Below are 218078 nucleotides of genomic sequence, written 5' to 3' on the forward strand. Positions count from 1 at the left end.
CGCCTGCCCTAGGTGATCCGACCTGGCGCACGTGGAATGGTGGTGAAGATCCGCCTTAGGAAGACTACAGTCAGGGGACTACCAGGCCGCCACAGGTTCTGATCCGCAGTACCTGTATCTGTCTTGAAGAAGGTCTTGCCTGCTCTAGCTCGTTGCTCTCCACACTTCATTCCCCGCCGTTCCACGTTTGCTCAGCTCCAGCCATGCCCTCCCAACATATTTTCTCCCTCCACCCCCACTAGGATCAATATTTTTTCTTTAGTTTGAGAGCGGGGCATTCAAGACAGAGTTTCTCTGTGTAGCCCTGGCTGTTCAGAAACTCACTCTGTAGACCAGGCTGGTCTCGAACTCTCAGAGATCCGCCTCCTGGGATTAAAGGTGTGCGCCACTACTGCCGGGCTAGGATCAAATTTGAATACAACAGGGATACTGTCTTATTCATCTTTATTTTGCCTGCCTTAACACCACGTCTAGTCTTGAATGATCAGACATTTGTTAAATAAATGACTATTGTAAAAAATCACCAACACACTGATGCTGGGTTATTTATCATAACATTTTCAAATTGGATGAACAGAAAGGCATGTCCCAAGCAGGGGGTGGTAGCACACCAGTAATCCCAACACTGGGGAAGTGGAGGCAGGAGGACCATGAGTTCAAGGCCAGCTGAGCTGTATAAGAACCGATCTAAAACTGGAAGTTAGAGGAGGGGAGGTCTCAAGTGAGAAAGACAGGAGAAGCAAACCCTACTTAGGTTTCTGTCAGTGACATTCATTCTGGCCATTTGTATTTCCCATGTTCAGCAAATCTTAGATTGTAGGAATAGGTGGTTCCTTCCCGGTGGTAAGTAAGCAAATGTCAAGGTCTTTTGCCTTTTTGTAACTTATCGTAAGCATGTTTTTGCCTTCCCCAAAGATGCTTTCATGGGGCATGGGCAGGAAGATTGCTCGGGGAGTAAGGTCTCCCTGGCCAAGCTTAACCATCTGATTGGATCCCAGGGTCTGAGGATGGAAGGAGAACCAACATAAGAAAGTTGTCCTCGCCGGGCGGTGGTGGCGCACGCCTTTAATCCCAGCACTCGGGAGGCAGAGCCAGGTGGATCTCTGTGAGTTCGAGGCCAGCCTGGGCTACCAAGTGAGTTCCAGGAAAGGCGCAAAGCTACACAGAGAAACCCTGTCTCGAAAAACCAAAAAAAAAAAAAAAAGAAAGTTGTCCTCAAGCTGGGCAGTGTGGCACACGCCTTTAATCCCAGCACTCAGGAGGCAGAGGCAGGCAGATCTCCGTGAGTTTAAGGCCAGCCTGGGCTACAGAGTGAGTTCCAAGACAGCTAGGGCTACACAGAGAAACCCTGTCTCAGAAAAAAAAAAAAATTCAAGAAAGTTGTCCTCTGACTTCTGTGTACGGTGGTGGTACACATGCATACACTTGCACATCATACACAAATACACACAAAAAATCAAAACATGCCAGGACAATGAGGTTTCTCTTTGGATTCCTGAGCACTGAACATGCCCTGTGGCTGCTGCTGAAGCCCAACATGACAGAGACCTAATGGGTCTTTATGAAAAAATCTACCCTTCTGATGCCAATAGAGATTGAGAGCCCAATATGGCCAGCTTTGGCAAGCATTAATGTAAGCCTAGGAACAGTAGCCATGAGATTGGATTCTCTAGAAGAGCTGCCAGCTAAAGTCATGCTGGGATCAAGAAAAACGGGCCTTGGTGGTTCATGTTCCTGGAGTTGTATCCATGCCAGTGGATGTCCACACAATCCAGAAGAGAATTTGACATTTCTCCTGCCGCTGTTGCTGTTATAACAATGGTGCACAACGCTGCTATTGTTTCTGGGATTACCATTTCATAATTGCTTACTACAGCTATCACAGTGGAGACCCTGGCAACAAAAGTAGCTACCACAGTTAGTTAATCTTTCATCCTATTGGGCATGATAAATTTAATTCAGTAGTTATATACATCTCGATTGGCTTTGAAAATTATAAATTTATTAACTCAAGTTCCAGTTGCTTTTGGGATACTATCTTACAAGGACTCCAATGAACAGTATGGCTCGTTAAGGAAGGGGATGGCTCAGTTGCCTTTAGCCTACTGGCTATGGGTGATATAGGACCTCTGTTGGTCTTTTCTGTATCGAACACACAGATTGCAAGCCCAGTACCACTTTGAGATCTTTGGCAGCAATTAACCATGCAGCTCACACACAATTGAGCCTGTATGATAATGAGTATTCAGAGACGGGTAATGCCTGGGGGGCACTCACCAACCTAAGACAGAGTGCCTGTGTGGCCTGGGCAGGCGTCTCCATGACAGGTAAGGTGACCTGCTGACGTCCCACACAACCCAAGTCAGAAGCTCATTTTTTTTTTTTTTTTTTTTTGAGACAGGGTTTCTCTGTGTAGCTTTGCGCCTTTCCTGGATCTCGCTCGGTAGCCCAGGCTGGCCTCGAACTCACAGAGATCCGCCTGGCTCTGCCTCCCGAGTGCTGGGATTAAAGGCGTGTGCCACCACCGCCCGGCCAGAAGCTCATTTTTTAATAAAAGGGGGACCTGCAGGTCCCTGGCCCCCGTTTTGGGTAACTGTTGCCTTGCTTTCGGACCTTGACCTTGATATCCTCCCAATGCTAATTCCTTGCCAGGTTCCACCCTCCTGAATGCTTAAGGGAAGTTCCTTGTCTGTGTATCCTGAATAACGGGTGTTAACAGCTTAGATGCAAGATTGTAAAACATCAATAGCGAACTTCTGCCCTCTGGGGTCCTCCCATTGTGCTGTAAGCCTGTATTTAACCTCCTACCCCCTTCAAGAAATGACACTCGACATTTAAAATAATATATATATATATATACATATATATATATATAATTGAATGAATACTTCGAATGTAATCTATGAATACCACAAATGTGATTAATATCATGAGTGTAAGTAATGAATATCATGAGTGTAATTTAAAAAATAAATAAAAAAAATCAAAACATGCTTTATGTTTATGTTGTTTTAGTATCAGCTGAAATTTGTATAGCTCAGATTTTGAATTTGACCAAGTTTAAATCATGGTTGAAGTTCAAATCAGTTGGGCTACTTAATCTTTCTTTGCCTCCCCCTGAGACTACCAGCATTTATCTCCTAATAAATGTACCAGCCTGCTATGGCAGGCGATATACGCCTTTAACCCCAGCTCTCCAGGGGCAGAGGCTGGAGCATTCAATTGGTCCAAGTTTGTGGCCACCCTGGTCTATATATTGGCTTCCAGACAAGCCAGGGATATATAACAATACCCTATCTCAAAAAGCAGAAAGACAGCAACAAACATTTTACTGTTTAAAACAACCTTGGACTTTTTAATTATAACCTGTTTTTATATTCAGGCTATCTGTGTATTATTTCTCCTGCAGTTGTACATAAAATGTTTTTACATTCCAAAAAAGGACAAATACTATAGAATTGTATTACATGAAATATATAGAATACACAAATTCATAGAAAGATTAGACATTATCTCATGATAGAGAAGAAAGGAATATAGCGCAATGATTTCCTAAGTACAGAATCTCTGTTTTGTGTGATGGAAAACCCCCACAGATGGACAGTAGTATCAGGACATAATATCATGAATGTAATAAATCAATGCAATTAATGTTAATTAATGAATATCATAAATATAATTACTGAATGAATACTGCGAATGTAATCAATGACTACCACAAATGTAAATTAAAATCATGAGTGTAATTAATGAATATCATTAGTGTAATTAAAAGATAATTTTTTTTTAAAGCGGAAAAACACCACCACCACACATACACACACACACACACACACACACACACACACACACACACACAAGAAACAACTATATTCTCAGCTACTCCAGAGGTTGAGCAGGAGGAGAGAGAGTTCAAGGCTAGCCTACAAAACATCATTTTTATTATTTTTTTCTATTATCAGCTTGATACAGTACCAATTCTTATCCTAATAGTGAAATGTTTCACTGAAGCTTGCCCAGTGATTGAGTAAAACCAAAACTTATTATAAGCCACAGTCATCCTAGGGTCCCCCCTGATAGGTAGTCTCTCCCTGGTTCTATGGGTTGCAGTCTGATTGTTCTTTGCTTTAAATCTAGTATCCACTTATGAGTGAGTACATACCATGTTTGTCCTTCTGGAAAACATCATTTTTTTGAGACAGGGTTTCTCATTGGCCTAGAGCTCACCAAGTAGACTATGCTGGCTAAGCAGTGAATTGCAAAGATCCAACTGTCTCTGCTTTCAACACTGAGATCACAAACACATACCACCACCCCTATCTTTTTTTATGTGAGTTTTGAAGACTGGATTCAAGTTCTCAAGCTTACAAAGCAAACATTTTATCCAAAGAGCTGTCACTCCATCCCCTGGTTTGTTTGATTGGTTTTTAAAAAATATTTATTATTTATTCTTTGAAAATTTAATTCATATATATAATAAATTTTGATCATATCCACTACCCACCCCCTCCTTCCACCAATCCTCCCCTCTTGGAATCCCAAAATATTATGTTCCCTTCCCAATTTCATGTCTTTTTTTTTTTTTTTTCTTTTTGAGACAGAGTCTCACTTTGTAGCCCTTGGCTGTCCTGTGTAGCAGGAATCTTAAAAGTACTTATTAATAAAATCAAACCTGAGGCGAGTTTTTGGGGTCCATGCTGGTAGATCAGAGAGACAGAACAAGCCACAGCTATCTCACCTTGCCAATTCCTCAGCTGGTCCTGTTTCCTCAGACTGGAAGCTTCTGTGTCCTCATCCCAATGGCTCTCAGCTGAACTGCAGCTTAAAAGCCTGAATGCTTAACCAGCCAAATACTGAACCAGCCAAATGCTTCTAGTTTCTGGTCCTCACACCTTATATATCTTTCTGCTTTCTACCACCACTCCCTGGGATTAAAGGCTGGCTTTCTGGGATTAAAGGTGTGTGTCACCATGCTTGGCTATTTCCAATGTGGCCTTGAACTCACAGAGATCCAGAGGGATTTCTATCTCTGGAATGCTAGGGTTAAAGGTGTGAGTGCCACCATTTTCTAGCCTTTGTATTTAGTGGCTGTCTGTTCTCTGACCCCAGATAAATTTATTAGAGTATACAATATTTTGGGGAACACAATGCCACCACAGTCCTGGAACTCACAGAGAGAAACCTGCCTCTTCCTCCCGAGTTCTGGGATTAAAAGGGTAGGTCACCACAACCCACTGCTGTGGCTGTTGCTTTTCTTCCTGCTCTTGCCCATTGTCTACAGATGTGGTCTTCAAAGTGTCATGCATACCTTGAAATCCCCGCTGGTACTTACTATTATTTTGTCTTTGTCCTGGTTGGATGGTTCCAATTGTTCTATCTTCTATTCAAGCTCAGCTATGTTCTCCTCCTCTTCATCTTATATTGCTGAGATTTTCCGCAGAGTTTGTTATTTGACTTACTATGTTTTTAGCTTCTATTATTTCAGACTGTTCTTTCTTCAGTATTTCTCAACTCAAACTTAGTCAAAAGGCTAAGAAACAATTTTCTTTGATAATTATTTTTTTAATAACTTGTTATTTTTATTTAATGTGCATTGGTGTTTTGCCTGCATATATGTCTGTGTGAGGTGGCCAGATCTTGGAATACAGACAGTTGTTAGCTACCATGTGGATGCTAGGAATTGAACCTGGAAGAGCAGCCAGCCCTCTTAACCACTGAGTCACCTCTCCAGCCCCCTTCTTTGATTTTTCTGTCTCTGTTGAATTCCTCCTTTATATCAACCACTGCCTTTTTTTTGTTTGTTTGTTTGTTTGTTTTGGTTTTGGTTTTTTGAGAAAGGGTTTCTCTGTGTAGCCCTGACTGCCCTAGAACTAGCTCTGTAAACCAGGCTGGCCTAGAACTCAGAGATCCTGCCTCTACCTCCCGAGTGCTGGGATTAAAGATGCATGCCACCACCTCCCGGCTGATTGCCTTTCTTATTTGGCTCAGCTGTTTGCGTTTTTAGTATGATAATTATTTTATCCTTATTTTAAGTTCTTTCTCTGGGATTTCATTTAATTCACTCTCATTAGATGCCATTACTGTGGGGCTAATAATTCTTGAGGAGTCATGTTGTGTTGGTGTCCTGGTTTCATCTGTTGACGTGATAAAACACCCTCACAAAAGCACTTTGAGGGAGGAAGGACTCATGTGGCCCACAGTTCAGGTTGGACTCTATCACTCTAGGGAATGAAGGCAGGAACTTGAAGCAGCCAGCCAAAGTAACAGACCAGAGCAGAAGAGGGGCTGGAACATGGCTCAGTGGTCGAAAGCACTGGTTTATTTTCCAGGGAAACAGTGTGATTCCCAGCACACTAATGGCTGCTCACAACTCTTTGGAGCTCAAGTCTCGGGAAATCCAATGCCCTCTTCTGGTCTCCAGGGGGACTGCACTCATGTGGTACACATACATGCAGGCAAAATCCCATACACACAAAATCATAAAAATAATGACAACAAAAAAAGCAGAGAAAGAATTAATACATTCATGCCTACTGCTGCTGAGCCCACTCTCTACACTTGTATAGTCCAGAACCAAGACCCAAGGGATGGTGTCATCCATAATTAATATAGTTGAGACAATCCTCCACAGACCAACATGATCTAGACAATCTCTTGTTAAAACTCTTACACCAGATGATGGTGGTACACGCCTTTGATCCTAACACTCAGGAGGCAAAGGCAGGTGGATCTCTTAGTTCAAGGCCAGCCTGGTCTACAAAGCAAGTTCCAGGAAAGCCAGGGCTACACAGTAAAACCATGTCTCAAAAAAAAATTTTTTTTCTTCTGGAACTGAGGACTTGTTATGTAGCTGTTCTCTATGGAGGGAGGAGAGAAGCCAGAGCACACAAGATTTAGTAAGTAAAGGAAACATACAGACTGAGAGAATAAATGAAACTTACAAGGCTTAGGAAGGTCCTGAACTTCCCGAGATTTACAAGCTCTCCCCTCCCTAAAGATGTAGGAGAAGTCAGCATTTGCTAGGGAGAAGGCTCTGGAATCAGGGAGGCTGCTAGAATGTGTGCACCGAGCTTCAAAGATGTGGCAGGAGTCCCCTGTGCTGGAGTGTGCTGGAGATCAGCTGCTCTTGCTGGAATTACCTTTGGTCTGTTGTCTGTGACGATTTGAAATGGATAGACATTGGTTTACATCTCCACAGGAAAGGTCACAAAACTTAGTTCATGATTAAGTCCTTGGGCCATCCAAGGTCCTCCCACTCAGTTGCTAGCACCAAGCCTACTTGAAAAGTAGTGATGACTGAGGTCAGAGGCTAACCCTTCAGGTGAGGCAGTCAGACCAGTCTATACCTGCAATGGCAGTGACTCAGGCTCTACAGAGGGTTACTCTTCGGGCAGTGAAGATCCAGCCACCTTCCGCAGCCACGGCAAACCTTGTGGCTGAAACAATATAAACGCCATTTCCGGAGTGGTGTGGGAACAGTGAGAATGCCACTTCTCAGAGCAGCTGTCCGGAAGGCCTGCTGCGGCAGAGGACTATCTAGTCTCCGGAGCTGCTTCTCTGTGATTTTCCGCGCTCTAACTTTCTTAGGATTTTGACTTTATTCTGCGGAGTAATGGAGAAGTGAGAAAGAGGGTCCCAGTCATCCCAGTCTTCACGTCCAGTCATGGCAGTGCCTGCTCAAAGAACTGTATCTTCTCTTTTAATTAATTAATACATTAATTGTTTTCTAGCCCAATTAAAGTTTCCCCTCCCTCCCTCCTCTCCTCCCAGTCTCTCCCCTCAGTCTCCTCTCTTTCCACCCCTCTTCCTTTTCTCTCTAGAAAAGGGCAGGCCTCCATGGATGTCAGCCAGCCATGGCCTATCAAGTTGCAGGTAAACTAGGACCTCCTCTTCTGTTAAGACTGGATGAGGCAACCCAGTAGGAGCAGAGTCCCCCAAAGAGGTAACAGAGTCAGAGACAGCCCCTGTTCCCACTGTGAGGAGTCCCTCAAGAAGATCAGGCTACACAACTGTAACATGTGCAGAGGCCTAGATCGGTCCCTTGCAGGCTCCCTGGTTGACGGCTCAGTCTCTGTGAGCTCCTAAGAGCCCGGGTTAGTTGATTCTGTGGGAGAACTGTATTTTCTTGTTCGCTCCACACCTTTCTTTTCCTTTCTTTTTTCGTGTTATGGATCAAACCCAGAACTTGTTTGTGCTCAGCCCATGCTCTAGCACTGAACTACATCCCCAGTGAAGCGCGAACCTAATTAGTCTTAATAATGTAAACCCAGAGTCAGATGTTAGGGTGAAAGCTGAAAGATCAGAGAAGCAGAGCAACTAGAAACTTCTTACCTCTACAAAATCTCAGACCTAATGGGGCAATCCTGTCTCTACAAATCTTTCAACTGAATTGGTCAAGATTCTGTCTCCACCCACCTTATATTCCTGTCTCCACCTCTCTAGTGCTGGGATTAAAGGCATGTGCCATCACTGCCTGGCTGTGTTTCTCTTTTAGACTGGTTCAATCTCTTGTAGCCCAGGGTAGCCTTGAACTCTCTATCTTCCTGCTTCCTCCTCCCAAGTGCTGGGATTAAAGGTGTGTACCCACACCAGGTGGCGGTGGTGCCAGTGCCTTTAATCCCAGCACTCAGGAGGCAGAGCCAGGCAGATCTCTGTGAGTTCCAGGCCAGCCTGGGCTACAGAGTGAGTTCCAGGACAAGTACCAAAGCTACACAGAGAAACCCTGTCTCCAAAAACCACCACCACCACCACCAAAAAGGGTGTGTACCACCACTGCCTGGCCTCTATGGTTAACTAGTGGCTAGTTCTGCCTTCTGCTCTCCAGGCAAGCTTTATTTATCAGAACACACCAGCCAAACTTTATTTGTCAGAACACAAACACAATATATAACACTCCAGTCCTGCTCCCCACCTCCCTCAGATTCCCTATGTTGTCCTGACTGGCTTCAGAATTTTGATTCTTCTACCTTTGCCTCAGAGTACTGGGACTAGAAATGGACCATCACATCTGGTCCTAAGCATCCCTGCCCCTGCTCTTCCTTAAAACGTATTATTAGGGCTAGATAATTGCTTTTATAAAGGACCTGTGCTCGGGTTCACAGTGCCCACATGGTGGCTCCCAACCATCTGTCCTGATTTCCTGGGGTGCTGGGCATACTCATGGTGGAAATAGATATGCACAGGCAAAACACTCAACACATACACTAAGTAAATACTTTTCAGTTGTTTTATTACTAGTTATAGGCAGCATGCACACCATGGCACACGAGTGGAGGTCAGGAATCTGCTGTGTAAGGTCAGACTTTCATGTGGGCTCTGGGGTTGAACTCAGGTTGCCAGGCTTCCCAGAAAGTGCCGCTACCCACTGTGCCATCCCGATGGTCCTTGTCTCTTTTTAAGAGCAAAAAGAGTATTTTCTTGAGAAATCTTTCTGGGAGATCTTTCTCCATGTGCTTCATTTAGACCAAATGAAAGGTATGTTGCCATCAAGAAAGAAAAATCACTGTGTTAGACTATCAAGCCAGTGTGGACTAAAATTTCCCTCACTCAGTTTCAGGGAAAGCAGCCTTTTCTATGATCCTGAGATAATGATCATTTATGTGCATACACTCCCACAGCTGTACTGAGCATCTTCAGGCAGCTAGGTGCAAAGGTGGAATGTTGGCACTGCCCTGCTCAATTTAGGAATTGAATGAGCACTAAGTGTCGGTCAGTGGTGGCACACACCTTTAATCCCAACACTCAGGAGGCAGAGGCAGAAGGATCTCTGTGAGGCCAGCCTGGGCTACAGAGCAAGTTCCAGGACAGCCAGGGGTACACAGAGAAACCCTGTCTCGGGGGGGGGGGGGGGACGGGGGACAAAATAAAACAAAACAAAACACTAAGAAATCTTCTGGGTATTTTTTGTTGTTATTAATGATACTTTTTAATGCTAGAACTCAAACCCAGCGCTTTGTGCATGCTACAAAAGTGATTAGTACTGAGCTACAACCCCAGCTCAATCTGCTTTGTTGTTACGGTTGAGATGGTAACAGTCTCGCTATGTAACTACAGGCGCTGGCTAGTTTTATGTCAACTTGACATAAGCTAAATTAAGGGGAAGGAACCTCAATTAAGTAAACGCCTTCATAAGATCAGGCTGTAAGCAAGCCTCTAGGGCTTTTCCTTAATTAGTGATTGATGGATGAGGTTATGCTGCCCGTGGCCGGTTGTCCTGAGGTCTGTAAGAAAGCAGTCTGAACAAGCCATGGGGTGGCAAGCCCGTAAGCAGCACCCTCCATGGCCTCTGTATCAACTCCTGCCTCCAGGATCCAGCCCTGCTTGCATTCCTGTCCTGACTTCCTTCAGGGGTGTACTACAGTGTGGAAGTGTAAGTCAAATAAACTCTTTCTTCCTTAAATTGCTTTGGTCATGTTTTTTCATCATGGCCATTGAAACTAACTAAGGCCAAGGTGACCTCAGCTTGCAATCCTGCCTCGACTTCCTCATTGCTGGGACTTTAAGCTTGTGCTCCTACAGCTGACCTAGTTTGCTGATTTTGTTGTTGTTGTTCTTAGAGATGGGTTCTCTGTGTAGTCTAGTTTTCTGATTTTAACTTGGCTCCTCAAATGGCCACCTTAACCAGAAAGAATAAGCTATAATAATAATAATAATAATAATAATAATAATAATAATAATAATATTCTGGCATTCTCTCTCTCACTCTTTCTTTTCATTCATCAAAAGTTCCTGAATGCTGATCTGTGCCAGGTATGATGTTCTGAAACCCTCTCTTCAGAGATTTTACATTCCGGCTTAAATTGCCTGATAGTTGCAGAGAGCACCCTTCTCAATTTAAAATTTCTTGTGATGTTGGTTATCATTTGTAGGAAACTAGCTATGCCTGGGTCTATAAAACTAATAGTTCAAAATCATCCAGAGAGACTGTGACATGCGATGCTGATGTTGACTGGCATCCTTAAATGGAACTCCTGTCATAACCACAATTGGGGCCAGAACTTGGTTTTTTGAGACAGAGTTTCTCTATGTAGTCCTGGCTGTAGACCAGGCTGGCCTCAAACTCAGAGGCACCTTCCTCTGCCTCCCAAGTGCTGGCATTAAAGGAGTGTATCACCACCACCGCCCAGCTGGGGCCAGAACTTTTAAAGTGGCAGAATGACATGGTATTAATATAGGTGTTAGTCCATCTCAGAGGATGGAAACTTTTTTTCCCTTGTTTTTCGAGACAGAGTTTCTCTGTGTAGTTTTGGTGCCTATCCTGGATCTCACTCTGTAGACCAGGCTGGCCTCTAACTCACAGAATGCTGGGATTGAAGGTGTGCACCACCCGCCCTGTGAGGATGGAAACTTTAAGCAAAACAAATGAACAAAACAAAAACAAGACTGGGAATGTGGTTCACTAGGCCAAATGTCTTCCAGGCAGTTCTGGGTTCTGTTCCCAGCACCATGTAAACCAGGTGTGGTGGCATGTGGGGGCGCAAAGGTCTGTTGAACCATAACCCCATAATGTCTGTCCCAGACTCTCCTTCCCTAGACCTTTATCTTTAGCTCTAAGATAATAGAACCCATCCTTAGAGGGATGTACGTGTACTTTATAGCCTGCTGACCTCTATGCTATCTCTGTCAGAGACCACACCAGATCCTAGGCCCTTAAGCTATAGAACCCACCTTCTGGCTCACATGTACTTTGCAAAAGAGTTCTATGTAGTCACACCTTAAGCTTATTGTGCACCTAGACTTGGAATGAATGCTGCCTGGAAAACCCCCTCCCCCGCCCCTCCACCTTTTCTACTGTGGCAATGTGCTGGCAATAAACACCCGGCATCAGACTCTCTAGACTCTTGTTTGATCCAGTTTGAATAAGTCAACCTGAACCAGATTTCATTCTCACCTCTTCATGGTTCATTTTCCTACCTCCTGTGAAACCTGCAGGGACTCAGTGGCAGATGCCTATGATCTCACACTGAGATCCAGGAGAGTTCCTCAGGACCAGGCAGAACGTGGCTTTCTGGAACTAAACTGAGAGAGAAGATTGGAGAGAACCATTATAGATTTGAAAGAAACCTCTCACCCCAAAAGTCTGCATTAACAGCAGCCACCAAGATCAGCTGTGAACCTGGGGACCAAGAGCCTGATGTCTGGGTGGTAGCGTTCGTTTACTTGGGTGTTTATTTATTTATTTTCAGTGCTGAAACTCAACCCCAGGTGTGATGGTTTACATGAGATTGCCCCCAATAGGCTCATGTATTTGAAAACTTGGTCCCCAGTTGGTGATGCTGTTGGGAGAAGTCTAGTAGGTGCAGTCTTGTTGGAGAAGACACATCACTGAGTATACAAAGCCTCACACCGTTCCCAGGGCTCTCTCTGTCTGCTTTGTGCTCTCAATCTAGGAACTGGCTCCCAGCATCGGGCTCCAGCCGCCATGATGCCTGCTGTCTGTCTGTCTGCCGTGCTTCCCCACCGTGATGCCTGCTGTCTGTCTGTCTGCCGTGCTTCCCCACCATGATGCCTGCTGTCTGTCTGTCTGCCGTGCTTCCCCACCATGATGCCTGCTGTCTGTCCGCTGCCGTGCTTCCCCACCGTGATGCCTGCTGTCTGTCTGTCTGCCGTGCTTCCCCACCGTGATGCCTGCTGTCTGTCTGCTGTGCTTCCCCACCGTGATGCCTGCTGTCTGTCCGCTGCCGTGCTTCCCCACCATGATGCCTGCTGTCTGTCTGTCTGCCGTGCTTCCCCGCCATGATGCCCGCTGTCTGTCTGTCTGCCGTGCTTCCCCACCGTGATGCCTGCTGTCTGTCCGCTGCCGTGCTTCCCCGCCATGATGCCTGCTGTCTGTCTGTCTGCCGTGCTTCCCCACCGTGATGCCTGCTGTCTGTCCGCTGCCGTGCTTCCCCGCCATGATGCCTGCTGTCTGTCTGTCTGCCGTGCTTCCCCACCATGATGCCTGCTGTCTGTCTGTCTGCCGTGCTTCCCCACCATGATGCCTGCTGTCTGTCTGCCATGCTTCCCCACCATGATGCCTGCTGTCTGTCTGCCGTGCTTCCCCGCCATGATGCCTGCTGTCTGTCCGCTGCCGTGCTTCCCCACCATGATGAACTCTTATTCCTCTGGAACTATGACAAATGAACTCCTAATTCTACAATTTCATTTATTGCCTTGATCGTGGTGAATTATCACAGCAGTACAGCTGTAGCTCATACACTGGGGCCTTATTCTTGCTGGCCAAGAATACTCTACCAGTGAGGTGAATCCAAGCTATTTTGTTTGTCTTGTTTTTGTTTTTGAGACTGGAAGAACTTAGGGTACCGATGAGCAGAAATCAACAAAGAGTCAGTTTTGCATTCAAATCCTCTGATATGAGTTCCAGTTCTGACACCCGACCTTCTGTCCAAAGGCTCTGGATGTGGACACTTTGTCCTGGGCCCTAGGGTCAGAGTTCACATTCTCAGTGTTCCTCCTGCCTTGAACTGCAGTTATACTGTGGGTCCTTGCCAATGTGCTGCCAAGCAGGTGACCAAGAATCCTATTACTAAAATTATTCTTTCTTTCCCACCCCAAAATTAACATGTTTATTAAATCAGGTTTTAAAAAATGCTCACTCAAGCTAGGTGGTGGTGGCGCATGCCTTTGATCCCAGCACTCAGGAGGCAGAGGCAGCTGGATTTCTGTGAGTTTGAGGCCAGCCTGGTCTACAGAGCGAGTTCCAGGACAGCCAGAGCTACACAGAGAAAACTTACCTTGAAAAAACAAAACAAAACAAAAACCAAAATAGAAACATAAACAAAATATGCTCACTCTAGAAACAAGGGTGTACCAGGTTTTTTCTTTTAGGCTGCCACTCAGCTCCCAAATCATGACACAAGACTTATTAGTTATGAATGCTTGGTCTCAGCTTAGGCTTGTTTCTTGCTAGCTCTTATAACTTAACCTGTTTCCCTTCATCTATGTTTGGCTTCAGGGCTTTTACCTTTCATTCCTTCTGTATGTCTTCCTTTCACTGCTTCTTGTGTCTGGTTGGCTGGCGGCTCTGGCTCTGGGTGTTTCCCTCTCTTCCTCCCTCATTCTCTTCTTTCTTCTCTAGATTTGTCCTCTATGTATTCTCTCTGCCTGCCAGCCCCACCTATCCCTCGCCTGCCCAGCTGTTAGTCATTCTGCTCTTTATTAGACCAATCGGGTGCCTTAGGCAGGCAAGGCAAAACAGCAACACATCTTTATATAACTAAACAAATGCAGCATAAACAAATATAACACATCTTTACATCATTAACAAAGGCAGCAGAGGCTTTTGGGAAGCTGTTCCCCATGCTGGATTGATTACCTCCCCCAGCCTTGATGCAGGGGGAGGAGCTTGGTCCTGCCTCAACTTGATGTGCCATGCTGTGTTCACACCCATGGGAAGCCTGCCCTTTCTGAATGGAGGTGAGGAGTGGATGGGGAGGGGACAGATGGGAGGCAGGGGGAGGGAACAGGAGCAGAGGAGGGAGGGGAATCTGCAGTTGGTATGTAAAATAAATGAAAAAAATTTAATTAAAAAAAACAAAGGCAGCAGAAAAAAATGTAACACACCTTTACACAGTTAAAGTAATATTCCACAGAATAAAAAATGTAGCACACCTTTACACAGTTAAATATTTCACAACAAGGAGGGTGCTGGACAGATGGTTCAGTGGTTAGGAGTGGAGATAGCTCTTGCAGAAGACTTGAGATCAGTTCCCAGGACCCATGTCATGCAGCTTACACCCACCTATAACTCTAGCTCCCAGGGGCATCTGACACCTCCGGCCTCTGCAGGTGCCTGCACTCATGCGCACATACACACCCTCTCACCACGGGCACACAACTAAAACAATAAAATAATAACTTAAAAAGTCAATAACAGTATTAGGAAAGTAAAACTATACCTTTCCATGTATATTTGTGTGTGTTAGCGGAAGCCATGTTTGAGACTCACCTTTGCGTTCCATTATTGTAAAGAAAATATAACGTTATACGTTTCACCACAAATCAGAGGGCTCACCCTGCACCCTTCACACTGTGGGTTGGCCCTTCACATACGCTATGGTTTCCATTACCAAAGACTAAGAAGAAACCTAGCTCTGACTAAAATGTAGTGAAACTGCGGCTGGTAAAATCTATCTCACCACACCAATCACGTATTATCGAAATGGGCACCATATAAGTAGATAAATTTGTGTGTTCAAGCACATTTTTAAAGGGATAATATCGGCCAACTATACCATTTAGCATTTAGCTTGCTACCTAAAAATTTGGTGATGTATAAAATTTTTATCAAATCAGATAAATATTTTAATTCTGTATTGCTTTTCCATCAATAAAAATATTTTTAATTACATTTTAATTTACTTTGTGTGTATGTGCATACGTGAGTGGGGATGTGTATGTGCCACAGAGCTTGTGGAGGTCAAAGAACAATTTGGAAGGGTAGTTTGGTGGTTTAAATGAGAATAGCCCCCTTTTGCTCATATGTTTGAATGCTTGGTCCCTAGTTGGTGGAACTGTTTGGGAAGGATTAGGAGGTGTGGCCTTGTTGGAGGAGGTATTGCTGGGAGTGCCCTTTAAGGTTTCAAAAGTTCATACCATTCCCAGTTAGCTTTCTGCCTCATGCTTATGAACCAAGATGTAAGCTCTTAGATACTGTTCCAGTGCCATGTCTGCCTGCCTGCTACCATGCTCCCTGACATGACGGCTATAGATTTTAGTAGTTTGAATGTAATTGGCCCCCATAAGATCATAGGCAGTGGCACTATTAGGAGGTATGGCCTTGTTAGAGGAAGTGTGTCACTGTGGGGGCGGGCTTTGAGGTTTCCTATGCCAAGGATACTGCCCAGTGTCTCAGTTGACTTCCTGTTGCCTTCTGATCAAGATGTAACCAGCACTATGTCTGACTGCATGTTGCCCTGCTCCCTCCCATGATGATAATGGACTGAATCTCTAATACTGTAAGCAAGCCACCCCAGTTAAATGTTTTCCTTATAACAGTTGCCATGGTCACGGTGTCTCTTCACAGCAATAGAAACCCTAACTAAGACAGAAGTTGGTTCCAGGACTGGGGTATTGCTGTGATAGAGAGATCCATGCTGTGGATCATGTTTTTGTTTGGAGGAATTTGGACTTTGGTACTTTGGGTTAGGAAAGCAATGGAATGCTTTAAGCATTGCTTAGTGAGCCACACCAGTAGGAGCATGGAAGACAGAGGTGCTAAGAGCTATTTGAACTGTCGGGGCCTGGCTCAAGAGATTACAGAGGAGAAGAATTTTACAGAGGATAATAATTTTAGTATTTTGCCTAGAGATCATTCTTGTGATATTTTGGTGAAGAATGTGTCTGCCTTTTGCCCTTGTCTGAAGAATCTGCCTGAGGCTAAAGTGAAGAATTTTGGATTAATTCCATTGACAGAGGAAATCTCAAAGCAACCTAGTAGACTCTGTCATGTCGTTATTAGTGTTAACTCTAATGAAGATTCATAATGAAAAGGAGCAAGCTGAGCAAGGAAAAATATTTGAGGAGAAAAAGAGCCTGGAAAGTGGAATGGAGCTAAGTTCTGTGTTCAAGGAGATAAATGGATTAAGAAATGGAATAAAGGGAGTGGTGACCTCAGGGCGAGATCCCACCCAGCTAAATTTCCAACTTGTGAAAGGAAATTTTAAAAAAGCTTAGAGCTGGGTGTGGTGGTGTACGCTTTCTTTTTTTTTTTTTCCTTTTATTTTATTTTACAATACCATTCAGTTCTACATATCAACCACGGTTCCCCTGTTCTCCTCCCTCCCACCCCCTCCCCTTACCCCCATCCCACCCTCCATTCCCACCTCCTCCAGGACAAGTCCTCCCCCGAGGACTTCGATCAACCTGGTAGACTCAGTCCAGGCATGTCCAGTCCCTTCCTCCCAGACTGAGCCAAGCGTCCCTGCATAAGCTCCAGGTTTCAAACAGCCAACTTATGCAATGAGCACAGGACTCGGTCCCACTGCCTAGTTGCCTCCCAAACAGATCAAGCCAATCAACTGTCTCACCTATTCAGAGGGCCTGATCCAGCTGGGGGCCCCTCAGCCTTTGGTTCATAGTTCATGAGCGCATGCTTTTAATCCCAGCACTCAGAAGGCAGAGGCTGGCAGATCTCTGAGTTTGAGCCCATCCTGGTCTAGAGATCCAGCTTCAGGATAGTCAAGCTTAGGCAGTGAAAAACAGAAAGCTGGTGAAGAAGTAATTGAATTCGGGGGCCATGTTCCAGCCCTAGTAAGCAGTAGAACTTGGCAGCTTTGGCCACATGGTTCTGGCTTTAGAGTTAAAGATAGAAAAAACAGGTTATGGAATTTGCCTAAAGAAAGCTGCTAAGGCCAGGCATGTGTCAGGGGTGTCCCTGAATGGAGACCTAGTTGAGAGGCCAATGTGTGAGGCTGTGAAATTGAAGCCTGGATTGCCTTAGAGATGCCAAGATGTTAGAGATGCCCGAGTCATGGGATACCTGCTGAGGAAAGCTGCTAACAGGGAGTGGAACCAGCCCGAGAGGAAGAAGTGTGTTCCGGACAACAAAGCTGAACGGAGTTGGAGATCCAAAGAGCATTTTGACATGAGAAATGGAGATGCAAAGTTTGGAGTTTGCCCAGCTGGTTTTCTGTCTTGCTTTGGGTCCAGTATTTCTTCACTATGCTCTCTTCCCCACATTTTGGAATGGTAATGTATACCCTGGGCCATTATATGTTGGAAATATGTGATCTGGTTTTTTTTGTTTGTTTGTTTTGTTTTGTTTTTCGAGACAGGGTTTCTCTGTGTAGCTTTGTGCCTTTCCTGGAGCTCACTTGGTAGCCCAGGCTGGCCTCGAACTCACAGAGATTCGCCTGGCTCTGCCTCCCGAGTGCTGGGAATAAAGGCGTGCGCCACCACCGCCCGGCTTGTTTTTGTTTTTTTAAGACATGGTTTCTATGTTTAGTCCTTGCTGTCTTGGAACTCACCATGCTGGCCTTGAACTCAGAGATCTGCCTGCCTCTGCCTCCTGAGTGCTGGGACTAAAGGTGTGTGCCACCACCACCTGGTCATGATCTGTTTTTTTAATTTTGATTTTACAGGGGATTACAGTTAAGAGATTGCATGAATCTCAGAAGAGATTTTGAACTTTTGACTTTAAAACATTGTTGAGACTGTGATAGACTATGGGGACTTTTGAAGTTAGACTAAAATGTATTTTGCATTATGATATTACAAGTTTATGGGGCTAGGGAGTGGACTGTGGTAATTTGATGTAATTGGCCCCATAATCTTATAGAGAATGGCACTATTAGGAGGTGTGGCTTTGTTGGAGTGGATGTGGCCTTGTTAGAGGAAGTGTATCACTGTGGGGGCAGGCTTTGAGGTTTCCTGCCCAGTGTCTCAGTCGACTTCCTGTTGCCTTCTGATCAAGATGTAGCCAGCACTATGTCTGACTGCATGCTGCCTTGATCCTTGCCATGATGACAATAGACTGAACCTCTTAAACAGTAAGACACCCCAACTAAATGCTTTCCTTATAAGAATTGCTATGGTCATGATGTCTCTTCACAGCAATGGAAACCATAACTAAGACATGGACTCTAACCCTTTGAAATTGTAAATCCCAGATGAAGTCTTCTATAAGCTGCTTTGGTATTTCCACAGCAATAGACAAGTAACTAAGAGAAGTAGGTTCTCCACTTCTGTTGTGGAACAATTTCCAATAAGAAAATCATTGTATCTTGGGAGCTGGAGAGATGGCTCAGCAGTTATGAGCATTTGGTGCTCTTGCAGAAGACCTGAATTTGGTTCTCAGCACCCAAGTGGTGGCTCACAATCATCTGTAGCTCCAATTCCAGGGGATCTGATGTCTTCATTGGCCTCCACAGGCACTGCACACATTGGTGCACAGACATACATGCAGGCAAAACATCCATACACACAAAAAATAAAATAAATCTTAAAAATATTGAAAAAAAAATCCCAGTCATTCTTGGAGGGAGACTCTTTTAAGGCTCATGATATCCTAACAGAAGGCGTAACATTACATCCTGCAGCCGGGCGTTGGTGGCGCACGCCTTTAATCCCAGCACTCAGGAGGCAGAGCCAGGCGGATCTCTGTGAGTTCAAGGCCAGCCTGGGCTACCAAGTGAGCTCCAGGAAAGGCGCAAAGCTACACAGAGAAACCCTGTCTCAAAAAACCAAAAAAAAAATTACATCCTGCAGGAAAGCTCATTAAAATTCAGAAAGTAAACAATTTAATAGCACTAGGAAGTTCCTGAAACTGACCAGATTCATTAGGCCCCTCCCTCCCCAAACTTATAAAAACAAGAAGGACTGGCAAGAGACACTCTCAGACAAGCCAAACTGCCTGGAAGGAGCAGAGGCCAGTGGATCTGCCTAGAAGAGGGTCAGAGCAATCGGACCACCTGGAAAGGCTCTCCAACCTGTGGAGTTGCCTGCAAGTTGTGTCGTGAACCCTGACCTATGCTGGGTGGGCTTTTGGTGATTTAGCTCTTTGAGTCATTTCTGCTCCTGTAATAAACTTCTTGGTTTGCCACGTTGGACTTTGGTGGCCTCCTTGCTTTGCTGTTATTGGTCCCTTACTGGGGGAGCAGACATTTATTCGTGTCTTCCTAGCAATATTGTCACACAACAGAACTGAGACAGGAACCAGCAAAAGCAAAGACGAGACTGGGAGGCGACTACGTGCTCCTGCCTAAGGGTAGCCAGACGCCCAACTGGGGGGATCTGGATACGGCTGCTTTCCCCTAAAGGGCATGGGATAGGTTCCTTTGTAAAGGATGGAGCTACCTCTAGGTGGCAAAATGCCCTGTCTCCTACCTTAATGGTTAACCCAGTGGGGCATGTCCAGGACTTGGCTGGGGACCACCCCTAAGAGAAGGGTTCACCTTAAGATAATGTGCTTTTCCTTCCAAGAATGTCTGCCTCCTAGGACAGTCAAATGAATTACCAAGGGGTTCAACTGGGTTTTCCCACCTTTCTGCAGCCTAACTTGGAAGCTGTAACTATTCTTTCAGAAGCTGGCCAGAGCTAAGTATGCTTTTATTTTACATTAAAAAAAAAAACTTTGTATTCTTTTATGCATATGGATGTTCTGGCTGCATGTTTGCCGAGGAGGGTGTCGGATGCCCTGGAGCTGGAGTGACAGGAGGTGGTGGCCTGCTGTGTGGGTGCTGGGAACTGAAACTGGGTCTTCTGAAAGAACAGTCAGTGCTATGAACCATTAAGCTACCTCTGCAGCTTCTTAAATTATTTTATCAATATGACTAAGAACTCCAAAACGGGAACCCCACGACCCTGATAACAATATTTTCCTGCCTTTTAATTCTTTAACTGGCAGGGAAAACCAACAAAACCAGCCTGGTCCCGCACCCCTCACTGGCATCATCTTCTTGCTGTGTCAGCAGCAGCGTCCCCCCGCCCCCCCCAACAACGAGAGCTGAGATGTGTAACCAAGGCTCAGTGTTCTACCTAGAGGGAAGACCTGGGTAGGAAGCCCATGGGCAAATCCCAATGAGGTTGGAGTCCTGTCTGGTAGGGGATGGTATACCTGCTTGGTGAGTGAGGTCTGGCGCATGAGTATAGAGATGCCCTAAAAAAAAGTTAGAGGTTTAAAACAAAATGTTCGGTCTGAGAGAGAAACACATGAGGGATCAGTGTGTTGGCGGAGCGTCTCGGCCTTGCACAGCCACCACTAGGTGTAGTAGAAAGTGTTTTAGGCTGAGGTGGTTACTCACTGGGAATTTGCTCGTGTGAGCATGATACAAGGAAAAGAGTATAATTTAGGTCTGTGCTAAAGAGTCCTTCCCTGGGGGAAAATGAGATAAAAATGATTAAAAAAAAATAACTCTTAGGGGCTAGAGAGATGAGTTAATGGCTAAGATCACTGGCTGCTCTTCCAGAGGACCTGGGTTCTATTCTCAGCACCTGCAGGGCAACTTACAACCATCTGTAACTTTAGCTCCAGGAGCTCTGACAACCACTTCTGGCCTCTGTAGTCATCAGGCATGCCAGTGGTACACAGACATACATGCAGGCAAAACATCCATATACCCAAAATAAATAAATAAATAAATAAATAAATAAATAAATAAATAATAAAATTAAAACATTTTGATTTTAAAAGATCAAACAACAACAAAAGGAACCCTAAAGATAGGAAAAGTGGCATTTGATACCCAGCTCAGGAGGCCAGTTGGAACTCTTCATACAAGAGGTTAAAAAAAAAGTCCATTTATCAAGGATGTTAGCTGGGATGTAGCTTTAGTGGCTTTGGCAAGTCCCAGGGTTCACATGACCTTTGTGAAGTGAGGGGCCTTAGCAGACCTGGATGAGTCAGCCCAGCATGTGAACTGGGTTTGTAAGATGTATAAATAGGAAAAACAAGTAAAAGTTCACCACAGGGGTAAAGAAAATCCAAAGCAGAGAGGTGTGTGGGGCGGGATCCTTCTGCTCTGAGGAAACCAGCCTGCAGAACTGTGAGTGCATTCCTGTGGCGAAAGCTACCTCTTCTGTAGTGCTGTTATGATGCCACCTTCAGATGCAGTAGCTAAGACCACCACATCTTCTCAGTCCTTTCTAAGAGTGTACTGGGGCTTGAACCCAAGACCTTGAGTTACCAACCCTGAGCTATAAGTTTTTTTTGTTGTTGTTGTTTTGAGACAGGTTCTCTCTATGTAGTCCTGGCTGGCCTGGGATTGGCTATATTAAGAGTAGGCTGCCTAAAACTCACAGAGATCTATGAATGCTCAGCCAACAGCTCAGGCTTGTTACTAGCTAAATCTTACATTTTCAATTAACCCCATATTTCTTATCTATGCTTTGCCACGTGGCTCATGGCTTGTAACCTCATTTTCTACACATCCTGCTTCCTCTGCATCTGCTGGTGTTTCCTCTGAAACTCTGCCTCTATTTCTTCCCAGTCCTTAGTTTGATTGTCTGGCTTATACTTCCTGCCTGGCTATGGGCCAATCAGCTTTTTGTTAACAATGAGAGCTACACATTTTACAATGTATGAGATTATTCCACAGCATGACTCTCTTCAGTTCTTTTTTCTTTCTTTCTTTTTTTTTTTTTTTTTTTTTGGTTTTTCAAGACAGGGTTTCTCTGTGTAGCTTTGCGCCTTTCCTGGAACTCTCTTTGGAGACCAGGCTGGCCTCGAACTCACAGAGATCCGCCTGCCTCTGCCTCCCGAGTGCTGGGATTAAAGGCAAGCACCACCACCGCCCGGCCTTTTTTCTTTTTTTAAACAAACTTTTTTTTTTTTTTTTTTTTTTTGGTTTTTCAAGACAGGGTTTCTCTGTGCAGCTTTGTGCCTTTCCTGGATCTTGCTCTGTAAACCAGGCTGGCCTCAAACTCACAAAGATCCACCTGCCTCTGCCTCTCGAGTGCTGGGATTAAAGGCGTGTGCCACCACTGCCCGGCTAACAAACTTTTTTTTTTATTTGAAAGTTTCATACATGCATAATAAATTTTAGTAATTTTTCATTATTATTTCCCCCTCATTACCCTTCCTACTCCCGCTGAAATCCTGTCTTCCCTCAAAGCCCCCACTTTGTGTTCTTTTAGAGTGTGACCCACTGACTTTAATTAGGGCTGCTTGCATGAGCATGGATGGGAGGCTATTTACTGGAACATGGGCAACTGCCCTAGTTTGGTGTCTGTTGCTGTGATAAAAGCACTGGGCAAAGCCAATTTAGGGGATGAGGGAGTTTATTTGACTTACATTTCCATGTCACAGTCCATCATCAAGGGAAGCCATGACAGGAATTGGGAGGCAGGAACCAAAGCAGAGACCCCAGACTGATGCTGCTTACTGGATTGCTTTCATGGCTTGCTCAGCTTACTTTCTTATACCACCCGGGCCAGCTTCACAGGAGTGGCACTGCCCACAGTTGGCTGGGCTCTCCCGCATTAACCATTAATCAAGAAAATGCCCCACAAACGGGTCCAGAGGTCAGTCTGTGCAGGCAAAACCTCAACTGGGCTCTTCTCTTCCCAGCTGATTCTAGTTTTTGTCAAGGTGACAAAAGCCAGCACAACAACTTTTCAGTAGCTACAGCAATGGAGAGGGACACCCTTCCCTAGCCATCAGTGGTCCTTCAGGGAGAGATGAGGTCTCAGGAGCTCTCCCCCTTCCATGATGCAATGAGGGTGAGTCATGTCACATCCAGAAGGTACCTTTCTGCAACACACTTCTCCATCCTCTGGCTCCTCCATCCTTTCCACCTCTTCTGAACGTTCCCTAAGTCTTGAAGAGGGTACTCTAGATGACTACCTGCCTTTTGGGACAGGATGTGCTGGCTATTCTTGGTTGTTAACCTGACTACACTGGGCATACCTGTGAGATTCCTTCCTTCCTTCCTTCCTTCCTTCCTTCCTTCCTTCCTTCCTTCCTTCCTTCCTTCCTTCCTTCCTTCTTTTCTTTTTTCACCTCCTTTTTCATTTTGTTGTTTTGTTTGTTTTTGAGACAGGGTTTCTTTGTATAACCCTGGCTATCCTGAAACTCACTCTATAGATCAAGCTGGCCTGATTCAGAGATCTACTTGCCTCTGCCTCCCCAGTGCTGGGGTTGAAAGCTTGGCTTAGATGATCCAAGTAGTATCAAACAGTTACTTTTTAGTTCTTTTTTGTTTTGTTTTTGTTTTTCCAAGACAGAGTTTCTCTCTGTAGACCAAACTGGCCTCAAACTCAGAGATCCGCCTGCCTCTGCCTCCTGAGTGCTGGGATTAAAGGTGTGTGTCACCACTGCCTGGCTAAGATTTGATACTTTTTTTTTTTTTTTTTTTGGGTTTTTCAAGACAGGGTTTCTCTGTGTAGCTTTGTGCCTTTCCTGGGACTCACTTGGTAGTCCAGGCTGGCCTCGAACTCACAGAGATCCGCCTGGCTCTGCCTCCCAAGTGCTGGGATTAAAGGCGTGTGCCACCACCGCCCGGCTAAGATTTGATACTTTTAAGTGGATGGAAAACAAACAACAGTTGATGACATAAAATTCAGATGTTCAATGTTCATAAATGTTTGATTGTTGTAAGGCCCTGGAGGAATGTGAGTGGCCCCACCCCTCCAGACACAGGCAGCCAAGCTCTGCCCTACAGAGAAAAAAGCCCAGGCTCAGGACCCGGAAATCCACCAATCCCCACCCTGGAAATCCACGCCCCACAAGAAACCCTATACAAACCCTGTGTTCTGCTCAGTTCTCTGCTGCTTCTCACCTCAACAGAGGCAGCCACTCTCCTGGATTTTTCCCTCTGTGTGAGGATTGGTGTGTGGAGTGACTTTGTGGTATTCCTTGGCTCCCAATCGCCAGGATACTTTTCCCCAAGGAAACTGTCTTCCCGGGAGCCGTGACACTGACAGTTGGAACACAGGCACTCTCATTTGTGCATTTTCTTTTTTGAGGGGGGGAGGGGTTGTGCTACTAGAGTTGAACTGTACTACAGAGACGATTTGGTCGATGGGCTTGAATCGCTCAGGTTGGTGAGAGCAGGCTCAATGGGTAAGGGCACCTGCCTCCAAGCCTGACCACCTGTTTGATCTCTGGGACCCACATGATGGAGAGAACCAACTCCTGAAAGTTGTCCTTGTCCTCCACCTGTGTTCTGGGACACAAGAACACACACACACACACACACACACACACACACACACACACACACGCACACGCACACAAGCACACACACAGTTGTTTTCTTTTTTAAAGGCCCTGATGGCGTGACCCCTTCCAACCTAGACGCCCCACCCCCAGCCTCCAGAGCCGTGAGCTCTACACATGACCTCATCTGCAGTGTTTAGTGCAGTGAAACCGTGATTCTGGATTCCGTCCTGAGCCACTGCACTAGATGGAGGTGGCAGAATTTACTGAGGCAGACAGCTAGGGAATAAAAAATTCAGGGTTTTTCATTTTTGTTTTGCAAGACAGAGTTTCTCTGTCTGTCTTGGCTGCCCTGGAACTCACTTTGTAGACCAGGCTGGCCTCGAACTCACCAAGATCCTCCTGCCTCTGCTTTTCGAGTGCTGGGACTAAAGTGTTTATCACCATGCCTGGGTACAAATTCAGGTGTTTTTTTTTTTTTAATTATGTGTATGTTTTGCCTGGATGTATGTCTGTGTGCCATGCCTTTCTGCTGCCCGTGGAGGCCAGATGGGTATTAGATCTCCTCAAACTGGAATTATGGATGGTTGTAAACTGCCACATGGGTGCTAGAAATTGAACCTGGGTCCCTTGGAAGAGCAGCCAGTTCTCTTAATGACGCCATCATCTCTCCAGCTCCCAAATTCAGATGCTTGCTGGGCTTTGATCTTCCTGCAGAGGGGTGAGATAACTAACAGACGGACAAGCTCTAATGACCTTAGGCTTCTGACCTATTTTTATCTTTTGGTTGTAGTGGTGTTGGTGATGTAACCCATGGCCTTGTATGTGCTAAACACATGGTTTACCACTTGGCTATCCTCAACTTTGAGGGTTCCTAAATGGGGCCTCAAGGACCAAACACACTAAGATTTACCAAGAACGGTTCCCTCCACCCATGACTTGACAGGAACACTTAGGGCGTAGGTTCAAGGACGATGCTCATCTTCTAAGCTGAAGGGTGGAGGACAGAGCCGATCTGGTGGACAAAGACGCTGCTCAGCTCCTATGGCTTCACCTCTCTTCCTTTTACTGAGACTTGGTCCCATGAAGCTCAGTTTGGCCTTTAACTTGCTGGTAGTTGGAAAACCTTGAATCCTAACTTCCTGCCTCCATTCCTCACATGCTGGGACAACAGGAATGTGCTACTGTGTTCCCTGGTAGTTTGCCACTTTGCTCATAACACAGTTCATTCACTGGAGTTGATGATGCTTAACAACATTAATAAACTTCAAAAAATACCGTACAGCCGGGCATGGGGGCGCAAGTCTTTAATCCCAGCACTCAGGAGACAGAGGCAGGTGGATCTCTCTGAGTTCAAGGCCTGCCTGGTCTACAGAGTGAGTTCCAGGATAGCCAGGGCTACATAGAGAAACACTGTCTCGGGAAGAAAACAACAACAACAAAGAAACAAAAAAACAAACAAAAAATTGTAACGAGGGCTGGGAGAGAGATAGCTCTGGGAGAGGGATAGCTCTGGGAGAGGGATAGCTCGGTTGGTAAAGTCTTTGCAATGAAAGCATGGGAACCAGAACTACCTAATCCACAGATCTTAAGAACCATGTTAGAAAGTGGAGTATGGTGGCATGTGCTTCAAATCCCAGCACGAGGGAAGGAGAAAAAGGCAGCTTGGGGTTGCTGTTGAATTCCAGGCCAGTGAGAGACAAGGTGGGCAACCCCCCCTCCCTCCTCTCCCCCCTCTCTCCCCCTCCCTCCCTCCCTCTCTCTCTCTCCCCCTCCCTCCCTCTCTCTTTCCCTCCCTCCCTCTCTCCCCCTCTCTCTCACACACACACCTGAAGAAAAAGGCTTATTCAGGCAAAGTAGAAAATTTTTACTAAAGTGACACATTATACACTTAAAATTACACATTTATGAGGAGAAAGGGAAATTAAAATGCACTGCTATCTTTTTTTACTTATTACGTGAATGAACTTCAGGCCTCTCCTACTGAATGAGGAAAAACAATTCCTGAGGCCACTCTAGTGCTGCTAAGTTACAAGTCAGTACATGTTAGAAGGGAGGAGAATGCGCTTATTTTAGTCCCTTCTGAAGGCAGTTTGTTTCCGTCTGTCTGCAGACCTCATGTCCAGGATGTGCTCACTGGTCTGCTCTATGACATGGGATTCCCACTCCACTCCCCCGCCACTACCCTTCCCAGGCCAGAGTGCAGGGGTGATCTCTTCCTCTTCCCACCACTAAACCTCAAGCTCATGGCAATCCTCCTGCCTCCTAAGTGCTGTGACTGCAGGTGTCAGCCAGCAGATCTGGTCACAATCATCATGTGGTAAGGACAGTGGACCTTCCTCAGGCTCTTTACTTTCTGCGATGCCAAAACCACCCTGCTTCCTACGGCAGCACTGGCACCAGCAGGTCTCGGCCAGCCCAGGGACCATTTCCGCAGAGCACAGCCCAAGTCTGAAGAACAGAACAAAACGGTTGAGACCCTCTGACGGTTCAGATGCTGAACAACAGAAGGAAGACAGGTTTCACAGTCATGGAGTGAAAGACTGGGAAAGGAGAGAGACTGGCTTCATTAACTTAACAAAACAAAGGAAGGGGCATAAAATGTTCTTATGCTTCAAGTCAGCTGAATCTCTGACACTCGGCTGCCAATGGAAGGCATTCTCAGATGTTAATTTCTCAGGACTGAGGTGTAATGATTAATCCCACAAGGCTATGTCCGATTCTAATAAAAAGCAACAGTTATAGAAAAGTTGAAAACAGATGGGTTGGTCTCTATTGTTTTGAGACAGAGTCTTGGTATACAGTTCTGGCTGTCCTTGAGCTCACAGAGGTCCACCATAGTCAGATCTTCAGATCTAGGGACAGATGGACATTGGCACCCCTTTTTGCCTATGGTGGCTATATTTCCCAGAAGGTTGGGCATTTTGTGACAGGAGTGTGTACAAGTTGCTACAGGAACAGTAATCACGCTGTTACCATTTTCAGTTTCTCTCCCCAGTGGTGGAGATCAACCCACCCCGAGAGAGAAGGGCAGGGACTCGACCACTGAGCCATGCCCACAGCCCCATGCACGCTTTGCTTATGATCTATAGACTCCAGATGCTAAAGAAAGGATCCCAAAATGGCACATGAGCCATGTTTCAAGGCAAAAAGGCACTGGCATTTTAGTTTTTACCTTACCAGTAAAAAACAGTCCCCTTTACCATCTTCAAAATATGTGAATTTGATTTTAAGATAGTCAAGTGCTCTATGGCGTCAATGATTTTATTGGAAGTACCAACACAAGGAAAAATTGTTATAGAATCAACTTTAATTAATGCGTCTAGATGTTTTCTTTTGGAAGAAGAAGGGAATGAACTAGCTAGCTAAAATGGTACCTGGGCTTCTTCTTGGTCAAGTCGTCTCATAGAAGATCAGCATCATTTGGGGATCTTAGTCCTCAAACCAGGTGGGCACTTTGTGGTAACACAGAGAATGGGTGGGGTCCCAGGTGGATGAGGGGACCCCAGGCACCAAATAAACACTGCCTTGGTACTATTCCCCAGGCAGAGGGCTCAGTGGAGAGGTTCCTGTTTGTGTGATACTCCAGGCCCACAAACTCCACAGGGGCCAACTGGTTGGCCTTGAGCCAGTGGAGAAAAGCTGTCCCCAGCAGAAAGTATGAGATGACAGTAAGTAGGTGGGGAAGGAGGGCTCATCCGGTTTCCGCACACTTGCAGGTGTCATGTCCAACAGTCCTGGTCTGAATCCGTCTACTGAAATAAGGAAAAAAAGAGAAGACGGGGAGACAGGGAGGGATGGGGATGGACGGACAGGCGGAGTAATGAAGGCAACACATCCCACTTCTGGATCTCGTGGGTCCTTCTCAGTGTATGTGCAGGCGTGTCAACAATGACTGACATGAACATGTGGGAGGAGTCTTCCTTCTGCCACACACCCAGGGTCCCTTCACATCTGAATTCACAGTAAGGCCTTGGAGTGAGAGACTCAGCAAATGAGGAAGCAGAGGCAGCAGTTACGATCCTGCCCACAGCTTTGCAGACACTGGAAAGAAAAAATTGCCATGTTCTCTTCTCTGTCGGCACTGTAATCGAAGGCTCAAGGTGCTCACAACTGGTCTACCATGTTTACATTACAACTCAGAGACAGCTCACAGATTGTAGCCATGCCGATCTTACCAAAATGTGGAACACACACATTTTTTCCCATTGAAACTAAAATTTCTTAAGACCCACATCTGAACACACACATGTTAATTACATACTGTGTAATCAATAACATTTCTTAGGAGTTTAAAAGAGGCTTTTGAATCTTTTCATCACCACGGAGGAGAATTCCTTTTCAGTTTCTTTATAGTTGCCGAACTTTCTTTTCTGTGCTTTTTATATTGATATCTAACTTGTCCACTTTGGTTGTTAGCCGGTCAAGAATGTCGTCCTGCTCCTCAATTTCCGTCTGCATTCCTAAGGCTATGTCCTTGAGTCGGCCCAATCCCATGGAGAGCTCATCTGTGAGAAGGAAGCGATAGGCAGTCACAGTATCCACAGGTGCTTCCTGCCACTGGATGCTCAGTGGCATCTGGATTCCAGTCCTGTCTAAGAGACTGAGTGCCACAGCTTGTAGCCTATGTTCTCAAAACACACAGCAGTGAAGAGAAATCTACTTACTACCTAGTAATATGCGGTCGATGTAGGAAGAAGCCATTGCGTCTCCTCCAGATGACCACGGTTAATGTTTGTCTGTCTGAGCACAGTCTGGACAGGCAGCTCTGGCCGCCCTGAAACCCACTATGCAATCCAGGGTGGCCTTGAAGCCACAGTGATCTCCCCGCTTCTGCTGCCCGAGGAGAATATAGGGCCACTACCACCTACAGCATGTCCCCTAGTCCTGGAGAATCAAACCCAGGGCCTTCGTGTGCTAGGGAAGCACTCTGACACTGAGTCCCATCCCCAGTCTCCTTGATTTTCATGAGACACAGGATCTCACTGATTTTCCAGGCTGGCCCCGGATTTGCAACCCCCCTAGCCTAGCTGGGATTACAGGTGTCTGCACTAAGCCTGGCAGACTGTACGATTCCTGAGGTCTTTGAGACCTGTGGCCTTGGGTTTCCTGGAAAGCAAACGTTTAGTGGGCGCTCACCCAGGCCGCGTGAAACTTCCTGGGTTGGAGGACACGAGCACGGGAACATGGCTGAAATACATGGCCTGGTGGGACGGGCCTCAGTGGGTGAGAGGATCTGAGTCAGATCCCCACACCCACGTAAGCCGGGTGTGGCTTTCTCCTGGGCGCACTTGAGCCCCAGGGATGCCCAGGTCTGGTCAGGAGTCAAGTAAGCAGTGAGGATGCTGGGCTGACGCAGGAAATGGGGACAGTGGACAGGTTCCTGAGAGTGAGGCCGTGAGACGGGCCTGTGACACTGTGGGCGTGACACTGTGGCCGTGACACTGTGGGCGTGACACTGTGGGCGTGACACTGTGGGCGTGACACTGTGGCCGTGACACTGTGGGTGTGACACTGTGGGTGTGACGCTGTGGGTGTGTCACTGTGGGTGTGACGCCGTGGGTGTGACGCCATGGGTGTGACGCTGTGGGTGTGACGCTGTGGGTGTGACGCTGTGGGTGTGACACTGTGGGCGTGACGCTGTGGGTGTGACGCCGTGGGTGTGACACTGTGGGTGTGACGCCGTGGGTGTGACACTGTGGCGTGTGACACTGTGGCGTGTGACGCTGTGGCGTGTGACACGGCCAGGAAGCCGGGAAGTGGCTGCTGCGGCTCCCACACTTACCCAAGTTGCTGTCAATCTTGTGGTGATAGGCTCGGAGGCTCGCGTTCTTGGGGTAAACCTCAGTCATCTCAGCAGAAGCAGGCCCTCTGGGGATCGGGTCTAGTTCAGAAAGAAACACCAGAGAGACAGTTCACTGGAGGTCACTGCTCCATGAAACTGGCCCATTCTTTCCCGAAGTCCTAGAATCTGTCCCCGGGCCTCTCTTCTACAAGGAAAGAACAGGGGTGGAAGTGGGCCATGTTTACAGGCTGGAGCAGTCAAGTCTGAGCTCCAGCTGGTTCCTCAACATCAGCAGATTGAGGACAAGTCACCAGGTGAGATATGGAAAAAGACATGTATGTAACAACACAACAGGGAACCGCCAATGCAAAGCTACAGACTCACAGGCAAGCTCTGGGAGACAGGTTGTTAAGTTTGATTTTTTTGCTAAGGATTGGAACCAGGGCCTTGTGCCTGCTAGACAAGCACTCTGCTATAGAGATATCCCACGAACCCTTCTACCTCTTAGTTGTGTGTGCGGCAGGCGTGCACATGTGCTTGTGAGACAGGGCCTTGCCATGTTGCACAAGCGACCTCCAACTCTTGTGCTCAAGCTATTCCTGTAAGAGCTAGAACTACAGGTGCATGCTACTTCACCTGGCAGAGCCGGCACAGCCAGGTCTAAAAACCAAAGCTGTTGAGCTATGTGTGCATGCCTGTACTCTGGCACACGGAGCAAGAAGGTCAGATTTTAAAGTCACCCTCTACTAATGGAGTTGGGGACTGGGCTAAACGAGACTCAATCTCAAAAGAAACAAAATAAACACGAGAAACAAAGCAAAGATCAAAACTGTTGCCTGGTGCGGTGTTTGCACAGATGAAAACCGCCTTTAACGCCCCGCCATTGTGTCTTTAGATGCAGGGTCTCTCTCCACTCTGCAGGGCGACGCTGAGGCGGTTTTCCGTGGGCCCTGTACAGTCAGTCTTCTCTCTCTCCCATGGTTTGTGCCTTTCCAGAATAAGCTGTGTCTAGGTCAGTCTGTCCTGACTTCTGACTCTTCCTCCTTCAGGTCCCTCTCTCTCTCTCTGAGACAAAGTCTCCCCATGCTTTCCTAGATGAACCTGGCACTCACTATGTAGCCCAGATCGTACTCAGGGTTTCACCAATCCTGCTACTTCTGTCTCCTGCGGGCTGGGATCACAGGTGTGTCCACCATGCTCGGACACTAGGTTCCCTCTTCTACTTTTATTTGTGGATGTGTGGTGAATATGCATACTTAGGTGTGCAAGTGCCCTCACACAGTCGTGTGGAAGCCAGAGAACAGAGTCTTCCTCTACTGTTCTCCATGGTGGTTTGAATGAAAATGGCCTCCATAGGTTCATGTGGTTGATGGAACCGTTTGAGAAGGATTAGGAGGCGTGGCCTTTTGGAGGAGGTGTGTCATGTCGGGTGGGTTCTGAGGCTTCAAAAGCCTCCCAGCATCCCCAGTGCTCTCTCTGCCTCCTGCTTGTGTTCAAATGTGAGGTCCCAACTCCTCCTGCTGCCATTACAGACGCCGACCCTCTTGAATTGTAAGCCCAACCAAATGCTTTCTTAAGCTGCCCGTGTCTTGGTGCTGTGTCATAGCAACAGAAAAGGTCACAAGGGCATCTACTTTAGTGTCTAAGCTGAGTCTCTCATAAAGCCTGAAACTCCAGCCAGCAGGCCAGCTGCTCGGATTCACCTCTCTGCCCTGCAATGCTCTGAGATGGTCTCATGTATCTAAAGCTGGCCTTGAACTTTCTAGGTAATCAAAGATGGCCTTGAGCGCCTGATCCTCGTGTCTGTATCTCTCATGTATACCAACATGCCTGTTATTACGGTTGGTTTTAATGTCAACTTGCCACAAATTAGAACCACCTGAGTAGGAAGCCTCACCTGAAGAACTGTCCTGACTGCCTTGACTGGTGTGGGCAGACTCTGGGCACCCTCTGGTAGCCCAGATGAAGTTGATCTGCCCTGTTGCTGGGCTGCTGACCTCACTGACAGCAGACAGTTTTCAAGCTTTCATTTGGGACGAGGGACCAGAGGCTCTGCAGGAACTGTCCAGGCTTTTGTCAGCAGACTGGGATTACTGCGGCCCGGGCCTGTGCATCAAGCACTGGTGGTCACGCCCACAAGAGACATCTGGGGCAGGGCTCCTCCCACTGCTGAAGGGGTCTGCCACAGGGACTGAGCGACTCTCAGGTTCTCAGCTCTCAGGTGTGGCCCTGCTGGTACTATTTAAGCTGACTCATTAAATTCTCTCTCTCTCTCTGTCTGTCTCTCTCTCTGTCTCTCTGTCTCTCTCTCTCTCACACACACACACACACACACACACACACACACACACACACACACACACACACTCATCCCTCTAGTTTTGTTCTTCTAGAGAACTCTGACTAAAACACCTAGCATTTTTGTTTGTTTGTTTGTTTTTCTGAGAGTCTGGCTATATAATCTAGAATGACCCCAAACTCAAACCCACAATCCTCCTGCCTTAGCTTCCTGAGTGCTGGGATAATAAGCATGTGCCACCATACCCGGCTTATCTTCCAACTGTGAAAGACCCACATGCTGAAAACGGGCCCAGTGTGATACCCCAGAATAAATGCTCTTATCCCAAGAGGCCAGCTGATTTGCCTCTCTACTTACATACAAACCACGTTCTTCTGTCTTTAACATACTCATGAACCCTGGGTAGAGGAAAACATCTCTAAGGGCCATTTTACTTACAACAAGGATTTTTTTTTTTTTGCTTTTTTTTTTTCTTTGTTGAGGTTGAGTCTCATATATGCCAGGCTGGCCTCAAGCCCACCATACAGCTGAGACTAGACTTCAACCCTGATTGGCCCACCTCTACTTCCCCAACGCTGGGATTATAGATGTGTTCTATCATACCCAGCTTTACAGTTAGCTTTTTTGCTACTACAGTTTCTCAGAGCTACACCAGGAGGGGGTTCATGTTCAATGGGGTACAGGTTCCCACTTCCTTAGTCATACTCCGTGGGGGAGTGAGGTAGGGCGGAACCCCACTGTAACACATACCTCTGGTTCCCTAAGAACACCTTGTGTCCCTGATGTCCCTGATTGCCACACCAACTCCAGTGTCGTCCATGTGACATGAACAATTATGTCAATAATAGTGGATGGGAGATACGTGTCCCAAGGGACTAAGCTCCCTGGAGGTCCCTGGCAGAGTGCCCGTGTTATGCCTCCTTCTCGAAGGAGACGTGCTTCACAGATCATGAGCTCTCTGGGCTATGGGTTCTGTATAACTGCTTTTCTGATAATGTTCTAATTAATCTATGAAGCACAGCCAAAATTAATGAATGCTTGGGTTGTGAACTATGGAGAAAAGGGGAAGCTGGACATGGATCTTAATTAAATATAGCAGAATGAACTATTCCTTAAAGACCTCAAGCCACTAGATAAAGAAAGTATAATAGTTCAGGCACTTCTAGGGAATAAACACTCACCCAATAAGAATCCTTTAGGAATCCCAACTAAAGTGATTTATGGCAGAAAACATTATCTCATAGGAGGCAGATGGTGGGCCCCTCTGTTGAGGAAGTTCAGCATAGAAAACTTAAGGACTACAGCAGAACCCCTTCCCCTTACAGGTGTAAAAGTACAAGAGTCCATATTCCAGCAGGTAAAAAGGTTTTATATTAGAAGAGAAATATGGTAAAGAACTGAAGAAAAACTTAGGGACGATCTGCAGCATTCAAATTGGCTAAGTGGGCCATGAGAACCAGAAAAGTAAAAATGAATAATAAACTAGTGAGCGGCTGAGATAAAGATGAAGGACACAGCTGCAAGAAGCCTACACAAATCTAGGAACTGTACTAAGTTTAAAAAACAGACTGCTCTTTGGGTCATAAAGCTCTTGTGAGTGAAGGGATATGTCTAGCGCCAATTAATAATTGTGTGCTTGCTGTTTTTTAAAAGATGATATAATTGAATTATTGCCAAGCTCTTGTTGCTCCTTGTATGACTTGATAGTTTTCTTTTCTGTATATAAACTACTGATTTGCAGAAGTAAAATTGCAGCAGATTCAAACCACTTCTGAGTGTGTTGTCTGTCTGTCACTCGCCGAATCCTTGCCTTCCTGACTACCCAAGCTCTGGTCCCCCTACGGTCGTGGTACCCTCGATGGGCCAGTGATAGCATGTGGGATGCAAGGTACTGGGAGTTCAGCACATTGTTTTAGAGAGACGGCTGTGCCTGTACTGGTACTTGAGGGTTCAACCCTGAGACCCTCCCCACACAGATCCAAACCTGAGTTTTCACACACATTGTCACTCACCTTCATCATGCAGCCTTCTGAGGTTTGGGTGGCTGGCTTGGTACTTGCTTTCCTGATCCTTACTTGTATTTATGGCTTCTTTCAATCTTTGGATGAAAAGAAAACATTAAAGGAAAGCATGTATGACAGTGTCACCTCTGTGCCGGTGTGTGCACAGTGGTGTCACTTGTCTTCCAGGACGCCATTGCTGCACATCTCATGCTTCCTTTGCTGACCTCACTGCAACCATCCTGGCAGTAGCGCTGGCCACACAGTGGGTTGACGAAGACCTTACTCAGGACAAGGAGTCCTTGGGCCAGGTGGGTGAAAGCGCATGAACTGACCAAGTGGGTGCCTGTGACAAAGGATCAGCAAATTATGACCTACTATCTATTTTCCCTATTTTTTTTTAAAAAACGTAGTCCAGGCTGGCTTCAACCTCAACATGTAGCTGTTGAAGAACACCTTAAATTCCTGATGTTCCTGCCTCCACCTCTCAAGTGCTGGGATTACACCTCACCTGGCCCCACATTTCTTTTATTGTGATAATATACACATAACATAAAGATCCATCAATTACTTATAGTCATAGCAAAGAATGGCTTTTACATATGAACACTTGCCCTGAATGATAGGTAATGTCAACTTAGAAACTCAAGTCTTTAAAAAACAACAAACAAACTAACCCACCCAGAGTCTCAGGGCTGGAGATGGCTCAGCAGTTCAAAGCACTTGCTTCTCTTCTAGAGGACACAAGCTCAGATCTAAGCACTCACACTGGGAAACTTACAACTCTAGCTCCATGGGATCTGATACTGTTCTGACCTCTGTGGGTATCCACATACACGTGAGAGACACACACAGAGGCGCAAATTCAAAACAAAACAAAACACTTAATCAACACACACACACAGAACAGGGTCTTTGTAAATCTATCGTATGTGCATTGGTGAGTGTGTCAGTGGGATACAGCTACCTTTCCCAGGACTTGACAGTTAACCTAAAAATTTCCTTTTCAGGATCCTCTAAATATGCCTTTGTCCCCAGACAGCAGGAAGCAATTTTAAGAACACAATGCTCACATTCCCAAGAAGTGGGGTGGGTGGTTTTTGGTCATTCAATGGGTTATGGATAATTGTCATTGTTTAGGGTGGTTGGTTACAAGTTATTATTGTTAATGGTCAGGAAAAAGGCTAAACAAAGGAGATCAGACTTATGGTTCTTGTTTGAAAAAAGAAAAAAAAAGAAAAAGAGAATATAAGATAAAAGGTATATTATTGAATCTACTTTGAAAAGAAAAAAAGGATACAGATATAAGATAAAAGGCAGATTACTGAATCTACTCTGAAAAAAGAGAGAATATAGATATGATATGATAAAAAAGTAGATTATTAAATCTACTTTTAGAAAGCAACTACTAGTTTTAAATATTTTACATTGGATTGGATTTTTGTGTATTGTATAAAAATTATGTATATTGATACAAATTTGAGATTGATTTTGTTAGAAAACATTGTACATATATTTCTCATCTTGTTCAAGGTATTGTACCTATACAGTTTTGTGGTGGTATTGTGTTCCCCAAAATATTGTGTACTCTAATAAATTTATCTGGGGTCAGAGAACAGACAGCCACTAAATACAAAGGCTAGAAAATGGTGGCACTCACACCTTTAATCCTGGCATTCCAGAGATAGAAATCCCTCTGGATCTCTGTGAGTTCAAGGCCACATTGGAAACAGCCAAGCATGGTGACACGCCTTTAATCCAGAAAGCCAGCCTTTAATCCCAGAGAGTGGTGGTAGAAAGCAGAAAGGTATATAAGGCGTGAGGACCAGAAACTAGAAGCATTTTGGCCTGGTTAAGCTTTCAGGCTATGGAGCAATACAGTTCAGCTGAGATTCATTCTGGATGAGGACTCAGAGGCTTCCAACCTGAGGAAACAGGACCAGCTAAGGAATTGGCAAGGTGAGATAGCTGTGGCTTGTTCTGTCTCTCTGATCTACCAGCATGGACCCCAATAACTCGCCTCGGGTTTGATTTTATTAATAAGAACTTTTAAGATTCCTGCTACACAGTTTATTTAACAATGTAATGCAAATTGCTAGTCCTTGAAAGTTATGATTACCAACTAGTTAGGATATAAGAAATGCGAGTTAATACTCATTACAATCAAACTTGTAGTCATATTAGGTATGTTCTCAAGGTCAAAAAGAAGTATATTTTAGATAGACAGGTCATCTTCAAATACTTCAGAGACCTACAGAATATGGCATTTAAGATGTTTTGATAACAGATTCTTTTTTTTTTAGTGACAATGAGACATGTCTGCTCCTAGCAGCACCAATCTACTTCAGAGAAGATGATGGGCATCAAAGAGACTCCACATGGAGTTTACTTTTTGTGGCAAAAAAATGCCACTGGGCAAGAAAATGCCCTTGTCTTGACTGCTGATAGTATGCTATCTAAAATGGACAAGCAGGACACAAAAGGAAGGACTGCTGATCCTTGCCAAGACAAGGAAGGAAGGCCCTTCAGAAAATCCTGCTTCATAGATGAGTCTGTCAGATATGCTAGGCCTGTAGGCTGAAGATGGATGCCCCAACATTGCAGAGAAATCTTGGGTGACTGTCCAGGCAGCCAGCTGTTTCTGTCATTTCTCACATATTTTGGAAGTCACTTGTTTGCATTTCCTGTTTACTTAAGTTAATATTATTTCCTTTTCAGGTCTCTGAGGGAGTTGAAAATTAGATAGTTATAGTTTTCCTTGTTAAGAAATTCAGAAAAGAAACTCACTAAAGAGGTGAAAAAGTGTATAAGTTTGAAAGACATCAAAAGATAGTTTTTGGTTGGTAATACAAGTTAGAATAGAAAGTGAATTAGGTACAACATTTTGGACTCACCAAGATAGGATAAATAATGGAGTATTTTTCTCTGAATCTGTCAAATGTTAATGGACTGGACATTGTTAATGTGATTCTTGATTTTATATATTGTATGTACTTATTGTATGTAGTTTTTCTTATATTAGTTATAATCTTTTATTATTTTAGACAAAAAAGGGAAAATGTAGTGATATATTGTGTACCCTAATACACTTGCCTGGAGACTGGAGGACAGAGTCAGCCACTAGATTAGACATAGAGGCCAGACAGTTGGTGGCACACACCTTTAATCCTACCAACTGAGGATCCTACCACCAGATGGATCTCTGTGAGTTCAAGGCCACACTGGAAACTGAGCCAGGCAGTGGTGGCACACACCTTTGATCCCAGTATTGGGAAGCACACATGCCTTTAACCCTAGGAAGTGACATGGCTGGGCGAAAGGTATATAAGGTGTGAGGAAATAGGAACTAAAGCAGTTCAAGACTCAGAGGATTTCAGTCAGAGGACTCATGGAGTTGGTGAGGTAAGAGGTGGTGGCTGTGGCTTGTTCTGCTTCTCTGATCTTTCAGCTTTGACCCCAATATCTGGCTCTGTTTTTTGTTTTTTTTTTTTTTTTTTTTTTTTTTTTTTTATTAAAAGACCATCTAAGATTCAAACAACATATCAGATCCTCTGGAACTGGAGTTACAGACAGTTGTGAACTGCGGGTGCTGGGAATTGAACCCAGTCCTCTGGAAGAGCAGTCAGTGCTCTTAACTGCTGAGCCATCTCTCCAGCACCCAAAACAGGATCTTATAAATCCTAGGCTGCCCTTAAAATACTGATACCAAACTACCTATTCTGATTGCAGGCATGCACCACCCAGCTCAGCTAGTATTTCCCCTCCCCCTTCTGTTTCTTTGTTTACTTTTATATTTGTGTGGTTAAAAGCATTTGTTACTCCTTCAGAGGATCTGAGTTTGGTTCCCAGCACCCATATGGTGGCTCACAACCATATCTAATTTTTTGTTGTAGTGGTGGTACATGCTTGTATTCCTGACACTTAGGAGATGGAGGTAGAAGGGTCAGGAATTCAAAGCTGGTCTTGGCTACCTTGTCAGCTTGAGGTGACCTGGGGCTACATGAGACTCTAACTCACACAGCCCACAAAAGAATTTCTTTGGGAGAGTTGGTCACAGAGAGAGAGAGAGAGAGAGAGAGAGAGAGAGAGAGAGAGAGAGAGAGAGAGAGAGAGAGAGAGAGAGAGAACATGAATTTTGGCAGTCCATGCTGGACCCATGCCATCACTGTGGCATGGGTGACTCTTTTACTTCTCCCAAAAGAGGCTAAGTGACCTCAACAACGAGAACAGCTTTGGGAATGAAGGGCAAAAGCTTGCCAAAGGCCTAGAGCTGGCTTTCCAAATTATCTGAAGCCGATCAGGAATTCTTCTGTGGAGAGTTACTAGCTCGGAACAACTACGAGATGGGTGCGGACCACTTGGCAAATGCACTTGGTGCAAATGTCCCGGCGGGCCCTCCGTCACCAGCGCTGCAGGAACTTCTGACTAAGCATCCACTGGTCAGGGAGCTGCAAGTGCTCAGAGACTGGCTGAGGACCACCAAGGGAAGAGAGCAATGCCAGCACAGGCTTATCCTGAGTCTGTCTCTGGAGCCCTGTGAAGTGGAGGCTTAGCCCAGGGCTTCCAGAACGCTAGGCAAGCACTCTGCTGCCGGAGCTACATCCCCAACCCCATATCCACGATTCACTAGTAAAACAGTATTCAAACTGCGTGTGGAGAGTCGAGGCTGTTACCCCAGAATTTGGGAGAAGACAGCAGGAGGATCAGGAGTTCAAAGTCACCTTCAGCTAAATGTGAATTCAAGACCGGCCTTGGTTACATGTTACTTGTTTCCCAAAAAATAAGACAAAACAAGGGCCTGTGAGAGATGGCTCAGCAGGTAAGGATTTGTCACTAAGTGAAACAACTGGAGTCCAATCTTTAGGACCCACATGGAGGAAGACGACAATAAACCCCTGCAAGTGTCCTGCACATGGCTGTGGCTTGCACTCCCCCCAAACACACACAAAATTAAAAAAACAAAACAAAGCCACTTTAAAACAAAATAACACAAGAATGACCTGAGGTATGAATAACGGCCACTGTTTTTAACAAACAGCCAATTCTTTCGTCTTTTTTTAAAGATGGTTTTATGTGCATGAGTGTTTGCCTGCATGCATGTCTGTGCATCACGTCTGTGCCTGGTGCTCAGAGGTCAAGACAAGACACTGAATTCCTGGAACTGTTTTATGGACGGTTGTGAGCCACCACATGGGTGCTGGCAACTGAACCCAGACCCTCTCTCTGCAAGAGCACAGTGCTCTTAATCGCTGAGCCAACCCTCTAGTCCTGCCTTGTCATTGAACATGTGGTGCTGAAGCCTGCCAAGTCCTTACATACGATCACTGTATATCTGCCCAAAATTTTTGAGGTAAACAATCTGTAATTTTAAAGTGGGAATTAATAGACAGATTAGGTTAGATACAGAGAAGAAGAATAAGAAGTTTTTTTATATTACTCATATGTACGATCCATTTTTTTGTGGTGGTGGGGATAGAATCTAGGACTTTACACATTCTAGACAAGTCTTCTACGTGTGTGTGCGCGCGCGCGCGCGCGCGCGTGCGTGTGCGTGTGTGTGTGTGTGATATTGAGTTACATTTATTTATTGTGTGTGTACGTAAATCTAGAGATCAGAGGAAAATCTGTTGAAATTTGTTCTCTCTTTCCACAATGTGGACCCCAGGAATTGAACTCAGGTCATCAGGCTCGGCAGCAAGTGCCTTTACCTAGTGAGCCATCTTACCAGCCCAACCATATATATTTATTTCTTTTCTTTTGTTTTTTAAAACTGGTCTCATGGCTGGTGTTGAAATCTAGGTCTCCCTGCCATAGCTTCCTAAGTTGTTTTGATCACAAGTATGCACCGTCACATCTGGTTTGAACTTGCTATCTACCTGCCTCAGCCTCTTCAACAGCTGAGATTACACATAGGCCCCACTATGTCTGCTTTTTGGGGTGACTTGGTAAAGAAACATTCTGTAAAAGGAGTCACATTTATATTGATGAAACTTTCTAAGACTGGAGTCACAATGACTGGGTAGATTTTATCAACCAGATGAGCACATCGGGGAGGGGAGTGGCTTCTCTTTCAGCATGGCCAAAGGTGAATAGTTCCTTTCCTTGAGTGACCATAGGGCTCCAGGATACCTGGAAGGCACTACAAAGCCTAAGAGCCTTGGCTCCTTCCACACAACCTGTTTCTACTGTTTTCTATGTTCAGACTGCAGACACTACACTCACCTGCTGTTGGGCTGCGGGGTGATGCTGCCATTCTGTTCAGGTGGAGTCTCCACTGGTTTGGATTTGAAGTAGTTGATAAATCCTCCAAACATACTCTTAATGCTGTTGATATGTTTCTGGCTTATCTTCAAATCCTGATCCATCTTGTCCACCATCTTCTCAGTGTGTTCTAGGACTCCTCGCTGCCGGACCAGCTCCTGTAGAAGGCAAGAGGCATCATGCCATTCCCCTCACTTTTAAAACCACAGTACATTCAAGTCTGGGGCTGGGAATGTGGTTCAGCTGGCAGAGTGCTTATCTGGCATGCAAAAAACCCTGTGTTGGATCCTCAGCACTCCATCAACCAGGCACGGTCACACACACCTGTAATCTCACAAATTGGGAGGCAGAGGCAGGAGGATTAACTTAGTATTATATTTGGCTATAGAGTGACTTTGAGGCAAACTTGGGCCAGGTGAGACCCAGTCTCAAAAAAAGTCTCTCCAGGAATGGTAGCCCACACTTTTAATCCCAGCACTCAGGAACTTGGGGAAAAGAGACAGGTGGGCTGGCGTGACTTCTAGGCAGGTCCACGCTTTGTCTGGTTTTCCATGGGGCTGCTGTGGCTTCCATCCTTTTCTAGAGTATTAGTGTACAAAGTAACAGACTTCCTTGTAATATTCCCCACCCCCAGACTTCTAGGTCAGACAAGGCTACATAGAAAGACCTGTTTCAAAAACAAAGTTTCAAATGATTTACTTATTATTCTGGCTGAAGAGTGGGGGTCACACATGAAGGTCAGATGATGACCTGAGAGGTCACTTCTCTCCTTTTACAGTGTAGGTCCTGAGGATGGAACCTACGCTGTCAGGCGTGGCAGCAGGCATCTCCATGAACTGACCCAGCCCACTGGCCCATTCTTCCTGTTTTCACACACCCCTGCAGCCCCGCCCCCTTTCCTCCTCCCACTTACACACCCAACGTTCCAGGACCCTCCCCACCTATTTTAAAGTCCTCCTCCCACAACTTATGGCCTTTCAAGTTTCAAGGACTCTGCCTATACTTGTTCCCACTTACATAGACATGTTTTAGAGTTAGAAACTAGGATTCAAATCCAGCATGGTGGCATACACCTTTAACCTCAGCACTCAGGAGGCAGAGTAGGCAGATCTCTGAGTTTGAGGTCAGCCTGGTCTACAGAGTGTGTTGGCAGAAGTTTCCTGTCCAGATTGCCTGCTCCCAAATAACCGACACAGAGACTTAATATATTACTTATAAATGCTGGGCCAATAGCTCAGGCTTAAATTAAGCCATATTTCTTATCTATGCTTTGCCATGTGGCTCATGGCTTGTTACCTCATTTTCTATACGTTCTGTTTCCTAGGCAGCTGGCTGGCACCTCTGCTGACTCCACCCTTCCTCCTCCCAGAATCCTCTGTGTCTGGCTGTCCCACCTATACTTCCTGCCTGGCTACTGGCCTGTCAACTTTTTATTAACCAATAAGAGTAATACATATTTAAAGTGTACAGAAAGATTATTCCACAGCATTTCTCCCTTTCTGTCTAATTAAAAAAGGTTTTAACTTTAACATAGTGAAACTATATATAAAAAAGTTATTAAGCTGGGCAGTGGTGGTGCACGCCTTTAATCTCAGCACTTGGGAGGCAGAGGTGGGTGGATTTCTGTGAGTTCAAGGCCAGCCTTGTCTACAGAGTGAGTTTTAGGATAGACTCCAAAGGTACACAGAGAAACCCTGTCTCAAAACAAAACAAAACAAAACAAAACAAAAAACAAAACAGTTATTAAGTAGGAATTACAGTTATAACATCCAGTCCATTTGTATTTGACAAATTTAGAGAAAAAACCCAATTATCTATCTTATCTCGGTGAGTTTAAAGTTTTATACCTAATTTACCTTTTATCATAACTAAGGAAAACTATAACTGTCTAGTCTTCAACTCTAGCAAAGTCCCAGGAAGAGTGAAATGTTACCTAATGATAGGGACATCTCGCTGCCTGGACAGTCACCCAAAGTTCCTCTGTAACACTGAGACATCCAACTCTGGCCTACAGGTCTAGCATATCTGACAGACTTTCCCATAAAGCAGGGAATTCTGAAGGACTGTCCTACCCTGTCTTGGCAAAGTTTTGCAGTCACTTTTCTTGCATCCTGCTGGTCCGGTTTGGACAGTATATTGTCAGCAACTGAGGCATGGGCAGTTTCTTTGCTCATATGACTAGCTTTTGCCATAAAGAAAGCAGACTCCATATGGAATTTCTTTGATGCCCATCATCTTCTCTGAAGTAGATCAGTGTTGCCTGGAGCAGATATGTTTCACTGTTATGAAAAGCCTTAGGTTATTTAACATCTTAAATGCAATATTCTGTAGGTCTTGAAGTGTTTAAAGACCATCTATCTAAATATATCTGTGTATGACCTTGAAAACATACCTAACATTACTGTAAGTTTGACTATTTCAAGGTTATAATTGAGGAGTTTGTATTACTTCTAACTTTTTTTTGTTGTTTATTTTGTTTTTGTGGCTTTTTGAGAGAGGGTTTTACTGTGTAGCCCTGACCGTCCACCTCGAACTCACAGAGATCTGCCTGCCTCTGCCACCTGAGTGCTGGGATTAAACTGCCTCCACAGCCTGGCACAACTGTTTTTTGCTGTTCTGGTTCCTCCGTTTATTGAAAGTTCTTTTCTTCTTCCTCTAGGGTGTTAAATAAATGTTTTCTGGTTTGCTGTACTGGACATGATTGATTTCTTCTCAGTTCTCTGTGTGTTCCTTTCATGAAATGTCCTTCTCCCTGTGTTCTTGTGTGTGAAACTGCCTTTCTTCTTCCTCAGTGTATGACACTAGGAATTTTCTGGAGTGTTGACTTAGTTGTCATAAATTGCCTTATCTTGTTCATGTTTTGAAATATTCCTCTATTTTAATAGATAATTTTGTTAGATATTGCATCTTGGTGGATGGTCACTGACTTTCAGGACTCAAATTCTATCATTCCATGTTTCTTGGCCTTTGGGGTTGCTGACAACAGACCCGGCATTCTGAAGTTTCTGCCTCTGGATGGTAGGGATTATCTTGCCGTAGAGAGTATTATTTCTTTGCTTTGTATTTTTGACTGTATCGATCAAGATGACTTTAAACTCACAGAGATCCACCTGCCTCTACCTCCTGAGGCTGGGATCAAAGGAGTGCACCACCATGCTGGGCCTTAATTACTGATCTACTTACAAAGAAGGAATTTTAATTTTGTTTTCTTTCATTTCTATTTGTGCTGGTTAGTTTTTGTTAGGTTGACACAAACATACATATATGTGGGGAGAAGGAATCTTAATTAAGAAACTGCCTTCATAAGACTAGCAAGTCTGTAGGGCATTTTCTTAATTAGTGATTGATGGGGGAGGGGCCAGCCCATTGTGGGTGGTGCCACCCCATGGCAGGTGGTTTTGGAGTGTATAAGAAAGTAGGCTGAGCTAGCCATGGGGAGCAAACTTATTATCAGCTTCCTCCTTGGTCTCTGCATCAATTCCTCCTTCCAGGTTCCCGCCCTGGCTTCCCTCAGTGGTGGACTAGATTCGTCCTCTGGTCTTTCCACCCTTTGTCCCACTGTTTATGTCTTAACTTCAGAATGGAAGTCAGGAAATGTGTTGTGTTGGGGGAGAGGCTTTGCTTTTGTATCCACAGGAAATGAAAAGCTATGGATTCCTTCAAAATTAATAAAGATCAGATTTGACTGGGGGAGACCTCCTAAAAATCTTGGCTACAGACATGAAGAAAGAAACCAAGAAAAACTACATGACAGGTGATGTGGGAACAGCTCTGAGACAGGATAAGACATGATAAATTTTGTTGGCTATAGAGTCCTCATGACTTATTATTACATGTCATCCTTTCATATGGCATGGATGGAGATTTATATTACAGTTTTGTTATGCAGTCCAAACCATCTTAAAAAGCTGACAGATGCCTTTTACCAGCTGAACTATAGAACAAAAATCATCTTTAGCTTATTTGTGAACAATGCACATTTCATACTGTGTAAATACAGATGTGTATGTTACCTTTAAAAGTTTGTGTGTTTTCCGAACAAAAGGACCAGACACCAATGAAAACAAGCAGCCAGGTGATCCAGCCTCACAGAATGCCTCTGTTGCCATTTCTTCAATAATCTGCATCCAGGACAACGTCAAAGCAGCTAGCTGAGAGGGTCCAGCCAGGACTTCAGATAAGTTCTGCACTTTCCCATTACACAGAGACTGGACAACAAATGATACAGCTATCTCTCCCAGGCCTGACTATTATCCCAATTTCTTAGGATCTCCTAAAGATGCTGTCACCTCCAGAAAGCAGAAAGCAATTTTAATAACACAGCACCCCCATTCCCAAGAGGTAGTTTTTGGTTATTCAGTGGGTTATGGATGTCTGTTGTTGTTTAGGGGATTTGGTTACAAGTTGTTATTGCATGGTCAGGGAGAAAACGAAGCAAAGAAGGTTAGATTCAGGGATCTTTTTCTTTTTCTTTGTTCTATCCTTTCTCTCTTATCTAGTGTTGAAGGAAAAATAAGGGGATAAGGGATGAAAAAAGGGAGGGGCTATAGGAATGAGAGTATAAAAGGGTAGATTATTGAATCTACTTTTTTTTTCCGAGACAGGGTTTCACTGTGTAGCTCTCGCTGTCCTGGAACTCACTCTGTAGACCAGGCTGGCCTTGAACTCACAGAGATCCACCTGCCTCTGCCTCCCGAGTGCTGGGATTAAAGGTGTGCGCCACCACTGCCGGCCCCATGTAACTCACTTAAAATGTAATGTGAATTTCTAGTCCTTGAAAGCTATTATAATAAAATGTTTAGGATAATTAAGAAATGCAGGTTAGTAATTAGTCATCTATAACAATCAAACTTGTAGTCATGTTAGGTATGTTTTCAAGGTTAAACAGAGATATATTTTAGATAGATAGGTAGTCTTCAAACACTTCAGAGATCTACAGAATATGGCAATCAAGATGTTTAATAACATAAGGCTTTCATGACTGTGAGGCACCTCTGTTCCTGGCAGCACCAATCTACTTCAAAGAATATGATGGGCATTAGAGAACTCCGTATGGAGTTTGCTTCAAATGTGGCAAAGTTAGTCACTGGGCAAAAAAACTGCCCTTCCCTTGACTGCTGACAGAATGCTGTCCAAACTAAACAACCAGGACACAAAGGAAGTTGACTGCTGAACTTTGCCAAGACAAAGGAGAGACAGTCCTCCAAAATTCCTGCTTCCCAGAAACTCTGTCATATATTCTAGGCCAGTAGGGTAAAGATGAATGCCCCAACATTACAGAGGAACCTTGGGTGACTATCCAGGCAGCCAGCTGTCTGTCATTTCTATAGTTTTAGAAGTTGCTTGCTCTGCATTTCCTGTAATATTTATCTCAAGTAATATTTATCCTTCTCGGGTCTCTGATGGGGTTGAAGACTAGATAGTTTTTTTTAATATAATTATATATATATATATATATATATATATATATATATATATATATATATATATATATAATTATTGGTTTTTCAAGACAGGGTTTCTCTGTGTAGTTTTGGTGTTTGTCTTAGATCTCACTCTGTAGACCAGGCTGGCCTCGAACTCACAAGAGATCTGTCTGGCTCTGCCTCCCGAGTGCTGGGATTAAAGGTGTGTGCCACCACCTCCTGGCTAAATAGTTATAGTTTTCCTTGTTACCAAATTCAGAAAAGAAACTCACAAAAGAGATGGAAAGTTTATAAAAGTTGAGAGACAAAAGTTTAAGTTGTTTACCTAAGAAAATGTTATAAGGTCTAAAAAGATATTGTTATGTTGGTAATACAAGTTATGACAGAAAGTGATATAGGTACAAAACTCCGACTCACCAAGATAGGATAGATACTAGAGTACTTTCTCCAAAGTTGCCAAATGTACTGCACATAGTGAATGCAATTCTTACCTAATAATTGTTCTTATTGTATATCGTTTAAGGAGGAGATGTTGGGATAATCCTTTTGTACACTGTGTGAAGATGTGTCTCTGTTTAACCTCACCTGCCTAAGGCACCTTCTGATTGGTTTAATAAAGAGTTTAATGGCCAATAGCTATGCAGGAGAGGATAGATGAGACTTCTGGGGAGAGATAGGAACTCTGGGAAAGAATCTGAGTTGGGAGACTTGCCAGCCAGACTCAGAGGAAGTCAGACATATGGTACTGAGGAGAGGTAATGAGCCATGTGGCAGAACGTAGATTAATATAAATGGGTTAGTTTAAGTTTTTTTTTTTTTTTTTTTTTTTTTGGTTTTTCGAGACAGGGTTTCTCTGTGTAGCTTTGCGCCTTTTCCTGGAACTCACTTGGTAGTCCAGGCTGGCCTCGAACCCACAGAGATCCGCCTGCCTCTGCCTCCCAAGTGCTGGAATTAAAGGCGTGCGCGACCACTGCCCGGCCTGGGTTAGTTTAAGTTTTAAGAGCTAGTTGGGAAAAGCCTAAGCTAAGGCTAAGCTTTTATAATTAATAAAAGTCTCTGTGTCATTATTAGAGAGCTAGCCACACAAAGAAAGACTTGCTATACAGATACTTACAATTACAATTCATAATAGTTGCAAAATTACAGTTATGAAGTAGCAACGCAAACAATTTTATGGTTGGGTAACCACAGCATGAGGAACTGTATTAAAGGGTCGTGGCATTAGGAAGGCTGAAACCACTAGTTTAGAGTGTAGAACGGTAAACAAAATGTACTGCCTTTTCTATCAAAGGGTTAAATAAGGCAAAAACAACATGTGAAACACTGTAAAGAAACCATCTGGTAAAAATTTAAGTTCCACCCCAGCCAGCACTTCCTGAAATGAAAATGTGCTCAAGGTTGCAGCCTGTTCTCAGGAGTTGTACTTTGCTCATTAGGTACACCATGTTGAGTAAGTTGGCCACTGCTTTCTTCTTCCTCCTCCCAGATTTCTCCTCTATTATCCTCTCTGCCTGTCAGCCCCACCTATTTCTCTCGCCTGCCTCACTATTGGCTGTTCAGTTCTTTATTAGACCATCAGGTGTTTTAGACAGGCACAGTAACACAGCTTCACAGAGTTAAACAAATGCAACATAAACAAAAGTAACACACCTTAAAATAATACTCTACAACATTTCCCCCCTTATTTTCTAAACAAAAATGAAAGGTTTTTACTTAAACATAGTAAGACTATATACAATAAGAACAATTATCAAGTAAAGATTACATTCACAATGTACTGAATTCCAATTCATTTGCGTCTGACAAATATAAAGAACTCGATTACCTCCTAACTGTGGTTGACACCTTTATCCTCAGGAAAGGTTGAGAAGGCCAATGGACTCATCCAACAAGAGCTTTCTCAGGCACTATAAAAATTCAAGCACCATGTTGGTAGGCCAAAATGTTGTTGCATTTTCTTTTACTCTTTTGGCAGTCCCCCCAAGAGCAAAAACAAACAACAACAGAGATCCACCTGCCTCTGCTGGGACTTAAGGCATGTACCATTATTCCCAGCTTTGGGATTTTTGTTGTTTTTTCGAGACAGGGTTTCTTCTCAGTGTAACAGCCTTAGCTGTCCTGGAACTCACAGAGATCCATCTGCCTCTGCCTCCTGAGTGTTGGGATTAAAGGCGTGCGCCACCACCACTGAACAGCTTAGGAATTTTTAACTGAAAAGGAAAACGTTTTGGACTGTGTCAAACAAACTTGCAAGAGCTCGTTTTCAGAGAGAAAGGACCTGATAATTTATCTTCAGAGTCTTCATAGACTGTTGTGGAACAAGCTAGAGCTATGAATTTGGATAAATATGATTTCTGTAGCACCCGGGTATTTTTCCTATTGTCCTTCCTCTTCCTTTTCTTTTCTTTCTTTAATATTAGTACTATTTTGCATGCTGCAGCTCAGACTCCGTCCTTACATACAGTGCTCAACCCTGAGCTACATCCACAGTTCTGGAGGATTGTACAGGGCAACAGATGGCGCTGGGGGTAACATGGGCAAAGCTCTGGTGGGCTGGAGGCCATGGTTACTCTAGCATCCAGGTCTTCCTGTCACGGCAGGATTCCTCACAGCCACTTCTCCTGTCCACTTAGAACGCGGCAGGGGAGACAAAGAGCATGGCATCTCCCATCTCCCCATTGCCCTTACCCGATTCCAGACCACCCCACGCTCTCCTACAGGTTTGAGCCCTTTTGAGATCCTTTACAGAAGGCCCTTCCTCCTCAATCACCACCTCCCAGCCCAAACTCTCCCATGGTCCAGGTGATTCCCCTACCTCTCTCTTCTGAGGTCCCTTTTCCCGTTCATACTGTGATCCTCACCAACCCCTCAGCTGCCAAGCTCTTGGGACATCCATGCTGGACATCTCTCCAGACTCAAGTGGGCATCTATTCAGGATACATGGTCTGTCCAGCAGCTGGGACCCTCTACCCTCCGGTTTTCCAAGATGTCCCACTAAAGGGCCTATCTGCTCTTCTGCTCTGTACAATTGTCTACAGTACAACTAGGGCAGATGTTAATGATCTGTCTTTTTCCTAGAAACTTGCCTGTCCCCGGGACTGCAGGGAGCTCGCATGTCACATGTCACAGTGACAGAGTCTCAGCTGCAGAGGAACCCAGACATCTGACGCAGATGTTACACCGGGAACACAGGGAAATATGTAAAGATGGCTTCTCCTCTGAGAGGCAGAAGGTCAAAGGAGGGAGGGCTGCTTTGGCTTCTGGAAGTTTCCATGTATCAGAACCTGTGCTCCCTGGCGAACATGAGACCAGCCAAGCAAAGAGCTTCTTTGGTTAGACTCCTCCCTAAAAGGGATAGGAAATGACTGACCTAACATGCTCTGACCGAGGACCGCCCATAGAGGAAGGGGTGTGGTCAGGCCCGAGGTAGGTGAACTGGAGGTGCTCCCTCAGTGTTCCCTGTGAGGAGGGACTGGCCAAGACTCCATACTCCAGCTATGCTGAAGACAGAACTCAAATACTCCGAATTTGGAGTGTACTCCCATAGCTCAGAAGTGGACTGTGTTGACTTTTTCTATCTGCCTCTGTGAGAATGAGGCCAACACAGGCCCAGGGTGGCTGGGAGGTGGGGGGTGTGAACTCCTGGATAAGGAATGTGGCTCAGCTGGTAAGGACGCTTGCCTAGCACACACGATGTTGGGGTCTCAACCTCCAGCACTCTGTAAACTGGGGTGGTGGGACATGCCTGTAATCCCAGCTCTTGGGATGAGAAAGCAGAGAATCAGGAGTCCAGGGTCATTGCTGTAGAATAATCCTCTTGTACACTGTAAAGATTTGTCACTTGAATTGGTTTAATAAAATGATGATTGGCTGGTAGCTGGGTAGGAAGTTAGGCAGGAAAGCCAAACTGAGAATGATGGGAAGAAGGAGGGAGGAGTCAGGAGTCTCCAGCCAGACGCAGAGGAAGCAAGATGAGAATGTCGTTTTGAGAAAAGGTATCAAGCCATGTGGCTAAACATAGATAAGAAATATGGGTTAATTTAAGTGTAAGAGCTAGTTAATAATAAGCCTGAGCTACTGGCTGAACATAAGTATAATTTATAAGTAATATTAAGCCTCGGAGTCAATTATTTAAGAAGTGGCTGCCAGGTATTTGGGAACAGGCAGGGGAGAAACTTCTGCCTACAGGTCATCCTCAGGTACATAGAGTGAGAGGTCAGCCTGAGCTCCATGAGACCCAGTCTCAAAAACAACGAACAAGGAAGCACAAGATGCCTTCCATGTGAAGAATGGACAGGCCAAGAGACTATGAGAGATCACAGGTGACCCCAACTGCTTTCAGCCCCAGGAGTTTTCTAAATTTAAACAGCAAAAAGAAGAGAGGGGATATGCTTGGGTTGCCAAGCAACCACAAAGTTCCTCCATTCCTCTTTCCTGTGATTGATTCCTGAGAGCAAGAACAAGCCAAAGTCAGTGAGACAAAGACCATGCAAGAGCACAGACTGCCTGAAGTGAGGTGACAGCCACCTAGACAGGTTATGTTCCAGGGCACTGTGAGGTTTCAGGGGATCAGAGGTTCTTGCTGGCCGAGCATGGAAAGGTCTGTGGGACTTTCTCCAAGATACTTAAGAGAACTCACTCTCTGCCAAGGGTTCTTCCAGTGCTAGTGATCTATGGGGACTAGAAAAGCCTGAACTCCGCCCTGAGGGTGCATATAACCCCTGCAGGGTAAGAACATGTTCAGTCTGGCCCTCTACCTTGCTAACCACACCGTGGTGCTGAGAACTGAGGAAGGCGAGCACATCCTTGCTTCATTGAGCTCAGTTACCTGGGAAAAACAATAAAAAGGTCATCACACACACACACACACACACACACACACACACGCTTATTTTTTTGTCGCAGTGAACCAAGCCCCAGGAAGGATTCTTGGCCTGGTTTAAGGGTTGTATCAGAGTCCCAAGGGTGGGGTGGAATAAATGCTGAAGAAAGCAGCTAGTCTAGGCAGCTGCAGTAACTGAGGGGAAGTGGAACTGTGTGGTGAGCGCACACGAGTGTGGGTGGGACCCATCAAGACCCGATGCTGAGGCCCCCCCTCCCCCAGGACAGCAGTAACCACTGGGTCACACCACAACCTACAGCTAGGGCGTCCTGTAACATCAGGTAGGCCTCGTAATGAGTTTGAAATTAAATTTAGCTATTAACTGATAAGTACATGAATGTCAATCTGTGGTCAGTGCACTGAACCCGGGCAATGTAAAATTCTATTTCAGAAAGGAAAAAAGAAAAAGAAAAAGAAAAAGAAACTTTTCCTCATCATTTTTCTCCTCTACCAAGGTAATAAACACTCACACTAACAAATTCTAGCTGGTATGGCTGAGCAAACGTGAAACTTGCTGGGTTCTGTATGAGCCAGAGATTTCCTCGGCATGGAGTGGATTCAGAAACACAAATTGGTTATTAGGTTACATTTAAAAAAAAAATTGCCAGGTGGTGATGGCGCACGCCTTTAATCCCAGCACTCAGGAGGCAGAGGCAGGCAGGCCTCTGTGAGTTTGAGGCCAGCCTGGTCTACAAGAGTGAGTTCAAAGATAGCCAGGACTGTTTCACAGAGAAACCCTGTCTCAAAAAAAACCCTGAATCAATAAATCACTGAGGACTGGAGAGGAATTGATCTAGTAGCTGTCTTTCTGTCCTTATCAGCCTTTGCTGATAAATAGGCTTCAATGGCGTCACCATGACCGACTGCAGAGGAGCAGGTCTGGTTAGGAAGCCCTCACAAGGAATGACTGCTCCCCTAGCTTTCTAGAAAACAAGAACACACCTATGGCAACGGATTTACTCTAACTGGGGAAAACCTTTAGCTTGTCTTGCCACTCTGCTCCGGGCTAAGAGGGATGCTGTCTGTCTGTCTCTCCACCTCTCTGAATCGAATGCCCAGTGTGGCTTCAGTCCCAGGCACTGGAAAGACTTAAAGATGAGCAGGCCTCTGAGAAGCATGTGCCAGTCAAGGCGGCTGAGCACATCATGTGTCAGCCTCACCAAACAGCAGTCCTTTTCCACCGGTGCCGGCAGTGTCCACCAACAGCAGGTTTGTTGTGGCGCTCTGCCGAACTGAGATGCCAGGCTCCAAAAAAGAAGATCACTGTGGAATGCTATACTGCTACAGGAGAGGCAGCGTGTCCCGGGAGGGTGAGCAGCTTTGACAATGTCCATGCAGGAAGCAGTATTATAACGTCCACTATTAGGAGGATGGCTCATCCACAGAAGTCATCTATTTAGTGGAATACAATATGGCCATTAGCCTGCCTCCCCCTCCCCCCCAAAAATCCTCACTGCATTTAACTATGTATGAAATAACCTTCATTACTTCTAAATAATATACAGGGTGTTATATAAAGAACACCTCACTTTAGAGTTAGAAAGAGTGAAGATGCTGGGTGTGGTGGAACATACCTTGAATCCTGCACTCCCAGGAACAAAGTCAGGTGCATCTCTAAGACGGAGCCAGCCTGCTCTACCTAAGTTCCAGGACAGTCAGGATTACATAATACTATTGAGAAAGGTTCTCTTTGGTGCTGGAGACCTCGGCAGGTCAGAGTGCTTCCAGCTCTTCCAGAGGACCTACCTGTTCACAGCGAGCACTTGGAGCATGTCTATGATCTCAGCACTATGGAGGCTGAGGCAGGAGGATCTTGAGTTCAAGGTCAGTCTGGGCTACACTAGGAGAGCTTATCTCAAAACAAAGTGACCTGTTCACCAAGGCCCCAAGGCCCCCAACTGATGTGGACTGGAACATTAAGCATCCAGTACACAGATTAAGAATCATATTCACAACTTCTTAGAGGCAGACGATACATCAGCATCCAGGGAGCCCACAGCAGGGATGGGTGGAGAGCAGGTGAAACAGTAGCTATGATGGTATGAGGAGGTAATTAATACCCCCAGATCTGCCCACGTCCCTGTGGTCAGAGGAGGAAGGCTGGGAGAGGAAGACAACGTTTTGTTTCAACTATATTACTTTTCAAAACTGCAAAACGCTTAAGATTATTTTTAGCTGATGTATCAGTAATTTCTTAATTTTCTTCTGCCCAAACAACTGTTTTATTAGCAGATTTAGGGGACAACCTGGCATCTTGGAATAATCCTTATTCCATGATTGTGCATCCTGCAATCCCAGCACTAGAGAGAGTGAGGCAGAGGATTCTAAGTCCCAGGCCAGCCTGGGCTTCATAGGCAGACTGCCCACCAAACCAAACCTCCCCCCAGAAAAGGTCTTAAGAGATTTCAGAAGACCAGCTCAGTTCCCACTGGGTGACTTACAACTATTGACTCCAGCTCCAAGGGATCCCCTGGTGCCCTCTTCTGGCTTCAGGAAACACCTCCACACGTGAGCATACACACAGACACTTATATTAAAGAAAGACAAAGCAAAATTCCTAATTCCTGAAATTTTCTTTTTCTTCTTTTCTGTTTTCTTTCTTTCTTTTTTTTTTTTTTTGTTGTTGTTTTTTCGAGACAAGGTTTCTCTGTTTTGGTGCCTGTCCTGGATCTCGCTCTGAAGACCAGGCTAGCCTCTAACTCTGGGATCAAAGGCGTGCGCCCTGCCACCCCCGGCAGTTCCTGAAATTTTCTATGGGCGGAAAGAGCCGACGGGAACAACAGCTTGTCACATCAACACATTATCTCTAATAAGGGGCTAGATACAATTCAAGATCTGGCTTCCTGAGCAGGAGTCGTCCAGGCAAAGGGACTCAAACATTCCCATTAGTAAGGTGAAAAGTGGTCAAGGATGTGAGAAGAACGCAAGGCTTCCCTTGCTCTAGAGCTTCAGGCATGACCTGGCACCCGGGCATACACAGTCTACGTTTTAACTGGGTCACTAGAGGGGAACAGCCGAAGACTTCTACCCAAGAAGTCACATACAAACGAAACAGACACTATACAGGCCCGCATTTGGGCCGTTTTACTCAGTTCTGACCCTCAGACAGAACGTAATTTGTTTGAAGTTTACCTTTTAACTAGACACGTAGGCAGGAGAGCGGGGGAGGAATCAACCGTGCAGAATAATAGGTAAACACCCTCTTAGAAAAATCCCCAAAGACCGTCAACAAAACATTCCCTTCTCACGTTTTCTAAGGCAAGGGCTGGCCAGCAGTTCAGCTCAGTTCTGCCCCAGGCTCACCTCGCAAGAGGCGACTCCGACCTTCTCCGATTCATACATGAGGGACAAGGACCTGCTGGTGCTGGCGGCCGTGGCCTCGGCCCTGCGCAGCACCTCCTGTCGCAGGTACTGCTGACGGTCCATGGGCGCGTCGGGCCCGTCCGGAGGGTCGCGGGCGTCCTTCCACGGCGGCGACCGGGTGTCCTCGTCCTCCACGTCGTCGTCGAAAGGATTGTAGCTTTTGGGGTAGCCGGACATGGTGCCTGCGACGGCCTGGACCTGGGAAGCAGGACGGGCGACCGGGCCAGGAGTCGGTAGCCCAGGGCCGGCGGGCGGACTCACCGGGGGCCGCCGCGAGCGCAGCTTCCGCCAGTCCTGCGCCGGCAGCCCCGCCTCCGGAGCCAACCACCGCAGCGAGCGGCGGAGGGGAGCTGGCCGGGCGCCGCCGGGTGCAGCCGACCCGGCGGTCACGTGGCCGGGAAGCCGGGTGCCTCTGCGCCTGCGCGCTGAGGTCCGGCGGTGGCAGGCCCGGAGTTGCGAACGCAGCCGCCTGCGCCGGGGCGCGCGCTGTGATGGCGGCTGCTGGGGCCCGGGGAGGCGGCGGCGGCGGCGGCGGCGGCTCGGGGTCCGGCTCTGGCTCCAGCACCTCCCGAGGCTTTTATTTCAACACAGTGCTTTCACTGGCCCGTTCCCTGGCTGTGCAGAGACCTGCGTCCCTGGAGAAGGTAACGCCGCGGACTGTCAGGAGGAGGTGGTGGAGCGGCGGGACGCTGCTGGGGTCTGAGAAGGCCACCTGCGACCAGAGGGGGCTCCTTCGGAGAGCGGGCAGCGAGGCGGGGAGAGGGGTCTGGTGGAGACGGGAGCCCAGCGGTCGGCAGCGCGGAGGGAGGTCCGGGGCCGGTGGGACTGGGAGGCTGGTGAGCTGTGGGCGGGCGGACTGCGGCGGTGACATCCGCGGCGGAGGCTGGGGCTGGACCGTGAGCGCCTGCGAGGCGTGGCGAGATGAGCCAGGGACCAGGGTCCAGCCTGGGCCTTCGGTCCTGAATTTCCCACTTTTCATTCCGTGACCTTGGAGAGGTGTCTTTCTCTTAAAATGGGATTGTCCTCCCTCCGCCGCGCCCCGCTTTTTGCCCTCCTCATCGGATTGTGGGGGAGGACAGAGAGAGAGCACTGTGTCTGAACGTGTTTTCTGATCTGCACATAGACTGCATATTTAAGAGATGGTAGCATCAGACTGCATCAAAAGGTGGTGTGTTTCGAGAAGGTGCAGTGGCAGGAATGGGCAGTGAACTGTTAGTGGGCTGAGAACTAAATTCAGGATTGCTTCAGCAGAGAAAGATGTGTCAGAAGACATACCAACTCTGCTTGGAGCTGGGATGGGGTGTGTGAAGGATATAACCCCAGGATTAAGGAGGCCAACCAGCTTCTGTCACAACACCAAAGGATGGTGGGAAGAAGACAGATTTTAGTCAGACCTGAATTTCGTCCTTTACAGTTACTTGCTGTGTAGTCTTTAGGAAAAAAGCTCCAGTGCTCATAGCCTATTTGATTATCCAAAACAAACGAAGATTTAATGAGCTCACATAGGAAGCGTTTTGCTCAGGGCTAGGCACTGAATGGATTAACGATAAAAGCCAGCTTCTTTTCTCCCAGGAATGTGTGAAGAGAGGTTAGCACTGAAGGGGGGAGGGGGGTTGTCCATCCAACTTTCCGAAAAATGAAAGAGAATATTTCCTGGTCAGGATAAGAGCCAGGGTGACCTACACAGGTGCCTGCTGGTGGGAGATGCTGAAAGGCAGAGTGAACTGGTCTTTGACCTTGTACGTTCTCAAACTTGATTTTTATCACTTACCTGCAAGGTGAACAGGTTCTGGAAGATCTAATGCCAACCTGACTTCTGGCCAAAGAGAGAGTATAAACTGGACATGGTGGCATGCACCTGCAGTCCATGCTACTCAGAAACAGCCCAGTGTCGGGACAGATGGCTGAGTGGTAGCTGCTCTTTTAGAAGACAAGAGTTGGGTTCTCATTACCCATGTCTGTCAGTTTACAACTGCTCATAACTCCAGCTTCAGGGGATTAGAAAAGCCCTCTTCTGGCCTCCAAGTGCACTTGCATGCAAACACACACACACACACACACACACACACAAATAAATAACACAAATAAGATCTTTAAGTGAGAAAAAAATTAGATGCTTTAGGAATTCTGGTACAACATATCAAGATCCTGACTCAAAAGGAAAAAGGTGTATGTGTAAGTGTAAGAATATGAGTTTGAGTGGTACATATTAATAAATTTTTATCCCTTATTACTTGCTTTTTAAAAACTATTTTATTTTTATTTTATGTGTATGAGTGTTTGCCTGCATATATGTTCTGTACACCATGTATGTGCCTGCTACTTACAGAGGTCCAAAGAGGGCATTCCTTTAGAACTGGAATCATGTGGACTACCACATGAGTGCAGGGAACCAAACAGGAGTCCTCTGGAAGAGTATCCAGTGCTTGGAACAGCTGAGCCATCTGTTCAAACCCTCGCTTTATTTTCTTTTTAGTTATGTGCTATTGTGGGCATGTGGAGGCCACTGGACACCTTGCAGGAGTCAGTTCTCTCCCTCCACCATGTGGGTGCTGGAGATGGACAGGTCGTCAGGCTTGACTGCATGGGTCTTTATGAACTGAAACTCCCCTCCCTGCCTTGCCCCCTTTGTGGAGGATCTCACCAAGCTCTGGCTTTCATGGAACTCCTGAAGGATACCAAGCAGAGCTCCACTTGCTTCTGCTTCCCAAGTGCTGGAGTTGACAATGTGTGCCATTACATAAGTATGATTGACAGGTCAATCCACATGCTGGTTCTCTCTTGTAAAATCCCGAAACCCAAAATGCAGAACAATAATTGGGTGTTAGGAAGGTCAATAAAAAGACATGAATAAAAAGCAGCTTAAGAAGGGCTGGAGAGATGGCTTAGCAGTTAAGAGCACTGGCTGCTGTTCTGGAGGACCCTGGTTTAAGTTCCAGCACCCACATGATGCTCACAACTGTCTGTAACTCCAGTTCCAGGGGTTCTGATATCCTCTTCTGTTCTCCATGGGTACTGCATGCTTATGGTACACAGATCTACACAAAGGAAAACACTAATGCATTAATGAAATAAAAATAAATAAACCTTAACCCTCCCCCCAAAAAAATCATGTTTACATTTGTTTAGAGAAGTAGAGAGGGAAGAAGGAAGTCAGAACTTGTGGGAGCTGGTTCCCTTCACCATGTGGGTTCTGGGCTCAGGTTGTCAGGCATGGTGGCAAGAGTCTCTACCCACATGTTAATCCTGCCAGCCTGAACTGGGTCATTTCTTAACGTTATCTTGTTTAATATGTGTGAGTATTTCACCTGCATATACATCTATGCACCACTTGGATGGTGGAGGCCAGAAGGTGGCGTCAGAACCCTTAGGGCTAGAGTTTTAGGTGCTTATGAGCCACTATATGGGTGCTGGTAATCACACCCAGGTCTTCTGGAAGAGCAGTTCCCCCCTTAATGACTGAACCATCTCGCCAGTTCCTAAACTGGGTGATTCTTAGGATGTCCTTCATCTTTAACAGCAATAGCTTTCTTTCTCATTCCGCAAACTGAAGAGTGTGCACTTCGAGCTCAATCTGTTTCCTATTCATTAGTTCATCAGTCACAGAAACATGGAAGGTAGGTAAGATGGTGGACACAGACACACTCGATAAACGTAAAAACAAACAAATAACATTTAAAAGAACATTATGGGAGCTCTGGATATAGGTCAGTGGTAGAGTGTGTGTGTTTGGCAGAACGCTTGCTTATCATGAACAAGGCCCTGGCTTTGATTGCCGGTAACCAAATCAATACAAAACAAGACTTTCAAATTAATTGTAACCTTGTTAGTTTTGTTTCTTGTCATAATTGCTTGAGTTGTATAATTTAAAGGTAATTTAAAGTCCATAAAACTACTTGTTTTGGAAAGCACTTAGAAACACTTAGCAATCACTTCTGTGCACAAGAGTTAACAGAGCAGATCCAAAGCTTCTGCCTGTGCAGGGTTTGCTTGTGAGACTGGCCCATGGCAGGCATCTGAGAATTTGGCATTTGAACTGTCCCCTCTATTTCCTATTTGGTGAGTGTGATCCATTATGCCTTAACTCTGTGTATGGTATATGATCTCTCACACACACATTGTTTAAGTGTTTGTTCTTTTTTTTTAATTAATTAATTTATGTATTATCTATACAAGAAGAGGGTGCCAGATCTCATTACAGATGGTTGTGAGCCACCACGTGGTTGCTGGGAATTGAACTCAGGACCTCTGGAAGAGCAGTCGGTATACTCTTAACCTCTGAGCCATCTCTCCAGCCCCAAGTGTTTGTTCTTTTTAAAGACTTATTTCTATTTAATGTGTATAAATGTTTTATCTGCCTGTATATATGTGCAGCACGTGTGCCTGCTGCCCTCCAGAGGTTAAATGGAGGTGTTAGATCCCCCCAAACTAGAGTTATGGGGGGTGCTGGGAACTGGACCCCAGGTCTTCTGCAAGAGCAGCAGATATTCTTAACCACTGGGGCGTCTCTTCAGCCTAGGAATTTCCATTAAAGCAAGAATGTCATGGTTTGGTAAGATGGCTCAGTAGAGAAATGGTGTTCCACTGGGATGCTAATCAGGGTTGTCAACTTGATCACATCTGGAATCAACTAAAACCCAAGCAACTGGGCACACCTGTCGGGGATTTTTCTTGACTGGCACATTTGAGGTGGGAAGACCCACCCTAAATCTGGGCCACACCTTCTGGTGGCAGCCTACATAAAAGAAAAACACTGCTTTTAGCCTGCCTGCCTATTCTCTTGCTGGGAGATCTGTCCTGCTGTCAAGACATTCCCTCAGTGGTATTAGAACCTACTTGGACTGAAGCCTACCTGAGACCTGAGCCTTGTAAGTGAACGACTACAGAGTCTTGGCCTTTCTGCCAGGAGACAGCAGTTGTTGGACTAGTTGGACCACAGCTTGTAAGCCACTCAAATAAATGGCCTTTCAATATAGATTCATTTGATATAGATTTATTCTATTACTTCTGTTCCTCTAGAGAACCCTTACTAATACAGCCACTAAGCCCTACAACCTGAGTTTGACTCCTGGGACCCACATTGTGGAAAGAGAGAACCAACTCCCACAAGTTGTAGCTACACACACACACACACACACACACACACACACACACACACACACAAATATTGTAAAATTAATGGTGACTCACTCCTTTAATCCCAGCACTCAGGAGGCAGAAGCAGGCAAATCTCTGAATTTGAAGACAGCCAGGGCTACACAGAGAAACCTTGTCTAAAGAAAAACCAAAACAAAAACCCAATTTTTCAAAGTAAGAGTTTTATAACCCAAATTATAATTCCTTGATTAGTTATCAGTTTACTTCAAACATACCTCCTAAGTTATTTCACAGTAAAGAATTACAAAAATTATAAAAAGAATGTTTTAATTTTTTGCGCTTCAATGAAAATTATTTTACTCAGGATCTATAAAGCATTAATTTGCTTTTAAATTTTGCAGGGTTTTGTTGCTGCTGTTTTGGTTTTGGTTTGTTTTAAATCAAATGAGCTATTACTCAGATTGTTTTGTAAAACTGGTGTTTCCTTGGTATGTAAGGCTCAAAGTTTCTTATTTTACATTTTTGAATTTTTTCATAGCATTTAAATTTTTCTGTGTCTAGGTATATATTTTTTAATTTTATAAAAAAGTAGCTTAAGTGTGTGGATATTTTCCCTGCATGCATGTCTGTGCACTACACTCACGCCTGGTCCTGTGGAGGCCAGAAGAGGCCTTCATACACTCCTCTTTCTTTCTAACGCTTATGTGTGTGGGTGTTTTGCCTGTGTACTGTGTGTGCGCCTGGTGCCCCTCAGAGCCCAGAAGAGGGCATCAGTCCTCCTCCAACTGGGGTTGCAGGTGGTTGTGAGCTGCCGTGTGGGGGCTGGGAATCGAGCCCAGGTCCTCTGGGGGAGCAGCTGGTGCTCCTCACTAAAGAGCCCCCTCTCTGGCCCATTTTTTTTTTTTTCTATTTTTCTCTCTTTCCTTTTAGAGAGGTGTCAGGGGACTTAGTACAGGTCATATGGGCCTGAGAAAGGCTCAGTGCTTTGGTATGACGGCCTCGACCTGACAGCCGAGGTTAGCTGTGCAGGCCACTCTGATGTGATTGGCACCTGAGGCACCTTAATGGCTTACACTCCTACATTTGTCCCACCACACACCACAGTTGTGTCCATTTCCTCTAATCCCAAACTACCAGACCAAACTATGAATTCTCATTGGATTTTATTTTTTTCTAATTACTTAATTCATGCTTTCATTCAGAAAGCATTTATTGAGCTGGTACTGTTCACTGGTGATGTGAGAGTCCGAGAAAAGAAGAAATAGCTCTAATTTGGTGATTTGTCTAACCAGCAGCAAGTCCCCCATCTACTGAGGTCCTGAGCCTGTCCCCAGACTCCTGCCACATCTGTATCCTAACCATGAGACTCCAGACGTGTGTGCTAGGTTGTCTCCATGGTAGGATAACAGGCATGTGTAACCAGTGTCCAGGGTTGGACACAGCTCCGTCCACAGTAGGCAAGCAAGCCCTGTACCAACTGAGCTACATACTTAGTTCAGAACTCTAAAATATTTTAAGAATATATTTTAGGCTTTTTGGTTTTTTATGTTTTTCAGAGACAAGGTATCTCTGTGTAGCCCTGACTGTCCTGAAACTTGCTCTGTAGATGAGGCTGGCTTTAAACTCAGAGATCGGTCTGCCTGTGCCTCTTCAATGCTGGGATTAAAGGTGTGCGCCACCACTGCACAGTTAGAATAATTTGATTCCTGTCTGAGCTTTGACTTTTTTCTTATAAGCTGTCCCTAAGACTTGGATCTCTCCAAATCTTTCCCCCTGTAATTGGAGTCCACCATCCAGAGTACTTCTGTGAAGTCTTTTGAGACTGAGTTCTCAGTCCTCCGCCCTTGCTCTCTAGGAGAAAGATGAGAGGAGGGGAAGGGAAAAGAGGCAGGCTTCTCAGTGCTGGGTTCCCTTAGTACAGTGGCCTGGTCACCTTGCTCTAGTTTCCTGGGCTTGCCCCGCTTCAGAATGTGACTGAGCAGCCCCTACCAAATTTCTTCCTGGCTCTGTCTGGCCATACTTCCTCTGCTTCCAGGAAATACAGTGGCCTGCACCTGCTTCTCCTCTGGTCCATTGTACCAACGGGGCCCTCACTCTGTGTCAATAAAACCCCGGACAGAGCTGCAGTTAGTGGCCTTGCATTTCTCTCCCCGTCCCAGGAGGCCTTTTCCAGAGTCCTTTCTCCAGGATGAGAATGATGTCCTGTCTCCAGGGTCTTTGCTACTGATGTGCTACTTAGACGCCATTGTGGCATTAGGGACAGGCAGCTTTCCAGCTCCAGAAGATGAGCTTGTTAACCCTGATCCATGGAGGAATGGATGGCTAGGGATTTAGGACAGAGGGCTTCCTGAAACCCTCTGCTTATCTTGTTAATCCCACAGGTCCAGAATAAGACCACTACCACAATTTTGAGCCAAAGTTGAAGTAAGCTTTAATTAAATACTGGCCAGGTGGATGGACTCAGGCCAGGTCCATAACCAGGTTCCCAGGAAATGGCCTCCAGTCATTTTTTTTTTCTCTCGAGACAGGGTTTCTCTGTGTAGCTTTGGTGCCTGTCCTAGATCTCACTCTGTAGACCAGGCTGGACTGAACTCACAGAGATCCACCTGGCTCTGCCTCCTGAGTGCTGGGATCAAAGTTGTGCGCTGCCGCCACCACCTCCTGGCTAGACCCTTCCTTCCTTCCTTCCTTCCTTCCTTCCTTCCTTCCTTCCTTCCTTCCTTCCTTCCTTCCTTCCTTCCTGTATGTATTTATGTGCTTATGTATTTATTTATTTATTACATATGCAGTGTTGGGAGCCACCATGTGGTTGCTGGGAATTGAACTCAGGACCTCTGGAAAAGTAGCCAGTGCTCTTAACCTCTAAGCCATCTCTCCAGCCCTAGACCCTGTCTTTGAAAAAAAAAAATGTTTGGGCTGGAAAGATGGCTCAGTGGTTAAGGCACTGACTGCTCTCCCAAAGGACCCAGGTTTATATTCCAGCACCGACATGGCAGCTCACAACTGTCTGTAACTCAAAGATCTGACTGCAGGCAAAACACCAATGCACATAAAATAAAAGTAAATAAAATTTTTTTAAAAAGTTTAACAATGAACCTCATACCGCTGATTCTTTAAACTTAACTTTCAGTTCCCAGAGAATTTGTGTCTCTGGAAGGACCCTCTCAGGTTCCCAGTAACAAAGAAAGCAGTCTGCCCGCTTTGGCAGCACGACTGTAGTGGCTTGCTTTTGACCTACATAGCTTGCCACAGCTTGTCAGGGTTGGTCCTCGTCAGGTGTTTCCTCTCCACGTCCTGCTAAGGAGGAGGGCTGCTTACTTTCTCTTGCTTTGGTGTTTCCGTAAGTGAGCAGGTAAAAGCATTGCCACAGTGCTTATTTACTTTTGATTATGTGTATCAGGGGGCGGGGCGGGGGGATCTGGTTGTGCTTGTGAATGCAGTCTAAAGATGCCTAAGGGTGTCAAATCCCCTGGAACTAGAGTTACATGCTGCTGCGAGCCACCCGATATGTGTGCTGGGAATTAAAAGTGGGTCTTCCGGAAGAGCAGTATGTAGTCTTAACTACTGAACTGTCTCTCTAGCCCACCCTGTGTTTTTAAGATAGGGTCTCCTATGTAGACCAGGCTGCGCACTCACAGAGATCCACCTGTCTCTGCTCCCTAGAGTGCTGAGATTTGTCACCATGCTTAGCCATTTTTCTTTACTTTTAGAAACTTTCACTTAAGGATTTGTTTGTTTGTTTGTTTGTTTGTTTATGTGTATAAGTGTTTTGCTTGAATGTATGTATGCATACTATGTGTGGATTACAGATGGTTGTGGGTGCTGGGAAACTGAACTTGGGTCCTCTGCAAGAGCAACAAGTGCTATTAACCATTGAACCATCTCTCCAGCCTCTCTTTCTTTATTCTTAATTCAGGGTCTGGCGTACGCCTTTAATCTCAATACTCAGGAGGCAAAGGCAGGAGGATCTCTGTGAGTTCAAGGCCAGCCTTTTCTGCAGAGTGAGTTCCAAGACAGCCCAAAGATACACAGAGAAACCCTGTCTCAAAAAACAAACAAACAAACAAACAAAAAAAGACAGGGCTTGGTATATAGCACAGGCTAGCCTTAAGCTTTCTGTCTGTTTGCATCAGCCTCCCTAGTAGATAATAGATGTGTGCTTGGATGGCATTGAGATTCTCTCTCCCTTCTTCATTGTTGTTTCCAACAGGTTCTCAGAATCCTAAGAGCTGAAAATTATGGATGTTGCACCACCACTTTTTAAAAAGTTAATTAATTTTGTTCTTTGACAATTTCATATGTGTATAACCCACAGCACGCCTGCTTTTGCATTTAGTAATTTCAGGTACTTGTCATCATTTTGGTTTCACAAGTATTCAATAGGGGCCAGTAGCTCAGCAAGCAAAGTTCCATGTTGCCTGGGGACCTGAGTTTATCCCTGGAACCCACGCAGAGGTGGAAGAAGGAGAACTGACTCACATCTGTCCTCTGACCAGTGCTCTGCATGTACACTGGCACATGTGTCTGTGCAGTCACACCGTGTACACACACAAATAATAAATAAAAAATTAGTGGACTCAGGGGATGGATTAGTGGGTAAAATGCAGGCTGAATATGTGCATGTGTGTGTGTACACCTGAGTTCAGATCTTCAGTCCCCATGCAAACAGGGTCTGGTAGCTAGCATGCATCTGTAATTCTGGCACTCCTACAGCGAGATGGGAGGCAGAAACAAGAGAATCTCCAGAAGAAGCTGGTGGGCCAGCCAGGAGGAAGTATGCAGCAGCAAGCAACAAAAGACCCTATCTCAAATGAAGAAATAAATAAATGAAAAGGGGAAGGCAAGGACTGACCCCTGAGGTCATCCTCTGACCTCCTCATGGGTACAGATGGGCACACGTGCAAACATCAACAAGAACATTGTGCGGATGTGTGCTCGCTCAGCACCCCCTCTCTGCCGTGTTAACTGTGGAAGCAGGCTCTTCATGCCAGTGTCTCTTGTTCACATGGCACCGAGGTATTATGACTGTGCTGTGCTGTTATTGGGGCAGCACAGGGAGGCTTTCAATTGGAGCTGAGATAACGGGGTCTCCTGTAGCTAGAGTTTTCCTGCCTTGCCCACAGTCAGGACAAATCTTTGTCACCCTCCAGTCCCACAGCCACTCAGACCCAACCAAGTAAACACAGAGACTTATATTGCTTGCAAACTGTATGGCCATGGCAGGCTTCTTGCTAACTGTTCCTATAGCTTAAATTAATCTATTTCCATAAATCTATACCTTGCCACGTGGCTGGTGGCTTACCGGCGTCTTCACATGCTGCTTATCATTGGCGGCGGCTGCAGTGTCTCTCCACCTCAGCCTTCCGCTTCCCAGAATTCTCCTCTCTCCTTGTCCTGCCTATACTTCCTCCTGCCTGGCCACTGGCCAATCAGTGTTTTATTTATTGACCAATCAGAGCAACAGATTTGACATACAGACCATCCCACAGCAGTCTCCTGCCACATTAAAAAGAAAAGCGTAGCCTCCTCCCCAGCCTCTGACCTTATGCCCGCCCCCTCCTTCTGCAGTGCTCCTGGGACTTAAGTGGTAACGTAAATGTCTTGAAAACCCAGTCTCGAAAAAGCAAACCAAAGTGAGAAATAGAGGATGAAGAGCAAGGCCGGGGAGTCTGTTCAGTGGGAACAGCACTTGCGGTTAGTGTGGGGAGCCGGGCTTTGAATCCTGAGAGCTCCTCAGGTCGTGTGGGAGGTGGAGACAAGAACTCAGTTCCTCAGGCTTGCGTATCAAGCATTCTGCTGAAAAAAGTTCTCTCTAGTGCCCGTTACTACTTACTTACGTATTTAGAGACAAGGTCTGGCAGCCCAGGCTGGCCTTGAACCTGTAGCGGTCCTGCCTTGGCCTCTCGAATGGGGATTGCAGCCTGCGTCACTGCCCAGATGCTGTCGGTTTCCTGCCTCTTCCTTCACTGTGTTGTCTAGATTCTGTTTACTGAAATTGTGTGTGGTGTTCTTTGTTTTCTTAGCTTTCTCTATCTTTTCTAAGGCCCGTTGTGATTGCCATGGGATGCTCACGGTAACCAGAGGATTCCTTCTCCGTGTCAGAGTCAGGGGTTCAGGGATTGGGACACAGACATGTTTGGGAAGGTCGTTATACCTCATTCCTGACAGTGTTAGTCACTGAGTCATCTTCACACGTGGCTGACTTACCTGTCAGTTCTTTTTGATGTCTTCCCTTACATCTTCGGGAGGGTCACAGTTACTGTTGTGGGATGTCTGTGCACTGTGTAAAGATACGTTGTTGTGATTGGTTTAATAAAGAGCGATTAGGTGTGCTAAAGGCAGCGGGGACACGGAAAGACTCAGACACAGAGTGGAGAGAGGTGAAAGCTTCGCTGCTTATCATGGCTGCCTGGCGGGTACCTGGCTTCCAGCCCAGGCACATCCCTCTCCTTCTCCTCCTTCTCTTATTCTCTGTCGTTCTTTCATCCCCCAACCCGCAGCGCGCGCACCTATCTCTCACTAGATTTCTCCTCCTGTTTTATTCTCTGCCCGCCAGCCCCGTCTGTCCTTTCTCTGCCCAGCTGTTGACCGATCTGCTCTTTATTAGACCAATTCAGGTGCCTTAGGCAGGCAAGGGGAACAAAGGTAACACATCTTTACATAACTAAACAAATGCAGCATGAACAAAAGTCACACACCTTTACATAGTTAAAGTAATATTCCTCAGCATAAACAAATGCCACACATCTCTGCCCAGTTAAAATAATATTTCACAACAGTAGAACATAGATTAATAAAAATATGGGTTGACTTAAGTTATAAGAGCTAGTTAGGAACAAACCTAAGCTATAGGCCAAGTTTTCATAATTAATAAGTCTCCATGTCATTACTTGGAAGCTGGCTTGTGGGACACAAAAAGACTCATTCTATATTTAAATGTTTTTAGTTGAGCAGGCATGGTAGTTTGAAGTCAACATAGGCCCTGGCAGCCCTGGGGAGACAAGGTTGTGAGGACTGCTGCCTTTAGGACTCTCCCAGTTAGGTGATAACTGCACAGGCCATAAAGTTGGGACATGTTGATACTGCTGACTTTTTTTTAAAGATTTATTTATTAATTTATTATGTATAACAGTGTTCTGTCTGCATATATGCCTGCAGGTCAGAAGAGGCACCAGATCTCATTACAGATGGTTGTGAGCCACCATGTGGTTGCTGGGAATTGAACTCTGGACCTCTGGAAGAACAGACAGTGCTCTTAACCTCTGAGCCATCTCTCTAGGCCCGATACTGCTGATTTTTATGCTACAGTATTTCAGAGCTCAGGTCCCCATTCTGGTTTCCAGATGAAGGCTAACACCTAGGAAACAAAGGAACAAGGAAGCAAAACCCAGCCCAACCCAAGCGAAAGCACCTGTCCCGTGAGAGGGACTCCATTCTGACCCTTGGTTATAGGGAGGAGGACCTCAGTTCAGCTCTTCCCTTTAGAGCACAGTAGCCAGAGAGGCTGCTGGCACTGCTGATCCGGAGGAGGAGGAGGACTGCCGCACTGTTGTGGGTGAAGTCTGAACAAAACTGACAGTGGGAGAGTGAGGGTGCCGTCCTTGATGGGGGGGGGGGGATGGTGAATGCACAGCAATTACAGCCCTGATGGGGGGCGGCTGGCAGATTGGGCCACTGGGGTTCTTCAAATACCTGAGTTGATTTACCTTTAACTTCAGCGTTTCCAGGTTAAATATCCCTTTACTCAGTTCTTGCATGGATATGTCTAGAGTTTGCCTGCCTTGGGTGTTGGTCCTTGGATATTTTTCTAGTGTGGCAAAGAAGCAACAGGAGAAATCTTTCTCTCCCCATCCCATCTGTCATCAAATCCTCCCAAACAGCTCCTGAGCTAGTTAGTTTCCATTGGGGTCTCCTGTCCTCCAAAGTCCATTCTTTTTGCAGCGTCCAGAGGGGCTCTTCTAGACTTCTGTTCTAAACTCAGAGGCCTCTGCCTTCCACGGCTGATAACCTACAGCCAGGTACCAGTTGGCTGGTAGCTCTGTGGGCACTGTCTTTGCCAGGATGTGAATTTTAGGCAAATCTGCTCTCTTTCCCACTGGAAATTCTCTTTCCCAATTTCCTCCGTTTGCTTCTTCATTTTTCATATCACAGTTTAGTGGGCACCTTTCAGGCCCTCCCTGATCACCCTACCAAAAGTTGCCAGGTGGTAGCAGTGGCGGCGGCGGTGGTGCATGCCTGTGATCCCAGCACTGGGGAGGCAGAGACACAGATCAGAGAAACCCTCTCTTTCAGGGGTGGGGTTCCTTCTTTCAGATCAGACCTTGTGATGCTGATATATAATCCCAGCCACTTGGGGCCAAATCAAGAGGACCTTAAGTCAAAGGTCTGCCTGGATTAGAGAGAGTTCAAGGGCAGCCTGGACAATTTAGTGAGACTCTGTCTCTAAAAAGAAAAGTATAAAAAGGGTTGGGAGCATAGTTCAGTGTGCTGGGGTTCCTGTGTGGTTCCTGTGTGCATGTCTGAGTGTTAGGGACATAGTTCGGTGTGGTGGGGTTCCTGTGTGGGATGTCTGAGTGTTAGGGACATAGTTCAGTGTGGTGTGGTTCCTGTGTGGCATGTCAGAGTGTTAGGGACATAGTTCAGTGTGGTGGGGTTCCTGTGTGGTTCCTGTGGCATGTCTGAGGGTTGGGACATAGTTCAGTGTGCTGGGGTTCCTGTGTGGCGTGTCAGAGTTTATTAGGACATAGTTCAGTGTGCTGGGTTCCTGTGTGGCATGTCAGATTATTAGGACATAGTTCAGTGTGCTGGGGTTCCTGTGTGGCGTGTCTGAGTGTTAGGACATAGTTCAGTGTGCTGGGGTTCCTGTGTGGCGTGTCTGAGGTGTTATTAGGACATAGTTCAGTGTGGTGGGGTTCCTGTGTGGTTCCTGTGTGGCATGTCTGAGTGTGGACATAGTTCAGTGGTGGGTGTGTGGTTCCTGTGTGGTTCCTGTGTGGCGTGTCTGAGTGTCAGGACATAGTTCAGTGTGGTGTGGTTCCTGTGTGGCGTGTCAGAGTGTTATTAGGACATAGTTCAGTGTGGTGGGGTTCCTGTGTGGCGTGTCTGAGTGTTAGGACATAGTTCAGTGCGGTGGGGTTCCTGTGTGGCGTGTCTGAGTGTTAGGGACATAGTTCAGTGTGTGGGGTTCCTGTGTGGTTCCTGTGTGCATGTCTGAGTGTTATTAGGACATAGTTCAGTGTGGTGGGGTTCCTGTGTGGTTCCTGTGTGGCATGTCTGAGTGTTAGGACATAGTTCAGTGTGGTGTGGTTCCTGTGTGGCATGTCTGAGTGTTATTAGGACATAGTTCAGTGTGGTGGGTTCCTGTGTGGTTCCTGTGTGGCATGTCTGAGTGTTAGGGACATAGTTCAGTGTGCTGGGGTTCCTGTGTGGCATGTCTGAGGGTTGGGACATAGTTCAGTGTGGTGGGGTTCCTGTGTGGTTCCTGTGTGGCGTGTCTGAGTGTTAGGACATAGTTCAGTGTGGTGTGGTTCCTGTGTGGCGTGTCTGAGTGTTAGGACATAGTTCAGTGTGGTGTGGTTCCTGTGTGGCGTGTCAGAGTGTTATTAGGACATAGTTCAGTGTGGCGGGGTTCCTGTGTGGCATGTCTGAGTGTTATTAGGACATAGTTCAGTGTGGTGGGGTTCCTGTGTGGTTCCTGTGTGGCATGTCTGAGTGTTAGGGACATAGTTCAGTGTGCTAGGGTTCCTGTGTGGCATGTCTGGGTTGGGACATAGTTCAGTGTGGTGGGGTTCCTGTGTGGTTCCTGTGTGGCGTGTCTGAGTGTTAGGACATAGTTCAGTGTGGTGTGGTTCCTGTGTGGCGTGTCTGAGTGTTAGGACATAGTTCAGTGTGGTATGGTTCCTGTGTGCGTGTCAGAGTGTTATTAGGACATAGTTCAGTGTGGCGGGTTCCTGTGTGGCGTGTCTGAGTGTTAGGACATAGTTCAGTGTGCTGGGGTTCCTGTGTGGCATGTCTGAGGCGCTGGTTTGAGTCCTCGGTACCCCTCCTTCTTTAAGACACTTTATTTTTTCCCTTTAAAGTATTTTTTCTTTTTTTTTTTTTTTTGGTTTTTCGAGCCAGGGTTTCTCTGCGTAGCTTTGCGCCTTTCCTGGAGCTCACTTGGTAGCCCAGGCTGGCCTCGAACTCACAGAGATCCGCCTGGCTCTGCCTCCGAGTGCTGGATTAAAGGCGTGCGCCACCACCGCCCGGCTAAAGTATTTTTTCTAATTATTTTATTTTATGTGTGTATGTGCTTTGTCTACATGTATGTATATGTGCCACATGTGTGCCTGGTGCCTTTGGAGATAAGAGGGCATTCAGTCCCCTGAAACTGGCTGTAAACTACCGTGTAGGTGCTAGGAATTAAACCTGGGCCCTCTAAAAGAACTACAAGTACTCTTAACCACTGAGCCATCTCTCTAGACCATTGGTTTTCAACCTTCCCAATGCCACAACCATTAATACAGTTCTTCATGTTGTGCTGACCTCCAACCATAAAATTATTTCATTGCTACTTCATAACTGTAATTTTGCTACTGTTATGAATTGTAAATATCCGATATGCGACCCACAGGTTGAGAACTGCTGCTCTAGACCTACTTACCTTTTTTTTTTTTTTTTTTTTTTTGGAGATACAGTGTTACTATTATAGCCTTGGCTAGTCTAGAACTCACTGTGTATCTGAGGTTAGCCCCTAACTCATGGTTGATTCTTCTGTTTTTGCCTTTCCCAGTGCTGGAATTACATGTGTGAGTCACATGTCTGGCCTTTCAGGCACTTTAAAAAAAATGATTTTATTTTTAATTGTGTATGTGTGAATTGGAGGGGAGGGAGTGTGAGTATCTAGTCTCTATGGAGACCAGAAGAGGGCATCTGATCCCGTGGAGCAGGAGTTTCAGTTGGTTGTGAGCTGGCTGACATGTGTTGAGAACAGAACTCAGGTCATCTGCAAGAGCATTATGTGCTCTTTGTTGAGCCAATCTTCCAGCTTGATTTCCGGCACCTTTGAGGGGAAACATAAAAGTAGAATCTTCTGCCAGGCAGTGTGGCACACGCCTTTAATTCCAGCACTCAGGAGGCAGATCTCTGTGAGTTTGAGGTCAGCCTTGTCTATAGAGCGAGATCCAAGTCAGCCAGGGCTACACAGAGAAACTCTGTTTTGGGAAAAAAAAAAAAAATTAGAATCTTCCAAATCAAGAACACCTACAAAGGTAGTAGAGGCAGAAAACTCCTGTTTCCTTCATGACGGAGACTGAAGCCAAGACTTGATGCATGTTAGGCACGTGCTTGACCACTGAACCACAGCACCGCCCTTCCCTTGTTAACTGAGCATGCATTAAATCAGAGTGTGAGCTGCTTCACAGCTACAGTGCGAAGACATTGCAAAGACAAGGCTCACATTTCTTTTGGCTGTACAGGTGTAACCAGACGTATTTGCATGTTCCTTAAGTAAGAGGACTTTCACAGGCACCTTGTGCTTTGCCTGGTAACAGTGGAGGGTGTGGGGTAGACCATCTGTGTTGCCTAGTTGGCTCTGTCCAGAGCAATGAACAGAATTCTCCCTATCTTCCCCCCCCCGTTTTTATTTATTTATTTTTCTATTATCAGCTTGATACAGTACAAATTCTTATCCTAATAGTGAAATGTTTCACTGAGGCTTGCCCAGTAATTGAGTAAAACCAAAACTTATTATAAGCCACAGTCATCCTAGGGTCCCCCTATATAGCCTCCCTGGTTCTGTGGGTTGCAGTCTGATTGTTCTTTGCTTTATATCTAGAATCCACTTATGAGTGAGTACATACCATGTTTTTCTTCTGGGTTTGAGTTACCTCACTCAGGATGATTTTTCTAGTTCCATCCATTTGCCTGCAAATTTCATGCTTTCATTGTTTTTCTCTGCTGAGTAGTACTCCATTGTGTATATGTACCACATTTTCATCCATTCTTCGTTGATGGCATCTAGGTTGTTTCCAGGTTCTGGCTATTACAAATAGTGCTGCTATGAACATAGCTGAGCATGTATCTTTATGGTATGATCAGCATTCCTTGGGTATATGCCCAAGAGTGGGATGGCTGGGTCTTGAGGTAGTTGGATTCCTAATTTTCTGAGAAACCGCCATACTGATTTCCACAGTGGTTGTACAAGTTTACATTCCCACCAACAGTGGAGGAGTGTTCCCTTTGCTCCACATCCTCTCCAACATTGACTGTCATTGGTGTTTTTGATCGTAGCCATTCTGACAGGTGTAAGGTGGTATCTCAGAGTCTTTTGATTTGCATTTCTCTGATGATTAAGGATGTTGAGCATTTCTTTAAATGTCTTTCAGCCATTTGATTCTTTTTGTGAATTCTCTGTTTAGCTCTTTAGCCCATTTTTTAATTGGACTGTTCATTTTGATGTCTAGTTTCTTGAGTTCTTTATATACTGTGGAGATCAATCCTCTGTCAGATGTGGGGTTGGTGAAGATCTTTTCCCATTCTGTTGGCTGTCTTTTTGTCTTATTGACTGTGTCTTTTGCCCTGCAAAAGCTTCTCAGTTTCAAGAGGTCCCATTTATTAATTTGTTGTGCTCAGGGTCTGTGCTGTTGGTGTTTATTTAGGAAATGGTCTCCGTGCCAATGCGTTCAAGAGTGCTTCCTACTTTCTTTCTATTAAGTTTAGTGTAACTGGATTTATGTTAGGTCTTTGATCCACTTGGACTTGAGTTTTGTGCATGGTGACAGATATGGATCTATTTGTAATCTTTTACATATTGACATCCAGTTATGCCAGCACCATTTGTTGAAGATACTTTCTTTTTTCCATTGTATAGTTTTGGCTCCTTTGTCAAAAACCAGGTGTTCATATGTGCATGGATTAATGTCAGGGTCTTCAATTCGATTCCATTGGTCCGTATGTCGGTTTTTATACCAGTACCAAGCTGTTTTTATTACTATAGCTCTATAGTAGAGTTTGAGGTCAGGGATGGTGATGCCTCCAAAGGTTGCTTTATTATAGGATTCATTTAGCTATCCTGGGTCTTTTGTTTTTCCATATGAAGTTGAGTATTTTTCTTTCCAAGTCTGTGAAGAATTGTGTTGGGATTTTGATGGGGATTGCATTGAATCTGTAGATTGCTTTTGGTAAGATTGCCATTTTTACTATGTTAATCCTACCTATCCATGAGCATGGGAGATCCTTCCATTTTCTGATATCTTCTTCAATTTCTTTCTTTAGAGATTTAAAGTTCTTATCAAAAAGGTCCTTCACTTGTTTAGTTAGTGTTATCCCAAGGTATTTTATATTATTTGTGGCTATTGTAAAGGGTGATGTTTCTCTGACTTCTTTCTCAGCCCTTTTATCATTTGTGTATAGGAGGGCTACTGATTTTTTTGAGTTGATCTTTATCCTGCCACTTTACTGAAGGAGTTTATCAGCTGTAGGAGTTCCCTGGTAAGTTTTTGGGGTCACTTATGTATACTATCATATCATCTGCAAATAGTGAAAGTTTGACTTCTTCCTTTCCAATTGTATCCCTTTGATCTCCTTTTGTTGTCTTATTGCTCTAGCTAGAACTTCTAGTACTATATTGAATAAATATGGGGAGAGTGGACAGCCTTGTCTTGTTCCTGAATTTAGTGGTATCGCTTTGAGTTTCTCTCCATTTAATTTGATGTTTGCTGTTGGCTTGCTATAAATTGCTTTTATTATGTTTAGAAATGTTCCTTGTATTCCTGATCTTTCTAAGACCTTTATCATGAAGGGGTGTTGGATTTTGTCAAAGGCTTTTTCAGCATCTAAGGAGATGATCATGTGGTTTTTTTCTTTCAGTTTGTTTATATGGTGTATTACATTGACAGATTTTGTATGGTGAACCATCCTTGCATCCCTGGGATGAATCCTACTTGGTCATGGATGATTTTTTTGATGTATTCTTGGATTCGGTTTGCCAATATTTTGTTGAGTATTTTTGCATCAATGTTCATGAGGGAGATTGGTCTGTAGTTCTCTTTCTTTGTTGCATCTTTGTGTGGTTTGGGTATCAGGGTAATTGTAGCCTCATAAAAAGAGTTTGGTAGTGTTCCTTCTGTTTCTATTGGGTGGAACAATTTGAAGAGTATTGGTATTAGTTCTTTTTGAAAGTCTGGTAGAATTCTGCACTGAAACCATCTGGTCCTGGGCTTTTTTTGGTTGGGAGACTTTTGATGACTGTTTCTATTTCTTTAGGGGTTATTGGTCTATTTAAATGGTTTATCTGGTCTTGATTTAATTTTGGTATGTGGTATTTATCCAGAAAATTGTCCATTTCTTCCTGGTTTTCCATTTTTGTGGAGTACAGGTTTTTGAAGTATGATCTGATGATTCTCTGGATTTCCTCATTGTCTGTTGTTATGTCTCCCTTTTCATTTCTGATTTTGTGAATTTGGGTGCTCTCTCTTTGCCTTTTGGTTAATTTGGCTAGGGTTTGTCTATCTTGTTGATTTTTTCAAAGAACCAACTCTTTGTTTCATTGATTTTTTGTATTGTTCTCTTGTTTTCTATTTCGTTGATTTCAGCCCTCAATTTGATTATTTCCTGGCGTCTATTTCTCCTGGGTGAGTTTGTTTCTTTTTGTTCTAGAGCTTTCAGTTGTGCTGTTAATTCATTGGTATGGGATTGCTCCATCTTCTTTATGTGTGCATTTAGAGCTATGAATTTTCCTCTTAGCACTGCTTTCATAGTGTCCCATAAGTTTGGGTATGTTGTACTTTCATTTTCATTGAATTCTAGGAAATCTTTAATTTCTTTCTTTATTTCTTCCTTGACCCATTGATGTTTCAGGTGGGCATTATTCAGTTTCCATGAGTTTGTGGGTTTTCTATAATTTTTGTTGTTGTTAGGTCTAACTTTAAGGCATGGTGGTCTGATAAGATACAGGAGGTTATTCCAATTTTTTTGTATCTGTTGAGATTTGTTTTGTGTCCAAGCATGTGGTCAATTTTTGAGAAGGTTCCATGGGGTGCTGAGAAGAAGGTATATTCTTTTGTGTTAGGATGGAATATTCTGTAGATATCTATTAGGTCCATTTGAGTCATAACATCTGTTAGGTCCTTTATTTCTTTGTTAAGTTTCAGTCTGGTAGATCTGTCTTTTGGTAAGAGTGGTGTGTTAAAATCTCCCACTACTAATGTGTGGGGTTTGATGTGCGTTATAAACTTTAGTAGTGTTTCTTTTATGAATGTGGGTGCTTTTGTATTTGGGCATAAATGTTTAGAATCGAGACTTCATCTTGGTGGATTTTTCCTGTGATAAATATGTAATGTCCATCCTGATCTCTTTTGATTGATTTTAGTTTGAAGTCTATTTTATTAGATATTAGGATAGCTACACCAGCTTGTTTCTTAGGTCCATTTGCTTGGAAAGCCTTTTCCCAGCCCTTTACTCGAGGTAGTGTCTGTCTTTGAAGTTAAGGTGTGTTTCTTGTATGCAGCAGAAGGATGGATCCTGTTTTCTTATCCATTCTGTTAGTCTGTGTCTTTTTTTTTTTTTTTTTTTTTGTTTTTCGAGACAGGTTTCTCTGCGTAGCTTTGCGCCTTTCCTGGAGCTCACTTGGTAGCCCAGGCTGGCCTCGAACTCACAGAGATCCGCCTGGCTCTGCCTCCCGAGTGCTGGGATTAAGGCGTGCGCCCCAACGCCCAGCTAGTCTGTGTCTTTTTATAGGTGAGCCTCCCTATCTTTATGACAGGGGTTATTCTGTACTTTAGAGGCATCTGTGGAAGTTTCTTACCTTTGTACAGAAACTGGGATGCTGTGTTCCTAAGAGAAGCTCCTTGAGAAAGGTATTCCTAGATCAAAGACCTGTCCAGTCTTCTAAGCATTCATGTACATTTCAAAGAAAAGAGGAATTATGTACAGTTTCAGATTTAATCCGTTCATTAATTAATTTAGAGACAGGGTCTCTCTATGTAGTCCTATCTGTCCTGGAGCTCACTATGTAGACCAGGCTCAAAGTGCTGATGGCTAGATAAATTGATGATGATTTTTCTCCCCAGTAGTGTGCTAGCATCTTCCAGCACTGTGAAAGCTTTTAGGTTGGTGCCAGTTGGATTCCTCCGTGTTCTACAACTCACTTATGTGTTTGTAGTCTTCGGACAGTAGGGTCTTTGATGTGTTGTGTGTGTGTGTGTGGTCCGTGTGTGTGTGTGTGTGGTGTGTGTGTGCGCACAGAACCTGAGGAGGTCAGAGGAAGGCATCAGATCCCCTGAACTGGTACTACAGACTGTAGCTCAAATGTTAAAAGGTTTTTTAATAAAAAAAACATGGAGCCAGATATTGGGGTAAATGCTTGAAAGATCAGAGAGACAAAGGAACAAGCCACTGCCACATCTCACCTCACACAAGTCCCGACGAATCCTCTGACTGAAATCCTCTGAGTCCTCACCTGAATGGCTCCAGCCAAAAAACCCTTAGTTCCTTGTCTCCTCACGGCTTATAAACTACATTTCTCATGCTCCAGCCATGTCACTTCCCTTCTTATGCTGCTGGGATTAAAGGCATGTGAACTCCCAAGTACTGGGATTAAAGGTGTGTGCCACCACTGCCTGGCTCTGTTTCTCTCCTAGACTGAGTCAATCTCATATAGTCCAGGGTGGCTTTGAACTCACAGAGATCCAGATGGCACAGAGATCCAGACAGATCTCTGCCTCCCGGAGTGCTAGGATTAAAGGTGTATGCCACCTCTGCCTGACAGATGTTTAATCTAGTAGTTTGTTCTGCCCTCTGATCGTCAGGGCAAAATTTTATTAGGGTGCACAAATATATCACCATATTTCCCCTTTTTTGTCTAAAAATAATAAAAGAAAGTTATAACTAATATAAGAAAAACTGTAATACAATAAGTACAAATAATAGATATAGTCAAGAATTACATTAACAGTCAGACGGTGGTGGCATGAGCCTTTAATCCCAGCACTCGGGAGGCAGAGGCAGGTGGATCTCTGTGAGTTGAGGCCAGCCTGGCCTACAGAGTGAGTTCCAGGACAGCCAGAACTGTTTCACAGAGAAACCCTGTCTCAAAAAAAAAAAGAAAGAAAGAAAGAAAGAAAAAGAAAAAGAAAGAAAAGAAATTACATTAAACAATGTCCAGTGCATAAACATTTGACAGATTCAGAGAAAAATACTCCATTATTTATCCTATTTTAGTGAGTCCAAAATGTTGTACCTAACTCACTTTCTATTCTAACTTTGTATTACCAACGGAAAACTATCTTTTGATGTCTTTCAAACTTATACACTTTACACCTCTTTAGTGAGTTTCTTTTCTAAATTTCTTAACAAGGAAAACTATAACTATCTAATCTTCAACTCCCCCAGAGACCTGAGAAGGAAATAATATTAACTGAGTAAACAGGAAATGCAAACAAGCAACTTCCAAAAAAATGTGAGAAATGACAGAAAACAGCTGGCTGCCTGGACAGTCACCCTAGGTTTCTCTCTGTAATGTTGGGGCATCCATCTTCATCCTACAGCCTAGCTTATCTGACAGACTCATCTGTGAAGCAGGATTTTCTGAAGGGCTGTCATACTTTGTCTTGGCAAGGATCAGCAGTCCTTTCTTTTGTGTCCTGCTTGTCCATTTGTACAGCATACGGTCAGCAGTCGGGGCAAGGGCATTTTCTTGCTCGGTGGCTAACTTGCCACAAAGAAAGTAAACTCCATGTGCAGTCTCTTTGATGCCCATCATCTTCTCTGAAATAGATTGGTGCTGCCAGGAGCAGATGTGTCTCATTTTCATCTTAAAAAAAATCTGTTATTAAAATATCTTAAATACCATATTCTACAGATCTCTGAAGGGTTTGAAGATGACCTATCTATCTAAAATATATCAATGTTTGACCTTGAAAAACATACCTAACCTGACTACGAGTTTGATTGTAATAGGTGACTAACTACTAAACTGCATTTCTTTATTATCCTAAATAGTTGGTAATAATAACTTTCCAGGATTAGCAACTTGCATTACATTGTTAAATGAACTGTATAGGTATAATACCTTGAACAAGATTACAAGTATATGTACAGTATTTTCTAACAAAATCAATCTCAAATTTGTATCAATATACAAAATTTGTATACAATATACAAAAATCCAATCCAATATAAAATATTTAAAACTAGTAGTTGCTTTTTAAAAGTAGATTCAATAATCTACCTTTTTAAATCTTATCATGTCCATATGATCCTTTTTTCTTTTCAGAATAGATTCAATAATCTACCCTTTATCCTGCTATTTTTTATATCTTTTTTTAGTAGATTCAGTAATCTACCTTTTTGCCTTATCATATCCACAGTCTCTCTTTTTTCTTTTCAGAGTGGATACAATAATGTATATTTTTATCCTATCATTTCTATATAATACCTTTCTGTATTAACAGACAGTTCTGAGCCACCACATGGGCACTGAGAAACCTAATTCAGGTCCTCTGCAAGAGCAATAAGTGCTCTTTACTACTGAGCTATTTCTCCAGCCTTGTGTTTTGTTAAAGAACTTATTTTTATTATTTTTAAGTTTCTGTATGTGTGTGTATAGGTATGTGCAGCTGTCTGCAAAAGCCAGAGGAGTTGGATCCCCTGGAACCAGAGTTACAGCAGACTCAGGTCCTCTAATAGAGCAGTATGTGCTCTTAACTGCCAAGCCGTCCCTTCAACCCTTTGTGTTTTGTTTTTAAATCTTATTTTCTAGGTCCAGAAGCTGCTTTGCATGTGCCCAGTAGATTTCCATGGAATCTTCCAACTAGATGAAAAGGCGGCGAGATGCAGTGATTGCCCTGGGCATTTTTCTCATTGAATCCGATCTTCAGGTAAGTCTTTACTAAGTTTATAATTCTTTAGTGTGAAGTGGGTGTAATGAAAAAATCTGCCTGGTGTTGTGTCCATTTACCTAGTGGTATAGTCCTAGAGTGTAGTTCCAAACCTAAATCAAGGCAGTAGAGGAGGAATGGGACAGGGCAAACCGGACAGTGGCATGGAGCACCTAGGAACTTACCCAATTGTTTGTTCTTTTAGTTTGAGGCAGAATCTCTCTCCATAGCCTGGTGGTCCTGGGATTAACTGTGTAGCCCAGGCTGCCTCAAAACTCACAGAGATCTGCCTGCCTCTGCCTCTCAGTACTGAGAATAAAGGCGTGTGTCACCATGCCGAAGCCAAATTACAGATTCTTTAAAAATGTATTGTAAAATAAATAATAAAGGTTTTGAATTTTTTTTTAAATTTCGGAGTATAAGTAAGATAAAATTCTTTTGAGATATAATTGCATATTTTACAAAGTAGGGCTTGCTTTTTAGTAGCAGGTAAAAATGTTCATCCAGTCATACAGTTTGTCATATGAGACCATTTTTATCAAAAACTGAATCGAAATAAAATTTGAGTACATACTATTAGTATTCTGATAGGGATTAAAACCCAGCCTTCTTGCTACAATGCAAAATTGTGTACTGTTGTTTCACTTGTTTTAATAATTGCCAGTGCTAATTGAAGCAAATTAATTTTGAATTAATTAATTTAATTAATTAAAATTTGAATTCTAAGTTTAATTGTTCTGTTAGGAAAAATAACATTATGTATTTGAATATTCATCTAAAAACCATTAGCCTGTACTTCGTAGAAATTATATTCCAATAAGCACTATTTATTATTTATTTTGTTTTATGAAACAGAGTCTTCTGGCTTAGTTTGTTAGTACAGACTTGCCTAGAACTAGCTATGTAGACTAGGCTGGCCTTGAACATGGTAGGGTCCTCCTGCCTATTTCTCCACTGCTGAGATTTCAGGCATACTCATGCACCCTTTTATATTTTTCTGTTGGAAAGCCTTGCTGGCTGGTCGAGGTTGCAGTCTCTCATGGCCTGGCAGCTTTCCCCAAAAGTTCAGCAACATGGAAACTCCCTCCCTCCTCAGCAAAACTTCCTGCCTCTACCTGCCCTTATCTGGAGAATGTACCTGGGCCAAGAGGAATGGCCTTATCTGAAAGCTATTTCTAAGCCAGATGCCTGATTTATCTTTAACTTGACCCTTGGCACAGATTCCTGCTAGAAGAATGTGCTAGGACCCTACTGCCACATGCGGAGCCTTGTAATAGGAGCGTGCTACTTAATGCAAATTAGGGTTTGTCCCCAAGCTCCCCAATCCTTTATATTCTGGAATAAAGTTAAGCTGATTCACTGAAGTCTATCTCCCAGAGGTCTGTCTCTGTTGTACCCACAGCCATCCTAATCCTGTCCCTGATTCTGCTCCCTCCACCCTTGTGCGCCAGTGCAGCCAACGGTCCTGAGGAGAAGCAGAGCCACATTTTCACTGAGTATTTGACTTTTTTCACAGTATTTGTCCCCGAACGCTGGGCAGATGCTAGGCAAGCATTGTCCCATTCACCTGCACCCTCAGCCATTCTAGTTTCCTGTTTGCCATAAGTATAAAATGAGTTATAGAGAGCAGAAAGGATTTCTAAACTGCTGCTATTTAAATATGTATTACTTTAAAATACCTTTGACATATGTGCTGCTTGTAAATCCCAAACATACACCTGACTTTTCTAAGACCGGAAGGAAGAAATAAATACAAACTACCTTTCATGCAAATTGGGTTCCACATAAGGATTGATCAGGGGTCAGATGGTACATGACAACTTAGCTGAACTGCTGGTTCCACCTTTGGAGTTTTGGATACAGAGGGAACCCCAGCGTGCTTTAATAGACCAGAGAAGACCGAGGGATCATGTCTTTATCGTGGTTCACTTCCTGTTTGTATTGCATGACTCCGTCCAGGATGCATTGGCTGCCTTCATTTCTCTCCTGAGCTATCATCGCAAACAGTTGTGTCAGAATAGTGGAAGTGATTTATTTACTATGTACTACTAAAGCCTCTACGTTTTGTAGGGAGGAGCCTAGGCTCTTCTTCAGAAGGCAATACAGTGCAGCCCTTTGGAGTTTTAGAATCCTAGAACAGTTTAGAATCTAGCCACTGTCTTTTATCATTACAGATGTTTTCCTTTGTTCTTATAAATCTTCATTTAGACCCAGCTTAGAATGATCACTGTCTCATTTCATTGGGCATGCAAATGGAGAGGCTTGAAAGCTGAGTACCGCTCTATGGGTGGTGGTTCACATCTGTAATCGCAGCACTTGGGAGTAGAGGCAAGGGAATCTCTCTTAGTTCAAGCATAGCCTGGTCTACATAGCAATCCAGGCTATCCAGTACTACACAGTGATACTGTCCTTAAAGATAGATAGATAGGCAGGAACAGACAGACAGATAGATGATAGATAGATAGATAGATAGATAGATAGATAGATAGATAGATAGATAGAATAAAAGAAATGAAAGAAGTTTCTTTCATTGAAGTCCGATGCTCAGCTTTCAAGACTAAAAGGGAAAATAAGCACAGAATTTAACAGAAGGAGAAGGAAAACAAAAGGAATAAAGAAGTGAAGAGTATCGAGTCAGAAGTTCGTGCTGTGAGTGTCACTTTGACCCAAGAACCTCATTTAGGATCCATGGGTGGCTTTGGGGCGATCTGTAACCTGCCATTGGAGGCAGTTAAGTGCTTGCTTGTGAATACCTTCTGGGGAGGGACTTCTAAGAGGCCTCCCTCAGAGAAGTCCACTAGGCTGCACATCACCACACAGTAGGGTGTGTTTGTGTCCTGTGGAACACTGTGACATCTTCTGGACTGTGATGTATAGAGATAAGGAGGTGATACCATGGGGACTTCTGCTTTATGCTGTCCCTGAAAGAATCTTGAGCTGCTTTAGATTTTAGGTAGCTTAGTCTAATGTGAAAAAGCCTAACTAGTCACTTACTAAATAAAATTTTTTGTTTGTTTTTTAGCACAAAGACTGTGTTGTTCCTTATCTCTTCGACTTCTCAGAGTTCTCATCCAAAAAAGTTATTTGGGTTGAAGAAAGCAGCAGCTCGGAAAGGCAGAGGTAAATTTCATATGTTATCCTGAATGCAGAAAATAAAATAAAAGAAAAGAAAAAGAAACAAAGAAACAAAAAGAAAAAAAACAAGCAAACGTGGAAATTAGGCTGCTTCTGGCTGGTCCCACTAGGTGTGGAACAACTTCAGTGCCTGTAGCAGCGTGACTGACTGACTCACTGCTCTCCAGAACCCATGGTGAAGGGGAAGGAAGGATGCTCAGCCTATAGCTTTCCACTGCACTCTGCTGGAAATGAGTCAGTTCTTTTGAAGACTTTCAGAAACTTCCATTCTTGTGTGTCATGGGTTACAGTTAGGTCATCCGCATTGTCCATCCCCAAAACCAACGCATTTTGCCCTTGGGCTTATATAAATTCATTCCTAGAGAAAGGTCAGTTCTCCACATGCTGCTGCTGCTATCCAAAGGGTGAATGGACATTGGGAACATAACTGTAATTGTTTACTAGAAATAGTTTTATTGAGTTTGTTGCTGTTAAGTTTCAGTTAAACTCCTACTTTAAAAACATTATGCCGGGCATAATGGTGCACACCTTTAATTCCAGCAGAGGCAGGCAGATCTTTGAGTTTGAGACCAGCCTGGTCTACAGAGCTAGTTCTAGGACAACCAGAGTACGGTGAGAAATCTTGTCTCAAAAAAAGAAAGAGGGGGTACTGGGGATGTCTTTCTGTATGCTGTGAATGTGTTGGTCTGGTTGATAAATAAAATGCTGATTGGCCAGTAGCCAGACAGGAAGTATAGTATAGGCGGGATAAGCAGAGAGGAGAAATCTGGGAAGTGGAAAGCTGAGTCAGGAGATGCTGCCAGCCACCTCCCATGAGAAGCAAGATATAAAGTACTGGTAAGCTATAAGCCACATGGCAACTTATAGATTAATAGAAATGGGTTAATTTAAGAATATATATATATATAAATATATATAAAGAAAGCCTGCCACGGCCATACAGTTTATAAGCAATATAAGTCTCTGTGTGTTTACTTGGGTCTGAGTGGCTGCGGGCCCAAGTGGGACTGGAGATATCTCCAGCAATGGGGGAAGGGGGCTGTAGAGATGGCTCAGAGGTTAAGAGCACTGGCTACTCTTCCAGAGGTCCTGAGTTCAATTCCAAGCAACACATGGTGGCTCCCAACCATTTATAATGAGATCTGGCGCCCTCTGGTATGCAGGTGTACATGCAGGCAGAACACTGTGTACATAATAAATAAATAACAAACAAAAAGAGGAAAGAAAGAAATGAATGAATTCATATGCATTTCTTTTTTTAAACTGGATTTTAAATGTTGAGGGCTAGGAGGTATCAGAGGGAGTCACAGCCTTTGTCCCACATGTCCCTGCTGCCCCCTTTACCTGCTCTCCTTCCTTCTTTGTGAAATAGTCCTGTAGACCCACCGCGCACCAAGTTTGTGTTCCCTACAACACTGATGTGTGTGTGTGTGTGTGGTACTGATGCCTGAAACTCCAAGTCTGCTTGGAACACCTCCAGCATTTTAGGATTCCTGATCCATAAAACTGGTTTCTTTGGAATCTAGCTCTGTAGTGCTTTATATAAAACCTTTGGATGTATCATGGTGAGTTGGTATCTGTAATGAAGACGTTTTTTTTCTCAATAGGTGATGCTGCCTAGCTTGTTAAGGGGACTCACTCTGCTAAAGCCAATTAATTTGCTGCTGTCACAAACATCCACCTGTTTCTGTACACCTCCTGATCCGTGGATTTCAGCCTTTTGGTTACCCACCATGCCTAGAACTGACTCCTTAAATTATGAGTGTTCCACAATTCAAAGGGCCATAATTAGCAGAAGTCTATATCTACAACTGTTACCTAATAACTGAAGCCATTGGTGTTCTTCCCGCCCCCCCACCCCCGGACAGGGTTTCTCTGTGTAGCTTTGGCACCTTTCTGGAACTCTGTAGTTCGAACTGGGATTAAAGGCGTGCGCCACCACCTCCAGGCTTGGTGTTCTTTTTTAAAGTTTTTTGTTTTTAATTATCTATGTATGACTGTGTCTGTGTGGGTATGTAAAGGGAGTGCAGTGCCCTCAGAGTCCACAAGAGGGTGTCAGGTCTCCTGGAGCGGTTGTGAGCCTGGTGGATGCTTAGCTGCAAACTTGGGTCCTCAGCAAAGGCAGGCTGCGCTCTTACACTGAGTCATCTCCTCCTCCCCTAAGTTCCTCAGGTAGCTGCTCTAATGTGCACACATATACATATAATTTAGGGCTAATAAATAAAACTTCTAAACAAAAATCACTTTTATATATATTCATGTTAGAATGAAAGTTTTGACATATTTGAAATAATGTTAAAAATATATAAATTTATAGAATTTGTGTGTGAACTGGGGACTGAACCAGGGCCTCGTGCATGCTTAAATATGTGCTCCACCACTGTGGTGTGTTGTGTGTGTGTGTGTGTGTGGTGTGTGTGTGTGTTTGATAGCTTGCTCACCATCCTGGAACTCAACAAGTAGACCAGGCTGGCTGGCTAGCAAGCCCTAGGGATCCTTCTGTCCCTTGCCTCTGCCTAGCTGGCATGAGACTGCAAGTGTGTGCCGCCATGCCTGACTTTTCATGTGGTTGCTAGGGATCAAACTTAGGTCCTCATGCTTGCACAGTACTTAGTGACCCATGTCCCAAGCTGTTCCCCTTCCCCTTTTTTTTGAAAGGCAGTAGAACTTAGGCTGCTAAATCTAGAGTAGTGGTTCCAAAGTGGGCGGTCTAAATTGTAATAAACGCCAAAGTGATTTTGATGCACACACAACTTTCAGAGCTACCTGAGTTGGCATTTTAAAATTTGAATAATCTTCTGCCATATACTGTATACTGCCATATACTAAGAATATCCATGAAAATTGGGTACTTTTTGGGGGGGTTTTATTTTTGTTTTCGAGACAGGGTTTCTCTGTGTAGCAGCCCTGCTGTCCTGGAACTCGCTCTTATAGACCAAGCTGGCCTCCAACGCAGATATCTGCCTGCTCTGCCTCCTTGTACTGGAAGTAAAAGTGTATGCCACCACTGCCTGACTTAGAAAAAGCGGGTACTCATGTCTCTGTCTGATTCAGTATTAGGATTGATCACATGATTCATGACATCATGCTTGGAGCAGCAGTGGCAGTTCTAACATTTGAAGGTATACTCAACAGAAAGGCTGCATACATGTAGCTTTTGGTGCTTTAGATGAGGTACTTTCTACCTTAGTTGCTGTGAAGAATCCCCTGCTGTTAGGCTGTTTGAGAAGGACTTAAAAGTCCAGGCCTGGGGTGCGTGGTTCAGTAGTCCAGAGTGCAGTCCCAAGCTCTGAAACTCTGCTGCCATCTCCAGCACAACATGCACACATGCTCTGTCTGTCTGTCTCACATGCACACATGCTGTGTCTGTCTGTCTCACATGCACACATGCTGTGTCTGTCTGTCTCACATGCATGCATGCTGTCTGTCTGTCTCACATGCACGCATGCTCTGTCTGTCTCATTCTGGTAAAATGATATGAACATGTATTTGACGGTTAGTGTTCACATGCTGTTGCTTATACTCCATTTAGATCTACTTTTGGGTTGAAGATATAGCTCACTTGTTAGAATGCTTTCCTCCAGTGTGCTTGAGGCCCTGGGTTTGGTCTCCAGCACCACATGAATGAGGCATGGAACTAAGAATCCATTACCAGTAATCCCATTACCAAATTTGTAATCCCAATACTTAGGAGGTAGAGGCAGGAAGACCTTAAGTTCAAGGTTGGGCCAGGGAGGTGGCCACACAAGCCAATGTCCTGAGTTCAGACGGTAGAATCAGTGTGAAAGCTGGATTTGGTCAGTCGGGTCCCAGAGATCTCAGCACTTCTGAAGCTGGAGACGGGATCCTGTGAAGCTTGCAGGCCAGCTCAGCTGGAATACACAGCACAACATGATAGAAAAGAACGTAAGCAAGCTGAAAGGTAAAGACCCCCACCTGAGATCATTCCCAACCTCCACACAGATGCCGTGGATGCAGCCTCAACACACCACAAAACACAAGAGTTCAAGGTCATGTTCAGTTACCATGAGTTCAGTCCTGGGGCCCACATGACGAAAGAGCTGACTGCACTTGTCCCCTGACCTCCACAATGCTATCACTCACTTATGTGTGTATGTGTGTGTGTCTCTCTCTCTCATACACCATAACAAAAGTAAGTGTAAAAAACAACTAAAAATTAACCGGGCAATGGTGGCACACGCCTTTAATCCAGCACTTGGAGGCAGAGGCAGGCAGATCTCTGTGAGTTTGAGGCCAGCCTGGTCTACAGAGTGAGTTTTAGGACAGCCAGAGCTACACAGAAAAACCTGTCTTGAAAAACCAAAAAACAAAAACAAATACCCACAACTAAAAATTAATGCAGAAGTCTGTGATGATGGATAGGAGAGAAGCTCGGCAGACCAAGCCTTGCCTACTTTTAGCTCTTTTTTTGTTGTGTTTTGTTTTGTTTTGCTTTTTTGTTTTTGTTTGTTTGTTTTGTTTTTTGTTTTGTTTTTTGGGGGGGTGTTTCAAGACAGGGTTTCTCTGTAGCTTTGGAGCCTGTCCTGGACTAGCTCTGTAGACCAGGCTGGCCTCGAACTCACAGAGATCCACCTACCTCTGCCTCCCGAGTGCTGAGATTACAGGCGTGCGCCACCACTGCCCGGCCTTTTGTTGTGTTTTTGTTTTGGAGTTGGGGTCTCGTGTGTCCCACCAGGCCTCAAATTCCCTATGTGGTGAGAATAACTTTGAGCTTCTGATTTTCTTGTCTGCTGCCTAAATGTTGAGTTCCAGGCTTGAGCCGCCACCTCTGCTTTCTTACCTCATTGAAGCGGGTCCTTTGACAGGCTGTGTGAGGAAAGGAGCATGCTGAGCCAGGTGTCCGGTTTGACCTGTCCGGGCCTTGTGTCTTCCAGGTAACCTCCCAGTTGCGGAGAGCTTTAGCTTCTGTCTGGTCACTTGCTGTCTGATGTGGCTTACAGGGACCCCTCCCTGAGGGATGAGGTAAGTGTCTGATGACAGTGGTGCTTGGATGTTAGTTGACCAGAACCCCAGAGCCGGGCGGCGGTGGCAACGCCTTTAATCCCAGCACCCGGGAGGCAGAGCCAGCCTCATCTACAGAGCGAGATCCAGGACAAGTTCCAAAAACACAGAGAAAGCCTGTCTCAAAAACCAAGAAAGAAGAAAGAGAGAGAGAGAAGCATGATTGGGTTATGTTGATTTTATTTGGTACTATTTTGTGTGCTGTTACACACGTGATATACATGCAGAGGCCAGAGAAGGATGTCAGGTATTTCCCTCTGAGCTCTTCAAGAAGGACTTGGATATGCTAATAGCACCACAGGTAGCCATATGTCCCTTCTACCAGAGGTAAAGGAAATGACTCCTTTTGGAAGATGGGAACCAATTCCACCAGTTCTTAAGAAATGCTAGCTTTTATCTAACCTCCAGAAATCCTCCTATAGTCCAATTTATGCTCATTTCTGGATATTTGGACTGGCTGAGACCTAACACTACCCAGACTTCTGCTTGAATGAATTAGCAAACTCATTAAGCTCTTAGTAGTAGTAGTATAGCTCACTTCTTTGTGGACTACATTTTATCTCCCTTGAGGAGCCTGCTTAGCCTTTATTCTGGTTAGAGGTCTAGAGGCAACTGTAGGTGGGCCCTGAGGGACATCAGTGTTGCCTTGCCTTGCCTGGCATTTCCTTCAGAGAAAGTCACTGCTGGTTTAGCAGACACTGAAGATTAATTTCCTCAGTCAAAGCTGGAAAAGGCAATATTTCAGGGGTTGGGGGTGGGAGTATATCTGCTGAGGGTGGAGAGACTTCTTCCTCGGGTGAGATAAACCCTTGAGAGTCGGAGGGTTCAAGTTCTCAGTTTCAATAGGGTTCTCCTATACATCTCCATTCCAAGATACAGGGTCCTATTCTTTTCTAGTCAATGCCCTTCCTTTAACTTCCAGCACTTCTGAGGCTGGGACTTTAATTTAGTTGTAATTATGCCAACCTTATCATGAGGGCTTCAGTGTGATTTTCCATAGAGCATCTTGAGCTCTGTGGCTGCTGGAGAGAAGATTCTCTTCCAGGGCATGCTTAGAAACCTTTATACTGTTAAATGCACAGCTGGAGCTGGTCAATTTTATCACTGCATTCATTGTTGTCCTTCACTATTCTGAGATGCTAGAAGTTGGTTAATTTTACCTCAAAGCTTCTTTTCCTTTGCCAATTTATCCAGAGATGCTAGAAGCAACCAGTTGGTTTCAGTTTCCTTATTTTCCCACAAACTGTCCAAAGTTTTATATACTGAGTCACCAAGTCCATTGCCTCTCACAGTTGGTGAATCAGGATAATCAGATGCATTTGTCTCCTTCAGTTTGTAATATAATTCACATCATAGGCTTTCAATACTCCAAGCTTCTAGGAAAGACTTCAGTAACTATAGGTGGCAGCAAATTGGAATGCCTATTCCAGATGCTTAAGAAATCCATCCTTATACTTTTTGTTGTTCTAGAACCACTCCTGGTATCAAAGTCTGTATTAGGGTTCTCTAAAGTGGTGGTTCTGGACCTGTGGGTTATGACCCCCTTGGGTGTAGAATGACCTTTCACAGGGGGTCACCTAAGACCATGAGGAAACACAGATATTTATATTACAATTCATAACAGTAGTAAGATTACAGTTATGAAGTAGCAATAAAGATAATTTTATGATCGGGTCACCACAACATGAGGAACTTATTAAAGGGTTGCAGCATTAGGAAGGTTGAGAACTGTTGGGAAATAATATTTTAAGGTGTGTTACTTTTGTTTATGTTGCGCTTGTTTAACTCTGTGAAGCTGTGTTACTGTGCCTGCCTAAAACACCTGATGGTCTAATAAAGAGCTAAACGGCCAATAATGAGGCAGGCGAGAGAAATAGGCAGGGCTGGCAGGCAGAGAGGATATAGAGGAGAAATCTGGGAGAGGAAGGAGGAAGAAGAAAGCGAGAGAAGGAGGAGGATGCAAGGAGCCAGCCAGCCAGCTCCAGAGTAAGAAATAATGAAAACTATACAAAACTAGTGAAAGGTAAAAACCCAAAGGCAAAAGCTAGATGGGATAATTAAGTTAGGTAAAGTGGGCAAGAAACAAGCCAAGCTAAGGCATTTGTAATAAAGAATAAGCCTTCATATACATGATTTATTTGGAAGCTGGGTGGTGGACCCCCCAAAGAGCAAAAACAACAGAGACCCACTGGTCTAAAGGAACAGAACTGATAGAATGAATAGATATATAATAATGGGCATCTATTAGAGTGGCCTTCAGGCTGTGGTCCAGCTAGTCCAACAGTAGCTGTTTGCCAACAGAAGGGCCACAAATCTCAGAGAAGTAGGTTCTAATGCCATGAAGGAATGGACTTGCCAGGGAGGGAGGGAGGGCAGCGGGCAAAGAGCAAGAGCTTCCTTCTTCCTTGTCCTTTATATAGGCTGCCAGCAGAAGTGTGGCCCAGATGCAAGGTGGATCGTACTATTTCAAATGGTTTAATTATGAATAATCCCTCACAGGTGTATTCAGCTGCTTTTTAGTTAATTTAATTTAATTAAATTTATTTAATTTAAATTTAATTTAGTTAAATTTTAGTTAATTCTAAGTGTAGTCGAGTTGACAGCAAGAATAGCCATCCCCATAGTGTTTTGTTTGTTTGTTTGGTTGGTTGGCTTTGTTGTTATTGTTTTATTTTGTTTTAAGCAGGGTCTCTCTAGGTAGCTCTGGCTGGTCTGGTTCTCACTATGGAGACTGGACTGGGCTGGAATTCACAGGTAACTGCCAGCCTCTTTCCTGGTTGCTGGAATTAAAGGTATTAAACAATAAGGCCTTATCTATTAATAATGTTTGCCAAAATAATGTGATCAACAATGAAATTAGAAAAAGTACAGATTGAGTGTCTCTAGTAAAGAATCCAAAATCTAAAGCCATGTGGTAGTAGTGGTGCACACCTTTAATCCCAGCACTCAGGAGACAGAGGCAGGTGATCTCTGAGTTGGAGGCCACCATGGTCTACAGATCAAGTTCCAGGACAGCCAGGGATACACAGAGAAACCCTGTCCCGAAACAAACAAACAAAAACAATAAGTAAGCAAACAAACAACACAAAACAAAGAATCCATAATCTGAAATTTTGATCACTAATGTCACTCTACAAGTAGAAAATTCTATGTCTCACTGCATGTGATGGGTTGCATTCAAAATGCAGACTCATTTAAAACATTGAATAAAACTATGCTAGGCTATGAGTATAAAGTGTATAAAGCACAAATGAATTAAACTGTATCAGGCAATGTCTATAAAGTGTATAAAACATAGATGACTTTCATGCCCACTAGATTCATTTATTTTTATCTTATGTGTATTAGTGTTTTACCTGGATCTATATATGTTTACCACATGCCTCTACCTGGTGCCTTTGGAGGCCAAAAGAGGATCTTGGATCCCCTAGAACTGGAGTTACATACAGTTGTGAACCGCCATGTGGGTGCTGGGAGCCAAACCGAACTCCTCTGCAAGAACAGAAAATGCTCTTAATTGCTGAGCTATTTCTTATCCCACCATTTTTAGTAGTATTATTAATATTAGGAAAATATAGGAATGTTGACTACTTATGAACAAATCTTGTCACATCTGTTTCTTTTTTTGCATCCCAGTCCAATGAACTACAAACAAAAAGTTAAAATACGAACTGCATAAGTATAAGTTTTATAGCTTAAGAACAACATGTAGAAAGAAAAAAAAAAAGGATCAACATGTGTGAAGAGAATTTAAATGTCTTACATAGCCGACTATGTGAAGTGTTTACAAAAGACAAACAAACTGAAAACTAATGGCCCAGCCAGATGGCGGTGGCGCACACCTTTAATCCCAGCACTGGGGAGGCAGAGCCAGGCGGATCTCTGTGAGTTCGAGGCCAGCCTGGTCTACAGAGAGAGATCCAGGACAGGCACCAAAACTACACGGAGAATCCTGGTCTCGAAAAACTGAAAAAAAAAAAAAGAAAGACTAATGGCTCACACAACGAAGTCTAGACTCCCGTGAATGTGAGTTCCTGCATCCCCAAAATATTCATGTGTGTATTCTGAGTCCCACACTTCCTGTAAAATGTAGAAAAATTAGTCTGTTGTACAGTGGTAAGCAGATAACATAGTATCATGAAGAAATTATGATCATACAGTGAAACTGAAAAGAACTAAGCCCTTTTAGCCAGGAAAAGAGATGATTTGAAGACCTCCTTAGAGGAAATGAAGGAAAAACGGTCCAGAGCAGTGGGTGCGAGCCCCAGGAGGACGTCACTGGTCCAGGGTTAGAAGCTTGGCTGTGGTGTTAGCATCTGGCCCCTGGCACAGCTGTTGTGGGGAATGCACAGGGTTGGTCGAGGTACTCTCTAGAGCGCGCGCCTGCGAGGTTTGAGTGGATTCTGTGATACTTACCTGGTTTTGTTAACTGCTTGTGCCCTTGACTGTCACAGATTTTAGAGGCACTCCTGCAGGTTATGCATGTCCTTCTGGGAATGTGCCAGGCCTTGGAGATTCAAGAAAAAGGTATGGTTCTAAACCTTCCAGACTATTTTATCTTCAATTTTTCAAATTTTTATTTATTGTTATTTGTGTCTGTGTATAATGTGGGGTGGGTGTGTGTGTGTGTGTGTGTGTGTGTGTGTGTGTGTGTGTGTGTACTCAGGCTCAAAGGAGTGCATATATGTGGTCAAAGGAAAACTAACTTGTGGGAGTCGGTTCTCCCCTCCACCATGGGATGGATCCAGGAGTCAAACTCGGCTCCTCGGGTTGCAAGGGTAGGGCTTTTGCCCACTGAGTCATCTGGTTGGCCCCTCAAAGCTGTTTTCTGTTTCTCCTTTCCCTTCCCTTTATCCTTTGTTTTCTGTTTCTTTGTTTTGTTTGTTTGTACTTTGTATCTACCTGATGAGTAGAAACTTTTCTATTAGGTTACATTTGTGTGCTTGTATCCTGAGAGGCCCCATGGGACCATGAGCATAGATAGCTGTGTATACAAATGCCAGGTGTCGTTGACAAGTAACTTCACTCTTCGGAGTCTCTGTTTTGCCCAGTATAGTATGGGGGTAGTTTAGTTGACTTCTCTCTATAGGTCACTTTTCCCATAGTGTAAAACAGGGCCATCAGTGTGATCTGAGGTGGTCACAGTACATAAGCATGACTCAACTATGTTACTGATTGGGATGTGCCAGGAATAGATCAAGACTCCCAAGGAAAGCAAATGTGATAGAGATACAGTCTGACATAACTGGTAATGAGATTGGAAACGTCACCAGTTAACCCTGTAACTGCAGTTAACCCTGTAACTGCGGCTTGTTCTCAGCCTTCACAGTTATCAGGAGTGGGTTGTAGAGTGTTAGCCAGTGGTACAGTCGTTTCAGTGTGGCTGTCTTAAGTAACTCTCTTTTGTGTTATAACTCCCACTTGCTCCTCTAGAATACCTTTGCAAGTATGCAATCCCATGCCTGATCGGAATCTCCAGATCCTTCGGACGTTACAGCACTTCCGAGGAGTCTCTCCTCTCAAAGCTCTTTCCCAAAGCCCCTCCTCATTCCCTGAGAATCCCGGAGGAGCTAGAAGGTGTCCGAAGGCGGTCCTTTAATGACTTCCGCTCCATCCTCCCCAGCAATCTGCTGACTGTGTGTCAGGAGGGCACACTGAAGAGGAAAACCAGCAGTGTGTCCAGCATCTCTCAGGTCAGCCTGGGCCCCAGGGGAGCACTCAGGGAGGAGAACTTTAGTAAGTGTTCATGCAAAGAAACACCGTGTGTAGTTTGAGGTTCTCATTAGAATTCTCTTGTTATAATGAGAAAAACTTGTCCCTTTTTTTTTCTGTATTTGAGATGGTCTTGCTAGAACTCACTATGTGACCCAGATGAACTAAAACACATGGCCCACCTTCCTCACCCTCTAGGTGCTAAGATTACAGATGGGGGCCACTGTACTTGTTTAAGACTGATCCCTTTTAAGAGTTTGGTTTGGTTTGGTTTGGTTTGGTTTTTTGTTGTTTTTTTTTGTTTTGTTTTGTTTTGTTTTTTTGTTTTTTTTTTTTTTTTTTTGGTTTTTCAAGACAGGGTTTCTCTGTGTATCCCTGGCTGTCCTGGAACTGACTCTGTAGACCAGGCTGGTCTTGAACTCACAGAGATCTGTCTGCCTCTACCCCTCCTCCCCCACCAAGTGCTGGGATTAAAGGTGTGTACCACCACTGCCCAGCCTCCGTTTTAAGATCAGGAACTCACTCAGCAGACTAGAATGGCCTCATCTTGCACTGATCCTCCTGCCTCAGCCTCCTCTGTGCTGGAACTCCAGGGACGCAGCAGCACACGTAGGGTTTTACACGCGCAGACACGTCGTTTTGAAGAGGATCTTGCTAACATCCACGCTGGCCTCAGGCTCCCATTTCTGTCTCCGCCTCCCAAGTGCTGAGAACGTGGGAGAATGCCGCCGAGCCAGCTTCTTTTTACCATTGTCAGTGATCTCATAGTTGTGGGATGGGGGGGTATTTGTTTGTTTGTTTTGTTTTGGAGACATGTAGCCCAGGCTGGCCCCAAAGTTGCTCTTGAGCTGAGAATGACCTTGAACTTGATCCACTTGTTTTTATCACCCTAGTGCTAGGATTACGTATGTGCCGCCATATGCAGTACTAGGGATTTGTATTAGGGTTCTCTGAAGGAACAGAACTGATAGGATGATTCTGTGTTTATATAGGAGGGGGATTTATTAGAATAGTTTTCAGACTGTGGTCCAGCTAGTCCAGCAGTGGCTGTTTACCAACATACAGTCCAAGAATCCAGTAGTTTTTCCATCTATGAGGCTGAATGTCTCAGCTGGGCTTCAGGATCCACCAGACCCTGAAGAAGTAGGCCCTAGTGCCAAGAAGGAATGGCCTTGCCAGCAAGAGTGAGAGCAAGCAGGCAAAGAGAGCACGCTTCCTTTTTCCGTGTCCTTCATATAGGCTGCCACCAGAAGGTGTGGCTCAGATTAAAGGTGGATCTTCCCACCTAAAAAGATCTGGATTAAAAATGGGTCTTCCGCCGGGCGGTGGTGGCGCACGCCTTTAATCCCAGCACTCGGGAGGCAGAGGCAGGCAGATCTCTGAGTTTGAGGCCAGCCTGGCCTACAGAGTGAGTTCTAGGACAGCCAGAGCTATACAGAGAAACCCTGTCTTGAGGAAAAAAAAAAAAAAACCCTTCTAGATAACCCAGCCTCTTGGGTTGTAGTTAATTCCTTGTGTCGTCAAGTTGACAACCGAGAACAGCCACCAGAGAATTGAACTCGGGGCTTCCTACATGGTAGGCCAGTACTCTACCAACTGAGCTCCATCACCACCCCAGACTTTACTCTGAGATAGTCGGTGCCTATAAGAAGTATGTAATTGAGGGGCTCCCAGCACCCACATTGTAGCTCACAACCATCTTTAACTCTTTAACTCCAGTTCCCGGGGATTTTACATCCTCTTCCAGCCTCTGGGGACACTAGGCACATATGTGGTACAGACGGACATACATGCAGACAAAATACCTACATACATAAAAAATGGAATAAAAATTTAAGTTAAAAAATGGTATGTAATTGAGGACTAGGATGATGGCTGGTTTGTAGAGTGCTTGCTCTGTAGAACCTGAGTTCAGTCCCCAGAACTCAAAAAAAAAGCTGAGTGTTTGTGGAGTATGCTTGTAATCCTAGCATGGGGATCGGGATCCCTGTGCTGGCTGGCTAGCTTTAGGCCAATGAAAGACCTTGTCTCAAAGAAAATGGATGTCTTTCCAGCAGATAACCCCCCCCAAAGTTGTCTTCCAACCTCCACATACACACAAGTGCACTTGTATGAAACATGCACATACACACACATACACACACACACACACACATATACACACACATATACATACACACACACATACACACACACATATACACACACACACATACACACACACATACACACACATACACACACATACACACACATACACATACACACACATACACACACACACACACACATACACACACACACACCAGCAAAAAATGCGTAACTGGGGCTCAGCGGTTAAGAGTGCTCACTGTTGGTACATAAGACCTGGGCTCAGTTTCTGACCCTGTGTCGGCAGCTCACAGCCCCTGTAACTCCCAATTCCTGGGATCTGATCTCCTCTTTGGATTCCAGGAGCTCCTCTGCACATACGGTGCAGGTCAAGTCAGACGGGACACTCAGCCACACATGGAAATAATGAATGAACATGTTAAAAAGTGTTATCTTTTGAAAATGAGGAAGTGTGTGATTGTACTAGGCTTGGTAGCACATACCTGCAGTCCCAATACTCATCAAGCTGAAGCAGAGAATCATGAGTTTGAGGCTAGACTGGGCTACATAGCAAGATGCTTTTTTTTTTTCTTCATTTTTCAAGATAGGGTTTCTCTGTAGCCCTGGCTGTCCTGGAACTCATTCTGTAGACCAGGCTGGCCTCTGCCTCCCAATTGCTGGGATTAAAGGCGTGCGCCACCACCCGCCCAGCTGCTATTTCATTTTTTAAGAAAGTAGTATATCATTTTGAGGAGTGAGGTGTAAGTTCATACACATAAGACCCTGCTGTTCTGTAGCTAACACCATTCTCCTCAGAGACCTCCCATACATGGATGTGTGCATGTATGTATGTATGTATGTGTGACTCGTGGAAAAAAGATAACACAAAATATTAAGAAAAATTCAGCTCAATCTGGGTGTGGGCTGCACACCTGTTACCCCAGCACTCAGGAAGCAGAGGCCAACCTGGTCTGCATGGCAGGTTCCAGTCTGGCTATTGCTAGGTAGCAAGACTTTGTCCCCAAAACAAAGTGGGAGGCAGATTCAGCTTAGTAGACAAATACAAACTATATAGTTACTGGTGTTACAATATACAGCAAAAAGTGCTGCTATAGCAGCAGACCTCAGCGAGGAGGTAAGGCTGGACTCAGGTGTGGACAGCAGGTTGGCAGAGACCCTCTGAGATGAGGGATTGGTTCTCTGGAGCCTCTTTTGATCTTATCTTATGGCTTTCAGGTTAGCCCAGAGCGTGGCATGCCCCCTCCCAGCTCTCCTGGAGGATCTGCCTTTCACTACTTTGAAGGTAGGTTCCCCTCCGTACCATAAGTGTGAGTCTAGTATCGGAACAGCTTCACAGTGATTTCTGTGACGCTGAGAATGCTGGACTGGCATTTAGAGTGGTGAGCTTTTATTTCTGTTTTCATTGTAATTTCTCCATACCTATCCTCTCTTTCTCTCTCTCTCTCTCTCTCTCTCTCTCTCTCTCTCTCTCTCTCTCTCTCTCTCTCTCTCTGTGTGTGTGTGTGTGTGTGTGTGTGTGTGTGTGTGTTACTGTTCTGTTGGCCGTGAGACCAAGGTATAGAAAAAAGCAGTTAACTGGGGCTTTCTTGTGGTGTCAGAAGGTTAGTCTATGATGATCATGTCAGGAAGTGTGGCAGACATGGCACTGGAGCAGTAGTTAAGAGCTTACATTTTGATCCAGAGGCCAAGAAGCAGGGCGGGGAGTGGGGGAGGGGTGGAGGGGTGGGGGGGAGTAAAAATGGGCCTGGTATGGCCTTTTTGGTTTTTCGAGACAGGGTTTCTCTGTGTAGTTTTGGTGCCTGTCCTGGATCTCTTTCTGTAGACCAGGCTGGCCTCAAACTCACAAGAGATCCGCCTGGCTCTGCCTCCCGAGTGCTGGGGTTAAAGGCGTGTGCCACCACCGCCCGACTTGGCATGGACTTTTGAAACCTCAAATCCCATTCCCAGTAACACAACCACCTTCAACAAGGCTGCATATCCTAATCCTTTCTAAACAGTTCTACCAATTGGGAGCCAAACACTCAAATATGTGAATCTGTGGGGGCCCTTCTCATTCAAAACACCACACTCTTCCCCCCATTCCTCACACACTCCCACATACTACAAATGAAACCCAGGACTTTGATTTGTTGGTTTTGGTTTTTTTTTTTTTTTTTTTTTTTGGTTTTTCGAGACAGGGTTTCTCTGCGTAGTTTTGTGCCTTTCCTGGAGCTCACTTGGTAGCCTAGGCTGGCCTCGAACTCACAGAGATCCGCCTGGCTCTGCCTCCCGAGTGCTGGGATTAAAGGCGTGCGCCACCACCGCCCGGCCGGTTTTGGTTTTTTAAGACAGGGTTTCTCTGTGTAGCCCTGGCTGTCCTGGAATTTGATTGTAGGCGAGGCTAGTCTATGGGAGGCCACAGAGGTTTCCTAGTGAGATGTGAGCTTGCTTTACCCAGCAGGGCTGCATAAGGGGATGGATTGACCAGGTGTTTGGAAGGGTCTGCACTTGGCTATGCTATGGGGAGGTCTTTTGCTGCACCCCTTGGCATTCCTTTAAAAGCCCCTTAGAAGAGACAGAAAGAGCCGGTGGATTAGGATCCAGGCCCTCCCGAGCTATCCTGTGTTTCTATCTGTCTCTCTCCCCTCTATATTTCTATCTAAATATCTTATCCCTCACTCCTCACGTGGGGGCAGGTCCCCATACTGGTCTTGAACTCACAGAGATCCGCCTGCCTCTGCCTCCTCAGTGCTGGGATTAAAGGCGTGCGCCACCCCCACCCAGATAAAACCCATGACTTTGTGCTAGATGGGCAAGTGCTCTAATCTTGCTACGTTCTCAGCCAGAGTCTTATTTATTTCTAACATTTTAATTACGTGTATGTATGTGCAGATACCTGTGAAGTCCAGAAGAGGGCATCAGATCCCCTGCAGCCGGAGTCACAGGCATTGATGAGCTAGCTGTCTGACCATTCCTGCCAGGACTTAAATGCAGATCCTCTGCAAGTGCACTCCTAACTGCAGAAACATCTCTCTAGCCCCCAGAAATTGGTTTGAGTTTAGTTTTAAAATATCTCTAGAGAAAAACTACAAAAAATAAGTCACAGACTCCCAAATGCTACCCTGTGGATTTTAACTTGTAAAAGCATGGGTTTTCTAGTAGAAGACCTATCTTTTTAAAAGGCCATTAAATATAGAGATGTTTAAAAATGCAGTAGTTTGCCGGGCGGTGGTGGCGCACGCCTTTAATCCCAGCACTCGGGAGGCAGAGCCAGGCGGATCTCTGTGAGTTCGAGGTCAGCATGGGCTACCAAGTGAGCTCCAGGAAAGGCGCAAAGCTACGCAGAGAAACCCTGTCTCAAAAAAACCAAAAAAAAAAAAAAAAAAATGCAGTAGTTTGTTATGGTGACAGGACCAGGCCTGCAAATCCCTTAACTTCAGAGACTAAAGAAAGATCATATGTGGGGCCAGCCTGGACTACATAGCCAGCGTCTATCTCAAAAACACAGTAACAAACAAAATAAGAATGTAGTAATACTATTTTCTTTGAAGCTTTGCTGCTTGCTAAATGCTTTCCCATAATTTACTGATTTTGATTCATGTGACTGTCCTGAATATTGGACACATTAAAACTACATTTCCCTCAGCTGGAGAGATGACTCAGCAGGCTTGAGTGTGAGTGTGAGGACCAGAGTTGAGACTCCCAGAGCCCACATCAGTGTCCCCTGCAATCCCAGTGGTACTGGAGGCAGAAACAAGCTGGCTAGCCAGACATATACGCACAATCAAGGACGGTTATCTCTGTCTGGCTCTTGAGAAACGTTAGATCAGATTAAATCAGGATAGGTTAGGAAACCAGGAGCTCCATTCTGCAGCCCCTCCATTTTTGAGTGATGTGAATTTCTTTTTTTTAATTTGTGTGTGTGAGAGAGACGGGGAGCGAGAGGCAGACAGAGTGTGTGTGCTGGGAGTTGTGTTTTGTGGTAGGAATGCTGGGTTACAGATGTGCGCCACTGCATCTGGCTTTGTTGTTTGTTTACGTGGGATCTGGGGAACTGAACTGCAGTCCCAGTGCTCAGGAATCAGAGGCAGAAGGACTGACTCAAGTCTAGCCGGGACTGCAAAGTGTGCCTTCTCTCAGAACAACAACAAATAAACAAATCCCGGCATGTGTCACCACCCCCAGCTCTGTAAATAATGTCAATCCCAGTTTGGGGTCCTGGGGTCCTTGGTTCCCGCTGTCCTTAGCTTTTGCCTGTGTCTGACCATCATACGCCAGCTCGTTCAGGAGTCCTTTTCTCTTCTCTGACGGTGTCTGCCTCCAGATCACAGCCTCTCCCCTTCCCTCTTTAAACCACTGTTCTCTCCTCCTCCTTCCTCATTTGTCACCGGGTTCTTAGGTTAGCTCTCTAGCTTCTCAGTTCAAGGTTCAAATTCCCCTTCTGTGGTTGGTTGGCATCCCTCCTTAGAGCTAGCAGTGAACCACTAGGGTTGGAGCACTAGATTTTATCTAACCCTCTTAACCCTCTCGTCCTGGAGAAGTCCCACAGGCTGCCAGGTTCTTCATAGACTGGCACTGTCTGCCGTGACTTACTTTGTGGTGTTGGGGATGGAGCCTTCCTGCTCTGCCACTGAGCTGCTTCCCAGGCCCGTTGTTTATCAAGAGGTGTGGTCTTATAGCACAGACCATGCTGGCCTGGAACTTGCAATTCCTCTGTCTCACCCTCCCAAATAGCTAGAATGATAAATATAAGCCACCACTCTGGGCTGTCTGTCATTATTTAATATGACAATATTAGACTTACTTATTTTCTAATGATAGTTTTCTGATAAAATGTTCTAATAATGATTTTCTAGGGGCTGGAGAAATGGCTCAGGGGTTGAGAGCACATACTGCTCTTTCCAAGGACCTGAGTTCAATTCCTAGCACTCACATTAGGTTGCTCACCACTGCTGGTAACTCTAGCTCCAGGGTATCTGACACCCGGGACCTCTGGGCATTTGCATTCATGTGCATCTACCCCCCCCCCACTGCCACACACATACACATAGTTGAAATAATAAAAATAAAGAAAGGCAATGACTTTTGATCCATCATTTGCTTTGGGGTCCATATTTATTCTTATGTGACTTTTTCAGAGAGGTGTAAAGTTAACATCTGTCATGGTCACTGTTCTTTACACTGTCGTTGTAAAGAGATACCATGACCAAGCAACTTACACAAGAAAGCATTTGGGGGCTGGCGAGGGGGCTCAGCAGGTAAGAGCACTTGTTGCTCTTGCAGAGAATCTGTGTTCACCTCCCAGCACCCGCACGGTAGCTCACCGCCATTTGTAATCCCAGTTTCAGGGGATCCAGCAGGCACACATGTGGTGCACATATGTGCATGCTTGCAAAACAACCATACACATAAAATAAAAAAAAAAAATCTTTAAAAAGTTTTAAAAAGAAAAAAAGAAAGCATTTGATTGAGGGCTTGCTTACAGTTTCAGAGGGTGAGTTCATGACCATCATGTCAGGAAGATGGCAGCAGGCAGGCAGCCATTATGCTGGAATAGTAGCTTAGAGCTCACATCCTGATCTGAAAAAAGTAGAAAGAAAGAGAGAGCTCAGTTAAGTTCTCATCATCCTGATTGGGTGGTTCACAACACCTGTAACTCCAGCTCTAAGGGGGCAGGTGCTCTCTTATGGCCTCCATGGGCTCCTGTGTGTGCGTGCGCGTGCGCGTACACACGTGTATTCTCTCTCTCTCTCTCTCTCTCTCTCTCTCTCTCTCTCTCTCTCTCTCTCTCTCTCTCACAAATCTTTAAAAATAAAAGGGAGGGCTCTTGGCATCCTGATTCACCCAGATGTGATCAAGCAGCGTCAAGCTTTCTTCCCCCATAACTTCCACTGCCACACTTTCCTCACTGCAATGTACCCTCAAAATATGAGCCAGAATAAGCCCTCCCTCCCTTAAAAAAAAGGAGAGCTGTGGGCACACTCCTGGAATTTCAACACTTGGGCGGCTGACTCGGAGAAGCCTGGGGTAAAAGGAATTGTAGTATCAACAGAGACGTGCAGCTGTGTGGGTTATGGGGCTGACCTAGGTCATGTCTTTTTATTTTACTTCGTTCTCTCCTGGCAGCCTCCTGCCTGCCTGATGGGACTGCTCTGGAGCCCGAGTACTACTTCTCCACCATCAGTTCCAGCTTTTCTGTCTCCCCCCTCTTCAATGGCGTCGCCTATAAGGAGTTCGGTATTCCACTGGAAATGCTTCGGGAACTCTTGAACTTGGTAAGCAGGCTCTGGTGGGAGAGCAGGCAGCAGAAGGCTGCTGTTGGTTTTGAGAGCTGTGAGCTCTGGCTGGCCTCCCGGTCCCTCTGCCTCTGCCTCCCGAGTGCTGAGATGGCCTGCATCACTGTGCCTGGCTCACATGGTACTGGGGTTGAATCGCAGGCCTCTCTGTCAGTGATCTATATTCCTAGGCTTAAAACAAAAACAGAAAACACACACTTTTAATTTTTACCCAGGCAGGCCTTGAACTTCATCAGTTCTTCCCGTTTCAGCCTCCCAAGTGCTGGGGTTGCAGATTTGTGCCACTAGGCCCGCCAGAAGCCTCTCATTTTTGTTTGTTTGTTTATTTATGTAGCTGGAGGGCTTCTCTCCAGGTTCCCCAAGCCCCGCAGTCCCACAATCCACTTATAAAATAATCACTCAGACGCTTATATCACTTATAAACTGTATGGCCATGGCAGGCTTCTTGCTAACTGTTCTTTTATCTTAAATTAACCCATTTTTATAAATCTATACCTTGCCACATGGCTGGTGGCTTACCAGCGTCTTCACATGCTGCTTGTCCTGGCAGTGGCTGCAGTGTCTCTCCCCTCAGCCTTCCGCTTCCCAGAATTCTCCTTTCTCCTTGTCCCACCTACTTCCTGCCTGGCCACCTACGTCCTGCCTGGTCATTGGCTATCAGTGTTTTATTTATATAGAGCAATATCCACAGCATATTTATTTTGGTTTTTCAAGACAGGGTTTCTCTGTGTAGCCCTGGCTGTCCTGGAACTCACTCTGTAGACCAGGCTGGCCTGGAACTCAGAGATCTGCCTGCCTCTGCCTCCCAAGTGCTGGGATTAAAGACGTGTTCCACCCACCACTGTCTGGCTGTTTTTTTTTTTTTTTTTTTTTTTTGGTTTTTCGAGACAGGGTTTCTCTGTGTAGCTTTGCGCCTTTCCTGGAACTCACTTGGTAGCCCAGGCTGGCCTCGAACTCACAGAGATCCGCCTGGCTCTGCCTCCCGAGTGCTGGGATTAAAGGCGTGCGCCACCACCGCCCGGCTGGCTGTTTGTTTTTAACAGGAAAGCTTAGGATATATGTTGACTATCTCTCATCCAGAATCATTGGTACCAGAAATAGTTAGGATTTGGGGTCATTTACAGATTTTTAATTTTTTCCTATGCACAATGAGATATCCTAGAATGAAACCCAAATCTAAACATGAAGTTCATTTGTTCTTTTTTTAGATCTATTTTGTGCTTGAGTGCTGTATCTGCATGTATGACTTTATGCCAGAAGAGGGTGCCAGATATCACTATAGATGGTTGTAAGCCACCACATGGGTGCTGGGAATTGAACTCAGGATCTCTGGAAGAGCATCCAGTGCTCTTAACCTCTGAGCATCTGTCCAGTCCTCGTTTGTTCTTCATATCTATGCACCTTACACACAGAGAAAGTTATTTTATTTGAAACTGTCTTGCTCTGTTGCCCAGGCCAAACTCAAACTTCTGAGCTCAAGAGCTCCTCCTACCTTGGCCTTCTGAGTGTCTGGGACCACAGGCCTGCCTATGTGCCTGGCTTATGCAGTGTCTTGAATGATTTTGTCAGATGTGGATTTTCCACTTGGGGCAACATACTGATGTAAAAATAGTTTGGATTTGGGAACATTTGGGATTTCAGATTTTTGGCATAGGGTATTCAGCCTGTACCATTATTTCCAGGTACAATAGACATAAAAAACTGACAATTACAGAGAGGAGAGACAATTCCTTCCCTAAGGGGATGTGAGTTCCTCCCCGGGTCCCAAGGAGGAACCGAGGCAGAATTCCTCCAGTGAAATTACTGGGTCCCTATAGAGCCTAGGTAGGGGGTTGGGGCCTCCTTACAGGAGTATGGGCGCCCCTCCCCCAACCCGCCACACCTGGAAAGCCTTACCCAATGCCAGTGAGGGCTCCCTGCCCTCCCCCACCTCGGTCTTCCCAGTCTCTACGTGCCCTAGCCCTTCCTTGGGGAGATGAGCGCCCTGCTCCAAGCCTGGGTGCGGGTTTGCCGTGGACCTCAGCTGGAATCTACGGATGATGGTTGCTTTGGCTTTTGAACACATTCACTCAGGACACATTCTGTAGTGCCTGAGTATGTGGGAGAGGCACTCTACATGTCCATTCAGAAGAGACCATTGTCCAGTCTGCCAAGAATATGCAGATGGAGGGCAGGCACAGGCCCAGTCTAAGCCTCAGAATCCACTAAAAACAGTGCTTTTCCTTTATATTTGATTTACTCGGAAGAGTTGTTGTGTTAATATAAAACCTGAGTTTCGAATATGAGTTTCTTTGGGTAGCCTCTGAGGTGATATGTCACAGAAGGCTTTGGTGCCGTTGTTTACATGCTGAAATAGGTGGATCTTTAGAAGAGTGTAGTGAGTTCAAGGCCAACTGGGTCCTTAGAGTGAGAGAGACCCTGTCTCAAAAACAAAAATTCAAATAAAGTAGGATGTGGTGGTGCATACCTTTAATCTCAGCACTAGGGAGGTAGATGTAGAAGAATTTCTGTGAGTTTGAGGCCAGCCAGGGCTACATAGTAAAACCCTATCTCCAAGAGAAAACAAAAAATCCAACCCCCCAAAAAAGAGAGAGAGAGAAACTTGGTGATGGTACACAAATGTGGTCCCCAGCTAATGAAGAGGACGTATGATGTGTGCTCAAGCTTAGCTACAGAGAAGAACCAGTGAGCTACTGTCCCAGGCCACTAGGAGCCATCAGTGTCTAAAGTTCCTGATGTCAGGAGACGGTTTTATTGCAGGAATCTTCCTCTTAGATGTGCTTGGTAACTGAGTAGTTTGAACACTCTGACATCTTGAAAACAAAAATCTAACATTGGCCGCTGACTGGCGGCGGCAGCGCACGTCTTTATTCCCAGCACTCGGGAGGCAGAGGCAGGCTTATCTCTTGAGTTTGAGGCCAGCCTGGTCTACAGGGTGAGATCTAGGAAAGGCACCAAAACTACACAGAGAAACCTTGTCTCGAAAAACCGCGCGCGCGCGCGCGCGCACACACACACACACACACACACACACACACACACACACAAAAGGAAAGAAAGGAAATCTAACATTGGCAACTCTGAGGGAGTTGGTCAGTCACTGCCTTTACTTTTATTGTCATTCATATTCAGGATAAGGAAGGTCTCAAGTGATGCTAGAATAGTAAGGGCGTTTTCTGCATACGGCTTGATCGTTGTTCAGTTGATATATTGTTGAGCTACTTTCCATTACATTTGTCACTACAAATTTATTAGTTCTTTCCATTTTTCTTTTAAATGTTTAAAGTTACTTACTTTATTTTATGCATGTAAATGTTTCGCCTGCATATATATGTGCATCATGTGCATGTATGGTGCCCGTGAAGTCAAAAGATGACATCAGATCCCCTCAAGCTAGACTTACGGAGTTGTGAGTCCCCATGTGGTTTTGGGAACCAATCCTGGATCCTCTACAAGAGCAACAAATGCTCTTAACCACTGAACCAACTCTCCGGTCCCTGGCTTTTTTCTTTTTAACAATTTTGAGGATTGACCCCGGCCTCTTGGGTATGCTAAGTGTGTCCCTTACTGCTGAGCTCCGCCTCAGCCTTCTCAGGGGTGTTGTCTGTCATCGCATTCGTCATCAGGTGGAAGAAGCTAGCACTCCCGTCCCTCTCTGTAAGCTGCCGCATGTGATTTGTGTCTCTCCAACAGGTGAAGAAGATTGTTGAGGAGCCTGTCCTCAAGTCCTTGGACGCAGTTGTAGCCAGCGTGATGGAAGTACGTACCTCCTGAGGGCGTCACCGTGGAGTTAGCCTGACGCGCACAGCTGTGTAGGAGGGTGGCGTGAAGGCTTGCGGTGCTCGGCTTATTTCAGCCCCGTCTCGGCACCCCTCCCGCTGCCCGCCCACCCTGGCTCCTCGGCACCCCTCCCGCTGCCCGCCCACCCTGGCTCCTCCGCACCCCTCCCGCTGCCCGCCCACCCTGGCTCCTCAGCACCCCTCCCGCTGCCCGCCCACCCTGGCTCCTCCGCACCCCTCCCGCTGCCCGCCCACCCTGGCTCCTCGGCACCCCTCCCGCTGCCCGCCCACCCTGGCTCCTCCGCACCCCTCCCGCTGCCCGCCCACCCTGGCTCCCCGGCACCCCTCCCGCTGCCCGCCCACCCTGGCTCCTCCGCACACATGGTGCTCTGGCTGGTGGGCAGTGTCTCCGCTTCACACCTGGAAGGTTAAGGAAGGTTAACGAGTGTGCCCGTGCCACACACTCAGGGAGCTTGGGTCAGACTGGGTCCTTTTCTTGCTCCTTTCTTGCTTCCAAAGCTGCAAGGTGTACTTACAGGGACATGCAAGCCCTGGATTTTAAGCGTATGTGCTGTGTATCTGAGGGACTTTTAAAAAATGTATTTGGAGCCAAGGTTTGCTCTGCGTTTGCCATCAGCAAACTTTGACGATAGCGTTTGTGGTGCGTGTAGTTTGCTCTTGCTTGGTCCCGACTAAGGGACACGTTGTCATAATTCCGAGTTGCAGTCTGGTACTTGGCTACAGATCTTCACCTTTTGCAAGTGGTGTCCTTCCTGTGACTCACTGTGGGTTGAGTTTGTGGTCTCAGAGGCCTCTCAGTTTCTGTCTTTTCTTCCCTTCCTTTCTTCCCTTTCTTTCTTCCCTTTCTTTCTTTCTTTCTTTCTTTCTTTCTTTCTTTCTTTCTTTCTTTCTTTCTTTCTTTCTTTCCTTCTTTCTTTCTTTCTTTCTTTCTTTCTTGTTGAGGTTTAATTTTATTTTTTATATGTATGGATGTTTTGCTTACGTATATGTCTGTATACCATGTTTGTTCAGTGTCCACAGAGACCAAAATTTTAAGCTCCCCTTAAAATTGAAGTTACAGACAGTTGTGAGCTGCCATGTGGTGCTGGGAATTGAACCTGGGTCTTCTGGAAGAGCAGTCAGTGCTCTTAACCCCTTAGCCATCTCTCCAGCCCTGGTTTCTTTTATCAGTCTATGGTCATAAATGACTGAGGGCATGCTGGAAAGCTGAGACCTGAAAACTGGCCTTGGACAGTCTAAAATCTAGACCAGTGGTTTTCGAGAAGTGACCCTTTAATACAGTTCCTCATTTTGTGATGACCCCCAACCATAAAATTATTTCATTGCTACTTCATAACTGTAATTTTGCTACTGTTATGAATTAGAATGTAAATGTCTGATATGCAAGTCCCAAAGAGGTTGTGACCCACAGGTTGAGAATGACTGATCTAGAAACTTGTTTGGTCTACATACTACCTATAATGAAGTCAGTATGGATCCTAAGGAAGAGTTGTGACTTTCTGGAGATCCCCCTTAGGGCTTATCCTTTTTTTTTTTTTTTTTAATGTGTATGAGTGTTTCACCTGCATGTATGTCTGTGTGAAACATGCATGCCTGGTGCCCATGGAAGCCAGGAGAAGGCATTGGATCCTCTGGAACTGGAATTACAGACAGTTATGATTTGCCATGAAGGTGCTGGGAATTGGACCCAGATCTTCTAGAAGAGCAGCAAGTGCTCTGAACCATGGGCGTATCTCTTCAGCCCCTTGGGGCTTTAAGGTGGAGTCCTGGGGCCCTTTTCCCTGTGAATGAACCAGGGGTAGTTTTGTTTGTTAACAATATTGGACTTTAGAATAAATATCCACTTGAAGAAATAGTTTTGTGCCAACAAACACACAAAAAAGTTTTAAATGGCTGGGCCGAGTGGTACACATCTTTAATCGCAGCCAGTCTGCGCTACAGAGTGAGTTTCAAGAAAGCCAGGGCTACACAATGAGACCCTATTTCAACCCGCCCTCCCCCCAAAAAAGAGTTTTAAATGCTGACCTCAGACATAAAACAATAACAAACTGTAGCTTGTAGGCCCTGAGAACTTGGGGTATGTGGCTAGTGAGTGTTGTGGCTGGACTGTTGATGTGTGGCATGGGTGACCCTGAAAACCCTTAGTTGATCTCAACTCTGAACTCTCTTGATCAGACCTTGAGCTGCTCTTACCTCTGCCCATCTCATTTCTACACCAGAATGTCACGAGGACTGGTAAGGGGGTGGTCATGGTTACAAGCGCCTGTCAGTGCCCTCCTGAATGCTCTGTGACGCCCACACCCTCCACATCATTCTGGTGTTCTCCATAGGACTCTTGCCACTGAGCAGCCTAACCTAGCATGCCCCTCCACACCCCCTGCTTCCTGCTTCCTCCATCCTCTCTTAGTTGCTGATATCCAGACACTGAGGACTGCATTTTAACTCACTAGACCTTGTCTTGAGGTTTTTTTTCCCCAAGTACTACATTTCATATTAGATTGGTAAAGAATAGTTCAAGCCAGGTGGTAGTGGTGCACGCCTTTAATCCCAGCACTTGGGAGGCAGAGGCTGTCAGATCTCTGAGTATGAGGTCAGTCTAGTCTACAAAGTGAGTTCCAGGACTACATAGAGAAACCCTGTCTGGCGGAGAGGGGGTAATTCAAATTAATTTTAATTATAAAATGTAGGCTCAGTCTGGCTATAGTGCCTTCCTTCAGAATGATGGGTAAGGTTGGGTTCCCTCTGGTCTGGTGGCCACTTCCATGATCTTCCACCTCCTTTATTTCTGTGTCAGACCAAAGACAGTGAAGTGTTAGTGGTTTTGTTGTTGTTTCTGTGGACTGTATAACTCCTGCCTGGTAGACATCAGGGCAGGGCATGGACCTCACATCTACTTTTGCCTTGTAGTGCAGATGATAAAGATATCTGCCATGAGTTACAGTAAGTGGATGCTCAGTTGAGATTGCAGGCAGTTCAGGGAGTCTCTGCCTGTGGCCATGTGCCTGTTTCCTCTGCAGGCCAATCCCAGTGCTGACCTCTACTACACAACCTTCAGTGATGCCCTGTACCTGACCATGTTCAAGGTGCTTCGAGACACTCTGCACCACATGAAAGGTAAGGGTGTTGGTGGGTGTGGGTGTGAGTACAGGGGTGGGGTCCGGGCCTTTGTCACAGTCTGGTACTTGCTTTCTCTTGGTGCCAACTTAGAAATCACACATAAAAGCAGATGTAGCTTATGGGTTTAGTCCTAGCTCCTCGGAAGGTGGGCTGAGCCCGAGAGTTTGAGACCAGTTGAGACAATAGCAAGATCCCTCTATCTCCAAGAGTAAAAGATCACATGTGAGCAGCATGATCGCATGACTGAACTTTAGTGGAAATAAGGAAATTTTTAAAAATCCATCCCTGGTGCTGATAGTGTGAATGATGGCTAAAGGGACGGTCCGTGTCCTAATGTCTTCTGCGCACTGCACCACTGTCCTGTGCGTGTAGGACATACACACACACACATCATGTTTAGACACTGTAGAAAATAAAAGCTTTAGCGTTTCCTCCCAATTTCTCATGTCTTTTTCCCATTCTGTTTCTTCATAACATTAAATGTTCCTCTTGAATATGTTTTGGTGACTATATAGATTTCTAAGATATAGATACACTATAATTTACTTAACTATTCCTAATCTAATTAAGAGGGTTCCTGAGAAACAGTTTTATGTGGACCATAGCATCAAAGGTTTGTGTTCCCTCAGGAATACATTAGGGATGGCGAACCCGGCCTAACATCCTAGAGTCCTCTTGCCTTGGCTATCTGTTACTGGTCTGACCTCTGCCTACCACTGTAGTTCTGGAATTTTCAGGCCCCACGGATGAGAATTTGGAAAGTCTCTAATCTTTCAAGTGAACTAACTCATTGATGATACATCCCTTTATTGGTATTTCATATATCCGAGTCCTAGTTTTGTCTGCTTAAAAGACAGTACGGTGAGCTTAGAGTATAGGTCAGTGTAGAGCACTTGCCTACAGGAATAAGCACCTGGACTGATCCCCAAAACAGAATCAGAATAACCAACCCAAAGCAAAACAAAAGCCTGGGTCTGACTTGTGAAGCGCCGTGAGGGACTGTTGATGCTCGGCCCTGCAGCCTCTCAGAAACACAGCAGCCCCAAAGGCCACCTTTGTTTCTGTTGAGAGGGGCAGCCTCAGCTGTTGGCCCCCGCTGCCTGTGTTGTGGTGTGGCTATTTCCATCTGTGACTACCCCCACCCCAAACTTTCTTTCCCACAGACCTCCCCACCTCCTTTGTGAAAGAGATCCATGATTTTGTGTTGGAGCAGTTCAACATGAGCCAAGGGGAGCTCCAGAAGATTCTACATGACACAGACAGGGTCCACAGTGAGATGAGCCCCCTCAAACTGCGCTGCCAAGCCAATGCTGCCTGTGTGGACCTCATGGTGTGGGCTGTGAAGGACGAGCAGGGTGAGTGAGCCCCACGCCACCTCCCTGTGTCCTGAGCTCCGGCCTGCCCCAGGATCCCCCGTGTGTTCCCAAAGTGACTTCTAGAATGCTTGGCATTTGCTGCCCGGTCCTGCAGGGTGAGGCGGTGGACCTGGGAGGAGGGGAAGCCCAAGGCTCCAAGCCTGTGCATTCTCCCTGCTGGTTTTCTGAAGGTTCTTTAGACTTTGTCTGAGAGGTGCAGGTTCATAGCTGGAGGGTAAGAGTCTGGTCTAGGAGGTGGGGGACTTTGAGAAACATTCTTGCAGAGTAGAACACTGTGAGACAGGAGGGGTCCCACCACAGAGAAGACAGTGTAGGCTCACAACATGTGGGTGCCTGCTTCAAGACTCCCAGTGTTGCTCTTAGAGTTAATACCTGGTTTACTAAGTCCTGTGATTAATCAGTAAGAACATATTTTCTGGGGTTGGGGACTTAGCTCAGTGGTAGGCCCTGGGTTCGGTCCTCATCTCCGAGGGTGAGAAAAAAGACAAAAAAAAAGAACATTTTCTGAATGTTGGGCTTTGGTGATCATTTGTATCCGCTTCTGATTTTAAATTAAGGTGCAGAAAACCTTTGCATCAAGCTGTCTGAAAAGCTGCAATCCAAGACATCCAGCAAGGTCATCATTGCCCACTTGCCCTTGCTAATCTGCTGCCTACAGGTCAGTTTCCATAGACTCCTATTCACAGGTGTCCTTACTGTGGCTCAGGCTGAAGCTGATTCTCTAAGTGTCAAACAAAAGGCAACAAAGTTGTCCTTTAAAGAGCTGCTGTGAACTGAGGGCAGGCCGTTCCATATAGGACCATGTATTTCTGCAAGAGCTGCTTGCCTTAAAGAGGACCTGTGGTCCTCCTTGATGTGACACTGCCTCATATGTAATCAGGGCCAGCAGGTGAGCTGTAGACATAGACCACAGGGCCTCGCAGAGAGATGATCTGGTTATAACGCTCAGTTTTGCTTAGCTAAGGCTCCCCTTGATAGAGACCCCATTGAATGCATACCTACCGTTGCTTAACAGCCTACTCTGTACCTTAATTTGTTTACTTAAAAGAAAACAAACAGTCTTAGAAATATATGTGCCTTGATTGGTGAAGAATCAGTACCATTTCCTTTTTTTAACCCGTGAGCAGGCAGTCTCTGGGAACTTTGATTTTGGAAGTTTGGGTCTGATATCAGAAGGCTGAAGGCCTTTTGGATGATCCTTTCCAGACAGCATGATGGACTGATGTTGTGTTGCAGGGTCTGGGCCGCCTGTGTGAAAGGTTCCCAGTGGTGGTACACTCGGTGACACCATCTTTGAGAGACTTTCTGGTGATTCCATCCCCGGTGCTGGTGAAGCTCTATAAGTACCACAGTCAGTACCACACAGGTAATCGTTCTTACAGTTGTTGGCTTTTATTCTTTACTCTTTGCTCTTTGAGGGCCTGCCCTCCAGCTCCCAAATAAATGCATGGAGACTTACTTTGACTTATGAATGCCTGGCCATAGCTTGGCTTGTTGCTAGCCAGCTTTTCTTTTTCTTTTTTTCATATTTCATTTACTTATAATGTATACAAAAATTCTGTCTGCATATCTGCCTGCAGGCCAGAAGAGGGCACCAGATCTCATTACAGATGGTTGTGAGCCACCATGTGGTTGCAGGGAATTGAACTCAGGACCCCTGGAAGAACAGCCAGTGCTCTTATCCACTAAGCCATCTCTCCCGCCCAGCTTTTCTTAACTTAAATTATCCCATCTACCTTTTGCCTCTGAGCTTTTACCTTTTTCTATTTCTGGTTCTCTTTTCTTTCCTCCTTTCCGTGTCTAGCTGTGTGGCTGGGTGGCAGGCCCCTGGCATCCTCCTCTCCTCCTTTTCTCTCACTCCTCAGTCTTCTTTCCCCAGAAAGAAGACTGCCAGCCAGCCCCGCCTGTCCTTTCTCCTGTCTAGCTATTGGCCATTCAGCTCTTTATTAGACCAATCATGTGTTTTAGGCAGGCACAGTAACACAGTTTCACAGAGTTAAGCAAATGCAACATAAAAGAATGCAACACCAGGCGGTGGTGGCGCACACCTTTAATCCCAGCACTCAGGAGGCAGAGCCAGGTGGATCTCTGTGAGTTCGAGGCCAGCCTGGGCTACCAAGTGAGTTCCAGGAAAGGTGCCAAAGCTACACAGAGAAACCTTGTCTCGAAAAACCAAAAAACAAAGAATGCAACACATCTTTGCATCATTAAACAAATATTCCACAGCATAAACAAATGCAACACATCTTCAACTAATATTCCACAACAAGTTCTCATCTTCAGCATTCAGGGCTTCTGGATCTTGAGAGGGGCTGTGTAATTGTCTGAGTTCTGACCGTACTTTTGGGGCCAGTCCTCTCCTCTGTGTCTTTCCTTCTCTCTCTCTCTCTACAGATCCCCGTTCCCTAGGTTTCAGGCCTTTCTCTGCCTCCCACTGGAGACCTCTTGAGATCTTGGCTTTGGTTTTTGTTTTGTTGTTTGGCATTTTCTCTTGAGGAAGTAAGTGGGAGCCCTCCATGCTCAGAGCTGGGCAGGAGTCTCATGTACACCGCCTCACTCGGTCCCGCTGCCTCATAAGAGGATGCAGGCGCGGAGCAGATCTTCTCATGTAATAGTAATTAGTGCAAGTTGATTAATTAACTAATTAATTAGCCCAGCCTTCGTGGATGTGAGGCACTAATGTGGTTGATGTCATGCATAGTTCTACTGCTGTCTTTTCCCTTCAGATGGAGAAACCCAGACCTAGCTGTCAGAAGCCTCCCCCAGTCCTTAAAGACACTCAAACAGAAGAAAAACAACCCTTGATTTATGATTGAGATGTTTTCTAGCTTAGGGACCTATCTTTTGAATCAATCATTGTAACTTTGTTAAGGAATGGTGTAAATGTTTAGGTTTGTGCTTAGGATCTTCCAGGTTTCTGTCACATTCACCACCACCCAAACACACACACTTTTGCCTGCTGTGTGCACACGGCTTGGCGTCCCAGAACAGGACTGTGCCTCACTGAGCATCTAAGCTGCATTCATGTGGATATTTGCCATTCATTTATTTATTTTATAGTTGCTGCTGTTTGAGACAGGGTCTCTCTATATAACCCTGGCTGTCCTGAAACTCACTATTTACCCCAGGCTGGCCTTGGATTTACAGAGATCTGCCTGCCTCTGTCTCTGGAGTGCTAGGATTAAAGGTGTGTGCCACCATGCCTGACTTTGTCATTTTTTAAAAAATGGTTCATTAAGAAATTGTTGAGCTTATTATTTAAGCAAGTTTGAAGACTTTATAAGCCACTTGTCCTTTTGATTTAAACATGTTCCTTCACTTTTTCTGTTTGTCTCAGAAATTTGGTTCTAAAATGTTTGGTCTGGTCAGTAAGCTAGGCGCGGTGGTGTAGATTGAAGTTTTTCTGTGTCCCACAGCTGCTTGGTCCCAAATAACCACAGACTTATATTAATTACAAACTGTTTGGTCTATGGCTCAAGCTTATTGCAAACTAGCTATTACATCTTAAATTACCCCATTTCTATTAATCTATGTATCGCCACGTGTTTTGTGGCTTTGCCTGTGTGCTATTACAACATCTCCCCTGACTCCACCCTCTTCTCCCTTTATTTCTGCTTGGATTTCCTGTCTAGCTCTAACCTGTCTAGGCCAGAGCAGCTTCTTTATTAAGGAATGAGAGCAACACATATTCACAGCACACAGAAAGACATCCCACAGCTCTTCCTTTTTCTGTCTAATCAAAAAGGAAGGTTTTAACTTTAACATAGCAAAATTACATATAACACAACAGTTATCAAGCAAGAATTACAGTTACAATATCTAGTCTGTTTGTATTTGATAAAATTAGAGAAAATACACTATCATTCATTCTATATTTATGAGTCTAAAGTTTCATATCAAATTAACCTTTTATCATAACCAAGGAAAACTGTAATTATAGTTGTCTAGTCTTCAACTCTATCAAAGACCCCAGAAGTATATAATATTATTTGAGTAAACAGGAAGTGCATTGTAAGCAACATCCATAATTCTAGAAATGACAGAGACATCTGGCTGCCTGGACAGTCATCCAAAGTTCCTTTGTAATGTTGGGGCATCCATCTTCGGCCTACAGGCCTAGAGTCTCTGGCAGACTTCAGAGAAGCAGGAAATTTGAAGGACTGTTCTGCCTAATGGCAAAGTTTGTCAGTGGCTTTCCTCTGTGTCCTGCAGAATGTCTGGCAGTTTCTTCTGCAAAGCAGGAACCTTAAGGACCATCCTGCCTTGTTTTGGCAAGCTGAGTGGTCATTTTCACATGGGTCCTGGATGTCCAGATTGTATCGCATACTGTCAAGCAGTCCAGGCAAGAGCAGTTTCTTACCCATATGGCTGGCCTTTTCTATATTGTAAGCAAACTTTGATGCCCATCATCCTCTTTGAAGTAATTGGTGCTGCTGCGTACAGATATGTCTCACTGTCCAGAAAAGTCTAAGTTCTTAAAATATTTTAAATGCCATATTCTGTAGGTCTTTGAAGTGTTTGAAGATTACTTACCTAATTGAAATATGTCTTTATATATCTAGAAAACTTAACTAACATGACTATAAGTTTGATTATCATAGATGACTAATTATTAATCTGTATTTCTTAATTATACATTATAATTTTAAATGAGCTGCATAAACATAATATCTTAAACAAGAGTAGGAATATTCATACGGTATAGCAAAACTGACCTTAAATTTGTATTAATAAACCAAAATCCATACCAATTTAAAGTATTTTGAGACTAACAGGTTTTTTTTTGGGGGGGGTGTTAAAGTGGATTTAATAATCTACCGTTTTATCCTATCATTTCTATATCATATCCCCCTTTCTTCTTTTAGAAAGTGATTGACTATAGCCAATAATAATTTGTGACTAACCCCTAAACAAAGGCAAACATCCATAATTTATTTTTGGGAATGTGGGTGTAGTTTTCTAGACTGCTTCTTGCTGATTTGGGGAGCTGGCAATCTTATAGGGATCCTGAGAAAATTTAGAATTATTGTCTAGTATTGATTGTAGTAGTCTGTGAAGCTGGATCGTCTTAGCCAGCTGCCTTGAAGCTGTTCTGGATGTTGGATCATCTGGGCCATAGATCCCATTGGAGACCTCTCGGGGTCTTCCTTGATGGAACCATATTAACCTGGAAGGAATCCACAGCTTCTTGTCTTCTGTGGAAAGAAAAGCAGAACCTCTTTTCCAAAGCAACATATCCTTAGACCCAAATTTTGAAGTCAAGATACCTTTAAAATATATATGTTGGTTTAACTTAGCAGCCCCTACAATCAAATGCCTCTCTGCAGTTGAAAATCCCCAAGACAACACAATAATATACAGTATCCAGACTCTCTGTATTTTCCATCTTTACGTGGCTTTTTTTATTATTATTATTCTATTTACTTTTTAAGGACTTTGTCTATCCTTTTTCTCTCCCAAGCCTATGTATATTTTTTTAACACACTGTAACCCATTTAGAGGTTTTTTTCCATGTGAATCTGTTTTATTGTATATCTTTAATCCTTTTCTGACCAGGAGAGTTTTTAAACTGCTAAGCTGTGTGGCTAGGACCCAAGCGGCAGCCTTGGCTGCTGGCTTCACCCCACTCTGCTTTTTTGTTGTTGTTGTTGTTTTGTTTTTTGTTGTTGTTGTTTTGTTTTTCAATACGGGGTTTCTCTGTGTAGTTTTGGTGCCTGTCCTGGATCTCGCTCTGTAGATCAGACTGGCCTTGAACTCACAGAGATCTGCCTTACAAGTGCTGGGATTAAAGGCGTGCGCCACCACCGCCGGGCCCACTCTGCTTTTCAACATGGCACAGGTCCAATGAGTCATGCTTATCTCCCTAATTCTAGGAAACAATATTAAGTAGCATGCCTATGTTTTTAAGGCTGTGGCTGTGCTCCCAAACTGTCATACAGTAGCTGGGAGAAACCTCTCTGTGTCTCAGCCCATGATAAACTGGGAGTCCTCCATGTTGTCACAGAAGCCAGCTGTGGCCAGGGGACACGTCTCTGTACCATGGCCCATAATGAGACCTGGACTAGTAAGCTGTTCTTGGTTACGTTTTAGAACCATTTTTTTAAGCTCTCAGGTTTTATGTGGAAATTCTTGCCAAAGTCTGGGCGCCAATTATAACCAGAAGCTTGTCTGTGGCCCAAGTCTGGGCGCCAATTGTAACCAGAAGCTTGTCTGTGGCCCACTTGGTCCTGCAGCAGCTTATAAAATAATCACTCAGAGGCTCAATATTAATTAAAACTGTTTTGGTCTATGGCTCAGGCTTATTGCTAGCTAGCTATTACATCTTAAATTACCCCATTTCTATAATCTGTGCATTGCCATGTGTCTCATGGCTTTACCTGTGTTCTGTTATATCTTGCTCCCTTGGCAGCTCACAGCATCTCCCCCAACTCTGCCTCTCTTCTTGTATATTTGCTTGGATTTCTCACCTGGCTAAAACCTGTCTTGCCATAGGCCAGAGCAGCTTCTTTATTAACCAGTGGTAGCAACACGTATTCATAGCATACAGAAAGACATCCCTCAGCATGGTGGTGCATGCTTTCAAGGAGGCAAGCATGATCTACATAGTGAGTTCCAAGCAGGCCAGTGCTACATGGTGAGATCCTGTGGTCTCAAAAAAAAAAAAAAAAAAAAAAAAGGAAAACGAAAGCAAGCCATGAGATGTGGTTGGGTGTTTGGGTGCTTGTTTTCACAAGCTAAAACTCGAGACAAAGGGGATGGAAGTGAAACTGAGTCAGACACCAGTTTGAATTTTCACTTTTAGTTGCTGGCAATGATATAAAAATCAGTGTCACCAATGAGCATTCTGAGTCAACCCTGAATGTCTTGCCGGGTAAGAAGAACCAGCCGTCCATGTATGAGCAGCTCCGGGACATCGCCATTGACAACATCTGCAGGTGGGGGCTCCAGCTGAAGGCAGCTTGGGGGGAGGGGACGGCAAGTGGGCAGAGGCTTGGTGCAAAGGAGCGAGGAAATCCTTCTCATTCACAGCTTGTTTCTGCATATTGTACAGGTATAAAAAGTTTGGTTTCTTTTAAAGCTGCCTTTTCTTTGTCAGAAAAATAGAAATCCTTATTAGATAAAATTTGTAATATATTAAAAAAGGATTGATCCATTGGCTCATCTTCCAAAGTAACATGTAATTATATTTTTTCTTTATAATATTCGATTAAGTCAGAGGCTTTTTGCTACAGGTCTCTCTTCTGACTGCCAGCTCCCAAATAATGACAGAGACTTCTTAATAATTATGAAAGCTTGGCCTTAGCTTAGGCTTGTTCCCAACGAGCTCTTAAAACTTAAATTGACCCGTTTATATTAATCTACGTTCTGCCACGTGGCTCATTACCTCTCCTCAGTATAGTGTGCCCTACTTCTTTGGCTGGCTGGCAAATCCCTGCCTCTCAGAGTCTTCCCCTCCCCCACCCCCAGTTCCCCTCTCTCCCCAGAAGTCCCACCTATCCTCTCCTGCCTAGCTATTGGCCATTCAGCTCATTAATAAACCAATCAGAAGGTGCCTTAGCAGAGACACATCTTCACACAGTGTGATCAAATATGCCGTGACAGTTTTTGCCGTTGTTTTCAATGAGACTAAGTGTTCTTTGCTGTGGAGACCTGCTGCGTGCTCTTTCTCTCCCAGTCCGAAATCAAATGTTTTCTAATTGGTATGAATGTGCGTGTGCCTCCCTTTGAGTTCCGGCTCCTCATCTCAGCATGCCTTAAGAGCCAGACGGGGGGGGGGGGGGGGCACACCTGAGAAAGGAGGTTTCATGTCCTGGGGGCTTTTAAGGTTTCCGTTTTCTTTATAGCATAAGCATCTCTCCCTAATAAAAGACCCTTGGTGGGAATCAAGGGTGCAGCTTAGTGGCAGGACATGCGCTTTGAATGTGTAAAGCCCTGGAGTTAATCAGCAGGGGGTGGGGGGCTTGGTACTGATGTTCCTTCAGCTATCTGGGAACATCTGTCTTTTGAGTCAGTTGCTATAAATGGTAAAGGAAGTGTGAAATTGAAATTAGCATGGGCACATTATTCTGAAGGAAGCTGATCCATCAGGACAGGCAAAATGATTTAAGTTATTGTTTCCAGAATAGATACTACCAAGTGGGGGAAGTCCGCTATAATTCCTTAAATTCATGCTATGGAATGGCTTTCCATTCAGATTTCTGGAGTAGAGACTTCAGAGCTGCTTTGTAAAATGTTGTACAACCCAGCAAGGAGCAGACCAAGCAGAACACAAACAAAACCAGTCTGTCGTCTTAACACCTGATGTCACTTGGGCTTCTTTGCTGCACAGGTGCCTGAAGGCTGGCCTGACTGTGGACCCGGTGATAGTGGAGGCCTTCCTGGCTAGCCTCTCCAACAGGCTCTACATCTCCCAGGAGAGTGACAAGTATGTGTCTATCACTTGGAAGCACAGACGTGCTTTGTAGGCTGTCGCAGTGCATGCCACTCTGTCTGCCTCTTCCTGCTCACATGCAGCCATGCTTGGGTCAGTGGAAGGGTCAAGGTCAATCCAACCCACAAATGTACATTCTGGACCACAGTGCTGGAGTTAGAGTCTGGGTCTCTGTCTCTGAATGTGGTGAGAGAGCACAGCAGTTCCTTCGGAAGAAGCTTCTTCAAGGCCACAGGGAAATCAAGGTCTAGGCTAGAGTCTCGTGGTTTTGTTTCACCGCTGCATGCCTCAGCTTTTTTTGACTTTTGGAGGGTTTTGTTTTGTTTTTTGGTTTTTTTTTTTTTTTTTTTTTTTTTTTTTTTTTTTTTTTTTTTTTTTGATCTTCAGGCAAATTTTATTTGTTAGAGTACAAACGAAATATCACCACAGTTTTCTGTTATCTTTAGTTTTGCTGAAGGAGCTTTACAGCCATTTCATGACTTCAGTCACAAGAGTATCCTGGCACACCTGGATATCTTGGATTATTAGGTTCTGTAAACTGTACACTATAAGGATTAAAGTTGAAATGGTGGGATGTTTTTGGAGGCTTTTTTGTTTGATTGGTTTTTGGTGATTTTTTGTTTGTTTTTAAACGTCTTTTTTGTTTTTTGTTTTTTTGTGGAGTCATGACTGTCCTGGCTGTCACTCTGTCAACCAGGCTGGCCTTGGACCCAAAGATTTGCCTGCCTCTGCCTCCTGAGTGCTGGGATTAGAGACGTGCTCCACCATGCCTGGCTCTCCGAGCTTTTCAAATACCTCTCCTCCTCCCCACCGTAGGGATGCTCACTTGATTCCTGACCATACCATCCGTGCCTTGGGACACATCGCAGTGGCTCTGAGGGACACCCCGAAGGTCATGGAGCCAATCCTGCAGATCCTGCAGCAGAAATTCTGCCAGCCTCCCTCGCCGCTTGACGTGCTCATCATCGATCAGCTGGGCTGCCTGGTGATCACGGGAAATGTAAGGAAGACCCTGCAGTAAGGCCAGAGCGGGAAACCTTTGGTTATAAGTGGTGTAAGACTGCACTGTCAATGTGCTTGAAACTGAGCTAAAGACTCACGATGGTCTCCACGCTGCATGGTGGGAGTAGTGTAACAGCGGTCGTGCGGCTCTCAGGAGGTGAGAATAGTGTAACAGCGGTCGTGCGGCTCTCGGGAGGTGAGAATAGTGTAATAGCGGTCGTGCGGCTCTCGGGAGGTGAGAATAGTGTAACAGCGGTCGTGCGGCTCTCGGGAGGTGAGAATAGTGTAACAGCGGTCGTGCGGCTCTCGGGAGGTGAGAATAGTGTAACAGCGGTCGTGCGGCTCTCGGGAGGTGAGAATAGTGTAACAGCGGTCGTGCGGCTCTCGGGAGGTGAGAATAGTGTAACGGTGGCTGTACGGCTCTCAGGAGGTGAGAATAGTGTAACGGTGGCTGTACGGCTCTGAGGAGAAGAAGTCTAAACCCATTTCTTACAATGTAGCTAGCATAAAATTGGGTCTAAATCAAAGCTGCTTGCCTTTCACTTTTGATTTTGGTTTTCTTGTAGTTCTAGAAATGAATCTCCTCAGGCAAACGCCGTGATAAACGCCTATAGTCCCAGCATTTGAGAAGCAGAGACCAAAGGATTAGGAGTTCAAACTCATTTTTTTGCTGTATAGAAGACCTTGTCTCAAGAAACAAGAGAGAGTTGGAAAGATTGTTCGGTGGTTAGAATTGCACACTACCCTGGTGGAAGACCCGAGCTCAGTCCTAAGCTCCCGGTCAGGTGGCTCAGGGCCTCCCAAGACTTCAGCTCTGCGAGGTCTGATGCTCACTTCTGGCCTCTGAGGGTACCTGTGTCACGTGCACATACTCCCATGCAGACACCCACATGTATATTAAAAGAAAAAATAGGCCAGGCATGATGTATACACCTTTAATCCAGCACTTGGGATTAAATCCAGAGGCAGGAGGGTTTCTGTGAGTTCAAAGGCAGCTTGCTCTATATAGTGAGTTCTAGGCCGGCCAGGGCTTCATCGTGGGACCCTGTGTGTAAATCAGTAGACACAGCGGGCAAAGACGGCTCGGTGGGGAGAGGCTTGCTGACGAGCTGCCGACGTGTGTTCCGTCCCTGGGACCTGAGTGGTGGGAGGAGAAAACCAACCCCACAAATCTTCCTCTGACCTTGTTTGCTCGCCAGGACACTCAAATGCACACATGTGTGAAAAAACATGCCCTACATCGTCCTTTCTCCCTGGGTGATGACGGGCTCCCGTGTCTGGAGTGGACCCGGGAATCAAGGCATGGTGACAGTATCTCTTGCTCTCTTCCAGCAATACATCTATCAGGAAGTGTGGAACCTCTTCCAGCAAATCAGTGTGAAGGCCAGTTCAGTTGTGTATTCAGCCACCAAAGACTACAAAGACCACGGCTACAGGTATTCTTCTGCACCTTGCTGCTTTAGAGCCTGGCAGCATTTAGCTCTGTTTGAGGATTTGCTTGTGGTGTTAGTCTTCTTACTAACTGTATGCTGTAAATCAGTGTACAGGCAAGGCAGTGCATGAAGACCCACACATGGCAGCAGCTCGTTGCTGAACTACACCTGTGGCCCTCTGCTCTGCTCCCTTCTCTGCCACATGGGCCCATAATGCACATCTGAGTGACCTGCTTCTTATACATAAGCAACATGCCAGCGACACCTGAAATGTTGCCCTGTGTGTTGCTTTAAATAGCTGTGTAGTACCACATTGTATATTGTGCCAAGACTTTAACCAGGCCCTGGTCTGGATATTAGATAGTTTTCTAGTTTCCATACCAGAAGGGCTACATTGAATAAACAGTGTAATAGCTGTGTAAAAGCTCTGTGAGTATGCGTTTCTGTTTGTTTGTTGTTTTTTGTTTGTTTGTTTGTTTGTTTTCAAGGCAGGGTTTCTCTGTATAGCCCTGGCTGTACTGGAACTCACTCTGTAGACCAGGCTGGCCTCGAACTCACAGAGGTCCTCCTGACTCTGCCTCCTGAGTGCTGGGATTAAAGTAGTACACCACCACCAGCAACCTATGAGTATGCTTTTCTTAGGTTAGATTTTTAAAAGAAGAATTTGGGGGTTGGAGATTTAATGAAAGCAATTGGCCAGCAAGTAGAAGGTCCTAGGTTTGGTTCTTAGCACCAAGAAAAAAAAAAAAAGCCTGGGCGGAGGTAGAGATGATGCATCGGAATTTGGAGGGCCCAAGAGAATAGCCATTTATATCTTTGAGCATTCTGTATTTGTGCAAAGCCTGGCCAGTTTTCTTTGGCAGACTTAAGAGATGCTTCTTGACTTTACCTAGAATGTTTGAAGGATCTCACAAGAGTTTGTCAGATCAGAAGAGGGAGAAGGCAGAAGAAAGGTTGAAGCCGTGAGACAGGTGGAGAGAAGAGAGCCCCTGTGTTGGCATTACTGTTCCTGGTCATCAGGCTTCTCTGTTTTCGATTATTAAGTACAAGCTTCCTCTAAGATCCTCCCCATGTCAGTTTAGTGGGCAGCGGTACAGCTGCCTTGCCTCAGTGAAAACTTACCTGTGCCTCAGTTACTTCACCTGCCAAAGAGCGCATCTGCAGGTGTGTGAGTGAACAGAACTGTGCATGTGCTCTGTTGGCGGCCAGACCACCTTGAATGCGCCCTGTCTCAGTTGATCCTGGAAGCTAGGCAGGTATGGTCTGGTTAGTTCTTTGGTGGGAGAATATATACATGAAAGTTCTTGACTAGTGTGAGCTCTTGGCATTCTTACACAGTTGGCCTCCACCAACACGTAGTAAATGTTGGAACAGAGACGTGTGTCCATTTTGTCCATGTTCAGATTTCCTCATCAATAGTCTCCAAATAATCAAATATCTTCTAGGCTGGAAGAGGTAATACACACTGTAATACCACCACTTAGGAAGTTGAGGCAAGAGAACTGAGAGGTAGAGGCTAGCCTGAGCCACATAGCAAGTTCCAAACTACCCTGTGCTACATAGTGAAATCTTATCTTTTAAAAAAAAACAAAACAAATAAACAAACAAAAAACACTTTTTGTGATATTTACATTGTATTAAGTACTATGGGTAATTTTGAAATGATTTAAAATATGCAAGAATGTGTGCATAGACAGTTATATGCAAATACTATCCTAGTTCATTTACTTTTGTTTTGTTTATTAAGATACGATCTTGCTGTGGTAGCTCAGGCCGGCCTCAAACCCATGATGCTCCTGCCTCCGCCATCAGAGTGCTGAGATTACAAGTGAACGCTGCTTGCTATTACACCCAGCTACCACACTATTTGAATGAAAGGATTTTTTTGTGCCCTTGGGAATTTTGCAGCCAGTTTCTCGTGGGTAGTGAGGAGCAGTTGATCTTCAGCGTTTTCTCACTGCCACTGTTGTGTGACCAGTCTATAAACAATCTGAGGACTAGATTGGGGTCCCAGCCAGACTGGCCTCCACCTCCTTCTGTCTGTCCTGGTTTGTGCATGGAGCTGACACTTGGGTCAGGAATCCTTGTCCCTGGGCACCTCCTGCTCTGTCCTGCTCCCTGCTGGCCTCTCTCTGGCCCTTTGGCGGTCTTCTGACTTCTCCCCTCACTCAGTGTATATAGTTCCTGCTAATCTCATGCTGCAGTTTCTTCAGCTCCTGATTGAAATTGCCTTTTTCACCATAAAGCCTCTTATTGCCATCTAAATGATTTGTCAATCTGAGGGTGTAGCTCAGTGTTAGAGCACTTGCCTGGCATGCGCAAGGCCTTTAGTCCCAGCCCCTACACACCACGCATGTGCACACACACACACACACACACACACACACACACAGCCTCCAAAACTTGTCTTCTTACTAGTGGGAACATTTGATCACTTTTATTTTCCCTTGTACTGCCAGGCTTTACCTACCTGGGAAAGGAGTGTCTTTGGCTGTGACTAGCATTTGCTAGGGACCAGACTCTGTTCAGTGCTTAACTCCTCCCGCTTATGAAGAGAGAATTATTATCCTTGTTTCACACAGGAAGAAACCAAGGCGCAAAGGCTTACGTGCCTCAGTTGGTAACATACTGTGGAAGTATCAGAGCTGCTGATTGCAGAGCTACAGAGGCCTGGCCCACTGCCTCTGGCTGAAGGGGCAGCATCAGTTTCACTCCTAGGGTTTATGTAGGATGTCCATAATCCAGAGGCAGGTTGTCCGGGGACTCCTTCCTGTTCACTGTCTGCCGATAGTAACATCAGTCCCAGGGTGGTGGGGAGCACTGGCGAGAAGCTGGTCATCAGGAGAAATGATGTTTAGGTTCTCTGTGATTTGAAGAAGAAAAACAGAACTCAAACAGAAAAGCCTAGAACTGAGTAATTCTTGATGTTCAGTAGGCTTTGAATGTTCAGAGGAAAGTCGGGGTCCCCCATATCCAGCTCCTTGAACCAGATCCTTGGTCAAGAGGTCCGTAGTCTAGCCGGGCAGTGGTGGTGCACGCCTTTAATCCCAGCACTCGGGAGGCAGAGCCAGGCGGATCTCTGTGAGTTCGAGGCCAGCCTGGGCTACCAAGTGAGCTCCAGGAAAGGCGCAAAGCTACGCAAAGAAACCCTGTCTCGAAAAACCAAAAAAAAAAAAAAAAAAAAAATAAGAGGTCCGTAGTCATTTATTCAGCCATTCACTTTCAGGGTCTGTTTGTCATGAAGGTGACATGGAGTTCCTTGTGCGCGGTGAGGCAGGCCAGGCCCACTTAGAGCCAGTATTGTCCCTCCAGCTGTCCCCAGCACCCTGGGCCTTCAGCAGAGGGGCTGACTTGGGTCCTTTTTTTTTTAGGCACTGTTCCCTAGCAGTGATCAATGCCCTGGCCAACATTGCCGCCAACATTCAGGAAGAGCATCTTGTGGACGAGCTGTTGATGAACCTGCTGGAACTGTTTGTGCAGCTGGGCCTGGAGGGGAAACGAGCCAGCGAGAGGGCCAGTGAGAAGGGCCCCGCCCTGAAGGTAGGAAGAGAGGTGCCGGCTTTTGAGGCAGTCTTGGTTGAAATATGATGCTTTCTGTGTTAAATTATTTAATTTTTAAATGTGTTCTATTTTTTGTTCTGGGGCCCAAGCCCACCACTGAGTTACACCTGTCACCTGTTAGATGGCTTAAGAACATCTGGAGAAATAAGAAAAAGGAGAGTGGGCTCTCACTCAGAATGCTGGTGGGTTAGGGAGGAGCGGCTTCCTCACCTGGCTGCATCTGGCTTGTATCAGCCCCAGTGACAGCAGCATGGGCCTCTTCCTGGGCAGCTCTCCCTGTGTTCTGGGCCTGAACCTATGCTGAGGAGGCCCTTACCTGCTGTCATTGGAACAAAAGGGGTGCCATCTTTATCTGCTGCCAGACTGTCCTAGAAAGGCAGGTCCACGTGGACAGACAGAATGCTACCTTTTAAATGCTCAAATAGATTATTTGGGGGTGTTTAAGACAGGAGGAGACTCTCTTATCACATCATCTCCCCATTAACAGCCAGCCTTCTTCCAGGTTTCCATTTTCATGCTCTCACACTGTTCTCCCCTCTTCCTCTTTCCCGGTCACTGTTCACCCAGTGTGTGCCAGGGACTGTTACCAATCAGGGTCAGCCACTTACTATACAGCATGAGGCCGTTGATACCGTAGGCTTTGCAGGATCCAGACAGCTTCTGTTGCAGCAGCTCAACTATGCAAGAGACTGTAACGGGTAGGGTGTGGCCCGGGGCTGCTGAGTCCCGGCTGTTGTTCCAGGTGAGGGTCAAGTAAATAAGATGAGAGCACCCGTGCCCTACTTGAGAGGCTTGGTGGGAACAGGGCAGTCCAGCAGGGAGCACTTCAGACGGGGCTGGTCACGAATGCCTTGTGGAAGGAATATGAGTTGACATCTCCATGGAATCCTTCCTGTGAAAATCTTGGTCAAGCTGATGCAAAAAAAAAGAGAAGAAAAGAAAAGAACCTGTTTAAGGCCTTGTCCATAGGGGCTGGAGAGATGAAGAGATGGTTTAATGGTTAAGAGCACTGGCTGCTCTTCCAGAGGATCCAGGTTCAATTCCAGCACCACATGGCAGCTCACAACTGTCTGTAACTCCAGTTCCAGGGGATCTGACACCCTCACACAGACATACATTCAGGTTAAAACACCAATGCACATGAAATAAAAATAAATAAATAAAAGACCTTGTCCATAATTCGGCCTTGTTCTTCTGACCAACTTATCAAGACTCCCAGGATGGTGACTTTCTCAGTTCTCAGGAGAGACTAAGTGTCAGGCTGGTGGGAGAGGAGAGCTGGTGATGCACTGGACGCTTGAGGAGGTGTGTTGATGTTTCAGAACCTTCTTTCCCACAGGAAGTGGGCCCCAGGGCCCACTGACCTGCTGGGACCTGTGGTCATCCTCTTTGCTTCCTCTTGCCACACTCTCTCATAGAGTCTCAAGACTCCTGGAATGTAACGCTTTCACAGGCTAGAAGAGCAGCGCCAGAATTCCATTTTCTCTTAAGTACAAAGGCAGGAATCCTGTTCTTTGTAGAGTAGTTACTGTTTGCCAAGTATTTACTGAAATAGGGCCTTCTTGGGGAAGGGGAGCCTGTAGAAGCAGAGGAAGATGCTGGCTCATAACTACCTATAGCTGCCAGATGTGATGGCACACGCCTTTAATCCCACCCTCAGCAGGTAGAGTGGATCACTGTTAGTTCAAGACTGGCCTAAACTTCATAGCAAGTTCTAGGCCAGTCAGGGCTACACAGTGAGACCCTGTCTCAAAAAAAAAAAAAGTTAATCTAAGACCCATGGAGGGGGTTCCATTTCATTGTGCAGCCCTGAGACTTTGGGTTCTCCAGTTCAGAGCAAAGAGGACCACTGCTCACCTGCTATGGCCCAGGAAAATCAGAGTGGGATTCTGCACCTCCCCAAGTGACCATGTGGCTTTGGCAAGGTGCTCCGATCTTCGGTGAATCTTGCCAGAAGTTAATGCAAGAGAAGCGTTCAGAACAGTTCCTGGTCAGAGTGGGTCCTCACACCCATATCTGCTATCACTGTTAAATACAGATTCTAAGTGCATTCTTCTAAAGTTTGCCATCATTGTCTGCCAAGTCCAGTGTGGCCTGGTCCTGGAGCCTGACTGGACCAGTGAGGGAGAAAAGCAGGCCACATCATACAGACAGGCTGAGATGAGGTGGGCTGTGTTGCCCAGTGGAGCGCTCCTACATAGCACCCAGAACCTGTGTTGATGGTGTGGGGCCATCGCGGGCTGCAGTCATTCAGGAGGAGGAAGCTGCTGTTGCAAGTCAGTTGTCACAGTGAACAGTTGTCTCTCCGTCGTCATTTGCACTGAGACTAGAGAGAGGCTTTGATCCCTCTGGGCCATACCCAGGGGAACGACACACACTCGCTCAGGGCTCCTGCAGCTCCCCACAAGTGTTTGGTGCAGTTCAGCCATATTTTGGGCCTATCTAGAGAATTAACCATTGTTAAATTTTCTGGGATTTCCTAACTTATTGAAAAGATGCAGAAACATGCCGGGTGAGTTGGAGACCAGCCTGGACTACCAAGTGAGTTCCAGGAAAGGCGCAAAGTTACACAGAGAAACCCTGTCTCGAAAAAAAAAAAAAAAAAAAGAAAAAAAAGAAAAGATGCAGAAACTTACTAAGTAAAAAGCCATAGTCCCTCTCCTTAGGTGAAGTCTTTGGTAATACTTTGGCACATTTTCTCTGCATGTATATATTGCCTACCTATAATTGAACATTTCTGTCAGCACTCTTCAAGGCAACTAAACTTTTTTCAGAAAGTTGTTTTCTTAATGACTGTGTCACAATTATGTAGTTGCCACTATTCATACAATCATTAATTAATGATTTGTGTTTGACATTTAAGTTGTCTCTGCGCACCCCATTGTAATCACCCTGGCAGAGTACTTGTGCAGCGTGTACAAACTCCAGGGTCAGCCTCGGCACCACGTTGAGTTAGGCGGCGCGGGACTAGGGTTTACGGTTTAAATGATGAGCGCAGAAAAGGTGCGAGACCCAAAGACTGTACAGACGGGTGTCTGACCTCCTAGGAGCGTGTCTCATTGTTTCTCTTAGATTAGGGAATCCTAGTCGTACAATACTGTTGAGATTTTTTTGTTTGTTTGTAAAAGAAATGTTTTTGCCATTTTTCTAGGCTTCCAGCAGTGCGGGAAATTTGGGGGTGCTCATTCCTGTAATTGCTGTGGTGAGTATTCACTTGTCAAATGATTTAAGTTCCAGCTACTCATGTTTGAGCAAATTTCTTAACAAATGCTTTCTAAAATCTCAGTAATTCAGCCAGGCAGAATGGCGCACACCTTTAATCCCAGGAGGCAGAGGCAGGTTGATCTCTGTGAGTTTGAGGCCAGCCTGGTCTACAGAGCGAGATCCAGGACAGCCAGGGCTATATATCAACAAACAAACAAACAAACAACAAAAACAAATAAATGAATGAATGAAATCCCAGTGACTCTGTAGATTTAGTTGTTTCAGTCACCACCACCAGCTCTGGGTAACAACCCACGGGGACAACTCTTCCTCTGTGCCAAGACTTCCTCCGAGGTCTGGCCCTGCTCACGCTGTGCGTCATGCCCTGGGTTGGTGTGCTCCACTGCTGCGTTGCCCCCTTCCTTCGGCTTTCTCTCATGTGAGACGAAGCCCGTAACTTCTTGTTCTCCTGTAGACAGTGGAGCTGCAGCAGCCCTGTCGCTTCTGGAAACCTGGGGTGCAGTGGGCGCAGGGCCTCCTTCCTGATGCAGCACAGCTGTGCTGGAGAGCAACAGGTACATAAAATAATAGAGATAAGGTCGCACTGTGTAGCCCTGGCTGTCCTAGAACCCACAGAGATCCGCCTGCCTCTGTCTCCTGAGTGCTGGGATTAAAGATGTAGGTCACCACACTTAGTTTCTGCAAATAACTTCTGTGAAGGTTTTTCCCCACTCTTGGTCATTCCCAGCAGCAGTCCTGAGCGACACAGTCACATCCCTCTCTTGTTCTCGCCTCACCCTGTGCCATAGTTCAGGTCTTGGAAGTTTTGTGCATCAGCAGAGTCCACCTAGCTGAGCACTGGGGTGCTAAGGACAAGAGAGTTGGACAGGCAAGTGGAGTCCTCTGTGTGTGTGTGTGTGTGTGTGTGTGTGTGTGTGTGTGTGTGTGTGTGTGTGGAGAGAGAGAGAGAGAGAGAGTCTTACTGTGTAGCCTGGAGTAGTGCAGAACTCCGTGTACCCCAGGCTGGCCTTGAACTTGGCAGTCATCCGGCCTCCACCTTTCTCTGCCTTTCACATACTCAGATTGCAGGCATATAACACCATGTCAGATTTACCTCCCTCATCTTGGTGAGATGGTTTGCATACTCCTCTTGAGTGTTCTTCAAACCTTGGGACTTCTAGGCAGGTTATTTTTATTGCTCTTTAATAGTAAAAATGCATACATACTATTGGCCATCTTTTTGCCTAGGCGCTCGTTTTCTGACCTGTGCCTCCTGTGAGTTTATGTTGGTGCCGAGTGAACACTGTGTACTAGGACATTCCATCTTCCTGAGGATGTGTGAGGGGAGGAGGTAGGAATGTGACAGTGAGTGTTCCTCCCGAGGACCTTAATACCCTGGGACTTGCCATCCCTGGTTCTCACCGCATTTACACATTTCCATAGGGACGGAGAGATACTCAGTGCTTAAGAGCACTTGTTACTCTTCCAGAGGACCTGGGTTTGATTCCTAACAACACCACATGGAGGCTCACAACCCTCTGTAACTTCAGTTAGTTCTAGGAGAGCTGACAACCTCTTCTGACCTCCATGGCACTAGGCACACACATGGTGCGAAAATATATAAAACACCCATACACATTTAAAACAAAACAAAAGAACTCAGATTTTCAGGATTGTAAGATCCTTTCTGTAATGGTATTTTTTCCTATTGACTTTTTTTTTTAAACAAATTCTTCCACTTTGCATTAATGTCATCCAGTATACGATTATGTTTTGGAGTGTCTTTGCGGACTGAAGGCTTACTTAATAATAGAGCTTAGCTAGCACACGCGAGGCTGTGTGTTGGGTTGCAGCAGCAGAAGCTGAGCTTTGGCTCTCTAAGTGCTCTCATATGTAAGCCTTCTGTTTGGCCTAGAGAGAAAGGTGGGGGCATGAAACCCCGGTGGGCGCTTTCTCGGCCTGTTGGAAAGGAGTCAGCAAGGCTCATGGAAAAGCGTAGGTAGACAGGGTAGATGCTTGGGACAGCCCTCCAGCCCGAGCCTCGGAGGCTTTGAACGTCCTATGACCCATGTTCTTGGGAACTTGCTCTCCTCCACTCCCAGCAAAAACAGAGGAGATGGGGCTGGTTTGTATGTTGTTTTTTAAGACAGGGTTTCGCTGTGTAGCCCTACCTGTCCTGGAACTCTCTCTGTGGACCACAGAGATCCACCAGCCTCTGCCTCCTGGGTACTGAGATTAAAGGCGTGCACCAGCAACAGTCAGTTTTTTTGTTTTTGTTTTTTGGTTTTTTGAGACAGGGTTTCTCTGTGTAGTTTTGATGTCTGTCTTGGAACTTGCTCTGTAGACCAGGCTGGCCCTAAATTCACAGAGATCCTCCTGGCTCTGCCTCCTGAGTGCTGGGATTAAAGACGTGTGCCACTGCTGCCGGCAACACTCAGTTTTTTTAATGGTTGGAAAACATTTCCTTTTTTTTTTTTTTTGAAAGAGAGAGCAAGAGGTCTCACTACATACCTTATTTACTAGGTAACAGTCCAGTCTCAAACTCATAGAGACCCACCTGCCTATCTCCTGAGTAATGGGATTAAAGGTGTGTACCACCATGCCTGGCCCAATACAGTTGTTTTTTGTTTTTGTTTTTGTTTTTTATGTGTAAGGGCATTTTGTCTGTATGTGTGCCTGTGCACCACACGAATTACTGGTGCCCACAGAGGCCAGATCCCCTGGAACTGAAGTTACAGGCTGTTGTGAGCTGCCAAGTGTGTGCTGGGAATCAACTCTAGAAGACCAGTCAGTGCTCTTAACTGCCAAACCATCTCTAGCCCTCCATTCAGTTTTTTGTGGTGGTGCACACCCTGCACTTAGGAGGCAGTCTGTCCTAGAGAGAGTGTATCAGGACATCCAGGGCTACACAGTGAGATCCTGTCTCAAAATAAAACATAAAATAGTAAGAGTAACTCTAGGTTAGCATACAAAATAATGGCTTTGACCACAGCGCCTCCCTTCGTTACCTTCAACCTGTTGGCCTCCCCTCCTGTGAACTTTCAAGTCTGTCTAGTAATGCTCATCTAGAGTGTAATCAGTTCATTCAAGAAGTCTTCAGCCAGGCGGTGGTGGCGCACGCCTTTAATCCCAGCACTCAGGAGGCAGAGCCAGGTGGATCTCTGTGAGTTCGAGGCCAGCCTGGTCTACAGAGCAAGATCCAAGACAGACATCAAAACTACACAGAGAAACCCTGTCTCAAAAAAACAAAAAGAAAAAAGAAATATTCAAGGGACATTTTGCTCTTTGAGGGTAGCAATGATGAGTGAAGTTTCTTGGGAGCACCCAGGTTTCAGGGTCACAAAGCCCAAGGTTGAACTTTTAGTTGTTTGTGTTTGTGGGGTTCTGAGTGTCTGAGGCTCTCTGTACAGGGTCAGGACAGGCATTACTGTGATGAAGGACATCTCAGAACAAACACTCCTAAATACCCCCAACCTTTGTACTTTGTATGAATAGAATGAATATTATCTTGTTTTTCGAGACAAGGTTTCTCTGTGTAGCCCTGGCTGTTCTGGAACTCACAGAGATCCAACTGCCTCTGCTTCCCAAGTGCTGGGATTAAAGGCATTCACCACCAATGCCCAGTTGAGTACTATCTTTTTTTTTTTTTTTTTTGGTTTTTTTTTTTTTTTTTTGGTTTTTTAAGACAGAGTTTCTCTGTAATAGCTTTGGAGCCTGTCATGGAACATGCTCTGTAGACCAGGCTGGCTTTGAACTCACAGAGATCCGGCTGCCTCAGCCTCCCAAGTGCTGGGATTAAAGACGTGAGTACTATCATTTTTAATTGGGTTAAGATAAAGATTTTAATGTAGATTTAAGCATGGTATTGAAAGAGGAGACAGGGGACATTGCCAGGCAGCCAGGCACACACTTAACTGCAAAAGAACAGTTATACACACTGCAGTGTGGGTGTGGACTTCCGGGAGTATTGTATTTTTAACAAAAGTTAATGGTTATATTATGGGGGAGGAAACAAATATTTGATTTAATTGCTCAACAGAGAGCCAAAGGGTCAGGGGTTTTTGCATTTGCTTCTTAGTGACCTCTTGTACCTTCTGAGAGATTGATTTCCAAAGGTGGTGTGGGGTTGTTGTTTTGTTTTGTGTGGTTTTTTTTTTTTAATATTTAGTCTTTTGTACTATTTGTTGTTGTTTGTTCGTTTGTTTTTCAAGAGTTTTGGACTTTTAATGATTCAAAAGGGCTGGTGGATTTGGAGCCAAAAGCTTGGCTCTTGCTCCTAATGCATCCGTCAACACCAGTAACCTCTGGAAACTGGAGCGCTGGAGTTGCTGTGAAGCTGGGTCATGTGGTTGTGGGGCTCCTTCCTGCTGAGCTAGGCGATCCCTACCTTCTGACTTTGCAAACTTACTTCTTCATTGCTTTGCTGCTACTGAGCCCACTTAAGGCGTCTGACACTTAGACACCTGGTCTACTCGGTTAGAACATGGCGGCTGATTGAGATGTCCCACTGAGAGCAAGTTCATCTTCACCCCAGGTAGTTTCATGGACTTAGACGGGTTATATCCTTTTCTAGATCAGAGACACTTTTGCAAGCTTTGTACCTCTGTTCCACAGAAGTACATCTTTGAGCTGAGCGGTGGTGGTGGTGCAGCCTTTAATCCCAACACTCGGGAGGCTGAGGCAGGCGGATCTCTGTGAGTTAGAGGCCAGCCTGGTCTACAAAGCCAGTTCCAGGACAGACTCCAAAGTTACCACAGAGAAACCCTGTCTCAAAAAACCAAAAAGAAAGAAAAGAAGGAAAGAAATACATCTTTGTTCACAATGTGTCTTATGAAAAAACTGACCAGGGCCTCTAAGTTAGGAGCTCCTTGGTAAAGTGCTTTCTTAGACTAGAACAAGAAGGGTTTACCCCTGGTCTAGACCTTGTCCAGGTATTACTACCTCACAACAGCACTGCAAGACCACTGCTGCTTTTATTTCCATTTTACAGATAAGCATAGTGAGGTATAAAACCTGCTCAACATCTCATAGCTACTAGGCATCGGATTTGAGTCCAGGAAGCTTGGCCCAGAGCCTGTACTGTGAGTTAATCCTCTACTGCTTTGAGAAATGGTAGCTAGTCTCTGTAAGAGGGGCCCATGGATTCCAAGTAGATGTAAGTAAGCAGGGATCGTGGAGGGGAGAGGGGCCTGGCCTGTGCAGGACCTGGAGCAGCCTGGCTGCTGTGGCTGGGCTGGGGATTGGAAGTGACATGACAGAGGGCTAAGGATGGGGCGGGGGAGGCCTTTGTTTAGAGACAGGACTTCACCTCCAGTCCAGACTCTAACTGTAGGCTCAACTAATCCTAACCTCAGCCTCTGCAATAACTGGGATTACAGGGACATATCCATCCAGCTTTTTAGGACACAAGTTTGAGATGACTACATTTAGAAATGTAAGGAGCAAGAAAAATTGCCAACAAACACCAGAAAAGAACAGTGTTCAAACAAATTGGAGGGAGAAAGTGATGGGCCATCATTATTCAGGCTTTCTAAGAAGCTGAAAAGGTGTAATGGGGAGACTTTGCCTCAGTCCTTTACTGTCTTTTCTCAATAGAGTGCTGGTGCAGATAGAAGATAGTTAGCAAGGAGTATGGATCCTGGAGCCTACCTACCTGGGATCTAGGTCTGTCAGGTTACTCCCCTTCTGTAAGTTGCCCTTACTTCCTCGGCTGTCAAGAGGAGGTATGAGTGTGACCTCCAAAGCCAGCAGCATACCCATCATGCATGTCCATGTGCGTTTGTTGCACTAGAGATAGCATGCCTTTCTCAGCTGTTCCCATTGCTGGTATTGCTTCAAGTGGTCCGAGTCATCTGTAACTGAACTCCCTACAAGACCCTCATGTCCAGCAAGCCTGGCCTTGGTCCCCAGCCCACCTGGCAGCTGTATTTTGTGCATGTTTTAGAACCCTTCCAGCTCTTGCATTGTTGGGAAATAAAGCTTCTTCCTCTAAGGTATGGGGATTACAGTGAGTGAGCCTGCATGCACAGAGCTCATGGCTGCTGTTCCTATTACAGCCGCCAGTCTCCCCACTAAGGGCACATCTTGGCCCATGCCTTCTGAGCAGCCCTTGGAGCCTTGTGAATGATCCCAAACCATACTCGTTGGATGTTGCCAGCTTTATAGGACTAGACCTCCTACAGGGCCACATCTGAGAGATGAAAGTTAAAGCGTGCAGCTCACAAAAGACTGAGTTTCTGGCTCGTAACACTGGAGCACTTGTCTCAGGAATTCCATCTCATCAGACTGGTACCTAGGACTCACACCTCGTCTTTACCCTGAGTCTGCCTTGTTTAATGTGTTAGTCACTGCACAGCACTTGAGTGACTTTCTGTCATCTTTTATTTCTTAAGGGTGTTTTTTCAGCTTGCCCTTCGTTGTTTGAACTAAAAAAAAAAAAAAAAAAAAAATAGAATTATGCTGGGTGTTGTGGCATGTGCCTTTAGGGATCCCAGCACTCGGGAGTCAGAAGTAGGCAGAACTCTGAGTTCAAGGCCAGCTTGGTCTATCTAGCAACTTCCAGTCCAACCAAGGCTACATAGTGAAACCCCCTTTTTAAAAAAAAGAGAATTAACAGATACACAGTAAATATAGTTGTTTATTTATCTCTAGAATAGGATCTGTAGCCTGTGTCACACCTAGGCAGCAGGAGAGGAGACGGTCCCAGCATCTCGGGTGTGTTTGGCGGGAACTATGCTGCTTGGGCATCCTCCCTGGGAGGGGGAAGCCTGAGCAGCCTTCAGTGGGGACTGTGGGAGAACAAGCCTTGAATAATAAAGCTGATGAGGCTGCCCACAGAGAGGGTCACATACACTCTGTGGTTAGCTCTTAGGGGCAAGAACTAGGGGCTGAGGCAGTCTGCATGTTGCCAGGACCTTCTGGGGAATGGCTGTGCTAGAGTTAGTGCATTAACTTCTGTGGTCTTGTGGCCCTGTTTACTGTGCCAGCTTCTTAGGCCTTGGTAACTTTTGTCTCCTATGTGGGCCTTAAATTCAGATATTATCATAAACCACATAAGTTATCATATCAAAATATCTCTGTCCTCTTTGTTAGACTGAGAACAGAATTACAGAGTGTCCCCCAAACTACAGCAGGTGCCCAGACTGCCACCGTTAAGACCTGGTGGGGTTGGCCACTCTCCCCATGAAGAGCAGGCAGCTGGTTCGGTGCTCATACACTAGAAACAGGAAAGGACGGTCGACAGTGAAGCGGACTTGGGTAGACAGCGGCATGAACCCCACCGTGGTCACCGCTGCGGCTTGTGTGCCCTCTTCATCCACCGTGATGGTGCTTCGGTGCTTAAACTGTTGAAAGCGGAAAGGGAAGGTGACAGTTGTGTCGGCTGTCATGGGGCAGGGAGGGGGAGGGGAGTTCCAGAGACCTTACAGAAGACAAAGGTCACACCTAGTCAAAGTGGCCCTTGCATGACCTTTGACCATTTGGTGGCTGTGATTAGAGTCTGTCATATCACATACACTCACCTTTAAACACTAGAACTACATTCACTGTTGACCATGTCCATAGTCTGAGAGGCCTTGGGAGCCAAAACAGCCGCCCAGCCCCGTATCCTTAAAGCTGGTCCCAGGCCCACCAGGAGATTGGGGAAGAGGCAGCAACAGTGCCCACAGGGTCTGGGGACCGACACACAAGGGGAGCCATTACCAGGTCAACGGTGATCCATTGCTCGGAGATGCCTGACATGTTGCCGTTTTTGTCGAACAGCTTTGTGATTCCCATGGACTTGAGGACCTCCACCAGGTTGTAGTTCTTCTCAAGCTTAAATTTGGGCAGAAGTACCTCTCGAGTTCTAGTTGGAGAAGAAGGGAGCCAATTTTATGGATACAAATGACAGAACAATTACATTTCTCCTGCTAAATTTACATGGCCTGCAGTGGGTTGCATTTACCATGGAACTGACTTAGCATTTCTTGACATTTAAAATGTGTGTATTGGCACTGTCGGTGAGGGTTTTGGAAAAGCCATCCACCGTAAGTCCAGTCACAGCCCTTATATCAATGAGTGTCATCAGCCACCGTCCAGGAAGAGTGCCTCTGCGCATGTACAGCTTTTGTTCTCGTCGTCCTGTGAGCGGTGTAGCAGGACAATATTCCCCAGGTATTCAGTGTGTTTGACTTACGGTCTGTGGGGGAATGTGCATAGGATAGACCTAAGTGTTAGGCTGCTGTATATACAAGGAACGTGAAGGCCTTGGATCTGACTAGAGCACGAAGGGAAGGACCAAGGGAGGGAAAAACCAGGCAAACTCGGAACCAGCTAGAAGCTGGCCAGGCTCCTCATGTTGGGAGTCCACAGGGAGGAGGAGGGTGAGGGCATGGGAGTGCGTGCTGGACCAGGACAGAACTCAGGGTTGATTTGGCCTCACTGACTCCAGCACCCATGAGGGGTGATACAAGAAGTAACAAATCCACAGGCCTTAATACCATCATACCTGCGAAATCCACCTTCCTCTAAAAATCTGCTTCTAAGGTTTCATATTTAGGGTTTTTATTTTGTTTTCATTTGTATTATACTTATTTATGTATTTTATGCATGCATGCATATTGCCCAGGGTATGTGGTATGTGTGTAGAGGTCAGATAAAGGACGACTTTCAGGAGTCTTCTCTCCTCCACCACGTGGGTCCCGGGGATTGAACTCAGCACATAGGCTTGGCAGAAGTACGGTACCTGTTGAGCCATCTTGCTGGCCTGTGTTTTGTGTTTTTGGAAACAGGGTCTCACTCTTCCTAGACTGGCCCTGTACTCAGGATTTCCTGCCTCAGTTTCCCCAGTGCTGGGATTACAGGTGTGCACTACTATACCCAGCAGTATTTTCAGTTTTGTTGCATCTTTTTGTATTTATTGTCCAACAGCTTTCACCTCCCATTATGAGCCTAACCAGTAATTATCTAGTACACAGAAATCTATCCCATTTCTCTGTTCTTCCTGCTGTGGTCCAGTCATAACTTCAGCAAATGTTTAACATCAGCAGTTTCAACTGTAAATAATAATCAAGGAAAATCATGAGTGACAAGTCTTCAGTGAGTTAAAAAAGGAACTTGGGATTTCCTGGCAGGGAAGGAGAGCTATCTTTGTGAGAGCCTCTTACATTCCAGCACTGGGAGTAGGGGAGCTGGGGGTGGGAACAGTCAGCCCACCTGTTCTATGTATTCTCACCTTGGGGTCGATTGAACGGGGCTCGGAGCCACCAAGTGTGGTAGAGGAAGTAGATGGAGGTTATTCCTAAGAGGGCTGAAGCTACCTCTCCCTGCCTTTGAAACAGCTTTGTGGAGGGATGGCTTGCTCATCAGTGCTCCCCCGAACAAGAAATCCAGGCTGAAATAAACAAGTGTGGCCTAGGTGGCAATTCTCGGGTCCTTTTGCATACGTCCCCCTTTAAACAAAAACAAAAACTGGTGGAACTGAGTCAGGTGGCTGACCCTAGTCGGGCTGACAAGGGAGGAGGGTGGGTCACTATCTGCACTACAGAATGAGTTCCAGGCCAGTCTGGGCTACAGAGTGAGACCCTGACTCGGGAGGGAGGAAGGGGCAGAAATCAGCCATGGCTTCAGTACTGTTAGATACCCAGCCCAAGAACGAGAAGAAGCGATGTCCTTAAGTACCTGTTCGTCATGCTCTTCTGCCATCTCTCTACGACCTGGGGCGTCAGCTGCGCCTCCAGAGTCTTCATTCCCGACAGCTTGCGTGGGATCACAATTAACATGCTGATGCCTCCTACATACTCCAGCTGCAGAATGTCACAGTCCAGCTCCTGGTCACTTGCTGCGAGGAAATTCCCTTTAGTCTGCATCATGGAGACTTTAACTACCTCTCGCTCATTGAGCCGGAAGTTGTGGCTGTGTGTCATTTCTACTGGGAATTTATTCATCCAAGTTCCTGTAAAGTCAAAAGAAGCAGGCAGTTGGTAGAAAGTCCTTTAGAATGTGACCTTTGCTCCTGAACATCTGCCCTCGGAGGGCTCTCTAGGACTAGTTCCCAGGGTCTTAACAAGAGCAATGTAAAAAACCACATGGCATTATGGATTAGATTCTGACACTGCTTATGAATTGTCCCTGACAGATACCTGATTTGCCTGGGCCTCTAATTATCTGTAAAGCGAGCGGCCCTTTGAGCCCCACACTGCGGTTCTCTAGCATTTGGCAGGACACGTATCTGATATGTGGTATCCTCGGAACCTTCCATGTTGGTTGGGTATAGAGCTATTGTTCAGGAATCAATCTTAGCTCTAAGATACTCATCATTATAATGTTGATAACTAGTTGCCAACAGGCCATGTGCCAGGCATAAGCACCTTTCTTGTATTATCTCATGTTCAGCTCCTAGAAGCTATATGAAATAGATGCTTTTAATTTTCATCCATACTTTTTGGATAAAGTAACAGACACGATGAAGTAAGGTAACTTGTTCGAGGTTTCCATCTGGTACACAGAGCAGCTGAGATGAGAAGAGCGGGGGTCTTTGGAGGACGATTAGACACCAGACAGCTCTGGCTGACTCTAAGTCAGCCCCGCCCCGAGTTTCTAACCCAGACAGTTGGCTGCAGTGTGGGGACTGTGTGCTCCGTGAGGCTTTCACAGCATTCTTAGGCCCTCCCAGCTTGGCAGCAGCTTAAGCTGTAATAGTTGCTAGTGCCTACAGACATCTGCTTCAGACGCTCTGGAAATCCCTGCTCTTCCAGCAATGATGTGAAGAGGCTCTAACAAAGCAGTTATAACTCATAGAGTTAAGTTAGTGACAGAGATTTGGGAATTAGAAACTAAAATTGTACTTAAAAATTTTTCTAACCTTTAAGGTACATCCTTCTCAGCCAGGCGATGGTGGCACATGCCTTTAATTCCAACACTCCAGAGGCAGAGGCAGGCAGATCTCTGTGAGTTGGAGGCTAGCCTGGTCTACAGAGTGAGTTCCAGGACAGCCAGGGCTACATAGTGAGACCCTGTCTCAGAAAACAAACACATGAACAAGAAGGTGGCCCTTGTGGTTCCCAGCACTGAGTCCAGTCAGTGTCCCAGCACAGCAGGGAAGGCGCTCCGGCACCTCAGTGTAACGTGGGCACTGCAGTGAAGAGACAGTGTGAGCACGTCTAGTCTGTTCTGTGTCCCTCCTGCTCCAGTGCGGACAGAAGAGCCTCTTGGTTCAGAATTTCAAGTATGACTGATGTAGAGGCTGTGGGCAACCAGCAGACTGAACACCGAGGGCTTTGGTGGTCCTCCACCAGCCTGTTCTGAAGCCATTCCCAAGCATAGCCTGATTGCTTATGAAAGTAAATGTTACCTGCGATATCACACACACTTCCTGTCATACTGAACTATATTATATACGCTTCTTCAGGTTCATGTGCTCACTGTTTACAGCGCTCTCTTCAGTTCTCTGCATAGCAAGCTCTAGACTAGCCAAGGCTACGTGGGGGACCCTGTCTCAAAAAACAAGAAGTACCCTGAGAAGTTGTGTTTCTAATAATCACTGTAGCTGAGCAGTTTCCAGAAGAACTTCTTTAGCTTTTTGTGCACATTTCTACTCACTGATAATTGGGAAGAGAAATGAAATCCTAATCCACGCTGGCCAAATAATTTTAAAAAAGGTGGAGGGGGGGGAGCTTATATTATTTCTTCCAATTAATAAACCATTAGAGGGCCGGGCAGTGGTGGTGCATGCCTTTAATCCCAGCAGGTGGGTCTCTGTGAGTTCGAGGCCAGCCTGATCTACAGAGTGAGATCCAGGACAGGCACCAAAATTACACAGAGAAACCCTGTCTCGAAAAAATTAAAACAAAATCAAAAAAATTGGAGGTAGCTTAGATCCATCCTGAACACTAGTCTTTACTCTTGAGGCATCTTTTTTTTTTAGGGGGGGGGTGTTGGATTTTTAAGACAGGGTTTCTCTGTGTGGCTCTGGCTATCCTGGAACTTACTTTGTAGACCAGGCTGGTCTCAAACTCACAGAGATCCGCCTCTGCTTCCTGAGTGCTGGGATTAAAGGTGTGAGCTACTACCACCCAGCTCCCTTAGGGCATCTTGCCTCTCTGCTTTGGTGAATTTGTCTGTAAAACAAGGATCCTGATAACTACACCGTGATACCTATCACATGGAAATCCAGTGAGTGTAAAATGATAGGTTTAGTAGCTACCATCTCATTGTGTTCTTCTGTGTCCGCGTTGACCTAGCGTCTTATTTTCCTTCATAAATTACAGCTACAATACAGTTCTTAGCATTGTCTTTTTGTATACCAGACGGGTGTATTGTGAGTTTCCTTTGGGATCGTAAAACCAATTCTTACCTTTGAAGTAGATGCAGTTCAGGATCATCATCTGAGTAGCAGGATCTATATTCTCCAGAGCTTCTTTTATGAGGCCTTTGGTGAGCTTCAAAATGTGCTGGTTTGCCTTCGATATGAAGGCGGGATCTGAGAAGTCACCTACCTGGGCCTCAGCAAAGTAAAACTCCCTCATGTCAGCTTTGAAGTCCTCTCGAATGGGAAACTGCTTCTGAATGTAAAGGTCATTAACTGACTGGAGCGTGTACCCAAAGTTCCTCCTGAATAGGCGATGGGTCAACTTTCGAAAGAGATTATGAATGGTGGTAATCTCATACTTGCTGCTAGCATTGACAAAATCTTTAAAGTGTAGAACTGAGTGTACTTCCTCATGGGTCTCTCCCCTCAAGCCTAAGGAAATCATCCCCATGGCAGTAGAAATGCCAACAGGTGCTAGGAAGATGTTTTCAGAAGTGGGAACCTGGTCCTTCAGGGCTCGGTAAAGGTTGAAGGCAAACTTTGCATTGAGGATATTAAGACGCTGGATCCGGCTCTTGCCTTGGAAAAGCTGCAGGATGTTCCCAGCGCTTGATTCTGCATCTATCGGGGAAACTGCATCAATGATGTAAATGTAGTCATCATCTTCACTGAATAGCTTCTCCAGGTCCAGATAGTCCTCCTCCTCCTCGCCCCCCTCTGGAATCCAGTCATTGGTGACTGTGTTTTCTTTGTGGAAGTTGGCAGGCAGGAAGGACATGCTCAAGTTTTCATTAGCTGGCTGCTCAGCAAGGCCATTGCTCCCAACACACACAGACAGGAGGACGGGAAGAAGAAGAGGGTGGAGTGGATGCTTCATGCTTGCAGAGCTAAAGCTGGTACAGAAACAGACACCAGTGAGAGGCAGCCTGGCTCCATCCCGCTGAAACATCCAGACAATGGGATCTCCATATTCTAGGGGACAGGCCCTAAGGACAAAGGCTGGCAGCAGCCATTGCCAAGCGTGGGTAGTTGTGAGTGTCCTGGCACTCTAAGGCAAGCAAGGCAGAACACTTGACATCAGGGAGCTGGGGGCTTAACCAGCTCAAGTCTAGTCATTCACATCTAGTTGTCATTACCCACCACTCATCAGTCCCTACATTTTGGTGCTAGGGACTGAGCCCTGGTCCATGCAGTGTGGGTGAGAGTAGTTAATATCAGCTATGTCCCTAACTCAAACCACCGCCATCTCTCAGTAGCAGCGAAGGAAGGCTACCTCTCACCACAGGTTGAAATGGAGGAGTATTTCAAGTTGGGCATCCACACGGCTGGTCCCTAACTGTCTACAGACCTTTATAAAGGGTGAGCCTCTGACCTCCCACAGACCCTGCCTGCACAGTGAGATTGGAAGCAGGAAGTAGAAAGATTTCTTTCTTCTGACAGCAGAGTTCTCCTATAGCAAGTCATATAACCCATTAGCCTCTGAGAGTGCCAGGAGACACAGGCCGCCCAGCCACACTCCTTCAGCAGGTCTAAGAGAATCTTGCTAGGTTCCAAATCTTAAACAGATTAACCCCAAATGACTGCACAGAGCACAGCCATCCAAGATACGTTTCTAGAAGTCTGGCTCATGAACGTTCATAACACCTCCTTCTCCCAGCTGAGCAGGGGTCTGGGCTTACAGGTAGGGGCTCACTCCTTCCACTGGAAATTCCTCTCCTGTCTCAGGTACTCATTCAAGCTCATGTCTTACGAAACCTCTTTAACTTTCTGGGTACCTCTACTCTCGCCCTCCTCTCCTGCCCCACACTGGACAGTACTGTTTTGAAAACACATTGAATTCACTTCCTGTCTGTCCCATGAGTCCTTCAGTAGGAAAACCTCAGTGCCGTTAGTGCCAGATATGTTTTCTGGAGACAGGTGATGGCGTTTAGTGAATAAATGAAAAAAGAAACTCTAAGACTCTCCCAAGTTCCCTCTTCTTCACTCCATTAAAGAAGGGATTCTTGCCAGGCGGTGGTGGCACACGCCTTTAATCCCAGCACTCTGGAGGCAGAGGCAGGTGGATCTCTGTGAGTTCAAGGCCAGCCTGGTCTCCAAAGCGAGTTCCAGGAAAGGCGCAAAGCTACACAGAGAAACCCTGTCTTGAAAAAACAAAACAAAACAAAACAAAAAAACAAAATTAAAAAAAAAATGGGATTCTCAGGTCAGGACTCTCCTCAGCTCAGCAGGTAAAGGTGCTTGTCACACAAGCATGACTACCAGGTTGATTTCCAGAACTCACATAAAGGTGGAAGGAGAGAACTATCTCCACCCAAACATCTGACTCTGTGTGTGTGTGTGTGTGTGTGTGTGTGTGTGTGTCTGTCTGTCTGTCTGTCTGTCTGTGTGTCTGTGTGTCTGTGTGTAGACACACACAAATAATAAAAAAAATTGGGCTGATGAGATGGTTCATCAGGTAAAGGTGCCTGTTGCCAAAGCTGACTACCTGAGTTCAATTCCTGGGACCCACATGGTGGAAGGAGTGACTCTTACAAGTTGTCCTATGACCGCCACACATGTAACATGGCAAACCTGTCCACCCATACAAATAAATAAATACAAAAAAATCTAAAAAAAAATTTTATTTAGTGCAATGGTTCTCAACTTGTAGGTTGCAAACCCCCTTGGGGTTGCATATTAGAGATTCTGCATATCAGATATTTATGATTCATAGCAATAGCAAAATTACAGTTATGAAGTATCAGTGAAATAATCTTATGGTTGGGTCACCACAACCTGAGGAACTCTATTAAAGGGTGGCAGCATTAGGAAGGTTGAAAACCACTGGTCTAGGGGCTCACGGATCCCAGGAGATCCATGAAACACACAGAACTAACACTAGCTGTGTGTTTATTTCTTATCAGATTCTCATCAAGTTTGGCATCCTACGCTGGTGTAAGAACCGGTGCTGTAACAGGCCTCTTTCTGTGCTTAGAAGATCTGTTGTGCCGGGCGTTGGTGGCGCACGCCTTTAATCCCAGCACTCGGGAGGCAGAGCCAGGCGGATCTCTGTAAGTTCGAGGCCAGCCTGGGCTACCAAGTGAGCTCCAGGAAAGGCGCAAAGCTACACAGAGAAACCCTGTCTCAAAAAAACCAAAAAAAAAAAGAAGAAGAAGATCTGTTGCCAGTCTAGATCAGATCAGAGTCCCTGGCTCCTGTCTAAGTATTTGTACTTGGTAAGCCTGAGGACAGTTAGGGACCAGCTGTGTGGATGCCCAACTTGAAATACTCCTCCATTTCAACCTGTGGTGAGAGGTAGCCTTCCTTCGCTGCTACTGAGAGACACAATGGTTTGAGTTAGGGACACAGCTGATATTAACTACTCTCACCCACACTGCATGGACCAGGGCTCAGTCCCTAGCACCAAAATGTAGGGACTGATGAGTGGTGGCTAATGACAACTAGACGTGAATGACTAGACTTGAGCTGGTTAAGCCCCAGCTCCCTGATGTCAAGTGTTCTGCCTTGCTTGCCTTAGAGTGCCAGGACACTCACAACTACCCACGCTTGGCAATGGCTGCTGCCAGCCTTTGTCCTTAGGGCCTGTCCCCTAGAATATGGTTAAAATTAGCATTTCCAACATTTTTTGTCATAACTGAGGAACTTTTTAAAAAGGCATTGTGTATCTCAGGCTAGCTGAAAACCCTGTTTAGCCAAGGGTGACCTTCAATTTCTGATGCTTTTGCCTCTGCCTCCTTAGTTACAGGCCTGTACCACCATACCTGTTGTGTACGGTGCTGGGGATGAACCAGGACTTGTCAGTGCTAGTCCAACAGTCTACCAACTGAGTGACATCTCAGCTCACTGAGAGACTTCTGAATTGCTTATTCTGGAGAAAGAGTCACATGGTTTCTGACTTGGAATATGTCTGTCATCTTTTCTGACCCGCTTCAGCATTTTGCTGAGATTGGTGGCCATGTGGTCTTCACATGTGGAATAATTTCTAGAAATGGTGTCTAATGTATGTAGCTGCAAGTAGAGTTGGACCTAGTTTCAAGATGGAATCAGGCATGAGAATCATTGATGTTACAATTAAAGAAAAGAACAGGGCTAGGGAGGTGGCCCAGCGGTGTCTCCTGCTTTTCATAGGAACTCAAGTCGGGTGATCACACCCATCTCTAACTCCAGCTCCAAGGAATTTTGACATCCTCTGGGCATCTGCATGCATGTGGCACACACCAGTGCTTATACACAGACAAATGCACACACACACACACACACACACACACACACACACACAAACAAACAAATAAATAAATCTTGATGAAACACACAGAAGCAACTTAATGGAAGTGTTTTTGTATGATCACACTTAAACTATCCTCAGCTAACACAGTAGTTAGTAATAATAATGTTAAAGAATAAAACAGAAGCCAACTTCAACTCATGCGGCTCAGGAGACAAGGCTGAGCCACGTAGTAAAGATCTTCTTCAGCCTCTCCTGGCACTCAGTATTCTTGGAAGCTGGTTTGGTTTAGGGGGGTTAAACATCATATACCCTATTTCTGCATTGTATGTTCAAAAGCTGTAAGCCATAATTTTCATTATTCTCTTACTAGAGAAAGGAGAAAATGTAAAGGTATTTTTAATGCATTAAAAAATTGGAGCTCTAGCTAGGCGGTGGCGCACGCCTTTAATCCCAACACTCAGGAGGCTGATCCAGGTGGATCTCTGTGAGGCCAACCTGGTCTACAGAGTGAGATCCAGGACAGGCACCAAAACTGCACAGAGAAATCCTGTCTCGGTAAATCTTTCTATTTTTCTGTTCATCTTCATTAAGGCATTTAAAAACACCTCTAAGTTGTATATACATTCAAGTTGCTATCTTTGAATTGAAGGACTATAATTTTAAGATAAATCATCAAAACTTTGTTTTCATGGGAACATCATCTAGCATGTTCTTATGGGTTGCATAGAGTAGAATTGGCCTTTTTGGTCATGTGTCATAGAGAACACTCTCTCCTGCCTTGATGTCTCTAGATCAATCCAGACCAGAGCAGGAAGGAAGAGAAGTAGTTGCCAGTAATATGGAAACTTTTTTTTGGGGGGGGGGTGTCGAGACAGGGTTTCTCTGTGTAACAGCTCTGGCTGTCCTGAAACTTGCTCTGTAGACCAGGCTAGCCTCACACTCACAGAGATCCATCTGCCTCTGCCTCCCAAGTGCTGGAAAACCTTTTCATGTTGAAATAACTTCAAACTTACAGAATAGTGGAGCAGCTGATGTGCCTTTTTTTTACTGTCATTGGATTTTACATTTCTGTAGGGGGGGTGGGGTGGGGATGGGGGGGTGGAGTGTGTGTTTGTGGTATGGGATGTGTGTGGACTGTGTGTGTGTTTGTGGGGGTGTGTGGGGGAGATGTGGTGTGGGGGAGGTTGTGGGAGGGTGGTATGTGGTAGAGGGTGTGGGGTATGTGTGTATTTGTGGTGTGTGTGAGGGGTGGGGGGTGGGGGGTGGGGGGTGTGTGTGCCTGTATATATATCAACATGTACAAATATTTTCTAAGCCTTTTGAGGTTAGATCTCTTACATTCCTCTAACCTTTCATAATAATGCTTAGGGAAAACTTCCTAAGAACAAGGTTATTCTCATACATTAGACAGTTATCTAATTTGAAAAGAAAATGTTTTTTTGCCCTTGAGTGATAGGTGCACAGGGGCTATAAGCCCATCCTCTGGTCTCAGCCCCTCCAGGGCTGGATTTCCAGTTACAGTATCAAAGATTCAATACTCTTGTCTCTTCTAACTCCACTTCTGTCAGCTGTCCGCTAGTGCAGCTGGTAGAGTTGCATGCTGGACTTTAAAAGGAATAGCATTTTCTTTTTCTCAGTTTGTACTTCAATAAAGGAACCAATTGCCTACCTCAAAACATTAAAAACAGAAACTTACAATTGACAAAAAATGTTAGAAACCAAACTTACCTGTGTGCCTCTGAGCATTGGCGTTACAGAGATGAAATCAGAAAGGGCCACCAGCAGGGTTTCGGTGTGAACTTTGTTGCTGGGCTGTGTGTACCTTCCAAAGCAAACATGTCCCAACTCAGACGCCACCCAGCCAGCTTTGTCAGCAGAAAGCCTTTCAGCTGTGTCTTTGATCACTGTGTGGTGACAAGCTGCTTCCAAACTGCAGCCCTCTGTCGCTGAAGTTTTGGATGTTACGGTCAGCTTGTCTGCAGCTGAAGCTAAGCATGTCTGAGGCACTCTTCAGTGTATCTAGGAGCAGGGTTGCTTAGAGGGTACAATACCCTGTGGCCTCCACAGGTACATGCATGCACATGGTGCATTTAAACTAATGCAGGTCCATATATAAATATAAACAAATCTTTTGAAATGACTCTTAAAGCTTTTCTTTTCTTTTTTTTTTTTTTTTTTTTTTTCTTTTTGGTTTTTCAAGACAGGGTTTCGCTGTGTAGTTTTGGTGCTTCTCCTGGATCTCGCTCTGTAGACCAGACTGGCCTTGAACTCACAGAGATCCTCCTGACTCTGCCTCCCAAGTGCTGGGATCAAAGGCATGCACCACCACCATCCGGCTTCTTTATTTTAAAAAAAAAAAAAATTTGGTGGGGGTTGGGGATTTAGCTCAGTGGTAGAGCGCTTGCCTAGCAAGCACAAGGCCCTGGGTTCGGTCCTCAATTCTGGAATATATATATATAGTATGTGTGTACCACATGCATGCAATGTCCATGGAGACCAGAAGAGGGCATCAGATTTCCTCTGGACTGGAGTTACTGACATGTGCTGCCAAATTGGTGCTGGAAATGAAGTCCAGCTCCTTTGGAAGAGCAGCAAGTGCTCCTAACTGCAGAACTCTCTCCAGCCCCTAAAGCCTTAGTTTAAAGAGTGGGAAGAGGATGTCTCAGTGAACAGCACTGTCTCCTCCAGCCTGAGCCTCCAGTTTCAGCCTCTGGAACTGGCTCACACATCTGTAATCCCAGCTCTCCTGTGGAGGTGGGAAACAGGGAGAAGCACCTGAAAGTGGTCCAACCATTTTTGCATTTGTCTGTCGTGACTCTAGACTCCTTGATCTGTCTCTCCCACTTGTCCTAGGATTTTGATTTCTTTTTAAGCATAAGCAGGTCTTCTGCCTAGTAGCCTTTGCCTGTCCGGTGTTAGGGGCCCTTCTCTGGGATGTCCCAGCTTCTCCCCATCTTTCTTGAAGAATGGAGTATTGCCCTGCCCTAACCTGCCATGGTGCCTTGTCTTTATCTTAGAACGTATCAAAGACCTGCTGCTTCCTTTCCTCAGCTGCCTCCATCTTCCCTTCCTAGGCATCCTGGTGGGCAGGAGCAGTGAGAGGGTGGGGAGCCCAGCCCTTAGGAGGGGGCGGGGGGGGGGGAGGTCCAGGGTGAAGAGCAGGGTCCCAAACCACAGAAGGTGTGACTGCTTTCTCTTGCCTGTCAAAACTGTTGCACTTCTCTGCCCCCTAAAGGTTGGTTGGTTGGTTGGTTGGTTGGTTGGTTGGTTGGTTGGTTGGAAGACACGGTCTCACTGTTTAGCTCTGGCTGGTCCAGAACTCGCTATGTAGACCAGGCTGGCCTCAAACTCACAGAGATCCGCCTGTCACCAGACCATCTTAGCAACATTCACCTTGAAGTCTGCTGTCCCCTTTGGGCTCCCCCCCCCCCAGCCACTTCAGCCCACCACCCTGGCCACTGGTCAGACCGGAAGCACAAAGTTGTCGCTGGTCCTTGGTGCTGGTGTTGCAGCATTTGGGCTTTCTGTGCTGCGCTCCTCCGTCCACTGCTGCACCCTGTCTCCTTACCACCTCCAAAGTCTGCCCGAGCCAACTCTCCCCAGGCCACAGTACCCTGGCAGTTCTAAAGGGGGGGGCCAGACCACCTGCCACACCAGCTGCTAAGCTCCAGACCGGCCCCTGTTCTCTCCCTGCACCTGCCAAGAGATGTCTCCAACAGAATTCCGGAAAATACAGTCTCAGAGAGGAGAGCAGAAGTCCTTGACTACTCAACTGCTCAGAAGTAATTGCTGTTAGGCACCTGGGGTTTTTTCCTATCTTTGTTCTGTACTTATACATTTACATGGAAATATATTTGAAATATATGTATACTGAAAATATATAGCGTATATAAAATGTATATTGAAATATGCATTTGTATATTTTGCATATTTTACTTGACATTTTGAGTTCTACCTATACTAACAGATGATCACTGAAAATAAGATTCTTTTTTCAAGATAGATCTTATGTAGCTCATGTTGGCTTTAAGCTCACTGTGTGGCCAAGGATGAGTTTGAATTCCTGATCCTCCTGCCTCCACCTCCTGTGTGCTGGGATTACAGGTGTGCTTCATCACACTCCCCTTGGTGTTTAGTGCACACTGCCACCCCCTCCCCAGTAAGCGTTACACCGGTCCACCTCCTGCAGGATGCCTGTGCCCCTGTCCTGGCATTTGGTGTCATCTCTCCCGCTCTACTCCTGGCTCAGCACCCGTGCCCGCAAGCCGCTAGTGTGCGGGTGGCAAAGCCCCACACTGCAGGAATACGGGACCAGATCTCATCACTGTAGAGGAGCTGTGTCGCCAAGGGTTCTGTGAGGACCAGTGTGCTCAGTGGAGTGGTCTGTACAGAGTGAGCCATTTCATAGAACCGCCCTGCAGCCGCAGGCCTTAGAGCAGCAGGCTGCCTTCCCAGCGGGGTCGGGGTTTGACTTCTCATGCCTGCACTCAAACCAGTTTGCTTTTACTGCATGTCAAGAGCCTGCCCAAGATTGCCGTTTGAGAGAGTGTGTGTGGAAAGGATTTGAAAGCTGCTGCTTGTACTCTGTCCGTAAGATTGCTCAGTCTGCCACTCCAATTGTGTTACCTTCTCGGAGGGCCCTCCCAGGCCCAGCCTTGGGGTCTGAGGCTTCTTACAGCACCTGAGGCTTGCTCTCTGTTCTCCGCCTGGCCAAGCTTTCTGTGAAGACCCACGACACCCTTCCAGGAACTCTGTTCCACTGCAGTTGTTTCCTCCCAGTCAGACAGCTCGCCCTGAGTGAGCTCCAAGCACGGTGCCTAGCCCCGTGAGAGGAACCTGCTGATGGGTAAAATAATTGGGAAGCATCAGCCACTGCTCAGTTTGCACCCATCTGACTGGCTAAGTCTGGGATGGACTCTTGGAGAATGTGTGCTTGATTTTACACTTAGAGTTTTACTAACAAATAACCTTCCTCGGGCCGGGAAGGGTGGTGCACGCCTTTAATCCCAGCACTCAGGAGGCAGAGGCAGCAGATCTCTGTGAGTTCGAGGCCAGCCTGGGCTACAGAGTGAGTTCCAAGACAGGCTCCAAAGCTACACAGAGAAACCCTGTCTAGAAAAACAAAACAACAACAAAAAAAAATAAAATAAATTAACCTTTCTCCCTTCCTTCCCGGTCAGCTCACCCGACGGTTGCCGCCCATCAAAGAAGCTAAACCTCGGCTACAGAAGCTTTTCCGGGACTTCTGGCTCTACTCTGTACTGATGGGATTCGCTGTGGAGGGCTCAGGTGGGAGCCGTCTCTCCCCAGGGAAGGGCTGGGTGCGCAGTAGGAGCAGCTACGGTCAGACTCATCCACCCCAGAGTCTGAGCCTAAATGTAGCTGCTCGTTCCCACTTGTACTTCAAAGCATCACACCTCCACTGAGTGTGCCGCGTGACCGTAGAAAGCTGGGGGGCAGACTTGTCTCTGTGTCTCATTGTGGGGATGGTTGTCTCAGGGGACCCGGGACTCCAGAGGTTCCAGAGTCAGTGCCGATGTAAGACCTCCTCGACTAGGTACCCCATAGTCTCATATATTCCTCTCCTCTCTCTCTTTCCCTCCCGCCTCCTCTCCTCTCCTCTCCTCTCCCCTCCCCCTCCTTCTCTCTCTCTCTTCTCTCTCCCCCCACCTACCCCATGCTAGGAAAGTGGCCTCGCTCCAGAGTGTCGGTCAGGTGGCCTCCTGGTCTGCGCCTGCCCTTATCTCACTCACGCCCACTCTCCTGCAGGACTTTGGCCGGAAGAATGGTATGAGGGCGTCTGTGAAATAGCCACCAAGTCACCTCTGCTCACCTTTCCCAGCAAAGAGCCTCTTCGATCGGTCCTGCAGTACAACTCAGCCATGAAAAATGACACAGTCACCCCCGTGAGCACTCTCTTCTCACGCTCGTTAGACTGTCCAGAAAGAGATTAGAGCAGATCCTTCCAGTCCTTACTAACCATTGGGCTTCCTTCTGGGGGGGCGCCCTCATGAGCCTCCGAGTGTTTCCTTCCCTCCAGGCTGAGCTGAGTGAGCTCCGGAGCACCATCATCAACTTGCTGGACCCCCCGCCTGAGGTCTCTGCCCTCATCAACAAGTTGGACTTTGCCATGTCTACCTATCTCTTGTCTGTGTATCGGCTGGAATACATGAGGTACATGAGCCTTCACCTCACACACACTGAAGCACATTTTTAACTTTTGTGTCTTGATAGACATGGGGCTTTTTCAACTCCTTTCAAGACCTAAAGCATTTAAAAAACAGACAGCTGCTGGGAAAGGCGAATGCCTTTAACCCCAGCACTCGAGAAACAGGTGGATCTTTGTGAGTTCCAGGACAGCTAGAGCTATGTAATAGAGAACCCCTGTCTCAAAAATAAATAAATAGGAAATAAGAATAAAAACCAACAAGACTGGCAAGATGGCTCCGTGGACAAAAGGAGCGTGGTACTGTGAGCTCAGTCTGGACTGCATGAGGGGGAAGAGAAAACCAGTCCCTGAAAGCTGTCCTCACCTCCACACACACCGATAGATCTAAAGAATAAAATAAAATGGTTAGTGCAAAGACAACGATCAGCTCACTACCCATCACCACCTCCTGTAGTGTGTGCCTGTAGCTCCTCCCTTCTTCCAGAAAAACAAGCCAGAGCTGAGGATGTCGCTCAGTAGCAGAGTTCTCGTCACACGCGTGTGAGACATCTTGGCCTTTAAAAAAAAAGAAAGAGGTGGGCAGTGACACACGCCTTTAATCCCAGCACTCTGGAGGCAGAGCCAGGCGGATCTCTGTGAGTTCGAGGCCAGCCTGGGCTACAAAGTGAGTTCCAGGAAAGGCACAAAGTACACAGAGAAAAAAAACCCTGTCTCAAAAAAACAGAAAAACAAAAACCCAAAGTGTCGTACAAAGCAGTGCTCTTCTTCTACCATCAGACCAGGGGCCACACCAGGTTGGCAGACGACGAAGCGGGTCCCTTTACCCACTGAACCATCTGGCTGGCCCAGACGGGTTTCTTTATCACAAAAGTAAGATCCCAGTACTTGTGGAGCCAAGGCAGAGGGTTGGTATGAATTTAGACTAGCCTGCGCTACTTTGGAGACCCTGTCTCAAAAAAATGAAAAAGAGCCGGAGAGATGGCTCTGCTGTTGAGAGCACTGACTGCTTTTCCAGAGGACCCGGGTTCAAGTCCCAGCACCCACGTCAGGTAGCTTACAATCGCCTGTAGCTCAGGTGACCCAAAGCCCTCTTCTGGCCTTGCAGGCACCCACACACACATGGCATACAGATGCATATAAATGTAAATGAAACGTTTTTAAAAAGAAAAAAAAAAAACAAGTCAACCCCAAAATGGCAGAATGTACCAAAGGTAAAGAAAAAGAGAATGCAGGTCTCAGGTTGGGCATGGTGGCACATGACTAATCCCAGCACTTAGGCGGCAGAAATAGTTGGATTTCTATAAGTTTGAGGCCAGCCATAGTAATTTCTGGACAAGCCAGGGCTACATAGTGAGACCCAGTCTTTTAGAAAAAGAATTCAGGTCTTACTTTCTTAGCCCCAATTCCCTCATTCCTGCTGTTCAGAGATGCCCGTGTTAACTTGCTCACTCCCCTCAGTGTCCCCTGCACAGACACACGTGTACACACACACACACACACACACACACACACACACACACACACACGTGTACACAACACACACGTACACAAACAGCCTTTAAGAAACCTGTCGGTGGGGTTGTACAGCCCCTGTTCCATACATGTTATTCTTCTCACTTAACAGTAGATTGTGGGCATGTTTCGGCCACGGTGTGTGTGAAGCTGCCTCTGCTTTTGGCAGTGATGATGTGTCCTTAAGTAGGTGTGTTTCAGTTTACTTCCCCCACCTCCTGGTGATGAGGAGTTCAGATTAGCTCTGTCTGGGGTAATGCAGCGTTTATTAAGGGTCTTGGTTCTTGTGACCTCAAGATATGTCCCTAGTGGTGTAACTGCTGGATTGAAAAAGATAGAGATGTGATACTAGATGGTACAGGTCACCCTGCAGAAAGTTCAGGAGTCGTGCTCCGGTACAAGACAGAGGTGCTGTCTTTTGAGCCAAACCAGGATAGTGCGAGGTCTCTGCTGGGAGGGTCAGGTTCTGAACTGTGTTCACAGCTGTTCTTCTCGTTAGGGTGCTGCGGTCTACAGATCCTGATCGCTTCCAGGTAATGTTCTGCTACTTTGAGGATAAAGCTATTCAGAAAGACAAATCTGGTAAGCTTATTATTATGGTACTCTCATGATAAATTGAGTAGGAAAAAGAAAGAATATTTCATATTTTCTATTCACATAGAGAAAACAGTTTTATGAAGTTACATTCTCTATTGGAAACATCTTCATAAATATATAACATTAAAAAATACTGCAAGGTAGGACCATCAAGATGGCTCAGTAGCTGGGTGATGGCGGCACACGCCTCTAATCCCAGCACTCAGGCAGAGAGAGACAGGCAGATCTCTGAGTTCAAGGCCAGCCTGTCAGGGGCAACACAGAGAAACCCTATCTCAAAAAACCAAAAAATAGAGAAGGAAAAAAAATGACTCGGCAGGTTCAAAGCACTTGCTTCCAGTCTGACCGCATGAGCTCCGTCACTGGACCTACGCAGTGGGAAGAGGAAGTTTTTTGTTTTTTTTTTTTTAACTCTAATTATTTATTTTTGGTTTTCAAGACAGGGTTTTTCTGTGTAGCCCTGGCTATCCTGGAACTCACAGAGATCCACCTGCCTCTGCCTCCCAAGGGCTGGGATCAAAGGCGTGCACCACCACCGCCTGGCCTTCTTCTTTTTTTTAAATAATTATTTATTTATTTTTATTTTCCATGCATTGGTGTTTTGCCTGCATTATGCTTGTGTGAAGGTGTCAGATCCCCTGGGACTGAAATTATGGATGGCAGTGAACTGCCATGTCACACAGGCTGAGTTTCAGCTTGTGACCCTGCCTAAGGAGGGTCTGCCATGACGGCTCTAATTCCCCAAAGTCCTGGAACATCAGGGCAGCCCTTGAAAGGCTTTCAGTTGGGGGCTAGAGTGACGGTCAGCAGTTAGGAGAGCCTGCTGCTCCTTAAAGAGCTGGAGTTCAGAGCCCGCGCCCACATCAGCACATCTGTGTATCTGCACTCCAGGGACCTGTGCAGACACGTGCCATAGACACAGAGACATGCCCATAAGTAAATCATTTTTACAAAAACAATTTTAAGTTTCCAGTTTTGGAGCATTTCACATTTTGACTTTTTTTGATGGTGCTGAGGATCAAACCCAAAGCCTCACACATACTAGGCAAATATTCTACCACAGAGATACCATCCTCAGCTTGCATTTCATATATATATATTAATATATATTTAAATATATTTTAAATAATTTATTTAATTCATGTGCTTTGGTGTGGAGATGTCAGATCCCCTGAAACTGGAGTTACAGACAGTTGTGAGCTGCCTGTGGGTGCTGGGAATTGAACCTGGGTCCTCTGAAAGGGCAGCCAGTGCCCTTAACCTCTAAGCCATCTCTCCAGCCCCTTAAATATATATATATATATAAAGATATGAGTCCATACTAATTATTGAATAAATACAAAATAGGGAAAGAGATGCAACTCTTTCTTAAAGAACTCCATTACTGAAAGTAGAAGAAATGGAGATGGAGAAAATCCTCATGGGCAGCCACGGTACTTACTACAGGAGGAATCGTTGAAGATGGCAAAACTTGAAAGAGAAATTAGATAGCTACATAATTGCAAGTTTCTCCCCCAAAGATGTGTTATCTGTGGGGACAGACTAACTAGCTCACCACTCCTCTTCCAGAGTATCACTTAGTTCCTCAGGTCAGAGTGTAAGTTTTATAAATGTAGAAAGGGGGAAGAAGTCACTCAGATCATGTGATGACAATTCACTTCAGAAATGATAAGAGATACCACAGCCCCCTGATAGGATGAGATAAGAAAAACAGACAGCCAGGCACGGTGGCACACACCTATAATCCCAGCCCCGGGAAGTCTGAGGTAAGAGTATTTATTGCCCTGGGTTCAAGTCTAGCCTGGGCTACACATTGAGTAGCAAGCCAGTCAAACCATGTCTCAAGAAACCCAGAAGAGGGACTGGAGAGGTGGCTCAGTGGTTAAGAGCACTGACTACTCTTCCAGAGGTCATGAATTCAGTTCCCAGCACCCACATGGCAGCTCACAACTGTCTGTAACTTACAAGATCTGACACCCTCACATAGACACTGGCAGACCACCAGTGCATATAAAATAAATAAGTTATTTTTAAAAAAGAAAAGAAACCCAGAAAAGGAAAGCATATTACCTCTGGTATTCCTTCTCAGTCTCCCAAATCCTACCCTAATGAACAAACATCTGATAGCTAAATTGAGGGACCGTCTATAAATTACCTGTATCCTTAACATACCAAGGTCATGAAGTCCAGGAATAGATTGAAACCAAGAGATATGAGAAAATTCTGTGTGGTGTCCAGCATTAGCTCCAGGAACAGAAAGGGACATGAGTTGGGAAACCCTTGGAAATGCTGAAGTTCAGGTGGTGATGTTGAACCAGTGTCCATTTCCAAGTTTTGACAAATGCAGACTTGTTATGACAGATGTTAGTATCCCAGGAAGCCAAGGAAAGTACAAAAGAACTGTACTACTCTGCAGTTCTGTGAGTTTGAGGTTATTGGTAATTTTTGTGACTATACCTAACCCCTGGGAACCACCGTCTCATTTCAGGGATGATGCAGTGTGTCATTGCTGTTGCTGACAAAGTGTTTGATGCCTTCCTGAACATGATGGCAGATAAGGTAAGCCTCACCAGAGTGCTATGCATGCCTGCTGAGGCACACGGGAAAGCCTACAGTACCTGTCTTCTCTGTCTAGGCTAAGACCAAGGAGAACGAAGAGGAGCTGGAGCGCCATGCCCAGTTTCTACTGGTGAACTTCAACCACATTCACAAGAGGATAAGGAGAGTGGCTGATAAATACCTGTCTGGTCTGGTGGATAAGTGAGTCTGATTTCCCTCTAAGGCTTTCTGTGTAAATGTTAGTAGTTTGGAGCACAGAGAAAAACATCGTTACATCATCAGCCCAGAAAATAACAAAGCCAGAAAAAAACCTCAATGCTGATGCAGCCTCCCCAAGAATGTCAGTGAGTTAGCCTAGAAGCATACTCATTCTGGGCCATTGGTATTACCTAAAATAATCAGATAAGACTGAATTTACCATCTCCTAATCCGGGATCTAGCTAGAAGTCCCAGGTAGAATAAGGATCCTATGGGCTTCTCAGAACATGAGCATTTCCCTACTGCTCATGCTGAGAGACAACACAGGTTTAGAACATGACAGTGTACTGAGACCTTTACACGGTAAGCTGGGACACACACACACACACACACACACACACACACACACACACACACAGCCTGCCTTCAGCTTCCCAAGAATGCCCAGGGCTTCCAGAGCCTGTCACAGGGGCTATGTGCCTGGTCTAATCAGTTGCAGAATCTGAGGATAGGGCAAGAGGCAGCCAGGGACTATGAGAACAAGCCTTACACGTATAGCATGCATCTCAGTCAGGCCTCTTGAACAGTGAGCCACATGTAAGATGAGCACTGCACACAGGTAGAGCCCTTCCAATCCTAGGGCCATCAACCCGTGACCTATTCCTTTTAGGACCAGGCAACTGCTTTACTTCATCCCAGTGTTCTTGTTTTCTGTTGGTGCCATAATGTGAGAAATACTGGGCAGCTAGCATCAAAAACTAGAACTGCTTTGGAAAGGAGGACGTGTAGCCTGTATTTGGCCTCAGGAGTAGAACGGACTGGGCCTGAGAACATTTCTGACCAGTCTCCATACACGTCGTCACTGTGAAAAACCCGAGGCAGATAGGTGCCGTGTCTCAGTGGACTCCTGTTGGTGCAGGGGAGGCACGGAGGTGGACAGTGTACCTTCCTAGAAAGTTCATTTCCTTAGCCCTGAGAGCCTCCTCCTGTTGTAGGTTTCCACACCTGCTCTGGAGCGGGACTGTGCTGAAGACCATGCTGGACATCCTGCAGACCTTGTCACTGTCACTGAGTGCCGTGAGTGTCCCAGTGACCTGGAGCTGCCGGACACACGAGCTGTCCGTCCACGACATGTCGTACTGACGTGTTCCTCCCGTAATACCCGAGCCTCACCTAGGCTACCGTGGGAAATGGAGTGGGTGCCCACACTCTTCCCTAATGTCTCCCGCTAGGCTGCAGCAGATTTTGAGTCCATGTGGGGCATGTGATGGGCAGGGGTAGTAAACACACTGTTGCCTATGCCCCATACTAGGCAGACGCAGCCTCCGTGGCTTAGGGGTCTGTGTGTTTCCAGGATATTCACAAGGACCAACCTTACTACGACATTCCTGATGCCCCATATCGGATCACAGTTCCTGACACATATGAAGCCCGAGAGGTAAGTCCCGCCTCGTCCTCTAGAACGAGGGGTTCCCTGGGAATGTCAAGACAGGTGCTCAACATACCTTAGGTCCCCAAGTCCCCAGCATTTAGTGGTATGATGGGTTTTGGCGCTGTCCACTGCAGGAAGGGCACCTGAATTCCCAAGCCTGTCTGTGTTCCAGGCCTGTGCTTCCTCTTGGCCATCCAGACTCTGTAACATTCATTCCTGCCTTAGCTGCCAAAGGCATTTCCAGCTGCGAGTCAGCTGCTAGCCCTCAGAAATGCGTTGAGCAAGCATGGCTTTCCGAGCTCAGCCCTCTGAGGCATGCCAACTCTTTCACTGTAGAACTGAATGTCCGACTCCAGCTTTGCCTTGCCCTTGGCAAATGGGTAGAATAAATAGCCCCAGACGAGGAAGCTGTCCCGGAAGATGCTCCTCTCCCCACTGAGTCCGACTTGGAGCCCCTGCTGCAGAGGACTGAACAGGGGCCAGACTCAGCACTCCTCCAGCCCAGCAGGTTCCTGCCCTGACTTGGGCCTCCCCGGCTGGACGAGCTGTCTGTAGTGAGAACCCAGACATAGTGAAATAGCACCTGTGGAGATTTTTTTCCACCTGGAACATGTCTTTCCCTTTAGTCACTGAGTTGGGACATGTTGCAGAGTGGCCCTAAGATACACTGTTGATGTTGTAGGTTCTGCCACACGGCCTTATGCAAGAACTATGGTCCATAGTCTGGTCACAATTCCTGTTCCTGGAGCTCTGGTGTTAGTGCAAGCTCTCTGCTAGAGCATCCGTATCCATTGCCATATACTGTGTGGCTTAAAGAAAGAGATTTATTTCCTCACAGTTACGAGGATAAAAAGTCTAAGAATGAAGTGTTAACAGGGGAGTCTTCTGAGGTCACTGTCCTTGGCCCTCCCTCTGAGGGCGTACCCCTCATATCTCCACATTTCTTCGGTGTGTAAGTACACCAGCTGCATTAGGCCTTTTAATGTGATCGCCTCTCAAAGCCTGTCTCCAAGTGCGGCCTCCTTCTGAGATTTCCTCAGTTCAGCCCGTGACAGTCACAACAACCTAGATAGGCTGACTTCGGTTGTTCCACTTGTAGAGCATCGTGAAGGACTTTGCCGCACGCTGTGGGATGATCCTGCAGGAAGCCATGAAGTGGGCACCCACGGTCACCAAGTCCCACCTACAGGTACCTTTCTCCAAATATCAAAACACAGTCAGAGTGTAAACAACACTAGTGTGGATAGACAGAGACCAAGAACGTCAGTGTAAAGCCTGAGAGTAGTTGGTGCTCAGGGATCTTTCTGTTGGGCGCAGCTTGTGGGCTGAGTATGCTTGTCAAGTTAGTGGGCTTGGGTCTGACCACTACACTAGGTAAGGTGTTAGTGCTGTGGGAGGGCTTGTGGCTACTTGGAAGGTGAGTTGGGGCGATATGGGGGCAGGGACAGTGCCACAAGCCAGCAGCAGTGCCACCCAGTCTCTTCCATCCCTTCCGAGCCCCTGACTTCATGCAATGCTCATTGGCCAGCTTCACTGCCTGCCCCTCCCATCCCCAGCCTCAGCCTCTCAAGTCTTCCCTCAGTGTCCGCCACAGTGGTCCAGTCTTAGTGGCAAACCTGATTTTGTCTTTAAATGTAACCATTACTCAGTCCCCATCACCATAGAGTCTGGTCCAGATGGATTTCCCCAGCTACAGAAATCCCTACCACAATTGACAGTATTGTGTGTGTTAATATGCATGCTTCTGTTCCTGCCCCTGTAGTTACGAGGCCATGCTGTCCCAAGAGTGAAAACCTTCCTTTTAGCTCTTGCTCTGCCTTGGATCTCTTTGCCCAGTGCCCTCCTGCTCACCAGCAGACATGCTCACATACTTGTTCTGGGATCCCAGTGTCTGCTACACTCATTGCTCAGGAGCGGCGTACTACAGTAGCAGAACCGAGAGCTGCACGTGGCCTCCATGCGGTCCGCATGTTCACAGCAGTGGAGGCCATGCAGCTTCTCCTCTAGCAGCTGGCAGATTTCATGTAGATAATGACATACCCTGCCAACCGTGTGACAGCCACTCAGAGATCAGGGCCTCATCCTTAGTCAGAAAAGGGCTGGACTTACCGACGCCAGGTCCCTCAGCCAGCAGGGCAGGGCAGGATCGGCACTGAAGCCTGGAGTCTGACCCGCCGCTTTATACTTTAGAGTTTTACTTTCTGTTAAGTGAAGTAACTTGTTTTCTCCATTTCAGGAGTATCTGAGCAAACATCAGAACTGGGTGTCAGGACTGTCCCAGCACACAGGCTTGGCCATGGCCACGGAGAGCATCCTTCACTTTGCCGGCTACAACAAGCAGAACACGACTCTTGGAGTATGTGCAAACATCCTGTGAATTGGGAGAGCAATATCATAGGGTGAAGGACTCAGCCTATATATAGACTTTCATGAAAGATCCCCGGCACTCATACCCACACATTTGTGGGGTACATAGGATATCTATTGATGATGGGAGTTTAATGAGGGTCCAAAAGGGGGAGCCGTCCATACAGACATTTCCCTATCATGATTAAGTTTTAAAATATATATATATATTTGGAGCTGGGGGTGGAGGAGGAGGGAAGTTGAGACAGGGTTTCTCTGTGTAGCCCTAGCTGTCCTGGAACTCCCTCTGTAGACCAGGCTGGCCTCAAACTCACCGAGATCAGCCTGCCTCTGTCTCCCAAGTGCTGGGATTAAAGGCGTGTATCATGGGTGGTGGTGGCGCACTCTTTTAATTCCAGCACTCGAGAGGCAGAGCCAGGTGTATCTCAGTGAGTTCGAGGCCAGCCTGGGCTACAGAGTGAGATCCAGGACAGTCACCAAAACTATACAAAGAAAGCCTTTCTCGAAAAATTCAAATAAATAAATAAATTTAAAAAGGCGTGCATCACCACCACCTAGCTTGAAATATATATATATATATATATATATATATATATTTTATTTATTATGTACACAGAAGAGGGCGCCAGATCTCATTACAGATGGTTGTGAGGCACCATGTGGTTGCTGGGAATTGAACTCAGGACCTCTGGAAGAGCAGTCAGTGCTCTTAACCTCTGAGCCATCTCTCCAGCCCCGAAATATATATTATTTTGAAGGTAAAACTTGATTCAATTGATGAAATCTGACTTTCTAGTGTCCAGAAAGAGAGAGAAACTGGCCTCTAAGACACGCACAGCATTACATCATAGTCATATTTGTCTGGAGCAGTGGTTCTCAGCCTTCCTAAGGCTGCAACCTTTTAAAACACTTTCTCATGTTGTGGTGACCCCAACTACAAAATTATCTTTCTGCTACTATTATGTATCATAATGTAAATATCTGATGCACAGGATATCTGATATGTGTTGGCCCCTAGAGGGGCCGTGACTCACAGGTTGAGAACTGTTTATCTGGACCATTCGCTGGACTTCCTCCGTTTCCTGCAGGTGTTCAAATACACACACGTGCCCTAGCTTCACTTTGATTTTTGGTTTTTGGGTTTTTTTTTGTTTTTTGGTTTTTTTTGTTTTTTGGTTTTTGTTTTTTGTTTTTTGAGACAGGGTTTTTCTGTGTAGTTTTGCACCTTTCCTGGAACTCACTTTGTAGACCAGGCTGGCCTCGAACTCACAGAGATCCGCCTGCCTCTGCCTCCCAAGTGCTGGGATTAAAGGCGTGCTCCACTACCGCCTGGCTGGTTTATTTATTTTTTTTTTAAGATTAATTTAGATTCAAAAGCCGTAGTTTCAGAGTTAAATCAGGACCAGACAGATAACTGTACCTGGTGATGATGGCCTTGCAGCACTGTGGCTGTTTCACTCTAACCCTCCCCGACACTTAGTCACTCTGCACCCAGACTATTGACAGATGTGCTGCTGATGCTCAGCCCTCTGCATGGGCTGTGGAATGTGCTATGTGGAGGTACAGAGGTAACGCGCCCACGGAAGGCAAGGTCTTCATCCCCAGGAAGAAAGGAGGGTCTCACTGTGTAGCTCTGGGTATTAAAAAATGGACGAAGAGCAGCTCTCGGAAGAAAGCAAGGCACATCCAGGTGTGGGCACAGGCACCACAGACTCCACAGGCATGAGCATCCTGGTGACTCCCTCACTGCTTACAGTATCTCAAGATTCCTTTTCTCCTTTTCTCTCTCTGGATAAGTGGGGCGGGTGAGATGGCTCCAGAGACGCCTTGAGTGGGATCATGGTGGTAAAGTCAACCAGGAGCTTCTAGGGCTGGTGGTCTCTGGTGGGAATCTTGGGAAGTTACAGGTTCACGGCTAGGAAAGAAGAGCCTCAAGCGGTTGTTTACACACCACACTGGAATCCTTGCTCTGTTGACTTCATCCAGTTCCCAGGGTAAGGGCTTCTTCCCCTCCTCATGTCCCCAAGAGTCTATCTATCTTGGGCTCTCCACGTGGCACTTGGAGAACACATGTGGGCAGAGGGCAGGACTTAACAAGCTGAGTGCTCTTTTCTAGGCACTAGCCAGCCAGCTTGCAATGGATCTGTTTTGCTGGAAAGAGTTTCATCTTTGTTCTCAGAAAGTTATAGGTTACAAGTAAGAAGACTCTTGGGATTTTGTTGTTGTTGTTGGTGGTGGTGGTGGTGGCGGCTTTGTTTTGTAGAATGTCTCATGAAGCTGGTTAGGAACTCCCTCTGTAGACCAGGCTGGCCTCAAAGAGATCCCACCTGTCTCTGGCTCTCATGTTCTGGGATTAAAGGCGAGCACCACCACGTCCAGCTGAGTGGACTCCAGATAAATAGAAAAAGATGCTTCCGATCTGTGTGTGTTGGTTGTGCTTGAGATCCTAACTAAGGTGCCTGTCTTGTGAAAGCAGACTGTAGTCCCCAACTCCACATTCTCAGTGACATCTCTCATCATACACATATGTGGAGAGGCCAACATAGGTTGTCTCACTTATTCACTCTTCACCTTATTTATGTGCTGGCTGGTGGTAGCGCACACCTTTAATCCCAGCACTCTGGAGGCAGAGGCAGGCAGATCTCTGTGAGTTCGAGGCCAGCCTGGTCTATAGAGTGAGTTCCAGAGCAGCCAAGACTGCACAGAGAAACCTTGTCTTGAAAAATAATTTTTAAAGGATTATTTATTATTTTATGTGTTTGAGTGTTTTACCTACATGTGTATCTGTGCACCACATATGTGCAGTGTCTGCAGAGGCCAGAAGAGGGCATCAGATACCCTGTAACTAGAGTTACAGACAGTTGTGAGCCATCTTTTTGGTGCTTGGAATTGAATCCCGGTCCTTCGAAAGAGCAGCTAGCTCTTGCGTGCCGAACCATTCCTTCAGCCCCACCTCACTTTTCAAGACCGGGTCTGTCACTTAACCTCAAGCTCAGCTGGCACGCAGCCAACAAGCCCAAGGATGCTTCTGTCCTCGCCTGCCCAGCACTGGGACCACAGGCCACAAACACACAGCCTTCTATATGAGCTCAGAATCCTGAGGCCTGGTGCTTGCGTGGCAGACACTTCAGCGGCTGCGCCATTCCGTAGCTCAGTCAAGTGAAGCCATAGCATTGACAGGAGTTTGGATGCCACAGGAAATGGTCACACCGACAAGATGGAGTAGCATCAGAAAGACAAACACCAGGATAAGATATAAACACGTGAAACTGTGTGTGTGATACCACATGGAAGTAGAGCTGTCTAGGGGAGCCAAGGGACTCATGGGAGGGAGAGCAGCAGGAGAGGAGGGAGGAGACAGATGTTCAACATACAATATATATTTGCATGGAAACTGGAAAAATACGTTTTTAAAAATTCAAATGTTATCCAGGTGGTGGTGCTGCACGCCTTTAATCCCAGCACTCTGGAGGCAGAGGCAGGCAGATCTCTGAGTTCAAGGCCAGCCTGGTCTACAGAGCAAGTGCAAGGACAGCCAGAGCTACACAAAGAAACTCTGTCTTAAAAACCAAAAAAAAAAAAAAATTGTGTTTTTTTAGTTTTTCCATGAGGCATATAGTCTCTAGAGAGTGCTCGTGAATGTTTTGTCACATTATCTTGCCAGCGCTGAAGACTGAATGTCTTTGCGTTAGAGCTTGACTTCCTACTTGGACTTTGGTTTACCAAGTTAAATATAAGAAAAAGATGATGTTTTGCCTTCTAAAGTAATTCTCTATACTTGTCTGTAGGCAACTCAGCTAACTGAACGGCCAGCCTGTGTGAAGAAAGATTACTCCAACTTCATGGCATCCTTGAATTTGCGCAACCGCTATGCAGGCGAGGTACCTCTCTTCCCTATGTCCGAGGCTGTTCCGAGCATCTTGGTTTTATGCCGTTTGGCTATTCCACAGTGGAACATGAATGAGGCATCTGTATGATGTGGAATTTACTTATGTCAGGCGACTTGAGGAACCTGGGTCTGAGCAAAATCAGTGGCACATTCTGGTCATTGATGACAATTACTTAGCACTCTGCAGAAAGTGGTGTCATGTGGACACACTCAGGCACTCCAAGGCCTTCTGTTAAGTGGTAGCAAACATGTGCCGAGCGTCATGCATTCTCCTGGACATGTGCTAAGATGATGCACCAATATTCTAGTCTTACAGGTAAAGAAACAGGTTTCTGAGATTAAATAACTTGCCAAAAGCAGGCTCGGGAACCATGTCTGCTGGCTCCACCGGTGGCCTCCACTCACACCACGGTTTCCCAGGGTAATGCTGAAGGTGGAGACTGGCATCTCACAGGCTTTACCAGAGTAGTCTCTGAGAGTTGCCTCCCCCCCTGACACCCCCCCATACTCTGCTTCTTGCTTAACCCAGTGGCTGCTCTTCTCCAGTGAGCCCTGGCAGAGAGTCCTATGTTATACTCAGCATGTGCTGGTCACATGCTGAGAATTGCTGAGAGAGCTTAGTCCAGGTCCTTTTGAATGATGTTGTGACAGCAGGAAGTTTGTCTTTAGGGCATAGGTTTATTTTTTGTAAAGAGTCCTATCTCCTATATAGCCAGGTATATGAGTAATAAAGTAACGCTTTCTGGGGAAAAAATTATGTAAGAAAAAAAAAGGTGTAGCTGGCTTTGTAGTTTGAGTCATATTGAACCTGAAGGAACTTTATTTATCTAGCTTATGTCCTGTGCGCTGGCCAAGGTTAGCCCTGTGTGCAGTGATGAGCACGTCTCCACTTTTTTGCTTATGGGCAAGGCTGCTAACAAACACACCTCTTCACAGGTACACGGTATGATCCGGTTCTCGGGAGCCACAGGCCAGATATCTGACCTGAACAAAATGATGGTTCAGGATCTGATTACAGCTTTGGACCACAGTAATCCTCAGCACTACACACAGGCCATGTTCAAGCTGACTGCAATGATCATTAGCAGCAAAGGTAACACACAGAAGTTCCATGGGATTCTGGGTTTGTTTCTAAGTGAGTGTTTGCTTAGAAATCCTTGATAACCTGGAATCCTGTCCAAGAAAGAGCTGGAGCTCTGCTAGTAGAAATCTGTTTCCTCTCTCATGAGCCAGCAGTAAATAAAAGGTCCTGTTGGCCCGGCTAATGCCGGCTCTCATGTCAGCCTAACGAAGTCATATTCAGGCCCAGCCAGAATCAGGAGCCTTTGACTAATTTGTGTTTGGTTCCAGATTGTGACCCGCAGCTCCTCCATCATCTGTGTTGGGGTCCCCTCCGGATGTTCAATGAGCATGGCATGGAGACCGCACTGGCCTGCTGGGAGTGGCTGCTGGCTGGCAAGAGTGGAATTGAAGTGCCTGTAAGAGACGGAGCCCAGCGCAGCTCTGCGGGTGGGGGGTGGGGGGTGAGGGTGGAGAGGCCGCCCTGGCTCTGCCACCAGGACAAGCCCTCCACGTCCTTGGTCTCCAGAAAGAGCGTTGTGTGTGTGAAAGGTGTGATGACGGAGGGGTGGAAGACTCAGGGTGGAAAGCAGTCTGGTGAGACCAGCAGGCTGTCTGCCGCGTGCCCATTGATGCCAGATCCAACTGCGAGCAACTGCTTTCTTGACTTCCTAAGTGTGGGATCAGACCCCTCTCCCGAGGTCTGCTGTCCCCTTCTTTGCTGCTGCCTTTTAAGCCACAGCTGTCGGCAGCAACTGCAGCCCTGCCAGTACCAGCAGGCAGGCTGCAGAGCCTTGGCCCAGGGAGTTCTGTTCCCTCAGGCTCTGACTCTTTAACTTAACTAAACCTCTGTCCCGCTAAAGAAGTCAGGATTCAAAGGTTCAGGTGGAATTCTGCTCTCCAGAGGCTGAATAGCAAGTAGCTCACCTCCTGTCCTTGCTCCCATCCTCTAAAAAGCCCCTGTGCGTCTCCTCGCCCCGCCTGATAAACCCTTTCTCACCTGGCTCCTCCCTACCACTTCCTGTCAGCCAGCTGCTGACTCCGCCTCCTGACCGCAGGTGAATTTTATTTAATCAAACACATCTTTCATTAAACAAATGTTCCAGAGCATAAACAAAAATAACACACCTTGAAATAATATTCTGCCACATATTTCTAGATTTACTACTTCATGAAGCCTCCAGGTGAGATTATACATGTTGAGTATGCCTTTTCTGAAATGCTTGTTACAGAAGCTGTTTCAGATTTTGGATTTTTTTTTTCTTCAGATTTCAGAATATTTGCATGTGGATAATAAAATATATGTTATGAAACACAAGTCCCATATGCAAGGTACATGTTCGTGTATATATCTTATGTAGCCTGAAGAAATTTTTATACACTATTTTTATAAATCTGCTTATTTATTTTGTGTGTATAATTGTTCTGTCTGCACGTGTCTGTGCACCTCATGTATGCCTAGAACCCGAGGAGGTCAGAACAGGGCATCGAGTCCCTTGGAATTGAAGTTAGAGATGGCTGGGAGCTAACGTGGGTACATGGAACAGAGCCCAGGTCCTCTCCAGTAGGACCGAGTGCTCTTAACCCCAGCATCTCTCCGGCCTACCCCCATGCATTGTTTTTAATGTACCTACTTGGCTTTGAGGCGTGGTCTCTTCCCTGCTGAGTCTGGCTCCCCGCTGGTTTGTAGAACCACACCCCTCGCACAGATTCTAAAGGCAGAGAACTGCACTGATTCAGCGTCACAGGGCAGAGCAGTGTTCTGACCACTGTTGTCAGCCCTCCCGTGCATCTCGGATTGTCTGAACCTGCAGTCTGTCTTAAGGGCGCCTTTTGTGAGCACCTAAGGAGCCTTAGTGTCTCACGTGGCAGAGCACAGACCTCACATAATACCCGTCCCAGGCCGTGAGTCCTGACTGTTCTCCCAGAGACTCCTTCCCAGAGAAGCTTCATGGCTGGGGGGGAGGGGGTGCACACCCTTGTTCCCAGCCCTCGGGAGGCAGAGGCAGAGACAGGTGGATCTCTGTGAGTTCAAGGCCAGCCTGGTCTACATAACAAGTTCTAGGCCAGCCAGAGCTACACAGTGAAATCGTGTCTTTAAAAAGAGAAAGAAGGAGATGGGGGCAGGTGAGGGGCTGGCAGGGACCACTCAGCATACACACCCCACATCCCTTTCCCTGCAGCACAGCGTCGCCTTCAGAACTGCCAGCAGCTCCATTCCTGGCACCACAGCCTCCGTGTATGCTAGTCACCTGCCACCAAGTGCACCCGGTTAGCGGATGAGCGCCCCAGCTGACAGAGTCAGGGTCAGCTACAGGCCCAAGTTCATAATCTAGCTAGCTGTTCAAGAAGCTGAACCAGGAATATCCAAATTCAAGCCCCACCTGACAAATTTACTGATACCCTGTCTCCAAAGTTGGAGAAAGGGGGCTGGAGAGATGGCTCAGCAGTTAAGAGCACTTGATGTTCTTACAGAGGACTTGCATTCAGATTCCAGAATCCACATGCACATGGCACCCATACACACACGTAGGCAAAGCACTCACACACACATCTTTTTTTTTTTATTTAGCCGGAAAAAAAAACCAACACCAGCTTTATGTATATAGCTCAGTGGAAGAGCACTTACCTGGTATATGTGAGGTCTTGGGTTCAACCTCCAGTCGCACAAAAAGCCTGGGCTGCTGAGTCCCAGTTGCTCCTGTTTGGACGCCTCATTATGGTCAATAGCATACCTGCTTCTCTCTGTGTAGACCAGACTCCTCCCCGCATCTTACTTCCTTTCCACACTTCCTACAAATGGCCCCCCATGTCCTGCTAGCTTTACACAGATCCAGAACTTGGTCACAACCCTGCATTCCAGCTACCCTTGTGGCCCGGCCTCCTTTGTCTCTCCCCTGACCTTCAGGCAGCCCCATTGTTGTGTTATTTTTCTCAGACTGTGACGTAACAACTTATGGAAGAAGGACTTTATTTTGGCTGTGCTTCCCGAGGGTGAGTCTGTAAATTGTAAATGACAGTCATGGCAGCTGGGCGTCCGAGCAGGCAGCTGAGAGCTCAGGGCTGACTTCTCAAACACAAGGCAGTGAGTGAACCGGAAGTGAAACAAGGCTGTAAACTCAAGCCCCCCCCCTCAGTGCTGTGCTTCCTCCAGCAAGGCCACACGCCGTAATGGTTCCATAACATCCCTAAACAGTGCTACCCACTGGAGACGAAGTGTTCAAATACCTGAGACTGGGGACACTCTCCTTAAACCACCATACCCAGCGAATTAGTTACTTTTCTGTTGCTGTGATAAAACGCCATGGCTAAGGCAACATAGAAAAGAAAGAGTTTATTTGGGGCTCATGGTTCCATAGGGTTAGAGTTCATGATGGCAGAGTGTGGGCAGTAGGCAGGAGGCCGCTGAAGCAGCTGGGAGCTCACATCTCAAACCACAGGCAGGAGACAGACGGCCTCTTCCTTCCTGCAGTGATAGGCTTCCTCTAGCAAGGCCACCCCTCCTGTACCCTCCCAAACAGCTAACCGGGGCCAAGTGTTCAAGTGCCCAGGACTTCTGGGCACATCTTCAAACCACCGGTGAGCGCCCTGCCCCGTCCTCCCGTGTGCCGCAGGAGCGCCAGGAAAGCCCGCCCTGCTTGAGTCTCTGGTCCCCGGACCCTTGCTGCTCTCCACCATCTAGACAGACAGACTCTGTCTCCCGCTGCTCTGCGGCAGAGCGCTAGGTCCCCGCCTACCTGCCTGTCGTCCCCTTCCCTGGATGGCTATGTCACTGCTGGCGTCTCCGGGATTTGAGTTGGTGTTCCCTGCCTAGAGCATCCTCCCTCCACGCTCCACATGCTTCTTTCTCAAGCTTAGCATCCTCTGTCTCTTGCCTACTTCTTGACCATGTGCATTTGTTTGTCCCCAGAGTCTGGGAGGCCCTAGCACAGAAGTGGCTCTTAGATGAGCGGGTCTGGCCTCTGCGTGGCTCCTCGGCCCCGTCAGCCCTGGACTCCCTGTGCTAACAGTAGGCCGAGGCTGGACTCCAGGAGAAGCCACTGGCAGGTGTAGTTCTTGGCGTTCTTGGTTCCCACCTATGACAGTGCCGTCCGCAGCACAGGTGGCCTTTGTCGTCTTCACCCTCATGGCATCTCTGCTCCGGGCAGCAGGAGGGAAGAGAACTGAGATGCCATTTTAGAAAGCATACCTGGGCTTTTCCCGAGCCTGGCCTGGTTGGCCCCCATCTTGCTCTTCAGTGCTCATGAGAACCCAGCAGTCAGCCCAAGGCGCAGGAGTGAAAATCCCTGTGACTGGTAGGAGTAGTTTCTCGTTGGGACCACCAGCTCACAAATAATGACATGAAGACATAATTATGAGAGCTTGGCCTCAGCTTAGACTTTTTCCCTACTAGCTCTTATAACTAATTAACATGTGTCTATTAATCTATGTTCTACTATGTGGCTCTGCTACCTGTCCTCTGTAAGGTATGTTTTGCTGCACCCCACCTCTCCTTTCCAGTTCTCCCTCTCCCCGGAAGTCCCACCTATTCCTCCTGCCTAGCTATTGGCTATTTAGCTCTTTATTAAACCAATCAGAAGATGCCTTAGGCAGAGACATGTCTTTTCAGTGTAAATAAATATTCCACAACAGTGACTAGCCACTGGGCCATCCTGAGGGCCACATGGTGTGTGTGTGTGTGTGTGTGTGTGTGTGTGTGTGTGTGTGTGTGTGTGTGTGTGTGTGTTGGAACTGGAGCTTGAATCCATGACCTTGCAAATATGAGGCAAGCATTCTACTGCAGAATCCACAGCCTCTGGACTGCATCTTGCAAGATGGTAAATATCGGTGCTGGAAAGGGAGCTAGAGCGTCCGCCTCACCCGTGCCTGGTGTAGCCCACACATTGCCGGTGCTTCCCCGGGGTCAGATGGATCCAGTCCTCTGTTTAGTGCCCACTCCTTCCAGGCCACTGCTCTGCTTTCCCTGGACAGCCCTCCTACCTCCAGGCAGAAAGGACCCTGGATCAGTGTGGCTAGGCCAAGGACTACTCAGCCCTGGCAACTGCAGCCTGCCTCCCTTGGATTTCCAAAGCCACTCCCAGATCTGACAAGCTAATGAAGGCCTGCCTTTGTGGCTTGGAAAGACTGCATACGGTACTTACCCTCCTTAGCACAGATAGTTTCAGAATTGTTTCCAAGATGGACCAGGACAGGGCCTACGCTGCGCTAGGTACATCACAGATGTGCCTCGTCCTACACTCTGCCTTCTGGGCCCGTGGGTTGGGGTGACGGTCAGTCTGGGGAAAAGACTGAAGGACATGCACCAAACACATAGGAGCTGCCCCAGGACATGGGGTTATGTGATACTATTTCATACCTTTCTAGATTTATCCAGTATTGTTTTGTTTTGTGTTTGTTTTTTAAGAAGGCACCTCATTCTGTAGCACTAGTTGTTCTGAAACTCACTCTGTAGTCCAGCCAAACCTGAACTCATTACAGTCTCCTGCCTCAGGATCCTGAGTGCTGGGACCACAGGCACAAGCCATCACACTGAGCCGCCCTGGTGCTTGCTGGAGGCGCTGACACTTTCTTTCCGCCTGCAGTTCATGCGGGAGATGGCGGGCGCCTGGCACATGACAGTGGAGCAGAAGTCCGGCCTCTTTTCTGCTGAAACCAGGGAAGCAGACCCCCTGGCAGCGTCAGAAGCAAGTCAGCCCAGGCCCTGCCCCCCCGAAGTGACACCCCACTACATCTGGATCGATGTGCGTGCCTCCCAAGCTCTGCTGGGCTTTGTCCGGTCAGCCTCGCGGGGACACCTGCAGTGGGCTGGCACACCGCCAGCCCGGGGGCCCTGGCCTGAGAGGATGGGTGCCCCATAGACTCCTCTCTGGTTCTCCCTGCCTGCCTGTCACCCAGATCCCCTCTTACGAGCTGTGCTCGCTAGCACCGGGATGAGACTGGCCCGCCCCAACTTAACAGCTTGCTTGCCTTCTTACCCAGTTCCTGGTACAGCGGTTTGAGATCGCCAAGTACTGTAGCTCTGACCAGGTGGAGATCTTCTCAAGTCTGCTGCAGCGCTCCATGTCCCTGAACATCGGTGGAGCTAAGGGGAGCATGAACAGGCATGTGGCAGCCATCGGGCCACGTTTCAAGTAAGGGCTCTCTTCCTCTGGGAGCATCTGGGTGTCCTGTTACTGACATGTGGGGCATGTGTGTAACATGTGAATCATGGTATGGGTGCGTGTGTCCTGTGATGCTTCTGTGCAATGTAGAGTAAATCCTTAGGGTACTGTTATCAGGAAGAACGTGCAGAACGTGAGAGCATGGGCCTCTGGCTGGCTAAAAGCCTCTCTAGCCCCTGTTCCCCTAGTCCAGTCTTTCTCACTGGGACATGGACTCTGCTATGAGGGGCCTGTGGCCAGTACCCATGTGTTTGTCTTCCCAGGCCTGGTAGAGGCTCTGTGTCTTCCTCTTCCCTGAACTCCAGACCGTCACCTCATCACACTGACCACGCATTAGAACTCACTCCTCAAACCAGATACAGAGAGAAGCCAGTCCTATTGCTAGTGTCCGTCTGCCACTGACCCACACTAGAAGGTGGTCCCTGGGTCCTGTCCAGTAGTGGGCAGCTGTCATAGACAGGAGCAGACCCCCCTGTCTGTCTGTACCACCCACTGGAGCAGCCTTCACCCGCAGGATCAGCGGCCTCATAGATGCAATCAGAAAAGTCGCCACTGGCAGTTTGTCCTTCTTTCTTCTGCCATCCCTGTAGCCACATACAGAGACTGGTTCCCTCGGATGGTGGGTCTGACCTCTTTATCTACTTGGAGTAGATAAGGGCCTGTCTGCTTCTCTCTTCCCACCAAGGCCATCCCCTAGGGCTCCTTGGCAGCGTAGGGTAGTGCCCCTGCCTCTGGGGCGGCTGTGCTACACTCTGATCATCTTGCAGCACCCCTTAGGCCCAGCTAACTGCCCATGATGCCCCTGCACCCCTCGCTGGGCCTCTAGAGCCTCTTACCCTGGTTGCTACCCGTGAAGATGTTTGCTCCAAAGGGCCCATATCACTGTCAGGCTGTAGCTGGGGTCTGTCCCTTGAGAAGGACCCTAATGCAACCTGATCTGCTTGTGGGATTTTGTGGCTTTTCGCTGTGCAGAGATCTTGTGTCTTACCCACCAGCTTAACTCCTGATCCCCACCCCAGGGTTCTAAGCTCCCGGCAGACTGGCAGAATGGTGCCCCACCTGTGCCCACAGCACCCGCTCAGAGCTTGGTCAGCAGACCCCACGCACTAGGGAAACAATCCCTCCACCCCTCGGGATTGAATTAAATGTTCCCCCTTCATAGCGCTGTCCCAACAAGGACTAAGCTACAGATTGTTTATGAGACTGGAACTTTTAGCCCAGTCAGAATAGCATAGAGATGATTTGCTTTTCCCTCAACAAAAATGAAGAAGTTTTTCATTTTTGTTTGTTTATTTTTTGGTCTTTCAGCCAGGTGGTGGTGGCAGTGGTACACACCTTTAGTCCTAACTTGGGAGGCAGAGGCAGGCAAATTTCTGTGAGTCCCAGGACAGCCAGGGCTATATAAAGAAACCCTGTCTCAGGAAGAAAAAAAAAGTCTTCCCATACCTACTTGATGCAGTGTTAGGGATGGACCTCAGCATAAGGCATGCACTCTACAAACTGAGCTACATCCCCAACCCACTCACTCGGAGGCCTTTTACAGAGAATGTGTCAGGTTTTATGTGGTACAGGGCCTCACTGCTGCACAGGTGCTAGACTAAGAGCTGTCTTAGTGCAGGAAAACCTTTACTTTAGTTAACTAAATGAATTCTTTTAACTGTAGGGCCTACAGTAACCTTTACCCATCCATAGAACGATTTCTGTTTAGTTTCTTTCGTTTGTTTGTTTGTTTGTTTTGAGACAGGGCTTCTCTGTGTAGCTTTGGCTGTCCTAGAACTAGCTCTGTAGACTAAGCTGGCCTGGAACTCAGGAGATCCTGAGTGCTGGGACTAAAGGCGTGCGCCATCATCATTTTTATTTATTTAATTTTTAACACTAATCTTGGCACCTAAAAGATGTGGGTAAGGAGATCAGAAATTCAGGTTTATCTTCACACTCCAAAAGAGAACTGAAGGCCAGCTTGGAATATCTGAGACTTTGTCTGAGAGAGAGAGAGAGAGAGAGAGAGAGAGAGAGAGAGAGAGAGAGAGAGAGAGAGAGAAAACACAACTAAGTGATGAAACCCCTACTGGTAATGTTTCTGGGCTCTCTGTATTCAGAGAGTCTGGTCTGTTTGCTTAGACACCCCTTGAGGCTCAGCCCTTGGCTAGGATTTCAACCTGTGGCTTTCTCGCAGACTGCTCACCCTGGGGTTGTCCCTTCTGCATGCGGATGTGGTTCCAAATGCAACCATTCGAAACGTGCTTCGAGAGAAGATCTACTCAACGGCCTTTGACTATTTCAGGTATTACTTGAAGCTGTGTTGTGCACATGTCCAGACATGGCTGCAGTCCAGCCTAGAACGCCCTTGTTCCCCAGGAAGCTGCTTATATAGGATGTAGTTTGCCTGGCTCATGCTCACCAACCTCATTCGTTAGCCCTTGCATGACTAGACTGGAGTCTCCTCAGCTGTGTGCGCTCAGAGCCAGGTGCCCAATGGAGTATTTGCAGATTGTCCCTGAAGTTCAGTTCATTTGATTGGGGGCAGGGGCTCACAGGGCCTGATCCTGGGCTCTACAGGTAGGTAGTTAATAGTTCTGGAAGACACAGAGATATTTTCTTTTTTGTTTTTTTGTTTTTATTGTTTTGTTTTGTTTCTTCGAGACAGGGTTTCTCTGTGTGGCTTTGGAGCCTGTCCTGGAACTCTGTAGCCCAGGCTGGCCTCGAACTCACAGAGGTCCGCCTGCCTCTGCCTCCCGAGTGCTGGGATTAAAGGCGTGCGCCACCACCTCCTGGCGAGGTGTTTTCTTTAGTGGTTTTGTAACTAAACTCACTGTGTCAAAACAAGATTTAACAGCACGAAGCAGGAGCTGGGAGCAAACCTGGAGAGATGGCTCAGTAGTCAAGAACACTTGCTATTTCCCAAAGGTTCTGAGTTCAGTTCCCGCCACCCATTTCAGGTGACAGTAATCTCTAACTCTAGATTTTAGTCCAAGTTTTATTTGTCTAAATTAAGAGCATCCAGGCACAGTGGCATACACCTGCAGTCCATTTGTGAAGCCGGATGCAAGAGGAGCACTTGAGAATCAAAGACAAAACCATGAATGACCCTACACACCTCCGCATATGTGGACAGCATATGTGGACAGCACTAATTGAATTCAGTGGTGATAGGAACGGGAAGAGGAGCTAGGTGTGGTGGCACACACCTTTACCCCAGCACTCAGGCGATCTCTGAGTTCTCGACCAGCCTGGTCTGCGTAGCATGTTCCAAGCCTACATAGAGAGACCTGTCCAAAGGGGGCAAGTCGTTGATCTAGGGAGAAGTGCTGAAGGGGCAGGTCGGAGAGAGGAAAGGGTGCGTGTGATCAAGACATACTGCATACGTGTCTGGGATCTTCAAGAATAAAAAATCTATAAGAATGCACTTAAGCCGGAGTAGTGGCATGCGACTTTAATCCCAGCACTCAGGAAGCAGAAGCAATCAGATCTCAGAGTTCAAGGCCAGCCTGGTCTACAGATCAAGTTCTGGGACAGCCAGGGTTACACAGAGAAACCCTGTCTCAAGAAAAAAAAAATAATAATAAAAGAGAGGGAGATTAAATTGCATACATTTACTATTTCTGTAATATAAATGATTGCTACACAAAATCCTGCAAATATCTGCATGAGTCTTTGCAAATGTAGGCTGTGTGTTTGTATGCAGATAGCTAAATTACCATCTGCCACAGCGCACTACTCCACAGAGGCTGTCAATAGGAACCAGGCATGGTGGCACATGCCTACGGTCTGACGGATCTAGGAAATCATGATCAAGGCCACCTTGCAATATATAGGGATATATATGTATATGTGTGTGTGTCTGGAGTTACAGGCAGTCTGAGCTATGTAATGATACCTGGGTGGTAAAGCTGAACAGAGTACATAGGCTGTCAGGACACCCACACTTCCCATGGGAGTTAGTGAGGTCATCCTTGCTAATGATTAGGGTAACCCCCAAAGAAGAAAGTGAACTTTTATGTCTGCTCTTGCTGCCTCATGAATGCTTCCTAGGCTCTGACTGCAGACGCTCAGCTCTTTCTGTCTTGTGAACGTTTGTAGTTGTCCACCAAAGTTCCCTACCCAAGGAGAAAAGAGACTTCGTGAAGACATAAGCATAATGATTAAATTTTGGACTGCCATGTTCTCGGATAAGAAGTACTTGACCGCCAGCCAGCTTGTACCCCCAGGTAAGCACTGCCCTCAGCAGCACAGCAGCTGCTGGGTGTGGAGAGCAGACGGACGAACCTGGGAGGGGAGGGTGGAGAGCAGGCACGGGGGTTGGGGTGCTTTGTGAATGGTTCTGGGAAGGCAGGACGAGAACAGTCAGGGCCCAGGTGAGCCCTGACCTTGGCTCTGCCTTACAGTGTTGAAAACCCAGTACTTGCCTGCCAGCTGCCTCTCCTCCAACCTCGCTGATGCATATGGCAAGCACAGGGCACTCTTCCTTACAACCTCTGCCTGGACCGGCTCACTTCCCAGATGCCCACTGAGTAGGGGAAGGCCAGTATACCCAGATGAATTCATCATAACCCATTGTCATCTGATAAGGGCAGTCAGATCACTTCAGTAGAGGGATTCAAGGAGCTCTCCTCCAGACTGGCGCACGGCCCAACCAGGGTAGATTGGCATTGAAGAAAGTTTTCTGTAAACAGTGACCTCTGAGCTGAGCCTGAAAGGAAGCAGAGTATATCTGTATATGGGTGTGTACATACATATACAAACATGCGTGCAGACATACGTGCAGCCAGCCATCGTATGCTGGAACCAGTAGCTTCCCAAGGCAAAGAGAACACTCCAGGACACAGACGTGGCAGCAGCAGCAGCAGCAGACAGAAGGAGGTTCCCGCTCCTGAACAGAGAGCTGCTGACACGCTCCCTGAGAGGTTTGTTCCTGTAGCAGGTCTCTCCAGGAAGAGGAAAGAAGCATTAAAGCCAGATTTCCTTCCGCTTCCACAGCGAGCAGGGCCGACAGCTTGTGTAGTTTGCCCCCCGGATGCTCAGGTTCCTGCCCCACAGTGCCAGTAAGCAAGTAACTGCCTTTGCTTATCAAAAACCAGTGACAGGCTGGAGAAGCTGCTCAGTGGTTAGAGCTCTGTTCTTCCAGAGGACCTGGGTTCAATTCTTGGCATCCACATGGTGGCTCACAGCATCTGTAACAGGAGATGCAACACTGTTCTCCGTTCTCCATGAGCACCTGTACACACATACAGGCAAAACGTTCTTACACCTAAGATTTTTTTAAAACTGATGGTTTTATTTTATTCTATTTTTTGGCTTTTCGAGACAGGGTTTCTCTGTGCAGCCTTAGCTGTCCTGGAACTCACTCTGTAGGCCAGGCTGACCTCGAACTCACAGAGATCATCCTGCCTCTGCCTCCTGAGTTGGGATTAAAAGGTGTGCACCACCACACCCAGCTCTATATTGTCTTTCTTTTTTTCTGGACAAGGTCTTTCGCTGGCCTGGAACTTGCCAAGTAAGCTGGGTTTGCTGGCCACTATCCAGCATCAGGAAGATGCGCCACCACACCCAAGTTATTAATGGAGGTTCTAGGGAGGTCAACCTTAGGTATCTGTGCTGGCGAAGCAAGACTTACGGAGCTGTCTTCCTTGTGGTGTCCTGAGCCACCTCACCCCAAGTCTACAATGTGTCTCTCCGCAGATAACCAAGACACCCGGAGCAACCTGGATGTGACCGTGGGCTCTCGACAGCAGGCCGCACAGGGCTGGATCAACACTTACCCCCTCTCCAGTGGCATGTCTACCATCTCCAAAAAGTCAGGTCGGTCAAGGCCTGACTCCTACATCCTCTGTCCAGTCTTGAGTTCCCATCCTGGTGGTGTGGTGGACACTCACTTCAATGGCAGAACAGAACATCAGAAGGCAGCTTCTTCTAGGTTCTAAAACGTGGCCCAGGTTTTTGGTTCAGTCACCAACACACCACCAAAGGAAAAGGCAGGGCAGATAGTGGCCTCGAAGACAGCGACCGTGTTCGTCTTTGCTCCCTAGGCATGTCTAAGAAAACCAACCGGGGTTCCCAGCTGCACAAGTACTACATGAAGCGCAGGACGCTGCTGCTGTCACTGCTGGTGAGACTCAGGCCACACCGCGGCTCCCCTGTGTGCAGCGGGGTGGGGTGGGGGGGTGGGGTGGGGGGGTGGGTGGGGTGGGGGGAGCCGCATGGGGACGCCGCACAAGATACACTGGACGTTGTTTGGTCTCACCAGGCCACTGAAATTGAGCGTCTCATCACCTGGTACAACCCGCTGTCAGCCCCAGAGCTGGAGCTGGACCAGGCGGGGGAGAGCAGTGTGGCCAACTGGAGGTCCAAATACATCAGCCTGAGTGAGAAGCAGTGGAAGGACAACGTGAACCTCGCCTGGGGCATCTCTCCCTACCTCGCTGTGCAGCTGCCGGCCAGGTGCGCCTCGGGCAGCCCAGCCTCCCTCCCTTCCTCCCTCCCTCCCTCCCTCCCTCCGTCCGTCTGTCCGTCTCTAACATGGGTCCTGTAGGAACACTCGGGTTCTCACCTGGTCTGTTCAGAGGTCACACAGTGACCCTTGTGACTGTGTCAGCCCTCCTAGGTGCCACAACACCCAGCCCAGGAAAGGAATGTCTGGATGAATTCGGCACCACGTGTATGACTAGGGAGTGTAGCCCAGTGGTAGAACCCTTAGCTAGCACCGCACAAGACCCTGGTTCAATCCCTGGCACTGTTTAAGAAAAAAAAAGGACAGTCACAGTGTAATTTGTAAAGGCTTCCTTCCTGGGAGGGAGTCCACAGAAACAATTTGGGAGAGTTTGGATTGTGTTTGTGTTTGAGTGACTTCATCTTTGAGCTCAAGCTAAGAGCAGACACTCTGGCTGTGGCTGTCTGCCCAGCGTACCGTAAGCCTCTCGAGGTGAGTCTCACACTGGCAGCCGTGGGCAAGGTGAGCTGCAGAGGCCCCGTGGCCAACAATGGCCTCTCAGCCTTCTCCCGAGCCAAGCTGGGCCACTTTCCTGTTCCCTCTACCTGGTCCTCGGGCCCAAGACAACAGACTGGTGCTCTTAAGTCCCTTCAAAGCAGAATGTTCATGGAGACTGTCCCTCGCATTAGCCAGGGTCAGTAACACCTACAGGCTTGTCTGCCCACTCACCGCCAGTAAGGGGCCTTACCGGGTTAGACTGAGGTTTTTAAGGTGCTGAACCGGAGACAGGCCACTGCAGAGGCTAGGCACAGAGCTACAGGAGAAGGGTGGCTGGTCATAGAGGGTGGGGCAGTTCTGAAGAGAGTCCAGCCACTTCCTCACAGCATAGTAATGCTGTGGCTTTTCTCTTGTCCTTCCCTTTCGTTTTGGTTGGTTGGTTTTTTTGTTTTGGAGGAATTTCGTGTGTGTGTGTGTGTGTGTGTGTGTGTGTGTGTGTGTGTGTGTGTGTGTCTGTGTGTGTGTTTGTGTGTCTGTGTGTGTGTGTCTGTGTGTGTGATCAGAAGCCAGCTTGCCTCACTCGGTCCTCTTTCCACTGTGTGGGACTAGGAAGTGAGCTTGGGTCATCAAGGTTGGCATCAGCCTTTGTCACTAAGTCATCTTACAGAGAAAGGGTTCTGTGTCTTCACCCGTCACCTCCTCGTGAGTGCTGTAATGGTGTAATTTTTCAAAGGGTCCCTTTCAGACTTCAATGTATTTATTATTACTTGCCTACAACATTTAGAGATCTGTCATACAGTGTTGATGACTAAATCCCTCCAGCTGAGTGGTTCCTGCTGGCGCTTCTGTGGCAGTGAAGGAACCCAAACCCTTTGTGCACTGTAGGTTCAAGAATACAGAAGCCATTGGAAACGAAGTGACCCGTCTCGTTCGATTGGACCCAGGAGCTGTTAGTGATGTCCCTGAAGCCATCAAGGTAGTACAGCCCCCACACAACAGTTCAAGTTCAACTACATCTAGAACGTCTTCCAGAAAGGCCTGGTTACTCTCATGACTATGGCCAAACACCTCACAGAACACTCAGGAAGGAAAGGGTTATTCTGACTCAGTCTCAGAGGGATCGGCCTCATATGGTTGAGAGAGCACCGTGGCGGCAGAGCCAGGTGCAGGAGGCTGTTCACATCCTGAGAAAACAGATCCAGACACATGGTTCCAATGACACATTTCCTCCACTAGGCCCCACCGCAAAATAATGCCACCATAGTATGAATTCTTCAAAAAATTAATCTGAGCCGGGTGGTGGTGGTGGTGGCGCACGCCTTTAATCCCAGCACTCGGAGGGCAGAGACTACAGAGGTCTACAGAGCTAGTTCCAAGACACAGAGAAACCTTATCTTGAAAAAAAAAAAAAAAAAAGAAAGATTAATCTATTCCTCTATTCATCAGGTCAGAGCCCTCAGGATCCAGTCCTCTTTGGACCCTCACAGACATACTCAAAGGTGTACTTTATTAACCTAGGTATTTCTCAAACCAATGAAGTTGGTTTTAACCATCACTGCTGAGCCTGGTCACCAGTACAGGTCTGCAGTCCTGGCTACTTGGAGACTGAAGCAGGAGGGTCAAAGTTCCAGCCCTGTCTGGTCCACAGAGTGGAACTGTGTCTCAGAGAGAAGGAGGAAGAAGCGGGGCTGGAGAGATGGCTCAGTGGTTAAGCACTGGCTGTTCTTCAGAAGGCCGGGTTTCAATTCCAGCACCCACACGGCGGCTCACAACTGTGTGCAACTCCTGTCCAGGGGATCGAGCCCTGTCCCGTTCTCAGCAGGCCGTGCACACACATGGTACACAGATGTGCACTTAGGCAAGCACTCATACACATAAAATAAATAAAATATCGGCCAGGTGGCAGCCTTTAATCCCAGCACTCGGGAGGCAGAGGCAGGTGGATCTCTGTGAGTTCGAGGCCAGCCTGGGCTACAAAGCAAGTTCCAGAACAGGCTCCAAAACTACACAGAGAAACCCTGTCTCGAAAAACCAAATAATGATGATGATGATGATGATGCTACTTTGTATCACATGTCAGAAACATTTTCCGTTTTATCATAAGTGTTTTTTACTGTCACTTTTTTCTTTTTCTTTTCTTTTTTGGGCCTAGACCTTGCCATGTAGCCCAGGCTGGACTTGAACTCACAGATCTGCCCTCTCTGCCTCATGAGTGCTGGGATTAAAGACATGCATACCACACCCGCCCTATTGCCCTTTGCTCTGGCCGTTCTTGAACAGGCCGTGGCTGAAAGGACCACGGCAACCCTGTCTCCACCTCTCTCCTAGTTCCTGGTCACCTGGCACACCATTGACGCCGATGCCCCGGAGCTCAGCCATGTCCTGTGCTGGGCACCCACGGACCCACCCACAGGCCTCTCCTACTTCTCCAGCATGTATCCGCCACACCCTCTCACTGCACAGTATGGGGTGAAAGTCCTGCGGTCCTTCCCTCCGGTGAGTCCAGAGCCCTGCTGGGCCAGCCGAGGGTGCAGCTTCCCAGCATGGTTAGGTGGGCAGATGTGAGACAGATCGCCCTGGGATGCATCCCACTGTGTGGCTCATCTAGAATATGTCTTAGTGGCTTCTGTAGTTGCAGAAGATGAATTTGGGCTGTGGAGGCACACGCCTACGCCTTTAATAGCAACACCAGGGAAGCAGAGGCAGGCACATCTCTGAGTTCTAGGCCAGCTAGGGCTACACAGTGAGACCCTTTCTCAAAAAAAAAAAAAAAAAAAAAAAAAAAATCAGTTGTAATTCATATGTGTTCCCTAGTTTGTGGCTTTTTTTTTTCTTTTTTAGCTTTAATTGGATCTTTTGGTTAAAGAGAAAGTTTACTTGAGTTTGGGCCCTCCTATGAGAGGTGAGCAGTGTACCCATGCCTCTTACCCCAACAGCAAACTCTTGGGGACATCCTATGTTGTAGCCATGATGGAGGGCCTGTAGAATGTTCTAGAGCTCTGCTTCCTACAGCATCGGCACCAGCAAGTCTTAGTAACTTCAGCCTGTTTACCTCGGGCAGGCTCCTCTGCGTGTTTATTTTCACCGATGTGTGTCGCAAAGCCTTGGACGCTTTCCTTGTGATCCCCTGCACCTTCCCCAGGCTCCAGCAGGAGGCAGCGTCCTGTGTGCAGGTCCAGCGCTCATTACTGTTCTAACTGTTAGACCTCTAAAGTCTCCGTCCTTCCTCCTTCTGCAGGATGCCATTCTGTTCTACATCCCCCAGATTGTGCAGGCCCTGAGATATGACAAGGTACGTACTGGCACAGCTTTCCACTTCCTCCAGGAACTGCCTGTGTAGCCGCCCGCAGCCCCTAGTCCACAGCTCCAGCAGGCGCCCTCTGGGCTCCCTCAGACTGACCCCTCACTGCAGAGAGGGCGGGCTTGATGCACCGTCTAGCTGTTTCCTATGGGTGGGCAGCCTGTTCTAGGAGCCTCTTTTCTGGGTCAGGGCGCAGGAAATCACATGACCAGAAAAGTGGCAACAACCAGGTGACTTAAACAAGACATTTACGCAGGGCCGTGGTGGTGTACGCCTTTAATCCCAGCACTCGGGAGGCAGAGCCAGGCGGATCTCTGTGAGTTTGAGGCCAGCCTGGGCTACAGAGCGAGATCCAGGACAGACACCAAAACTACACAGAGAAACCCTGTCTCAAAAAAAAAAAAAAAAGAAAAAGAAAAAGAAAAAAAGACATTTACTTTCACATAAATTTGGAGGCCAGATGTGCCCAGGATAAAAGTGCTTGCCACAGAAACCTGACCCCAGAGTCCAATCCCGGATCCCATGATGGGAAGAGAGGACCAACTGTAGAGTTGTCCTCTGATCTCCACATGCACACTGTGGCACTCACACCAACACGAAATAATAAATAAAATTTTTAAAAAGTTCTATCATTTTATCAGCTGTGGTGGCGCACGCCTTTAATCCCAGCACTTGGGAGGCAGAGGCAGGTTCACCTTTGACTTTGAGGCCAGCCTGGTCTACAAAACAAGTTCCAGGATCCAGGACTACATAGAGAGATTCTATCTCAATAATACAATAAATAAATAAATCCTGGGACTGGAGAGATGGCTCAGTGGTTAAGGCCTGCTGCTGCTCTTGCAGAGAACCAGGTTCAGTTCCCACCACCCACATGATGGCTGGCAACTATCCATATGGAACTCCAGCTCCAGGGGAGTCAACCCCACTTCTGACCTCCGTGGACACCAGACACACACATGGTGCACAGACATGCATGTAGGCAAAACACCGTACACATAGTTGTAACTAAGTCTGGAGGATGGCGCTCCAGCATTGAGGCTCCGGCTGGTCTCTTCCTGGCCTTCTCCCTCAGTGGGCGTGCGGTATTTCTGCCCTGTCTTCGCCCATTCTTCCCTTAGTCTAGACCAGGACCTATCCTGTGACCTCTTTATATCACATGCTGAGGTGCTTCCACACGTGAATTTGGGAGATAGTTCAGCCACTTACAGCCACAGTGAGCGCAACATGATGATCTAGATGATCTGAGTCCTGACTCGGCCCTCTGTGCTCCCATTAGCCCCTGTGGCTGGCTGTCCCCAGGCGCCTTCTTCCCCACAGGCTGCCATGATCTGTAGTCTTCAGATAGGTGCTTCGGAACATCGGCCAACCTGTCTTGAAAACTGAGTCCTAACTAGAGACCTAGCAACCTCCCGACTCTTGAGTGGTGGGACCATATAGATACCACATTGGTAGCACACAGAGCCACAGCCAGCAAGCCAGCACTTAGCGTTCATGCCGTTCGTTGTTTCTGGAACTACTGTGAGGACTCTCTTCTCCAGAAGCTTGTTTCCTTCCCCCTGTCCTGCCTGGTTAGCGCTCCTACTCCATGTGGGCCCAGCAGAAGGGCCTGAGCTGAGGAAGGGGCAGGGGGGCAGGAGCCGCTGCCCAGGCACCCCGTGTTCTGGGTAGTGACCTGTAGGCAGTAACCATACTTCCTATGCCGTGGGGACTCGGCAGCTACAGTCAGCTGTGAGTGGGGCGCCACTGTATGTCAGCGCCAGGACACAAGTAGGCTGCGTGTGTTTTGTTGTTGGAAGGGTAGCTGTTGAAACAGAGTCTTGCCATGTAATCCAGACTAGCCTCAAGCTCATAACAGTCTACCTGCCTCCCAAGTGTTGGAATTATAAATGTGATCCATACCCAGCTTTACCCAGTAAAATTCTGTTTACTGACAGATGGTGGCCCACGCCTTTTATCCCAACACTCAGGAGGCAGAGGCAGGTAGACCTCTGAGTTTGAAGCCAGTCTGGTCTACAGAGTGAGTTCCAGGACAGCCAGGGATACACAGAGAAATCCTGTCTCAAAAAAAAGAAAAAAAAACAAAAACAAATTTGTGAATTTGGACAACTTAATTTGTTCTATTACATTTTTGTTTTTGTTTATTGAGACAAGGTGTTTTGTAGCTCAAACTTGGCCTTGAACCATGAGCCAAGACTGGACTTAAATTCCTAGATCAGCTGTTCTTAACCTGTGGATTGAGACCCCTTTGGGGGTTGAACGACCCTTTCAGAGAAGTCACTTAAGACCATCAGAAAACACAGATATTTACATTACAATTCATAACAGTAGCAAAATCACAGTTATGAAGTAGCAACAAACATGATTTTGTGGTTGGGGTCCCCACAGTATGAGGAACTGTACCAAAGGGTCATATTATGAAGTCTGAGAACCTCTAATGTAGAACCTCTCATTTCCACCTCCACAGCTAAGACTCTCACCGAGCTGGGCCTGGTGGTACACACCTGTAGTCCCAGTTCTTGGGAGAGAGGCAGGTGAATCTCTGAGTTAGAGGCCAGTGTGGTCTACTATTGTTGGTTGTTTTTGCTCTTTTAGGGGGCCCACCACCCAGCTCCCAAATAAATCTACACATGGAGGCTTTTTCTTAATTATGAATGCCCGGCCTTAGCTTGGCTTCTATACTTTAGATTATCCCATCTGCCTTTAGCCTCTGGGCTTTTCCTTCCTATTCCTGCATACCTTTCCTTGTTTCTTACTCTACAGCTTGCTGTGTAGCTGGGTGGCTGTCTCCTCTCCTGTTCAGTTCTCCATCTCTCCTCTTCTCCCCAGATTTCTCCCTCTATGTAGTCTCTCTGCCCACCAGCCCCGCCTATCCTTTCTCCTGCCTTGCTATTGGCCATTCAGCTCTTTATTAGACCATCAGGTGTTTTAGACAGGCAATGTAACACAGCTTCACAGAATTAAACAAATGCAACATTAACAAAAGTAACACACCTTACAATAATATTGTACTACAGTCTACAGAGACAGTTTCTAAGACAGCCAAGCTAGGCTGTAGAGTGGCCTAATATACTCTGGCTCTCCACTTTCCTGTTCCCTCTACCTGGTCTTCAGGCCCAAGACATCAGACTGGTTCTCTTAAGTCCTTTCAAAGCAGGATGTTCATGGAGACTGTCCCTCGCATTAATTAGCCAGGGTCAGTAACACCTACAGGCTTGTCTGCCCACTCACCACCAGGTAAGGGGCCTTACCGGTTTAGACTGAGGTTTTTAAGGTGCTGAACTGGAGACAGGCCACTGCAGGAGGCTGGGGCACAGAGCTACGGCAGTGAGAAAGGTGAAGGACTATACAGGGCAGGGCAGTTCTGGAAAAAGTTCTGCCATTTCTCATATTAATGCTATTATTGCTCTTTGCCTTTCCTTTTTTTTTTAAATTTGGGAGACTTTTTTTTTAAACATTCTCTCTCTCTCTCCCCCTCCCCCTCTCCCTCTCCCTCTCCCTCTCCCTCTCCCTCTCCCTCTCCCTCTCTCTCTCTCTCTCTCTCTCTCTCTCTCTCTCTCTCTCTCTCTCTCTCTCTCTCTAGCCCAGGGTGGCTTCAAACGTGCATCCTGCTTTACAAGTGCTGAGATTACAGATATGAGCTACTACCCCCACTTCAGCTTACATTTTTTAAAGTTTTATTTTTATTATTGTTCTTTTCAGTCATGTGTATGTGTGTGTTCGGGTCCTTGTGGAGTCCAGAGATCTTGGATCCCCTAGACCTGGAGTTGCAGGCGTTATGAGCAGCCTGCTGTGGTGATAAGGGCTGAACTCCAGTCTTCTCCAAGAACACCTCTGTTCTTATCTGATGAGCCATCTCTCTAGTCCCAGGTCACTCTTTAACCTAAGACACGGTCATTAAAACTAGAGTTACTAGGAATGTGGAGAGGCTTAGGTAAACAATGGCCAGGTATGCACAGGACCCGAATTCAAACCTTGGCATCCATGTGAAAGGCAGGCATAGCATCCCCCTGTAGACCTGGAGCTGGGGAGGCAGGAGTGCGAGGCTTCCTGGGACCAGCCAGCCAGTCCAGCCAAATCAGCAAGCTTTTGGTTGCTAAGAGACCATATCTCCAACACTAAGGTGGAGGGGATTGAGGTAGGGAACACTGACATGGAAAGAGAGAAGAGATCCGTAAGATGGTAGCCATCAGTGTGCTGGCTACATGCTACTCTGTGCACCCTCAGAGCCTTCTGGATCCTGTCACTGTGGAACGGAGACAGCCTTCTAAATGAGCTTTTGGTACCTAGCCTCTGTGTTGTTGTTGATGTTTTGGAATGTTTTTCTTTCTTTTTTTTTTTTAAACAGTAAAATATTTTCTCTGTAGAAAATGGTATAAATGATAACATTTCCCAATAAGCCCTTTTAAGCCAAGTGATAGCTGAATTATACATATAAATATTGATTAGATTCTGGGATACAGAAGAAACCTATCTTTATCTGTTCAGAGAGCTATGTTTTACTAAGTTGTGTAAGGAGATTCCTATTCATCTTCCCCTTCACTGTTTGATTTACAGCCGACATTTTTCTATAGGCTAATCCATAATCTAACAAGTTTTAGCCTCCCCTCCTGAAAGTATGGCCAGCGTTTTCTTTCTTTCTTTCTTTCTTTTTTTAAGATTATTATGTATACAGTATTCCTCCTGCATGTTGCCTGCAGGCCAGAAGAGGGCACCAGATCTCATTATCAATGGTTGGGAGCCACCATGTGGCTGCTGGGAATTGAACTCAGGACCTCTGGAAGAGCAGCTAGTGCTCTTAACCTCTGAGCCACCTCACCAGCCCCACGGTCAGCTTTTTCTTTCATCAGCTTGATACAGTATAAATTCTTACCCTAATAGTGAAATGTTTCGCTAAAGCTTGCCCAGTGATTGGGTAAAACCAAAACTTATTATAAGCCACAGTCATCCTAGGGTCCCCTCTGCTAGGTAGCCTCCCTGGATCTGTGGGTTGCAGTCTGATTGTCCTTTGCTTTATATCTAGTACCATTTATGAGTGAGTACATACCATGTTTGTTCTTCTGAGTCTGGTTACCTCACTCAGGATAATATTTTCCAGTTCCATCCATTTGCCTGCAAATTTCATGCTGTCAGTTTTTCTTTGCTGAGTAGTACTCCACTGTGTATATGTACTACATTTCTTAATCTGTTCTTCAGTTGACTGGCATCTAGGTTGTTTCCAGGTTCTGGCTATTATGAATAGTGCTGCTATGAACATAGTTAAGCATGTAGCTTTATGGTATGAATCAGCATTCCTTGGGTATATGCCCAAGAGTGGGATGGCTGGGTCTTGAGGTAGATCGATTTCCAATTTTCTGAGAAACCGTCATACTGATTTCCACAGTGGTTGTACAAGTTTACACTCCACAACAGTGGAGGAGTGTTCCCCTTGCTCCACATCCTCTCCAACATTGACTGTCATTAGTGTTTTTGATCATGGCCATTCTGACAGGTGTAAGGTGGTATCTCAGAGTTAGCCTCTGTGTTTCTTGTATTTGACAGCAGTAGAAATTGAGGGTCATTGTTCTTCATACCAAGGGAACCCCACAGGAGACCCAGGCCTGTATTGTGGACTTCATGCCTTGAGCCCTGACCCATGAGCGGCCAGCCCCGGCTGCTGGCCTGGCCCCTCGGCTAGACTTAGCCCTGACCCTAACAGGTACATCTACATAACTGAGCAGCACACAGCCACGTGGTGGGAGTTACCTCTCGCACTAGGCTAGGAAGAGTTTCTTCCAGGAGCAAAGGCTGACTGGTCTCGCCTCCCTACAGATGGGCTATGTGCGTGAATACATTCTTTGGGCGGCGGCCAAGTCCCAGCTTCTGGCACACCAGTTTATCTGGAATATGAAAACTAACATCTACCTCGATGAAGAAGGGCACCAGAAAGACCGTGAGTACTTTGGTCTCTCCCCATCACCACTGGCTTTCTCAGGCCCAGTGTGGGTGCTGCCCCAGCCTGGGGACCACCCCATGTCCTGTCCTTTCATGGCACCTCTCCCCCTTAACATACAGAGCATTGGGACTTCCTTCGTAGAACCTTTGCTAGAATAAGATGGTATTTGCAGCTCCTGGGGGGTATGAGGACTCCCTGCTGGCCAGGCACCTGTCCAGTCACGGGCTGGGACTGAGTAAAGAGGGCCGACTCGGGCCGCCGTGCCCAAACAGAAGAACCTGTGAGCCCTCCCACGTCTGCTCTGTGGTTTGCTTGTGCACTTGCTCATTTGTGACAGGACTTTGCTGTGGCCCTAGAACTTAGTCTGATTCTCCTGCCTCTGCTCCCAGACCTGGCTAAGCAGATAAAGGCACTTGCCATTAAAACTGTAAAATGAACTGAAGTCCTGGAACACACCTGGAGGAAGGAAACAACAGACTCCTGCAAGTTGTCCTCTGGCCTCCACATGTGTGCCATAGTGTGTGTCTGTCCACACACAAATAAATAAAGAGCTGAACACGCTGGTGCACGCCTTTAATCGCAGTACTCAGGAGGCAGAGGCAGGTGAATCTCGGTGACTTCGAGGCCAGCCTGGTCTAAGAAGCAAGTTCAGGCCAGCTAAGGCTACACACAGACCCTGTCTCAAAACAAAACCTTCTGTATCCACCTCGTACAGCACCAGGTCTGAGCACCAGCACAGGGAGACGGGCGTCATCCGCCGGCACTGCCCTTTCACTGGGCCGAAGTGATTCCTGTCGTCACTGTGATTTCCACGACAGTCACCTCCACCAAAATGTCCCCCTTTATCTCCTGTGACCATTTCCTCCACCTTCATTTCTATATCCGGGTCCACTGCCACCACAGCCTCCTCTGCTGCCATAGCCAGGACACCACCACAGCCTCCTCTTCCACCGAAGTTTCCGGCACATCCGGAGTTCCCTCTGTGACACATAAAATGACCAGATCTTCTCAGACTGCATCCCACAGACTGCACGTCTTGTTTAGAAAGGGCCTTTCTGCACTTCACAATTATGCCCATTAATAGTAAAGTATTCTGAACAATTTCATCAAGACAGGCTTTCTCTGTGCCCTAGAACTAACTCGCTGTGTAGACCAGGCTGGCTTTGAACTCAGAGATCTGCCTGCCTCTGCCTGATGAATGAACTTGCCACACTTTTCAAAGTGGCCTCTCAGATTATGTCCTTCTGTGTCTCCTCGAGGCCACCAACAACACTTTGTTCCCTGTTAAGTGGGCGCCAGGCTTTACAGTCCTCTCTGGATAGACCTTCCTTTGGCTCCATTGCACACCCACCAACCACATCCTCCTCTGCAGCACAGGATTTTTAAGTCTCTAAACTAAAACCCTGGGCATTTTGTTGAGGTCTCTCATTCCACGCTGTCATTTCTCAGGATGTTCTCTTAAGCTGTCATCTGTGGTTCAAAGCTCAGGCTACCAGTAACAGCTTCCTCAATGACTCTGATTCCTTTGGATCGTGGCCTGCCTCCGTCCATCCTCCTAGTGGCCAGAGCCACACCTATTTTGAGACTAGACTAGCCTCTTCCAGCTCAAGTTCAGTCTGGGCCTATAGTTGTTTGTTTGTTTGTTTGTTTGTTTGTTTGAATTCCTATCACTCTAGCCAGCCTGATGGCACAGTCCTTTAATCCCAATACTAAGGCAAGTTCGAGGCCAGCCTGACACCAGGAGACTGACACCAGCCTCCCCAGCAGGGTCCAGTGTACGGCCCTGGCTCTTAGAACTCGCTCTGTAGACCAGGGTAGACTTGAACTCAGGGGTCTGCTTTCCTCTGCCTCCCAAGTGCTGAGACTAAAGCCTGTCTTGAAAAAAGAAAAGAAGCCGGGCGTTGGTGGCGCACGCCTTTAATACCAGCACTCAGAAGCCAGAGGCAGACTGATGCCAGTGAGTTCCAGGCCAGCAGGAACTGTAGAGTAAACTCCGTCTTTAAAAAAAGAGCTGAGCGCCGGGCGGTGGTGGCGCACGCCTTTAATCCCAGCACTCAGGAGGCAGAGCCAGGCGGATATCTGTGAGTTCAAGGCCAGCCTGGGCTACCAAGTGAGTTCCAGGACAGGCGCAAAGCTACACAGAGAAACCCTGTCTTGAAAAACAAAAACAAAAACAAAAAAAAAAAAAAAAAAAGAGCTGAGTGTGGTGACACACGCCTATAATCCCAGCATCTGAGTAGTTCAGGCCGGCCTTAACCACACGACACCTGCCTTTTAAGAAGGGACTTAGGATAGAATGTCCGCCTAATGTGCACAGGCCTGAGAGTCAGTCCTCACCACCTGACCCTAGAAGATGGGGCGGTGTGCATCTGTCATCCTGGCACTTAATAGGTAGAGACTGAAGGAGCAGAGCTGCAAAGTCACCTTGCGAGAGCTGAGACCCTGCCTCCGAAAAGCCAGGTGTGGATGTGCCTGTGACCTAGCATTCGGAGGCGAACGTGAAGAACGGGGGTTTCAAGCTGCGTAGCACGTAGTGTAGTCTGGGCTCCGTGAAACAAACCACAAGCGTTAGCTGGCCTCTGCGTAGCATGTGGTGTAGTCTGGGCTCCATGGTTGTTGTTGTTTGCTTGTTTTTTAAAGGAAAGAAAAATATAAAGTACAAAATAGAAAGCCATGAAGCCAAACATGGAGGGACATACATGTAGTCACAGCATTCTCACTCAGGAGGTAGAAGCAGGGAGATCAAGGGTTCAAGGTCACCCTCAGCTCCAACCTAGAAAACTGAGACTGTCTCAAGTACATCAATAATCAACCAATCCATCCAGATGACCCAGTGGGTAAAGCCAGTACACCTGACCTCGATTTGGTTCCCAGGTTGAAGGAGAAAGCCAGCTCCTGCAAACCTGCAAACTGTCCTCTGACCCCACACAAGTGCCATGGCCTGTGGGCACCCCTGTATGCAAATGAACACCAGGAGTGGGACAGAGATTTGCATTCCCTGAGCTGAGAATGCTAAGACACACAGGTCCCTGGGGCTGCTAGCCAGCCAGCCTAGATTCTTCACCAAACCTTAAGTGAGAGACTCAGAAACCAAAACAGACAAGGCTAAGGCTGACCTCTGCCCCCATGTGCATGCATAAATAACCCACATACGAAGGATCATCTCACAGAAGGCCAGCTGCTTCTCAGAACCGTGGGGTCTTCACATGTGCCAGTGGCCTGCATGAACGTTCTGTTTGCTCACACACGATACTGAAAAGGCATGCTTTCAAGGTAGAGTATAATAAAGCAATAACTGTAACCAGATGTGGTGCATGCCTGTAATCCCAGCACCCAGTGCTAGGACAAGAGGATCGTGACTTCCTGGGCAGCTTGAGTGCTGTCCGGACCCCGTCTGGAAACAAGAACAAGTAATTCAGGCTGGGAATGTGTTCTCGTTGATGGAATGCTTGCCCAGCAGGAGCAAATCCCAGCAGCAAGTATGTTGAGAGTGTGGCTCACATCTGTAGACAGCACTGAGCCGTGGAGGCACAGGGGTCACAAGTGCAAGGCCGACCTACTCTCAACCCTATTCCAAACAAACAGTTGGTATGGCTTTACCTGGGGCTTTGGGAACTAGTCACACAGGCCCTACCCTGAGCTTTGCCGAGGGGCCAGCATGGCCAGTGTCAACAGTGAGGGGAGAGGATGGCATGCTGTGGCCTTCACCACGTTGGAGGGCCCCAGCCGGACTGTCTAGCAAACAAACATCTTTAATACTTAAGGGCTCTTGTTTATTTGGTTTGGTTTTTCAAGACAGGGTTTCTCTGTCCTAGAACTCTGTAGACCAGGCTGGCCTCGAACTCAGATAGCCACCTGAGTGCTGGGATTAAAGGCGTGTGCCACCACTACCTGGCTGAGGGTTTTCTTTCAAAAACTCGTCTCTGTCTCCTCAGCTGACATCGGTGACCTTCTGGAGCAGTTAGTAGAAGAAATCACAGGGTCCCTTTCGGGCCCAGCCAAAGATTTCTATCAACGGGAATTTGATTTCTTCAACAAGATCACCAACGTCTCAGCTATCATCAAGTAAGTGCTGAGAGACAGCTTCTGAGATGTTTGTCTTCATCCCTCCTACCCCGGCCGTGTTAGCCGAGGGTCTCCACTCTGGTGGCTTTCGGGGCATTACCTATTAGCATGAGACAGGCAGACTATCATTGGCATTTGACATTTGCCCAAGGTGACCTAGGGAAAAGAGCACTGGGCACAGTTCTTCCCGGCTCCCTCCACTCCCTAACCTGCCCTCGGTGTGTGCGGGCTGTTCCTGCCGCGTTCCCTGAGGCCCCTGACCACACACAGAAGGTGGGGAAGCAGGTCACTTACAGCACCGAGACAATCAGTGTAAGAGGACCAATGGAACCGGGCATGGTGGCGCACACTTTTAATCCCAGCACCTGGGAGACAGAGGCAGGTGCATCTCTGTGAGTTTGGGGCCAGCCTGACCTACATGGTGATTTCCCAGACAGTCAGAGCAACATAAAAACAAAAAGACAACACACACACACACACACACACACACACACACACACACACACACAAGGGGAAGTGGGGAACAATATGATGTCTTCTTTGTGATAGTGTGCTAAGCGCACTCGACAGCTGTAGCAGAGACAGAGAATGAGTAAGCTCTTTCTCCCATAAGCCCCTGCAAAGCTGCGGCCCCAGTGACCTAAAACTCACTGGAGAGGTTTTTTCTTTCTTGGAGGTGGGGGGGTGAGATAGGATCTTTCTATACAGTCCTGACTGTCCTGGAACTCACTCTGTAGCCCAGGCTGGCCTCAAATTCACAGAGATCCTCCTGCCTCTGCCTCCTGGGTGCTGGGACTAACGGCGTGTGCCACCATGCCTGCCCTACTGGGGAGTTAAAGGTGAGGAACTGTCCTTAGCATGTGGGCCTCTGGGGAACACTCCCAGATTCAACTCTGCAGAGAGGTGCATTTCCAGGGCAATCATGACCTGATAACAAAGTTGCAGTTACCTCAACCTCACCCTAGCTGAGCCAGGTCCCAGGGGCTTACCAGCAAAGGTCAGACAGTAAGTTATAGGAATGGCTTTTCAGCCGGCAGCGGTGGAGCACGCCTTTAATCCCAGCACTCGGGAGGCAGAGCCAGGCGGATCTCTGTGAGTTCGAGGCCAGTCTGGTCTACCAAGTGAGTTCCAGGAAAGGCGCAAAGCTACACAGAGAAACCCTGTCTCGAAAAACCAAAAAAAAAAAAAAAAAAGAAGAAGAAGAAGAAAAGAAAAAGAGGTGGCCTTTCAGCCCAGTACTGGGTAGGGCGCCCCACAGCCACCTGCTCTCAGTGCCTCAGCAGCAGCACACACCCCGCAAACGTGGGGGCTCCGCTTCAGCCCCACCACCCTCAGGCCATGTGGCTTCTCCGAGGAATGCAGGGCGGGCAGGCGTTGCTATGGAGGTTTGCTGAGCCTGGTGGAGCCAGATGTGGTGGGCGTCAGTGAAGCAGCAGCAGCACCCTGGGCTCTCTGGGGTCACGGCTGTGTGCCAGCATGTCCAGAGTCTTTCTGTCTTGTTTCTCAGGCCCTACCCTAAAGGGGACGAAAGAAAAAAGGCTTGTCTGTCAGCTCTGTCTGAGGTGAAAGTGCAGCCTGGTAAGCTGGCGGTGGGGGCCAGTGAGGCAAGAGGGCGGCGTCCTCCCTGGTGGGGCTGGTGTGGAAACAGGGCTTGACCGGCCACATCACACACTTAGGGCCTCCATCATCAGACCCCAGAGGGATGAACTTCCTCTTGTCTGCTTCATGGACACATTTACTGAGTGTCTGAGTGCTGTGAAGAGAGACCATGACCGCAGCAACTCATAAAGAAAACATTTAATTGGGGCTGGCTTACAGTTCAGAGGTTCAGTCTGTTACTGTAATGGTAAAAAGCATGGTGGCGTGCAGGCAGACATGGTGCTGGAGAGGTAGCAGAAAGAGAACCGTGAACCACTAGGCCTGGCTTGAGCTTCTGAGACCTCAAAGCCCACCCCACAGTGACACACTTCCTCCAACAAGGCCACACCTCCTAATATCCCACTCCCAGTGACCAAGCATTCAAACAGATGAGTCTGTGGGGGCCGTTCCTATTCAAACCACCACACCGAGGAAAGGGAGTACCTGACTGCACAGCACACAGGGGAGGAGGAGTGTGTTGAGAGCATTCTGGGAGTCTCCATTGAGACTTGACCAGGCAGCAGCCAGGGCACTTGCCACAAAGCTAAGGTCCAGAACCTTCTGGAAAAGTACCTCCTGGGAGGAGACGGGTTCTTTGATAGCTGACTCGATGGATCATGAAGTGTCTGAGTCATGAAGGGCAGACCTACAGTGAGCACAGGACACGTCAGCGTCCTCATAAGGCTGCTCTGCACGTGAAGCCTATGTTGGGGACTATTTGTGGTGACGTGTGGTGACGTGTGGTGATGTGTGGTGACGTGTGGCTCCCTGTACCTCTCTTCTGCTCCCACCCAGGCTGCTACCTGCCCAGCAACCCTGAAGCAATTGTGTTAGACATTGACTATAAGTCGGGAACCCCGATGCAGAGGTGAGTGCCCGCCTGCCCCGCACTCTGCCCACCCTCCCTAGGAAGCCTCCACCGGCTCTGTTTCACGTCTACATTCTCTTTCAGTGCTGCCAAAGCACCGTATCTGGCCAAGTTTAAGGTGAAGCGATGTGGAGTGAGCGAGCTTGAAAAGGAAGGTCAGTGAGGAGCCCCTTGCAGTAGAGGGTGTCCCTGCTCACTGGTGCTGGCATGTTACGAGCATCCTATAAAAGATGGCTGCCGTGCATCTGCTGCCCATCACTGGAGTCCAGAAGTCCCATCCTGAGCCGTCACTGAGCTTTGTAGGGCCCACTAGTTGCTCCAGGCTCGTACAGAAGAGCGTAGTCTGAGTGACACCCAGAGAGGTGTGCAGCCCACAGATCCAGAGGCTGACATTGGCATGTGAAGGGCGTGCTCCAGTGAGGGACGTTCTGGGCGGGCTTCTCCGGCTCATCCCTCCTGTGGTTGTAGCAATCCATGGGGGGGGGGGGGGTGCTACTTAGCGTCACTCCATCTCTGCCTGTCTCGTGTGGTCTTACAAGTCTCTCTTAAAAGGACACTTGTCGCCAGGCGGTGGTGGCGCATGCCTTTAATCCCAGCACTTGGGAGCCAGAGCCAGAGCCAGGACAGGCACCAAAACTACACAGAGAAACCCTGTCCCAAAAAACCAAAAAAAGGGACACTTGTCATCTAGTATGACTCTTTTTTAACATGATTGCATCTTCAATTATTATAATCTTCAATTATTCCAAATGAGATCCCAGCTGTGATTTGGGGTATGAACTCTGGGGACACAGGCCAATGTGGGTATGTCTTCAGTGGCCTGGCTGTTTCAGCCCTGAGTACTCAGCTTGGCCTGCAGGGGGCTCTGTTTCCGTTCCTTGTAAACCTTACGTTCTTAGGAAACTCCTGGCCCTGTGGTTCTGTGACAGCATGTTCTTGGAGTCCCTTAGCGCTTTGCAGAAGCGATTCTCAAGATCCTAGTCCTCTCGGGCCCCAGGGACCTCGTCATTGCCCTCTGCTAACAGACAGCACCCCTCCCCCACCACAGGTCTGCAGTGCCGCTCAGATGCTGAGGATGAGTGCCGTGGGCAGGAGGCTGACGGCAAGAAGATCTGCTGGCAGGCAGCCATCTTCAAAGTGGGGGATGACTGCCGACAGGTGACAGGGCTGGCCTTATTGACGCTGTCAGGGCCTCTCTTATTTAGGCGCTCTCCCTAGTGACACCAAAGAGCCCCATGCTGTGAAACGTGACCCTCGTCTTCACTTTACGACTCAGGTGCTGTGGCGCCCTTAGAGCAGACCCAGAACCCTCCTCCCAGGGCCACCCTGCGCCATTAGTGCCAAAGGAGGGCCTCACTCACACGTCCTCTGGGCAATCTGTGACAGCCCAACCCGGTGGGCAGTGAGACTGCAGCCTGCCCCTCCCTTGCTGTGTGAGCCTCAAGGGCCACCAGTCCCTGAGTGGTCCGGGGCTGAGGGGAGGACCCTGACTGCATCCTGTGTCTTCTCCGGTCCAGGACATGTTAGCCCTGCAGATCATCGACCTCTTCAAGAACATCTTCCAGCTGGTTGGCCTGGACCTCTTCGTGTTTCCTTACCGGGTGGTAGCCACTGCCCCTGGGGTGAGTTCCTGGAGCATGACAGGCAAAGAGGTCACCAGCCACGCCACAGTTCCCACCTAACTGACCCTCCCCCTCCCCTTCCTAGTGTGGGGTGATTGAGTGCATACCGGACTGCACCTCCCGAGACCAGCTGGGCCGCCAGACTGACTTCGGCATGTATGACTACTTCACACGCCAGTATGGGGACGAGTCCACCCTAGCCTTCCAGCAGGTAGCTGGCCCCTGGCCTCAGCTCACTGTCTGCCTCTGTCTTCCTCTGTTAGGAGCCCATCAGCCCCCACAGCTTTCTCCTAGAGCCACAGGGTGCAGGGAGGGCTGCTGCCTGCTCCACAGCGGGGCCACTGCTGTGGCCCCGCCTCCAAGGTGGGGCGCAGAGTGAGACCACAGCCCTCTCCACACAGGCCCGCTACAACTTCATCCGAAGCATGGCCGCCTACAGCCTCCTGCTCTTCCTGCTGCAGATCAAGGACAGGCACAATGGCAACATCATGCTGGACAAGAAGGGCCACATCATCCACATCGGTCAGCCGGCTGCGCCACACCACTCTCCCTTCCCCACTTAGAGCGCACGGGTGCCCAGAGCCCCGTTAGAGTGCTGTAGAGTAGCCAGCCCTCGGGAGCCGGGGACTGGAACGGAGCCACGCTGTTGGTGGACGGGAAAGCCCGCCGGCGGGGTGGCTCTGCTTCCTTCCTCGCCCACTTCTGGCCATGTGTGGCCGAGCCCTCCTCTGCAGGAACTAACCCACCCGACCTCACTCGGGCCCCAGTTCCAGGCAGCCTTTTGGGATTTTGCAGACTTTGGCTTCATGTTTGAGAGTTCACCGGGCGGCAACCTTGGCTGGGAACCCGACATCAAGCTGACAGATGAGATGGTGATGATTATGGGGGGCAAGATGGAAGCCACACCCTTCAAGTGGTTCATGGAGATGTGTGTCCGAGGTTACCTGGCTGTGCGGTGAGCCCGTGGGCAATGTGGGGGGCATCAAGGTGGGAAAGAAGATCCATGCGCCCTGGAGAGAATCAGGTGGCTGACGGACACCTGTGACTCCAGCTCCAGGACCCGCTGCCCACTCCGGCCTCTTGAGGCACCTGCACACATCCATGCATACACTCAAACACAGGGACACACATGAATTGTGTTTGGAGACATGCATGGCCTCACTGTGTAGCTCAGGCTGTAGAGATGGCTCAGCCATCTCTTTAATAAGGCAAGATTCACAACCCAAAACTTTTTGTTTGTTTTTCTTTTTCTTTTCTTTTTTCTTTTTTTTTTTTTTTTTCTCGAGACAGGGTTTCTCTGTGTAGCTTTGCACCTTTCCTGGAACTTGCTTTGTAAACCAGGCTGGCCTCGAACTCACAGAGATCTGCCTGTGATTAAAGGCATGCGCCACAACTGCCCAGCTTTTGTTTGTTCTTCAAGGCAGGGTTTCTCTGTGTAACAGCACTGGCTGTCCTGGAACTCACTTTTAGACCAGGCTGGCCTCAAACTCACAGAGATCCACCTGCCTCTGCCTCCCGAGTGCTGGGACTAAAGGCGTGCGCCACCACTGCCTGGTGATAAATCTTTAGAAGGTGCCTTCTGGTCACCTACATTTGTGAGCGACTTCCAGTCTGACGTGCCAGCCACATTCTGTAGTCCCCCATAGCTGACATCATCATCTGCCAGCACCCTTCAGCCTGGCCCCCCGACTTCCTGGCCACCCCTTCACCATAGCCCCACACCTCCAAAGCTACATGGTAGAGATTGGCACCAACTAGGTGTTGATGGAGTATTACTTTGCCACATCCCACATGCTACTGTGGTTAACACCAAACAGCATCCTTGAAACCACAGCTGGAAGCCTGGAGTGCTGGGGACGGGAAGGACTGCGTGAGCTTGGCTGAGGGCGGTGGGCAGCCTGGGGGCAAGTGACAGGTGGGTCACAAGACTGAGCCGGTCCCAGCTCAAGCTGGCCTTTTCCCCCGCTTGCTGTCTCCACAGGCCTTACATGGATGCAGTCGTCTCCCTGGTCACGCTCATGTTGGACACAGGCTTGCCCTGTTTCCGAGGCCAGACAATCAAGCTTTTGAAGTAGGTGCCATTGGGGAAGGGCCGTCCATGTGCTGGGGCCCCACCTAGAAACCTTTTATGGACGCTTAGAACCACAAAGCAGACAGGGCTCCTGGGATAGCAAGATGGCCTTGAGCTCCCCAAGTGGCCTACCAGTTTCTGGAAAGGGTCAGGGACCACACTAGGCCACACCAGAAGGGACCTGGCCGGAACAGATTGCCACAAATGCCCTTTCATCTCTCCCAGACACAGGTTCAGCCCTAACATGACAGAGCGAGAAGCGGCGAACTTTATCATGAAGGTCATCCAGAGCTGTTTCCTCAGCAACAGGCAAGTCACCCGCCATTCCTGAGCCTTCCCGAGGGCGCGCATGTGGGACGGGGGGCTCCCAGGAGGTGGTCTTCACTCCCTCACTTGGCCTTTCAGGAGCCGGACCTACGACATGATCCAGTACTACCAGAACGACATCCCCTACTGATGGGCCGGCAGCTGACGCCTCGGCTGCCCCAGCAGCTCGTACTGTTAGCACAGCCTGGGCACGGGGCTGGACCGCCACCTGCAGCTTCGGTTCCGGAGCCTGACACGCGTGTGGTGGTGCTGTGTGCACAGGTGTGAGTCTTGTTTGCACTGGACACATCCTTACTTGTTCGCCTGTCTTACTACATAGGTACATGAAGTATTTTCTTGTGTAAACTTGGAGAAAATAAAAATCCCAAAATGTGCTGCATTTGCTTGGTCAGCTAGCCTCAAGTCTGGCCTGTGGTTGAAGCTGCTCTTGACTTCCTGATCCTTCAAGTCACACCTAACTTGAGGAGTCTGGCTTGGGTGCTGGGGATCAAACCCAGGGCCTGTGCATGGGCAAACACCGCACCCTAGTTGTACAACCCCAGGCTGTGACCACCAGGACTAATGCCTCAGGCATCTCCAAGGGGAGACTTAACTAGGCTGGCCTGTGTCTCCACATCTCTGTAGTCTGGTGGTTCAAGTTCTTGCCTGACATGCACTAGGCCCATCTCCAACAGCCCCCAAAATGAAAGTGTCAATCAGTAGATGGGAACGGACTTTGTAGGGCAAGAATGAAACTGAGAAATAAAAGTGAGCCTAAGAGTGGTAGCCCAGGACTGGAGAGATGGCTCAGAGGTTAAGAGCACTGGCTGTTCTTCCAGAGGTCCTGAGTTCAATTCCCAGCACCCACATGATGGCTCACAACCATCTGTAATGAGATCTGGCGCCCTCTTCTGGCCTGCAGGGATATGTGCAGGCAGAACACTGTGTACATAATAAATAAATAAATAAATCTTTAAAAAAAAAAAAGAGTAGCAGCCCGGGCCTGTGACCCGGGCCACTCCCAGGCTTGCTTTTTGTTTGGTTTTGGTTTGTTGTTTTTCTAGACAGGGTTTCTCTGTGTTCATAGATCTCTCTCTGTAGACCAGGCTGGCCTCTGCCTCCCGAGTGCTGGGATTAAAGGCGTGCGCCACCGCCTGCTGGTTTTGGTTTTTGTAAGATTATTTATGTGTATGAGTATCTGCATGTAGTTTGTGCACCGTGGCCATACCTGGTGCTCGGTGAGGAGTCCGGAAGAGGGCATCAGATCCCCAGAACAGTTACAGGATGTTGTCAAACAACTGTGTTTTTTCCTGAATACTGGAAACTGAACCCAGTGCAGAAAATGGGGGCTGGAGAGATGGCTCAGTGGTTAAGAGCACTGACTGTTCTTCCAGAGGACCCGGGTTCAATTCCTAACACCCATATGGCAGCTCACAACTGTCTTTAACTACCAGATCTGACACCCTCACACAGACACACATGCAGGCAGAACACCAATGCACATAAAATAAATTTTAAAAATTTAAAGAAAAAAAGAGCAGCAAAATGCCCTCAACCATTAACCCTCTCTCCAGCCACCCCGCTTAGTTTCCTGAGACAGTCTCCCGATTTCTGGAGCTCACTCACATGCCCATCTCTACCTCCCCAGCACTAGGGTCACGGACACCACCACCACATCCAGCTTTTTTACATGGGTTCTTGGGATCAAGACAGCCATTGCCCCAGCCAAGGAGCTGAAGACTCCAATGGATAGAACTAATAGGCTGCTGGATGTGGTTAACCTTAACTACAGCAAGTGCTTTCTCTGTGTTCATCTTTATAGACTATTTTGTCGGCCATTAAGCGAGTTGCCAAAAAACTTATCAGAAAAGGTGTTTATTTAAATGCCATGGTGATAGCTCAGCACTCACAAATGCTTAGTCCAGTCCCCAGGACAGAATCAACGACACCTGGTGGGTGGCTCATGGCTGCAATCCACACACTGGCGAGGTGGAGGTAGGAAGAGGAGTAGTTCAAGATCACTCAGCTACACTGAGTTCAAAGCCGGGACGCCTACTGTGAGACCCCACCTCCAAATAAGTAGTTTGAAGCTTATATGCCTAGGGTCAAAGTTCAACCCAGATTCGTTCCCGCTAAGCAGGACATCCCTCGTATACTGCTAGCACCATCAGTGAGCTTAGATGCTGTGAGGAAGTTTGGGTTTGGCGAACTCGAACCTGCCCAGAGGGAACCCCAATGTTGGGGGGATCTGGGATAAATGCGCACCCCGGGAAAATAATCCACACACACGGAGGGGACCTGACAGGCCACCATCCATCCTGCCCAAAGTTCAGGCTCACGGTAGCAAACGACTCCCTAGGGGATGAGGCTGGCGCTTGGCAGCGAGGGCTGTGAGAAAGGACAGCCTGGGCACCCGAGCAGCCCCGCTGCGGACAGGTACCCCCGCTCCCGGGTGACAAGGGGTCGCTGGGCCATAGGAACACACGAGCCCCACCCCGCCCCTTTCACACAGGCAGGCACCCCAGAAACCACAAGGGAGACAGAGGTGTAGGCGGCCGAAGCCAGCGTGATGCTCGCTCTAGGCTGGCAGCAGTCCGCGTGGGCGCAATTCAAGCAAAGGCGACAGCGTGTAGCGCAGCCGCCGGAAGACCGCGTCCGAGCCAAGACCGCTGGACAGCCCCGGGCCCACGGAGTCGGGCTTTGCCAGCGCCACGTAGAGCAGCGGCAGCGCCAGGAAGCCCAGCGGGAGCAGCAACAGCGTCTGCAGTGCGCTCAGCGCCCATAGCCTGAGGAACCAGCAACGCACGCGTGGGTGCTGGCTCCGAGACCCCGAACCCGGACCGCCGGACCCCCCGCTAGCCACTCACCTGATGCTCCCCGCGCCCGCACCGCGGAACAGCCGCTTTTCCTGCAGAGAAAGGGCCGCGGCCAGGCTCTAGCCAAGTCTAGTCTCTCCCCAAGAGAGCGGGTCCCCCCTAGCGGGTGGGTTCCAGCTCCAGCCCGCGCCCCGACCCGCGCTCACACAATCAGCCCTGGCCACCTCCTCCATGAGTGAGCCCGCGCAGTCCTGCACCGGACGAGGCTGCAAGTTCCACCTGCAGGACAGGCACGGAGATGGGCCACCGGCCGGCTCGGCGCTGCCCTGCCGTCCCCCCTAATCTCAGCCCTTACGGTTCCGAGCCACCTCCTCGCGTAGCATCCAGCGCAGCCGCGGCCTCCATCACCTTCCCCTGCAGCTCCTGGAGGGGGGCAACAGGGACTCAGGGCGGAGGATGAGGCCGCGGGGCATTCGGGAGTGGCCGGTTCTCAGAACCGCGGGGCCGCACCTGCAGGACTCCACTCTGCTCCTGGAAGCTGGCCCAGGCCTCTTCCGTACGCTGCGCGCTCTAGAAGCCGGCAGAGGGTGGGGGGACCCCTTGGATAAGCATCACCAGGACACGCTCTCCCCACGAGCCCTCCCCTCAGAGGCCAGCGCCGTTCGCACCTGTCGCAGGCCCTCTGCCTGCATGGTGAATTTGGCCTCTGCCAGCTCCAGGTGTTTCTTCGGGAGGATCCAAGTGAAGTCAAGAACCTGCAAGCCTCGCACACCGCTGTGCCCCGAGGCTTGGTCCCTAGCCTTCGGGTCCGATGCTCCACCCACGCCAGCGCGGCCCCGCCCACAGCCAGGCCCCGCCCACAGCCCCGCCCCAGTACCTGCAGGGCCATAAGCTGAGTCCCCAGTTGCTGATCTGCTCGCTGTTGACTCAGCTGTTCTCCTCCATAGTAGAAGAGCTGGGAACGGAGCGTGTGAGTGCCTGGCTTATGGGACTTGGGGGCGAGGACGTGACCTGAGACCCTCTGTACGTACCTGGCTGGACAGCTCCTCCCACTGTTCCTGCAGCTGCCGATTGTGTTGCTCCTGCGGACAGGGTCCAGGCTGTCTATGCCTCTCCGCCCGCCTCGCCACCCCGGGCCCCGCCTCCTGCTCCTGCCCGCACCAGGTCCAGCCGGTGCTGCTCCGCCGCCTCCAGCAGCCCACGAGCCCGCTCCGCGCGCTCCCGCGCCGCCTCGCGCGCCTCCCCTCGCATAGCCCGCGACGCTTGGCTTCGTCTCCGCTGCAGGCTGCCGGGCGGGGCGAATTGGCCAATGATGAAAGTCGGGCGCAGGATCCTCTGGGATCCCCCGCCAGCCTGAGAGTTCCAGGCTGAGCTCGCACCGCCCGGGGCCGAGCCTGCCCACCAGCCTGCCCCCGGGCCTCGGTGCCCTCGCACCTGCGCTCACGCTCGCGCAGCTCGTCCAGGCGCCCGGTGAGGCTCTCGCTCTCGGCCTCCAGCCCACGCACCAGCTCCTCCAGCTCCTGCTTCCGCAATCGGCCATCGCGGTTGTCCTTCTGCAGCTGCAGCAGCTGCTCCTGCGGCTCAGCCATAGCTGCAGCTCTCTGCCGGGCCTCCGCCGCCTGGGCGGTCCGGTGGCCCGCGTCACAATGGGCAGCAGGGGGCGCCAGAGCCCGACCCGAGAGGGGTCAGGCCAATCAATTCAGGTATAGACATTTTATCACTGCGGGACTTGGTGGCCCAGTCTACAGAGATCAGAAGTTGAAGGTCATCCTTTGCTACATATCGAATTTGAGGCTAGCAAGGCTACATGTGGACCTGTCTCAAAATACACACAAAAATATCAAATCACGATCGGATCGATAACAAGTTGATAAAATTCTAAGGAAAGACCAGACTTGACAGTTCATGCCTGTCATCCCACAAGTCCAGAGGCCGAGGCAACAGGGTCATCACCTAGAGTTGAAGGTCAGCATAGCTACACAGCAAGAAGATCCTGACTGACAAAAAAAATGAACCTGAACTACCACCGTAACTGTAATTAAGTTCCTTTAATTCCCACCCACCCCCCGTGTTGGAACAATGATGACTTTGATGTGGTCTCAGTGGTCGGACTTTGGCTCACAGCCTTGCCGTGAGGGGTGACAGGACAGTGAAGGGGGGCGTCTGAGATGCTAGAATGCCATGGCATTCTCTTTTCTCCATGTTTTTAGCTCTAGAAAACCCATATTGATCGGGCTTGTTGAGTGGTCTGGGTAGGGAGAGGATGATCGAGTTTTGTGATCTGGGGGTTCTGTGAGCACTGGGTCTCACTCACACTGTATCCAGCCTGGTCTGGAACTCAAGCCTATCCCCCTGCCTCCATCTCCCTGGTACTGGTTTACACTCAGTTCAATAAGTTTTTCCTCCAATTTGTCTTTACTTACGTTTATGTCGTGTGCTGTTATGTACCACGTGTGCAGGAGCCTCAGAAGGACCTCGGATCCTCTGGAGCTAGAGTTTGAGGTAGTTGTGAGCCTAGTTGGGTGCTGGGAACTAAATTCAGGGCCTCTGGAAGAGCAGCAAAGTGCTCTTAACTGAACACTGTGGCTTTTCGCATTCTACGGTGATCCAGTTCTTTACGGAGATTTTAAGAAGCTAATTTCTTTATTAATTTGGAGGCTAGACATTCCTGATGCTGTAATGAATATTTAATGAAGCATCATAGCCTCATTAGGAAGGCTGAGGGAGGGACTTGGCTGCAAATTTGAAGCCAGCCTGGACTTCGACTACAAAGGCTCAAACAAAACCTAACAATGAATAGATTTTTCTTTCTGTCTTTCTTTCTTTCTTTCTGTCTTTCTTTCTTTCTTTTTCTTCCTTTCTTTTTTTTTTTTTAAGTGGGCTGGGGATACTGCTTGGTTGGTAGAACCTTTGCATACACAAGGAGTTAGGTCCATTCCTCAGTCACACACACACACACACACACACACACACACACACACACACACACATCAATTATTTATTTAAAGGGAGGGCTGTGCTATTTGATAGCCCTGGCTAACCTGGAACTCTCTTGCTGTCTGCAATGTGCCTGCCTAGAAATCCAAAACCTTCAGGTACCATCAGCACATGTCAGATTTCCAGGAGAGGGTGCTGTGTGTCATGTCTATACAAATAGTTCAAAACTCCAAGTCTCTGAAACCCATGGCCCCAGGCATTTGGGAGAAAGTGTTTGAAGACTTGGTTTTTGTATTTGCTGTGTTGGGGATGGAGACAGAGCCTGGCAGACAGTGGTGTGCCTTCTCCCTCTGAGACCCTAGGTCTTTAGTGCTCCCGTGAGACTCCTCCCTCAGCCATCGCCCACGCCGCAGGGCCTCTCCTTCCTCTTAGCCTTTGACCGGCCCCTCAGCATCAGGCTCTCAGCAAGCACACCTGCAGTCTCAGCAGCTACTCGGTTTTACTGATCTAGGACGAGGTCTCCTGTTTTGTTCTCTTTTATTCTCTTTGAGACAGGGTGTCATAGAGTTCAGACTGACCTGAAACTCAACTGTAGCCATGGATGAGCTGGGCCTCCTTACCCTCTCCCATCTCACTGCCCAAGTGCTGAGACCACAGACTGAACCTCTGTGCCTGGCCTTTTCTTGTGGTCAGTATTTGTTGCTTCTATAATATAATAATTTCTTAGCCGGACGGTGGTGGTGCACACCTTTAATCCCAGCACTCAGGAGGCAGAGCCAGGTGGATCTTTGTGAGTTCAAGGCCAGCCTGGTCTACAGAGCGAGATCCAGGAAAGGCTCCAAGCTTTTCGAAACCCTGTCTCGGAAAAAACAAAACCAAAACAAACAAACAAACAAAAAAACCCAAAATAATAATGATAATAATAATTTCTTGCTAAGTAACCTTGGCTTGTCTGTAGCCCTAGTTGACCTCCAAACTGTGGCAATCTTGTTTTTGTATCCAAAGGCTTGTACCACCATCCCTGGCTAAAAACTGGCAGAAGAAAAGCACTGTACTATGTTAAAAAGGTGAAAGTCAAGGCAAGATAAACAAAATTAGGACATGGGGAAGGAAAGGAGCCTCCACCCCCGTCCTGGAGTCTCTTACCAGCGTCAACATTTGGTGTGGAGCATGTCGTCTACAGACACTGGATGCTAACATGGCAATGAACAGGCTTAAGGCCTGAATGTGTGTGACCTTGCATAGGGTATTCACACACACACACAGACACACAGACACACACACACACACAGAGGCACGCATGCACGCACTTCTGAGACTCAAACATGACTATTAACTTTGCATCCCTGTTTTAGCAGTAATCCGAATGGGTCCCCTCTGAGACCTCCCTGGGAGCTCTGATCTCAGGCTCCTGGGCCAGCCTTTGAAGATAACAGCTTCAGTCTTGCCTGTGACCATCGGAAAGAGTAACATTCAACTCCACTTTAAAGAGCCAAAGCCGTGGTGGCCCACGCCTTTAATCCCAGCACTTGGGAGGCAGAGCCAGGTGGATCTCTGTGAGTTCAAGGCCAGCCTGGACTACCAAGTGAGCTCCAGGAAAGGCGCAAAACTACACAGAGAAACCCTGTCTCGAAAAACAAACAAAAGCCTCAGGAAGTCCCCGAGGCTGACCAGGCTCGAGACCCTTCTTCCTGGGAGACAGAGAGGTTCTGACTCTGAAGAGGTTCTGACTAACGGGGCTTCCTAGAACCCTCCCCTGTGCCAAGCTGCCTGCAGGCTGTGGGCAGGTCTTCAGCTCCCTGGGGGTGGGGGTGGGGGGTAACCCAAATAAAAGCATTGACTCCACAACTGCTTCAGCGCCTTGGGCTTTGGTGGTGTGTATCCGTACTGTAGTTGGTCATCAGTTTTCCTATCTGGGGTCAGAAGACTTTGTTCTCATCTCCCAAGGAACAAGTCCCGCCAGAGACGCCCACATCCACACTTGGTTATGTCTTGCTTCTTTGAGGAGTCCACATCTGTGCTCTGGGGGGAGCCATTTCTTCTGAGCATCTCGCCATGTCTACCCCTCATGCTTCAGGTCTGAATTATCTTAGGCTAGTGACATGCTCATCAGACAAGCCCAGCAAACTGGGTTCAATCTATTGACCGCAGTGAAAGGAAAGCATGCTGGAGTTGTCCTCTGACCTCTGCACAGGGAGGTCACGGCACAAGTGTGCTACTCTCAACATCAGACACACAAAAACAGTGTCATTTTATTTTTATGTGTGTGGGTGTTTTACCAGCACCATGTGCATGCAGTACCCGTGGAGGCCAGAAGAGGGCATCAGCTCTCTTAAAATGAGTTACAGGTTGTTTTGAGCTGTGGGTGCTGGGAATCCAACTCCTCTGGGAAAGGGCTCATAACTGCCGGGCCATCCATCTCCCCAGCCCCCAAAACGTTTAGTGAAACCTCAAGCCCACTTTGCACTGAGCAATCTTGCAATACTTTTCTGTGTCAAATTCCAGAGTCTATGTATGGCCTGAGCTCCCTAAAAGCTGAATGGCGACTCCTGAGACTCCGTGACAGAGAAGTGGTCCTCATCCTCACCTCCCTTGACAAAAGCTATGCAAGAAGACATCAGCTACCTAAGGGCTTGCCTGGCTGACCTTTGCCCACAACTTAGGAAATCTTGGCCTCTCCCTGGCTGCAGACTCAGGACACAGACACTTTATACTCAGGGACAGAAACAGGCTGTAAAATACTGCTCTTTGCCGGCCAGATCTCCTGGTCCTAGGCTCAGCTGGAGAGGGTGAAGGATGGCCAGAAGAGGGCATCAGATCTCCTAAAATGAGTTACAGATGGTTTTGAGCTGTGAGTGCTGGGAATCCAACCAAGCTCAGTGTAAAGGGGACTTGAGGTTTTACCAAACATTTTGGGGGTCTGGGAGATGGCTCCACAGTTATGATGACCTAAGGGTTTCTCTGTGCTACCCAGGGACCATCTCCTGCCTGGGAGGGGGTGGGGTCAGTGCCCCAGTGAGTACTATGCACCAGGCTATCGTTGCCAAGGAAATGGCCAGTGCTTACCTCTAACGGGACACGCACCTATTTGCTCTCTGGACATTCCCTTGGAGCTTTCTCATGCCTTCTCTACCCCTCACCCAAGGTCCAAAACTCTCTCTCCACCATGACAAACATTTTGACCTGTCCATCTCACTGTTCAGTTCCACGAGGATCCCCAGGACAGCTTCTGCAGATCCTGCACAGCCCCAGGCCTCCCTTTGCTGGTCCTGTTCTGATGCCTCCAAGCTTCATGCGCAGCCTTTACACTAGCCTGTCCCCAATTCCAGGTCCACACGAGAGACCTATCTCCCGGACTTGTCGGTTAAGACTGGGAAGCCCCCTGCCTCGGCCCAGCGTGACTTGGCTACTGTTTGCCCAACACGGAGAGATCCACTTGGCCCCATGAACGAGGAGGAGGAGGAGGTCTGGGGGACATGGTCTTGAAGACAGTGCCACCCACTGTACCCTGGGGGAGAAAGGCTGTCTTGTGCCACCCACTCTGACCACCTTCACCTCCACAGCTTCCGACTGGATGACTCCAAACTCCCCAAGGTCCACTTCCCCTGCCCATCTCTACTAAACCTTAAACCCTCCATGGCTGACTTCACAAAACACAAGTTCAAATCAGTCCTCGCTGGCTGCAAGGCACACAAAGCGGCCACCTGTTGCTCCTCAGGCTTTACCTGCCAGAGGCCCCTGCTCCCCCCTCTCCCCGGCACCCCAAATACAACCCATGCTGCCCAATGTTGTCACTGTGTCCTTGGGGCTCAGCCCTAGGCATCTACTGACACTTAGAACTGTGTCCAGGACGTAAGAAGGCATTGTTTGTACAGAAAGCTTCTGCTACAGAAACCTGGCATGGTGACCAAGGACACAGGCTCCTTCCTGTAGGGAGAAGCTGGTATTCCAAAGCCAGGCAGATGCGGCCTCAGGATTCCAACTCGACCAATTCAGCGGTGTTCCTCGGCTTCCTTTTGCTGCCCCTAACTGATGCATCTTGGCATCTGTAAGGCCACCAGGCCGCTGGCTGAAAGGCAGGTGAGGTCCCTCAGGCAGTTGTCGCCTTCTCCACTCCACACCCTCCTCAGTGCTCCCCTTCCTACCCAGGGGCCAGAGGCCGGTTACAGCCCCCCCCCCCCGGGGGGGGCTGACTGACAAGGCCTGGCCCTCACCCCATGAGCAGGTCATGGAGGCGAGGCAGGGATTGCTGAAGGTAGACTGGGGGAGAAAGGGAGGGGTCGACTCCTCTGACCTGCTTCTTCAGCACCCCACCATACCTAAAGAATCCCGCTGTAGGCCAGGAGGCCAGCACTTGGTGCCCGCCGTACGCCTGGATGACCTACCCATGATCCTGTGCACTGGATCCTGGGTCACATCTGTTCACACTGAACCCCAGACCTGCCCTACAGCGGCCACTCAGCCATCGTCTGTGGGCGGGGTCTTTGAGGACATCATGATGATGGCGGGTGTGTGTGTGTGTGTGTGTGTGTGTACACTTGGCACTTTGATTACCAAAATCGAGCCTGACATCATTCGTGTGTTTAAGTGTGTGTGATATGCACAATCCACAGTCCACAGTCCACAAACTTGCAGGAAATCTGTTCTCTCCTTCCATCATGTGAGGCCCAATGATCAAGCTAAGGTTGTGGCAAGGCACACACACACTGAGCCATCTCACCAGTCTGTGATTTGGTGTGATTTGGCTTTTAAAGTACTTCGTGAGCCAGCTGGTGTCTGCCCCATACACCACCCTAAATTCTAGCAAGTGCTAGATAACGACCCCCATTCTTTGCACACAATGTCCTTTGCCCAGGACACCAACCCAACTGGTCCCACATCTGTCTAAGGGGCAACTCTGAGTCCCATTAATACTATAGTGACACCAGAAAAAACAACAACAAAGCCGGGCGGTGGTGGCGCACGCCTTTAATCCCAGCACTCAGGAGGCAGAGCCAGGCGGATCTCTGTGAGTTCGAGGCCAGCCTGGGCTACAGAGTGACATATGAGACTCCACCCTGTTTTGGGTGGTCAGGGTCTCAGCATCCTACTCAGAATGAATTTAAGAAAATGACACAAACACCATTCACAGTGAAGTGACAGAGTGGAGAGGAATCTGATGTTCACGGTCAGCTGGATGAGGGAAAAGTTTCAAGGACAGGAACCTGGGAGGCTTATGGGGTCTGCATAGTGGGGCTAAGGGGTACAGTTTGGGCGGTTCTCTATTTTGATTGACAGGTTAAGTTATATAATCATTTCTTTGTTGTACATGTACCTTCCCATAATGCATCTTATTTTAATTTTAAATGCAAATACACAACTTAGGGCTAAGATGTTAAATAAGGTACTTTCCTCTAAAAGTTCACTTTAAGGACACAATTTGCCATATTGGACATGAACTCAAAACTAACTCAGGCCCACTGACCTCCTAGATACGGGCCAGGTGCTTTTCACCCCTGCAGGACTACAGTGAGTTCCAGGCTAGCCCGTCTCAACAACAGAACGCTTGAGTATGACTGCACAGAATCTAAGTTTCATAGTCTTAGAAGGAGACACCCATCACTGGAGGGGTCCTAGGCTGCTAACAGCTTGCTAGGTGCATTGTTCAGAGATAAACAGGTAAACAGAGATTGTGCAGGTAAATCGTCCCGGCTGCCAAGTGTATTGTAAGAGAGCTCAAAACATGTGGAGCCCCACACTGCTTGCTGTGGTGGTTTTAAAATACATAGACTCAGCCGGGCGGTGGTGGCGCATGCCTTTAATCCCAGCACTCGGGAGGCAGAGCCAGGCGGATCTCTGTGAGTTCGGGGCCAGCCTGGACTACCAAGTGAGTTCCAGGAAAAGGCACAAAGCTACACAGAGAAACCCTGTCTCAAAAAAAAAAAAAAAAAAAAAATACACAGATTCATGTATTTGAATGCTTGGCCTATAGGGAGTGGCACTATTTGGAGATGTGGCTTTGTTGGAGTAGGTGTGGCCTTGGAGGAAGTGCGTCTGTCCTTGAAGGGTGGGTCTGAGGAATCCTATCCTCTAGCTGTGCCCACTAGGGGAGAGTTCACTAGGCCTGTGGATCAAGATGTAGAACTCTCGGGTACCTCTCCAGCACCCCCATGTTCTGCCATAATGATGACAGACTAAACCTCTGAACCATAAGCCAGACCCAATTAAATGTTTTCCTTTCTAAGAGTTGCTGGGGTCATGGTGTCTCTGAGACACTTGCTGACTCAACAGCACGGGCTAAGGTAGTGAATTCCCTGGGAAGAGTATACACAGAGGCTTTGTACAGGAGGCCGGCGGCAGCTTGGGTCTCCGGAGCTGCTTTGATCTCTCTGCCCGGCTGCCCGTCCAGAAGCGAAGCCCAAGCAGAGGAGGAGCAAGTGTCCTGGGCTCCTCTGGGCTAGCTTACATGCCCTGTTTCCTGATGGCTCCTTGGTGCTGGCCTGAATGCTATTGTTCTCAATTGCCGGCCAGCGGCTCAGCCATCGCCAGGGTAGAACTCAGTGTCACTCAGGGTTTCCTCACAAGCTTTCCGTATTTTCAGGGACTACAGCCCCCAGGCCAGGTTCATGCACAGAACAGTGCCTTCTGGATTCCTACGCTATCCAGAAGAACCAGCCTCCCTCCCCTACACCCAACTCGTCTGGTTTCCATAGGTCAGCACTCATCTGTCCTGAGCCTGAATGCTGTCCCTGCGTGCATCTGCCCTGCTCAGCCTGACCACACACCCAAGCTCCACCTGGCTCCAGGGGCTCCTGTCTCCCGCGGGCCACAGTTGGAAAGAGGTTCAAAGGCCTGAAGTTGCCCAGGCCATGGGAGTTCAAGTCTCACATGTGCCCACACATTCCTGCTCAGGCTCTGGACCACCACACATGACCTAACAGCCCGTGAAGGGGAGCAGCCATTCCTGTCAATTTTAACAGTCCAAGATGGCGCCAACACCGCCTGGTTTGCGCTAGACACTGGGAACAAGACATCAAAAGTTCCCTTTCGGGGTTAGGGAAACAGGAAGTAGAGAAGTGTGAGGATTCAAGTCCAAATCCCCAGAACCCACATAAAGCCAGACATTGTAGCATTTGTCTCAAGTCCCAGGATTCCTATGAGAAATCGGGAGGAATCCCTAGAAGCCAGTCTAGTGTACACAGCACACAGCAGCCACACACACACACACACACACACACACACACACACACACACACCAGCGCTCAGGAGGTGCAGATGGGATCAGAATTCTGCTGTCCTAAACTATGGAGTAAGAGACTAGCCTGAGTGATATGGGATCCTAAGAAGCAGAGTGATCCTCTGCAGGGATGGTGGCACAAACCTTTAATCCCAGCACTCAGGAGGCAGGAGCAGTCAGTTCTCTTCGAGGACAGCCAGGTTATACAGTGAGTCTCAACAAAAAAAGGGGTTCTCCATCACCAGTGCAGTCCGACCCAGGAGGCACTTCCTGTTACCAGATGACTCTGTGCCAGGCCAGACCCCATGGGTATTGACACTGTAAATGGAAACCAGCCTGTCCTGAGACTTGAGCCATCCTCACTAAAGAGTCCCCTTAGGGTGCCGGAGCCAGCTGTCAAAAGCTTCTTCAAACAGCTCTGGGAAGGAGGTGCTTTAAACTCAGGGCCTGGGGACTGTGCACAGCTCAGTACCGGTTAGACTGTGCACAGTAGCATGCTGTACACTCCTCCAGCACTGCCAAAGGAAATTGTAAAGGGAACCTAGACAGAAACCAGCTAAGACCAGGGCCTTGGGTGGTGGTAATGCCTTTAAGCCATGCAAGATAGTTGAGCTGGTCATCAAAATTTAATTTCTAGGGTTTGAGCAATGGCTATTTTTCCAGAGGTTCTGAGCTCAATTCCCAGCAACCACATGGTGGCTCATGACCATCTGTAATGAGATCTGGTGCCCTCTTCTGGCCTGCAGGAGTGTATGTATATGACAGAAGAGTTTATGTATATAACAGAGCACTCATATACATAAAATACATAAACAAATCTCTAAATTTTTTAAAGAAATAGACATTGGGAATGGTCGTTTAATCACAACAATGGGGAGCAAGAGGCAGGAGTGTAGCAGGAATCTTAAAAGGTCTTATTAATAAAATCAAACCTGATGCCAGGTATTGGAGTGAATGCTAGAAGATCAGAGAAGCAGAACAAGCCACAGCTTCCTCACCTCACCAGTTCCTCAGCTGGTCTTATTTCCTCAGACTGGAAGCCTCTTAGCTAGTCCTCATCCAGAATGAATATCAGCTGAACTGTGCTGCTCAAAAGCCTAAAAGCTTACCAGCCTAGTACCTCATCCTCATGCCTTAAATACCTTTCTGCTTCCTGCCATCACTTCCTGGGATTAAAGGCGTGAGTCACCATGCCTGGCTGTTTCCAGTGTGGCCTTGAACTCAGAGATCCAGGTGGATCTCTACCTCTGGAATGCTAGGATTAAAGGTGTGAGTGCCACCATTTTCTGACTTCTATATCTAGTGGCTGTTCTGTTCTCTGACCCCAGATAAATTTATTAGGGTGCACAATATATTGGGGAACACAATTATCACTACACAGGAGGATCTGAGTTCCAGGGCAGAGATGGCTACATGGTGAGCTGGTACCTCAAGAACAGAGGGGGATGGGAGAGGAGAGAACACTTCCATGGGAATTTAAAATAAACCAGATATAGGCACCAGTGCTTGGGAGATGAAGGATCAGTTAGAAATTAGGATATGCCAGGCGGTGGTGGCAGCAACACACGCCTTTAATCCCAGCACTCGGGAGGCAGAGCCAGGCAGATCTGAGTTCGAGGCCAGCCTGGTCTTCAGAACGAGATCCAGGACAAGCACCAAAACTACACAGAGAAATCCTGTCTCGGGGAAAAAAAAAAAAGGTTATAATTCATCCAGCAGAGTGCTTAACACACTCTACACACACACCATGGCACTAACAGAAGCACCAGGAAAACACACAGAACAAATTAGTATTTTTTCTTTTTTTAAATTTTTTAAATGATTCTTATTTTATGTGCATTGGTGTTTTGCCTACATGTATGTCTGTGTGAGGTGTTGGATCCCCTGTAACTGCAATTATACTTTTTAGCTGCTAGGTGGGTACTGGGAATTGAACCTTGGTCCTTGGAAGAACAGCCAGTGCTCTTAACTGCTGAGCCATCTCTCCAGCCCCATAATTAAAAGTTTCTGTGTAGCTTTGGAGCCTGTCCTGCAACTCACTCTGTAGTCCAGGCTGGCCTTGAACTCAGAGATCCACCTGCCTCTGCCTCCCGAGTGCTGGGATTAAGAGTGTGCGACACCACCGCCTGGGCAAGAGCCGGGCTTTCTAAATGTTCACAAACCTATTTTTTGAGTCCTCCTATCTTGCAAGCACACATAGGGGAGTTTGAATCTAGTGTCCTGGCACGTGCTGCGATAACTGCCCCGCCACAACCCCAGCCCTTAGATCAAGTCTTCAGCCTCAAGACTCATTCTGGCGAGGACCCACTAAGAGGGCTCTCATCTCTCCCAGCCCTTTCTTAGTTACAAACTGTGCTCCAGGGTACTGGTCACACCTCATCCCGGCCACTCCACCATATCTGCTTTCTGGACAGCCTCAAATAACTTGAGCCATTGTTGTTCTGACCATGCTCACATCTAAAGGCAATCCCCCCCTTCACCCCCACCCCCCCATCCTTTCGCCCCAGATCCTGCTCTCTCTTAAGACCTTGTCACTCTGCTGGAGGGTAGAGTCACAAGACAGACACCACAGTTTTCAATCAAGCTTTTAATGAAAAGATCATAAAATAACAGTTTCTCATCACTGTACATTAAGACTGCACGCTTTTGAATGGAGAGATCAGTCGTGGATAAATCACTGACACTGGAGAGCTGCACAGCTGCAGCTCGGACCTGAATGCATCCATCCAGACTCTAGGGAAGTAAACTTAATGTGATGAGTGGCAACAGCGGTGACCAGTACAGGAGTGCGATCCCCGCACCCTCCCCTGCTCCGGGAAGGGTACAGAGGATGTGATCCCTCTTCCAGTTCCAATTAAACGAAACAGATATACCCCATCCCTCCTGAGGTATTTGCAAATGGGATGGATGGAGCCCAACCTGGGGCCCCTGGAGGAAACAAGTGATGGTTAGGTACAGGGAGGTTCCTTTAAGCACCTGGCCCCATGGGGCCCCACCAAGTGGAGGGGAGGACCCTGGGAACTCTCCCTGACCCAAGTGAGGTCTGTTATGCAGCATTTTTGAGGTCAATAAATTACAGCAATAAATAGCAAGGTGAGGTAGGGGGAGGGGTCCCTGGTAGAAAGTTAAAGTAAGGTGACTGAAGCTGCAGGCATCCTAGGAAGGGGGTCCTGGGCAGCACGTTTCCACAGCTTCCACCCTTCCCGGGCTGGAATGTCAGACTGAGGTCGGGTCCCTGTTTATCCCTCATTCCTGGCATCCATTTCATAGGTTCAGTAACATTGGCCCCGTAGTGACTGGGGAAAGGAAGACCTTGGTCCCTTTAGTGGAGCACAGCAAGGCTTGGGAGCCTGTCCATTCTTTCGGGCCCAGCCGCTTGGCTTCTGCCTCTGCTCCTAGCACTGACCCCCTGAGCCCTGCCCTCCCGGCTGCCCAGGATCCCCCTACTCAGGAAGGCAGGCTCTGCCTGCTGAGAGCTCAGCAGATCGCACTCCTGCACAAGGACCTGAGGTCCAGTGAATACTGACAGTGTGGGAAGCACGTGGGGATCTGGCTCCCCTCAGTGCTGATGGACGGAAACACACTTCTTGGGCCATGTGAGGTCAGGGGTCACAGGCTGAGGTGTATGGCTATACTGCAAGTCTGAGATTCCTAAGTGTTCCCAAGTTCACCTTTTCCTTTCTGCAATCTTGGAAGAGCCCTGGCAGTAGCTCGGTCCAGTGGGAGTGGGCACTGGCAGAGCCGGGCCTGCTTCCACCAGCTTGCCCTAAGTCTGAGAAATAAATACATTCATCACTGCACAAACATGGATACAAAACAACACTGTGGAGAGTGTTCGCACCGCCTGTGGTGAGGACCAGACTCAAGTCAGACCCTTCTGCTGCCCGGGGTGGGGTGTGCGCACGATGGAGTCCGCTGAGCTTCCTAAAGCTCCCTGCTTTTTTGGCTTGAGTGACTCTCACAGTAACACAAGGCTCTCGGGCAGGGCTGACACCCAGCCCTGGGTCCAGCCAGGAGGCCTGGGGGCTGGTCAGCTGGGTGCATGCTCTTTGGTGGCAGCTGAGCTTGAAGAGGCCCCAAAAACGGGGCCTAGGGCTCAGGTGCAGCTAAGGGGAGGGGCTTCTGGTGCTTACCCAGCACCCAGGGCTGCCTCTGCCCTTGAGCCCCTCAAGGGTCGACTTAGAAGCCTAGAAGGACCCAGGAGGGAGGCAAGAGTTCCCTGGGACTGGCCTTGTAGCTGCTGAGGTCTGAAACTGTAAAAGTTTATGTAAACAATGAGATAAATATATTAGTATCTTTTTTTTTCTGAGCCCACTGAGGTTCCATACTCATTCAAAATGTGCTTTGGTTTAAAAAATAGGTTTTGTGAATTTGGGTATGAGCTTTTTTTTTTTTTCTTTTGATATTTTTTAAATCTTTTTTCCTACATGACATCTGCTATTTTCTGTTTCCTGTTTCTCCAAAACATTCAGGAATTAAATGACTAAAAGAGAACTGTAAGCCACCTTGGCCTCCTATGACCTGATTTCCTTGAGGCTCTTGACATCACACACACACAGACGCACACACGGACAGTCATAAGCATGCACCAATGAAAACAAAGAAAAAAGAAAACAAACCAAGTGTTGATCCCGCCCAGCCCAACGACCCTTAAAATCTTAAATAGGAAACTAGTGTTTTGCTTTCTCATTAAAATACAGAAAAGACTTGGTACAATACTAAGGTGGGTACAATGCTCTGTTGCACACGGCGGCGTGCTGAGGGGCTCTGCTCCCAGTCCCTGAATTTCTGCACAACAGACGAGAGAGACTGCCCACAGCCGGGGAGGCCACACGGGGTCCCCATGCTGCACAGACTTTGCGTCCTGTGGCTTAAGTGCTGGTGGGTGGGGTGGGGTGGGGTGGGGTAGGGTGGGGTGGGGTGGGGTGGAGAGAGCAGAAGCTAGCACGCCCTGCTTCTTCCCTGGGTGGATGGGGCCCGGGTCTTCACTCAGTTACTCAGTGGGACTTGCAAGAACAGAAAAGAGATTACAGGCAAAGGGTAAAGTACTGGCTCAGAGCAAGGGCACCACGGGAGCCTGGCCAGGTGCCCTCACTCCCACCTGCCACTCACGGGGTCCCTGAACTCAGGCTAGAGGGTCTCTGGAGAGGTGGGAGCAGGAGATGACTCTGGAATTTTTTGGTCTTTAGTAAAAAATCAAAAGGAACATGAAAAGCCATCAAACAACATGATGATAAGGCCTACGGGCCCAGATCTGTGGCTCATATGGAGCAGCGCAGACAATCTTGGTCTGGCCTTGGAAGCATCTGAAGCCGGCTGACACACCCACCCCTACACTTGCTGAGTCTGGAGGTGGAGGCCAACCTGTACCTCTGGCTCTGCAGTAGGTTCTTAGACACACACGAGCTCAGGAGGAGACGGGACGGGCTCACTTCACCTCACCCTGGCCCATGCAGGGAGCTGCTCCCTCCTCATGGCTTCCGTTACTCAGGTGCCCGCACCTGCCCCCCAAACAGCATCCCCTGAGCAGCAATCAATCATCCCTTCCGAGAACACAGGCCCACAAAGGGCTCGGGCCAGCCCAGCCCAGCCCACTCCACTACAGGAAACAACGGCAGCCTCCACTGCACTGTGGTACTGAATTCAAGAGGTAGCAAAGGTCAGAAGGCTCGCCACCTTGTCCAGTGAGCAAGGAAGCAAAGCATCTGTGCATAAGCAACACACATACTCTCATCCACTCGCTTGTGCGCGCGCGCGCGCACACACACACACACACACACACACACACACACACACACACGAACAAGAGTACCGATGGCCCTGGCACCAAGTCTAGCCTCCCCCTTCCCCTCTGAAACTTCAGATCTTCAAGTTCCAACATCTCAGAAAACGTATGAGAGTGTGGGGGGGTCTCAATAAAAGTAAGTACCTCTAACTAGTGACATTCCTTGGAAATTATGGAAAAAGCATGTTCTCCTGAGGAAGCCCAGGCAGGCAGGGCTCGGGATCAGGGAAGCCTCTGGGCAAGAAGGGCTTCTGGGGCCTTGGAGAGGCAAGTTCAACCATGCCCACAGCACCAGGACCAGGGGAAATGACAGGGGAGGGGGGGGGCAGCTGCCCCAGTTACATTCAGTCTGCAAACCCAGGCTCATCCCCAAAGAGGCAGGAGGAAAATATTGTTCATTTTGGTTTTAAAAAAGAATTTTTAAAAACTGTAAAAAAGAAATAGGAACAGCTCAGTAGGAATAACAGTAACACAGGCCCAGAGGGCTCTTTAGTTGTAGAGAGGTAGGCAGTGGGTCACCCTGACTGTCCAGTGCGAGCTAGCAGTTGCCACCCCAGCTCAGAGAGAAAGGAACTGCCACCCAGCACCAGCTTCCCAACAGCAGAGTCACACTGCACCGCAAAGACACAAGCACACATGCACACACACAGCCGAGTCCCTGACAGCCGAGGGCCTGCTCCAGGCACCACTCTTGGCCATGGAAGGAGGCCTGTGCCTCCTCTAGCCCAGACTGCAGGTAAGGGACCAAGCCCCACCGGCACCCACATGATGGACTCCCACCGGCTCTCCGGCAGCCCTTCAGGGAGCTGGGAGCCAAGTGGGACGGGAGGTAGAACAGTCACCAGCACCACACGCACGGGGCTGGCCCGGGCAGCTCTCCTCTTGACTTCCCTTGGTACACTGCTGATTAAAGCTCTGGGTATGGGGAGGCGGGGCCAGACTTTGGGGCTCGGCCCTCCCACCATACTTCCTCACTCCTCCTTCCGCGGTGGGTCCCCACGTGGCAAGTCTGCAGAGGGCTCCCTCGGGTCTTTGGCTTCTAGGAAGGGGAAGTGTGCATGCGCAGGTGGCTGATGAGGTTGCGCTGCTGGGTGAACTTGCCCCCACAGAGCTGGCACTCATAGGGCTTCTCACCTGAGTGCACACGCATGTGCTCTGTGAGGCGGTACTGGCGGGTGAAGCGCATGCCACACTCGTCGCAGGCAAAGGGCTTCAGGCCCAGGTGGCTCCGCATGTGACGCGTCATAGTGCCTCGCTGTGTGAACATCTTGCCACAAATGTTGCAGGGGAAGGGCCGGGTCAGCCAGTGTGTCTTCTCGTGTTGCCGCAGTGTGGCCGGGTCCTTGTAGGTCTTCTCACAGACGGAGCACTTGAAAGGACGCGGCTCGGCTGCATAGGCTGCACTAGGTGTGGACAGGTCCTCGGCCTCCTCCTCCGCACCCCCGCTGCCGGTCTCATACGCCCCCTCTTCCTTGATGAACAACTCCTCCTCTGTGTGCGTCTCCACGTGGGCATTGAGCTGCTCAGAGCTGGGGAAGCCCTTGGCACACGGGATGCACACGTAGAGGTTGTCCCCGTAGGGCACCGTCTCGTAGCCTTCCTGCCGGTACACGTACTGGGCCCCGGCGGGGCCGCTGCCCGCCTCGCTCCCACTCTGCCCACTGTCCTCGCTCCCGTCCTTGCCGTTCTCCTCCTCCTCCTTGCAGGGGTACGGCGGCTCCCCGTAGGACCCGCTGGGGCCGCTCCCGCCAACACCGCTGGCCAGAACGCCATTGGGAACCCTGTCCCCAAGCCCCTCCCCTTCTTCCCCTGGGCTGGGACCCTTAGTCCCCGTTTCTCTCCGATCAAAGGGGGACCCAGCCACAGGTTCCTTTTTGTTCCAATCCTTTTTGCGGGCCGAATGCCGGAGGCTCTTGCGAGGCTGGCCGCCCTGCCCTTCCAGCAGACTCACGTGGTTGTCCTCGGCCCCTTCCAGATCCATGGGCTCCTCAGGAGCGGCCCCCAGCTCCGCGTACGAGGCGCTGTTGCCAACAGGCAGGGCGGAGGGTGCAGCGGGCGCGGGTGAGTCGCGCTGGCCGTCACTCAGCTGGGCGGGGTCTTCAGGAGTGAGGTGGGGGCCAGGGGCTGCCGGAGGCAGTGGAGGGCTCTTCTTGGACAGGTCGAGACCCAGCTCCTGCTCGCAGCCCCCACTGCTCCCGTTGGTGCTGTTGCCACAGGCCCCCAGGCCCACCTCCCCACCAGCGGGGCAGCCCCCCAGGCCCAGGCCATGTGTGCTTTCCTGGGTGGAGCTGCCCAGAAAGAGCTCATCATCTGACCCTTTGGCCTGAGGGAGCTCTTGGGGAGCGGGGTGTCCTTTGCGCCCATCTACAAGTCCCGGATACCGAGCCTGGATGACAGAGGCTGTGGACAGCCGCTGACTACGGGTCGGTCGCCCCACGCCAGCAGCGCCCACTCGTCCAGGGCCAAAGGGCTTGCCAGCTCGCTTCAGTTTGCGGCGGCAGAGGGCTGCCAACTCGGGCAGCTGGAGGTAGCTGGCGGCAGTGAGGAGAGTGCTGAAGTTGGGCTCAGATGGCTGGTCACTGGCAGCAGCTTGCCCGTGTAGATGAAGTCCAGGATCTGCTGGAACACGGCGGAGCTGACCATGTCTGTGTCTAGGTTGATGAGGTTATCATGCAGGACCAGGGACTTGAAGTAGATGCTGCTAGCAGCCAGGACGTTCTTGTGGGCCCGGAAGATGGAATTCTCCACCATGATGATGACGTCACACAGGAAGCCCTTGGTCCTCTGCTGGTTCAGCTGCAGCAGGAGCTGTTTTGAGTGGCTGGGCAGCTCCATGTCTGGCCCCATGTCCCTGCGCCCTGCCCACGGGCACCACCTGTGGGCAAGAACAGGAGGATAGTTAACCTGCATGATGGCCTGGCACAGATCATGCACTGAGCCCACCAATTCCACCCTCCTCGGGCACAGTGTGTAGGACAGGCCCCAGCCCACGAGAAAGGAGGGTGTGCCTGCCCACCCCCTGCCATCCACTCACATGAAAAAAAGAGGTTATGGTAAGGAAAGGTGCCAAGCCAACTGGGTTTAGACTGGAGGGATGGCTTACTGGTGAAGAGCACTTGCTGCTCTTCAGAGCCATGCATCGTGATTCCTGTTCCGGGATCCGATCCCCTATGACCTCCACAGGAGCACACAGTCAAGTGGTGCACACACATGCATGCAGGCAAAACACTCACACCCATAAATAATGACGCTAAAACAAATGTCGATTTGAACTGTACTCTGTCACCACTTCAATTCTAGAGGTCAGTCACAGGCTGAGGGACATGCAGAGAACATACAAAGTGGCCAGCAGGTGGCTACAGAAGCCACAACAAATACCCTTCTAATAGAC

The 218078-nt window shown here is 47.3% G+C and overlaps 5 protein-coding genes across 7 annotated transcripts; 1 reads left to right on the forward strand and 4 right to left on the reverse strand.

Moving 5' to 3' along the window:
• Positions 1-27845: 27845 nt before the first annotated feature.
• Positions 27846-54924, reverse strand: Snap29 (synaptosome associated protein 29). The gene is made up of 5 exons (XM_028856705.2): positions 54552-54924; positions 40902-41098; positions 34692-34777; positions 30381-30479; positions 27846-29103 (listed from the first exon to the last, which is right to left on the reverse strand). Exons 1-5 carry the CDS (start codon positions 54786-54788, stop codon positions 28946-28948), a joined length of 777 nt encoding a protein of 258 aa, XP_028712538.1. The 5' UTR covers positions 54789-54924; the 3' UTR covers positions 27846-28945.
• Positions 54925-55060: 136 nt separating this feature from the next.
• On the forward strand, positions 55061-196356 carry Pi4ka (phosphatidylinositol 4-kinase alpha). The gene is given in 58 exon segments (XM_028856702.2): positions 55061-55255; positions 78448-78507; positions 78509-78565; positions 81588-81668; positions 81670-81685; positions 86596-86637; positions 86640-86683; positions 91177-91249; positions 92156-92415; positions 95762-95828; positions 100652-100800; positions 104515-104580; positions 107639-107735; positions 108902-109093; positions 109672-109772; positions 110351-110480; positions 115917-116049; positions 117444-117539; positions 118362-118545; positions 119880-119983; positions 123352-123520; positions 126693-126743; positions 148443-148551; positions 149032-149168; positions 149303-149436; positions 151443-151525; positions 154029-154099; positions 154176-154300; positions 155293-155374; positions 155652-155735; positions 156829-156918; positions 157966-158085; positions 161885-161977; positions 162922-163078; positions 163336-163463; positions 168627-168785; positions 169024-169175; positions 171382-171489; positions 173286-173413; positions 174885-175004; positions 175232-175311; positions 175450-175643; positions 177016-177106; positions 178459-178626; positions 179369-179422; positions 185240-185360; positions 189299-189428; positions 190936-191006; positions 191862-191934; positions 192019-192089; positions 192983-193092; positions 193452-193556; positions 193642-193767; positions 193958-194078; positions 194352-194511; positions 195538-195627; positions 195853-195936; positions 196033-196356. Coding segments are annotated over 58 exon segments (6306 nt in total). The 5' UTR covers positions 55061-55102; the 3' UTR covers positions 196085-196356.
• Positions 133363-145118, reverse strand: LOC114682726 (heparin cofactor 2-like). Its single transcript, XM_028856704.2, has 5 exons — positions 144991-145118; positions 139080-139927; positions 136406-136679; positions 134447-134591; positions 133363-134088 (listed from the first exon to the last, which is right to left on the reverse strand). The coding sequence occupies exons 2-5, from the start codon at positions 139909-139911 to the stop codon at positions 133897-133899; spliced, it is 1443 nt and encodes a 480-aa protein (XP_028712537.1). The 5' UTR covers positions 139912-139927; positions 144991-145118; the 3' UTR covers positions 133363-133896.
• A 1436-nt stretch (positions 196357-197792) lies between the features above and the next one.
• On the reverse strand, positions 197793-201247 carry LOC114682731 (transmembrane protein 191C). 3 transcript variants are annotated; one of them, XM_028856710.2, is made up of 10 exons: positions 200184-201240; positions 199911-200034; positions 199781-199831; positions 199627-199704; positions 199418-199474; positions 199260-199319; positions 199105-199172; positions 198956-199028; positions 198801-198841; positions 197793-198719 (listed from the first exon to the last, which is right to left on the reverse strand). In XM_028856710.2, the coding sequence occupies exons 1-10, from the start codon at positions 200336-200338 to the stop codon at positions 198512-198514; spliced, it is 915 nt and encodes a 304-aa protein (XP_028712543.1). In that variant the 5' UTR covers positions 200339-201240; the 3' UTR covers positions 197793-198511. The 3 variants fall into 3 exon arrangements, with proteins under 3 accessions (XP_028712543.1, XP_028712542.1, XP_037065842.1); XM_028856709.2 differs by having other exon boundaries at positions 199627-199831; positions 200184-201241; XM_037209947.1 differs by lacking the exon at positions 199260-199319 and having other exon boundaries at positions 199627-199831; positions 200184-201247.
• An 11951-nt stretch (positions 201248-213198) lies between these two features.
• On the reverse strand, positions 213199-218069 carry Hic2 (HIC ZBTB transcriptional repressor 2). Its single transcript, XM_037209948.1, is given in 2 exon segments — positions 213199-217267; positions 217270-218069. Coding segments are annotated over 2 exon segments (1869 nt in total). The 5' UTR covers positions 217598-218069; the 3' UTR covers positions 213199-215726.
• Between the last annotated feature and the right edge of the window lie 9 nt (positions 218070-218078).

The sequence above is a fragment of the Peromyscus leucopus genome, chromosome 12 (genome assembly GCF_004664715.2).
Source record: "Peromyscus leucopus breed LL Stock chromosome 12, UCI_PerLeu_2.1, whole genome shotgun sequence".
NCBI classification, from domain to species: domain Eukaryota; kingdom Metazoa; phylum Chordata; class Mammalia; order Rodentia; family Cricetidae; genus Peromyscus; species Peromyscus leucopus.

Bases quoted from the DNA above. Each gene is read 5' to 3' on its own strand.
- Snap29 (XM_028856705.2), bottom strand. From the start codon at position 54,788: ATGTCCGGCTACCCCAAAAGCTACAATCCTTTCGACGACGACGTGGAG. The intron at 41,099-54,551 runs GTGAGCCTGGGG...TGCCTTCTACAG, and splicing joins TCGGAGTCGCCTCTTGCGAG to GAGCTGGTCCGGCAGCGAGG. The intron at 29,104-30,380 runs GTAAGTGTGGGA...TCCTTCTCACAG, and splicing joins CAAGATTGACAGCAACTTGG to ATGAGCTCTCCATGGGATTG.
- LOC114682726 (XM_028856704.2), bottom strand. From the start codon at position 139,911: ATGAAGCATCCACTCCACCCTCTTCTTCTTCCCGTCCTCCTGTCTGTG. The intron at 136,680-139,079 runs GTAAGAATTGGT...TTGACTTTACAG, and splicing joins GAACTGCATCTACTTCAAAG to GAACTTGGATGAATAAATTC. The intron at 134,592-136,405 runs GTACTTAAGGAC...TTCTCCAACTAG, and splicing joins CAGAAGAGCATGACGAACAG to AACTCGAGAGGTACTTCTGC.
- LOC114682731 (XM_028856709.2), bottom strand. From the start codon at position 200,289: ATGGCCGATTGCGGAAGCAGGAGCTGGAGGAGCTGGTGCGTGGGCTGG. The intron at 200,035-200,183 runs GTGCGAGGGCAC...CCCGCCCGGCAG, and splicing joins CTGCGCGAGCGTGAGCGCAG to CCTGCAGCGGAGACGAAGCC. The intron at 198,842-198,955 runs GTGAGCGCGGGT...CTTTCTCTGCAG, and splicing joins AGGTGGCCAGGGCTGATTGT to GAAAAGCGGCTGTTCCGCGG.